Source organism: Tinamus guttatus, unplaced genomic scaffold (genome assembly GCF_059628265.1).
Source record: "Tinamus guttatus ecotype Peru unplaced genomic scaffold, ASM5962826v1 Tinamus_guttatus_pri_ptg000530l, whole genome shotgun sequence".
NCBI lineage: Eukaryota > Metazoa > Chordata > Aves > Tinamiformes > Tinamidae > Tinamus > Tinamus guttatus.
This window is the reverse complement of record NW_028289064.1, coordinates 4,588,659-4,863,609: the sequence shown is the minus strand read 5'-3', so window position 1 is coordinate 4,863,609 and position 274,951 is coordinate 4,588,659. Positions and strand designations below refer to the sequence as shown.

General features: G+C 40.2%; 3 protein-coding genes and 1 non-coding gene across 4 annotated transcripts; 2 read left to right on the top strand and 2 right to left on the bottom strand.

Annotated features, from left to right (window-relative positions):
• Positions 1–4,322: 4,322 nt before the first annotated feature.
• Positions 4,323–14,618, bottom strand: ENKUR (enkurin, TRPC channel interacting protein). Its single transcript, XM_010213710.2, has 6 exons — positions 14,580–14,618; positions 14,392–14,485; positions 11,306–11,451; positions 9,050–9,276; positions 7,954–8,100; positions 4,323–4,587 (listed from the first exon to the last, which is right to left on the bottom strand). Exons 2-6 carry the CDS (start codon positions 14,466–14,468, stop codon positions 4,414–4,416), a joined length of 771 nt encoding a protein of 256 aa, XP_010212012.2. The 5' UTR covers positions 14,469–14,485; positions 14,580–14,618; the 3' UTR covers positions 4,323–4,413.
• Positions 14,619–18,549: 3,931 nt separating this feature from the next.
• THNSL1 (threonine synthase like 1) lies at positions 18,550–20,852 on the top strand. Its single transcript, XM_010213709.2, has one exon. It carries the CDS (start codon positions 18,622–18,624, stop codon positions 20,842–20,844), a length of 2,223 nt encoding a protein of 740 aa, XP_010212011.2. The 5' UTR covers positions 18,550–18,621; the 3' UTR covers positions 20,845–20,852.
• Positions 20,853–34,500: 13,648 nt separating this feature from the next.
• On the bottom strand, positions 34,501–34,588 carry LOC148592729 (small nucleolar RNA SNORD93). The gene has a single exon (XR_015913907.1). It is a non-coding gene; the product is annotated as a small nucleolar RNA SNORD93 (small nucleolar RNA).
• Positions 34,589–75,498: 40,910 nt separating this feature from the next.
• Positions 75,499–260,247, top strand: GPR158 (G protein-coupled receptor 158). The gene is made up of 11 exons (XM_088534014.1): positions 75,499–76,325; positions 89,445–89,550; positions 154,024–154,126; positions 160,603–160,820; positions 185,765–185,833; positions 213,761–213,870; positions 237,872–238,110; positions 249,552–249,690; positions 253,778–253,883; positions 256,113–256,259; positions 257,015–260,247. The coding sequence occupies exons 1-11, from the start codon at positions 75,499–75,501 to the stop codon at positions 258,467–258,469; spliced, it is 3,519 nt and encodes a 1,172-aa protein (XP_088390140.1). The 3' UTR covers positions 258,470–260,247.
• Positions 260,248–274,951: the final 14,704 nt, after the last annotated feature.

The following is a 274,951-nucleotide window of genomic DNA, read 5'->3' as shown; positions in this document are numbered from 1 at the left end:
AAGCAAACACCAAGACGTGGTTGCTGCTTCTTTGTTCAGCATGTGGCCCTAGGCACTGTGAACCACTGATTTTTTTTCCTGCAGGTTCCTGAACTTTAATATGGTCCTCAAAGTAATAATGGAGAAGTCTAGCTTATACTTTACAACTGCTCTGTGAATGAGAGGGCAACCTGAATTTTTTATCTCTGTTAATCTCTAATGAGATTAACATAACAACACTGATTTCAGGAGTTTTGAGGGACCATTTTAGAAAATATTAAATTTAGAAATTCAAACTATTATCTAGTACTTTCTGTGTTCAAAGAATAGCTTCTACTAAATTCAGGCACACACATCCTGTATTTATCACATATATGTTCAAAATGCGGAAGTTAGGAAGCTGAGAAATACAGTATTTATGACTAACAGCAAAAAGGTAGGTATAAGGCACTTATCACTGCATTTCAAAGGAATTTTGTGACAAAGACATGAGTAAGTCTTATTGGCCTAGGGAATTAGTTAAATGCCTTAAATTTCATTTCACTTCTTGAATTCTTTAGCTACTTCCCAACTACTAAAGCAAATGAGATCCAAGTTCCTGAGAAACAGATGCCTTTACTACACAACTTCAGTTCACCACCTGTATGGCATGGTATGGATTTATACCAAGATTATCATATTTATTGTTATTATGAGCACCTAGGAGCTCTACTTATGAACAAAAATGTTATCATGTGCCAAACACTGTGCAAAGAGAGAAGAAGATGCTTCAGATATGCTTAGATTGGGAGTTAAGACAAGAAATGACCAAGGGCTACAGAATGTGAGGGAAACTCAAGGGGACAGCATAGGCCTGCTGCTGGGCTCTCGGCGAATCTCCTTAGAGCATCGTTGCAAAGGAACAGTGAAGGAAGCATCTGAAACACTAAGTCACCCCAGGGTTCACAAGTCCATGTGAACTGTTCCACACTGTGCAGTCAGTGTCAGGGAAAACATGGAATGAGGAGTTAACAACGCTGGCTCCTCAGAGAGGTTGGGTGGAAAGAACTTCATCCTTGCAGCTACATCAAGAACAGTTACCACAAACGCAGTCTACTCGCTGGCTATGCCTGCTATCAGCAAGCGTATGTTACAGGCAGTTTCATAATATGAAAAAGAGTAAGTTTTTTTTTTTTTTTTTTTTACATATGTATATGTAACTTGGTGAGATAGCAGTCATGATGGTTTCTCTGAACACCCTTCAAACACAGTTAAGAGAAGACAATACAAACAAGAAACACAACTCACCCTTTAATCCCACTGTGCCACTGCTTAGCCTGGAGGACTGAGCTACTGAATTATTCTGACTTTTGCTTACATAACATTACAGAACACAAAAAAAAAAAAAAAAAAAAAAAGAGAGAGAGAGAAAAAAAAAAAGCTGGGAGAGGGCAGAATTAAAAAAGTGCAGTCTAGCAATTCAAGAGCCAGGTACACTTGACATCGCTACCTCGGACCTCCTCCGCTCGCAGCCGATCCTCCTCCGGCTGGCCAGGCTAGAGACTCCTCTAGTCACGGGGCGGAAGGATCCCAATGAGCTGCAGGCCTCAGCAGCCGGCTCCCCGGCCGTGGGAAATGGCAGGCGTCCCTAATTGTATGTTTTGCCACCCGTCTCTCCTATAATTATATTATTAATATTATAAGCATCATAAAGCGGATGATTAAAGCACCGACTTCAGTTTGGTTTTTGCCTAGGACTCCCATTAATCTGCATATATGTGCAGTTTTCTTATCTGAAAGATGTCTGTCTTCATTAGCACCAAAATTGTTAGATCTGTTGTTTTCCCTGAAACATATGCCAGGGAAAGGGCTAGATTTTAACTTTGTGGCAGAGTGATCACAACAGCAGTTGGTAATGCCAATTTTTTACAAAAATATACAGAGGGCTATAACACATCCTCCTGTAAGAAAACCCCCGTGCAGAGACTGATGAAAATGAAGTTTGTAAGAACTTTCCCCCATACTATTTCGCACAGCAATTTTCTACCTTCCTATTCTGTTGGGGAGGAGAGGTGGTGAGCAGCCCTCCTCAGGCTTAGTCCCCAGGAGTGCAGGCAGATCCCAGGAATCCACAGGGATTTGAGAGGAGCCACATGGAGGCCATGTGCCTGTACGAGACCCGCGCTGCTCCCGGCCGCCCTATCCCAACGATACAGTCAGGAACTCCCTGCATTTGCGATGATGCCATAGCTGGTTCCTTGCTTCCTGAATGTAAATAGCTCCATTCTGAAGGACAGCGAGGCAGATGTTTATCATAATTTCATGTTGCTATTTTTAAAAAATAGGTACACAGTTTTATCATGCACAACTTACAACAGGAAATGGTTTCAGGTTGTGGCAACATAGCTCTTGGTGAACAATAAGATGTTTATACCCAGTTTAGTGTATGCTTTAGGATTGCTCTGGAACTTCATATTGACCATTTAACAGTGTCGGTTTGAGAAAATGATTATAAAGCACTGGAAGAATTTAGAGGATTTTGTTATTTCATTGATTATTAGAAGCTAACCAGTGAATTTAGAGGATGTTGGAGCAGGTAATACTGTTTTTAGTCTGTGGCCAGAGCTTCCATAATGAAGACTGGTTTTGCAGAATATGGACCAAACTTCACTGGGGAAAGTCACAAGTCCTCACTCTACCTCACTTAGTTCTGTTGTGCAGTTAGCACAATACACAATTCTGTTAAAATGTAACTTTCGTATTTGCAAGAATGTATTGACTTTGTGGACCAAATCCTATTCCAACTAGGGCTGGAATTATTGCCTGTGTGTGAAGATGAAGCATCTGAAAATTATAATGTGAAGAGGCCAAGTGTAGAAAAATAATGTTCACCTATCTCTTCTAAATGCAGTTGTCTGCAAGAAAGCATCTGATCAATGGTGTTTTTTACTCTCACATCAGTATCTTTTTTTACTCATCTATCAACTGATTACAGTCAGTAGGAAGGTTCCTACTGGTATCAATAGGTTTGAACTGCATCAATCCAGAAGACACCTCAGCTAGCTTTCTGAATACGTTTCCGAACTTTAGTAAAACCTCTAGCAGCTTGCTATCAGTTAAAATGCTGTAGTAGAGATGGGGAGGCTGGAAATTTCCAATACTAAACCAATCTATTAATAAAATCAAAGTTACAAGAGGCTTCTTAATGTTAAATTGAGGAGTTCAGAAATTTCTGAGAACTTATATTAAACAACCAAACCAACAAACAAGAAGACAGTTTATTTTCCTTTTAACTGCTATAATTTCATTTTATTTGAAAACATTAGAGCAAAAGTTCTGTTCTCAGGTCTGCACCCTGGGTCTCAGCCTGACCCGATTCCAGGAGAGCTCTAGGCACAGAAACAGATTAGCACCGTGAGGACCTGCAGATCTGAAAACTGGCCTATAAAAACAGTTTGAGACTTGCTTCTGTTATGATTAGTACCCTTTATGAATGGACAATTTTATCACAACAAATGAGTTTATTCCTCCTCTTGCTTTAGTTATACTGACAGTGTGTGTTAGTTGATTCAGCATTTCCACACCTTCAATCAAAGGCACTTCATGAACATTATATTTATTTTGTCAATCTTTACAGAAAGAGTTAAAGGATAAGAATGTTCTTCCCGTGTCTGTATTTTCAATGGTTTTCATTACATATTTTCCATAACCAGAAGTGTTGATAATTCTCTCATAAAATATGCATCAAAATAAATAGAAAGTGGCACTATTCACACATACCAAAAGCAGAACATGCCGTGTGGCAGCAAAGCTGTCTGCAAAGTGCTCTGCAAGGCTGTGCAAAAGCTGCAATAGTGCTGTTGAAAGGCACCAGGGAAAACCTCCTCCACTGAACAAGTGCATCGCCTATAGACACTCTCTCCTGTTGGACTGCACTGCATTTGTATCCTTCCCTGTTTCATTCTGACAATTACACTACACAGAGTAGCTATTCTTGGAGAATTGCAAATGTTTCACATTTTCATACTTAAGTTTTCTTCAATATACAGTCAGTTCACTTAGTTTTGTCTGTTACATGGAAAAAGTGTCCCAAACATAAGAAATTATACTTTTTTACGCTTAGCTTATGATGTTCATAGAAACTTAGTAAAAACTACAAAGAATAATATGAAAATCTTGTTTCTACTCTGAAAGTTAAGATTTTTATTTGAAAAAAAGCTTTGTAAATTATACAGATAAGAATTAGCTATGTGTAACAACTTTTGTAAGAAACTATATACTTGTATTAGCTGAATATTTTCTCCTTCTGAATAACTCATGTCTTCTAAACATTTTTGTTGTTGTTGTTTCCTTTTTTTTTTTTTTTTTGGAAAGGCAGTGATACAGAAAGAGAAAAGGAAGAAAGAGGCAATACTAGAAAAATAGTCCCTACTCATAGTAAGCACTTAATAGTTCTTACTCATTTGCAATGTAGATAACTTTGTGCTTTTCGATGACATCTATGTCATGTTCCAGTTGTTTCATCTGCGATTCCAGTTTTTCTTTATGCATCTTCTTGGGTATGGTGTCTATATCTACAGAAAGACACTGGAACTCATGATGAACCTCTTCCCAATTCTTTTTCAGACCCTAGAGCCGTTACATGAAAAAGAAATATTAGAAAAACGTACTTCATTAAGAACAATATACACAAGCTATTTTGATTCTTTTAATATTGATTTCGTCATTGAAATGTTAAAACAATAGATAAATATATAAGAATATAAATATGGAAAATGTGTAATCATGTTAACTAATTTGCTCCCCGCTTTTGCTCTTCAAGGAAGAGAGAATGATGAAAACCTAAATCCCAAGCATGCAAATATCAAACTGTTCAATACATGAAACATCCTCAAGAAAATTCCATAGATGAACTTCATAAGCACATGTACCACAAGGAGCTCATACAACAATCAGCAAATAATAGAACGCCCCAGTCATCAGCAGGAGAACATTTTTTCCAAAACAGCTACTTCTTTTTTTTTTGGCTTTCAGTTGTTTCTCCAGGGGAGGTCACAAAGTATCTTCAAAAATTAAGGTCTAAAAATATTCTCCTGGGAACTCAAGTTCTTAACTCTGCTTTATAGCAAAAAATGATATTTTAATAACACAATACAATACTAATACAATGATTTTATGAAACATTATGATTTCCCTTCACTTTCATCTGTTGAACAGATGAATTGCCATTCTCTCGTTCCTCCATATAATCATTTTATTACTTCAAACTAACATGTCCTTCTTCTCCACTATTACTAACAACCTTTTCTCCCAGAATACTGAGTAGTTATTCACAAAGGAAAAGAAAAAGCTCCCTGCAAATGCCAACTAAGCAAAACATCCATTTTAATGTGAACTAATATTTTACTGATTCAAAGCAGACTATTTGTTGCATAACAGTTCGTGCTTTGTGCATTCCTGCTGAGGCTTGACAAAGTATTTTGCTTGTAATTGTTATTCCAATAATCTTCATATGCAATTTTCTAAATAAATTGAACCCCCCTGCCTTAATATATGAATCTAAGAGCAATATTTATTTACTGTCTTATGATGCTATTTGTCTTTGCAAACAAAAGCTGTAAGGTACTCAAAGAATGCTCCTAGTATTAAGAATCATTTGTAAAGTTACACTTTACAAATATGTAGTCATGAAAACAAATAAAGTACTTCTGAAACTTTCATAGAAGAGTCATTCTCTACTTTTTTGATAATTCTTCTCTGTTTACATTAATAAAAGTTGGTTTGGAAACCACTGGAAAAAAAAAAAGCATTTGAAAGCACATTAGAACTTCTACTCATCACAATTTATTCTGTCCCCGCAGAGTGGAGAGATCAAAAGCAAATCGTGACTCCCTTAGTCCCAAGCTCCCTCACAGCTGTTCCAACAGCTATGTAATATGTTGACTGTTATTGCTATGGGCTAAATCATAAGCTGAATGTCTAACTCTATATAAGGAATTCTAATACATACTGGATCAGTGAGAAATATGTACTGCATTTATCAACATTCTCTTTTCCTCTCATAAAATCACTACCAACATAAGCATAACTGAGAGATATTTCAAAAAATGTTGGCGCAAATGATTTCCACTTACTTTTGTAAGTTCATAAGGCACAATTTTGCTCTCAGACATCTATTGCCATGTATTTTTAAAAATCAGAGAGTGCACATGTGTGCACTTGCACAGACAATTATTTTAAAAGACAGGAATTCCCATGTGTCTACATCTGAGCCCTGGGTAGAAGCCACATACCCTGGGGACACTAATTCCTCTTGACGTTATAACAGTATAAATAGTGTGGCCCAAGAATGAAAGAACATTTTGAAAAAAAATAAGATACTGAGTTAATAGAAAGAATCTAAAATGTTTAATTACAATTAATTAATAACAAAGATGACATTTCTGCTCACTCTTGTATTTGAAAAGTGTGAAACACTACTTTCCAGACAGCACACAGAACTGTGAGCAGCTGAACTCATGTGCCTTGTTTCACATATATTTCAGCTGCAAACTTAGCTTGCTGAACCACCAGCTTCTCCCCCGCCTTCCTCATGACATCATCATCCTTGGGTTAGGTTTCTCACATTGCTGCCACTTCAGTATCCTCATCTCTCTCCCTTACTCCTTCCTAGACTTTTGGGTATTTCTCTAGTGGCACATTATTGTGCTGGCTATTTTGGATCTATCCTTTTCCTCATGAATCTTTTAATCTTTGCAAGTGAGTTAGGCATTGTTTTGTCTCTAGATATTTTGCTGGCCTTTTGCGGGAATGCAGTATTTCGGAGATGTATGCCATAAAGACAATCAGAACTACTAACTAGCAACTAACTAGTAACTATACTTGCTCTAACCACACTGTATTCCCAAATCTGCTAATTTGCTGCAAATGGTTGCTAAGATCAACGGTTACTAAGGGACAGACCGACAAACAGGCATAACTATTTTCATAGGAAACTTAGTTAAAAAGTGGTCATGAGAAATTGCAGTTTAAGAACTGGATTACATAAAGATATGCTGATAAACACAAAATTACATCAGTGCAAGTCTCTTTAAAGTACACGGTATTCGTGCGGTATAACTACAAAATACAGTTAGTATCAAAAATAAAGTATTTGACCACTTGAATAACTGTGGTTCAAGCTGAAAAACAGTGCCTGTCTTCTCATCTCTTCATACAGTATTAATTTGACACAGTTGATGTTGATGCAAGGCCCCTTTTCCCATTCATTTCTGACACCCCAGACCAGCAGCCTGTCTATCTTTGCTCATAGAGTAGTACAATCATCTACTTTGTTTCAAATGACAGCTTTTTTTTTTCTTACTATAGTTTTAAAATGTTTTTTTTTTTTACCTCTCTACTTCTTTTATGCTATTTTTTCTCTTTGCAAGATCTTATTTAGTCTGTACTGTATGGAAGGCCGTACAAAACAGCTAGACAAAATATTATTTTTATTCATAATTCTACAAATACACTACAATTGAATTCTCTTTTCCATTTTTTGCCATATCTAACACATGCCACAGCATGATCTTATACTTTAGCAAGGGAAGTCACGATGTGAAGATAGGTACTGTCAATAAATGTCATGGTGTTATGTATCAGGAAAAAACAAGATGCAGTTTGTGTTTTCCTATGATTCAGAAGAACAGAGACAGATCTGTCTCTGCATCCATACAGCTGTTTCTCTGAACCCCTTCAAAGCTTCACTGCATTTCCACGCGAGTGAAGAGGATATGAATCTAACAGAACTGAAGTACTTCTAATGCTGGTGTGTAACTGTTGCGAGACCATCTCCATTCAGCTCAATTTACAACTGTTCTAGAGCTCCATCTAGTGAAAAAGCAGCCAGATCATTTGTCTTGCTTAAAAATCTAGTACACTCTTTGTACGGATTTACATTACTTTATCAATCTTCTACATATGTTACTATATACACTAAATCAAATTAGGCACCTGCAGAAGACTGTCCCTTTCTTCGTCAGACAACCGTTTCATGGCTCTTTTTTTGAGAGATTCCAAGGCATGTGCCTCATGTTCTTTATGAGCTCTCTTAATTTCTTCATTTCGCTGTGTTACATATTTTGGTACAATACCATAATCCTGTAAGGGTAAGGGAAAAGTCTGTGTATGCTTTCAAAAAAAAAAAAAAACAGAGACATACTTGTCATATATAGTATATTACATTCACAAGGATAGTTTGAAAAGGAATTTTCTGCTACAGAGCTATATGATCTTCAATTGCTGTGTTCTCAGAAGTATCAAACATTATTCTCCCTGTAGTTTCATCAAAAAGCAAGAAAAATTTCCATCAGTTTTGTTTAACACCTCAAAACACAAGAGAAACCAGAAAACAAAAGACCTGTTTATAGGAATTGATGGCAGTGAATACTTCACATTTGTAGATGGTGTGAACTTCTACCTTTGGAAATTCATGTTCCTTATTTCTGCTAAAACACTGTATGCCCTAAAGAGGACCAGAACTCCTAACTAGCAACTAACTAGTAACTGTAGCTGCTCTAGCCACACATCCTTTATCTCCTATGGGGCTTCTGTTTTGGAAATACGGGTCTAAATCCTGACAGTGAGGCAGGCTGCCAAGCAATCATTCAGCAGGGAGTTGGTTCTAGTTGGTGTCACACTCCGTCTTCTTGTACTCTGAGACATGAGGGGAGCTGGTGCCCCGTGCCTGACACGTGGTTACAGGTGGGACAGCTATTGACTAGTGGGACCCTTGAGTGAGCTAAAGGAACCAAGTCCAGCTCTTTATCTCTCCATTAAATCCTCCTTCTCATGCAACACATTTGCTTTTGTTTTAGCAGCAGCATTTTGGCAAACTTCTGCTGACAACATAAGCAAGTGAATATAGAGTAGAGTTGCACCTTTACAACGGTAGTGCTTATGATGTCTCCTTGACAAATTTCAAAGGTCTAATACAAACAATATCTAAACATCTCAAAAAAAATCATAACCATTTCACAGGAGAATACAGTAGTGAACTGGAAAACAGCCATTACTATGGATATTTCAGTTAGAACTTAATACAGCTTACCTTTTTTTTAATGTATTTCGGAACAAGTCCCGAAGTTTCAAGCAGGTGTTTGTCTCCCTGCCTTCTGTCGACATAAATAGGCTGAGGCTTTTTAGCCAACCCCATGATAGCAGCAACAGCATTTGCATTTATAAAATTCTTTTTACTTTGAATTCCCATAAGTGGGTGATCTGTCCTCCGCGGCACGGTTAATGCAGGCATTTTCCTACTATCCTGTTCTTTCTTTCCTGTGAATTGAGCACATAAACACCCTCAGCAATAATCATAAAGAACTTTACAGTTCCATATTTTTACATTTCCCAAGAGGGAGAAATTATGTTCCAAACTACATAAAAAATAAAGACCAACTGTATCTAAAACATAAAAATTCACTGGAGATGTACTCTGATGAAAACTAGAATGTTTGTTGGACATAATGGAAGTTCTGCGCTCTAGGAAATACTGTGTTCTTTTAGGAGGGCTTTCTATAGGATATGCCGCTCATTACTTCTTAAGCTCGGGATTCCTTTCAGATGTGATTAAAACTACTTTGACCAGAGATGCTCTTAAAGAATTATTCATAATCCTTTCTCCAGAGAACAGAGACCCTTCATTTTCTGTGTAATCTTTTCTCTCAGGCTTCGACAGAAAGTCAGTAGTCTCCTGTTCAGCTGAGTGATGAAGGACAATCAATTTCTCGTGCATTTCCCAACAGGCCTAACTTGAATTGTCCTTATCAAAGATAACTCAGAAGAAGCTGCAGTAGCTTGATTCAGGTTCTCTACGCTTTTGCTCTCATTCTTTGGCAGAAAATACGTCTGGAATACCACACATGACAGAGCTTTTCCTACAATGGATGATTTCCTGACAGTAAAGACATGAACCAGTTCTTTCCTGGTTTTTGTTTTTAGAGCCTACTGGCTTACTGTACTGTATCCCTGTAGACTTAAATCTCTATTTCTTTCAGGATCTCTTTTTGGAACCAAGACCTCTGAAGCCCCTGTGAGCATTAGCTCAACCTTGCTGTTTTGGGAACTACCACTTCTTGTGGAGCCAGCAACTGGGTTAGACTAAATGCAGGAGGGCAGTAACAGAAAAAGATTAGCTGAATGTTGGGGTACACCTCTTCTAAGAAATGGTGTTTGATCACTGCACAGGACACCCTAGATTTCAGTGAAAAACAATATCAAACTTCATTTCTGTTCTGTCCCTGCAATCTACTTTTTAACTAGATGGATCAAATCCAGTTTTGCAGATGGTACAGATAACATAAACAAAATACCATAATCCAACTGGTAACTGGTTACATTGCTAGCTATGCAAGTGTGTTCACATGCCTTAAAAGGACAGATGCCTTAAAAGAAGTAATTAAGCAGGGTAATCTTTCCGAGATATGCAGGAAACTCCATCCAACAAAGATGCAAGAACTTTCCAAGTTAGTGACAGACTTCCTTTTCAAGATGTATTAGGATCTAATGGCACTGTAACAAGTCTGTATGGAAATTATGATGTGGCAAGGTCATTCATTATGCAGTCCTAGCAGAATGACTCCTAATGCAAACACCAAAGCCTGTGTTAGTATGAAGCCCTGAATCAATAACTTGAAGTAGGAACAACGTGAACTGCTTGTTTGAGAAAGATGTCAGAAGACTGAATCTCAAAATATGACCATTTAAAAGCAGATAACATTAATGCTATGGCGAAAGTAAATAAAAAGGGATCTTATGGACTGCTCAAGGTTATTAGTGAATCAATCCATATTCCTTGGGGCATCAAACCTCCAAAACCTCACGGGATAGCCCATATTATCAATTGAGTTGTCTGCATATACCAGGCAGATTGGTCTAAATTAAATAATTCTTCATTTAAATATTAGCAGGGCAGAACATATCACTGGTACATCTGAAATATCTAAACAGCTGCAGCAAAAAGAGATTTAATGATTTTTTTTTCTATTCACTTCAGCAAGCTTTGTATCACACAACTGTAAAGGCTTCCCATATTTTCTAGTCACAATATTTTCCAATTGCATATATAATCTTCCTGTTGTTTGTTTCAGTATTTTAGATAACAAAACTGAGAAAAATAATTTTTCTAAAGTAGAGAAATAATATCAAAGTAAAAGAATAGAAATCACCCCAGCATCTCAAAATGATTTTAAACTTTAATAAAAATCAGATTATAAATAATTAACAATATTGTTTTCAATTTTAATATTATCATTTCTAAAATAACAAAAAACATATTACATTTCATGGATTTCCTGTCAAAACTTACTCTCTGGTAGCTTCAGTTCCTTTGAATGTTTCTGCAGAAAGTTTTTTGGAGATGGTACTTCAACTTTTGCTGGTCCCATTGTTTTCCACTGAGCTTTACTTTTCTCTATTTCACGTTTGATTGACGGTCTAAAGGTTGATACATACCTTTGGTGTTAAAAATAGCCATAAAGAAGTTAAAGATCAGAAAGTTATTTCTGAATCCTGAAAAATCCTACATTTTGGAGAAAAATGTTTTTGAGTGTTGCTTATTAAAACTCTGTCGGAATCACAGATTCAGCATTTCCATGAGGTTATGCATTACATCCTTGGCTTTCTGACTTTTAAAAATATTTTTAATGAATATTTAAAAAATATATTTACATAGGGGCTACATATCTTGTTCTAAAATGCACCCAAAATATACTGCTGTTGTGTATCTACAGAAAAATATAAATCGCAAGACAGCTTCATTTGATTTTCTACATTTGGAAATTTGTGGTCTGGGAAAGGTGCAATCATTAACTCATCTTGAACATATTGCAGAAGGTGAAACCTTACACTCCATTCTAATTAGAAAAAAACTCAGTTGGCTTCAAACAGAAAAAGAGTTCTGTATTGATAATAAGAACATTCATAGTTTCATTCTATAAGATGAAATATATTTTAAAGACATGTAAAGCATCATGTTCAGAAAACATTAAAGCCTATGATGGAGAGTTGGACATAATGTCTTTAATCGTGAGGTTACTTCATTACTGTCCACTCTATCACTGCTTCAATCCTCCTCTTGAACAATCTGTCACATGCTAATGTAAGAGATGAGATTAGAGGGGTGACTGCTCTGAAATAGCACAGCAAATTCTATATAAGTCTTACAGAACACAAATCTGATCCTGAAATATTGTAATCTGTGGTGGTTTTGCCACTAACTTGGGGCTAACACAGAAATCAAAAAGAGCTCAGGAAAGCTACATGCACACACTGCTGCTTTGGAGTAATGCCAAACAGTGCTGTAGCTCCTCCTTTAATCAAAAGTAGGCAAACATTTACTCCAAAAAAAGCCAAATGCTGATCACTAGCTGGTGAGCAGCACCTTGCATGAGAACTGGGAATTGGGCTCTCACAGACATTTTGCTGAAGGTGTCAGAAATCTTAGGGCATTTCCTGAAGAGCTACACCACATTTTCAGGTAAGGAAAAGGAGGAAAAAAGCCCAAAAGGATTATATGCAACACAGCCTATGTTACTGAAATAGGAGAAAAGGAAGGAAGAAATGCTAGACCAGTGAGTGGGAGTCATAGTAGAAACACTGACAAAAATATTTGTATATGAACTGCGCATGTCACCTAGATGTGATTGTACTTGCTTGTAGCATTAGCAAATGTGAAAGGACTCAATTCAAACTGTGGAACTTCTTCTCTTCTTGTGGTTTGCCCTCAAAATCAGAAAGAGGATTATGTACATAAGATCATATATAAGTCCAGAAACATTTCTAATTACAAGTAATGAAGTCCTTGATATTTCTATTCTGGTATTTTCATGGCTTGCTGCTGCTGAATTAGACACAAAAACACCGTATTCAAAACTATCGTCTTCCTGACCACTTGGCAGCTGTGGCATTGCGGCTGTACCGTAGAGAAAGGTAGCAATTTATGATGACTTTTATTTATTTTTGAGGAGTTAAATGTACTTGGGTTCACACACTCCTGTAATGAGAAAGTGAATGAGAAGGTAATGATTTAGGGAGTTCATGAGTCAATAATAAAGACGTTTAAAAATGTCTTTTAAGGGTATAGTCAGCTTTTGTGGCCAACCGTAGGCTCTTCCAATGAACAGATGTGGCATCTTTTCAGGAAATGTTGACACATGGGCAAGAAAGTGGGAAATGCTGCTGTACACCAAAATAAAGAGTTAGAGGTCAGGAGGAGGAAAACAGTCATAGACTTCAGGATCTTAATCCATTCAACATTTGGCAAAGGGAGAAAAGGCAAAATATTTATAGGAAGACAATTATTATTCCTTAGATCTCATCTTCCTGGGAGATAAAGGCTGGGGATGCCAGCTTTGGTTCCATGAGTAGTACCAGTCAGTTGGGAGTAAAATACATCTATGATTTCTCTTAAAAAATGATCATTTATTTTGTACACAGTAGTAAAAAATGGCCAGCTCATTATATTAGCCAGTTTTGAGCTGTTGTCACCAGCTGGATGTTTGACACACTCTGAACCAAAGCAAGAAGTGCAGTAAAAGAGTAGAAATGAGGAGATAGAAAATGATAAGGAGGCAAATTTAGTAAGATTATATTCAGCCTAGAGAATCCCTTTCCTAAACTGAACCTGATGGAGTACTGTCATGTAGCACCCAAATGTCAGAAAGGCATTAAGTTGAGGAGGGTTTTAATGTGCCGTTTTCATTTTGCTCTGTCTGTCATTCTTCATTCTTACTGGAAACAAAATGTAGAGTGCATTTTTACATAGAAAAGCTTCAGAATAAGAAATCTGGCATGTCTGAACCCCTTTATCTGAAAAACGATAACTATCTTTGTTCTAATGTCACTGGTATTCTCACCAATTTTGAAGCTATTATGAGCTATTTAGAGCTATCTATGAGCTAGGTTAACCCGTCACTAAAAATGGTCAAGTGTAACACCTTTTTTCATACAAATTAATAGGGACTAGAAAAAAAAGTTTATATAATCATCAAAAGTGAACTAGCATGAAGTTTGTAAAGGATTAATATTAGGTGGGCAGAAAGCTTTTTTTTAAGGGATGCGGATGGGCAGCAAAAGAAACGATACCACAAGACACCCTCCGTACAGGAGTGTGTGCATAACACTGAGAAAAATCCCCAAGGAAGTCTTCTGGGCGCCCTCTGATTCTCTGTGTGGGAAAATGTTGCTTTATCACTGCTGTGTCAGTGTACAGGTTGGCATCAAGGATGGCGTCATGGGAGCAGGCTGTGACCCCCTACGCGGTGGTGAGCGTGACTCATTAGCAGGAGCACCAATTAGGCACACATCGGGTTTATTGTTACTGCCTTTATCGTCTGCCCGTGTGACTCAGGAGGCTCCGCGCCGCGGCGGGGCGGCAGCGCTCGCTGCACCTACCTGGGCGGCCGGGGCGGCCTCTCTTCCAGGCGGGGCAGCAGGTTGTAGATGCTCTCCGGCGCGGGCGGCGCCGCCATCCTCCTGCGCGGAGGCCCTGGATGAACAGAGCAGCCCTCCCTGATCCCTGATCCCGATCCCGCTTCCCTCCTTCCCTCGCCCCCTCCCTCGCCCCCGGCTCGCGGCCCTACCCAGCGCGGGCGACCAGGGCCCGGGGCAGGCGGGGGCCGACATGTTGTTGCCGCGGTTGCTGGGGAAACCGGTTGCTTAGCAACACACCGGAGGGGCGGCACCTGCGCCCGCCCACTTCCGTCTCCCGCAGGGGAACGCCCAGGCCGCGGGCGCATGCGCAGCCTCTCCGACCCGCGGCCGCGGAGGTGCGGGTGAACCTGGCGGGCCGCGCATGCGCACGGCCCCTAGGTGACCGCCCGGAGCCAAGCGCAGTGGGGCGTGCCGGGCGACCTCACTGCGCGTGCGCGGCAAGGGGGGGGCGGGGCAGGCAGGTGGCTGCGCATGCGCGGAGGCGCAGGTGAGGCTGCGGCGCGGGGGCGCGCCCGTTACCTGGCGGCGGCAGCCGGCGCCGCCCCTCGGAGCGGGAGCGCGCGCAGTGTGGGGGGAGTGCGGCGGGGCGGCCGCGCTGGCGGGTGCGAGGGACAAACCGGCAGCTGCGGCGTCGCCTCTCCCGGTCCCTGCGGCGCCTCCGAGCCGGCCGCTGTCGCCGCCTCGAAGCCTGGGGAGTGCCCGCTGTTGTGCTCCCTGCCCGTCCCTGCGCGCTCCCTTCCTCTCCGGGCTTGTGCGGTGCGTTCCAAGCGCCTCGCGTCCTTACTGCAAGCAGTGCCATCAGATTTGTCCCTTTGTTTTACTTTTGCTTTCCAGAAATGCCCAGCAGCGAGCTTGACGCCCTGCTGGCAGGGAGCCAGGCTAGCTGGACGCGTAAGGGCGTTTCGGGAGGCTCGGGGAGGTGTCCGTGGCGCTTGGATCCGCTGACACAGCGCGGGAGCGATCCTGGCCCCGGGCCTGTGGCCGAGGTGCTGTCGGTGCAGAGCTATCGCGCTCGCTGTCCGGCAGGCCCCCTTAAGCACGCTTTTTGAGCCATTTTCAGTCAATTTCCTCAGAACTTCGTGGGTTTTTTTGTACATTTTCAGAAACTTGGACTCTGAGATGATCATGGGATGCTTGGAGTTGAGTGTTTTACTTTATTTCCACTTCCCCCCAGAGCAGCTTTGAGAAGAGCAAAAGTCGTTGTGTGTCAAAAAGGCACGGATAGATGCCCCCTTCTCGCACCTGAGTTCCCTGAGAGCTGTAAACTGCTGCTGGCTTCTCTGCTTGCTGAATTTGCCTTGGGTCACTAGGAACTAGGGCCACTCTTCACTACAGCTCCTGCCAGCAGTGGTGGTTATTAAAAAAATGTGGGTATTTGCTAATGTTTCTGGTGCCGGGAGCCCAAGCGGAGGGTAAAGATGCGTTGTCCGAATGTATCTACTCCACTGCAAGTGTGGATGTGTGAACAGGTGTGCAGGTGTGTTCGAGAAGAAAAAAAAGGGGAGGCATTTTGACAGAATTGGCTGTATCAAAACTAGGTTGGTTTGGTGGTATAGCCTAGCCTGGTAAACTGTATTATGTATAAACATAATATGTTTTTTTTTTTTTTTTAAACATTTTGCTAGCTGAATAAAAAAACTAATTTCAAAAGCAATTGCATTTCACTAGCCTGTGTGCATGTATACTTTATATGGGTGCAAAATTGGATTATGCTGACACAGGTTAAACTGATTAAGTAGCTGGATAAGGACATTTTCTGCATTTTTTTTTCACCAGATTGACTCACGTGGTATCAAAAAGCACCATAGACTAGTTGTAACTTTGTGTATGTGGTAAGCCTATAACTGGATCAATTGAAATGTAATTCCCCCTAGCATCTGCAGTCTGGGAGAGGGCAAGTCCCCACAGCCTAGGTTCCTAACACAGTCCAGCTGTTCCATCACGCAGCTCTGCAGCTCATAGCGAGTGCCTGCCCCTCAGCCAGGAGCTGTGGTTCTGCTAGACGTGTAGGCCACAAAGCTGAGGGTAGTGTAGATGCCCTTACCTCATATGTAGGGTGTCAAGTGATTCCACTTGGCAAGAAATAAAATTACTAAAATATTGTCCCTTAATGTTTTGAGCCCTGAATATAAACTTACATCTGCACCATTAGTAAAAAACCTTTTACTGGCCCTATACCCCTGTATACATATTTCCTACGTTTTGTAGGAATTTCCTACGTTTTGTAGGAATTTCCTACGTTTTGTAGGTGTACCTATTTGCTATACCCGAGTATTCCCTTGTAGTTTACAAAGATTGGAAGAAACTACAGCTTGCTATGTCTATTTTAGTTTTATTTGCAGTGTAATTGTAGCATGTGCATTAAAAAGTACTGTATGTAGTCTACAATCAATGGGTAATAGAATTAAGTTTACAGAGCTTATTCTTTGCAAACCATCTCCATGTATAAATAAGTGAGAAGAGAGATCTAAATACCAAAAGGAACTTTGCAATATATACCAGGGGTGTAAAAGGCATCTAGGAACGTAGAACAGAATTTGGAGCAAGGAGCTGGTGGAATTGGAACTGTTTTTTTTTTTTCTTAATGGCAGCCTCTTTACAGAACTAGAGCCTCTCTCCTTTTTGAAACTGTAGTTATTTGATAATAGATAAATGACCGTGAAAAGTAAGGTTTTAAGTAAGGACTGCTATGATGGCTGTAAGTATGGATAATTCAGGAGTAGGTCTTTGGAAGATAAGGCAGTTCTTGTGTGGTGCTCACCTTCTTTCTGCTGAAATTCTGCTCCTGCTCTACATAGTTCGAAGAACCAGATGGAACTGGAGAGGGTCTAGAGAAAAGTTACAGGAATGATTGAAAGATTTGGAAACTCGCTTTATTGTGAATTTCTTAAATCATTTTTTGTATTTTGGTTAACAAGAGGAAACACATTATTGAAAATCATTTCTGTGGTGAAAGTAACCACTCTGTAAACTAAAAAGAGTTTTTCAATAGTGATAAGCAGGTACCTGCAGTATCAACACCTAGACTGAGTTTGAAAAATATAGTTTTTAGAAATTGCTGTTTGCAAATCTAGTTATGTGTTATGGTGACAGAATTAATGACTCTTGGATATGTACATCCAAAATTTCATTAGCTTCCTAAAAGTAAGTTCCTTCTTGGTTTTCTCTAAGTATTTTAGACACAATCAGCAAAGAAGTAATAGTATGACACTTGATTGGCTTCCTAGAATGAAAAATGACTGTAGGGCTTTTTGTGCAAATTTGTCTTTTTTTTTCTTTCTTTCTTTCTTCTTTTGTGCAGTTTTTTTGAGGGTCCTTCTCCTCTCCCCTAAACATCACACCTAGTTCTTGTTCTGCAGTTCCCGCTGATACTGATATTTTCCCTAGGGAAGAAAATAACATGTTGTTATGAGAACTTCTTGCTTATCTCTGTTGGAGATCCTGTTCTCCTAATGGTTTCTTTTGAGTATAGAGTGTTTTTATGATGTTCTCTCTTTCTCTCTCTCTCTCTCTCTCATTTTACACATACTGCACCAAGTAAAGTTCCACTATAGGTGTGCTTCAAATATTTGCTTGGTCTGCATCTTTTTGGAAGAGAACTGGATGCAATTCTGCCAGCCTTGTTGTGCAACAGTCTGTGAGTTTTCTGTGTGTTTAAATGGCTCTCATATTTGATTTCTAGCAAGAAAGTATAAGAAATCAAAGCTAAAAACATCTTAAGGGAAGGTGGGTGAATAAAGCTTTTATTAACATGATGATTACAAGAAGATAATTTAGTAAAGGTTCCTTATTTGTAAATATCTGTGTAAACATCGGTATATTATAGGTGTAACCACCTGGATTTAAATGCCTACATAGTTTGTTATTTGCAAATAGTATTGTAGCATTAAATCAGATGGGTGCTTGTTTGCCTATCAAGAAATGGACTATATGAAGTCAAATTTGTCCATGGGAAATGATCTGGAATTATGCAGGGAAGTAAACAAATAACCTTTGGAAAAATATTTACTTTTTAGCACCAAGAAAGTTGTAATTGGATTTGCATTCTAATTCTGGCTGCTCTAACTTTCATAATCTTTGGTTTTTCTCTTGCTGTTTGCTAATGGACTAATTTTTCTTTTTTTTTTCTTTTTCATTTTTTTAAGCACTTGAGTGGATTGTCACGTTCACTTGAAGACGCAGCAGAGGAAGATGTTTCCCATTGTTCAGTATCAGCCTCTAAGACTAATAACCCAAAACACTCTTTCTAATATGTGCTTAAAACTGATGTTTTCAAGACCCGTAGCTTTCCCACAAACATGGAAGTCATGGCTCTCAAGCCATTCTCTCCTTGGAAACAAGAATGTTATCCTAATGGGACCTCCGGGTGCTGGGAAAACAACAGTAGGGAGAATAGTAGGTCAGAAACTAGACTGCCCTGTCATAGATGTTGATGATGATGTCCTTGAAACAACCTGGAATATGAGTGTGTCAGAAAAGCTGCAGGATGTTGGTAACGAGCAATTTTTAGAGGAGGAAGGAAAAGCCCTGTTGAAACTCTCAGCATCTGGCAGTGTAATTTCCCTTACTGGGTCCAATCCCCTGCATGCTGCTAGCATGCAGCACGTGAAGCGCAACGGCCTCGTCGTGTACCTGGACGTGCCCACCGCAGTCATTATGCGCAGGCTGAAGGTAATGCGAGTGGATCGCATTGTCGGCCAGGGCCCTGGGGTGTCTCTCAGGGACATCCTTCAGTTTCGGAAGCAGTTTTACAAACGGTGGCACGATATCCGTGTTCTTTGTGTGGGGGAGAGTACAGCAGAGGCCGTAGCAGAAAAGGTACTTGATGCAGTTAAGCGATACCAAAACTCGGAATTGGAAACTTTTATTTCAACTAGGGCTAATAGGTCTGGAAATTGTAAGGAAAAAGACTCTGCTAAATATTTCAGTGATGTTGTCACTGAGGGCCTAGCCCCTGATGGAGGACTCTTTGTTCCCGAGAATGGACTTCCAAAATTATCTGCTGGAGAATGGCAAAGCCTGATAGAAGCAACCTATGTTGAAAGAGCCCAAGTAATACTGGAAAGGTGCATACATCCAGCTGATATTCCTGCTTCTACCCTGGGAGAAATCATTGCCACTGCCTATGGAGAAAACTTCACTTGTTCTAAAATTGCCCCGGTTAGGCACCTGACAGGCAACCAGTTTCTCCTTGAGCTGTTTCATGGCCCAACAGCTTCATTTAAGGATTTTGCATTGCAGATAATGCCACATATATTTGCATACTGTGTTCCCAGAAGTTGCAATTACCTGGTTCTGGTCGCTACTTCTGGAGACACAGGGAGCGCCGTCTTGGATGGCTTCAGCCGGCTCCGTGATGCTGACAAACAGAGAATTGCCGTGATGAGTTTTTTTCCTGAGGATGGCGTAAGCCAAATTCAGAAATCACAGATGGTTGGCTGTCAGAAAGAAAATGCCCGGTCAATAGGTGTCAAATCTGATTTTGACTTTTGCCAGACAGCAATAAAACAAATCTTTACTAATTCTGATTATACTGGCTTTCTTACCGTAGAATATGGAACAGCTTTAGCTGCAGCAAACTCAATAAACTGGGCACGGCTGCTGCCTCAGATAGTTTATCATGCCTCTGCATACCTTGACCTTGTTAATCAGGATATTATCGCTTTCGGAAGCCCTGTAGATGTCTGCATTCCTACAGGAAACTTTGGCAACATATTAGCTGCATTGTATGCTAAAATGATGGGAATTCCTATTAGGAAATGCATATGTGCTTCCAATGAAAACAATGTTTTGACAGACTTTGTAAGAACAGGTATGTATGATTTGAGGGGAAGAAGGTTAATTCCCACTTCATCCCCAGCAATTGATATTTTGAAGTCCTCCAATCTTGAACGGTATTTGCATCTGATTGCTAGTGGTGATGGGCAACTTGTGTCACAGTTATATAACCAGCTGGAAAATCAGGGCCACTTCCAGCTACAGAAAGGGCTACTAGAAAAGCTTCAACGGGACGTGGTGGCAGGGTGGTGCTCCGAGGAGGACTGTCTCGCTGCCATCCACTCTGTGTACAGTACTACGGGGTATATTTTGGATACACACACAGCTGTTGCTAAAGTAGTTGCGGATCGATTGCAAGACAGGACTTGCCCAATTATTATTTCGTCTACGGCTCATTATTCTAAGTTTGCACCTGCCATCTTGAGGGCTTTGAGGATTGCAGAAATAAAACAGAATCCGTTAAGTCAGCTTCACTTGCTGAGCTCTTACAGCCCTCTGCCTCCAGTCCACTGGGGCCTGTTAGAGACACTGAAAAGGAATGAGAATGAGGGTCATCAGATCTGTGCTGCTGATACGAGTGTGCTCATGTCTCACATAGAAGCCTTAATTCAAAGCCATTTTACGAAAGTTTACTAAGTAAATCTGTCTTAAACCCGCATCTGTTGTGCCAATTGCAATACTTTCTTGACAAAATGCACGCTTAATACACTCTGTGCAGTTCACAGCATAACTTCCTCAATTTCATATTCAGTTTCAACAACACACATAAAGCAGTGTGTGTGAGGATTTGGGTAGTGGTGAAAGGTTCTGAATGAAGAGCATCAAAAGGCTGACATGTGCCCGTCACGTGTAGCACAGACAGCAGCAGCGCAGGCTTTGCTGAGCAGCGCTGGTTCCTGCATGAGCCTGAAGCCTTCTCCAGAGGTGGAGGTAGGGAAGTGCTCTGGCCCTTCTGAGCCCCATAGCTCTGGTTTCGAGAGAGGGGTGCGATCAGTGGGTGGTTAGTTAATCTATCTCACTTCACTTAGGGAACTGAAATATTATCAGCTATTGCATTTATGCTTGTATGTTACCAGTGAGGGTTTATATCAATACAGAGATTCAAGTGTAAATGTGTTGTTAAGCCTTTAAGCTATCCAGTTTGGTACTCTGTTTTGTATGTTGTTATTATGTACTGTGAGGCCAATGCTTATATAAAAATTTGATTCTTTTGATTTTTTTTTTCCGTTTTTTCTCCTCAGATATTTTTCTCTGTAAAACAGAACCTTTGTTCAATATTTGCAATAACTTTTGAAACACAGTTCTTCAGTGAGATGTACTTTCTTGTGCCTTTTCTACTTTAAAGTTTAGATTTTTTTTTACTGTACAATAATTTATTTTTAATAGCAATCTCCAGTGTAAATAAATATTTAATTTTAGTTCTTATTTCTTGCATTTAAAATTTTTAGGATACAAGTTTTATCTTAAAGGTCATATGGCTTTCTGAGAATATCCTAATTACTTCTGTTATCTCTTTATTTCCTAAATACTTGCTTGTTTTGCTGGAAATAATGTAAGAAAGAAACTTCCTAAATCTCTTAGCACTTCATCAAGAGAAGTGCATGATGAATTTCAGAGTCTGGAAATTGTGATGGCTTCAAAGGGATTCCTTATACAACCTAAACAATGTTTGTGTTAGCAGTCTGATTTTCCTAATGATGTAAATCAGCAAACTATTTTTAAAAGTTCAGTTTGCATAATGTGATGTATTGGATTCCAGTGTAAGCCAAAAGACTTGAGCAATATGTTTGCCACAGTGAATACGTTACACGATGTTAGATGTAGCCAGTTAGAAAGGTGTGACACACAACGTTTTCTATATTCTGCCATGCTTGGACGTACTTTCAGGATTTTCTATTCTCCACTCAATCCTATCTTGCTATTTCTGCAGTAATTTTGCAAAATCACTTTGCATTGTATTCTCCAGAGGCAACATGCGAGAGGCTGGATAATATGTAATGAAAATCTCCGTATTGTAAGAACAAATTGCATAAATATATTGCCAAAAAAAAAGTACTGCTGGTCTAGATATACTGGTGCAGATCTACCTTTTGTGTCTGGACATTTGTGCTTATTTTTCACATTAGTCTCAAGGGAAAAGAAATATAAGGCTCTCACTGTATGTGCTCAGGGCAAAACCAGAATTCTAAATTGAGCTGCTGGCCCAGGAGCCAATTTCAGCATGAGGAATTTCTCTGTGGAATTTGTTAGCACCTGGCTTCACAGGGCTTAATGCCATTTGCTGTAACAAACTGTGACAATGCATTCTAGAAACATCTGAAATGAGGAACTTGGTTTTCAAAACAGTGCCAAAAAGGAGAAAAACCCTCCAGATTTTAAACAACATTACACTAGAAATCTGTGATCTACTTTGATTTATTTGATTTATTAGATAGGAAGAAGTGAGCTGCATCCCTAACAGGTATTTATTCTGGCATGACTCTTAACAATCAATATTTCAAAGTTCAGGGCGATAACTTAAACTTAGTTTGAAGAAAAAAAATGAGTAAAATTCTGAGCTGATGTTTTTGTGTCCCTTTAACCACTGTCACAGTTGAAACTGTCCCACAAACCGAAGAAGTGTAAAGGTTCAATGGAGCTCCTGGTCCTAAGCAGGACCTAAACCCCACTGCATGAAGGCAGTGGTTGAAGAGCCCATTTAGAAGGTATTTTTCAGAATGTCTGAAGGCTTTAACAATAGAGTGTTTATGATTTTGGGGCAATTTTGTGTCTTTAGCTTAAATATGAAGTGTTAATATGAATTTAAATATGAAGTGTGCATCACATCTTCTTGTGCACTCCAGAAATGGATGCTGTAAAAATAGAGCATCAGCATTAGGATTCTGGATTTCCACAGTTTGTGTTAACAGGTGCTGATGCTGTGTCATGAGAGCAGCCGCAGAAAATCTCCTTGCTTTGTGCTGTGGGGCCTGGAGGGCTGGGAGAGGAGATTTCCAGGATCCTCGCTGCCGAGATTGGCTGCAGGGAGATGGGGTAGAGAGGGAAGCAATTCTTCCATTGCTGCCAATGCCTTGCTAAAGGTCATTCAGCAAAATTCTGCAGTTAACAAATATCAGGGTAGTATTACTGCATGTTCTTTCACTGCTGGTATGATGAAAGACTTAAAGGGCATTAACCATTAAGAGTGGACAGTCAGAGCTAGTTTTTCCATCTTTTGTAGCAATTGCCCCAATGAACGTTGTCAATGCAATGTCAGTGCAAGATTTTGCATCAACTCCTTTGGGAAGATGATGCATTAATGACACAGAAAAGCAAATTTCTGTTGTGATAGATCAAGAAATTCTTAAAACTCTTGAAGCTTGGTGTATGCACAGTTTGCCCCTGTTTACCTAAAGACAGGATGTTGCAGCCTAAGTCAACACAAGCCACGTGTGTGAGCAGGCGTGTGCACGCGCCTGCCCTTGCCCTGCTGACCTGGAGCAGTGGTGTGGGTTCAGTTACACTCTTACACTTCTCTACACATAAATCTTTGCTGACCAGAAACTACCTGCAGAATTTTATGGACAGATGTAACAGATTATGTAATGTCTGTATTTACACTTTTTATTAAAAGGCTATTTATATGGAAAATACTTTATTTTGCTAACAACCCTACCAACTGCTCATCACTTGTGTTAGTCACAGTACTGCTGACTTAGGGGGACAGAGAATGATTCCAAATAATGGGCGAATAGAGCAGATAGGGGTGACTTCCAAAGGGAGAATTGTTTTTTTAACATCTTGCAATGCAAAAAGAATTATTATTTAGGTTTTTAAAGTGATGTGATATTGTAGCAGAGGGAACTACACAGAAGATTCTTGTTTTTCAACAGATCAACTTTGTTCAAGGACACCAAGAATATACATTGCGTATATCACACTTTATGCATGCTTAAAATATGCATATACGTCTTTGTATTCACTGTAATTTTTTTCCTAAATAAATAGCAAGAGATCCATGGTCTAGCATTTTCTTTGCAGATATGTTCTTAAATTCCATCTATGTGATGAAAATAAAATAAAGAAGTGGTTTCAGAATTTGCTATTTTTAAAAGTCTTGAAAGACATATTCCTTCCTGTATTTTGTTTGAAGATGGGCATATAGTAAATACTTCAGTAATTTGCTGTGCTGAGATTGACAGGTGTTAGTAAAATAGCTCATGTCATTTAGAAAGAATATAAAAGAACCCTAAATATCTAAAGCCTGTATTTACATTGCACCACAAACTTTATAATGCTGCAAGGTATATCTGTCTTCTGAGAATTTTAAACAGACAAGTAAAGAAAATCCGTGCCAGTTAAATCTTTCCCTTGTTTACACTTAGTTCAGTGGTGGGTTGAACCAGTTTTCTGTCAACAGTTGGCTTGGACAGCAGTGATTTGATTTCCTTAGGCTGTCTCTTTTCTGGCTGAAAAGCGGCTTTTAAATGGCTGAAATAGTGGTATGAAATGGCTTGTTCATTCCGGTGAATTAACCTTAACAAGCAGGTAATTCTAAACACATATTAGCTACTTAAATGATTTAAATGCTAGTATTTTTCATCCCAGTCATAAATATGCTCAGCACATTTATCAAAAGTGGGAAATTATTGCTTTAATTTCAAATTTTCAGAATACAGCCGTCGAGAAGGCAGTCCAGGCTGGGTCTTGCTCTCCAGCTCAGGTTTAACTGCTGAAGGTCTCCTGGCATTGTGGTGGGTTGGTGTTGGTTGTAGAAGAAGGTTCCAAAAGGTTTTTCTCTCTGTAAGAGAACAGAGCTCTGTAAGATGCTCTCTGGCCTCTTTTGTGACTGCAGTGTCATGAAACATGAGTGGGGATCAGAGCATGGGCTGCTAGTAGCTGGATAAAGCCAAGGAAACAACATGCTTGTTAGGAGGATTATCCAGCAGTGTTTTATAAAGCATCTTATTTACCTGGTTGTGTGCAGTTTCTCATAAAATTTAGCTGGACACATGAAATGATGACGTTTTTTCCTGTGCTTCACAGGAACATGTTTCATAAAAAATATCTCAGACTTTACAAACTCAGTTATGTGGCACACAACCGTTACTCTAGCATTTTATTTAGAAATTTCATCATTGGTATTTGGAATACCCTGAGATTTTCAGATACCTTTTATTTTATTTGAAACATGTTATTGCCATGGAAACACACATAATGCCATCCCACAATATAAAAATTCTTTGTGACACTAATTGGGTCCAAATCTCAAAGAGATCTCAAAATGCAATTCTGAAAGGACAACTGAAACGAAAAAAAAATTGTTATGTGGATTTTACTCTTATTCATGATTTTGTTATGAAAAGACAAAAATAAACGACCCATCAAATTTATAGATGAGACAGAACTTAAATAACGACAGGGCCAGGTTACTTAGAATAGGAGGAATTCTTTGACTGCAAGGAGCAGTAAGCAAAGTGAATTTGCAGCTAAAAGTGTGTGTTTAGGAAGAGATTTTAGGTCATACTCAAAAAATGGAGAGCTTTGTTCTGCAAAATGGCGACCTTGAAAACTATTTGTAGATAATGTGTATGCTCAGCTGAATGTGGATTTCCAGCAGGTATCGTGGCCCATAGGAGCAGGAGCAATGGGAGTGTTGTAAAAGAAGTGACACTGTTGTCTGTATTTGTCTTTGAAATAACCTTTCACAAGAAATGTGCCCAGCCCTGAGATCCACAATTTCCAGTAATCGGGGGAAACTGGAGAGAGCTCAGAGGAGAGTCATGAAACCAACAGAAATGATTAACAAGGAGTGCTGGCATGAAAGCCTCAATAAAAAGGATTTGTTTAGTAAAGGGAAGGTTAGTCTCCCTTTGAAGCACCACTGTGGGGCAAAAATTTGGTAAAAAAGTCTCTTCAGTCTAGCAGAGAAAAAGTGATCCAGTGATTGTAAGTAGAAGTTAAACACATTGTAAGTAGAGATAAAGGCATGTGACAGGATGGTGAAAGTTCTCCTAGTCTGGAAATATTAGATTAACATGGTTTTCTAAAAATAAAATTTCACAGGAAGAGGACTGACTAATTCAGGGAAGCTTTTTGGTTCATGTTCTGAAAGAGGTCAGACTACATAATGATAGCAATCTTTTTTGTCTGCTTCAGAACTTAGGTGAAATGACAACTTCAGTGCTAACAAAAATATGAACAGTGTTTGAAGAAGGCCTGTCAAAGCGTTAGGGACTGTGGCTTCATTTCAGTTCTGCCATAGTATTATTGGTATACAGAGCAAGTGGCTCTGAACAGGCTGCTGGATATGTCTAGCCTTGTTCTTTCTGCCCCTAGAGAATTGCAAATGGGCTATTAATGCGTGCTCTGACTTGACTCATGGCTATTAGGGTATGGCTCATTAGTTTTAGATTTCATTATGCAGTATGTATTGTAATGGTTTGTGCAATATATACTTTCATTATGAAAATTAGTAGAACATATATAGCAGAGAAATGCCTATGAAAATGTCAGTTGTATTGAATGTAGCTATTGATTATTCATTTTTAAATGTGTAAATGCTTTTAAAAGCTACAAATCTTTTAAAGTTTATTAGATGCTTTCAAAGCCCTTCTTTCCAGTCTTGTTTACCTGGCATTTCACTGTTCTTTCATGAGCAATTTGTGATTCAACAACCATTTTCAATCCGTTTTAACTCACAGTAAGGTCTAAATAATAAAAAATGAAAAGTCCAGTGTTCCATTTTGGTAATTAAACTTACCTTTTATCTACCAACAAAGGTAGATCTGGAAAGCTTAGAGGAAATAAAAGTACATTCACAGGACTCTGTTCCACAAATATATTTTGAGAAAAAAGAAATGAGTGTATTTTCTTACCTTTTAGACTAATTTATTATATTGTATCTAAATAAAGTAGGCATTTAATGGACTCCTTTAGTGAGTTATACTGCATGTGGCAATCTGATTCTGTTTAAAATGCTAATAAATGCATCCTACTTCCTAATGAAACTAATGCTCCCTGCATAATTAATTAGCATTATACATAGATGAGGATGGGAAAGATGTTCACAGTTTTTTTTTTTTTTTTTATGCAGAGTGGCTAATAAAAGAATAATGTACAATTCTGAAAGGCCATGTATAAATAGCTATTTTCTGCATAGATGGTATTTTACTAGTAAAATATGACTTAAAATTAGAGGCCTTGTTATATACAGCTTATAACCACAAGATGGCATTCCTAACAGAATTTTGCTAAGCATTATTTTCTACAGTTTTTGAAAGGCTGGTTATAAATGAAAAGCTATCTGAACATTTATAATGTTATATGGGCTTCTTATGTTTTCATTTTTAGAAAATGTAGAAAAACATTCTAAATGTTTTTAGAAAACAGAAAATTGGCTAAAACTCTTTTAAGAAAGAAACCTTAGGGACAAATTGGTCAACATTCGCTAATATAAGGAGTATGCAGAAACGTGTGATCGTCCAGGTGGAAGAAGCACCATGCTAATGAACAGCTTTGCATGTTGCTAGAGACCTCTCAGCTGTCAATTTTGAATGACTTTTTCTGTAACACAGGAATCTAAAATAAACGATTAAAAAAATCTTTAATATTGAAATCAAGAGCACAAACAATGCCAAAACCCTAGTGTTTTGGGTTTCAAATGTGATGCACCATTTGGGGCTTGTGGATAGGGAAGAGCAAGCAACAGTACTCACAGGAAAAAAAAAAAAACAAAAACAACATTATAAATACTATTTCTTGCAGAGAAGGGGGAAGAGTTCCCTAAAGCTTAGTGTTAGAATGACCAAGCAGTATATTTTCAAATACCTGTCATTTAGGTTGATAATAGAATCCAAAAGCTGCCTTTTTGTTATTGTAATCTTTGCATGCTAAAATCAAATACTCTTTTTCCTTAAGAACAAACATAGCACAACCTACTAAACTGGTTTAAAAGCACAACTGCTGTGACCAAATTTCACAAAACATGAGGGAGTATATATATATATATATATATATGTATAATATTTGCTTTTTTCTTTTTCCTGGTTAAGGTCCTGATCTTACCTTGCTTAAAATGCTAGCTTGCTTTTTTCCCCCTGACTTCAAAGCACCGTGAGATCAGACCTGAGCTAAATAAACATTTCCATTTCCATTTTAACTAGTGTCCTACTTGGATTTGGTTTGGAAGAAAGACATTATGTTAAATTTATGCTAAAACCAGAATACAGTGCAAGTTACAGAATTCTTTCAGGTTTTGTGTATCACAGAAAGGGTTGTATTAGAATAAATTTCTTTCTCTTGATAGATTCATGCTGGAGAAACTTGGATAGCCCTAGAAAATGTGTCCATCTCCTGCTAACCCCTCTATCCCGCATGCAGCCCCCCAGGCAAGGCCTCAGCCCTCTCTGTTGGGTTTCTGTCATTTCACCCTGCTGAGAGGACACTGTGATGGCTGCGTTGTTGCCGACGGTAATGACGGCCTTTGCTGAGGGAGCAGTACGACTTTGGCATTACTCGGATGCTCTTTTCCAAACATGCTTTTAGACTGATATTGTTTCTCAGCAAGGTTTCTTCCAGGGCAGCCTTTACCTCTGCCTGGAGTGGCCTGGTGGGTTCAGGCCGCAGCAGACATCAGTGTTAGGGTCACACACCAGTTGAGTCCAATCCCCTGCCCTAACCTACAACGTGGCCAGAAGCTGAACCCACCAACCCCATTCAAGGCGTGAGACCAAAGTTGTGCTGAGAGCAACCTTGCTGCAGCCCTCCTGTCCTTTGGCGAGCCTGCTCCTTGGGCAGCTCAAGGCTTCATTACTTTCCTAATTACCTACTTCATTACTTGTGCCGCTATGAAAGTTAGATTAAAACTACTTTACAAACTACTAAGATCTCTGTAGTGCCCAGCATCACAAATCATTACTCATTTCCGCAAGGCACAGCTGACAGCTGACAGTGGGAAATGAAGAAATACATATTCTTTTTAATCCATCCAAAATAAAATGAGCTTTCTGTAAGCGCTTAGCTTGTTGTTGCAAATGCGCAAGGTGCAGAGTAGGGCTCCTTTAGCCTCCCACGGAGGCCCTTCGACACTGAGCATTTTCAGTGAGTTCAGAGGCAGAGGAAGCAACGTCCTACTTGGTAATGAGATTTTGCTCCTATTACTAATTGTATGATCTACTTCATAAATCAAATTACATATAAATGGAACAGTTTAATAAAGCAGCTGTGCTGCTGAGAAGCTGACAAATTATTAAACCTTTTGGCTACTGTGGCTGTATAGGCAATAACCAAGAACACAGAAATTGGGATATTTAACTTCCAATGTCCAATAGATTTCTGCTGATGAATTTCCTGTCACCTCAATTTAAGATGGTGTTTTATCAGTCTATGAAAACAATTTTATTATGTGTTCCTAAATTCCCTACCACATTCACGTGTTTCATTTTGCTCTATTATCCTACTTTTTTGACAACGTTACTAATTGCTGTGATGATGCAGCTTGTAGAGCTGTTGCTTTTATAGGCTTAACAGAGACATAAATACAGTGAAGAAATACACCACGTAACAGTCATGTTTGCTGTGTCATTGAGACCATCCTGGTGAACTTTTGATTTGCAAAAGAGATGCCTTTCTTCACCATCACATCTTTTCACAAAGTCATTTTAGCTTAACTATTTTAAAATTCTCTACTCCTTTCCTACAGCAGAGTTTTAAAGCAGTCTTTCTAGAGTAAATTAAATGCTATGTTACAATGCAAAATACCTGAATCATAATGCTTTTAGAAAACATATCTTGTAATAGGAAATTTGTGGTTAATGTAATTAAGTTCCTTTTAGGCTGCATGCTTTGATTGCAGATCAGGAGTTTTAGTTGCCTTCTGGAATCACAAATCCTTTGAAATGTCCATACATATATCCTAAGGACTAAATTGCTGTTAATACCCCTTCTGATGGCTATTGGACTACAGGATTCTACACGTCGTTATCACTTCTGAAGAGAATAAAAATTATATATATGCAATGACTTTATAAGAGAAGGAAAATCAGAAAGCTTTTTATTATCATAGCATCACTTAAGAGCAAAAGAAATGCATACATGCACGAGTATGTTGATATTTGATAAGTTGGTAACTTCCCCAGAAAATTTGGAAGTGGTAATTTCTGCAAGTTTTTGTTCAAATTGATTATGGTTTGTCTTCTTCTCTTCTTGCCTTCCTCCTCCCCATGTAAGTGAATGACGTGAATCAGGCTTCAACATGTACAAAGTAAAAACGGGGGAACAAACAGCAGCAAAATTAGGAAGGGAAGAATCATTCCCAGCGAGCAGCCAGGAACTGTGCATGTTCCACTGCAAGTTTGTGAATTAAAGCTCAAGACTGAACTTCTGATCCCTTAAGCAGCTTGTTTAAACAGGGCCATGACTTGAAGAACGGTGAAGAAGCCCAAAGAAGAGCTACCCAGAAGAGGGAGGGAAGAAGAGGGTTCCCATCCCTGCTCTCCTGCCACAGGGTGAGGGTCCTGCTCTGCTTGGCCATGGGAGGGAGGCTCCCGGCTCCCGGGGTTAATGGAACCTCCTGAAAAAGCACATCTTGTGGTCAGCAAAATCCTCCGTCCTGGTTCACCAAACTTTTGGTTCAAAATTAGGAAGTGTCTGCAGCCAAAGTTCCTTATCTGATTGACATTTTATGTGAACACTTGGATTGTGAAATCTATTGATTTTCATGCAACTTGACAGACATGGATATCTTTGCTCAGATCAGACAAGCTATGAGGACTTGCGGTGATTACTGTGGAATATCTATGTTCATTTTGACGTGCGGGCGATGCACCACTAACTTAACAAAAAGCAAGAAAAAAACACCTGTTTCCTCATGTGTTTTTGTCTCCTTTCCCCTTTTCCCTTTTCTTTCACTCATTCTTTTCTGCACTCTTCCTCATCTCCCCTTTCCTGCTGGAGCTTCTCCAATGCTTCTCCAGCCAGCCCCTTGCCAAAGGTGCCTCTTGCCACCCTTTACTGCTTTGCTCTCATTTCCCTAAATAAAAGAACTTGGATCACGCAGTCGCCAAAGAATATTTTGCATTTGGCTCGTGGGGGCTGGACTGAGCTCTGGAAAGGTGCCAGCACCCATGGCCCTGCCAGTGCCCCGGGAAGACACGGCAAGTGCGGCCAGCACACAGCGCTGCTGCTATCCCAAACACCCACATGGAAATAACATTTTTGTTGTTGTTGTTTTTTAAAGTCAGACTGCAAGTAGAAATTGGTCCCATCCATTTTTCATTGTTGCTTCTTTTGTTATTGTTTTTCTGATGAAGGATTCAAACACAAAATGGTTGGAAATGTAGTTGTCCCTGAAATGTCAGTTCTGGAAGAGGATTTAAATGGTTTCTCTCTGATTCTGGTTGGAGTATTCATCTCAACTGATAGTGAAGATTGCATTTTATTCATTAGTTTCTATCTAAACAATCTTGCTGCATTTTTATTATAATATATAATACTTGGATACACTTGGTGCATCTTAGCTGGAATTTCCAATGCAAGAACAATGTTTGCTACTTGCCAACCAATACTCAAAGAAACACCGTAAAGGCTGGAAAATAGAAATACTCTGTGAAATCAGAGCTATGTTGTAACTGAAGTTAGTTAAGAAATTCAGCGTATTCTTAACCAAAGAGAGGAATAAACAAGTAATGGAAAAGCGAGCCAGGGGACCAAGGACAAGAAAGTATTTGTAATGTTAGGAAGAAAGGTCATCATTCATTAATGTAATGGAATTATTTGAAAATATTAATGTTATGGTGTACAAAGGAAGTGCAATAGCTTTTTAAAGCATTTGGCAAAATTTCAGGTAAGTGTACAAAGTCGGCAATGCAGAGCAATGAGTAATGGAGTAAGTGGAAAGTTGGCTCATTAGACTCATAATTGGATACAAAGCAGGAAACAAAAGGTAGCCATAAAAAAAAGCTTTTTTAATCTGGGAAGGAATTAGGCAGTCATGTTGGATGTATGTTTGTTACAGAGAAAGAGATTACCTCAGTTTGGCCTATAAACTTGTTCTAACCTGGGAATGTTAACTGCAAAGTATCTGTGAGACATGAGACTGGTGAGAGGAGTCCAGATCTACAGAGTGAAAACTAATTTAGACAAGATGGGGGAAATTTAGACAAGATGGGGGAAATTGTGAACTAACCTGCTGACCCAATTAAATCACTCAGGACCGTGGAGAAGTGGGACTTCATACTGAAAAATAGAGGCATGTGGGGGAAAGGCTTCCCCGCAAAAGAGTGTGGAGTCAAACTCTTCTTGGTGGTGGCCAGAGACAGGGCAAGGGGTAATGGGTACAAATTAAAACACAGGAAGTTCCGTCTCCATATGAGGAGGAACTTCTTTCCTGTGAGGGTGCCGGAGCCCTGGAACAGGCTGCCCAGGGAGGTTGTGGAGTCTCCTTCTCTGGAGATCTTCCAAACCTGCCTGGATGCCACCCTGTGCCACGTGCTCTGGGTGTCCCTGCTGGAGCGGGGGGGTTGGACTAGGTGGTCCCTAGAAGTCCCTTCCAACATCAACCACTCTGTGAGCTCCTTTTCTGTGCCAGTGGCTGCTGCCCAAGCTCTTCCAAGCAGATCAGTCTGTGACTGGTATATGCTGAAGCCAGAAAGGCTGTTGTGCACCTTACAATAGCAGTCTGGCATTTGCTAAGCAGACAGGCAGAAGGTGTGTTTTGAAGGAAGATTTGCTGCTACTGAGAGCAGTAGCAATTGGAATATAAATGATCTCTTCTGCAGCACGCTCCTCTGCAAACCGCTGTGCTTAGCTGCCTCTTCTGAGCTTGGATGCACTAAACTTCTGTCCACATCTGGCCTTCAAGAAAGAGCATGTTAGACGGCACAAGGCAGAGGTCATGGTCCCCTGTAGCACCATCTGCATCCCAGCCTAGACCTGGAGACTGGCTTTGGAGCAGGGGCAGAGACCCACGGTATAGGAGTAGTTCATGTCAGTAATTTCAGCTGCCTCTTAGAAAATACTATACTTACTTCTGTGCTTCAGATGGACTTTGAAATACACAGAAGGTAAAGGAAGTAGAACTTCTTCTTCCATGATAACAACCACAATAACAACAGAAATCCACTTTGCTCTGGTATCTGTAGAACCAAGGTAGTTTCCTACATGCAATGATAACTCATGAGCAGTTTCTGCCTTGTGATTGACATAAGAGAAGAGTATTTGGGGGAATACTGGTTGATTTGAGTATTAAAAAAGAAAAAAAAACTCTCCTTTTTTAAAAAAACAAAAAGCATTATTTCCAACTGAAACTGTGAATTACTGGACCAAGGGGAAGCAGCCCATTGCTATGAGGCAAAATTGGCCATCTACCCATGCTGGAAATCTGCATCTTGCTCTTGGAAGGAGCCCATGTGCTTTTATGCCACAAGAAGTTCAGGCTGTGTTCATTGTAGGGCCTGGGTTAATTATGCAAAGATCAACATAATCATTGCTTTCTGCAATATAGCCAAGGGGAAATCAGAGCATGCTGGAAGTCTGGGAAGATGCCCAACTCCAGCCAAGGCAGTGGCAGGGATGTGGCCACAGAGAAGTTTTGCCTATGCAAGACCCAGGGAGCCTCCCCAGCGCTTCTGCTGCTGCTGCTAATGGTCCCTGTATCAGCCCATGTGCACCCTGCCCCTTCCCCTGGCCCCCGCATGGCACCGCAGCCTTCCCCTGCAGGGGTTAATGCACCAACCCTGCCGAGAGCCCACAAGCCAATTGTGATACTGAAGGAAGACATAACAGACATCTCAACAGATAACAGGTAAGGTAGTGTTTTACTTCACAACAGCTTCCAAATTACATGTAAAAGCTCATAGTAAGAGAAGCTGAACTTCCTTTGTAAAGAATGTAAATAAAAGACTGGAAATAAAATCTCCACATTTCTTAAAATGTATTTATTTTAGTAGCATATGTAGTCTTTTTTTCCCCCAACACCTGACCATCTGAGTGGCTCACACACTCCAAGGGACCAAAGCTCCCATAGTTCACACACCTCAAGCCAGAAGGGGAAGCCCCCTTCTAAGCCCAGGGTTTGGATATTTAAACAACCTTCCCACCAATCCTGGAACACCAGGACCCTAGTGACCAATCCCAGAGAAGGGCACTCCCTAATCTTCCACAGGTGACCCCTATATCCCCACAGCTCTTTATCTTCCACAGCTGACCTTTATTAACCTTTCATCCTACGTATTCCCATATGTAGGGAATATTCCCCTTTTTGGTTTCTAAACCCATTTCAGGATATTGATGCAATTAAATGTTCATTATGGTTGGCCTCAGAAAATCCTTTAACCTATCAGACTTCTGTATATTGGTATTAGTATGCAAGCAATCAGATTATTGTTTTCATCCTTGGCCATATTAACTTTTCATCCTATATATTCCCATAAATGGGAGAAAGGCTGACTTAGTGCAGAACTGGAAATTAATTAAATAATTAACTTTGACAGAAATTATCCATGACATTCCCTCTTAACCCTTTCATTACTATCTTACATGGGCTAAAAGCCAGATACTCCAGTAAATAGCTCCGCATGACATGAAACACAAAAAGAACACTGTTCTTTTCAAAGCAATTAAGATTCTCATTCCCTCTTTCCATCTCCCTCCTGCTGCCATGTTTAACAACGCAGAAACACAAGAGACTGGAGACACTTGTCCAGGTTGTGACTGAAGCTCTTCAAGCTCTGTGCTAATATTACGTGTGAAAACGTTGGTAAGGCTACATCCACAGCGTCAAACATTTATCTGCTAGCAATATCCAAATCATAACTGCCCACACAGACATAGTTCAGTTCCTCTATATATGCTCCTTGTGATGTAACAGTGAATTACCTGATCACAGATAATTTCCTCCTCTGGATGCAGCTTACACTTTCAGAGTAATGCAGCCTGAGTATCAGCCTCAACATGAATACTTTCAGCCTGCAATGTTAAGAGCCTGCATTTCAAAGTGTTTGTGTCTCAAAAGTCTAAGGAAAAAAAAAAAAAAAAAGAGCAAGGGTTGATCTGCCTTTGGTTATGTTGTTTCCCTACGGCTATGCTCTTCTCAATACTCTGCTTCTTTCTTTTCCTTTCCTTTTTTTCCAATCTCACATTGCCTCTAGATTTCCGCCTCCATTTTCTACTAGTGTGTGTGAAATTGGTTATATTTCAAACAATAAAAGCGCAAGGAAAATATTCTCATAGTGACAAAGTCAGCTATCATTTTAGCTGCAGGTACCATGTGCATCATTCTCATCTAACAGAGCATTCACTTTAGCTGGAGACAAAATAAATGGCCCCATTGCTCTCAATAGCTATTGCCCCACAGTAAGTGCCAGTAGCTTCAGATACTTCAGCCAGAGTAAAATATTTGAAAGTAGCATCCAGCTGGGACTAAATGCTTGGTTCAGGAATACTCCCCAATTCATAGAAACTCTAATTTACACTTGCTTCCTAGGATGTCACTAGAAGTTATTTTAAACATCTTCACACCCACAGGGATGACATTTTGGTGCACCCCAACAATGTGTCCCATCACTGGACGATGTAACCAGAATGTCCCTCCTCTGAATTTCAGAGATGATCCCTGACAAATGGAGTTTGAGGCTTCTATTTTACTGCAGAGTTTCATCATATCCCAGCTGAAGGGTCTGGAGCAGCTGGCCAAAATTCTGCTATAGAAGGTTGCAGAATCAGGCCCTGGGTCATCTGAGATCTGGGCATGTAAAGAAACAAGGGCAATTCACTGAGAATAAGAACGGGCAAAAAAACCCCACTCCAAGTCTCCTTTTCCTTTTGGCAGTAGCTAATTAGTCATTGCAAAGGGAATAGATCCATGGTAAAAAACAAAGTACTGTACTAGATGTAACCAAGCAGTTATTCATGTCTGTCTCTGGGACAAAAGATACATTCTTACATGAGAAACCCAGGAGATGGCTTTCCAATAAGCAGTCAGTCTTGTTTACATGAAAATAGACAAATAAATAATAAAAACAATTACCCAGGCAGAAATGTACCATTTTGATTTTTTGGTGAAATAAATGAGGGAAGATTCTGAAAAAATTTAGAATCTACTTAAGAAAAAGAAAAAAAATCCAGCAGTGCAAATGTTTTCTATGTAAGATTTGCGTTATGTTGTCAGAAATAATGATAGCCTCTCAGAATAGGTAGAAACTTGTCACTATTAGCAAGTTCTTTTTGAAAAAAAAAGACTCTGAAAAAATAACTTTTTTTATTAAAGGCGTATTTGTTTCAAGTTTTCGTTCCTGATTATTTCGAAAGAAAAGCTTGAAAGGGCTACTGGGTCTGTCGAATGTCCAGGTGATTCTTATTATGGGCTTAGCTGCATGTGTTGGCTCAGGATTGCCATTTCTGTGAGGAGCAGAGAGGAGGTACGTGCAGGAGCATACATAGCCATGCACAGTTCAACAAATATTTCATTATCAGAATGTAGCACCATATGTGCTTAGCTCTCCATTATGGTCAATTTTGTGGGTTTCTTGGAAGACACTGATTTATAGAAAGACAGTTAGAAATAATGAAAATGATCAAATGGAGAGAGCAAGTCCCTTTAACAAAGCGTGGCAGGAGCAGAGGAAGCAGAACAGGATTCTCTGGCTCAGCAGCTTGGCTGGGAAATTAATCTCACAAGGGAGCCTCTCTCACTATAGTGCACAGCACAATGTCTCAAAAAATAAAATGCTGCTTTCCTGGAGGGCTTGCACGGCATGTCATGTGCTGAGCTCAGGAAATAAAGTACATGTTGCTCTTTCAGCCTTACAATGCTTTCGGTAGGCTTTCAGGAGTCTCGCCAGCTGATGCTCCTCTGCTTCTGCAGCTACTGCTGTGCTGCAGTCGCTTGTGCTCCGCTCTCAAGTACGATGCAGTTGGGTGAGCGAAGCCACCTCTGGTGCTGACACTGCTCGGGGTGCCGGAGCTGCCGTGGCGTGCCAGGGTTTCGGAGCAGACAGGAGTGATTCTCTCCTTAGGAGATCTGCTGTGCCCTGGGGCATGTTCTTTCCGTTTTGTGCTTTGCAGGCAGAAAGGCTGCCCCAGCAGCCATCTGCTGCCCCTGCCCTGGGACGCGCAGGGTGCAGCGCCCTGGGGGAAGGAGCATCTGACTCATCTACCCTGGGCTAATAACACATCACTGGCACCTTTCAGAAGGCACCTGAGCTTTTTGATGCCCCCTGATGCCTGAAGAGCATTTTGCTCCTTTCACCCTCACTGTCCACGCTGGCTCTTCTGCTGTGTTTTCAATGGCAGAGCCTGTCATCTCACCAGGTGTCACTTGCTTTTGCACTACCTCACTTGAGAGCACCGGGATGTTCTTCTTTGTAAAGCTATGAGAAAAATAGTCCTTGAAGGGGGCACTATTGGTTAAGTTGCTGTCTGTCTAAGAGTGTCTTACCTACAATAGTTGCCCATAAGGCTTTGGAATAATGCCTTAAAAACTGTTAGCTGTATTTAACTGCATTTTTATTTTATTAGTCTTCAGCTTGCTCTTTTTGATCCAGCATAGCTCTTATGTAGATGTGTTACTGTCAGCATATCAAATTAAAGAAAGAAACTCTAATATGGTTCCTTTCAATCCACCCTAGAGGATGCTGTGACTTAGGCTCTAACCTGGAGACCAGGATCTTTTTTTTAACATGGGGAAGGATGCCAAGTCCTTTTTTCATAGCATGTAGGAGACTCAAATGGCTCATTAAAATCCTCTGCTGCCATAGTGCACAGTGTTTGCCATGGGCTGCCTGTTATTCGACTGACCGTGTCAATAATGTCTGGCCACTTTGCTTCTCTGCTCTAAGAGGGCCCCTATGATCCCATTTTGACCCTGCCTCCAAGTACTTGCAGGATTCCATTAGGACACCTTCCAAGTCTCAGCACCTTCCTTTTATAGATTTAATGGCCTCGCCAGTTTCATGTGCTTCCATTTCTTTTTTTTCAGCTCATTTATCTTAGTTACATTTAGTTAATTGAGACTAATGTTTTGTTGAAAAACCTCTCTCTCAGTCCCCAGGCTGAGCTTTTGAAGTGAATAGATTTGGGTAAAAATCTGAAAATGAGCTATTAATATCACCACAGCAAAGATGCTTTCTCTTCACCCATCATTTCCACAGTGGTCTGGAGGGGATTTCCTTTTCTGAACTGATAGTCAAAGAGTTTCCAGCATCACTTTCCCTTTTCCATGCAGCTGGAGCTTTCTATCTGTGAGCTTGATCTACTGCTGACTGCTCTAACAGAGCAATCTTATTTCTGCAGCTGTGATTGTCTCAGAGTTTATTCTGAAAGGAGGGAAAATGTGTCTTTTATCTTTGACTTCTGAATGCAATTGTATAAACAAACCTGAATCCTTATTTGGCACTTAGCTTTGAGTATCACCAGATACGGTTTGGGAGCAGGAGGCAGAGGTAGCTATGCTTATTAATCAAAAAAACTCCTTCGTCTGACTTGTAAGATACCTGTGAAAGTGTGGTTGGGTACTTTACAGGTATCTATCATTGTAGCTGAAAAACATCTCCTGTGTAATGAACTTCAGAAATAGCCAAGTCTCTTATGAATCTTCAACTTGTCTGTTCTATTGCTTAGATGGATCTATAGTTCCACTGTGTTTATGGGCCTGGTGTTGCCTGTGCCGACTCCTGTTAAGGTGCACACATTTTGCTGTGTTAGGAATCATTTTTTTGGCCTTGCTGTAATAAGGGTTAGTCTGGATTTGTGCAGGCACTGGGTTCGCTCAGCTGGGGATGCCTCCGCTGCCTCCCACTCGAGCCTGGTGCTGGCACCTGCGTTGTGCTGTCCCCAGGTGCCAGGGAGCCCGGGGGGGCTGGCCCCGCTTCCGTGCTCCTGTCCAGCCGCCTGCGCCAGCTGCAGAGCTTCCCTGTGCCTTTAGGGACCACGTCTTGCACAACTCCCTGCCTTCTGTATTTCCTGAGTGACACATAAATGGTTAGAGAAAAGTCACAAAGTGTTTGGAGAAAGGGGGTTTTACACTTTATGGAGAAAGAAAGTGCATTAATTTTTGGTCTTGCTTTCTTGCTTTTGGATGATTAGTTGGTCAAATCACCAGAGTTACAGATCAAGTTGAAAAACTAACCTAGTTTTCTGAAAGACAATTGGAGAAAAATAACTTCACCTTAAAAACAGGTCATTTTATACATGGAAAAACATGAGACAGACTAGAATCAGCACCATGAACGAACCAGCTCCTCTCCACACGCTGGCCCCCAGCTCATCACAACAGTGCCGGTGTCCTCAAGGTTCTCACCTGCCTGGAGGCAGGATAGCGCTGTAGATGATAACGTTACAATCCCAAGCAGGGCAGACAGATGGTATTTTTTCCACCATGCGGGGATGGGAACTTGACATCTCCACATTCCCAGGTTGCATTTCCTTGAACTGCAGAGAGCACCATGCTGTGAGCTAGATGGTTACAACCTGTGTCTCTAGGCAATGGGATATCAGCTTCACGCTGTGTCATCTGGAGAAAAAATATCTTATGTCTCTGCTCCTAATGTCATTCAGTGTTAATCCTGCTTACACTTCAGGATGAGACCAGCTCTGTGAACTTCTTGCTGGTCTCTCCATTTGAAATGTGAGCATTGCAGAGGGGTCCTGCATTCCCGTGGAGGTCCCAGCAACACCAATGCAAATGGTGATGAGAGTTAATTGTGCAGGGACTCCCACTGGCACATTGGGAAGTTATGAGAGAGCTGCAAGGCTGAGGTGAGTTTTCTGCTCCTCACACTTATTTCCCCCACAAAGACTCATTAGCTGACAAACTGTGAGACGTCTCTTACACTTTTATCACGACTTATTATCACGGCTGATTTTCTTAGCGTATTAACACCCTCACAGGCCACTTCAGTGTTGATAGCAACTCTCACCAGTGTAAGGACTCTGAGTACAAAGTCTACTGCAGGATGAGTTGGGATGCAAAGGTCTCCGTGGCAAAGCAGGAGAGGGAAAGGTGTTTCTCCTACAGACCCTGGCCCAGGGAGACAGTTTAGCATATTCTGAAGCTTATCACAGGAATTGTAACATTTAAAGGGAATACTCCCATACGTGAAGGTAAATACAGACTTTAGAGGTAGGCTAGGCTAGGGACCTGATATTGAGGTACATTTAACCTATTAACTGTGTTACAACAGAATCAGATTTGGAAAGATAAAATGCTTATATATTTGGCCAGTGTTCCTGGATTCCTCATTGATAGCAGGTATCTTGCTTTGTCATAATCTGTGGATTAGCACATAAAACCATCAAGTTACTGATAGTAATGTTCATCAGCTATACTGAGTTTCAAGGACACCACATTACACATACTTGTGCAACAGAAGTAAATCCCAGAAACCAATATTTCATGGGGCAGTTAATACAATATATGACGGCACAAGTAAAAAGCCTTCAATAAGGCAAAATATTCTTCTTTCCCTCTGGAAGGGTGCAGGCAAAAGAGAGAAAACTTGCAGAACCCCACCTCCATCTCCAAAAGAACTAGTTTGCCATAAAACAGAGAAGTAGGCTTAAGATTACTACAAGAAGGTGCTAAATGAATGAAAAATAAGATTATTATTGATATGTTATTTATAAACTAATATTATGTGACATTAAAACTCAGGTCACTGCTCCTTGGTTTTGTCTTCACATTCATGGAGCCATGTAATCCTATGGAATAACACATGAAAGAAAATAACCTCAATGTGTCCTCAAATAACTTGTTTTATGAGATATATTTCCTTCTTGGTATTCAAAATTAGTCAGAAGGACTGACTTTTCAGAAATTGTTAATCATGTTCCAGCTGTGAATGCAAATCAAGTCTGCTGGCAATTCAGACATGGTGAGTTTGCACAGTTCTTTGTTTGGTACCTGAATGTAAAAATCCAGGCCATGAGCTCCAAACAGACTTGAGAAAAGCATGTGGTGATGCTGCACCTCTGATCATCCTTTCTGTTTTCAAATCCTTTCATCCTCTGTAGATATTTTTGATGACTGATGGAAACAACCTTGTTTTATGGGAGTCTCAGAAATCAAGTGGCAATTCTTGAATACTTTTTATTTAAGGCTGAACATAGCACTGGAGATTTTGGCCTGCACAATAAGCACTTAAACACTACAACAGTTTTGTCCTTCTTTTATTACTTTGGGCTTTGAGCATAGCATTTGAAAAGGAGCTATTTATGGGCTATCAAACAATGTGCTGGAAGGAAGGAATTTTAAGAATGTCCTTGAGGCGGAGGGAGGGAGCTTTACTGAACAGGGACAAAGTGCTGGTGCCAACCCCACTGCCACCTCCTTTGCAATGCAGAACACCTACAACCTGCAGGAATGGAGTCACCATGTCCCTCCAGGCAAGGCTCAGGTCTTCGCCTTGATGCTCTTCTCTCATGAGAAGAAATATCCACCACGCTTTTAGGGGAGATTGAACTGAGATGGTTTCTACACAAGAGGAGCTGAGCAGAAGGCTTTCCACTTGGGAAAAACCTCATCCTGATGTTATTTCTTTGTGTGGCTACAATAGGCAGTGATTTTTAAAGTGCCTTAACTGAATATTTATTTGAATCTACATTGAATTGTGCATTTTGTTGATGCCAATGGAAACAAGGAGAAATCATACTATCAAACTCACTCACTTAGCACAGTTAAGCTCAGTAATGGGTAGAAAGAAGGACTGCTTCAGCCTCGAGGCCCACTAGAGACCCCCCATCCTGGTCATTCCCTGTCCTCTGCTCTGCTCTCACATGTAGCAGAGCAAATTCACCAGGGAGACCCAGGGGGCTACATCCTGCCAGCACTGGCCGTGGTGACAAGGATGCTCTGCCATTTGAGGGTGGGCTGTGACCACCTCTGCTAGGGCTGTGTCCCACCATGGTGATCGCCTGGGGACAGCTGGCAGAATTAGTAGCTAGTGACAGAAACCAGTCTGTCGTATCCCAAAGTCTTGCTGTGTAGCTGATGGGAGAAATGAGAGCTCTATCAAGAGCATGGCTCATACGGTAAGTCATCTACTAATGGCTAACGACAGGAGTGGGCACTTCGCCCCTTCTGTGCCCAAAGATTCATCCCAAAGATGGGCTGTAAATCCGGCACCTGAATTTGAATTTGTTTTATCAGTGAAGCTGCTCTTTCTTTTCAGAGTAGGAAGTGAGGACTTAGAAAAGGATTTGGACTCAGACTGGTTTCTCATGAGCCAGTGAGACTTATTGTTTTCTGTTTTTGTTTTTCAAGAACTCCTACTAGATTGAGGTGAAAAGCATGTTGTTTCTTTAAGGGCATGAACATCAAATATCAACACATATCCTGAAACTGAAGAGATGATTTTTACTGTATGACACTATATGAAGTTTAAAATAATTAAGTGTGAGATCTCTGCTTGGATTTTATACTTTGTCAGTTATTCCTATTGGACAGGAGAAGCATTGCTAGCATTCCGTCCACATATTCACAGCTGAGAAAACTTGTAAGAATTTTCCAGATTTCCTGCCTTAAACTGAATTTATCACCTGACAAAACCAGCAATGAAATCTAGTTTTTATCTGTCACAGATCAGACGACAGCGAGAACAGAGCTTCATTACTTTCTCCCTAGGATCATCAGAGTTGCTCTCTGTTTCCTTCGTCGATCATTGACTGACCAATGGTCACTCTATCTTCATAGCTGTCAAGTGCTGTTCTAGTTGCCATCTCATCAATGACCTGATCATGTCAAGATGAGAGAGGATGTGGTTTTGAAACCTTGAATGCCCTTCTTTCGCAGACTGCTCTGTCATTTCATTTCTGCTTGGCAGCGTGGCCTCTGAAGTTCTGGCCTGGGTGAAATGATCTCATTAGGTGGTTTGAAAGAGCATGATGGAGCAGAGCCACCTGCTTTCTCAGAAAGAAAACCCCACCAGCTTTCCTGGAACTGATAAAACACATATGAGAGGGATGGCTGCAGCCCCTGGAAAACTTAACTTAGAAATGTAGCTCCAAGATTTCTTTGTTCTGGAATACAGGTAAACAACCCAACAGCCCTTTGCTCCCAATCCTTCCCTTTCTCTCTCTTTTTCCTGGGCTTTTTGGTCTCTATCATATTTCCAAACAGACTGAGGGTATTTATCAGTGAACAAAAATATTTACTCCAGTACATGTAAGCCAATATGCAGGCATAACAGCCTGTAGGGAAGCTCTAACTCTGAAATAAAGGGGGATTTCTGATGTCTAATCCACACCGGTATAATTAAACAGGAAAGAGACCTTGGTATTGTGATAAGGTTATGCCTGGGGAAGTCTTACCAATACAGCTGTAATGGCTGTAGTGCCAATTTAAGCATATACTGATAAAACTTTTACATTTGCGAAAGCAGCCATCTTGGTAGAAGAGGGTGGTCCAATAGCCCTGGAAGGCAAATTTCCAGATCCATCTGCTGAATAGGACAGGAACGTCGCACTGAGACTGTGATCTGGGCAGCCGCTTTGCCTCGGTGTCACTAGGGCATTACCTAGATGGAGCATTTTTGAGGAAGGCAGAAGACTGCAATTGGCTCCAATAAGGAACACAATGGTTTCTATCATGATTTTTCTAGTAGGAATAATAGGAATTCCATTATTTTCTAATAGGAATATCTACTGCCTCCCAGAGTGGGATCTACACAGCTCATTCTGTGTAGATTGTCACATAGCTTCTTAATCTGCCTTGAAATGGTGGCCTGCAAGCTTTTGCATTTCAGTACCTTTCTTCAAATCTCCTTCTGTTCTCTAAAATAAGCATCTCAGAGCCATAATTGAAGCATTACAATTGTGGGGTTGCCAATATTTTCTTTTAAAAAACATCATAGAATATTTGCTTAATTTACAAGGTATCAAATTTTCCTTCACAGACCTTACAGAAGGCACCTGAATCTAAGGCCGGGTTATCTCTCCTGCAGCACCTGCACATCGGTACCAGACAGGGAGAGGCCATTATCCACTTTTCCTGATGACGCAGAGGGCGGATGGACTCAGCTCACTTCTCTTGTGCTTTGTGGGGCTGGCAAATAAAATTTGTTTTACAGGAAATGTAGCAGGAAAAAGCAGGAGAGGGCATACAGTTGGGGAATAAAGTGCCATTTTGTGAGTAATTTTATCTTAATATAATTTTTAAAATTACAGTTGGTTTGCTCCTTTGTTTTGCTTTCACTTGCAAGTTGAAGTAGATTATGAAAATATGGAGTCTCTTTTAAGATATCCCCAGAGCTATTACATAAAAATATCCTTTTCTCACAGCATCATAAGTTTAGTCTTTGTTGTCTCCTTGTGTGATCTTCAGCATGGTTACTATTTAATTATTGATATTTACAATGTGACAGTAGCTAAATGTTACTGCAGCTTTACAGGTAATCTTTATATCCCTATATTCAGAGAGGAAAATATTTGTATTGTGATGAGTCACAGGAGTTGATTTAAAATGCTGTATGTAATTATCTACATGACCTCTATCTACCAACCTACATTCTCTGCACAATCAGCGGCTCCTGATGGAAGCCTGCAGGACTTATTGCTGCCTCCCTTTGCTGGGAAACACTGGGAATATAGTGCTGGCCTGTTTTGTTCTTGTTCAGGATTGAGTGTACCTGGGTCTTTGCAGCAGGAGGACCGAGGCTACTCATTACACAGTTGCAACCATCAACTGACTTTCTTTTTCAGAATCATCCAAAACTGCACATTTGCACAAACTTTCTTTTACTTCTCATCTCTAGATTTTAGGCTGAAGAATTTCCTTACAGCAAGGACTCTAGCAGTGACATAAAAAATACTGTATTTGTCCTAACAGGAATCCATAATGCCTGACCTTTCCTGCTAAGATTTCTCCGGACACTTGGAGATAAAAATATCATGTGGGAGAACAGCAGCACTGGAGAATGGCAGTTGAAGAGTTAAAAAACATGGACATTTTGCTGTATGGGGGCACATATTTTGGGAAGTATCAGTGACAGCTCCAGGGTGCTCTGCCCAGCAAACTGTGCTGGCTTTCAGCTGAGTCCTGCAAGAGGCAATTCTGGCTTTTAGGAAAATCTGACTGAGGCACCTGTCAAAACAATCTTGCTTTAGAACTCAACAAACTTGGTGTTTTTTGTTTTTTTGTTTTTTTTTTTAGCAAATTAACCACATTGCGCTTTTACACTAGTGAACGCATGGGTATCCGTTCTCTGGAATGGTCCTGACACCAGTGTATGCTGGTTTGCCCATGGTAAAAGCAGGCTCCATATGGAGTGAAAACAGCCTCAACCAAGCTATTGTTTTGGGCACTGGCTGACGAGGATTAATTGATTCATCATGGGCTACCGGCATTCTCAGTTGGTCACTGGTCCCCAGGAAACATTATTTTCCTCAGTCAGACTTGACTAATTATAAGCCTTTAAGAATGGCAGTTCCAAAAAAAAATGGGACCTGCTGAGTGAGTTATTAGTCATCCTTATCTCGGAGGGAGGAGACGGCTGCTCTAACAGCTTCTTTATCTTTGCAGTGCCACAGTCTCTGGAGACCGGGCTATGGGGAGAGCTGCGCAGCGCAGAGCTGAAATCCCACTGCTTTCAAGGAGAGCAAAGGGCAGTGATGTTTGTTCCTAAAGTGTTAGCTTTAGACTCTCTCCAACATGAAATCATCATTTTATTTTTAAGAGCTATTTACATTTAACAAGTAATTGCTAAAAATACCCCTGTATTTTTCTAATGATGCCCGAAACAGATTTTTTTTTTGGCAAATAGGTAGAGTTCAGTTTTTCCCCTGACAGATGATCCAGCTTTGTCTGAGAGCTTTGAAGCAGATGCTAACTGTCTGGCAAGAGTTATCCTCTCTCTGCAAATGCATGGCCCTCTCTGCTTTTGGACATGAAAAATCCCAGAACACATCTTGAAGAATGCTGTGGTTGAATTCGCTTTGATGTCGGTGTCTGCTTTTCATCTTCTGAAGCACTTTTTCTAAGGTTTTAATGCACTTTCTTATATTCTTACCAAACCTGACTGTGTTGCAATATTTTTCTGTGGGTTTGAGAAAGTGTCCGGTGAGGGTACGTAGGCATGTTGTATGTTACATCGGTGAAAGATCTGATGCTGGGAAATAGCTAGGGCTGTACCAAACTGAACATGTCTGAAAAGGTGTCAAAAATGGGAGCTGGGGAGCATCACTCAGAGCCTTCTGTATTTAACATTGCAGTTGTCACAGAAAGATTGCAACAGCCTTGCTCCAGAAATCTTCTAGCAAAAAGTATGGTGTCGTATCTTGTATGTCAGTGTATCCAGCAAAGTTTGGATTTTGATCTGCGGTTTGCAGGTTCTTCATCGGAATTTGCCTATCAATTAGCAAAATATCTGCCCTCCAAATATACTGGCACTGATCTACCTGTCCCAATTATGCCAGACTGTCCATTTTAGGCCTCCTTTGCATAAAGCAGTCTAACACAGTGAACATTTAATACTGCATCATTGTCTAGGAAATGACATTTGTTTGACAGATGCCCAACAGCATCTCACTACCTTTACCATTATTCCTCATCATAAGTTTTATCTGCAGTGATGCTGAGAATAGTTTTGCCATTTATTACAGAGATTTCCACAAATATCTTTATTCCTGGCTTCTTGGAAAGACTTGTTGGCACACAAGTTATGTGGCTGACTAGCACCTTTAGACTCCCTCTGTTCTAGGGATCAGCAAAGTCCTCTGCTGCAGCAGGAAATGGTGTCTCTGAAAGGCAATGACGATTTCACAGAATAACTGGCTGCTCAGTTGTTTTCATTTTCTGTATTACTCACACAGGACTGATGGCTCAAATTCTGTTCCTTATCTGCTATCTTGCAGTCCATGCTGCTAGAGCCCTGTGGGATAAAAGAGTGTCCCTCACAAGCTGGTAACTCCTATTCAATGAAACATAAATTAGCATATCAAACTTGCAGCATTACTTACCAAAAATAACTTTAAATCTACCATCTGCCTTGCTTTTAAAACATTCCAGGCAAATTCTCTGTCAAGAAGTAATTATGAATTATTTTTCAGACATTTTCTATTTCTTCTACTATCAACAGGAGTGATCTCATACTGGACACAAGAAGAGGATGATGTCACCATCACATGCTGCAATTAGCATCAGGTTGTTAGGAATGGTAGTCTATACATTTGATTTCCCATAAAAGTTAACAGAAAACATAAAAGTCCTTTAAAAAACAGAATGTTAACTCAAATCCTCATAAAAAAGCCTTCTTATTCAGAATATACCACTAGCGATTTTCATTACATTACAGAAAGTCGTGCGTAACTGATGTCCTTACGAGTTTGTCTGAACATGTGTTTATGGTTAAAGTCCTATATGCAATGGCAAAGATGAATTTATGTCACTAATCATCCCAGCTTCTTATTATAACATAAAATAGGACAAAAAATGGGTGTTCACTTTGCTCAGAATTTAGTTAGTAAGAAATTGGTAAAATGATATCTTTTTAGCTTACACATACATATAAATTTAGAGAGATTTCCCTCTTTATTGAAAGATTGGAGATGTGTCATCGCGGTGACAGGCAGATAAAGCACCTGGCTGGTACACTAGTGTTTGTCAAATAAATCAGAGTGGAAAGTGGGTTGGAATAGTCTTTCTGCCAACAAAACGCTTTCTGCCAATGCTGTGGGTGGTTGACCGACAGCCTGCTCGAAATGAGGACAGTTACATAATAATAAATCTACTCTGTATCAGCAGTGATGCTAATGTATGCAAATGTTGCTGTAATGGATCCGATTAAGTTTCTCTGTATACAGATATAAGCCAAACCACCTGTATGTAACCTGGCTGGTTGGTGAACTGTGAGACCCAGCTGCCCATCGCCAAGGGCTGCTGGCAGCACCATGAGGTGCTGGACGTGCCTCTCCATGCCCCCCATTTGGTCCACATGGTGCCCCATGATGCTGGCGTTGGCTCTGTGGGGACACTGGTCTGGCTGCTCTTTGGTCTCCAGGGGCACAAAAGCTTTTTAGCATTTGGTCAGCTCTGAAAAGTGCAATTAAGGATGAGGATGCCTGGAAGGTGTTCTCAAAAGGGGTGTCCGGGGCAGTCGAAATAGGATGTTGGGGCAGCTTTGGTCAGGGCTGGCAGCCAGCTGTGACCTGCCCCGTCCGGCAAGGAGAGAGGGGCCAAGGCTTGACCCAGCTGCAAACCTGTCTAGCAGGGTGATAGTGATCATGGCAATGAGAGCAAAGAGGTGAAACACAGCCCTGCAGCTTGTCCCTGGCACTAGTCGTGGAGTGGATCTGCTGCCCTTGGAGCACAGGGCTGTCCTTGACCTCCTGACAGTGCAGCAGGACAGGGCTCCCTGCAACCTCCTCCTGCTCCCTCGGGAAGAATTCTGCCTTTTAATTCTCTCCTGCCTCTTTACTGGGTTATCATGAGCCAAAGGTAAGGTTAGTCAAAGCAGAGGGAGAACCAGAAAACTCACGAGCAAAACTATCTGTTTTGCATTTTCAGAAGCTCATTTTCACTTTTACCAAGGTTAGTTTATTGATTTCTCTTGGCGGCAGGTAATCAGTGGATGAAAAATCTCTCTTGCTCTTTTTTGGTGTTTTCAGCATATTTCCTCCATAGTGAATCAAGTCTGCTGGATAATGAGACCGGGGTGCAAGCTGCAGGCGCACTAGCCGTGAAGGAAACATGTCCGCACTTAATGAAAGAGAGGGTGTCATTTGTTAAAGAAGTTTTACTTTGGGTCCTCCTGAATATTCATTATGTGCTCATTCCTGCTGATCAATGTTTCTGTTGTCTCTATTAATCAGTCGATCTATTGAAAAGTTTAAATTAGCTCCAGCACTATCAGAAACTAGCCCCCCTTCAAGGGAAGAAAACGTGGCTGTCAGCAGCTTGCAGGATCTGCAGCTGCATGTTTGGCCTGGCAGCAGGATGCTGAGCGTGGCACGTAGGCAGGCTCTCCTGCAGCAGCAAGGAAGACCCATACGACATCGCTTTATTTTGAGTAACACTCTCCCTCTAACCCAGCCAAAGTGGTTTGTAGTGAGGTGACACAATAATACAGATCATGCCAGAGCTATTCAGGAAAATGAGCGAGCAAGGGGAAGCTGGAAAAAAAAGAGATGGAAAAAGTCACTGGCATAGAGAGAGAAGGTCACTGCAATGAGCAGTGGCTGAGAGAAGGCTGTGTCACCAAGCACAGTGGGACTTCTGCTGGGTGGCTCATGCTAAGTGACTGGGGACAGCAAACGGGGATTAACAGTATTATTATTATTATTATTTTAACTACTACTAAATATCTGTCTTTGTGGAGCTGTATAAGGGCAGAATCAATCGGATACATCCCAAAAGAGTTTATGCTCTAAAGAACCAGCCGGACTGCAGCCAATCTGCTGCCAATGCCTAGAGGTGATGGCATGAATAAAAACATGGGCAAAACATGAGCCTTAGGACATGCAGTGAAAAATGAGCAAACACTGTATAGACCAAGGTAAATACAGGTAAACTCAGTTTATTTGTATTTACATGACTGACCCTAAATCCCAGTGAGCAGATTGCCTTAAAATCACGAGCCTTTCTGCATAATATGTTTGTGTTTATTTTTGTTTGTCTTCTAAGCCAGGGGTTCACCCAATTCATATGTTTAAGCTTCCCCGCTGTGACCACAGGGACTGGCAGGGAAGCTGGAGCTGCCCCATGCCAGCAGCTGGGTCTGCAAGCTGAGCCTGTAGAGGTTTTGCAGCAGGACCCCAGAGCCTGCAGCCCTGCAGCAGGGTTAGCTTAGGGATGGCTCAGGTAAGGCCATCCTCGAGGTATTGGAGCAAAGAAGCTGTAAACATCTAATGAATCTGCAGATAGTGATGAGGAGAGGCAAGACAAGACAAGAGGCACAGCCGCAGGGCTATAGGGCACTCGCCGCACAGGGTGGCCAGCTCAGAGCACACTATGGTGATGTAGAGCCCCACAATTGCAGACAGACCAAGACAGTCAAGGGGAAGCTGCTTAACGCCGCGTGTGCACCCCTAGAGCAGTGATACAGCAGTGGTTGCTTGGTTACAGACTCCTCTCTAACTCCTCCTCTTACATCAGGCTTCATCGGAGCTCATAAATTCCACCAAGAGACCTATTAGTTTCTTTGCTTAAACAGAGCACAAGGTAAATGGGATCAAACTGCTTCGGGCCAGTTTGCTGCACTGAGCTAGCTGCTCTGAGCTGTTGGAAAATCTTGCTCAGATCTGCATGTACTCAGAGATTTCTGCAATGTTTTCTAGGGAACATTGGAGCAATGTACTTGCTTTCATGTACCCGTCAGATATTTGCGTGTTTTGAGCTGACCTTTCTAAGCACCCTATGCAAATACTGATCTGAAGGTTACATTTCAATCCTATAATTAGATTTTCTTTCTTTGCACCTTTCTTCAGTCAGGGTATCTCCTCACTGAGTTTTATTTGGCTTGGATGCAGGTTTCTGGACTACAATATTCATTCGTTCACTCAGACCTCATACATTTCATGGCATGTCTCTTCCCAGGCTCTGGTACCTGGGTGGTACAGTTTGTCTTTGCAGCATCAGAGGAAAAGCACAACAGATTTGGACACCACTTTGCAGTTTGTTGAGTGCAGATGCAGACAAGTCAAACCAGCTGCCCACTGTTCCCTGCCTACAACTCCATACCCCAGGGTGCCCAGGGCCTTCCTCTTCTCTCTTCTCGCACATGGTTTCTCCTATGACATGGAGTCTTCCCTCTAGCAGTCGGGATCACGTAAGGAAGTGAAAAAGTCACCTTTTAAAGCTTTAGGTGTTGAATGCCCTTCAAGTCTGTCTCCCGTATTAGCTGCTGACCCCCATGCACACTGCCCACCGTTCGCATGGCTCACCTACAAGCCATAGATTACTGTGCTAGAGTTTGCTCAAATGCCACCACTCCCAGGGACCAAACTCTTTCTAACTCTAACTCATTCAGCTACACAGTTGAGCTTCACATCGGATTTGTTATTCAGGTTTCTGTATTTATTATGGTAGATAACAGATTTAGCATTCTACTGAGGTGTTGTAATAAGGTAATAAGTTGTTGTGGCAATCCAGCAGCAAATAGGGAGGTTGAGCTCCTCTGTAGTTGTAGTTCAGAGACCTCAAATTGTGATTGCTCTCTTTACAACTTAGCTAGTTCTCTATACATTGCATCATGCATTCTCTATTAGTTTTCGTATCCACGTGATGCATTTTCTGATAGCTTAGGTATTTTTTCCATATGTTAGGCATGTGCTAAGTGGGATCCTGTCATTAGGAGCTGTTGATCTATAAAATTGAGCTGAAATAAAAAAACTTTAAGGAATGCATATTTCCAAAGAATTCCAAAGACAGGATGCACTCACTGTTGTAGACTGGAGAGAACTTCACTTTGAATCTTAAAAACATGATAAAATGACTAGATAAAAGCGTGCATTGCGGCCGTGGCAAAAGAATTTCTATAAGGCTTTAATACTGAACTTCCAGTAAGAGATATGAGAGTAGGAATTATAGTGAAAGCTCTAAGCCCTACCTTAAAGATCACTCACCGATAGGGTGGCCAGTTAGGGAAGAAATCTTAGCTAAACGTACTCGAGGTCTAAGGAAAGACCCAAACTATCTGGAGATAGGAATCTTTCCTTGAACATGAGCTCACATATGGGTTGAGCTCTTCCTTTCTTCTCTTATCACAAACACAAAATTATTTTTATCATTTTAAGTCTGCCAGCTATATCTCGCTTTTTACAGTCCAGCTTCTTGCCATTCATCCAGCAGATAGAACCTCACTGCTTATCTCTTATTTGTGACATACCTTGTCTCTAATGCTTTCCTGTTACTGTCTCCTATTAGCCTAACTTAGCATGATTGAAGTCAGGAAGAGGGCTTGTGGTAACATTCACTCATGTTCTTTTAACTCTATTGATTTTACTTTCTTCTAGATTATTTTGCACTATTTATCATACTAAGGCTTATTAAAATTATTCAGTAATTTTATACAAGAGTGTGTTCAGTTCATGCTGTATATCCTTTAGTGCCATATGTAGTCATTTCCTGGTCAGTGTGCCCTGCTCTAGACAGTCACAGAGTTGTCTTGAGTAGACCTTTGTAATCTCTTCAACGCATTTCAGATAGGCATAATGTCTAACTGCTTGTCTATCACAAGGTCCAGCTCATCATTACTTCATTTGTATGGACACAATCATAAGATGTCACATTTTTAAGGGAGCACCACATTTGCCTGTCGTGTAACTCTTGATCACTTTCGTCAGATGGTTAAAATCTTCACAGAAAATGATCTGTTGCTTAGTCACTAGCTTTCTTGATCTGACCACCTTTTTTGCTGAAGAAGGTGAAAAATCTTCTTTGTTGAAGGTGAAAAAAATGAGTAGGAGGCATACGAACTTTAACAAATCTTCAAATTTGTCTTTTGTCACTGAATTTAGTCTCTCCTCCCCAGAAAGTGTGCAAAGACAACAGCAAAAATGGCAGATTAGCCTCACAAAATGAAGTTTGCAATTTCATGTGAGGTTTAAATTGAATATTGAGAGTTCATAATAAATGTCTTTAATTGAAATGCCTAAATTGCTGGTAGACAGATTCCCAAGACAATCACTATTCCACTTATCATCAATCTGCAGAGTATAACTATACAAGGTACAAAGATAGTTAATGTAAAGTATAAAAGTCAATCTTCTATCCCTTATATCAATCTTGGCTACATAATTCTGACAATTTTCCACAGAAAATGCATAGCAATAATAGTTTTATCATTACTGTAATTCACAGTGTTGCTGATGTGGCTTTTTGCATAGGGCCAAAGTATTGGCAGAAGTATTTTTTTTTCTTTCACAAAGACTCTCTAGGGGGTCCAGAAATAGAAGAGATTGGCTAAATATTCAAATTACTTTTGGAAGTTTTCTTCAGAAGAAATTCTATCTTACCTTATTAGGACCTGGACTTATCATCCAGGGCTTGGTTTTGTAGTTCAATATCTGTTTTCTTGCAGAAATATTTTTTTAATGTACAATCTTGTATTGCAATTTTCTTGGCCTTTTTTAGGAAGTTGAAGCTAAAATGAAGTAAATTAATATCCCTATTTGGCTTGTCAGAGATTCACTCAGCCCCATCAGCTTGTCTTCTTATAAGTTTAAGAAGAATAAATCAACGTTTTCTTCTTTCTGCTCAGCCAAGTCAGGCAGGGAAGTTATCATATCAGGTGGTGTGCCCTGAACTATTCAATCATTCTTGCTTCCTGAAGGTGAATTTCTTCACCTGGGCTCAGTCACTGCAGAAGCTCCATGTCCTGCCACCAGCCCTGGTCACTACTCTAACACAATACCCTAATACCCCAATAATTAGATCAATACCCTAATCCAGTCCCTGGAGGATCTTGGCACATAGGTAGTTCAGCCATGCAATCATTAGAGTTGCACTGAGGAACTCACTGCTGCTAGACTTTGTGAGAATGGTAAGTACAAATACCTGATACATGGACTGTTGTTCTGATTAAATACTACTCTTTTTTTTTTTTTTTTTTTTTGTTTAAATAAAGCAAGTGTATTACTCAGGCAGTAGGGCCAATTTTCATGGCCACTTTGGAAAGCACAATATGTTGTTCTAGATGCCACATTAAATAAGCTGTTGCTGAAGACTGGAACTTCTAGGGCAACATCTCCCAACTTTTCAGAAGTTTTAGCTGCATCTATCTTCCTACTTCATGGCCTCCTTGCTGTTTATTATTTCTGATTCTCATCCTTCCTTCCCTCCAGGATGCCCCTCTCCTCAGACTGTCACCTTCCTTCTGCTGCCTCCCTTCCCACAGCCCTGGCGGTCTCCTCAGGCATGCAGAGCTGCTGCTGGTAGAAGATAAAAGCCCATAGCCTGCAGGAGCAGATCATGGTGCAGGCCCAGTGCGGTAGTGGGGAGGACATGGGTCAGAGGTCCGTTGGTTGCAGAACAGCAGTACAGGAACCTCCGCATTCTGGGGCTATAAAAATTGATCGACAAGTACAAGCCCCTAAATCAGACACAGAGACTGTCCAAAGGCTGTCCACTGTCCACTAGGATGTGAGGTAGAACTGTGTCTTTATTTTTATTTCTTTCTTGCCAAAGTTGACATGGTATCCTCAAGGAGTCAATATCAGCATCCAAGCTGCAGATGGGTGTTCTGCTCTCAGGACACTGGAGGGCCCTGAGAAAGGAGCCAGTTCTTTAAAGAGCCTCCTGACTCCTGCCCATACCACTCAGTGCCCCCTGGTTGCAGGGTCCACTGAGGACAGAGACTGTTCAGGCAGGGGCTGTTCTGGCTCTGTGGGACTCTCAGAGGGATCCATGGTGGGTCCTGGGACACCTTGGTAACAGCCTGTTGGGGAGTGCAGGACTTCCTCCACCTTACTTCCTCCCAATGGAGAGATGATGGAGTCATGGGAAATTGAGCTTTGGGAGCCAGGAGACAGAAGATGATGAGATTTTCATGGGATCTCTGAAGAAAACTACCTGAGATTTTTCAGGATGTTTCCACGGCTCTTTTTAGCCTCCTCACGTGGAAATAACGAAGCCGAAACTTCTCTTTGCTTTAAGAATTTGTCTTGAGCAACTTATGCACACTGTCTCATAAGAACAGCAATTGCTTCACTAAGTTAACAATTTCAAACAGATGTTGGTTCATCCCAAACAATCAGCAGTCCAAAGCTGCTGGTGAATAACACATGTTGGCAGTAACTCTACTTGCATAGGAAGGAAGATAGCTGTGTCTGAAGAAGCAGTTCTTAATTTCTCCAGGCACAAATCAGATGTGCCGATGGGGACGGCAAGTTCTGCTAAACTACAGAATGGTATCCACCAGCTTTGGTCTGACAGGCAGACCTTTCTCTCTCAGTTATGTATACAAGCTTGGAAGCAGCACAGCTCTAGCTGATTTACTGCAACCAAAGGAGACATTTGCGCCTCTAGTGCTCTGCATTCCCATCACCACCTCTGTTACATACGCAGCACATATTGAAGACTGACTCTTAAAGCAGCAACACAGGAATTTTACCTTAAAGAAAAAGCAGCTGTGATTTAGAGGAGCTCTGTGAGCTCCTGGCTCTGGTTCTTAGCCCAAGTCACTCCTCGCTGTCCCACAAAGACAGTGTGTCTGTGGCATCACGTGTGTAAACAGATTCACCGCGATGGCGGAGAAACACTGAAATTTAAACTGTTAAAAATTCATGAGTGGCAGAGAGCATTTGTAATGTAATATTTAGCTTCACCTCAGCGTGCCTGTTTGGAGTGGCTTGAATGTGAGATCAGATTCATAGAAATGATGAAATGGAGATTAAAATGGTTGGTGCATTTGTCTCAGCTCTCTGCTGAGGTTAGTAGCAGCCTGGCACCTCTTCAGAGACGTATACTCCAAGTACGGCTCTCCTGACACTACTGTCAAGTGGACAGGGTGGTTAACCCTTTGTGCGTTTCCTTACTAGGTATTTTCCTGGCAGGTAGATAGTTGGTTATAGTGGGCTTTGTGGACTGAGATACACAGAGTGAATTAATGACCGTTGTTTTACTTGCCATTGCTCCTGGGCTTGACCTGGACCTGAAAGGTGACCTAACTCATAGAGCCTGTGGGACATTTTTGGAGACAGAGCTAACAAAACCAACTAGTTGGAAAAAAACCCTATTCCCTGGCAGGGACTGATATCAATGAAGTTCTGATTTAGGAATAAAAACAATTAAGAAAAATTAAAATTAATCTTTAAAAAGCTCTTCTGCACATGTGAATGCTGTTTTTAACTTGAGTCACTTAAAAGACAAACTAAAAGGCTGCACCAGGACATCTAAGGGGTGCTGCAATGAGTGGCTCTGCTGAGGGCGACTGACCTTCATAAAGATCAGCTTTATTTCTGAGGAGAAGTTAGTGGTGACCAACACACCTGGAACCAGGGGCCTTCCAGTAGATCACCTGAACACCTGCCAGGTCAGCGTTCAAAAAGTTAATGCAAAAATTCAGATTATTGTCAGTTCGCTTGAAGATGCCCCTGCCTTTCTCAGTGGCCAAGGTCCCTGCAGAGAACACAGCAAGGATCTGCTCTGACTCCCTGCCAAGGACTTAGCCAAGGCCACCAAGCAAAGCAGCAGGAGAGGGACAAGCGCAGGCATCTCCCATCACTGTGTCAAGATCTACACAGTAGGTGCCTTCTGACTTTAGCAGGCTTGAGACCTTCTCAGCCTGCATCATTTTTGCTACAAAAAGACCCTCCTCAGCAACCATGTACCTTAATCTCTAAATGTTCAAATCTCGTTTTCCCATTTGTGTATGAATGTGTATGCAGCATTGCACCCAATGGTGACTTTGATCATATTTATGTAATTCCAACTGATCATTGGGAAACCTTAGTTCTCAATTAAAGTATTGCTCAGTCCTAAGGGAATAGCAACCTTTTGCCATTTTCACCTTGTTCTTTTACAAACAGATTGTGTGAGGCCTGAATGTAATAAAATCAGCACACAAGACACAGTTTTGTTCTCATGAGACATAAATCTAAGATCATTCTATATGTGGTCATTTAAGGACAGGAATCTCTTCCCCTGTGTGAAGATCTGCTTTCTGCACATATAATTTCCAAATGCCTTCACTTTGTTTTGGTGGTCAGCCTGATGCTTGTGACCAGCACCGGTTTGTGTGCAGACTGAAGGAGCTGTTAATATATGCCATATTTTCATTCATATCTTGGTGCATATCTGTTATAACCAAAGTATTTCCTAGGAATACGTTTTGCTTTCCCAACCCAATGCTCTGAGTGAAAGGCAGAGGTTTCACGCTGATTCTGACTACCAATAAAGAAGGACTCGCTCTTTCTAGGACACTGTTTCTCCGTTTCCCCAGCAGTTCATAGGCAGAAGCAACAAGAGCCAATGAAATTTCCAGGGTGAATGGATGGTAACCTCTGAAACACCCCACTTTCCTGTTTGCCTCCCCCATACTGATATCTTCAAGGGGTTTGGAACTGCAGAAGAGTCCTGGAGTGCATCACATCTGTTCCAGTTAATGGAGTTAGAGGAGCCTGCAAGTTGCCAGGACAGAGCAAGAAGTTGGACCCATAAATGTGTGGGTCTCCACATTTCTATGCAGAGATGCCATGGGATACAAATGATGGCTGGTTTTCCTACTTTCTTCTTGGGAAGGAAAGAGGTAAACCTAGTTTATTTGGAATAGGAAGAAAGTAGAAGACATTGTGAAGGAACAGGAGTAACTGGAGAAGGAACATTATTATGTTTTGTGCTTTTAAAGCTTTTTATATCCTTCAGTGCAAAGGGGAAAGGCAGATGTGACAGCCAGTCAAAACTAAATGTGGTAAAAATAGTTAGGAAGGGAAGATGTAGCTTCTCTCATATTGTTTAATAACAATAACAACTTCAATTTCATCCTTAAAGCTCTGTGGCTAATCCTGCTATTTTATTTCTGAGCATTCTTGAGAGACAATTTTTAAAGCTTTTAGTCTACTTCACTGTCTTCTATTTCTGGAGAGCCTTGAGAGATGCTGCTAATGAAGACAAATGAAGGAAAAGGAACTTGACCCCAGAATATGAAATTTTGCTCATTAACTTGTGCTTCAAATTGGCTGATTGATATTATTTTGATGTAGATAGGGTAATTAATGAGAGGAAGTAATGCAGCAGGATATGAGTTGTGTGGAATGCACTTCAGTAAATCTACCTTTTATTATGTCTAGGTTTATTTATGTGCACTGTATCTGTTATGCTACTGCCTGATGTAGTTACCACCTTCATTCGGCATTTCCTTAACTTAATTGTTTTGTCCATTCTTTACGCTATTTTGGGAACTTTTTGTTTATGTTTCTGTATGTAATTTCCTAGTCTGGTTTTAGTAGCGTGAGGATGCACTTTCATGGTCATAAAGAGTATTTCAGCATGTGAAACATTTCTTACAATGGAAATTGCCATCAAAATGAACTATATTTCCTTCCTACTTATTTGGCTGATCTATTGGTACTGCCAGTAAATTAATTGTGAGAAATCTCCTATGTACTCTCACTGACATTATTTCTCTACGTCCCAGAAGGAAATGAGTAACTCCGGAATATTTTTGTATTTTTGAGGCGGGGGGTGAAAGAGTATGCCAGAAATGTTTTAAAGGACACATTCTACAAAAAAAGAAATTGCACAGTGGTCTGAGTCAAAGGTACCGGCAAAGTATCACTCTGCTTTTGATTTACCTTCTTGATGTTTGAGTAATCTATACCACCAAACCAAAGCATGAACTAAGGTTACTGAGCAATGTGAAATGACCCCGGGGATTAATCTGGGGCATGATCTTACAAATACTTAGCTCATGAATATTTTTACACAAACTTACTAAAATGAAGAGTGAACCAAGAAAAGTTACTGACCTATATGGTCATTTGAAGGATCAGGCTGCTGCTGTGAATATATTTATTTAGATCTCTGGGAACACGTATGTGATCATGTCTTGTGCCTTTGCCTGTCCAGCTCTCTTGCCTCCACAAAAAAAGTTAACTCCTTTGTCATAAAAGCGGTACTTAGGCTTGAAGTGCTATAATGAAACCTCTTACATAATGCATGACTCATAAAGTAAAAACATTTTCAAGAAAAAAAAAGTTATGTTCTTGCATTTTATGCAAGATGCAGAGCAGCACATAGTAGAAAATGCTGGAACAGGCTCTTAGAGTTATGCCTGGGTAAGAGCAGAGTAACTTTCCCGAGCTTGTATGGGCACAGGGAAACGTTACCATTAGGCCGAAAAATGGGAATTCACATCCTTGTTACTCCTGATCATTTCATTTAGATGGTGGGACTAAAATGGAAAGTGGTGTGGAACATCTTTTGAGATGTAAAACTGAGATCTTAAGCCATGGAAAGAACCCGTGTTAGCTTGAGGGTCTTGGCTAACTGCAGAGTGGTTATGTGGTTACCCTCACAAGTGTCTCCAGTACCTAGACATGTCAGTCACTTGCTATCTTGGATGACTATGGACAGTTGTAATGGAAGTTATGTAGTGTTCATGTTTCACCCCTGGAGTTGTCTGCATTTCACCAATTTCCATAAGTGAAACACTGTAGGAAGAAATATTTCTCTTTAAAGTGACTTGTCTATTGGCATATCCTTGGAACAGTGCAGGTATATGCTCACTAACAGACTTTCAAGTGATCTTGTCTCTTCAGCCTGCTTTGAAGGGCTCATAACTCTATTAAAGTTCATAAAATAATTCCCTAATAATTACTATTATCATGTGTGGGACATTTTTATGAATGAAAAATAACCTGAAATAAAAGTTCATCTTGCTGGAAAAGACATTTGAAAAATGAAAATACAGCTAAGAAAAGTAAAGTACTCATCCTCTCCAGCAAGAACTACAGAAAAGAGAATGCAGAGAAGTTTTATCATTCATAATTTACTAAAAACATGTTGATTGTTTATTTGAAAAGAGTGAGGAATGGGCAGCCAGCTGGCAGCCTTTGGGAAGCCTGTGTGTCTCCTCTTAGCAGATGGTGCACACAGAACCTGAACACAAAGATTTTCCGCTTGGTCTTAGGTGCTTAAAACTCTGCTTCAAGGCATGACTGTGGAGCACAGTTTCCAGTGAAATGGGGTAGGATTTTAGATTAGATAAGAGATTATTCAGTGCTATTTTATTTTTCCTGTTGAAATAACCCCCAGCATTGATCTTTGTGCTCCAGTGCTAATAAAAGTAAACAGAAAAATATCCCCCCTGGCAGTAGCTTACATAAACTTCTCTGCCTCTTCCAATCTCTCCTACTTTCCTGCATCTTCCTGAAATTTCCCTCTTTGTTCTTCCCCATAACTGCCGTACTGGGATCTGCCTTGGTGCAATCTCTGTAATGTGAATTTGCCTCCTTTCCTTTGAACCAGAGTTTCTACTTTATTTCTTCTCCTTATCTTTTCTAATGACTATTTAGGAATTAATTTATCTACATTTGAACTCAGACGAAAATAATAACTGTTCTGGGGTAATTGCTACAGCAAATTGTCCTAGTCAAAAGCCCTAGAAATTGCAGTGAGACCATCAAAATGTTTCATGGTATGGGCACCACAACCTGGCCCCTTGGCATGAAGTTTCCACAGCTAGTTATTGATCTCATTAGCTACTTAGTCTGACAAATGTAAGAACTATAGTTAAAAATGACCTTGTGAGAATTTATGTCAAAAGTGACGAAATCATTGCCAATAATCAGCCGCTTTCTTTTAAGAGCGAGTTATTAACTCTTTGCACTTCTTACAATAAGAAAATATCCATAATCAATCTGACCTTACTCATTACCAATGATTGCACCGTAGTCCGATATTTAACAGGAAAGAAACTAGTTCCTCGGAGAACTGAAGGCCCTGCCACTGATGCAAACACTCTATGAAAATGCAGGAGCAGGACGAGGTAGCGGAGCTCCCCCTAATGTTGTCTCTGCATCTTGCACGCCCAGCCGGGGGGCTCTGCTGGGGCGGGCACAGGCTCCTGCTTGTGTCTGCACAGAGCCCCACACTCCAGGGATGCGTGGGGAAACTCGGAGCATCGCTCCCAAATGAGCACCCATCATTAACACCCCTGCACCAAAGGCTGGGCCATGTAAGGATTTAATGACTCTATTCCTGCTCCAAACACTGAGGAAGAGTTTTTTCCTAGCTATTCAGGTTGCTGAATTCCCAGCCTGCCTTTAAGGATGAAAGGCATCTTTTGCTCACTGCCATGTCAGGAGACAGTCTCTTTGCTACTGGAAGCCCCAGGATATTGGCTCAAGCAGGATTATTCAGCTGCTCTGCTAGTCACCGAAAACAGTTTTATGCAATTTTTTTTAATCAGTCTTGAGATCTGAGGCATGATGACTGCTTTTACTGTAACCAGGGATCCCTATAGCCGATCCTTAGAATAGCAAAAGATTTTTTTTTCCTCAATTTCTAGTTCCACAGGAGGCTGTTGTTGTTTATGGGAAGTAAAATCCATGACATTGCACCTACTCAAGCAGCTCATCTCTAAACTCAAAGACTAGCTCTGAAGCACCCAATCTTTAATAGGGCTCCTCTTAAGGAACATTGCTGGTTTAAGGAACTGGTCTGGAAGTGACTGGAAAAGTCACCAATTCCTACAAGCACAGATATATTTCAGTAATTATTGTAAATTCTCGGGAGGGGGGCATATTCTGGATAAGTTTTGGGGCTGGGTTAGGTAAATTATCTGAGTTATGCTGCCTGCTGGCAGCACATGATATAAAATATTGTCATGTGGTAAGAAATGCTGCAGAGCCTTCAAGAAAAGCGCTGTAGCAATGGCTCGGGGTGGGAGAGCTGGTGCCACTACTGAGCCAAAGCAAGCTAATTAACACTCCCCCCCAAAACAAACCCTCTCCCAAAAGTTCTGACTTCGGCAGCATCCCAGAATACCCTCAGAGACAGACGTAGACAGGGCAGGTGCAGTGCGTAAAGACTAGCGTGTAAAGACAGATTATTTCAGCCTTCAGACAGAAACTAAAAAGTAAAATAAAACTGATGAGGGCATTTCAGGTTAAGATGTCTACTTGGAGTGGTCATAGGCAGGACTCTGCACGCTCGACAAGGGATGCTCTTAGGCTCATTTAATGCAATACAGCTACCAGGGCAAAGTGTTCTCAGCTATAAAAAAACAACTTCTGGATGCTAAAGGTATCATTATTGGCTTGAGTAAATTGAAGATATTTGAAGTACTGCAAGAAGGTGACAGGACAAGTTTGGAAAGATTTATTTGATTTTGTGTGACTTGAAAGAAAAATCTGAACTGAAGCTAGAGATGACAGGGTTTTGGGTGTCTAGTGTTTGGGTGTCTAGTGAACTAGTGTTGCTTATTCACCTCGATTTAACTGTCACTATTGAAAAAATGCTATTTTAGCGTTCATAGTTATTTAAGATTAATGTCTGAAGTAAATTTAAAAAGTAGAAAAGTCCCCTCATCCCTTGTAAAAATTAGCTTTTTAAAGAATATTTATATAATAAATACCAGGGCAAAAGTTCACATTTTGACCTTAACAGAGTATATGGAAGGATGCCTACCTCCACTCTTACCTATCACTACCCTTTGGGGCATCCTTATGTTCTGCAATATTGTCAGGGCATACAGATCTAGTCTAAGGAAATTATAGACTTAAATTAGCTAGAAGCTTTTTCACAACAAAAGCTTAGACAGCAGATCTCTTAGAAAAAAATACCATGGGCAGCCAATATGTGATAAAAGCAAGAAATCAAGCCAACGTGAACTGTTCAGGGAGAAACCTGGCTGGTGTGGCCTGATGATAAGTACAAAAAGTGTGAATAAATCAAAGGTTAAAATAACTGCTGTAAAACCTTGCCTTCAAAACCTTACACCAGGGATCCCAGATATTACTTTTACTTAATACTTAAATTTTTTATACATCTGAGTTCTTTCAACATGCTAAAAATCCTCAAAGGTCGCTCATTGTAGGTGGATTTATACTTCTGTTATTTCAAATAGAAATACACCAATGAACTTTGTGTGTTTTACTCTTTGTAAGTCTCCAGGAAATTCTAGAACTGCAATAATAATGGAAAATATGAATCTTGTAGTTAACGCTTACCATTTTAGGGAGAAAAAAAGACTGTTAGTGAAACTGAAATTAAAGTAAAATCAAGCAGAACAGTGAAACCAAGGGCACATTCAGCGCAAAGACACTATGAAGGGAATTAAGAGAAGAATTATTAAGAAGTAAAGCTACATACACCGAATACATTGGCATCCTCTGCTAAGTACCTCTTATGACATTATAGTGCCTTACCCAGTGGTGCAAGGATGACAGAAGTAAAGCAATGCTGTGCTACATTATATCAGAGCTATTTCAAATGTCTCTATGTATGTTAAGAAGCATTTGTGCTTGTTTTGATCTCATACACACTGCAGACCTGAGCGCTGAGATTTCCTCTCCGATGCTCCTGGTGTGTGTTCCTGGACAACAAACATCATAGTGGAGAGGCAAATGCTTCCCTTCAGTAAAGCAGGGTTTGTGCGGTAGCATCCATCTGGGAGGAGGAGACACCTCGAGGGATCTGCGAGATTAAAAGAATTGTGAGATGTCTGGAAAGTATGACCCAAGAAATAATAATTAAAAAAAAAAGATCGAAAAGCCTGGCATAGCTAAAACTAAAGAAAGGAAGACTGAAAAAGGGTATATTGCAAAATCTAAATGGTACCTGCAAAGAGGAAGAAGTGAATATTTCTCCATGCTCACTGCATGGCTTACACTGACACAGGGCAGAGTGCAGGGGCAGCTGGTGTTGGAACAGGCTGCCTGCAAAAGCTGTGGAAGCTCCACCGCTGGCTAAGGTGTTTTGAGAAATGATTTAATCCTGGAACAACACCGACACTTTCTGAGGACATTTTAGCAGGTAGAGTGAGTGGCTGAGAACAGCAAGGAAAAGTAATGGGGAAATGATGATTTTCAAAACTGACAATGAGGTACAGATATGGAGAGAGAGATGAACTGTGTGCCACCTCAGGGCTAGAAAAAATGATTGGCACTGGAAACAAGGATGAATAAAAAATCTTGGGACATAAATCTCTTTTAGTGCTATAACTCACCAGGGTCTAGAGAACTGTGCAATAATTTTAACAGTGTTTGCAGTCTGGAATTCTTTGATGTTAAAAGAAAATTTCCTGTGAAACAGAACTAGCTAACAGGGCTCTTCTGCCTGTAGGATAAAAAGGAAAGGAGAAGCAGTACAGAAAAATCAGGCAAGATTAAAAACGATGTAGGGAAAGCCATGAAAGGCACCAGGAAACCCAGCTGAAGACTAGACTATGCAAATGCAGACCAGATGTAAAATGAGAAGCTGTGGCACGAAAGATGACAGGTGTTGCGCCGAGATGAATCGTTCTTGAGAAGATTAAGAGTGGCTGCATTTATATATATATGTACATATATATATAAATCTTGTGAAGCTGCAGAGAGAATAGCAGGGTGCAATTCTAAAGAGGTGGGAAATGAATATGAAATGACAGGAAAAGGAGGTGAATAGAGGAGATAACTAAGAGAAAAAGGAATGAGAGAAAGAAAAAAGAACAATGACATGTAAACCCTTTACTGCCATATGTTTGCACCTCACAGTAAAAAATCCTATTACCAAGGCACTGTCACCAGAATGAACAGGAGAAAGGAGAAGAAGGGGAACAGAAAAGGCGGAGGAGCCCTTGGAATTCATGGCAGATCTGCAGGAGATAGTGTTGGGTGACAAGAAATGGAAGGCAGCAAAAGCTGCTGAGGACCAGCTTTCTGCATAACACTACAAAGAAGAGGATCAAAGAGGAGACATCCAAGAGTTGGCTGCAAATGAGAATGCAGAGCGAGAGAGAAAAACTATTTGGATAGGTGCATCTAGGCATGAAATGGTTGAATCTATGGGGTAAATACAGAAAAGATAGGAACAAATTAAGATTAGGGTTATAGGCTATGTCTATAGTGTAAAACGGCCTGGGGACCACTCAGAGGCTGACTGGCCTGGTGGGGCTTGCACCTATATAGCTAATGACCTCACTGAAAAGAAGGTGGCTGGAAGCAGAAGGTGGCCTGCTGAATTGCTGAGTGGATTAAACACTGTTCAGGCAAACACAGCATCCTCACACAACTGCCAGAACCAAAGGTAATCCTTTCAGCTGACAGGAGGATGCAAAACTGAGTCCCACTGGCACAAATGTAAAATATATGCATAATGCATAACACGGGGTAACAGAAAAAATAGACATAGCTGATATCATTCCAGTGTGATAAACACAGAGCTGCTCTTCTATTTGCAGCCTCATGCGCTAGTGCAAAGTGACAGTTGGACATCTGCAGTGAAATGAGTGCTGGAGGAACGTGCATGGCAGAGCTGGCCAGCAGCTACACACCTTCACGGAGCTCACAGGTGCAGGAAGGAATAACGTGTTGCAAGGTTCAGTAGCAATACGTGCCTGTAAGTCACTCAGCCATCGCTTGTCAGCACTGTGCCGGGCCTGTGTCCCGCATGGAGCACTCTGCTCTACCACGGCCTGGCCCTTGCCGCTAAGAGGCAGCGACCCGGTGCGAGAGCCAGCGCGGGCCTCAGGACACGGGGTCCTGGGCTGAGCCTGGCACGGGCTGCCAAGAGCCTCCTGTCTGCAGGGAGCTGTGTGGCAGCGATGTGGATGCTACCTACCAGGTACATTGGAATGACAAGCAAAAATGTTTCATTGAGGCAGAGGTAGGGAAAGGAGACTCCTACTGTCTTAAATCACAGAGACACTGGGACCTGAGCCAGCTGCAGGCAGCTGATATTTTTTTTGTGGGACACTCTGTTGTTTGCACAGGCTACAGTACTCTGCAGGCTGTGAAAACATCCCTTTGCTTCCCATTTTTGGTGTAAAGAAGGCCCTCAGCCAACTTACCTTCTTCACTTATAGTGATTGTTTCTATACAGCCTTTGTGGATACTGAAATGCCAAAGTTGCAGAGTGTTTTTTCTTTTTTTTTTCTAGAGTCAGGAAAGCTATTAAAGTTGATTTTAGCTTTAGGGAAAGAATGAACTCACCAAGTATCACAGCTCAGCTTTACAGAGAAATGTTTCTTCACAAACTAATTGAGCATATTTAATTAAAAAAAAACATTAAACCCCCTTAAGTACAATATTTCTGCCTTAAATAAAATTACAGAAATTCAGATGGAATGGCTGGAAGAGGAAAAAAATATCCAGTCTCATATTTGATTTCCCCTACTGCTTCTTCTTGGCTCACTGAGCACATTCACTTTTTCATCAAAATGGTCACTAAAATTTTGTTCTGCTCTGTTTGTTACTGCAGAGCACTGCAGACACTGCAGATCTTGGGAGAAATCTATGCTCTCTCCTTCTCCCAAGATGCTAAACTACCACCCTGTAAGATGAGCTAGCTTTGCAAATTGTCATTAAAATTAACCACTATGAGTAATTTTATTGAATGAATGAAATACAAGAAATGAATGCCATTACGCCCACACATGCACACACTCCCACACAGAACCATCCCAAGTGAAGACTGAATTCCAACTTCTATATAAATTTGATCCATGTGCTCATTTCAGATGTTGAAATCTCTAGGTTTTTGTGGAAATTATGCAGGGCAGTGATAGCAGATTTGCAGAAAGGCAGTATAAATAGAAGACAGATAAGATGGCTGTATTTGATAAATTGTGGCTTAAACAAACAGGAGATAACCTCTTCTGTTTGTGGAAGAGAACTGATGCCTTGCATTTCTTTTAACTCCTTTGAGATTTATGAGAAAAGAAAAGGGTAAAATGTTGTGAATTACCCAAGTCCAAGGACTTCAAGTCCTGCTCTCCAAAAGATTTTGAGGCAAAATATTGTGATTCAAAAGAATCAGTGGTGCCTAGGCAACTTCTACTTACTAAAAATATTAGCCTGAAATGGACAAAGAGATGAAAAGAGCAAAGATGAAGACTAAGTGTCTTCTAATCCTAGTAGGGTAAACCTAGAAGAAATTCTCTTGCAAGGAGAAAAACAAACTAACAAACAAAAGATGGTGACCTGAGTTGCTCTCAGGTTATCTATATATGAAAGGCACCTATTTCCTGTACATCCTGTTCAGCAGCATGGGATGGATGTGTTTGACCCGTCTCTAGAGTGTTGTTTTGGTCCCACATGACAACAGCACAGCTGTTGTTTTGGTCCCCATAACAATGCAACAGCTCACGGCGTGTGGGACTTTGCATTAGCAGTGTGGAGAGCTGTTATCCATTTTTTTCCTACTCTCTTCCACCATATGTTTGCAAGGGACAACATCAAACCAGAGCAGAAGCTGGTATGCTAAAATACCAACTCCATCAAAAGCTGTGGGTGGTTTACTATTGATTTCAGTGTAGAAAGAAAGGCTTTGTGTCTACTCAAAACAGAAGATGGAGTTTAGACAGGCAAACTAAATTAGGGAAAGTAGATTCTGAACAGGGAAACAGAGCTAACAACAGTGTGCATGCAAAATGCAAGATTTATCTTTCCAGCCACTCTATTTTTACATCTCTAAAAGCAGTCAGTGGTGTTAGAATGGATAGACTGAAGTTGACTGGCTTCTCTTGTAGCTACTGAACTCTAAATTGTGTATGGAGGTCTGTACGTTATATATGTAGGTTGCCCAGAATCACTCAATTTATTGTATCTCGGTAAAGGAAGCTTATGCTTGGTAAAAATATTGTATGTCTGTTGAAGCCTAATGATGAATTGATGGTCTAACCTTCATGCCAGGTAGAAAAGCAAAAGGGACACGAGCATTGTGCAAGTTCCCTGAAAATATTACCTATGCCTTGCTATAGTCACAGTGACTTATGCTCTTGGAAAAGCAGGCACTGCTACAGCTTCCTTGTGCTGGTCCTTCAGCACAGCTGGGTCAGAATCCAGGGAAAAGTAACTCACACAGGTCTAACATGTGACGTGGTTTATTACTGTCTAGATCAAGAGGCACATTTAGAGCCATGTTGTTGGTTCCACCTTACTTTCCTGGCTACCTGGCACCGCTGCTGGGAGCTTCTTCTGCTCAGTGTTTTAGTGCGAAGCCTCACAACTGAGTCTGCAGAGGACAGAAGCAGTCTGTGAATATTGCATTCCTGGGTGCATGGGCTTTTATTCATACCTGAAATTATGATTTGTATAAAGCAATCATCAATATGTTATTTTATTTGGAAACTGTACATCAGCAAAATAGCTTTGAAGTTATAATTTAACATGATACTCACCTAACTTCATTTTTACTTTATTATTTGAATTGCTTTAGAAAAGAATGGAGAGGATCAATGTAAAATATGAAATATATTTTTTTTTCAGGGAAGGGAGGGACTGCAGAATGAGGTTAGGTGAGGCAGAGAATGAGTTATCCTTCTTTTCTATTTCTGTGAAGTACTTCTTTCCTCGCAGGAAATCATCACTCTTTCTGGAGAAGGTAAATTGAAATGTTCCTCTGAAATAGCTTTCCCCTTGACAATAATGGTTGAATCCTTCCTCTACCTCATCAGCATTAGCTTCAAATATTCTTGGAAGCTAATAACCATTTGCAGCGTCAGGGAGGAACAGGCATTTTCTCCTGAGTGTCATCCTTGCTCAGTTGAACCACAGATTCAAGTGCCTCCAATTTTACAGAAATTTACAGAAAACTCTCTTCTTCAAGCTGACATTTTTTGGAAGAGCATTTCAGAGGAATGCTGATTGGTTGAAGGAATGTCTTCATTTGCGGGGATTTTTTTCAGAGTTCAAAACCCAAAAGCTGCTTTCCCCACAAGGCCTTTTCACCATCTGTATGAAAGTGTCGCTGCCTATAGCACTGTTCAGTACAGGTCCTGGTGACTGGTGATGCCCATCAGGAAATACAAACACCACAGTTGCCCATGACCACGGGCACTACTGGTGACAGCCGCAGAACTGGTCAGTCTGCTCCAGTTTATTCTGCCTGCCTTACTTTTCAGTCCTGTGCCAAAGGACTCCTGAACCCTGCAGAGTTAGCAGCCCAACACTGCTGTGGCAAATGACTCTATAATGTTGCTTGTCTGATCTCTTTGCCTTGTTATGTTTGTGTATGTGCCGGAAACTTCGCTCTAAAGTTATCCAGCCTTGTGCACTCCTGTCTATTAAAGCTGCTTTTGTAAAACAAAATCATGGGCCTGCAACCTCATATGTACTACAAGAAGCTGTATCTTTTTATTTATTATTATTATCATTACTATTATTACTATTATTGCTGTGCTGCCTTCCAGCACATTTCCTTTCTCCTCCAGTCTGTAGGCTGGTTGACACACAGCAACACAGATCCTTTCCTTTTCAAAATATATATTTTTAAATGTCAGGAACTTAAATTTCCTTGGCTCCTCTTTCTCTTTTCTTCTCTGATATTATCAATATTTCTCTCTCATCCACCTGCCACAGAGCCAGAATGTCTCCCACATCTTATCACATCTTACTTTTGGCTTCACTTCACTCTTGCATGGGGTGTAGGGTAGAAGTAGAGGTATAAAGGGAAGATAAGCTAGGAGGAAACCAAGAAGGATGATGTAAAGCAGCTTCTTAACTCAGAGTTCATTTCAAATACTTTATCAGCATGGAAGCTAGCAATTTCTCAGACCTCAAGCCCCTTGATAGCTTCAGCTATTCACTACTTATCTAAAACTGATAGTCAGAGATTGATGCATCTAGCAGCAGAGTTTTTAAAAGGCTAATACCCATTAATAGCATAATTAAAAGTAACCATTTCCAAACAGTCTTATTCTAAGGTTATGCTTTAGTTCCAAACTAGTTTAAATATTTCTTCCTTTTGAAGTTTATTTCCATTAGCTGACATCTGCAGATTCTTAGAACAAAATTCAACAGGATGTGAGGATTTTGAAACATTTTATTAGGAATTCTCAGTTCAGTAGAATTACTCTAGGGATGAATTTTGCTTGCAGTATGCAAGGCTAGTATGCAAATACTTATCTACCTAAATCCAAAGACATGGAGATGTACATCCAATTATGATTTGATCTACTTTATGTAACTGACAGCAAAAGCAGAATGATTTTAATTTTGAAATATATTTGAAAAAGTCATAGTTGAATAATTAAGAGGAGGAATATTGAATCCAGACCTACAGTTAAATCTCAAGCAGTTATCATGGCATAATATTGTGAGTCATATCATTGAAAGTTCATAAAATGTACAGTGCTTTAAATCTCTAGCAGAGGAAAAGTAGGGAAGAAAACATTCAGCTGCTATGCTGACAGGTGGACAAGACTCTCAGGACAGTGTGCATTCACGAGCTACTGTTTGATAACAGAATTAGTTTTACTGAGATTGTGTTGAAAATAGTATGGACATTAAAGAAATCCATTTTGCCTATATTCTTATCCAGCAGATCTTTCTTCCATGGTGCTTCTGAAGGATGCATATTAAACTGTTAAACTGCATTGTATTGACCAGGATGTCCATCCCAATCCACTGATACGTTACTGAAGGTAAAGCATTTGTAGGAAACTTAGTTACTCACTATAACATGTTGTAGATGAAATTACATCTTTCAGATATTTATGATTTCTTGAAACTTTACTTTTCAGGTGACTACCTCTAGCACTTTCCTAGCACAATTAATTTACAGTAATTTATCACTTGCTCCATCATAGGTGTGAGCAGCTACTGCTACCAGACTATCTTCTGAAAGCTGTGGGTTTGCATGCCTGTTTGAGAAGGCCGCCCGCCTCTCACTTCCCAAAAGAAAGTTCCAGGCCTTAGCTACTAAGACAGAGGTGGCCACCACCTCAGGCTGTACTTGAGGAGCAAGCAAGCAAGCGTCACACTCATGCTCAAAATTTTCTTTGGAGAAGTGGGATTTCTTCTGTGAAGGTACTATGCTAAGATGTTTATTCTGTTTTCTATGCTCTTCCTTATTGTCAAAGACTTCTCCGTTTTTCCTTTGCTTTAAAATAAAGAAATCCATGGAGTCTGGCTCAGGAATATGACCACTATTGATATTTGTTCTGAGCTTCAGTTTTGCTCTCATTAGTGTGAGTGCATCACACGGTGTATCTTTGCAACAGAATGAGGACATAAAAATCTCTCTGTACATGTGAGTAATGTTTCCCAGAACTCAAATCATTTCTGTAAAGTCTAAACATAATGGATTATTATTGCAACCTTAACTTTAGCATCCCCTAAATTTTTCCCAACTGTGAAAAAGCTTCCAAAGCTTGGGCATTATTTTTATTTGAAATATAGATTCTGCATTTGCATGTTAGCTATCAGAGGCAAGTTCTCCACAAGCAATTGGGTGTCAGAGATATCAATATGTCACCTGACAAGGAGCTTTCTCCCAATATGGAAAAACACCTCAGTCGGAGATAAGACCTAATCATTTGAATGTATACTACCACTTTCCTTTTAGCGGTTGTGTGCTTATGTATTTATGAGGAAGATTCTGAAGATGAAAAAATATTTTTGGAAAAAGAGATATATTACAAGAAAGTGGAGTTCATGGAATAAGGATATATGGAAAGATCTAAGGAAAAAAGAAAAACTATTAAGCTACTATTTAGTAATCACCTAGAAAATAATAAATTGATTAAAAATCCCATCAGGGATTGTCAAGAAAAGTCCACTAGACTCAAAAAAATGAGATTCCCTTCTTTCTTTGACTTACAGCTGGCCTCACGGGTATGGATGAAGCAGTTGTATCATATGTCTGTGTTGGTAACTTTTCTTATATATTTACTATGAGGCTTTCATATTCAAGATAAAGAAGTATGGTGTAGGTCTGTCATGAGGTGGGTAAGCAACTGTCTTGAAGGTCTTTCTCAAAAAGCAAGTATCAGTAATGCACTATCAAACTAGCAGGATGTTTCAGGTAGTTTCCTGCCTCAGGTAGCTTCTGATCTCAGCTATATTCTATTAAATACATTAATTAATAATTTGCATAATGAAATAAAGGGTGTACTCATAAAAATGAGCAAATCGCCTCAGCAGACAAGAAGATAGTTAAAAGCATTTTCAAGAGCAGGACTGGAATTAAAGATAATCCTGAAAAATGAGAAAAATGGCCCAAAATCAGTAAGAGAAAATTCCCAGAGGAGGGAAAGCACAAATCCTCAAATAAAAATAGATAATGGATAACAAGAAAGCAATATACTCTAAAAGGTTATGAGGATTACAGTGGATTATACACTGATCAATACTATTGTGAAGGTGAGATGTAGGCAGATCTCAGCGTGGGTATGTTAGTGGAGAATTTTATGTAGCTTCCAGAAACTATTCCATTGCAGAAGGCCTTACCTGGAATCCCTAACAAAATCAAGTTAAGGAGACAAGAAAGTCAAGGAGAGAACTGCAGGACCAAAGGCAGTTTTAGAAAACATCGCCTGTTGGGAAATTTGATGTATTTGGCCTAGGGAAAATAGCAAAAGAAGCAACTCAAAGTGGTCTTTTGCAGATGGATACAAGCTCAGGTACCTGTGTTGTAAGAAGAAAGCAGAAAACCAAAGAGAGTAAAGAGGATTTGGACCATGTTAAGGGAACCTCCTCACCCCAATACTGATGCTAAGGTGATGAATTAGGGCAGTCATGGAGTCCACTAGACCAGCGATTCTTTGAGAGAAAGGTAGGTGAACTCCTGCCAGGAGCAGTCTTCACATATGTAATCCTGCCCCTATGCAGGAGTGCTGCTCCTGCACATCATTAAAAAAAAAAAGTGAAACTTTTAAAAGCGTTTTTGATCTTCTGCAGTTTCGCAGGAAATGTACATAATTTATTTTTAATTTGATATGTAAAGATATTTGGCCTAGTTCAGATTTGCAATTTTTTGATGGAGATTGTAAAGCTTTTTTCTTAATATCCACAAGAACAGTTAGATCCTAAAGGGCTCTCCTACACTAGTAAGTCTGAACTTTTCATTCTAAGTGAACAGTGGTTGGTGGATAAGCTCTTGCTGCTCTTATCAGCTTCCAAGTAAGAACCTTTTTACTCTGCATTTTGACCCTATTTCTTTTTTTTTTTCTGTAAAAAAAAGGTGGTGCTTTTGATTCATTTATGAATGGAAGCAACAGAACTCATGAAGCCTGGCCAGTGGATTTATGTTCAGTGTTATGTTCACACAGATGTTCCACAATGAACTTACTTAGCAATTCCCCCAGCCCCATGTCATCCATGCATCGTGCACTGAAATCCCGCAGTGAGGGGTTCACCATCAGCACCAGCTCCTGGTACCCTTGTCACTTGGAGCTCCCAGCCTCCCTGTCCCTGTCCACGTGGTGGGGAGAAAGCAGCACATGCTGTAGCTGTTTTGGGCTAGAGGGGAAAATCAGGCAGGCGAGTGGTGGGTAGTGCCCGGGAAGGGTATCTGGGAGAGATGAGGAAATTGGATGTACTTCCTGTGCAAGTACATCAAGGGATTTTTAGTTAAAAAAGGTGGTGTGAAGTAGGCCATTTAGAAGGTCTGGCACAAATTACACAGATACAAGTCAGGGTGCATTGAAGAAGTGAATTCCTATTAGGCAGCTGACCTTTCCTTTAGAGCCATCTGTGACAGGAAGGGAAATCAGCACAGGCGCTGTTAAAGAAAAAAACTTGCTTATTTATATTGCCATTGATATCTGACCATGCTACTTATCTGCTTAGCTCAGTCCTGAGTGCTGCTCCTTTCAAAAACCGTTTCTCACCTATCTGTGGTGAACGATGCATCCTTGGGTATTTGTTCAGTACAGGTCTGAAGCAGTGACTCCCTGTGCTGTGCTAAACACCAGCTTCTGAGTTGCTTGGTATATGTAGTTTATAAATAATCCCACAGGATATTCACTTGCACAAGAGTTCATTAATAAATTATTCTTAAGCATTGAATAAGATCATTAATTGCTTAAAAAACAAAAGCAATTTTAATTTTCCCCCTTAACAACCTGTGTGAAAATAATTATTAAAGGTGAATCACAGCAAAGATGAAGTGTGTTACATTACCGGAATACTAGCTACATTAAAAGGACTCTAAGTATAGTTTCAAATAATTCTAAAATAAGAGTATGCTTTAAGAAGCAGATATATCTTGTCAGTGGTTTAAAATTAGATCATATATTCTGCATGATGGAAATCTTCTTATAGGATGTGCATGCACATATGTATATGTATAGAGGGGAGAGGAAAAAAAAAAAGGATTCTCTACTACTCTTTTAATCTGCACTTTTAAATTCTGAAAGGGAAATTAGATTAAGCCAGTTTGGAATTAACTGTAACTAAGAGATCTTTGTTGTGGACCATTTCCTTTAAAATTCGCATTTTGCAAACTGCCCCCTGTCGCCATCCCCTAACCCAATACTGGTATTAACCAGGTGAATACTCGTTTCAGATAACACAAAATCAAGCATGTGCTTTGCTGAACTAGGGCTTTCTCACTGATCACACGACAGCCGGGGCACCCGACCGATGGCTCACATGGCCAGGCTCAGTTTGAATTACAGCCCTAACGCAGTTGCGTCTTTCCAAAGGTCACACTTCAGGAGAGCAGCAGACTAGCTAGGTGATCTGCTGGGTCCGATGGGACCATGAGCAAGTGCTCTGCTGGTTGCAGCGTGGAAAACACCTGCACCAAGGGCTCGACTTTGAGGACAGAAGTAGGAATTGGCCTCATGGAGTGAGAAGTGGTGGATACACCACACTGGAGAGCAAGGAGAAGAGATGCCCATTACAGACACACCGTCACCGCACTTGGGTGGATGCCCATGGGTGGTTGGGCAGTGCTGCACTGGGCCATCGCCCCATGGGGACACACGCTGGGCGGGCCGGGGCGCCCGGCTGGGCCAGACACCGGGGAGCGCGGCCGCCGCTACCGGGGACGGCGCCCAGGCCCCAGCCCGGCTACGACCCAGGCGCGGGAGCCGCCGCCTCACACCGCGGGGCCGGGGCGCCCGCTCGCACCGAGCCGCAGCCGCCCCGGCCGCCGGGCGGCCCCGTCCCCGCCGCGCCCCGAGGGCCGCCGCCCGCGGCACGGAGGCACCGGCCGCCCGCGCCGCCGCGGCCCGGCCGGCAGGTGTCGCTGCTCCCCGCCCCAGGCCGGGCCGGGCGCGGGCGGCTCCGCGCGCACCCCGCGCCGCTGCGCCCGGGCGGGTGGGCGGCCGGGCCCTGCCCGCTCCGCTCCGCGCCCCCGGCTCGGGCCGCCCCCGCTGCGCCGCGCTCTGGGCCGCGCCGGGGCGGGCGGCAAGTGAACCGCGGTGCCTCGACGCCTGCGGGCGGCGGCGCCGCCTCCCCGCGCGCCGCGCGGCGCCTTCCTCCCGCCCGTGAGTGGCTGCCGGGTGAGTGGCAGGCGAGGCGGCCACCCAGGGCGGCGGCTGCGGGCCGTACACCTATAAGGGCCGGCGGGGCAGGGGCGCCCGGCATTGACGGGCTGGCGGTGACGGCGCTGCGGGGCTCGCAGCCTCGGCGGCCGGGCGAGGGGCGGCTCCGGTGATTCCTCCTCCACCGAGGCCCCCGCCCGCCGCCGCTCCCCGTGCCCGGGCGGCGGCGCCCGGAGGATGCGGAGCGGCGGCGCGCGGGCGGCCGCGGGGCGCCGCGGGGGGACCCGCCGCTGCGCCGCCCGCGGGCGCCGCCGCCCCTGCCGCGCCGCGGCCGCGCAGTGAGCGCGGCGGCCGCCGCGAGCCGCTGCCCTCGTCGCCGCGGGGGCTGCGAGCGCCGCCGCCACAGGTGACTCGGCGGGGCCGGGGGCTGCGTCCCGCCCCGCTGCCGTCGCGCTCCGGCGCCGCCGCGCCTCCCTATGCGCAGCCCGTCCTAGGCGACTCGGCCGCCACCGGAGCGCCGGCGGACATGGCTCTGCCGCGGCTCCTGCTGCTGCTGCTCCTCGCCGCCGGCGGCCAAGGGCACGCGGGGCACGGCCGGGAGCGGGCGCCGGGCGGGCGGCCGCCGCTCTCCGGCCCCCTCAAGGGCCGCGCCGCGGAGGGCTCCATCTTGGCGCAGCGGCTGGCCCAGGAGGTGCCCCACGACGTGGCCTCCTTCCTCTACACGGGCGACTCGCGGGAGCTGCGGCGTGCCAACTGCTCGGGCAGGTACGAGCTGGCCAGCGTGGCGGGCAAGTCGCGCTTCGCCTCGCACCCCTCGCTGCACGGCGCCCTCGACACCCTCACGCACGCCACCAACTTCCTCAACATGATCCTGCAGAGCAATAAGTCGCGGGAGCAGAACTTTCAGGAGGACCTGGAGTGGTATCAAGCCTTGATCCGGAGCCTCCTGGAGGGGGACCCCAACATCTCTAGGGCAGCGATCACCTTCAGCACCGAGCCCTTCGCTGCTGCCCCCCAGATCTTCCTGCAGGCCAGCAGACATGAGAGCCAGATCCTCCTGCAGGACCTGTCCTCCTCGGCGCACCGCCTGGCCAACGCCTCTGTGGAGACCGAGTGGTTCCACGGCCTGAAGCGCAAGTGGAGGCCTCACCTGCACAGGAAGGTCCTGACCCCAGGCCCCAAAACTTTGGAGAGCAGCTGGAAGAGGCGCGAGAGCTTCAGTGCTGACAAGAACCACATCAGGTGGTCGTCACCTTTCCTCGAGTGCGAGAATGGGAATTACAAACCTGGCTGGCTGGTGACTCTTTCGGCAGCTTTCTATGGACTACGGCCAAACCTCTTCCCGGAATTCAGGTAGGAATGGTGCTCTTTTCCCTGCCTTCCCTACTCAGAAGAGGGTAGGGTGGCATTTGCACTGCAGAGGGTCAAGATGTCTTGGCAGTGACCCTTCCTAGGCTGGCTACTCCGTTGTGCACACACAGCTGTCTTTGGGGCATGGCTTTCACCTTGGCTTTTGCCTTGGTGTGTCTTGGGGAGCTGTTGCTCAGGGAAATATATTTTTTTTTTTTTTTTAACCTGTAAAACACTGTGTTCCTTAGTTCCTGTCGCTGGAGCGGGTGTCTGTGTGGGTTAGGTTCCCGTGTGCTGCTGTGGGGAGAGGAGAGCTGGAGCTGCCACCCGTAGTTTATTTCTGGTTGCCAGAGGAAGATGTTTGCTGATGCCTTATTTCTTACTATGCTGCATAATTAAAACTGGCACAACCCCAGTTATGACTTTAACCAGCTGGGAAACAATATTATTGTCCTGTGAACTGCAATTTCTGATCTCTGAAGCACATCTGCTGAGAAGTGCTCAAGCCTGCTCAGTATCTTTATAAGCAGACAAATGTGTGCTTTTTATTGTAGTTCTACCATATGCATATGGTTGCAACCTAAACAAAAACAGGCTGTAACTTATAACTTTTCTTTATAACATTGTTTATAGTAGTTATACTAATTGACCCCCTTCCTCCAACCCTTTTACAGCCCTGTTTATCAGTTGGTGCCTGATAAAAGATGAACAGTGCTACATATCTTGCCCTTACCCCAGGATTTTGTCCCTGGGCTGTGAGGAGTAGAGAAGAGGATTTTAAAAGGTGCAATCTCATCCCTTGTTATGTTGACAGCAAGAAAGGACTTGTAGCCCACAGGTTGTACTTCTTGTACAGGATTTTGTTTTTCTGCCCTGGAACTTTTGTAGTGGAGGTTATGGAAAATTCTGATTCTTAGGGGAATGTCTTCCCTTGGAATAATCAGTATCTTTGAGAGAGCAAGAGAGGAGCATTGAATTCATCCTGTGCAGGGGTGCAGTGGTAAGTGATGATGGACAAGGGCACAGTGAAACTGAATGAGTTTCACTGGCCGTAGGTAACCAGGCAGCCACTTACATGGGCATTGATTTTCTTGGCTTCCTCTGCAATCCAGTGGGATCAAGTAAGCACAAATGCAGTTGAATCTGATTGGAAAGTGGTTCTCCGTCTCCCTGCAGAACGGTACAGTGTTAACATTTCTGTGGGTTGGTAGGGTTAGGGTAAAATGAGCTCATGTCAGAGGGGTTTGAATTCATTTCAAGAACAAAAAAACAGAGAAATGGTATTTTAGAACTTTTCTGGACCATAGCCTGGTTGTACAAAAGTTCTCATAGTTCTTTGAAAATGAGATTTTTCACAGGTGACAAATTTGAGTGCAGATAAATGTTACTGCATGTAGCAGTGGCTACATGTGGCATTCTCTTGTTGGGTGTAAGTTTACTTGACCTCAAGTACTGGCAGCTGGTGAGAGGCTACTCCTCTCCCCCAGCCAATGCAAGGACTTTGATCTTCATCTAAAGCTTAACTCAAAGAAGCTTTTTGACTTCAGTCAAAACAAGAGCAGGTCTTAAGAAACAGTCTAAAGCTTCAACCTCAGCTCTGTGCCAAGATTCTGCGATCCAGGAAGCATCTTGGTGCTGGTTTCTCGTCTGATGGATCTGTCCAGCAAACAGAAGGTTTGAACAGTTATGGAGCAATCCTGGCCACACAAGTCAGCTAGTAGAGGTACTTCTGGTCATGCTACATGGTCTTCCCAGCCTCTGTTTACCACCTGGGAATCGTGTGATTCCACAGAGTATGTCCAGATGCTTTAATGCATGTACATTAAGCCTGTCTAGAACCCTTTTTTATTTAGAAGCTCTTGCCGTGCAACACATGGAAGGTTTAAAATGCTGCATCAAACAGTTTGAATATAGGTAACCTGGGACAAAAATAATTTTGCTGTTTCAAAACCAGAGGTGAAATCAGCTGTGATAAGCATTTCTGAGCAAATTGGTATGTTTTAGGTCATCCTGTAAGGAAGGAGATAGAAGTCTCTATGTACTTATTCTGGCAAGGCCAAGTGATGGCTCCTATGCTTCTTGTTTGAGGTGTGTTACATGAAAGGTGACTTTGTAATGAAAGTTCACAGGAAAATATTATGTGGGCTTTTGGAGAGAAAAAAAAATGCAGCTACATAGAAAATACTGAAAATCAAATACAACTCTCTGAATATTTGTAGAATTTTTGGTTCCAGTTTGCTCAAATATTTGCAAAATATTTTCTTTACTCAATAGGAGCACATTTAGATAGTCTAAGCCTAAGTTCCTCCAAGAAGAACTGGATTCAAATATAAAACTGTAAAATAAAGTGAAAAAAATAAATGAAGTCACTAGAACGTTAGTATTAATCACTATAAGATGCCTCTCAGACTAGGTTTTATTTCCCCTTGCCATCTGTCTTTGAGATGAAGTGGTATAAATTTAAAATTCCTATTTAAGGCACATATGGTAAAAAGTGGCATGTACTGGTCTCCATTTGAAAAAGCTATGTAGGTTCTCCCAACAAAATGTCTCTGAACCATCTGTTAGGAACATTTTAATGCTTCAGTTTATGTGCTCCTTCCATTTGATGGCCTGGCATGAGATTGTGCATAGTAATTTAGTGCATGCCCCTTTAATGTTCCTCTAACAGGTTTTGTATTTTCTCCACTGACATGAGGTTTATGGCATGTTAGGGCAGGAGAGGTTCACACGCTGGTGGTCTTGCTGGCAGAGAGTTCTGGGGTTATGGAAGGAAAGGCCATTGTGCCTTGCTTGTTCCGTTGCAGTAGCAGAGGGCTGTGCCACAGTGTGTGTGTGGGGGAAAAGGTTAATGGAGGTAAGACTAATAATTTCTACTGGCTTTGTTCAGTTCCTGTTGCGATAGTGATGCTGTTCTCAAAAACTTTCTGAAAATGCAACTGAAAGACAAAAGAAGCATTTTGCAGTTTGCAGGTGGAGTTTGCAACTCGTGGGTCAGTAACACTGTGCAGCTCAGCACCATCCTGCCTGTGCCTTAGGAAGCAGGCACTGCTAGAGCATCGTCAGGATTTGTCACTAAACTTCTGCAGCTCCTTTCCTAATTTCTGTTACACAACAGTACTGCATCCTAACCTGCAGCACAGTGGTGCTTTTTCCAGCCCTACTCTGCAACTGGGATGGTGATAAAATCTACCTGCTGAGGATCTTAGTTCTCTAAGAGTACTTGCTTAGCTCTTAAAGGGGAAGCTGGAGGCTCCGATTGCTTCAGCAACCTCGTGGGCCAGTGGGGATGAGTCCTCCTTCGCCTGGAGGAAAGGTGTTGCAGTGGGTAGCTGATAGGAGCACAGCAGCTGATAACAAAGCGGCAACCAACCCAAAACAACCTTCTCTTCCCCCCCTGCTCCCTACCAAAAAACTAAACAAACAAACAAAACCCCCAACAACAATATCCTCCCCACCTCCAGGGTCACCAAGTGCAATCTCCTGTTATTGTAACCAGTGTAGCTTGCTGACCACACTCCTTCCATTTACAAATCGATAGTGTGTGTCTGCATCCCCTACCCCCCAACTTTCTCCTCCACTAACCAGGGACCTAGGAAGTGTCTCATGACTGCAAAACTTCTTCTGATCTTTTTTTTTTTTTTTTTTTGGTCTAAATTTATTCTGTCAGTTCTCATCTATTCTTTCCTGTTCCCAAACTGCCTTTTGTCTGAAATAGCACTCTTTTTTGATGATGGCTGTCCTGAACTATTTATAGGCAGCAGTCCTTTCTCCACCTTTGTTTACTAGACTAAACAAACCAGCTTTCTTTGGTCTCCTGTTGCCATGATCTCTCCAAGTCTCGTGCCATATTTCTTGAAAGTGGTTAGTCAGATTAATGTGTGGTATTTCAGCCTTATCTAGTGGCATTAATTATTCCCACGCTCTGCGTGAACTGCTGCTTTTGCAGTTCAAAATGTTCCCTTGCATACTGCCCTTGTTTTTTAATGATATATTGCAATATGCCAACATTTTTGGAGGTGGTCATTGCTATCACAGTCTTTCATGTCTGAGGTAAGAATGTGTTTAGGATGCAGGGAGGCTCCTTTTCCTTCCTTGCCCTCCCCCTGCCTCCCAAAGTTGTAGCAAGGGCAGGTGTTTTTTCCCCACCAAATCCAGGACAGTATTTGCAGTTTTTCTTGAAGACTATTGAGAGAATGAAATGGAGTGGTGGTTATTGTAATTTAAAAATGACTCTAATTGGAAAATTGAGCAAGCATTTTGAATTATGTGTTTTGGAGCATTACAGATTTCTTCATTCTCAAGTTTGCACCAACTGTTGCTCAACTTCCCCCCACCCCCTGGCATTTGAGCCTTCTTTCACTTGTTATAAAGGTATTTTTGGGTTCAAAGATTTTTTTTTTTATTGCATACTTAAATCTAACTATTTTTTTCTCATAATGTACTGATTTCCTCTGAATTATTAACAAGAACTTGGACAACTCCAGTGCTAGACTGTAACTGGGTGCATAGTTGGGGGGATGCTGCTGAGGGCAAATTAAACCATGGAGATAAATGTTTTCTTAGTTAATACTTTTTGATTTCCTCCCTGTTAGATGTTTCAAAGGTGTTAAATTGTTCAGTGAAATAACCATAAAAGTAAATTTAGAAGAGAGAAATTACTGAACTACTAACTTTTTTCTTTATTGATGGCTTAATTTCTTATTTTGACCCTCCCCTTTTTGTGTTCTCCCTATTATCTTTAATCTGTTCTTTTGTTCTGAACTAGGAAAGAAAACTTATGACTACTGCTTAAGGGGATCAGCTAAGTTCTGGATTCACTGATTTGTTTGTGACTTCATACATTAGTTATATAATCTTGAAGATATTTTAAAATGGTCATGCCAACACTTTCTTCTGTCCTGGTCCACATAACGCGGTGGAAGGTGTGGGTGGATTTAGAACATGCTTTAGAAATGAAAAGGAATAATTTATTTTCTTAAGTTTCTGAAAGTTTTGAATTTCTGTTCCTGAAAAGAGGTGAAAACAAAGAAATGTCTACATCCTATGATTTACTACTTGTTTACAGAACCCCTCACTGTGCTTTAAGTGCTCTCTAGACAGTCAGTGATATCTGTTTCTTTTTCTTCTGAGGTCATGGATAAGGCTAGAAAAGGATGAAAAGAAAGGAACAATAAATAGTGACTTTTTTAGAAACATGATTCAGCGTTATTCACCACTGGAGCAACAGAAGTGGATCTTTGAAGATAAGTATGGCCAGGAGAGGACTGGAACATGCTGAATTTATAACAGCAATTATATAGCATGTGGCAAGCTGGAATAAAAAAATATTTTGTTGGCTCAAACTGTTTCTGCTCCTCTGTCATCCGCACCCATTCTCCTTGGTCAAGACTTGCACTAGAACAGATGATAAAAGCTCTTTTGGGGCAATGCAGGGGTGATAGCTCTTACTATGTGGGTAGTATCTGCTCCAGGATTTTCACGTAGTCATCTGCCCATGAACCTGGGCTGAGGTGGACTAATGTTCCCAGGGGTAAGTATAGATATGATGCTCTGGTAGGTCAAAGGAGAGTCCTATTTAGCTCTCTTCTGTCCCCAGAAGTGTTTTCTGGCAGATTGGAGAGGAGAATAACAGTGGAAATGCCAAGTTCTCCCAATTTAGATGCATCCTATGTACAAGTAATTAGCAATATAGAAAGTTTTATGTGTTGCACTTTGTATCTGAACAAACATTTAGCCGCTATGGATTAAATTGGTCTTCATGATTTTAATTCCTTTTTAATCTATTTACATTTTTATCCTCTAGAATATAACTTGACATTTAGTCCCATAGTATGAGCTGTTTGGAAAAAAAACAAACAAAAAACCCCTTTTCCCATGGTTTTACATCTGCTGGATTATGAACACCTTGAGAGATCATTGGTGAATGCGTGTTGGGGTATGTGTAAACACTTCTCACATCTCTTGCAAAGACTTATATGTGGCTTATACAAAGGCCTAGTTTTTCTAGGGTGTCATTATCAACTGCAAACTTTATCTCAGTGACCCTTTTTTGGTCTGTTGTGAATGTGTTGAACAAAACAGATTCTAGCAGGGATAATTGTGATGCCCAGCTTGTAATACCCCTGCTTGTGGGAGCTGCCCTTCTGTCACAGTGATGATCTCAAGAATTGCAGAGTGGTAGGAGCCTCCACAACAGAGTGGTGAAAATAATTCATTGCCCTTTTCTGCCAGGGCTATGTCTGCTGTCAGCTCCTGTATGTTTTGATATTTATTGGCCTTATAGCTGTTAGATATCAAAACATTGGCCTTATAGCTGTTTGTCTAAATTGCTGGAAAATCCCTGAATCGGTAGCAATGTATGCCATGCATCTGAATGCAGATTTAAATTCTAAATAATTCTACAGACAACAGGTTTCAGCTTTAAGTATTCTGCCCTTGTATTATTGTGGGGATTTGCTTTGTGGGTGAATCCTAATTTGTGTGCTCGCAACTGCTATTCCTTGCTCTCCAGCTGGATTTGTCTTTATTTGACAGCTGATTCTCTTGTGAAGATGCATGCTGAAAAGCAGCCCTTGGGCTATAGCTAGGGAATTGGAGAGGCTTCTCTGTCCCATTGCTAAGAAGTGATGGTAAGTTGAGTGACCAGAGCACAATCATTGTTGCATCTTGGATAACATTTTGTGCCTGTGGATGGACATATACACCTACAGTGCAAAGATAACACTTTCAAAAAGGTAAACTGTAGTCTTGAGGGAATGGTGGAAGCTGGTGGCTACTGGAGAAGCTTGAGGATTTGACACAAGGAAGTTCTTTTGGGGTGCCCATCTAGAGATGCTTTGAAGGGCTCTCAGGCTTTAGGTAGTATATACCCTTTGAAAATTAATGTTCTTGAATATATTGGTCTTCAAAAATGAGAGATCAGTGTCTACACCGAAAGCTCTAGTGATTAAAATAAGCATTTTTCTAGAGGTTTGCATCTCTAACACTTGTAGGGCTTTCTGTCTTGCCTCTGTGCTCTTGAGGAGGATGCCCACAGGACTAGGGGGAAAGGAAACTAATGTGGCAGAAGAAACCCTTCACATGAAAATGCATTCTTAAGTTATCTGATTTGCTGTGCAATAGTTGTGCTTTGTACCTTAATTCAAGCTGGGCTATTGCCCTGTGGCATTTGCAGTTGTCTGGTTAAGCTTCCCACAGTGATTTTTCTAGTTTGTAATGCAATACAATGAAGAGACTTGCATTCTGTCAAGATGAGCAGGATCCCTCCTTGCGTGAGATTCAGTCTTATCTGTCATCAGTCAAATGAAATATCTGCTTTTGCTGAAAGAGTTCAAATGGGTCATTACAGCTTAGATCCCCCCGCCTTGCCAAAGCTATGCAATGTTAAGAGCTGTTATTTTATATGTTCCCCTTTAGTTTTAAGTTCCAGAAGGCTTCTCTGATTCTGTAATTGACAGACTTAGACCACATGTATACAGCTTACAGGCAGAACTGATTACCTTCTTACAGAGATTTTTATCTATGTTTGATATCTTTTTTCCTTATTTGCTATTAATTCTTACCAATACAAAAATAAATATCAAAATGTGGGAGACAGACTTTGAATGCCTGTTCAGCTGAGCTGGGATGACCCCTGTGCAAATAAGCTTTCCGTGATGTAGAAGACAAAAATACCATTTTTTACCATTTAAGTGTTGACAAGCTATTTTGTGTAGATCTTGCTTAAGAAGGATGAGAGAAAGAGTCCATGCTTCTCTGTTTTGATGTGACAGTAGAGGCAAAAATTCTTCTGTAGATACAGACTTTACAACACAGTTACAATGAAATATATTGTAACTACTGAAACTATCAAGATAGCTAGTAGCCTGGGAAAATAAGCTTAAATCAATTTCTGGCAGAGATTTCAAGGCAAACAGAATGCCAACAAACAGTGGTACTGGAAATTAAGACAGACATGAAAGCCTCTTAAATCAAACCTTCTGACCTGACAGAAAATCCTTGATGACATCACTCTGCAATGATTTTCCATGATGCACAATTCAAGTAATTCTTTCTTCTCTGTACATGTCCAAAATGTTAAATGCAAAACTGTAATCTTTAAGCTTTTTTTGTACAAGGCCTGTAAAATTGTGACAGAAAACAAATATTGATAGTTGTAAGGAGATTAACAAAATATACTTAACTTGCCAGATGGTCCACAATTACCAGTAATATTATTATTAACTTACCACTGTGGCTTGGGTTCAGCCAGGCAGCACCATCAGTGAGGATGAGTGTGTTATGCTGACAAGTTGAGTCTTACTATCATACCAGTGACATTTGTATCGTCTATAAAGATAGCAAAGCTGCAATTAATCCCAGATCGTTCAATAAATATAACATTTAGAGGTATACATACTAGGAGGATATGTTCCTCCATATGTTCCCCTTTCCGAATGCTGAATCAAAAATAACTAAGAATGTGGGTGGCTAACCAGGCTGTGCCAGTTAGTATATTAATCACAGATGAATTTCAGCAATATATCATGGTGTACATACCAGTATACTTTGTGTAATGATGGAGTAAAAGTCTGAGACAGTGTTAAAATGGCAAAACATCCCACATGGGTGCAGTAAAAGGTTTGTGCCATAGTGATGCCTTTGGTAAATGCCACATGGGCACTTACAAAAACTTTTCCTTGCAAAGCATTGTAAATGTAAATGTGCTGTAAATGTAAATGCTACAGATGTTCTTCTATAATCAGAACAGTAGTGGTGCCATGAAACATGCATATGTCTTGCAGAGGTCTGATGAAAAAGAATAGATAGAGTGGAAATTCTGAAGTCTTGAATGCCCTGTAAATTAAGAAAGTTTTCATATGCTTACTTCTGAACTGTATTGTTCTCCTTTTGGATTTTGTGCAAGACAAAGCTTTTAAGAAAAGAACATTTAATATAAGAGCATGTGAAATGAAAAAATCAGTTTAAAATTGAAACTTTCTGCAGTGTTTCTGAAAATTAGAGTATCATGAAAATAATCTAAGATAAAATTTTGGGGCCTGCAGGGCTGAACAGGAAGTGCCTCTGTAAATGCAAAAGGCAGCAAGGTGGAAGCAGGGACAAGCAACCCTGGGGCCATGTGGAAGCACTGTCCAGCATGCAAGGAAGGGGTTAGGGAAGCCAAAGCCCATCTGAAATTAGAGCTGGCAAGGGCTATGAAAGGCAGCAGTGGAGGCTTCTGCAAGTACATCAGCAGTAGGAGACTAGAGAAAATGTGGGGCAGGGACCTGCTGACAAATGACATGGAAAAGGCAGTGGTACTGAATGCCTGCTTTGCCTATCCGTACTGGTTAGCCTGATCTTCAAGAGCCTAAGGCTCCTGAGACCGGACAGGAGGTCCGGAGCAAGGAAGGCTTGCTTACTTGTGGTGGAGAAGGCTGAGGTTAGGAAGTACTTGATGTCACTGCAAAATGACTCTTAATCTTTGGAAGGAGGGTTGCTGAGGAGTGAAAGAAAGCACATGTCATATGTATTCTCAAGAAGGCGAAATTAGGGGTCTACCAGCTGTTGAAGGAGGAGAGGCTGAGGTAGGTGGAACTGTTGAGTCTGGAGTAGTGAAGGCTCAGGATGATTTTATCAATGTGTATAAATACCTCATAGGAGGGAGTAAGGAGATGGAACCAGACTCTTCTCATTGGGACTAGGGCAAGAGGTAATGGGGACAAATTGAAATACAAACAAATTTTCTTTATAAATTAAAAATACTGTGAAGGTGACTGAATGCTGGAGCCGGTTGCTCAGTGAGGTTTAGGGAGTTTTTCATCCCTGGAGATGCTCAAAAATAATTATCCCTGAGCAGTCTGTTGTGATTGAGCAAGGGGACTGGACTAGATGGTCTCTTCTGGATTTCCCTTCCGAGCTCAATACTCTGTGGTTTTAGAAGGCCTATTTTTAAACAAAATCATTGTATCAAAGGTTTTTAAGAGTTTTAATATGTGTGCCCTTAGCAATTCTTGTGCTAAAAATCAGGTACTGGAAGGTAGGTGTGCTTCCAGAAGTCAGAGTGTTAGGGTGATATGCTGCTGTTTTACAAGTCAGGAAAAAAAAGGTGAACTTTTTATTTAGATTCTAGGCAGGACATAGAGGGAGGGTCCATGCTGCTTGACTTCCTAGTAGGCATCCTGCAAAGTTTTCTAGTGAATTCTTCAGATCACTTAAATGAGGAGCTTGTGTTTCTCCAATGACTGTATAGCGTGTCTGATAATGATGATCTTCACATGAAGCTGTTTCAGACACTGCCCACTTGGTCATACTGTGCCAGGTTTGAAGCTTCTTTCTTGCTGCTGTTCTGACTTTGTTCACAAATGGCTCTAAATATTTAGCTCTACAGCTCTGTCTTCTTTTCTTTCTTTTTTCTTTTTTAATAGTACTTCTTTTTCAGTTGGAGCACAGTATACACTTATAAGAGGCAGCATGCTTTGAGATAAGCAAGGTGTTCTTGAGGTAGATCAGCCATGTCCTTGCTGCTTTGAGAGCTCTCCAGGAAATCTCTTAACATCCTAAGGCCAGGGAAGGTGGTCTCTGAAAGAAATAGGACTCTGCTTAATCTGACCAAGCTTTGGAAAATGGTGGAATGTTTGTACAATGCCCCTGGAAGTTCTGCAGAAGAATGCTGTAAGAAGTTAGAAGCTTAGGAAGTGTGGACTGAATGAATGGACAGTGAGGTGGATTGAGGACTGGCTGGGTGGCAGAGCCCAGAGGGTGGTGATAAATGGGGCTGAGCCCAGTTGGAGGCCTGTGGCCAGTGGTGTCCCGGAGGGTCAGTACTGGGCCCGGTGCTCTTCAGCTTGTTCATCAACGACTTCCACGTGGGCACAGAGCGCACCCTCAGCAAGTTTGCAGATGACACCAGACTGGAAGGAGTGGCCGACACCCCAGAGGGCTGTGCTGCCATTCAGAGAGACCTAGACAGGATGGAGAGTTGGGCAGAGAGGAACCTTAATGAGACTCAACAAGGACAAGTGCAGGGTCCTGCACCTGGGGAGGAATAACCCCAGGCACCAGGACAGATTAGGGGTTGACTTGCTGGAGAGCAGCTCTGTGGAGAGGGATTTGGGAGTCCTGGTTGACAGCAGGTTAACCATGACCCAGCAATGTGCCCTTGTGGCCAAGAAGGCCAATGGGATCCTGGCTGCATCAGGAGGAGCTTCTAGAGAGGGTCCAGCGGAGAGCCACAAAGATGCTTAAGAGACTGGAGCATTTGTCATATAAGCAAAGACTAAGTGAGCTGGGCCTGTTTAGTCTGGAGAAGAGAGGATTGAGAGGAGATTTGATGAACATGTTCAAGCACCTGAGGGGTGATTGTAGGGAAGATGGGGCCAGGCTCTTTTCTGTGGCGGCTGGTGACAGGACGAGGGGTAACAGGTGTAAGCTGAAACCCAGGCAGTTCCACCTCCATATGAGGAAGAACTTCTTTCCTGTGAGGGTGCCAGAGCCCTGGAACAGGCTGCCCAGAGAGGTTGTGGAGTCTCCTTCTCTGGAGATCTTCAAAACCCTCCTGGATGCCGCCCTGTGCCACGTGCTCTGGGTGTCCCTGCTGGAGCAGGGGGGTTGGACTAGATGATCTCTAGAGGTCCCTTCCAACCTTAAGCATTCTGTGATTCTGTGAAGTATTAAAAAGTTGATTGTGTGTAGTAGCATTGATATAGTAAAGTGGAACTTTTATGTTGAATGTTCACTTCAAGTCTGACATTAGCAAGTTAGGGGTAGAGAAAACATAGTTGAAGTTGCACTGTTTTTATGTCCTTGTTGTGGACATAGTGAAGGCAAGGATTAATAACTTGGAGCTGGGAAGATAGTCCACTGCCTGAAAGGGTATTGATGCTTGTAGTAATGGGAGTTCAGGCTGTAGAGATGAAAACTTCAATATAAAGTGGGGAAGTTGATGGCTGAAAATGGTACACGAGGTATAGAAAATCCATGCAATTTTTCAGTTATGAGTGAGTCCATGTAATGGTATAACTACTGAAAGGTTTATACTGACGTTTTGCTAGAGAGCAGCAGAACAGTCACAGATGCATGTTCTGGTATCTCAAGGAGACACTATAATGTCTCCTTGCTTAAAGTAATTCTGTAAATTATTTTAGAGGAAGTAAGGAAACTGAAGTTGTTTTCAGATATGAAACTACGAGATGACAATTGTTTTCTTCTGATGATTTCTGAGTTGTTTATAATAAAAGTGGGTTGGTAGGTTTTCAGTCAAGAACATTTTTGAGGAAACTTGGTGAGAACTGAAATGTTCTTGGCATAGAATTAATGCAGTTCAGACAGTCCTTTGTTATGTTTGGTGTATGTAGGAAACTTTCTCATTTTTTGGACATCCGTGGCCTACCTTTGCATGTCGCTGCCCTTCTCCAGTTATTTGCGTCTCCGTGAATGGAATTAAAATGCTAACGTATCTCAGTGTAGAGCAGTGATGAGAGGGGTCTGGAGAGTGCATGGGGCTGAAGCTAGAGCTGCGGAGCAGAGAGGTGATGCTGCCCTTGAGTACCCAGAGGCCCTACCCCCAGCCAGGCACTTTCTGGAGTTGGGGGAATGCAGAAATAAAAGACATTTGTTTGGGAAGAGGGTGGTGCCTGTTGTTGGCATGTGTATTGGCAACAGCACCCCCCGGGTGAGAGTGGGATGTCATTGCCATGGGGCAGGAGAGTCACCTCAGTGGGAGCTATGGCCAATGTTTGGCACTGCCCTGTCAGGCCTGGGGCTCTGGGAACAGTGCCCATCTCAGCATTAGAAGTGTAAGTCACTAGCCATGTTTATTTTAGTTCTTTGCTGCATCATGAAATATGAAGGGTATTGAATTATATGAGTATATAATGTATTCTTACCTACTGTCCTATATTACCCCAAGAATCTGTAAATTTAAAAGCACTGAATAAATGTATTTCAGTAAGTTCTAACATACAAATCTGTCATTATGATTTCAGGAACATAAAACTCCTCCTTTTTCTTTTCAGACATTTTATCAAATTCCATAGTTGGAAGAAAAATACCATGCTGCTTTAGAGGCTATAGAGGCATAAAATAGTTTAACTGTTGTTTCCGTAGTCACTGTATTCATGACTGTTTTCCTTTTTTCAGAGGTGTTGTTAAAGTTGACATAAATCTGCAGAAGGTGGATATTGACCAGTGTTCAAGCGAGGGGTGGTTTTCAGGAACTCACAAATGTCATCTCAACAGTTCTGAGGTAAGTGCGTGAAGGAACTGGCCTGCACCTCAGTAAAAGAACCATCTTTTTGCTATAAATTTGTATAGTAAAAATCTAGTGGTTTTATGGTCTTTAAATGTGATTTATAGACTAAAGAGATCCTTCTGTGCAGAGTATAATGATATACCTGATTTTTAAGACTGCCCTTGCTTAAGGAATATTGGCATTAAATAAAACTGAATCTAGCTTATTGTGCAGAAATTAGCTGGAGGGACAAAGATATCAGTGAAATGATTTATGAAGTTCTGCTTGCAAGTCAAACTATTATTTTACACATAGAATAGTCTTGTAAGAAGAGTCTATCAGTTTTGACTGCATAGATCTGTGAAATACAATAAAAGTGGTTGAAATGCTGCTTGTATTCAGAAAAAAAATACTTAGGCTTTTGGAAGCCTAACTTACATGGAATATCTTGCAGAACTGGATGTTGTAATTACTTTTTATTTAATAGAAATCCAACATGTTGACAGAGCTGGCTGAATGTTTCTGTTCACCTCCTTCCTGCTTCCCCTGTCTCCCAAAGGTCTCTGTCTGGCTCTGCCTGTTACTGTATCATAGATCACTTTGGCAGGCCAGTTGTATGGATTCAGTGAAACTTTAAAACCAAATTGCATTCAGTGATTTTCCTTTTGTTATCATTATACCTCACGCACTTGTGTACTTTCAAAAAGGACTAAGATATAGGGAGATATATATCCTTAAGATACAGAGAGTTAAAAAATAGGGGAAGCTGACAGCTATATATATATATATATATATATATATATAAAGTAAGAGACATTATTTTTTCATGGTACAATTATCAAAGCTAAATCTGAACTTAGGGAAGAGTCAGTTTTAATCAATTCATTATTTTGGGGGGACAAGAAAAGCTTTAAATTGTTGTAAAATCTTTTTTCATTTGAAAACCTGACTTTTTTTTCTTGGAGGTAAAATCAAGCATTTTTCGTTAAAAAACACTATATTTAAATATAGTATTTCTTTGGGTAGAAAAAGGGTTTTATTGCTCTGTTGGTTAATAATTAACTTTACATTCTGAATTTGAGGAGAACATTTTCTTCAGTATCGCATGTTTCTTCTGCAAAGAACATACTGTTTTCTGTGATATCTGGTGAGCACTGCTTTTAAGGTGAACTTTATATTGTAATATTATTGTGCATTTGTGCAAGGAATGCTTGCAAAAGCTGAAATGTCAGCAGAGGGTTGGGATGCTAAGTTGCACCTCTTCCTGCAACCGACAAGAAAAAAAGAAGAATCTTAAGAATAAGAAAAATCCAGACAAAAGTAAAATGAATATAATGAAGTAGTGGACTGCTTTAACTTTTGCGGCAACTCTGCTGGATGGGAGCAAACTTAGCTTGCATTATGTTCAAAGACACAATTACAGACCATATTTGTTGTAAGGGACTCCAAATCATGCACCATATCTATAACATCTAGGAAGACAGAATGAATGTCAACCAAATCGGCTGTAATTCCAAAATCCAACTCAATGGAAGTCCTTAACGGTGCCCCTTAGGAGTGGAAAAAGCTGCTCACTCTGGAAGCAATTTTTGGAGGAAGGGGGAAAAGTAAAAGCCTTTCTTTACTCTCCTAGCTTCACTTTTATAAGGCTAAAAGCTAGTTTTTATTTCTCTGTAGAATTCACTCTGAGTATGAAAAGGGGCTTTCCTCATGCATATGACATTTATTAAAATCTATTTTCCACTTGATTATTGCACATGAGGCAAGTGGAATATCATTTAGGAAAATGGGTGCTGAAGAAGACTTTAATAGCTACAGGACTAGCAAAATATACTTTATTTCCACAATTGTTATATTTCAGTGGGAAAGCTGGGAAATTTCACGTCTGTGGTTTAGCCTTTTACCGTGTCACAAACGGGTGCCTGGGAGGTGACTGCTGTGGGCTGCTGATTCCGGGCTGGAGCCCCTGCCAGGCGCAGAGACTTGGTGCTGCTGGAGGAAGGAGCTTCCAAACATCACAGGATTCTCACTCCTGAGTGTCCTGACTACAGAGGGGATAATGAGTGTTGTTTTTCTGCCGAGTCAGTGTTTAACATCTCTTATACTTAAAATACCTGCAATGGATCAGTTTTTCGTGTTGAAATTTGGTGTTTGTTGTAAAGCTCCTTGTGCCAAAGTGTATTTACAGAACTCTTATTTACAATATTCATTGATGCTGTTGTCTTTTGTCTTTTGTCTTTTTTTTTTTTGGTCTCTGTTTATTTGGTAGAGTGTTTTCCTTGTCCTTGAGAGCTAACAGACTGCTGTAGAAAGTCTTCAGCATGCTGCTTTTACACAATACTTTATACTTTTGAGTCCCACTTGATGTGTCACCGCAGTGCCAGAGCTGGTTGGTGATATTTTGGAGAACAGGAAGTGTAATGCTTGCTGACGTAATGAAAGATGTTCTATTTTTCATATTGGAAGGCTGTATGTTTCTGTTTTAGTTAGCTTACTGTGGTACTATAGCCCATAAATGAGTTCCCATGATGTAATAAGGAATTAAAATGTATGTTCCATGGTGGAAGTTCTATTCCTCACTGACACAAGAAATAGGAATTTCCTTGGGCGCCCCAGCAGGCTGCACTGATTTTACTACCTAGATCTTCATTGTGTATTTGGGGCATTTGGACATCTAGTGACACCTAGATGTAAATGCTCAACCAAATCTCAAACCAAATCCCTCCATTAGATCTGCTTAAATGTGTATGTGCAACTGTGGGAATAGGAATTCTTCAATGAATGATGCTGTGTCTGTGAGATGAGTTAATGTCCACAGCTTAAGCACTTAACGTGGAGTAGGAAGTGACCACGGCCTCGTTAATGGCTTTCCAGCCTGTGTGCAGAGTAACCATCTGCCAACTGTGCGTCCCGCTCCATGGCACTTAAAGGGCAAAGTCACCAAGAGTCTGATGGCTATAAGAAGGATTTATAGGTCACACAAACTTCTCCTAGAATGAAGCTTGCCAGTCGGGAGTGCTTTTCCAAACTCTGAGGAGGAGAGAAGCCAAGTGCCTTAGTAACATCAGCGGTGGGGTGGGAAGTTGCTGGAGACTCTGTGGAGGAGCAATTTCTGTGCTCTGTGGCCACCACTTTAGGAGAGGTCAGCCTGGTGGGAACCTCCACTTTGTCTTTGCAGACAGAGAGCCCATATGCTGTGTTTCATGCTTAGTTTCTTAGGAATCTACCCTGCAGAGCAAGGATAAATTACATGGTTGTGCAATAATACCTATCTACTCAGTGTGTCTTATAAATGCTAATGAAATAGTGTTCTCCATCTTCCCTTTTATCATCTTAGAGCTACAGAAGCACCTGTTGATGCTGAAATGTTTTGTCCCAGATTACAAATTCTTCAGCAGAGTGGGACAAAAGTGCAGATCTCTGCGTTTTCAGTAGAGTAACTGTTTTGTTTCTAAGTTAGACTGGCTTAGTGACTTGAGCATTCAGAGTGGTGTGTACCCCTGCACTACCTTTGCTGCTAGGCCCAGGGACCAATATCATTAAATATGAGGCATAAAGTCCAGTATTTCAGAGATCCAAATGCTCTCTTCCATGTGTAACACTAAGGAATTCTAAGCGACATAGAAGAAGGAAAGGAGCAGACTTATAGAACAGACAGAAGAAAAACAAAAATTTCAAGTTAATAAATTGCTTGCTGCTTTATTTTGTACTATAGTTCCATCTTTTTTACAGCGGCTAAAATCTACTGTGCAGTTCACAGACAAATTTTACTTTAGGAGAAGTCCTGAAGTATTTATCATCTAGATAAAAATGAGTTGTGGTCCATTATAGTGAATGAAAGCATGTTGGGGTTGAGGAAACCAGTGGTGGGTATGTACTGAGGCCAGACAACAAGCAGGAAGGAATGGATGGGACCAGAATTTTACTTTTCAACAAGTTTCTCTGTTGATGTACTGCATTGCTGTGCTGCTGGTATGGAGTCATGAGGAGATGCCAGTATTGCACGATGGAGAAAAAATATGCTAATCCATGCTTGAAAGAAAAATAGTGTATGATTAGGTAATTAAAGAATATTATGGTGCAAATGCACTAAGTGTTTAGACATCCTGTTCTTCCTCTAACTTCCACCTGTCCTTTATCTCGCTTTATGTATTTTGCACTCAAACACACAAGTAAATTCAAGGAACAGGAACTGTAACCTAATTTTAAGGTGACTGCCTAAATTATTGTTTAATGTCATGTTTCCTCCTGATTCGTTCTTGTTTGTGCCCAGGGCTCATATATTCCTGATGTCAGAGCAGCCTGGATGAACTGAGAGCGCAAGGGTGTCCTCCAACCGTAGGATGACTGGAAACTGCCCAATTGGATTAGGCAGAAAGCTACATGAGGCATCGCAGGGTGAAGCCAAACTGCAGCAGTGGTCAAAGTCTTTCAGCTGTGGTTTATTTTATTTTCTTGTTTTCCTATTCTGTAGCAACCAGAAAGGAAGGGGGTGAGACACTCCACTGGAGAGTGTCCTGGATACCTTCAGATTCCTGGGTTAGCTGTACTGAACCCGAGAGATCATCATTTCTCAAGTAGAACTTTTTGGGAATAAGAGATTATAACAAAGCTGAAAGTAAAGCCAGAGGTGTAACAGAACGGAAAACACAGATGCATGTCAGAGCTCTGTGGTTAAATCCCAGGTATCGTGTGGCACAGTGACTGCTCTAGCCCCGTTACGGTCTCCCCCAGCTCCTGCAGTGACAGGCGCGCAGTACCGCCAGCAACTGCTCTCCCTGCGTGCACGTGGTCCCATCTTGTCTGCCCTTGTCAGCCGTGAGGTCACTGCAGGCTGTGCCTCTGGGCCACCACATCCCTATAGTGCCCTGCCATGGTGCTCCCGGGTTTGGTAAGTCCTGGGGAGCGCCCTGGGACAACCCCTCTTCCAGGGATGGCCCCAAGCAAAGGGCTCTGCCTGTCTGGGGCTTTGCACAGGTGCTCCTGAGCCTTGCAAGTGCGGGCAGTGCAGGGTGGAGCATGGAGAGCTGTATTCTCCCTTGTCCTCTACCTTGGCACTCCGACAAGGAACAAAATATATGGGCAGAGGATTTGGATTTGGTGGAGCTGTCATGGACAAGGTGAGTAATATCTGCAGACTAGAAAGAATTCAAAAGAATTGGGCAATTCTTGGGAAAATGAGAATTTTCCCAATTCTTGGGAAAAATGAGGCAGATAATTTTGAAAATAAATATGGCTACCTAATAACAAGTCTAAAATCGTTTCCATTGTACAAGAAAGACTCATTGTGAGGAGAAAGAAAACCTGCAGATTTGAATCCTTCAAGATTTTTCTTTTAACATACTGAATTACACCTTCTGTACATGCTGGCAGCAGCTGCTGGCACTTCTAGTAATGACCTGAGAATCCTTGTTGAGACACCAGCAATAAAGTCAGGGCCGGGAGGAGCGCCGGGTGTCTGAGGAAACCAGTGAGCGCAGCCTGTCGGCTCTGCCGCCCGCGTCCCAGTGGCCGCAGCCGCCTGTGCAAACTGCGGCGGATTCCAGCCTCTTCCATCCCTGATGAGGCTGCCAACAGCCTGTAGCGCGAGGCAGGCGCAGCCGACATCCCCTTGGGCTTCAGAAGTATTCCACAAATGACAGAGTGCAAACATATCTAGAGGGAATGAGAGAGGCAGAGTAAACAGAAATGCTGCATTTGTCTGTGTATGTACAAAAATACCTATGCCTGCCGAATGGGTATTTAATCAGCACAAATAGCCAATTGCTGAAGGAAATTAACAGTACAGTCCTTTTTTGGTTGTTTAGCTGGCCAGAACATCTTGAACTATTGCATTTTATTGTACTGTACATAATGCTACAGGCAGCCAAAACCTGAAAAGGTAGAAGGATTGAGGGGGGTTATTATTCTCAGGTATTTTTTGCCCTATCCACTAGGAAAAAGATATATTCAGAATGAGAAAATTTGGGGGTGGCGGGGGGGAAGGCAGTGTGATGGTGATGTGATTTCACACTGAGAAGGATTTGCAGAATAAATTTAACTTTTAATTTGAAAGCAATCATCATCCTTGAAGCTATGGATTTCATCCAAGATATGGCAAGAGAAATACCCAAAGTAGGATATAAAGCATATGCAAGGATATACTTCCTTGTAGCAGAAACCAGGATCTTTTAGTGGTGGAATGAATATAGTTACCCAATACTATATCAAATCCTCCACTAAGTAAATAATCTTAGAGTTATGGGAGCATCTCTTGTTAGTACTTGGATAAATAAAATGCAGCTAGTGCTTCTTGGAACCGAAGGCAGGCAGATATATCTGTTCTGTCAGCCTGATGGCTGCTCATACAACTCTTGAGTATTTGAAGAGCATTCAGTAGACACAAAGAGCATTTCAGATGCTATTTTAAAAATAGCTTTGCATCATCTGTGTTTGTGGGAAAAGTCCCTCTCTGACAGGATCCCAAATCTGATCTGGCACTCCCCCAGACAATTACATAAAATGAGGTGGAGGCTTGTCAGAGCTTTCAGTGATAAACAAGGTGCTATGAGAATCAACTTTCAGCTGGGAGAAGAGCCGGGTTGCTTAGCTACAGACAGCTATCTTTGCCTTTTTAGAAAAAAATCTTGAAGGCCGCTGTGTTGCAGGAGTTAAGCTTGGCTTCTTAATACTTTCCTCAAAAGAAAAGAGTCTTTGCCACAATTGCTTTCATCTTAGGTAGCAGTGTTAACCTGGGTATTGAGTGTTCATCTAGGTCAGTTCTATTTGCTGCTCTTCTCCTTTCCCCAGAGTTAAGAAGTAGAAAGCAAGGAGTGATTGGTTGAATGATGCTGACTGAGAGAAAATTAAAATAACATGACTGTATTTGTTTCCTTCTGCAGTTGATAGGCAATCATGGCGTTGCATCAATTACTGGTGTTTTCTTCAGATCTGTCGCTGCAGCTTTCTCTGCTGGAGAGCACATCATAACATCAGTTGATGCTGATTAGCTTAACTGGTGATACAGTCCTTGCAGGATGAGATGCAGTGTTTTTGGAAGTAGAAGTCAGCCTTGCTCAATTTGCAGAACCTAGACATGTCCTCACAAAGGTCCAGACCAGATATTCTCATTTCATGTGAATGAAATGACAGTCCAGTGACTAATGAACAAATTTTGAAGGAACATCTTCATGCGTTCGTTCTGGGGAAGCACTAGTAGCTCACAGTTAGGATCCTCTAGTCTTTGCTTTCAGCCTCTTTTGCTTTCTTACTGCTCTCTGTATGAAGTTTTCTCCTGTACAGCCAAATGTTTGAAGTTCACAGGGGAAAAAAAGGTAGCATTGATTTTTCAAGTTGTAGACTTGTGTTCTGTTCTTGCAAATGTTTTAGACACATAGAGAAAAAGGTTTCTTTGGACAACTCTTTGCATCTGTCTTGGAGGAAAGCTGATGGGAGATGGGGTCATTTTTCCCTACAGTACAAGTGACCATTGCAAGTGGGATACCAAAATAGAGCAGACAGGGCAGATGAGGCAGGGGGCATTCCTGTCCTTTCTGCTTTGGAGGAAAGCATGTGAAACTGTGTGGAAAAACTTGTGCAACAGCTGTGGATGGTGGCGAAATAAGTCTGCCCATTATCTTTGGGAATGAAAGAGTTAAGTGCTGGGAGCCCAGAAGCTAAGTTAGCTCTGGGGAAACTGGGGCAGAGTGTGACTGGTGGGAGTGAAGGGAAAGCCATGGGAGGATGGATGTGGGATGTGGAGGCCTTCCCTCTTCCTTGGAGAGAGACTGAGATATTTTCTTCTCAAAGCTGGGGCAAGAGATGGGAGAGTAGGGTCTGCTGGGAGCCCCAGCAGCCTGTCCAGCAAAGAGCCTCAAGCGTCTAGGCGGGCTGGGCTGCGGCCCTTGGCATCTGGGAGCTGCCTCGGTAGCAGCAGCTCTATCAGATCTGAGCATAAACAGGGCACAGGTTTATTGGGGCTTTCAGCTGTTCCTCTCCATATACTGTCCGCAAAATGTAGCATTAAGCATAGCTATAGGTGAGATATATATATATGGCACTTCAATACTGAAGTATCTTGGCTCTTGTGTGAGATTCGGTGTGTTAATTTTGCAAGATTCATAAGTACTCCCATAATTGGTGAGGCAATAAAAATATTGTTAACCTCATTGTACTGCTGGGATGCTGAGGTGTAGCAATCATCTCTAAGCTGACAGACCTGTGGACTCAAACCAAAGTTTGAAGCAAACTGAGCAGGAGCCTGGAGTGCTGCAGCCAGGCGGCATCATCTTCAGATGGGGCCTTGGGGTGCTTCAGTGTGCAGCCACCCCACACGTTTGAAGCCCGCAGGAAGAGCAAGTCTTGTGATGTCTCTTGAAACCTCTGAGCTGGGGCTTAATTCCAGCTCTCAAGAGCCATTCACAAATCTAAGAAATTGATTCAGTTAGTGATCTTCCTTTGTGATAGCGTCCTGATCAAAAACCACCCCCCAGGCGACCTCCTGCCACCCGCCCGCGGTGCCGCAGCCCGTCCCGTCCCTGCGAAGGGCCCGGGCCTCAGGCGGCCTCTGCCGACCCCCTCCCGAGCTGCCTGCTCGGCCCTTCGCTTGCTCAGTCCGTGTGCGGCAGCGGCCTCGTTGGTAGAGACGACACAAAAGCTCTGCTTGCACAAATATTTTGCAGTGAATTATTTTTCACTGAAAAAATACGGATTTGGTAAACAGTATATACTGTTCTCAGACAAAACCTATGGAAAAAACTTGTTGCCCATCCTTTTTTTTTTTTTTTTTTTTTTTTTTTTTAAAAAAAAACCTTTCCTTTTCTTCCTTTTTCTTTCCATTAAAAAAGATGGAGCAACTGTTCCTCCTGCCTTTCTTTATATTTCACGATACCCGCACAAGAGACAAGTTTAATTTAGCCTTGAGGAGAAAGTTCATTGCATTTTCTTCCCCTCTAACAAATTAAAATTAGATTGAAAACATATTAAAGATCCCCAGATGAAAAACTAGAGAGAATAACTACTGAGTTCTCATATTCAAGCAATATACCGTGCTGAGGTAATAGCTTTAATGGAAGCAAACTCATTTAGTTTTATTTTTTGCAGGAGAATTTCATAGCACTCGATATTCAAATGCTGTGAGTTTTGTTGGTGACTTCTGGTAGGAGATGAATTTTTTTTTTGCAGTGTGCTTGCAGATGAAATGACCTCCTTTTGCTTCTTCGGTACTTTTGTTTAGATCCCTGTAATTCATATGATTTTTTTTTTCTTCTAGCTTGCATTTGCCATACTGTAAACTGATGATTCTTATGTCATCCATTCGCTGACCTGTGGCCAGTCTTCCAGCAATTGCTTAGTCTTTGCTATCCTATACAGTCTCTCCTATTTGTGCTTCTTCATCACTTGTAACCCTATCTCTTTTTAGAGCATGAAAAGTTAAGCAGTGCTCCTAGCATGGAAATTCGGAGTATTTGATTTTGAATATTTGATTTTGAATCTATTATTTATACTTAATACCTTGGCTAGTTTCTAATTTGTTACTGAGGTTCATCTTATTACTGCACTGCTTATTCATCTCCTGCAGGGGTTTTACCTTTATTTCTATCAGTGGAGGAGGAGTGAAAGACAAAACACCTCTGCATACCATCCTATGCATGCAAAGTTTTGAGGATAAATAAGGTATTTGATATCTTTGACTCTTCCTGTTGCTCAGAAAGAATACTGAGGAAAAGTAGATGCTGCTGTAGAGGCACTTGAGACAATTTTGTATTTGATTACTGCACTGTTTTCTGCTTAGGAAGAAGGATTTGAATTTGTCTGCAGTAATATTTGTTCCTTAGATTTACCACAACTATTAGTCGCAGGCCAGTCCATTTCTCCTTATTCATGTAAAATAGTAGGATTTGCTTATGGACTTCTGGACTTCAGAGTAAACTTTTAAATTTTTTTAATAACAAAATCCATCTAACCATTCTGTTAGTTTCTTCTTAGTACTTTTTCATCTTTCTAAGATGATTAGCCAGGAAGAAAACCTAATTTCTACAGCATGGTGTAAGTTTTCATTGTAATATAGGCAAAGTGAGTGCTGTAACTTTTATCCAAAATAGTTGTGATCTCAGGTCTATATTTGAAAACAAAGCTGAGAAATGGGTGGGCCTGACCTGAGAAACGAACTGAACTGTCCCTATTGCTTATAAATTGCTGGAGGGTGGCGGGAGTGGATCCTTCCCCTCTGCCCAGCACTGAGGAGCCACAGCTGGAGCGCTGGGTTCAGTCCTGGCCTCCGCAGTACAAGGCAGACATGGACATACTGGAGCCAGTGCGGTGAAGGGCCATGAAGATGATTAAGGAATTGGAGCATCTGTCAAGTGAGGAGAGGCCGAGATAGCTGGGAGTGTTAAACCTGGAGAAGAAAAGGCTCAGGGTGATGAATATCTGATAAGAGGGAGTAAAAAAGATGAAGCCAGACTCTTCTCAGTGGCGCTCAGTGACAGGACAAGAGGCAATGGGCAATAGCTGAAATACAGAAAATTCCACCTGAACATAAGAATTAATACTTACTGTGAGGGTGGCTGAACACTGCAACAGGTTCCCCAGAGCCTTGGAGATGCTCAAAACCCAACTTGACACTGTCCAGGACAACCTGTTCCAGGTCATCCTGTTTGAGTCAGGTTGGACCAGATGTTCTCAGAGGTTCCTTCCAACTTTGGCCATTCTCCGTCTCTGTGATTGTCTCCCCTTTCTCTTCAGTCTCCCTATTCATTTTTCTTCTGTAATTTATATCTGGAAGATGAGGTATCCCTTCTGAGCCTGTTTTCATGCTTAAATGGAGTGAAACTTACAAAAACAGTATATTTTCCAAAGTTAATTAAAAACTATTAATTGGGAAATAGCTGTCAGGCAGGAGCTGAGAAATTTTGTTATGTTAAGGACTGGTAAAACTAGATTAAAAATGTATTTTTGAGAAAGTTCTGGAAGGTGCTGGAAAGCCTCTTGATGATAACATTTTGAGCAACAATAGAAATCTGCCAGAGTCAGTGCCCCCCAACTCCTTTTTTTTCCCCTCTAAAATATTTAGAAAACTTTTATCTAGCTCCATCACTAATTATATCTATCGTATATCACTGAGCAGTTCTCCTAATTTTTAGCCGTGCTGAGCAGTTTTAGTTTTTCTTCAAAGAAGTCAAAGCAGTAGTACAGAATTTGTAAACTTTTGCTTATAAAAAAAATTCTGTATATAATGTGTTTATATTCCTGTATATAAAAGATGCAGTACAAATTTACTTTAAGCATGTAATCATGTTTTTTAAATTATGTTAGTGTTTATCATCTCCTCCAAAATCTGAGCTATATATATTTCACATGAAACACTATAATAATTTGTTAGTCTTTCAGACTATTTTTGTATTAAAAAAAAAAGTCCAAGGCTAGTATTTTCTTTTTCCTAGTATTGAAACTTTATTTTGAAGTTAAGGAATCTTCTCCCCACCAAGAAAAAAGTCTCATAAGTTAGTCCATAGTAAGGATGGCTTTCCAAGCAACCAAGTTATTACTGCGTAGTCACTGTAATTATAAAAATCAATCTTTATGAAGTACTATTCAGTAAACCAGTTAAAGAGGAAGTCTTTCCACAAGTGTCATACTTACTTCGTTTTTTGCTGCTACTGCTTTTTCCACATGTGATGGAGACTGGCTTGTTATTTTCAGTAGATTCCTGTGGCTGCTTTCTGATAGTACTGAACAGAAATGATACTTTATAAGTTATTCCTGTTACAGGTAGAAGCTAGAAATGTTTTCTTCATCGGTCTTGTCATTCTAGGAGACATTTTATATTTTTATTATTGTACTGTAGGGCCACCAGTTTTAGAGAATCTTTCCAGTTGATATTTATGTATCTTTGTTATTACACTGTTAGACGATTGAAATATTTGAATGCTTGGAATAAATAAGAGATGTATTGATTTAGAAATCTTAAATTCTGACTGAATTTTTCCTAGTCCTTTAGTTAATTCTATGTTTAAGTGTTTATATGCGTATTTTTAAATATGAAATGTTACATAAGGAATGAATGGCAAAGTTAGGTGTGTGGGAAACTCCGAGTGAGTCAGTGGGATCCCATGGCTGAAGAAGGTTCCCTTAAACTAGGGTTGCAAGTCTAACGACTGAAGAATAGGGGAAGAGAAGGAAGGCTTGAAGAGAACATATTCTACACAACTCTTGAATTATATAGAATTATATAATATGACAAGAATAGCACTGTTAACATAGGCTCTGTTTACAGTGTCTTTCTTGTCTATTGCAAGCATCTGATAGGGACATCTGTCTTCATCTCTGCTCTTATTTCACTCCATTTGGCTTCCTCAGAAGATATAAATACTGTTGAACAGTATTCATTTATTATTATTGTTATTATTTCTTGCCTTGATTAAGTCTCAGTTTGTGCTGTGCAAGTACCAAGATGTTTATCCATTCAGATGTTTCTTAGCTGTGTGATTTCTTAATAATAACTTTATGTTAGGAATTACTGCTGCACTCTGGAGTATGCAGACAGCTCTCACTCCTGTGCTGTAAATGCTGGTTTAATGCTGAAGAACAGAAGCTGCAACCTGAGAGCTCCAGAGAGGAGTGGAGCAGCTGACCTGTTGCCCAGGGCTTCAGAGGGGGGCCCTGCTGTGCATCCTTCCATCCCTGTATTCGGCTTTTTTGGAGTATCCTCTGCAAGGAGGCAGTTTAGATGTTGGAGGGAGAAGGACAGCAAGTGGAATACGTTCTTCTCTTGCAAGAAAGGATAATCAGCTCAGCCTTCAGTGGATCGTGCCTCCTTTATCACCTTCTCGGCTATTATTGATCTCCTTGTTCAGTGTAACAGCAGGACCAGGAGCACTCTCAGCAAGTGCAGCTCCGGGGCTGCGCTCAGAGAGCTGAGGTCAGCTCCGTTCCTGGCAGGTGGGTGCAGCCTGCCCTCAGGGACACCTCTGAGCTCTCAAAAAAAGGGTTTTCATTTCTACTGCCTTTTTTTTTTTTTTTAAAGGAGAACCCTTTTATTTCCCAAACTAAAATAACCACTTGTTTTGATCTCAGGGCTTCCTTTAATTTTTGAAGTGCCCTCAGGTGGTGATCATATTTTGCTTTTCAGGAGGAAGCTTAATATTGGTGGTCAGCACTGAAGTGACTTTAATGTCTTCTTGCACTAGAAATTTATTGGAGTGCAGATGGAATGTGAGTCTTCTCAGCGCCTACTGCAAAGGGACCTTGAGGCATTTGGCCTATCTGGATGTTACCAATAATTATTATAGTCTCCTGATACAATAGTGTGATTAGGATAATGTGTTCCTATCCATTATAGAAAAGCAGTAAATAAATAAAACAACAAAGAAACTTTCCCTTAAAAAAAATTCCAGAGAGATGTAAAAGTTTGTGTTATCGAATCTACATTCTTATTTAAATGGAAGTTTCTGGCTAAGCTTAGAGGTGACTTTAGGCTTGTCCTCCTGGTCCTGGGCAGTGTGTAGAGGCGAATAGCGCTCTCTGCACCCCCCTTTCCCCTAAAGCTTGCTTTGCTTTCGTCCTCTCTAGATGCAACTGTCCGGAGAAATATTTTGGATTTTCCCTCATCTTTTGTTTCTAGCTGTGTTTCTGATCTCTTCTAGGTTGCCTTCCTATTATTTCTCTCTTATTGCTTTCCTATTGAAATCTCTTCTGGTGGCTGTGGGCACAGAGGAGGGTGAATCGTTTCATCCTATGTTCCTTGGGTCTCACTGCTCGTTCAGTTGCCGAGGGCTTTTTCTGTAGGGTAAAAGGGACTTCTCTGTGTTGTATCACTTGTGGAGAGCCTTCTAAAACAGACAATTCTGCACTAAGTCGGGGCAGTTTTATTTAGGCTAAATCCATGAGAGGGCTAAACGTTTCAGAGCCCATTTTCTTTTTCTTTCAGGCACTTATTTCTGTGAAGAGGACAGGAGTATTAATACACATTAAAAATATTTTTTTCTTAGAAACTTTAAAATAGTACTACTCTGTAATGGATTTCATTAAGATGAGACTTGACGTGGTTGCTTTAAAATTGCTGCTCACTCCCGTGCCCAGCACAGGTTGGTCAAGAGACCGAGCTCAGACAAGTGGCTTCAGCTTTAAAGTCTCGACTCTGCAAGGGGAATATGTAGAAATGGCAGCATCTTTCTCACCAAATCGTCAGCTTGTGTCTGTTTTGAACCAGGTCTGCTCACGTATGTGGAATCTTTTTAACACAGCAGAAAAAAAAACAGAGATATGGGTAGAAGAAACTTTTTTTTTTCATGCATCTTACCTTGGCTTGCTAACTTAGTGGACAGTTAGGAGCTTTAATTCACAGTGAAACTCAGGGAAAAGTGTCCCTCTGACATCTTTGTGCTTTCTAAAATAGCCCTGCTACATTTTGTTTCCAGCATTGATCTTGTCTTTATTTGTTATGCTTCATTTGTGGTGAGATATTAAGCAGTGCTTTGTAGCTCTGTGATAGTGAAGTGCAATCTGCAGAGTTTGTGTAGGGAAGCCCTGGACAGGTCAGATTTTTTGCTGCCTGGAGACAGTGTGTAAGAAAGAAAGGAAAAAAAAAACAAAAAACAAAGACAAAAATAGACTTTGGATACTTGCCTGGGACTGCCAGTTTGGCTTTGAAGAGGAAAAGGTACAGACACATGAACTGAGAGTTATGGGCAGTATACAATCTCATAATGACAGTCTTAAATGCTCATTATGCAGAAGATTAAAAAAAAAGGAAATATTCGTCTGAGGCAGGCAACCAATGCTGGTTGCAGATTCATCTCAAAACACATTGGCCAGACACTTGTAAGAGAAAAGTCCAGTTTCAGATGAGCTGATGCTAGGCTTTAAGTCTGTTTTTTTTTTCTCCTTTCCTCCTTCCTTGTGTTAAGTAGATCCTCCCTCAAACCACTGCTAACTCTGTTTTCCTGAAATTCAGCACAAGACACTCTGCTCTGACTGAAAGGCAATATATATTTGAGGCATGCGAAGTTATCATTTATCAAAGTGTCTAAAGATATTTACAATATAGTTTCCAAAATGCATATTGTTCAGTACTTCTTCAAGACAGTATTGTTATTATCTATTGCTCTTCCTCATGAAGAATTACAGTGCTTTCTGTTGTCTCTGTCAAAATGCCATAAACTGGCATTTCAAATTGGATAGTCCTGAATTTGGAGGCAGCCCATAACCTGATTCTCATAGCCGGGGCCCCTGTGTAGGTGCATGAGAGCATGAGATGAAGGTGTGTTCTCTAACTGGATGCTGAATGGGAGAGTTGCTCTAGTTCTAGTGAAGACAAGTGTTAAGATCTCTTTCCAAAAAGCCCACTTATATTGGGGAAAATGTGGGACAGGTTTTACATCGCAGGTACAAGGATTGCAGACATGTTTATGTCATGTAAGTAAATGCTGCTAAAAGCAATTGTAAATCAGACTTAAAGAATCTGCAGTCAAATAGACTCAATTTAAGCTAAGGAAAGAGGATAGACTGATGTGAAAAATCCTGCCACTTAATGGGAAAGGGTCAACACTTCCTTTTTTTTTATTTTTTATTTTTTATTTATTTTTTATTTTTTCCCCCAGTGGTGGTTTTTTTGTTTTGCCATGGATCGGATTACCAGTGACAAAGCAGTTGCTTAGGGCAATACATACAGAGTCATTAAGAGTAATGGGGTTGAACTAGAACCAAATGGGTAGTTTTGGACTACATGGTCCTTATGCTGGATGTTGGAGTCATGGTTGCTGGCAGGAAGCTTGGAAATAAACTGCTTTTTATATCATTGTACTGAAAATATTTATAATGACTAAAGATAAAATTTGTCGAACTACTTGATCAAGTCCTATGCATTAAAGTTGTGATATATTAACCTAGCTGTTGTGTAAGGATGGTGATTTAAAAATTACTTTGTATTTGGCTGTGCTTAGTCATGTTGGAAGTGATTAAAGTATTTATGAGTATTTATGCCTTAATTGCTGCTACTTGTAAGTGAATTCTGAAAGAGAAGCCTTGTGCTGCTGTGATATTGCCATATACCTTGCTATGGGTTGTTGCTGTGTGGAGCAGCTCAGATCATGAGAAGATGCTTTCTTAGGGCACCCCGCCCCGCACTGGAACTTGAAAATTCAGGTAGAACAATATTTTACCTGATAAAAACCAATGGTGCTTTCAGGTGTGAGAGGTAATGAAGAGAAGAGATCAGCAGGATTCTCAGCAAAAGCACAGATAAGTGTAATGAAAGATAAATAAGAGGAGTCTCTCACCTGAGGATGTAATTATTAGAGAGGGCATGGTAAGGATATTAACTAAACAAATCGCATGATGAAACAGCCATTTTATTAAATATCAAATCAGTAAACACTGAGAAGAATGCAGCTGCTAGTTTAATTGCTTGTATTCAAGATAAGTGAACCATTTTTATTTAGCATAGCACTACCTAGGAAGTGGCTAGAACTTATACCTTGGAACTTATAGTCTGGATTTTAAATTTAGACTTCCTTGATATATCAACATCCTTTACTCAGTGAAAGGAATGTGTGAGAGACGGTCAATTTCTGCTGTCACAGGAGACCAGGATTCCTCAGACAGCAGAGCAGGAAGCTGTTCCCATCAAAGATGGTAAGGAGCACCTTTTGGGTGCATCAGGAATGTTATTTGATCCACATCTGAGCTCAGGGCTTTCCAATGCACCTTACAGACCTCAGGAGCCAACCCTGCCAAAGCACATTCCGCAGGCCAGGCAGTCCCTGCCAGCCACAGGACCCGTCCTTGGAGCCGCAGGCCGTGGTCCTGCGTCTTTAAGCACCACCTGAAGAACCACAGGAGTCTGCCAGCTGGTAACTTCTGTGCATGTTTTTTGATGAGGAAAAAAACCCTGCAATCCCCACAATGGTTGAACATTATGATTTGTTTAACTCCTTACTCACTGACATTTTGCTACAGAAGTTCGTGCTGCTGAGTCATTTGTAAATCTCAGAGCTCACAGCTGAAGATGCTAGCAGCAAGGATTTAAGTCTGAAAGGATGTACAAAGCTATTCTTAGTGCAGAAACAGAATATAAACTTCTTTCTCTTAAAAGCACCTTGAATTAGATAATATTGAAAAAAAATATTTCTTATCAAATTTCTGGTTAATAATAGAGGATTTTTTTCAGTTTAAAAAAACAAAAGCATTCCTGCAACAAATAATGTACAAAGAATGCTATCAAGAAAATAATACTGAACTAAGCAAGAGTGGGTAGAAAAGCTGGTTGCAATTTCGGAGGAAATTCCTCTTACTGAAAAGAGGCGTTCTGTACTCAGAAATGTCTTTATATTCCTGACAGATTTCTGCATGACTATGTTATTTTATGTGAAAGCATTTTTCAGCTTTAGTTGAGAAACTGACAATCCTTTCCCCTTTGCAGAATATCCCTGCAGAGTGGCTGCAGAGAGGAAGCTTAGCTCCTGATTTCGAAGTGAATGTCAGGCTTATAAGAGTAGTTAAAAATAAAAGATTAAAATAGTCATCCCCTCCCAGTTGTTTTTGTAGATATTGCTTTATTTTTTCTTAACATACCAGAAGTGAAGCAAGACATTAGGTTGTGGCAGAAAATCAGAACACCCTGCTTCAGCAAGAGAAGTGTCCTATATCTACCTCCTTCCTTAGCTATTCTCCATTCAAAGTAGACTTCAAGCCAATCCAACCAAGTGCTTTGACTTGGAGACACAGAATCACGGAATGGTTGAGGTTGGAAGGAACTTTCAGGGATCATCTAGTCCAACCCGTCCTGCTCCAGCAGGGACACCTAGAGCACATGAAACAGGGTGGCATCCAGGCAGGGTTTGAAGATCTCCAAGGAAGGAGACCCCACAGCCTCTCTGGGCAGCTTGTTCCAGGGCTGTCACTGAAATGAAGAAGTGTTTGCAGAGATCTCATCTCAGGAGCTCCAAGAACTTGCAACTGGAGAACTTTGCCCTGCAAATTTTCAAAAGCTGTCAGAGACAGCCAGGGAAAGGAAGGTTAGGTTAAGTCTCTGCACACCATAGAGTTGTACCAGCTGTCTGAAGTATTCTGCTGTGATTATTATTTTTCACCTTTCCAAGTTTTTGGAAGTATTCGGCAGGTTCCAGAGCTTTCTAAGATGAAGAGAAACAACTCTATTAAAAGTGGACAAGAGGATGGGTTGACCATAAGTACGAGAGCCCTAAATCCATAAAAAAAAAAAAATCTGAAGTAACTGTATTCTTCACTCCTCCTTGCAAATTCTCTTTTCTTGACATCTGAGCACAAATGGATGTTTTCTTGCACCTCCCTCCAGGAATCCTTGAGGTTCTCCCCTAAGATCAGGAAGATGTGGTGGGTAGGTAAAAGTCTACACTGTGAGTGTAGTGGGTAAGAACTGGTATCCCCACACCATCCTGAAGTACCCTGGTTTTCTACAGCATCCTCTGGCCCTCTGGAGGAGAGTAGTTGCTGAGGACTTTCTGGAGGAGGGTGGTAGAACCATTATATTTTTCTTTTGCTCTGCCTGAGAAGTCAAATAATTCTATTATGCAAACATGTGAAGGATACATTATTCATCTTTGTCATTTCTAAGTTCATGCATTTTGGATATGATTTTCTTCCACTTAATGAAGAAGCTAAAAAAGCTCCTGATCTTGTACTCAGGTAAGCTTTTTGTTTTTAAACAGTATTTTTGCCAATACTGACTTGTAAGAAAAAAACAGAGTGCTAAGTTCATTATAAAGTCATGTTAGGCCACCATGTGGACCTGGAGTACATAGGTATTGTGAGGATCACTATTTTTTTCCTGGTAAAATGAATTATTCTTACAGTACTTGAAATGGAAAAGTAATTGACCATAAAGGCTGAATTTCAGTTAGAATATCCTGAATTTGCCTGATGTTAATGAAGCAGTGATCAACATCTGTTTTACACAAAGTGAAAAGACTGAATCTAGTTTTAAATTGGGAACCCACACATCATTTTCTAGAATTGTTGAACTTTTATATAAATGTGTGCCTGAATGGGTAGAGAAAGACTTGTTATTTAAGAACTAGCTATTTTAAGGAAGAGTCCTGTTGAAATAGTGTAGGGTAAGGAACAGCCTTCCTGCTTGTTTTAAATGTCACTTCTGACATCGTAGGAGGAAATATAATACTTAAAGGTTATTAAAGGTTAATACAGAAGGGTTAATAGAGGGTGTTTTTTGCGCACACAATTTTTGTCTTGATTACATAGATTCCAAGGAACTGTTTCAGAGTTAAACTGTCAGATCATAACTGAGCCTTATAATTTTGACCAGTTTTGATGTGAGGCATTGCTCTAGTAACTGTCATGTCTAAGGTGTTTAGCTTTCCCACAAGTCCCCAAAAGATGACTGAGATCTTTTTTTTTATACTATTACTTTCCTTCATTTTTCTGTTTCATGTTTGCAACTGCTACCTAATTTTCATAATTAATATTTTTACAAATGTTTTCCCTTTAACTTGCATCTCAGTTAACTTGCTAACTCGGTATCTCAAAATAAATCTAGGTGTTGTTTCCTTTTATGCAATCACTGCTACTTTAGACAAAATCAGGTTTGCCTTTGTATCACTTAAACCTGACTGTATTTGATCATATCGATGCTAATAACTGACTTCAGAAATAAGGACCAAATTTATTCATCCACTTTAAACAAAGTTTGGTTTTCAAGGTATTTGATGAGCACATTTCTACAAAGTTGTATGTGTGTTGCAGCAAAATCTGGGAGAACAAAATTCCTAGGTAAGAAAATACCATTTTTCTTCCCTCCCAGGAGTATTCTAAGACTGAACTTAGAAAAACTTGCACAATTCTGTATTTTGTCTAATAGTGAGTATTAAAGGGAAATCAGTATGTAAGCAATGAGTTCCGTGTCTTAATACTTCAGTTTTCATATTAATTTGACCTTGCTTTTCCAAAATATTTGGAGACACTATATCTACAATATATGTCAATTAATCAGTAAGTAGCTATGCCAATAATAAAGGGCAAGCAAACTAATATGCATCCTGTGAAATTGGTTATAGGGTTCACTTTAATATAGTTGACTCTACTGAAATGGAATTTTCATTTATGAAACACTACTATAATGAAATTCTGATTTTTTTTTTAGGTTATACAGTCCCTTTGGAAAAGAAGAAAAGTAGGTCAAAAAGCATGACTGTAAATACACAAGCTTTTTTTGGAAGCAGAGCTCAGTTCTTGGAGGCTTTGGAAGTTCAGTTCTCCTGTGACTGATAGGTGTTGAGCATGCAAGCTTTTTTTTTCTTTTTTTTCTGTCTAAGGAAGTAGAGAAGACATTTTGGACAGACAGTCTGACTGAATTTGTCTATATATGATGCAAAAATATTAAAAAAAAATTCCAAATTAAATGGTGTTAAATGCCATCCTCATGTGCACAGACCAAATTTAGGAGTTGCATTTTTCAGAGAATTTGATGCCAATGTCTGCGTTGTGTGTATTGGATATAGGATGATTTGACCATAATGATCTCATTAAAAAAAATGAAAGAAAGAAAAATAAAGGCTGAAAGCCTTGTTCCTGTTTAACTTTGGAAACAACAGTAAAAGTACTAAGTTGGGGTGTCTAAAGTCAAAATGTCTTTCACTCTCAGTCTGATCTCACATTAGTTCAGGGTCCTAAATCAGGAAAACTTGGTGGTCAGGACAGAGGAGCATGTTTAAGCCTCAGCCAGACTGAAATGCTACCTTCCTTTTCAGCACAAGCTTTCAGTGTTTCCCTGATCTGAAGTCTTAGCTTGGAAGTGCCAGGTGAAGCGAGGTCAGGACATTGCAAAGCGGCTCTTTCATCAGAACAGGGTCCAGGGTCGCTCTCTTCGGCAGTCTGGGCTGCCTGTCCTTGCAGTGGATCTTTGACATGGTCCCTGCTAGGACAGTCTGAGCAGCAAGCAGGATTATATGGTAGCGCTCTCTTTTGTGGCCTTTATCTAACCAATGTATTTCTACACTGAAATCAAGGAAGTTGATCCATAAGACAACTATCAACTACCTAGCCCAGGTAACAGCACTAGCGAAGACAAGCAATAGAAATTTTGGGACAGATTACACTAGTCTAGACTAAAAGCAGAGGTTTCCTCTTTGCATTGAAGGCCTGTTACCTGAGAGTTGTAGAGATAGTGACAGGACACCATACCCCCTAAGTGATGCCATGAAAATATGAGCTATATGAAGAGAAAAACAGAGGAGAAGTTGCAAAGAATGCTATAAACGTGCCTGTGGCAATCAAAATTATGTGTCAACATTTGTGCAAGTAATTGAACACTAGAAGCTTCTCTGGTCTGGCAAACACAGAGCAAGATATTTTTATTTGAAGATTAATAAGTGTATACAAGAATTCTGAGAACACTTATTTATTATCTAGTGAGCTGGGTGAGATTCCTAGGTGAAGAAAACAGTATGGGTATGGGTTGTGTTTCTTGGCGAGGGTGAATGATGATAGAGTTTGGGGAAATGAAACAGATGGGCTGAATCCTGTGGACCTTATTATCTACTGAGAGTCTCTTCATTCTCAGTTCTCTTGCAAAAGTGGTAATTTCCCTATTGAGTAAAATTCACATTTTAACTTGTCAGTATTGCCACAGCAGTAGAGCTGATTCTTAGTTTTAATAGACCAGAGTGAAATACTGGAATTTTCCTGTTGCTATGATGGTCACGTTGTATAGCTCCTTGTCATTGTTAAGGAGAAATCTGGAAATTCTTTCTTTTCTTAGTATTTTAAGCCTTTTTTTTTTTTTAAGGATAAAATGATACACTGTTTTTACTGATAAATCTACAGTTAGAGGTATGATGAATGTAAGTTAACAAAATAAAGGACCATTCCTCTTCCATTTGCTGAATAAGACCTTGCTGTGCTTGGGTTGCACCTCAGTGGACAGGAAGGGAAGGGGAGTATTGACTAGAGGGAGATAATGTTGGAGCAAAGGCGCCATTCAGTGCAAGAGCCACAGAGTCTGGCAATCTTGTTTTCTTTGCCACCAAGTATAAGACACATTTTAAAACATCCGTTTGTATTCAATAAGAAATTATACAAGCTATTTTAAGCTGTTTTTTTTTTCCCTTTAATCTTCACAAATTAATTAAAATACAGAAACACTAGAGTCTGAGCAATCTTTTTGCAAGGTCTGGTGTTAGCTGATTCCAAGCGAATCCTTGCTCAAAAGGGAGAGAGGGATGTTTACTGAGTGATTAACACAGATAAAAGCCATCACTCTGGCTTCACAGCTTGTTCTGATTAGGATCAGTAGGCTTGCCACTGGATAAAGACACATTTTTTACTAAGGCTTCATAAAATTACAAAAAATACAGATTTTAATGCATGTCTTTTTGCATCTTAAATCATTTATTTATTTAATGAATAATGTTACTAAATAATTCCTTATCTCTTAGGAGAAATGATTCTAGCTCTCTCCCTGTTCCCAGCTAGCCTTATTTGCTATGAACATTAAAAGCAGAGCCATCTTTTAAACTCAAATGAAAAAAAAAGCAAAGGGACTATGTCATTCTTCTTTGCATGAGGTACAGTTAATTTCAGTTGGTCTGTAGCTGCTTTTATTTTAGATTATTTTTCTCCTGCTTTCAAGAAAGTCTTGGTGATTGTGCTCAGTGTATTATCATAGTAATAGACTGCAGCTGCTCTGTCTTTCACAATGCTCTACCTTTATAGACAGCCAAGATTATAAGTACCTAAAGGTAAACCAAACAAAAACCAAAGGCACCAGCTGAACTCCTGACACAGTTAGAAATCCTGCAGAGGCAAGCGTATGGACTGCAGCAAACAAGCAGCCTTTACTCAAAGTATTCTAGAATTCATTTGTAGCATCTTTTGAGACACAACTGCATGCAATATTTTCCTAAGTAAAGAAATCAAGGTAGATACAGCACAGGCTATAGAGTTTTACCTATGAACTTCTGCACTTACATTGGCAGTAGGAAGGGAGATCTGCTCTTGCTTTAACAATTTCAAATGATGAATCTCTCTGGCCCTTGATACTTTTGTCATTGTATATGTCTCTTATTTGAGACATTATTATTTGAGTCTCTCTAGCTTTCTTTTCATTATAAATATTATATATGTACAATTATTATCATGTCCCAAAACTAAAGATCTCTTTTAGTAGGCATTTATTTGGACAGTGATCAGATCAGCTTTGCCCTCTTTGTGGCGAAGAGTTTCCATCTGTAAAATTCCATCTTCTTTTTTGTCATGAACAAGTTCCCTGTAAAGCACATTTCCCCCAGGTTAGTAGTGACCATTGCCCATACAGAACAAGCATCACCTTTTGTGGGGAATAGATGTGTTTTCTATTAATGTGTTCCAGTTATACCTAGGAAATTTGCTTGCCGATATTTTTAGCCTCTTCTTGTCTTAGCACATTTCCAATTTTTGCACTTTTTTTTCTTGCCTGTGTCTGAACAGTTTTGTTGTTTCCTGCTGGGTAATGGCTTCTGGTAGGAATGGCTGCTGCTGTGGTAATAGATTTTGATAGACAAATTTCAAAGCTTCAGGAAAACAAAATCTGATCTACTCAGCCTGTCACTAGCAGAACAGAAGAAAGAATTCTGAAGAACAAAAGAAAGCTCTTTTAGTCCTCCAGTCCTGTGAAATTTCGTTTCTGCTCTTCTAGAGAAGTCTTCTTAGAATTAATATCCTGCTATGCTGAAACAGAACAAAAACACGAAAACTCCTCATGATTCATAACTGTGATTTTTACATGATAGCAGATGTTTGAAATCCTAACTGATCAGAATTTGGTGCTAACCTGACTGGGATGAGTTGTCTCAGCTTCCTGCTCCTACTGGTTTAGTTGTGCTGCACACAGAGTTTGGTGCTATATAATAAATGTTTAAGGTGTCCTTTCACATTAGCTTTGAAGTTTTTTTTTTTTTTTTGGTAATCATACTGCAGCTCTTGGTAGCTATTTAAGAGTAAAACTGATTATATGAAATGAGCATATCATAAATATGATAAAATTTATATAAAATATCTGTCTCCAGCAGTGGCCCGGAGAAGGTACTTTGTGAGGAGGGAAAGGAAGAGCAGATTTCACTGCTCCTGGTGATCACCACCTTCCTGAGGCAAACTGGGGATCCACATCTCGGTCCTTGCTAGACCTATACTCCAGTGTTATATCTGTTTGCTTTTGAATCCATATGTGTTTTAATACCATCCATTATAATCTTCTGGCAAGACTTCCCTGTTTCAGCTACATACTATGCAGAAGTACTTCCTTTCATTTGTTTTTTAGAGCTTCAGCCCCTAATTGTGTTATGGAAACTGCTGAAGCATCTCTTTCTGAAGCTGACGTATCTTACTCTGTTCAGTTTTTCATCTTTGTGTATACTTGTCCCTCAAATTCTTTTTCACCTGGGCAATATGCTTTTGGCATAAGGAAGCTGCCAGTGGAAGGTCCTGTGGGAGGCATTTGCTGCTTTCTTCACCAGGAGCAGACAGCAGACACCAGAGACAGCTAGGCCACCAGGACCAGCGTGTCCCCACTCTTTTCTTGGGTTGCCTTGGGTGTTTCCCCTAGTATTCCTGTGTTTTTCTGTGACGACCACTTAGTTTCTCTGAAGTATTGACCTGTGTTTATGGAAGCCAAGAACCCCATAGGTTCGGCTGCCATTAGCAGTCGATTTCTTGATGTCGATATTATTATTCAGGGTATACATCTATACACTGTATTCAATGAAATTATAAGGACTACTCTATAAGGACTATAGTGTAGAGTAGCAAGGCCCATTGCTGTGAATTTTTTTGTTTGGTTGGTTTGCGGGGGAGGGGATTAAAGCAGCTGTGTCATGGTTCATTTCTTAAATATAATCTAAGCTATATTTTGTTTCGAATTCTAGGATAGACGTAAACATCCTTCAGTAATTTTAGACCAATAGCACAAGTAGGAACTAAGACTAAAAGTCTTAGTCTTTGTCACCTCTGAAGCATTGCCTGGAGCGGTGTTTGTAGCCTGGATCAGCTGACCTGGTAGTGGCCGCTTGGCCGTGATGTCCCCTTTTACCCTCACTCTCTACTGCACTGGTCCATATGCAGCCCGAAGTATATGTATATATTTTTCTCTTTATTTTTATGTTTAAAACATCTTATATTATAAAGGCTAGTAATTTCATAGTAGTCTTTTAAATAAAATTTTTAGACACTAATATTATGAATTTAAGAAGAAGCTGCTGGGATCAATATTTGGAACACACAAGCAGAATTGTATCTAGTGTTATAAACACAAGCAGAACACACTGTCTAACGCTTAAAAAGGAGAATGTACAATTTGTCAGTGAGCATCATTCCAAAATTCAATGAGGTATGAAAAAGTACAAAAAACACTTAGTAAATCAGAACTGAATTAAATGGAAAAAAAATCAAGAATGAAAAATGGAAGTCATCCTAGTTATGAGTGCCTGGATATTATTTCTTATTTGAGCTTTGAAATAAATTGCATTTTATGTTGATGAAATACCTGGTTTGATGTTCTCAATAAATGAGTAGCTATATGATACGGTGCATAAGAAAAAGGAATAGATCATGGCTCCTATAGTAAATGTGTCTTGAAGAAGGTATTGAAAACAGTGGATGTTAAAAGATACATTCTTGACTGCATAAGTAAAATAATGCATTATGCAAACCTGGGTATGTACCTTCACAGCCTTCTGTATTGTGAACATAGGTGATGAAGTCTTGCATTTTATTTTGTAGAAATAGTTGAAGCAAAGTGTAACAGGAAAGGATGTCTACCCATATCCCCAAATAATAAAACAGAACAAGGCAAAGTTCCACTTGAAACATGATGTGTAGCAGTTTTTATAGCTCAGCACAATATGGACTAAATGTCCATTAGGGATTTTGTGTATTCTTTTAGCACAAGTGATTGAATAAGAAGAATGTAGGCTTCAAAGACATCTCTCTGTGTGAATTGTCTTGGTTTTGCTTTGTATAAAGCTTAGCATCCCAAGCTTTCCACACGCTAAGCAGTACTCTAAAGTGCAATGGGTGGTTGTGTGAGTGTGCGAGAAGTGCAGAGCCCAGATCCCCTCCTTGCTGGGGGTGAGCGCTTACACCTGCTCCGGGGTCTGTTACCAGCTTTATCGGACAAGACTGCACCTTTTCCAAGCTCTTACAGATCAGTTCCCTTCACTGTGGATCACAGTGGTTACTGTTAAGCCTGTTGTCTGCCATCTCTCTGCCAGGATCACATATTGTTATTTGCTCTTGTTGGTAGCCTATGGAGATTCAAAACCTGAAATTTTGTCGATTATTGTATGGTTTCTTCATTGCTTTTGCTTTTTTTCTGAACTCTACATGAGGTAACTTTCCTCAGTCTACGCTTATCGATCCTGGCATATCTAATCAGTTTGTCTGCCAGGTTCATATGTGATATGCATGTGTAAGGAGTTTTCTATGGATATATGCTGTGCATTTCTCTTTCACTCGAGAGATTTCTTTCAGCATTTATGTAATAATCTTGTTAAAAGACTGGATATAAATAGACTCTGAAATATGTACACTAGTCCTTTGAATGTAAACATTTTTTTTGCTTAGTCTGGTAAACGTATTGAGTGTTGCATCCCATCCCTCCCAGTGGGCTGGGCTATGGAGCACATGCAGGTGCCTCCGCAGCCGCGCTGCTTCCACTCCTGTGGATCTGCCTCTCCATCCTCTCGGAGCCTGGCAAGGCCGAGCCCTGAAGTTTCTGCTTCTGCCTGCAGCTCCGACAACAGCTTTAACCTCCTCCCGTAGCCTTTGGGGTGCAGTTCTGTCCTGTGGAGAATAAAGCTCTGCTTTTTCAGGCTGCCAGGAGAACAGCGCTGGGTCCTGACTGTACGCGAGGAGATCAGGTCTGGCTGCTGCTGTTTTTCCAAGTTGTCAGTGAATTCCTGAGATATTTTCTCTTTCCCTAATAAGGGCATTTGGGGAAAGAAGATGGCAAATGGAAAAAACAGATGACAAAGGAAAGAAAGGATTCCTTCACAGAATAGCTGAGTGCTGAAATTCCTTCATAGAGAACACTATGGAAGCCAAAAGTTTAAATATGTTCAAAAATGTCTGGGCACAATAATGGCAGTAAAATCAAAAGGGAAGTATCAAATCTATTGACATGGCCTCTTACCCCTGAGTTGGGAGCATGTCCTAGAGAACTATCGTTGTGTATTATTCCTGTTTTTACATGCTTTCTTACCCTTGCTATTACTCACATTACTAAATTGACTTTTAGGCTAGATGCGTGTGCAGAGGGGTTGGACTAGATGATCTCTAAAGGTCCCTTCCAACCTTAACAATTCTATGGACCTTTGGTCTAGTTTAATATGGCTGTTCCTGAGCTCTTAAGAACTTTCTTCAAAGGATGCTGATAGGAGAACCAATTTCTGTATGGTGGGAAAGTGAGAGTGGTTTCTTGGAACATGCAACCTCAGATTTCTATTTTTTAGGGGAGTATAATGGCTTAGGAACATCAGTGAGCTTCTCTTTCAATACTTGCATGTGTTTTTTGCTTAGCTTTTTAAAATCTCCCTCTGGTCTTTGTGCCAATCACTTGACAGTACTGAGTGCCAAGCCTATGTATTTTTTGTCAAGAAATCCTCCTGCAAGCTTCTTTTTGAACCGCCACACTTGCACAGTGATTTCTAGAAGCTCAAGAATTAAAAAGATCTGTGTAAAAATCGGCAATCTGCACTATTTACAGTTCCCGGAAAAATTCAAGGACAGACTAAGAATTTTTAGTTAGTTGCTGAATCTAGTTGCATTTCTGTGTGTGTGCTCTACATTATTAGCAAAGCAGGTCTACTTTATCATTATTTTTGATTATCTTTTGATTGTGCTGATAGCTTTTTCACTTCTGTTGCAGACAAACTGCATTGCACCTCAAGTACGAGATTTCTTTCTAATGCCTCCTTTGCCTGACACAACCCCTCTGGGCTTGCGCCACAGGAGATACAAGGTCTTTCATACAACACCATTGTTTTTGCAGGGTGAAGAAGCAAGAAGATGAACGGTTTTCTGTTTTCTCTTTGCATTTTTATTACCTGTATGCTTTTTAAGAACTAGTCAACCCATTCTGGCTATCCTGAGATGATAACTCTTGCTGTCAGGAGGGCTTATTGGCTTGTGTACAGCACTGAGCAAATGAACTGTATCAGGAGCTGAGCAGCAGCTCTGCGTGATGCAGCTGTGCCTGGTGTGTGAGCTGGCTCTTCCCCTTCCAGCATCTCAAATCCCACAACCCTTTAGCCATGACCTGAATTCAGTTGCAGAGTTACCACGCTCAGTACCTCAAGCAGCCCACGCAGGTTCTGTTTAAGTGTCCAGTGACTTGAATTATAGTTCTTCTTTTACCCATACTTCATATCATGAATTTGGTAATTTTTCTTACTAAGATATTCATCTACTACATGCTTATCTATACAAAAGTGCAGAATGTGTCCCCACTACTTCTTCACATTTTGAATACACCTAAAATACATAGCTCTACAGCTGCTTAAAATTATTCTAGTGTGCAAATAACTCATAGTCTTATACCTTAGATAGCTCTTTTCAGTTAAAACCACACACTTAGCAAAGTAAGTTTAATCAGAAGCTCCTCATCTTTGTTGTGTTAGTTCTGCTTGCTAGATACAGATGGTGTCGTCAGTAAGGGTTGAACTCATGTGCAGGTCTGCGCAACTTGCATGTCCCCTTTCCAGTGCAAAGCAGTGTCACCTGTTGCCACAGGTGCTTACAGCCAGCTGGATCCTGGTTGTTTGCACAGACTTAGCAGGTTGTGGTGATTTGAGGGCTTCCGCACTACACTCTGTTGCAGGACTCGGTGCGTTAAGACTTGTGCTTTGCACTGAAGATGCAGCTTCTGTGTAGGTTGAGGTGCAGTTGTTTGAGGCCATCTCAGGATTTTATCTCCCCCAAACCCCATAGATGGTACCACCCCATTCTTGGTGGCAAAGTGGCTCTTCATTCTCCCCAGTGTAGGGCCTGCATTTGCCTTAGCAACTTACACCAGCTTATATGAAACCTGCCACTTGCTGTAGCTTATACAGTAACCAAATCTACAGTAACCAAATCTCCACAGTATAGGTTATTCTATGCATATTGTATGCATTCAAGTGTCTGAGACCTTGATGAGTGTTGAATAACACAGCCCCAAAATCCCACCACCCAATATCCATATTCCCAGCTAGCAACATCCCATGGTCATTTTCAGTGGTATCTTTTGATGAAAATGAAGGAGAAGTTGCAAGGCTTCCTGTGATCCTTGTAGTACTGCAGAACTGATGACCAGGACACGCTGCTGCACAGGGTGTTGTGAGTCCTGCTGCAGGGTTTGATTTGCCCTGTGTTTGAGAGAAGACTGGAACAGAGTTTCTCACAGTAACTTGGGCTGGACTATAATACTACAAAATTCAGACAATCAGTTTAGACTGATAGTTAGAACAAAATGAAACTGCTTAAGTCCAACTAGTTATATGGATACTTTTTTTTCTTTATTTATTTTTTTTATCTCTGTGTAGGCACAGAATCTCTAGAAATTTCTAATTTTATGCATCAGAACCATGGGTATCCTGGGTATTTACTAAAACTTCTATATTGTTTCTGTGAGAGTTTTAATAAATGTTCTTTATCTGGCGAATTTTGAAAACCCTTCAGACTGCAACAGAAGGCAAGAAAATGTTATTTAATTCAACTTCCAGCCATTCGGTTGGCTCTAGCTTAGTATCAGGTAGTCTCATGTGTTCCCCCCCTTTTACTAACTCTGGAATGGCTCTCAGGGCGGCAGAGGGTGGTCCCCGATTACTTGCTCTGGCCAAATCTAGCCTTAAATATATATATATATATATTTTCATTGCACTTGTTACTGTATTATGAAAAATAATGAGACAGAGTACGATGTAGTTTATTGCCGGATGTTTTATGGTGATGCTACTGAAAGAGATGATAGGTAGTAAAGCATACCAACAAGGTACATTGCATTATTTATGCCTTTGCCAAAATATTTATTCATTGTGAATTGTGAGATGTGACCTTTCAATATCTGTTCTGACCTTTCCTCCTCCTTCCTTTCAGAGGTGACATAAGAATCCAGTATGTAGCATTTTTTAAAGTTAATACAGAACATTAGTGCTTCATAGCCTTTGAAATGGTTTCTGTGCTATTCTTGGATAGTACAAGTATTCGGTTTCTATTTCTAGCTGCTCTTGAATTATTGGCAGTTAATATCACATCCAAATGGAAATGAGGGGGAAGGAAAGTAAAAATGTTATAAAAATGAAATTATGTGATTTTATTGTTTGATACAGTGCTGTAGCCAGGAATAGAATAAAATGCTTTTTACTATTTGATAATCAAAAACTTCAGTGCTCCATTAGTGTAAGGGATGTTTTGTTGGTGATGGTCTATGAGATATTAACTTCCTCAGACTGGAATGTTTTTATGGGGAGCTGTGGAAATTTGAATTCACTGAATCTTTCACTAGTGTAATTTTTATCCTTTGAATAGTTCAAAGCCATGCAAAGCATACATCAAAGATTGCAAAATCATTTAGCATTCTTCTGTCTCAAAATTACAACAAGTTAATGGTGTTAGGAATGGATGTATTCATGCTGTTGAAACAAAATATTGGTTTGCTTTTTTTTTACAATCTGAAACTCATTCTTATGTCACATTAGGGCTAGGGCTTGTGCATACATGGAATTTTTCCTGTCTTTGGACAGGGATTAAGCCAATGTCAAGAAAAATGTTCCTATCCAAGAGTATTTACACTTGGAGTCGATCGGGAGCTGATGAGCTGTGCCACCTAACTTGAAATGCTTCTGGGCAGATCCTGGTCTGCGAAGTCAAACGGCTGTTGGACAAGTCCAGGCCACAGCAAAAGGGGCACTTTGCACTCACCTTTGACTTGGTTTCAAGGTCATATAGACCAGATAGCAATAACTAGTTTGATCACCTGCATCATTCAAAGAACAAAATGTCACTCACTAATTCCTGCTGTGGAGGAAATTCATCTTTCTGATATGCAAGTAAAAACTGTCAAGCCTGATAAATAGTAGCTGAATTCAGGTACATCTTTGGAGAAACCTACATTCTTGAATTAAAGACTAATTGATGACAAATTCCCTACTTGCTTTTGGGTATCTATTCCAGTTTGTTACTCATAGCTGTGACTAGCACATGCTCTTCCCTTGAACTGAACAGAGGTGTGATTTGAGTGGATTAAATGTATCCTAATGCCAGCCTTTCTCCATTTGTGCCTTTTTCCTTGTGCATTTTTTTCAATCTGTAGTTCTCAACTTGATGAAAAATGTGCAAAGTGAAATGAAATGACTAAATTACAGTAGACAGAAGATTAGCAGGAAATGAAATTACCAATGAGGAGACAAAGAAAGAAAAGAATTTCAACTGCAGAAAGTACCCGAGTACATCATCGTGTAATACAGTGAATATTCTAGCCTCCTTGCCAGTCTTCAGAAGCGATGTGGATCAACCAAGATAATTAGAGTAGTAGTGTTGAAATCACTGAGGTTGTTTAAGTTTGATTGAGAACAGAGCGTGGACACTTACGATCCATTTTTAGCATATTACTCATACAAAACTACAAAGATTGGTTTAGATTTCAGAACAGCTGTCTCTAACGTTTATTTGAGCAGCCCTGCCCAAATGTTCTTAAGCTTCTGCTTGTCATGCAAGGACATTTCTTGAAGCTCTATAGCAAAACTCTCAAAGAGGAAGACATTAGTTATTGCAACTTAAGTGGGAATTTAAGACTGCACAGCCCATCTATATTTTGAATTGGGAACTGTGGAAGAGGTGCATAGTAGGTGTTTATCTCCTTGACTCACAGAGGCTTAGCAAGGCTTGGTGTTGCAAGGCTCAGCTCTGACTTACGGGTCTCATAGGTTCCTTTCTCTCTACTTATATTCCAGTGTCTTTTAGGCATAGGCAGCTGGACTTTCTGGACACTGAACTCAAGAACAGAAAATACTTACAACAGTAAATACTTTTGGTGGGGGGAAGGTTTATTTCCCCTAATGTCATCCTTCTGTCTCACCCCTTCAATATGTATATAAAAATATAATTACAAATGAATGCAACACGGTAATTCCAGCCTGCAACATGGTGGCATCATTTTTTGTACACCCAGCTACTCTGTCAGAATCCATAAGCTATGCAAGTGATTTTCCAGAGATAATTTCTGAATTTCCATGAGTCTTTCTATTTCAGGAGCAGCACTACATCTTTCTCAGATGTTTAGGGGTAAATTTGATTATGCTGCTCCTTTTCCCAAATAACTTTGGATTATTTTTCAGCTGACTGCAAATACGCACAGTATAATCCACTTCTACATCTTCTATTCTTGTAGTAAATAATTTTATAAGTATGACTTCTGATTTTTATTAGATCAGAACAATTAAGTTATAGATAGAGCAAAGATTATAGTATACAGCTTTCATATTAGCGTTGTACTTTGAGCTGCATTTTTAAACACTGAAAATTAAGCCATTTTAATTTATTTTCAAGGTAGCATTACACTGCTACAGTAAATTGACATGTAGGCAGTTGTCCCTAACAATATTTATTCAAACATGATGACAAGCACGTAGCCAGTACATGTGAAATCAGTTTTGATGACAAAATTATTTTGAAAAAGTAAGTAGGGTTGTCTAGTCCTGACTGCAAGGGGGATCTTTAACAGCCATTTGGTCAACAACCAGAGATAGGCAGAAGGGACTTAGTTTTATCCTCTTATCAAGACTATAAATAACTTTATAATTAAAACATATAGCTTTTGTGGGTCAAAGTTCTGAAGTAATTTAAGTGTCTAATTGTAGGAATACCTTATAATTTGATATCCAATGACATCGTTTGACACACTGTTATTATATCTTCTGATTTGGGCTATATCTGGAATCTCTTCTAGGTCTCAACAGTGAATTTTGCCTTTGGTTGTGGATTCCCAAAGCAGTTGATGAATGCTGCTGTGCAGCACTGTCTGTTTTTGCTGATCAGTTGCGTGCAGGAGTGGCCTGTGAAGCTGGGGGTGCTGCGGGCGGTGGGGAGCATCCGCACTGTGCGCTCCGCGTTTGTGAATGATCCTTTCCAGGAGAGAAAGGCCAGGGCTGAGCAGGGCGCAAGGATCCGTGCATGGGTCTGGGGGCTACATGGAGCCAAGAGGGTGGGCAGGCCTCAGCTCATCTGTATTTTAGCTGTTAAAGCCACTGAAGTTCCCTTGTTGGTACCTGTGAGCACCTTAGGAATATGTGTGTACTTGTCCAAGGTATAAACATGTGTTTTAAGCACTATACGGTACCCACACACAGTTTTATACTGTGATATTTCTTTAATTCTCATATAAATGGTTCCTAGTGTTGATTTCTGCATGTATGGGGAAAATAATAGCAGCACAGCCTGCAGTTACACTGGGGACACTTAAGTACCAGGGTACCAGATCGAGGGAAAAATCCTTCTGACTTGGGAAATGCTTGTGCTTTCCTGTTGCAGCATGGCTGGAGCTGTGTGGGTGTTTATGTGTGTGTGTGTGTATGTGCCTGCCTGGCTGTGCCGGAGTCCCTGGCACTCTGCTCTGTGCCACAGCCTGTCTGAAAAGAGATCCCAGGCTCTTTGGAGCAGCTCAGCCCCATTTACTGCACTGAGCAGCCTGATTGCAGCGGCTCCCTTGTGCTTCCTTAACATTTTCCTTGACTTTTAACACTTCACTTAAAAGAGCCAGGGAGCAAAGAGAAAAAAAATAAGAACTGTTAAGGAGTTAACTTGCAAGCCTGTGCCCATGTGCTAGTCTAAATCGGTGCTCTGTGCCGCTGCGGCAACACGGCCTCCCGGTGCACAAACCAGCTTGTTCAAAGATGGTATCTCCACGCCGCACTGCACTCTGCAGCACAAACACACCCACCGTCTCCTGCTGTTCAATTCCCCCTGTGTGCAGGAAAACATGAATTTTATAAAAATAAACAAAATTATGTCAAAGGAATTCATGAATCTGTGATCAATTGCTTCTCTTACTGAAAGCAAACTGCGACTACTGGGCAGGGAGCATGTCAGAAGCAGCAGCAGATCTGTATAACCCCACGTGTCAGCAGGTCAGATGGGCTTGTTTGGTCCTTTTACATTTTTTCTTCTAAGCTGCCGTTACTTGCTGCTTCAAGATAAGTACTCACGGACATGTGAGTTTCTAAAAGGTGAGGGAAAATAGAGAAAATGGAAAACTGAAGGGCACAATGTCTGTAACAGCTGAAGCAGAAAACCTGAAGAAGATGATACTAACGTTTTCTGTAGGCAGCTGGAATTCTGCTGATTCACAAGCGCTGCAGATCCAGCCTGACAGGCACAAAAAGGCCCGGCCACGGAGCTGGATCAAATGTTTGGATTGTGAGAAGTGACTGGTGATTTGAGACTCCTCAGCATGACCTGGTTTTGGGGAGAGCTGCTATTTAGTGCCTTACGTAATCAGGCCTTTACAGGTGAATGAAGTGGAGACAGCCTGAAATGAGAGTACATACAAGAACTGGCCACTGTGGAAAACATTGCCAAAATCTATAAATATCTATGAGGTAATAATAGAAATAGACTGTGGGAGGAAAGTGTTGCACTACCTGAGTCTATAGGAAGACAGGCAATTATCAGAGTTTAAGTGAAGGGATATTCCAAGCTCTGGAAGATTTGCAAGCAAAATTACATGTGGTAGGTTAAAGCGCTGCTGCCCCCAGCTGTCTGCTTGTTCCTGCTGTCAGGGCCTGGCCGAGACCCCTGTGCAAATCGTGAGGAAGGAATCAAGTGCACATGCCTCACCTGCACCCACTTGCTGTCCCAGATTTAAATGCAAACCCACCTCTGTGGTAAGACCAGACTGGAGGCTGGAGTGACTCGGATGTGGTAGAGCCAGGGTAAACACCTGCAGGAGTGCAGATGGACCCAGCACTAGTACCTGTCAAGGACCATAGGCTAAATACTCAAAATCATTTACAGCAGGTAGGTCTATGATGTCCCTTGGAGGGACATCTGTGGAACTTGCCTATTTTACATACATACGGACTTCCTGCCCTTATGAAGTATCTGAACACCTAGTCTATGATGCAGCTGTTTTTGTGACTCCCAGTGTGAAAGGTTTGTGCTGTAATGGTGATGCAGAATCTGAAAATTGCTGAGTTATGGTGGCGTTAACAAGCTTCTGTTCTTCATTTAAGCTGTTATAACTCTGTGTTTAATAGAATCATAGAATAACTCACGTTGGAAGGGCCCTCAAGAGGTCATCTAGTTCAAGATCACTTGTATGTTCCTGGTCTTCCTGTATAAAACATATTAGCATAAACCATAAAATATCTGTTTAGTTTTTAAGCTAAGATTCATTATTTCATAACTCTGTATTAAAATAAAAGACTAATTTTAGAGGAATGGAAAATAGGTTGAAGAGAAGGTATTTAGTGGCAGCCATTGATCAGTCTAATCTGTGTGACAGTGGTACTCAAAAGACATGTCCAGAAAAGCTGCGGGTGGCACAGTGAGTTTGAAAGCAGAAAAATCAGACTTGTAAAGCCAGTAAAGAAGACAAACAGCATAAAGAGTGAATTGATTGATCCATCAGGCAAGAGGATGACGTCTGAGCAGCTGTGAGGTGCGGTTCAGTGTCCCCTCAACCTTGGCACAACTGCCCAGCAGCACAAAGCCCACCATGCTGGTGTGGGTATCAGATACCGTTTTGGGCCAACTTCTTCAGCTAGGTAAGATAGCTGGCTATTTAATTTGTGGGTAATAGATCAGATTACCACCTATCTCTGTTGATTTTCTCCACTGACTGAATTTTCTTCCTTCCGTAGCTCTGTGTAAGATCCTGAAATAAAAGTATTATAACCTATATAGATGAAGACTCCTTTGTCTTGGAGTTCATGTAGTGTGGACCACATTTTGGGCCTTAGACGGACATTTGTATGATTTCTGACGTCATATTTGAGGCCTTGCTAATTCAGATCTCTGCACAATAAGCAAACTTACAACTTAACATGTAGATTACATATAACATGATAAGAACACTTACAAGTTTGCACTGTTTATCTTTCAGATGATACAGACTGATATTTTTGTTACTATCCAGTGAAGCTTGATGGATAAGTGTCATACTGTGTTTACCTCTCGAAACATTTGAGTGTGTTATCCAATGTGTCACATTTATCCATTTGTGCTGACAGCTTTAATGAACTGTGGGTCTTCTACATTTTATTTTCCCTGTGGCCACTGATGATTATGTGGTTGAAATCATCATTAAATGGTCAATGGAAACAAGCAATCAAGCAGTTTATCAAAAAGCCTAGCACAACTTAATTTGTTAGAACAAGAGAATAATGATAGTATTTATTAAATAAGAGGTCTAATGATGAAAATATAGTGAATCTCAGTGTAACTGGTGGTTTTCTTTTGTGCTATTAATATATATATTGTCCCTTCTCTTTTTGATGATTTAATTCTCCTTTCCTCACCCCAAAAATTTCCTCTATGGGAAGCTCCTCTCTAAGTTATATATTTGGAAAACTAGGACAGTTTAAATTCTTCCTTCCAGAAAGGTGCCTTCTCCTCAGGCTTCCTCTGAGTCATCATGGCTGTGACTCAGATGGCTTGCTTTCATGGAGATGAGTCACTCCAAATTTTCTGGCATTAAGACTATCCTACTATCTGTCAGTGTGTTATCTGCTGTACACTGAGAAAATGTTCTGAACCACACAGTTTTAAGTAGACAACAGAGAGCTGTAATAGAGGAGAAGAAAAACCTTTAAGAAAGTGATGGTTAGTCTGCTTTCCCCTTTCGGGGGAGAGAGGAAGGTGGATGATGATTATGATAAAGTGTAGATTAGTCTGGTGACACTAGCAGATGTCATTCATTTGACTGCCAGGTTCCATGAGCAGCAGATGAGAAGCAAATGTTAAAGAGAGACTCTTTGCTTGTTAAATGTGAGAAATCTTGGGCTGCAATGGCAGAAATCTGAAAGTAAGCCTTTCCCTCCTCTCTGATAGTTATGTTTTAAAATGTTCTTGTATAATAATTAGGAAGCAAATTAGCAGCTGTAGCAAAAACCTAAGAAGCTAGATAGTAATCACATAATATGCAAACTACAAGATCAAATGTTTACACTTTTGTCAGCTTAGTCTCTGTGTTCTTCTAAAGACCCCCAAAAATGTGGTAACAGCAAATTGGTTTTGCTTTAGCCATTGCACAATAGGCAGGTATTCCTAGAAAGCACCCCAGGGACCTGGACAAGTTGTCTCTCTGGATCTCTCCCCCATTTTGCCTTTTCTCTTCCAAGTAAGGAAATGGCACCTCGACAGAGAATCAGGAGTAGCGTGTGTATGCTTTCTTGGACCAAAAGAGCCTAAGCCTAACATTCTGCAAGGCAAACACTTGCAAAGTTGGCAATCTTAGGCATTTGAGCTCTGCTGCTAGCCCCATAAGCTGGGAGTCTGGAAGATGGGGTAGAGGATGCACTACATTGGGAGATGCTGTTGATGCATCGTGTGACTTCTGACAAGTCACCTAAGGTGGTAAAGAGGTTTCCTTTCATGGTGCTGAACCCCCTTTCATTATAGACCAGTGCATGTGCCTTCTTAACTTTCTCCCATGGAACCCACCTTGGCTCACTCTTTTAATTCGAAACATAGCTGGAGGAAAAGCTACTGCTTGTGTCCTTATTTTGTAACGGTTCAGTAATTAGAGCTCTTGCCCAGGATGAAGAGACACAATTCTAATACTCTTCATCTTGAGTGAATGTAAGTCCGCTCAAATCAGACTAACACAGCCACCAGCCTGATGTTGCTCTTAGTTAGGACACTCATCTGTGTTCCTGTTGAAGATATGCCATGGTGTAAACAAGGATTCAGGTCAAATTGGACGAGGTTGGGAAAACCACTTTCATGTAATTTTAGAAGTAATTTCAAGAATATTTGGTTTCTGCAACTTGCTCAGGTGTTAGCAGTTCAAACAATGGAAGCTTTTTTTTAAACTTTTGTCAAGGGATGCTGCCAGCTGATTTGGGGCCTTCAGTGTTGTATGACTTATGCGTATGAAATTATGGGTATGTTTTGAGGCAAGAGATGGTAATCAAGTCGAGTCCAATCCTTCTAGTCAATAGAAGCAATGTTAAAGCTAAAATCCACCTGTTAATTTTTAGATATGTTGCTAAGTGTCCTGCATGTATTGCGATAATGGATACTTGGTTGTTGCTGTTACCTTCACTGGAGAATTTGGCATTGGAACTGAAAAATTCTCAAACTTGATCAAAATGCTTGCACTTTCCTGTGGCATTACCTTTATGTTAGAGCTTATCTTTATAGAATATAACACCGTTGGAATAGGCAAAAATCTATGTTCGTGGATGTTTTTGCAAAAATAGAGAAAACATTTAAAATAATTTTAAAAAGTTACATCATTTTGAATAATGTAGAGTTTGCAGAGTTGAGTAAGGCAATGAAATTATACTTCTCCTATACTCTTAATTTTATTGTAGTGTTGTTTGGGGAGGTCCTTTATAAATTCATAAAAGATAATTTGAAGGAATTCTAATTATTTTTGACTCAAGCTTAAAATAATTGTTGCAACTTGCATTTTTGCAAGTACTGGGCTAAGTTAACATCCTGACCTTCAAACACAACAGGCTGGGTTTGAGTCAAACAACACGCAAGGCCTCAGACCCATTGGCAGTGTTCCTGTAAATGGTGCTTTTGCATGGCTTTCATGAAACTGGCCAGCACAATAGTAAGTGCCACACAGAAGCATAAGACATGCATATTTTATGAGTATTTCAGAGAACTCTCACACAAAAGTAGGCTATGTCCACAGTATTATCACTTCACCTATTGCAACCTTCTCAAGGATTTTTTAGATAAAAGAAGAACTGAAGCTTGTGATCACTGCCGAGCAGGGGTCAGGGATCATCCGAAAGAGAAGGAAAATGAAAACTCAAGGTGTCTGAGGACACATACGGCTTGTTGCCTCAGTGTGTGTCATCTGATCATCAAACTCTTTGTTTGAAGCTTAATTCTTAGTGAGGTTATGGTTGGAGTCATTCAGGCCACATTCACCCCTAGAGCTTGTTCCTGATTTTTTAGCTAAGTTATACAAAATGTTGGCTGATGGGTTGGTTCCTATTTTGTTAACTTCAAAGGCTTGTGAATGCTGGGAATTTCTTTGGAATCATGAGACACGGCATCCTTTACCCTGCTTCCATCAGCCATTGTGAAAACAGCTTTTCCAATTAATGAAAATGAAGAGAAATGTTTGCTAAAATAAAATGCAGTTGTTGCCTGTTTAAAAATAAAACAGCACAGTCTGCATCCTTTTAATGTTTTGAATAGAATATTTACAGATTAGTTCAACTCTAAAGTACTGTTGGGAATACTAGTTTAGATGCTGTGCTATGTAAGTAAAACTAAGTGCATAACACACCTTTTGCTCGATGGGTTATTCAGAGCTCTTTGGAATAATGTTATTGCATACAAATATATTCATAGATATGTACTGAAGCAGTTATTCTCTGTTGCCAGCCTAGGGAGCTGATGAGAGGAGTTACCTTCCTGCAGGATGTAGATGCTGCGTGCGGAGGGGCTTGGGCCTAGTTCCTGATGTGGGCCGTGGGCCTCGCTCCGGCTGTGCGAGCCCGGAGCTCTCGCAGTCCCTGGCTGCTGCCGGGAGGCAGGTTCGGGAGAGCGATCTGCAACCTCGTGAGTTTGCAAGGCCCCCTGCTCGGGGGCCTGGGTGCTTCCAGCCTCTGACCAGAGGCAGGTCTCTGAGCATGGTGGCTCTAGTAGTACCAGAGGCAGGCCTCTGAGCATGGTGGCTCTAGTAGTTCATTTTCAGTTTCCTGTGAGGCCTCCCGGAGGACTGTTTGTACAGAAACTGCTGCTGTTAGGCAGCTCTCTCTCGAGTTAGTTTCCATCAGGTACTCCTGGGCTTTGTTTCTATGCCATCTTCTTCTCCTTGTCCCTGGGGCTAGCTGTGCACGTGTGGTTCTTGGAGGCTTCCGCTGTTCCCTTCCCCAGCAACAAAGACATACGATTCCAGTGTCATCTGATGGACACTTGTTTCTTCCTTGTGATCCCGTGCTGTGTGCTTCAGTTGATTCTGGTTAAACCAAAATTTAGTGGGCAGAGGCTTGAGCAGATTTCTGCCTCTTGGAAAACTGTATTTTTTCCTTCTTGTCCTCAGAGGATTGCTGGATGGTGTTCTTGTTTGCTCCTTGTTCGGGAACCAACCTGAATAGCTGACCACGCTCACAGCAGCCCTTCAGACAGGGCATGAACTCTCCCAGCGTGTGATTGGATTCACACAAACAGACCTTATTAAAAACAAAACAAAAGAAAACAAAAAAACCCTCTTCCTAGCATTTTTTTTTTCTTTTAATCATCAGTAATCTAGGCACAGTAACCAGGTAGTGACAGCAGAAAAAAAGAAATGCTGACATTTCTCTGATAACAGTGGTGAAATTCCTGATGTGACAGCCCTCGAAAAGAACAAAATGATAAAAAAAAAAATGAAGGTACAGGGTTGCTTTGTTTTTCAGTAAGTCTTGTGACAGCCATATGGAAATGTCATTCTTTGGATAGATTTGTTTGTGAAATGTATTGCTGCAGCTCTGGGAGAAGGAGAGGAGACCGCAACAGGGTTTCTCTGGGCTTGCTGGTTTTCCCTGTGCCTCTTGGAAGCCTTTGGCTAGGAGTGAGCGGCAGCCGGGGGGCACCTGCGAGGGCAGCGGGAAGCCCTTTGGGCTCTGTGGGGCTCAGGTCGGTGCGTGCCAGCGGGAACAGCCACTGGCCTTGCTTGTGCTGGCCCCGCGCTGAGCACAGGCGGTCGGCGGGTCTTTGCTGCAGAGCCTGCATCTCCTCAGCCACGCGTGGTACGTGGTTCACGCATAGCGGAGGGACGTAGCCCACGCGCAGGTTGTGTCTGCTCTGCTCCCTGCCACATCTCATAGCACCGGCTTTGAAATCTCTCTGAAAGTCTCCAGCACAAAGTCCTCCTCGGCTAACATCTAGGCTCAGCGTCCTCCATGGCACCTGCTGTGCTGGGCCGCTCTCACAGCTGTTGAGTTTATTGTATTGCTGTGTTGGGAGAGACACTGCTTGGGGAGAGACATGTTATTGATGAAGTGGAGAGAAAAGGCCTATGTAAATTATTGGGAAATATGAAAATCAATAATTTACATTGAACACCACATATGTAAATGACCCAAAGCTGGAGATGGACCGGGAAAATTGGAGAATCGGGGGGATTCTCTTTATGAGTTGCTGGAGAAAGAAAAATTTGGGCTACGTGTATTGGGTGCAGAATTTGCGCATATTCACTTTTTCTTTCCCCCCCCGCCCAGTGTTTGGTTCCTATATATTAGCATAGATACAGAAGTTAATGTGCGAAATAAAAGAAGACCAAAAAATCATATTTTGGAGTGAGGGGATGGCATATAATTTCAGAGGGTGACTGTGCTGGAGATGAGGCGTCAGGAGGTGAAGGTCTCACAATGTTTGAGGAGCTTGTAGGATGCCGTAGAGCAGTCTCTGATGATGACTGCGAGCCTTCAAATGTCAGAGGAGTCATCCCAGCAACTCTGTTGCTGATTCAGCAATAAATGTAGAGAAGGTCAAGTGATTTAGCTGGAAATGGTGCTGGGATAAAGCTGAATGTCATCTGTAAAACAGCAATCAGTCAAATGAATTTAGAGGCAAGTCTGCGTGTCATACTTACTGTACTTGGCTTGGTGAAATGGAACCGTTTATGGCAGTCAGACACGCAGATAATGACATTGCCCCCAAAGGACAGTCCAGAGACAGAATTTGCAGCTGGAAGGTACATGGTGCTTCCCAAGGCTGGAGCACAAGCAGGAGGGAGCATCACAGGACGGAGACCCTATCCCGTGGCATGGTGCCAAGTCTTCCTGAGCGCTGCTTGAAAGGTCAGAAGAGGAAGGAGAAATGGAGTGAGGCTGCCTCTTGCTCTCCAGCTTTATCAGGAGAACCTGTGTTGACCTCCCCTGTAGAAAGGGCTCTGAGTAAAGTATGAACAAAGATTTAAAGGATGGGAAGATAATTTGTTTTTCTTAGTCTAAAAGTATGGATGTAGAGACCACATTTGTCCTTCCATGGCCTTCTCCTAATACTGTTCTGATGTCCAGAGCAGTGGGTAGACCTGCATGTCCCCATGCAACCTTTGCACAGGAGTAGCCTTTGAAATCTTTCTCTGGATGGTATTCCTTGTGTTGCTGCCAAAGTGCTGAAATTGCAGGAGACGAACTGGTATCAGTATGGTGCAGAGTCAGGACTATACAGGATTGCATTATTTATGTTGAATAATGGAATGGGATAACATATTTTAACGGAAATGATTCTGACAGAAATGGTCTCCAGCAGATTAAAATTATTCTCGTACGATCTTGGAAAGATTTGTGGTAATATATGAATATGCATTTAATATTGGTGAGGGAAAAAAAAAAAGACAAAAAGAAAAAAATAGGAAACTACCCTGTCTCAAGTAACTGTTGCTTAGTGGTATAAAAGAGTGATGCAAAGATGCAAAGCAGCAGATACAGTTCAGCCAAATCTGAAACCTGCAACAAATTATCTGCCAAGCCCCCAGCAGCTTGGAGGCTGCTTAGATTTCTCCAGAATTCCACTGCCTTTTGTACAGTGGTGTCTTCACGTTGATACATACTGATACGTCAGGTTGTTCTGCCTCCATGACAGGTATATGTACAGTTAGAAATTGGTTTCTCAGGTACTTTTTTTTCTCAGACATACACAAAACATTTTGGTGTCTGATAATTGCTTTACCTTAGCTTTTCTACACAATTCAATATTCAAAATCAAGCAATTTCTTTTGGTTTTCTTGGAATACACCTATGATGTGGTATGTTCTGTACCTTTATTTTTATTATGAATGTCTAGAATCTGGACTAGGTTTACAGTATTCTCATTTCTCAGTTTTTATTCTTTTCACCATTTTAAACAGCTTGACTATATATTGGAGAAAAGCAACATTCAAAAAAATAGATAAATAAATAATAGTAATAAAAATATAAATAAAAAAATAGATAAATAAAATTTCACTGAAACTTGTAATCCACTGTATTGGATGAAAAATACAGTGTACCAAAATATACATTAATTTCTTTCTAAACATTCCAAGCCATTCTTATGGCTTGGATGAACAAGATAATGCATATTTGTGATGGCAGTCATTTCTGTTGCCAGATACTTAAAGGTAGCATGATCTCTTATTTATGAAAACAACAGAGTGATCCTAATATAAACACATCATGGTTTCTAGGTTGGAGAGGTTTTGAACTGAACAACTCCAAATGCAAAAGGAATATAAAATTTAAATCCTTTTAAGAGATTTAAGTCACTCTGAGAGAAATACTAGCACAATATGCTTTCAGTCCACAGCCATTGAGAAATGAAATGAAATATCACCTATTTCCTAGACAAAAAAAATCCTTAATTTAGCTGAAAGTGTAAATACATATCTGCTAATTAAAAGTCTTATTAGAGTGTTATTAGAATTTCCCACTACTCTGAAAAGCAAATCTTAAATTCAAACAGAAGTTTAAGCACATGTGCAAACATGTACCCACATCTTCCCTGGGAAGAGGCTCTGTGCACAGATCAAAGACATTTTGGTCTGTCAGCAGCAATAATGACAAAAAACAGTAGTGGTCATTTACTCACCTGGGACCTGATTTTTTTTTTTTTTTAATAAAAAGAAATTACATTAGTGAATCGACATTTCAACTTCAGCATTTTACTGCTGTCTGGCTATTTCTGTTCTGACAGTGAAACTCCTTTTTGGAGAAGGCATCAAATAATTATTAAAGCTCTGGAGAACTTACTAGGAGGAAAAAAGAAATGGATGTTGCCCATATGCTAGACTCTGGCTTTCATTTTGCCTAGAAATTCATTCAAACCTTTGTTCAAATACTTATGAGACAGCAAAGGGGAGACAGCCATGACAACTTTTGATATGGAAGAAGAGGATTTAGGTTACCTGTTAAGGGCTTACTTTTAAGTATGGTAAATTAGAATCTCTTGAATGGAATCCACCAGGATAGGAAGATTAGGATTTTTTTTTTTTTTTCATAAACAGTTTTCTCTATTCTGTTTTTCTGTTAGTGAAGTTGCAACAGCTTCTTTTCAAGACTGAGTACAGTCTTGTTAATGATGTTTGTCTCAACGAGGGGCAGAGCTACCCTGCTATGAGGAAATTTCCAGGGGTTTTCAAATTTAAATGATGCGGATTCAGGCTGCACAGCCTGCTCCAAGGTTACAAATGTGGCACTTGAGGAATCCAATGTTATTGCATTTGCTGGCTGTGGGTAGGGCAGTGGGGCTCGTGGAAGTGGTTTAGTGTTTTGGCAGCTTCCTGAAAGCTTTAGATCTTTGGGCAGGTTCTCCTAGCCTGCAGGCAAGTGTCACTGCTGGTCGGGGAAGGTTAGTGAAGAAACCAGAATAGCCATGTTTATGGCAACGGTTAATGCCATTTTCAGGAGGGGAGGATAGAAATAACTCCTGGTAGGGCTACTGGGTAAATTTTGCCCAGGAAGCTAGTTTTTGCTAAAGATAACCTAGTTAATTATCCATCAATAATTAGTTAGGGCTATATCATTAACATTGCCTAGTGGCTTTGAACAGAGCGGGAGCCCAACCATGAAAGGGAACTCGTGGTAGTGCACGAGTGCCTCAGAGAGCTGTAAAGCCAAGAACCTGCACGGGGAGCGGGGCTTGTAGCTGACCAAGAGGGATGGATTGTGGATTGATTCAGTCTCAGATGCAAGAGATATTTTAAGTATCCCAAGCATACAAGGAGTGTATTTCTCCTTCAATAATGGAGTTCATAACATGAGACAAATCTGTTAAGAAATCTTTCAATTGCTTCTAGAAGTTTTTTTTTAGATAGTAACAAAAGCAATCCGAGTAGCAAAGAGGTTTAAAAAAATATAAATCCTGCTGTCTTTTGTTACCCACCCTTTATATAGTCTGAAGACTATATGAGGACTAAGAGCAAGGTCTTTTTATGCTATCTATACTATAAAGCAGTGCACAATCCCAGCAGATGTTTTTGAGAAGACCCATTTCTAACAAAATTCAAGCGACAAAGCCCTGTGCCAACCCACCAACTTGCCAAATTTTTGCCTAACCGCAGAGGGTACTTGTACAGATTTCTTTGATATGGTTCTATTCCCCTGTGACCTTTTAACTATTTGCTATTCCAATACCACATAATGGGCAATAAAGTGTTACCCAGAGCAGCGTTTCACTTGTCAGCGGTGCCCCTGCTGCTGATGCTTCTCTCTGGGGAGCCACTGAATTAAACGGTGCCTTGTCGGCTGGCTCTGTTTTTTTCTGTGCTATGCAATGACTTCACCTCATTACCTCCCAGGTGGAACCGGAGCTGCCTGCATCAGCACTCTCATTCTGGCTTCAAAGCATGAGTTAGGGCTTATGGCTATGGGCTATGGAAGACAGGAACACTGAAGCACTAGCCTATTTCAAATCTATTACAGTGCTTTTTGTTGTTGCCTTCACTGTTGGAATTAATTGTTGGGCTTTCTTAGTCAGCTTTGTTTTTAAATACTTTGGCTGAAAGTGGAAAGAAGGTACAAAAAGCAAGAAGACCAGTAATGCAGAGGAAAATACCTGATAAAAAGCTTCACTGTGACTCCTGAGAATTGCACGACAATTCTAGAATGTAACATTACATACCATGCTTGCAGCTCTTTATTTTACCATTTTAAAAAGTGTATAGCTAATTACATAACTATGCAGAACATAAAAATGTATTAATAAAGGAAGGGAGGGGCAATACTTGCTTACCCCTCTGTTCTATAGCAGTTCTTCTAGATAATACAGGCTGAACATTTTAATTGTTGTGATAACACATGTTTTAAAATTCATCAAAACTTCTCCTATTGTTCTACAACAGTTATTTTAAAAAATGTAAATCCTTTCATTTCTGTGACAACAAGCAGTGCCAAATAATTACAAGTATAAGCCAGGATCAAGTCTATCTGCAAATAAAGGCCTGTATTCTCACAGGACAGGTGTAGCTGCAGAACGCCTGGCTGCGCCCTGCCTGCGTCGGGCTCCTTTGCATTCATTTCTTAATAGGTTAATCCCACCCTGAGAAAATTTTCAGAAAACAAATCTGGTAAGGCTGCCTCGGAATTAAGACAGCAGTTGCAAGCTCTGGTTGTCTGATTACTCTGGAATTCCAAGAAGGATTGGGGAAGTTGGATCATGTGGAGCAATTTCATGTGTATTAAAGGAAACTGCAGACAAAGAATGTGTGAAGTGGAAAATCATTCTCAAATTCTGTCACTAAAAGTAGTTTTATACTTCCACATGCGACGCTATTTACAGTTTTTTGTCAGGGGTACCAGGTGGGAGAAGTGCTTTGCAGAGAGCCCTTGGGAGTTGCTAATGTAACGGTACTCTACCCATGCCGCATTCCTAATCACCTCAGACGTTGCTAGTTTTCCATTAGCAACCACTCTAAGTCACAGAAGTACTGAAAATATGGTACTAGGAATCATTTGAGAGGAAGTTTCTTGGGAATCTGACAGGATAAGTACTGGCCTCTAGGGAACTAGTTCACCATAACCGAGGATGCCCAGCTTCTCCAGTCAGTGCAAAGATGCTTCTGAATCCTTTTGATTATATAGATTTCTCTGAAGATAAAAAACCCAGGATTTCACATAAACCTACTTGATGACTTACTAATTCCTAAGCATTAAATATCTGTCGTGTGTGACTGGGAAGAAGAATGGAGCTGTAATTGCTCTCCCTTCATTAATCAAAAGAGAGGATAGTCTTCATTTCATAGTCATCTTTAAGAGATCTAACAAAGGAATGTAAAAGAAATAGTGAAGGGACAGACTAGATGATGGGCAAGACAGTGAAGGAAATAAAAAAAATACAAGTGAGCAGTAGAAAGACCCCTGGAAACTGAGATCAGGGCCATGAAGGCGTGTCAGGAAAACAAGGACTCTGGAAGAGGGTCAGGGAGAGGAGCCAGCACTAGGTGAGAAAGCCCTATAAGAGCACGTGTGAGAATTCAGTAACCTTGCTCTGCATGCCTGCAGTGTGCAGCATGCATGGACACCTTGCCCTTGCCTGCTGCTGGAGGCTCTAAGTTCCTTGGCTGGGGTCATGCATCTCTGCCATCCAGCACTCTCATGAGTGTCATGAAATATTTCTGTGCTCTGATGAAACATGCCAAAATTTAGAGGGCACCTTGAGCACAAAAATTGTGGTGAAAAAAATGTGAGTTTAGTGTTTTAGTGTAAGAAAAAAGGAAGTAAATTTTATACATGACTCTACCGCTGTGACCTTGCCTCTATCACTTAGTAAATCAAATAAAACACTGCCATGAGTCATGGAAGAAGAGAAAGTGTGAATGGATTAGTAGCCTGGTAGTTAAAGGGTTCATCTGAGAAATGTTTGGAGACTTGAGATAACATGCTCAGAGATCAGCATCTCTGCTGGTGATGCTGTTCCAGCAGAGATTGAAAAAACACTCCCAGAATATTTTTGAGTGTTCAAGCTGTCTGGGGCTAAGAGAAATGGAAGTTCAGATCATTCTACAGAAAGGAAGATCCTGAGCTTGTGATGCCTATTTGCTACGTGTAGGTATTCCTGACTTTCAGTGTGAGACCACCATTTCCGCAGTCATTACTGAGCCTGTGTTTTAATAATACGGAATTTGGGCTCTCCCTCTCCTCGCTAACATTGTTAAACTGAAGTGAATTATGATACTTAAGAATTTAAAGATGACCCAAGAAATACCTTTTTGGAAAAACAATATTTGGAAAAATTTGTTCCGACCTTTCTGTGGTAGTGCCTGAGCATTCCTTCAGTCCTTATATTGTTTCTGTAAATTAGCAAAATATGAATTACTCTCATTTTACAGCAGAGGCACCAAGCCTACTCTCTTCAGCTTATAGAATTCAAGTGTTTGTACGATCAAACAGCCGAAGTTTCCTAAGAGAAAAAGCAGTGATATTTTAAGGGAATCACTGAACTTCATGGGAATGTGAAGGAGAGTGTGTGCTAAAATGACAAAATAAGCCCTCAGTGACGCATGTATATGGAAAATACCAATTGAATTCCAGTGAGAAGTTCAGCAGCAGTAGAAAAGCTTTGCTCTTTGGAGCCAAGACAGTGGTTTCGAGACTAGTTGTTGACTAGGCCGGGTCACTGCTGTGCTGGGAAGCTCTGGCTCTGCCCAGGAGAGCTCCCAGGCCGAGGGGAGCAGCCAACGGGCAGGCTGCGGTTGTGCGCGACGAGGGCCGCGTGGGCTCCGTCCGCTCTGCTCGCTGGAGCACAGGCTGAGCAAACACACGTGGCTGCCTGGAGACGGCCCCGCCGCCCCAGCGCCGGGCCGGGCCGGCCCTGCACCGTGCCGGGAGGACGGGCCGCGCACAACTGCCGGCAGCGGGGGAGAGGCCTCGTCCGCGCCAACGGTGACTTCAGCTCTCCATAATGGCCCTGCTTCTTGTGAGAATGAGAATTTCGATCTTGCTTCTGCTGCCATGAATCCTACTCCCGTCTCCCAGGAGTGCTCCATAGGCAGCTTTTTTTGTCTCTGTAGGAGCAGGGAGGACACTGGACCACAGCCTTTCCCCACTGTGTATGGCTGATGCTTTCAGGCCACTTGCTACCAACTTGTGGTCTCTATTGAATATGGCACAAAGAAACATTTTGCTGTGGCTGGCATTTTTTGGCAGAAAAGTTGTGATTCACTAATGGTCTTTCCCCAGTCAGATGCTGTACAACTACAATCTTGTTATTAATATTTGATCAGGCACTTTATAGAATTCAGATGTGCTGCTGAGCCCTTTTTGCAGACAGGAGCTTAAGTCTGCTGTTCTGCTTAGAGAGGAGGTGTGTATGTATTTTAAAATGATGCATGAGCAGATATCTTCTCTTACATCTTTGCTGTCAATTGCGAGCAAATATACTGTAACACAGGTAAACATATTTGCAAGTTGTTTTGCTGTATGGACTTTTACAATACAATCTCCAAAATAAGACCTTTGAAGGTCACGAGAACTCAGAAAACAGCTTTTTTTTTTTTTTTTGAAAAATAGGTTTGAATTGATTTCAACCAACACTTGCCGTTTCTTTCTTAAATTTGCCTAGATAATTGGTGTCTCTAAAAAATTCAGTATTTTTTTCTTTTTCTTCCCTAAATCTCTTAGTTACGTAATCAGGCAACTTGTCCTAATCTCTTGCGTTCTTGAGAATAAAGTTTTGACTGCACTACTAATCAGAGAACCGTAAGGCTAAGCCATTACAAAAACCCTCAGTGAAATTAAGTGAAAGGTTCCATGTGGAAGGTTCCATAGTGGGAAAAAAATCAATCTTCCTGGTGAAGTGAGTGTTGAAACATAGGAGATATTTCCTTTCTCTTCTAAAGGAAATGCTTCTAATGTTTTTTCTTCAGTTGTCATTCAACCCGACGCTAATTACATTGTAGGGTTTCCCCAATGACATGTTTGTTGAGCTGTATGTAAGTGACAAGACGATTATGCCTAAATGATTTGTAAATGTGTTGGCTTCAAGGGCCTAAATATTTGTATAAATGATTCTTCAAAAAAGTCGAGGAATGCTTGACATCTCCACAGATATCAGGATAGCAGCTTTATTATGTTTCTTATTTTAGGGCTATATTTTGATTGTCTTGTTCATTTGAGATGTTCCTTACTCAACAGAGCCATCACGAAAATCAGTGGGACTTCTTCAGAGTAAGATGCAAACCAGTATAGAGAAAGATGACATAATCTTGCATGCAGAGAAGGAAATTCAGTTTTAGCTTTGTAGCATATATCTCTGAGAGAAAATGATGAGGAAATAAACGTGAAGTTTGTGTCTTAATTAAAAGAGGTAATTTGTGTGGACAATAAGTTTAATGTAATTCTGCAAAGTTATTTTAGAGGACAGAATTTCATAATGAACATCCTGATTGAAACCTGTATGGTCTTAATGGGAATAATATTCTACTGATTTTCAGTTCCAAGGAGCTGCTGACGCATTCAGTTAATTAAGAATATGCGATGAATGTGAATGCTGAAATAAGGGCCTAAAAACATGTCACGACTTTCTGTTGGTTTTTATATAAATAAAGAAATGTGTGTTAGACTTTGAAGGAAAGCTGGAATAAGGAATATATGAAGCAAAGTAGAGAAAAGAGAGCCTTAACTGGGACCTTTCCAAAATGAATAGGGAATCTTTCAGGAAATCTCTGCAAGAATTGCCATGGGGATGCCCGTTGTGAGCCTTGGGGAGCCAAGGTGACTGATGCTTCCTGCTAGGGGCTGCCAGCAAACAGCTTGTGCTCTGCAAGAAAGGACGCTGTCACTGCCAACCCCACGGGCAAGAAACATCAAAGATCAAACAGGACGTGGACAAGTGTGGTTGGTCTGTATGACAGTGGGAGAGAATGTTGACTTAGTAGAGATTTGGTTACTATTGAAATACTGAAATCCTCAAAGCTCATGGAAGAAATACTACAATGCGAAAAAAAAAAAATTGGTTGATTTACTGAAAGTGGAAAATTGTCTCTGGGATGTCAGAAGTTCTGCCAGTGAAACTGCCTTTTTGTGAGAGAGGCCTCTGCAATGTCAAAGCTATTTTGATTGTCTAATAAAGATGTGAATCAGTCTGCTATGTTCTGAGTCAGCTTTTTTCCATTATGAAAATGAAGCATCCACATCTCAAATGATGTTCCCAATGCATATTCCAAAGAATATTCATTTTTCTTGGAAAGATCTTATCTTTATCCGCCTGGCTAGTGATGTTCAGGCTGTTTACATAATCTCCATGGCATTAAATATGATGAATAGGGTGTTTAGCAAAAGTAATTCCAGTCCTGTCAACATCACAGAGTCATGCAACAGTTCTTCTTCCTGAAACATCCTATAGTCCATTTGACTGCCTCCAAGTATAGCTCACCTAACATAAACCCTGAACTCCAACAATTTCTGTGGTAAAACTTGGCAACCAGTCAGCACCCCAAGGCAAGATTGCTCAGCTCTTTAATGCAAGGAGAGAGGTTTGCTTGCTGAACCTGTGGATTTAAAAAGAGGATATTTGAGGATTAAACACTTCGGGAAATTATCCACTGATAAAGCTGGAATTTGTAAAAGAACCTGGGAAATCATAAGGCTAAAACAGTGATATTTGTTAATGGGCAATAACAGTGAGGCTCTCTTGAGGTAATAACACTGCGGTAAATGGGACACAACAGAGTTACTGGAATCTTGATTGTTTGAATGAAAGGCAAATGAAATCAGAATTGGATCCTTCTCCTTTTGTCTTTCAAGTGTCCGCTACAATAAACTTCGAGTGATAGAGACCATATATGTCTTTTGTTCGTGCAGCTCTGAGTATGTTATTATAATTCAGAAAATAATCCTAATCCCCTAATCATTTCTGGAAGAATTGTCCTTTTTGATGAACCACTCTGTATTTTTGGCAGCTTTTGACATTGCACCAAGAGCTGTTTTTCTTTTGAGATGCTTTCCCCTTTCTGTAGTTTGAGGTTCAGCGCCACATTTGCCTGTGAGGAGAAGTGAGTTTATCTGGGAGACGCAGAGACTGCAAGGTTGATGGAGGAGTTTGAGGGAGAAAGGTATTGGCTGCTGCTCTTGGGATGATGGGTTATACTGAAGATTTTTACCCATCTGTACTGTTAATTTGACACTGGAGAACCTAAAATAAGGGAAGATGGGCTGCCTTTTCCTGATGGAGAGAGTTTTTCATCAAAAATGCTGATTCAGATTACTTTTTTTGAGTGGTGACGGGGGAACATTAACAATTCTCTTCAACTTTGGGCACCAGTAGTAAGGAGACCAACCTGGTGCATGGTTGGCCTACAACCCACCTGCTATGCCAGTGGGCTCCCTCCGTGCAGGCCTGTCCTCAGTTTTCCCCTGAACTCCATTTTAATATTAATTTGTATCTACACCTTGGGGGGAATTTTCCTTAATTTGGGTTTACGTTATATCATCTCAGCGAGAAATGTCTCATTCCCACACCATACTTGAATCCAAATCCTGACTAGAATAACAGTAAGAGGCAATCCAAAGCAAGTGCAGTACATTATAGCATAGAGATATTAGTAAAATCAACAAGGAATTTCAGAATATTGCTTCATGAGAAATTTGCTTTTTTAAAAAAAATTTAGAGTGACAATAAACAGTTCTTTAGAAACTGGCCAGGAATTTAGAATTTGAGTTCTTATCAACCCTAATAATACTTTCACATTGTGTATGGAGTTTGGAAAAATTCAAAGACTGTACTGGAATTTTGAAAAATTGTGCTATGTATATTTATATCTGATATGGAAGTAATATATTCTAATATATATGTTAGAACAGATCTGATAGCTTCTCTTGTATTTTTATGAAGTATCCTTGTCGTGCAAAAAAAGAGACATTATTGTTATTTATTCATGATGATGTAATTTTGATATTAACAAATATCCACTCTAGTCTTTATATTCTTGTTTTTTAATGCAGGTCTAAACATGTGACTTTAAGGTGCAAGCCTAACATATATATAATATTATAAATATTTATTGTATAGTTAAATATTTATAGCTTTATTTGCCTTTTTATAACTTTATACATTTGTACATTTTAGTAAATACTTTAAATATTAACTTGATATTATTTATGTATATTTATATAATTACTTTTTCTTCTTTTTAATTAACTTTAATAATTATTTTTATTACTAAGGAATTTGTACAAGATGGAATGTCTTGTTTTTTCCACTTGCCATGGATATATGCAGGAGTCATATAGTGGGAGTTATTAGCTTGAACATGTCTGAGGAGCCTGTAATGTATCTCTAGGGAGGGAGGCAGTTTTCAGGATACTAACAGTTTCTGTGAATAGCTGAGTAAATTTTGTAAAGTGCTAAAGAGTGCCATTGATAGCCAGCATTCTCTGTTAGTGATTTGTCTTGTAGTTGTGGAAATTATACCAATAAAAAGCATTTTCACTGCAGTATATAAATGCACATCATTCCACTTCCTCAGGGATGAAAGCTGAAGGTGAATGAATTGACACTTGAATTCACTTAGCTACTGATGGAAGGATGGGTTCTTTAGATGGAGATATAGAATTGCCAGCTCACTTCTATACATTTGGTCCCTACCCAGGGAACTTTTCCTTGACAAAACTGCTAATTGCTGTAACAAAAGCCTGTTAAAAGTTCATTGGGGAAATGAAGTTGTGCATTTACAGGAGATTCTACCTTGAAAGGTAGCCAATTGCTGAGTACATTGAAACACATTTCCCAAATTTACTTTAGTTTGAATATGATTAACTTCACTGTCTCTAGCTTGCACTGCCAGTAGCAACTTCACTGCCAATATTAACAGGTTTTATTCTGTACAGGTCAGGGCAATTATAAACACCATGCTGGTCTCTAATGAGCTAATAAGGATAGTAAAGAGTTATAGCAAAATGTAAATGCAATTTAGTTTGTCAGGGAACCTTCTCACGTCTCATGGTAATACTGTAATAGTATGTACACCATAGGGACCAATTATTACATGTTAGGGCAAGGATCCTTTCTGTTCTTTTTTTCCCCTGATTTTCTGTACAGGTAATACTGTACAGTACTAAATACCCTGGTTTTTATATTGTACACCAAAACATTCCTCATTGTATAAAGCTCTATAAGATATCTAATCTTGAGATGGTTTGAGGATATGCAAGTGGGATCAAAAAATGATGTCCTAAAAAAAAGGGAAGAAAAAAAAGAATACATTATAATTTGCAAGATAAACAAGAAGAAAACCTGTTGGATAAGCAGACAGATATTTTCTTGGTAAAAAACTTAGGTAAGGAATCTAGTAGGTAAGTCATATTGACAGTTTGCTGAAGTATTTGTCCTGAAGTGACCATGTCGATGCCTTTGAATTTCTGGGCATTTTAAATCTGATCAAGAACCTCTAAACCTGTCCTAGAACTTTGTGGGCTCTGCAGGTCAGTAGGGTCAACGGGGTTTCCATGAGGTTCATAAAGAGTTTTTCTTCTTCACCTGACGTTTCTGACGTTGGGAATTTCAAAACATTGCTTTGGGTTTCAGACTTTTCCCCGTGTTTTCTGAAGCTAATCTCTTTGAAGATTGATGTGAATGGGGACAGGATTTCAGCTTAAGCTTCTATTATAGTCCCTTCGTGCAGTTTTATAATTCTAAAATACTGAGCTGAGCCCAATCATATAATAGGATAACCATATCCAGAAACTTCTGCGTATGGAATCCAAAACCTTCCTGGAAACTGTGTAGCAGTGACAATACTAAGGAGAATTTGCCCCGAACTCAAAAAAACTTGATGGCAGCTCAGTCTGCAAACTTGGCTGGCTTATGATAAATTCAGTTACTGTAGAGAAACCCTTTGATAAGACCTGTCTGCAGGGCAGGTACTTGGGCTGTGGGGCTGGTTGCTGCGCGTGGGCCTGCTGAGGCTGCCGCGCAGGCCGCTGCCTTCGCCCGCCTCTCGCTTCGCTAGGGTTGTGAACCGAACTGTTCCGACGGAGCGAGGAGGACAGGAGGTCCTTGTTCCCAGGGCCGTGTTGAGAGACTTTTCTCGGGAGGTGAGTCACAAGCCTGATTTCCTCTGACGTGTGATGTTTTGCAACAGAACACAAGGTCGGAAGGACGGAGAGGTGAATGTGAGAGCAAAAAAAGTAACGGGGTGGCAATTGTGCGAGGCAGGATGCTCTGTAATGTGGTGGAGCTCGTGGAGCTGCTACGCAGGAAAACATATGCTAATTATTTATTTATGAAAGGAAAACAAAATCTGATCCCATTAACTGCATGTCGATAAAGTTATTGACCAAATATTTTCTCTCTGAATCCAGATTTTTTGTTATCTTTATAATAACTATATGTTGTCAACTAAAACACAAGAATTTGGAATAGAAAGTCATTCTGCCTTCATTTGTTCAGTCGTTAACTTCACCAGTATTGGCTTCCCATAAAATAGGTTTGCTGTGCCAGATGAAGAGCATATCTGACATTTTATGAGTCTGAGGAAAACTCTTCCAAACATCTTACTGTGCACTGAAGATCATACTTCTATAATGTAGTGTTACCAGATGCTGTTTCGCTATTTCTATGTGCTCTGAAAACAAGAGATAAACTGCTATGATTAATAATAGAAAACAATTTCCTTTTTAATTTTAACGATGTCAGAAAAGATCCAGTCCATGATGCTTTGGGAACCAGCTTCTGGCAGCTGCTGAATAATAGAAACAAACTCTAGCTTGCTTTCTCTCCAGCGGATATACTGTGTTACTTGTTATTCACGAGTCCCTGTTCTTGTGGAAGTTCATTAACAGAACGTGTGGGTGACATGTACCCTCTTATTGCCTGGGGACCACTTCGGTTTACATGTTTTAATGTTCCCCTTCTGACACTGTAAACTTGCAAGTGCTTGAGAAAGAAATAATTACCGTGCAAATAAACTTGCTGAATTTTCTGACGTTCTTAATGATCCCAAGAAAATTGGCTTCCAAATCTGCAGTCGTATGCTTTTCGGGTAATGTTATCAGTAGTTACCCTGCCAGGAATAAAAAAGGAATAAAAACTTGCAATGTTTCTGGTTCTAGAGATTATTTGATCCATTGCTTTGGCTTCCTGCTGCAAACTGTGACACTCTTCATCTCTCTCCTTACTCTGTGGCGTTGCCATCTGCCACCAGAGTTAGCGGGGAGGTCAGCAGGGTCAGTACATCAGGGAACTCATTTTTGAATTGGTTAAAATGTCCGTCAATTTGAGACCTTGGCTCAGAAACTTCATTGCTGAACAGGGAGAAAAGAAGAGTGCTCAGCATATTACACCTAAAAGTGCATTTCCTCCTCTCAGCTCTGTTTGGAAGCTGCCCTTCATTTTGCAATCTCTTGTATGTCTAGGAGGATTAATTATTTGTTGTTATTCCTCCAGTGGCAAAGGTTAGTTTTATTTAAGACTTGTACAAGAAGAAAACAGTGCTGCTTGGAGCTGTCACAGCTGAGAGACGTAGCTTTGCTACCAAGATTTCAGGTCACCCTGGCACACTTGTGAGGCTGGGCTGCCATTATTCTGCCATTATAGTCCCCAGCAGGAACCTGGGAGCCATGTGCGTTAAGGGCACATAGAGCCTTGAAACCCGCTTAAAACTTCCATGCCTGCAGCAGGACTCTGTAACACTGGAGATCACTGTTGGAGACAAGACAAGGGAATATTTACTTTCATATACATTCTAGACGCAGTAATTATTCCCCAGCCTGTGGACTAAGAACACATCTTATAGGTCTGTTTAAAACCTGTTGATAGGCCAAGAGCCTCACACAGCTGATCAGTCGGTTTAAAACCTGTTGTTAGACCAGAGCTTCACAGAACATCTTCATAATGGTGTTTTCTATGATGTTAATATGAGAGTATCAGTAGATTGTATAAAGCAGGATTTTGGCTTGGTAGGAAACAGCAGTCTCAGTACAAACAGGAGAGAAATGCCTTTTCATCACCTGGGTCCAGGAATAGCGTTGTCAGATTAAGTACAAACCTGAGGGAAAAAATGGGAGCTGCGGGGACAGAACCGTCATTATCACAGGCCGTCGTTTAGAGAGAGCCTCCCAGGAATTTACATTCATAGATAAACCCTCCACTTCCAGAAGGCAATGGAGGACTTAGTTATGAGTCATCAAGGCTGCAATGGATTTGGATAAAAATTAAGAAGCTTGGTTTGAAAAAAAGGGAAGCAGGAGAAGAAAGGTGGTGGCTGTCTGGAAGGCCTGGAGTATGGTGACTCTATATAGGGCGTTAGATGACCAGCCTAAAGACTAGCCTTCAACCTAGAATTGAGGATTTACCTATTGGGTGGTTACTACTCTGAACTGGTCTTCAAAGCTGGCAATATAGGAGACAGAAAGCCAGTATTGAGAGCAAAAAGGATTTCATGATGTAACTTCTTGGATGATCTCTCTCTTTGGCCTCCTGGATGAAAGATAGTAAGCAACTAGAGAGGTATTTGTGTTTTAAGTGTATGACTGTTCCATATTTGTTTTAGTTATAACCTGCTGTTATATGCGGTATATGCTGTTTAACCTCATTTAGTACCCAAAAGTATGACTATAAGTATAGTTGCCCAAATGCATTTTTGCCCAAACACATTTTTTTAAAACAATTGACTAAGAGTAGGGAGAAGGCTGCAAGAGCTATATAGATGTGGTACATGTTGTCTGCTCTATTCTCATGGTGGTAGAGAACCTCCATTCCATAGCCCAGCGGCAGCCTGGTGGGACTCGTGCCTTGCAGTGAGTGAATGTGCTGGAGTGAATGTGCTGCATCCGGCTGTGAAGCCCGGCACTGTCAAGTGCTGAGAGTCCTTGGGGATGTTTTTCTGAGAGCAAAAATCTGGAGCTTCTCCTGGCCGTGGGGTGATGCTCAGAATGGTGCTTGAAATCAGCCTAAATGTAATATTTGAAGTCAAGAAATAATTACATTAGTGGTTGCTATGAAGTGCAATAGAAGTGACAGAGATAGCAGCTGTTTAACATGAATGTTAAACAATAGTTTTTAAATGAAACTTTTAAAAATACACCATTTTTCAATATTTTATTCCTCTTTTTGGTTTATGCATCTATATTACTAATTTATTATAGCAGCTATTTATTAGCTGATGAAAATATTTTCCTTTCCTAAAACCAGGGCCCACAAGTTCTCCCTCTGGGATTTTATGGGTCAGGCTCTTTCAGAAGAATTGTGCAGTCTGCAAGACAGTGAGTCCTGCCATTCTGTGAGATGGCCTGGGCCGCTCCAGTGCAGTGATTCCCTCTGTTACTCTTTCCTGTTCGGAATGCGTTTTCTTTGCTTAAGCTGCACCATTTCCTTGCTGAGACACTAGCCTGGAATGACTATTTTAGTGTTTCCAATTAGGCTTTAGAAGAAAATGTTAATGGCTTTTCTTAATACGGTAAATACATATTTTTATTAACATTATTAAATGGATTTCATAATGAAAGTCATTTTTATCGTTGCAATGGCAACAGAAGTGCTGATAATTTCATTTATTGGCAGAGGTAGCCCGAGTGTGAAAATGTGATTTAAAAAAGTTAACATCAGAACTGAGATGTTTTTCATTTTTTAGGACATTGCTGAACTGCAGCAATTACAGACCATAGATATTGCAGTCTTTCAATAGCCTGGTAGTCTATTAATAATGTAGGGAAACATGAATAGGCGAGAATGAGCACTCCAGGACTCAGAACTCCACCTTTCATGGGGAACAGGAGTAGATACAACTATACTAGGTGCGATAGTAGATGCAACTTCTCCCCCACCAAAGGTGCCTCACAATTTTCACTTTTTGGTAAGTTTTCTTCCTCCCCTATGGGATTGTTTGGCCCATCTGACAGGCAGACGTTTGCAATGCTTGCTGCCAAGTCACAGATGAATACAGAAGTAGGTGTGAGTACCAGAGGTGCAAGGATTGTACTAGAGGATGTAGAGGTAAAGGACTTCTACATCTTTTGGTGTATTCCAGATATCTGTTGGATCAGGTATAGGTCTTCTGGTACTGCTTAATTCTTGGTGTCCCCAGGACTGCTCTGTAAAGCAGAAAAAACATTTATCCTGTAAATAAAAATGGGGAAAAAAAAAGTTAGGAAGTGCTTCAGGATTAAGAGAATTTTCTCTAATTCAGGTAAGATTGTAAGGAATGGAATTAGCTCTTAATACAGTTAAGTCTTTGTTAAAAGTAAAAATGTCTTCACAGCCAATGATATCTGGTTCTGGGAAAGTGCCTTCAAATTAATCATGCTGCATTATGTAATAGCTGTAAAATTACCTATCCCTTTGGTGTCTGTTAACAGGTTCCTATGTAATTGCTATGCAGTCTTCTAGGATAGATGGAATTGTATTTTTGTTTTTAGCACATTAATTGGAAGCAAATTTTGACACATCCCAAAATTATATTCATGGTATGAAAGACAGTTCTGCCCTTTCCCATAAAGGGGTTGTATTCACTTTTCAAGAAATAATGTGATAGTACTTTGCAATGGTTATTTTCAGTACTAACAAAAAATCCATCTTATATGCTGTCCTGCAGATCTTCTTGGAGTGTCCTAACTACCATTGCTGTAATTGTTGTGTTTCCATCCTCCTGTAAAGGATCTGAACTGTGGAAAAAACATGGATCCTAAGGAGATGTTGGGTTCTCCTTATGCATGATGATACTCAATGAAGAGTGTTCTCCTGCTTAGCCCCTCCTTGAAACAACCTGCATTTAAACACTGCTAAACTCTACTTTTTTTTTTTCTTTCCCTCTCGCTGTCTGCTAAACAAGTACCATCATGTATGTATATATAGTTATCCTCTCATCTCTTCCATTCCTTTGCAAAATGTGCAATTTCCACATTTTTTTTCCCTAGCACTTGAATTTTTGTCAACAATTGTGAACATCTGTGAATTTTTGAGAAGATTTGTTTGATAATATGATGATAGCATTGGCATTTTGAGCGTAATGAAGATGGGAACCAAGGACAGTCTCTTAGGGCTGAGATTCTTCAGCCAAACTCCTGGGTCACTGGGCTGTTTCACATTGTAAGAGGGATTAATTAAAGACTCTGCAATCTCTTGCATTCAGTGAGTGTCTTCCTGCTAACACTGCTGATTTGTCATTAACTTTTCTGTTCGTGGCTTGTCAATAGTAACCGAAGTATCCCAGTAAACAACTTCAACATAAATAGCTTGTTTCATTTTCTGGTTTGTGTTTAGTGTAACTGCCAAATTAATAAAAAATCAGACCTTTTAATTTTAACACTCACAGGTAGCTTGTAGCAATTTCTGTGGACAAGCTGAGACACCTCACCCTTAGTATTTAACTTCACCCTATGAACTAACGTAGTTAGAGTTGTATTAAGAAGCAGCGTGGAGTGTTTGGTAAGGCCTCAAGCTATCCTGTAGGCACCTGGGGCAAACGCTACAGTAAAGGTAGGCCTTTACTGTAAGCTGAATAAGAACAGGACTATTGGTATACGTTGTCTGACTGAGAATTTAAGCAGTTCCGTGTGGTTACAAGTACGCTGCTCTTGGGAAACACCTTTTAAAAACTGAATTCTAAAACATTAGCACTCAGTAGAAAGAGAAAAGCTCTAGGGCCCTACCAGGTAACTGTGATCTGTACGTTATGGAGTGGCCAGTCCTTCATTTTCTCTTAAAACAAAATAATATCTTTGAAGAAAAAAAGCTTGTGAGCAGCCTTGCTAGCAGGCTGAATCCCCTGCCGTGGGGAGCGTGGCTGCTGCTCCCGGCGTGTGCACGAGGGCCGCACGGATGTGGTTACTATTCACTTTGTGGAGGCCTGAAACACGTTTCAGAATTAAACCCTGCTCTTGGAGGACAAATGAAGTGAGAAAATATAATGTGTAAAACCTTGTCAATGGCAAAACTGTCACTGACTTCAGCAGACAGAATTTAACTCTCTGACTTTTATCTTCTCTCATTTATTTTTATGCCTGAGCGTGCTTGACAGCATGGTAAACAAGATTAGAATGGAGCTCTCGGGTCTCGGCGGGCGCATCCTGCTCCAGCTGCTTGCGTGAACCCTGCAAAAATGACTCTTACATATATAGGACTTTTCTAGAAATTCCACAATTGCTGCTCCCAACCAAAGCAAAGAAATGAGGGGTTATTTATGCTATTTCCATTAAGATTTTTCTAGCAAGTCTAAATTCTTATTTTATACTTTGTCCAGAGAGTCAACTTCATAATAGAAAAACATCCTCATCACTGTATGCATGCGAAAATATGGATTTTGAAAGCTTCTTTTGTGCTTTGAAATACTTGAAATACCGGAGTCAAGATTGGCTACATTTTTACTGTACTTATGTGCATGTATTTCTGAAATTATTGTTTTTAACCACTGGTCCAGAATGCCACTGGCCAAATCCATTTGTTGGCTTATATAAGCTTCAAAATTTCATGTAGGACATAATGCCACATATTTTCTCTTTACTATTAGTTTATTTTTGCCTTTGCCTGTTTTACGCCAGAAGATTTGGCTCAGGCTTGCAAAGTAATTGCATACAGTTACATTAAGGATTACTTTTCTAACAGATATTCTACTTCTAGTTAGATTTTCCCAACTTTATCTTGGAAAAAGTTTGAATATGACCTCTTTTGGCTGGTTGAGATGATGTGACTGTGTTGATTAAGGGTCTATTTATTTGTAAGCAATTTAAAGAAAAATAGTCTTTGGATACTCTTTTTTTTGAACTCATAATTTAAATTTGAAGTCTATTGCATTAAACTTAGGAGACATTAAAGTATACAAACACTGCAAAGCTGGAAAAAAGCTTGCAAAGTGGGGGTCAGGCAGCTGGAATACATAAGCTGTTTGTTGTACAGATGACTAATAATCCCTTCTTAGCAGAGGTTCTTGTAAGCTTGATCTGGACTGTAACCAAGCAGTCTGTAAGTGCTCGTGGCTGACAGTTAAAGTTAATTCTAGTTAGGAGGGATGGCCTACAGGGTTTACTCGGGAAGGAGTCTCTTTCAGTCATCCTGCATCTTTTACCATTTTCCTAGCTGCTTGCTGTGGCCACATAAGAGATGGGATACAGGGATAAATGGAGCTCCTAACCTAAGGTATGATTCAAATTATGATTTTTTTTTAAAGGTGATGGCTGCTGGTTGAATTAAAAAACAGTTAGGAATACAATGATTTTGTTCATGCAGCTTTACTTCCACATTGAAAATCTGAAACCAGGTCAGGTTCATGCTTCTCTTTTTTGCTTAAGTGGAGGTGGATATTTTTCACACATCTGCTTTTTTTCACTGCTAAGTTCTATATGGATCAAATCTCACTTAGCAGAGATGAATATTTCAAAATGTGTGTGAAATGCTGCCAGCTTCCTATTTATATTAAACAAAATTCAATGTCCCGTCATGGTCCGAGGAAGAGATTTTGGGGAGGACTGAAATCCCCATGCAATCTTCAGGGGAAACAGCAACGTATACAGTGGGGCCAGGCTTGGTGGCTGGAGGGGGAAACATCGTATGGTTTGAGGTTGGGCTTGGGATTGGGCTCAGGACCTACATGATTCCTCTTAACTTTTGGGAATTTAATCAGCAGCCTAAAGTCATACACTATTGCCATCAAAGATTGGTAAAAAGAATAATATTCCAGACCATGAAAAGATACTAAGCCTTTGAAATATTCATTTTCAAGTTCTAGACTAGTCAGCAACAATAAAATAAAAGCATATAAACTTCTATTTGGTATGATATGGGGGAAAAGGTGTGTGACAGGATCATCAGCAAAGCATTTATTTCAATGCAGGGCAGATTCATGAGCCTGTGACAGATTTTTATATGAATAGTTTGTGCAGTGAGAATGGATTACGGAATGGATTACTGGGGTGCCACAGTGTGTGCAGACTTCAGTAGAATCTATTTCATTTTTTTCCTCAGCTTCTAAAGAAAATGCGTTATCTATAGGAAAGTATAATTTACTATAATAAAGAAGGAAACCAGAACAGAATTTTCCCCTTAAATGCATTTCCTGAAGCCTGAGGACTAAAAGATGCTTCAGATTTCAAAATTTATAAATTCTTTTTACTTCTTTAACTGCCTTTTTAGGCTTCGTTAAAGAGGTTTTCTTGTCTTTGGACTCACGAACACACTCATACCACTTGTATTTCTCCTGTCCTCCAGCTTGCTAACAGTCACATCTCAATGGTGAAGGTGAAAATGAAAATGATTTGTGTTTTCTCTTTCTTTTTTCCTACGTTCACATTTATGCAAGGGCTGAATGAATTTTCACAGTGTGTCTTCACATGCTGGTTTCTTGCTGATTAGTTGTTTCCAATAGCACCCAAAGGCCCTCGCTGAGGTACTGTGCTTGGCACTGTGCACACATACACATATACGATTCTGCCCATCAAGGCAAAAGAGAAAAGAAGATGCTATCTGGGGAACTGAGGCAAAGAAAAGCAATGTGGCTATCCCAGCATCACACAGAATTATGTAACAAAGCTGAAATTTGATTTTAAAAGTTTGCTTTTTTCCTAAGGGTCACTGCAGACTGCCCTCTCTTGGTTTGCATTTGATTTTGGAAACTCTCATCTTCTACCAAGCACTGTCCTTTCCATCTTGTTCCCAGTTACAGACAGAATTTTAAACATATTTTGAAATCATGGGTAGTCACAAGCAAGTGAAACCCGAGGAAATGGGAGGACAGAGAGTATTTTAGTGAAATTGTTCAGTTGTTCATAGAGGTAAGAACTGATGGGAAAGTGCCTGGTCCTGTAGCATACTCTGATGTCGTAGAGTGAAATAAGCAGTCCTGGTGAAAAACCCTTTTACCAGTGTTTTCCATCTTTACATGGCTGAATCATTCACACTCCTTCCTCTCTGTACTGGAGGAGTACCAGGACACAGTACTCCATTTACTGTGGAGAAGTGGTCTGACACTTATTGTATGGCTATAATAAATTTTCCCTGGTGGTCCTGATAGTGAAATTGAGTGGAAGTAAAGATGGATTAAAACAAAACTTGTTTTACATACTACTTTCTCGACAAAGGAATACAGGAACTTGGAAGAAGTGTATGAGCTCCCAGTTCTCATCTGTTTGCTCTGTTTGACCTGTCAGATGTCAGACCACAGCTGTTTTTTTCCTACAAACTGTTAGCTTTGCTTTGATGTGAATCTACCCCAGGTGATGACGATGAGTCCAGGGGTGGGCTGGATATCGCACGTTCCTGCTGCCCCTGGACGGTTGTAGCCTGGCCGTGGAGGTCCATGGTCTTCCTCAGCAGCCTGAGCCTGGAAGGCTTTCTGGGTAAACCAGATCAGGAACCGTATGTGGTATTGGGAGCCTTTCAGGAAAAATGCAGCCATAAGGTGTCCCAGCAAGGTTTGAACGAGACCTGGCCAGAGGTGGCCCTGTATGCACAGAGCTGTGTTTAGATCTTCTGTAAAATGTTGCCTGGGTCTGAGGTTTTTCCTCGTTTTCTAGATGTTATCTCAATTAGAGGTAGGATTTGGGATCTGAGCTCGGGTTGAGGGCTGTGCTGAAGATACGATGTCAGTATGGCCTGGCAGCTGGGGAAGGAGGTGTGTGGTTTGGCGCTCCACAGAGGCAAAAGCCAAACTTGCCTTTTGGTCGCTGTGTCAGTGGGCTCGGCTTGATTATAACTGTCACTGCTGTTTTCTGGTGAGGAACTACAAAAAAAGACAGAAGTAAGTGGTAAATATCTATGAGAAAAGTCAATGAGAACATACTGCTAGACTGCAATGGGTACATATTTATTCTTAGAAGTCTGTTCATAGTATCCAGTATCCTGTAATGTTTTTCTTATGCTTGAAAATACATCTGAGTATAAAGACGTATGATTACCTACATTACTTTGCTTTTTTTCCCTTTCTCGCAGTGCATGCCAATTAAAGGCCTTGGATTTGTGCTTGGAGCCTACAAATGTATTTGCAAGGCTGGATTCTATCATCCCAACATCTTTTCAGTGAACAGCTTTCAGAGTAAGTGCTTTTGCTTGCATGAAAAAAAAAAAAAAACAGAACATTAATAATGCAGGGTTCCTTTTTATCCTAGCCAGGGTTACACAGTAAAATCCCAGTGGTTTGCAACTCTGAGATTATATAATCACTTAAGGAGTTCCAGGCCTTTGGTTTGTCATCTGTGATACTCATGAGGATCTTGTAAAACACACCCTCTTTAAGCATAATTGATTTGTAAATAAATTTTAAAATATGAAAAGAAGTCTTGCTATAGGGAAATACAGCACAAGTCGAGAGCACAAGTCACAGGGAAATAAGTGTACTCTTTTTCTCTTTTGTTAGGGCAAATTGCAATGCTCCAGCCTCAGGTTTTGTTTCTGTTTCCTTTGTTTTAATTTTACTCCGTTTGCAAAGGAGAATCCACGGGAGTGTCCAGGCTCTTATTGTTGTCTGCGATGCAAGAGGTGGGTCAGGTCTGCAGATCTGTTGTCTTGGCTGTACGATGCGGATGACCCAGACCCTGCACATTCCCAGAAAACAAGCTGTCAAATGTCATCCTGCCTGCCCACAGGAAGGGCATCAGCACTAAAATGATCCACAGCAGGGAAGCCGATATATAAACTGTTTCCTACATATCTGTTACTTTCACCATATGCCCTAGGTGCAATCTCTGCTCAGATGTTGTGCCAGAATTGTTACAGTTACACTAGCACAACTCATACTGTGGTGACAGCTGTAAAGGAGCTGCCCGAAGGTGTAACAGGGTGTTGTGCTCTGGCTCGTGGCAGAGGTTGCTCTTTGCAGCATCTCGGCACCATCGTTAGCCCAGGGTTCATGTCCTCACTGCCCTGCTGATGGAGCAGTTCCTGTGGGATGCCCAGGGGAATGGCAATGAGAAGCTTTCATCTGGCTTGGTCCAGAACCGTGGGCATTATCTCCTGCCTTGAGGGAATATAGCTATTCCTGTTCCAGAAGAGAAACAGCTCTGGTAATACTGAGCACTCATCTGCACCTCGGTGATACTCCGTATCACAGACACGTCAGCTGATGCTGGGGTAGATAAAGTGGTGCCCAGCTTATTGTGCAGACATGCCAGAGATTTTCAATACATTTTTCCTTGTTAGTGATTTAGACATAAAATACAATTATTTTTTATTTCCCTTCCCTGCAACTTCTAAAAAACCAAATACTTAGATATAAGGGAAAATTTGCCTAAATGCAAGCTGAAAAGGACACCATAAAGAGAAGACTGGACAGACTTAACAGCTGTATTTTGAACCTCTGCTGTAACACCTTCTACATTTGAGTTAGGTTTTTCCTTTTTTTCACAATTTCACACAAGTTACAAAGTTGGAAAAGAAACATATGAAAACTGGAGAAGAAACTCATCTTGCTTAAATGAATATGAAAATAGTTACTAAGGTGTTTTAGGCTGGTAAGTCTTCTGCGTATATGACATGACAGTTGTGAAAACATAGCCCTTGTTACTGTGTACCTGATAACTGCGTTAAATATATTATTCAGTGTGAACTTGAGTGCTGCAAATAGAGTTTCCAGGATTCCTTACTTATTAGTTGCTCATAAGCTCTCTTTTTTACATAGAAAGTACCAGAAAGCATAGTGAAAGGTGCGTAGATATTTTCTTGTTAATAAAGCTTTAGAACCCTAACCTCCCCCCCTTTTTTTTTTCTCAATCATGTGTTCAGGGTATTAGTTTGCTTGATCCATGTTATGGGTTGGTCCTTCTGGGAGTAGATCAGCCAAACATGTCAGTCCTAACTCAACATCTGTCAAATCTCCTGTAATTATGTGTAATATCACAATGTCTTTGTTCAAAAGTTTATCTGGTGAATGTTTGTTTCCCTTGCTTTTTCATGCTGTAGAGAGTCGTTCAGTGTAGCCCAGTGGTAGTGTTTTTTTCCTCTGGGCTCTGTATGAATCTTTTAATAGAGCCAGGCTGATCCTTGCTTGCTATTGGAGTGCAGTGGGTTATGATAGAGTCAGAATTCAGCTCCTTGAGCGAGAATAAGAAAATCAGTCTTAGATTTTTATCATATCGAGTCCACCAAACATACAAGAATAATGCAGCTAAAGATAGTAGCAACATTGATCATTAGGGATGGGATTCATTCTATGCCATGCTCGCTGTCCAAAATGTAGGTGTTTGGCATGTATTAGTCATCTAGGCTTCCTTTATGGTTCGTGGAGAGAGTACAGCTCTTCTGGAGGGCAGTCCTACCTCTGCAGGTATTTGTCCTAAGGTGGAAGAAGTGTCTCTCCAGGCAAGTATCCTTATTGCTTGGCTTATTATACATGGAGTAGCCTATATGGCTAATTTGTATTGGATATTAGACTCCTAAATGACTAACATGAGTCAAATTTGTCTCACAAAAGTATTTGCCTATGCTGATACTTAAAGGGATGTAATTAAATGTCATTCCTCCTCCCTCATTCCTGAGAGTTAGCTGTCATAAACATGAGTTTGGAAAAAGTCATTGAAAAGGAACTACTTTAATTAATCTAGATGCAGCTGAGTGTGCCCAACTCTGCAGATCATTTCAAACACTGTGCAGAGAGACAGCTAGTGTGAGACTGGAAAGGACTGTGAAGCAATGGAAGAAATAATAGAAACTGTGGTTCATCTCAGCCCTGTCACCACTGTATTCTGAAAAGAAGAAAAGGTGGAAGACAACAAGGTTAAAATGGCTGCAGTAAGGGCTTCACGATTCAGCGTGGCGCTAATAAAAAGAATTCTAGGCATGAATCCTGAGAGCAGTTTTGACAGAAGCTGTCTGACCTGAAGATCTCTGTGGAGATAGGTTGGTGAGGCTGAATGATAGGAGAGATGAAACTGGATAGAAGTGTTACAGATTTATAAAATATCCCTGGGGGAAGAAAATAGAGAGGATTTGGAGGTCTCAATATGTAAATGAGTAGATAGGTAGAAAGATAGAAAAAAGAATAAGCAATTTGTACTTCTGTGATTTAAAACCTGGGCTGAGTATGTTTTATCTTGAAATGAGATCATATATAAATTATCTAAATGATCTTGGGGCTGAGCACCACAGCAAAGTTAAACTACAGCTACACAGTGGACCTGAAGTGACCGAGTTTTAGCGGAGGAAGGACTTTGCATTAGGTGCAGCTGAATGTTTTGCTCTGAATCAGAAAGGTGATTTCAATCATGTGAAAATGGCTGTGGAGGGATGCTGGGCTCCATTGAAGGTTTTAGAACTGTAAATAGAAGCATATGGGGCTGAAATTTAGGCTGTTCTGTTACTCATAAGGAAGTCAGATGGGAGAGGAGTTCCCCTCCAAAAGCTGACTTTATTCTTAAGAACCAGCAGTGCCAAAATGTGTAAAACCTTTTGCTGCCACATTGGTTAGTGAGGACCCTGAGCATTAGTGGGGCATGGAGTAGCTGCCATTTTCCAAGGTGTCTTTTGAGAATAGAAACTGATTTAGAAATATTTATTTCAGGTATGAAAGTTACATTAGCCTGTAAGTGTTTAAATACGGGAATAAGGACTTTCTTCTAATGGCTCGCTTTTAGGTAGCTGTCTTTCAGCATTATTAGTATAGGTAGAAGAGATAAATCAGTGAATATATGCATTTTTAGTATTTTGTGACACCCTCTACCAAAACCCTTGTTTTCTGCCCCACAGAATCAGCTCAAGGCTCAGCATGCTCCTCAGTGTTGGGTTTTGGCAGCAGAATGGGATGATTTTGTTTGGGATGGTGGTGATTCCCGCCCAAGCACTTAGCAGGCTGTAGTACCCTGCTTCCTTTGCAGGCAGCATCCCAGCTGGTTATGTGGCAGATGCTGAAATGCCTGCAGTCCTGCACGGTGTAGACTGTCCCAAGCAGAAGAAGAGCTACCCTCATTAAGTTTTCTTAGGAAGTATGGTCAGAAAGAAGAAGGCTGGGATTTTAGGGAGAAAAAAAATAAGAAAAAAAAATACAGGATAGGGGACATGGTCCCTTTTAAGCTTCTTGTTTTCTTTTTCTAGTACTCCAGCATTTCCCTAATACCCTTCATATCACTTGGTGTCCATATTCTTTCCTTCTGCTGATTCTATATCTTCCTTTCTCCTTGAATTTTATTATTTCTACTGCCTTTTCTGTCTTGTTCTGTTTACCTTCCTCCTGCTGTCCTTAAGTCTAAGTCCTACAGCACAGGATCAGGACTGCAGTGTTTGATTCTAGCCCGTATATATCAGTGCTAAAACCATTTCGACATGGAGCAGGACTGGTCCCTCTACACAATACCAGACTTTAAATTGAATAAGAGATAAGAGATAATACCAGAATAAGAGAATGTGTGATAAAATGGATTATAATCTATTTTCAATGGCTTTCAAGGCTAAACACGGTAGAAAAAGTAAGAATTTTGAATTTATGAGCACTAAAATTATTAAGCCATAGTCATTTAGTACTTTTGACTTAAACTCTGAACTCTCATTTTTCAATTATATTTTTTCACTGTTTAAGTTGTTACTCTCAAAATACTTCAATTTATTTAGTTAACATAGTAAAAAAGCATTAAGGAATAGTTCAGAAGTGTCAAGTTTAAAGAGATAAAATGAGATATAATTAGGAGATGGACTAGTTGAAGGGCGATTCCTTCTTATGGAAATGCTAAAGGAACAGTTGGGCAGTTGAAAAGTAGGTTTTCATAAGTGTAAATGTAGATAGAATGAAATAGAAAACTGACTGTCAGTAGTGCACTCTCAATTTGGATGTGGAGATGGGAAGTACCTGGCAGGACTTTGTGCTCTGTCAGAAGGACAGTGCTGTTCCTTTGCTCTATCTGTAGCTTAGAAAATAGAGAAATAAAGATAGACATAGAAGAGGGGTTTCAGTGCATCTCTTGGATGATAGTGAGCAAATAAAGACGGGATGTTGCAAAGTGGAAAGAAATGCCCGGGCTGCAGGACTAAAAATGGTTGTTAGATGAGATTAAGGCTGGCCCTACCTCCTCCAATTGAAAAAAATAGTTGAAAAAACAGTAGACAACTTCCTTAGAGTCTCTGCATCTTCTTGAGATGCCCAAGTGTTTTCCAGTGTTTCCATTCCTACCTCCTACAGCCTTGCTCTAGGTCAAAGGGACCCAAAATCGCTTCTAGTCTCTGCTTTATCTAAGGAAATCTGCCTACTATCATTAGTCAGCAGCACTCTGCTATGTTCAGGTTTCCAATATCTCTGTTTGGAGTAAAACTCCAAAGACAATTCCACACTCCTGATGAAAAATAGCTGCCTGTTTTCTGTACCCCACGAGAAGCGGGGAAGGAGCACCCTTACACCAAGGACCACTGAAGAAGCAGCCCTGTTTATTCCTTTCCCAGGAAAGGAATTTTTGTTTGTCGGACGTGTGCTTATGCACATTGATACATGCCTTCAAGAAAAGAAGACTTAATTACCCTTACAGATAAACTTCTGTTTCAAATATTTCAAGGTAAAAGCCCAAAAAGGCTTTTACAGGCCAACAGGCATGTGTAAGGTCACTGAAATGCACTGTCTCTTAAATTAAGACTGAGCAGTACTAGATTTATTACCTTAATTGCCAGTGGAAGATAATTTTGATCAAAGATATTGGATAAATTTTGCAATCATGTGAAAAAGATAAAATTAGCATGAATGCATTTTGATAAACTGGGGAGTTCCTAAACCTCTCTTCCTCATATTGCACATTTTCAGCAAGTCCATCTTGCCTTTTATTTAACATTATTCCTTTCTCCTGTCTTCCTTTCTCCTTTCATTAAATGCCAGTTGCATAACCAGTCCTGCAGGAGGCTATGAACAAGTATTTATGGGTGAGGAAAAACAAGAATTCACCCATTTGGTTCTGTTGAGGGGTTTGCTTTGATGATCAAGGGTATTTACATGGATTTACATGGACAAAATATTAACTTGCCAATACAATTTCTAGCATTCCTGGTCAGGCTTGTGAGGACAGTGGATGATTTTATTTAATATAAATGCACTAGCTTCTTTGGGCACAGAATACGATAATCATACAGAAGTATTACTTAAGAAGGGTTCTGTCTAATTTGAAGCTGAACACTAGGAAACATCTTTTTGAGATTTAGGAACAATTTGAAATACGATGAGAGCTTGTACTATGGACACTAAGTAGTTGATGAGGTTGGCTCTCCATGTGCCTGTGTCAAATCCCTTCCTTCTTCCCAAATGATGTGATTTTTCACCCGTTCACAAGTCACCTTTAAAGAATTACCTGTGCAATTTTTGCCCCTTTCAATACAATGGGAAAAGAGGTGGCATTTAATAAGCCCCCTTTCCCTCATGGCTGCTTTGGTGTGCATTTTCCGAATGTAGCAAAAGGAGGTGAAATGGCAAAAGCAGCCCTGGATAACCCTCCTGTAACTTAATGAAAAAGAAGAGGGAAAGAAAGGGAGTAGCTGTTTTGCTTCTCTCTGATGAACTGCCCATGATGTGCAATTAAAAGCTTCTCTCCTTGCTCCATTTGATATTTTCAGGAAAGGACGCAGATAACCGCTTTTCTGGGGGTGACCTGTCAGAGGAAGTCTACACGTGCCTGCCCTGCAGGGAAGGATGTTCGTACTGTACCGACGACACCCCCTGCTACGCACAGGAGGACAAGTACTTGCGGCTCGCTATCATCTCCTTCCAAACGCTCTGTATGCTGCTCGACTTCATAAGCATGCTGGTGGTCTACCATTTTCGCAAGGCAAAGGTAGGGAGATGTGTCTTTCTTTAATTTTTCTGCTCACTGTGGTGCAGAGTCATTTGTGCTGGGTGAAAAGCTTCTCATTTGGGAATCAACTTCTCAGTTTAAAGAACTCAACTCTTTTTCAGGGAGAATATTCCAAACGGCAATGCTTCACTTTGGGCATGGAGGTGATGCAATGTTTAAAATAATGCTGAGCAACTTGTGGCTCCCAATGAAACCTGCCTACATTGGTAGGCAGTTTGTGTAAACCAAGGAAATCTGTTGTGCCCTAAGTCGTTTCAGAAAATCAGGCAGATCATGCAGGTACTCAAGGCACAGAATCACAGAGTGGTTGAGGTTGGAAAGGACCTCTAGAGATCATCTACTCCAACCCGTCTGCTCCAGCAGGGACATGTAGAGCACGTGGCACAAGGTGGCATCCAGGCGAGGTTTGAAGATCTCCAGAGGAGACTCCACAACCTCTCTGGGCAGCCTGTTCCAGGGCTCTGTCACAGTGTATGTATTTATAGTCTCTGGATCTTGAAAGTCTCCATCTGTTTTACCACTGTTGGGAAGGGTGTTTGGCTTCAATATATTTGAGAGAAAATATATATATTGCATATATATTCAATATATGCATGACAATTACATGAAAGAGAAATCTTTCCAACTAGCTATAGTTCACAGACAAATTTAACTTAATTCTGTTGTTATTTTTTTTTCTTGAAAGTAGGAACATGTTAAGTAGTATCTGAAAATTACTGCTGCAATGTACAGTTATGTTTCATATACTCCTCTCACCTCATTCAAAATATTTCTTATGTGCATTATCTCATGCAATCATGCTATTGCCTTGATAAATGTAGAATAGTCTTGAAAATTTGGAATTTACAAAAAAAAAAAAAAAAGGAATAGAATCTGGCACATCTTCACTACCTACATTTGGAGGATGTAGGTGTGCACACAGGGAACTATATTGTTGAGATTAATAGCTTCATCCAGTTTCCATGACTGGATAAACATTTACATATGGTTTTCTGAAACACCTGATCCTACAAACTTCCTAATCCTACAGTGTATTGGGAATGTGTGTGATTTTAATATCCTGGTAGAAAATGATGGACTGTAAATTTGTTTTTTTTTTCTCTTCTGTTTCTGATAGAGGCTATGTATTTAATGAAAATACAGAAATTGATTCAAAATTGCAGACTTGATTGTATTTATAAGGTTTTTCATTATGGAATGCCTGTTGTAAGCATCTCTTTAGTTGCCTAATACTAACTAAGCAAAAGAAGTTCATTCCAATGCTGTGAGGTTTTAGTCTGTAATGTTACTGTCTTTTAATGGCTGTGTTAGAATAGTGAAAAGAATTATTCCTCATGAGTGAAAAGCAGGCTGTAAGCCTGCAAAGTGAATGAAGCAAATGATTTCATATCTAGCTATTGCAAGTTTGTTTCATATCTACTACTGTAACAAACAAATGTATCTTTATTAAGCATATTCTAGAAATCTTGTATTTCATAAAAAATGATGGTAGTGAAAGGTACATTCATACTTGTGTGGTGATCAACCATTCCTCTAAAGTAAACTGTGAACAAAGAACCAGGAAGGAGTTGAATATTGAGTACCAAAACAAGTCGAGACAGCACCATGTCCTTCCTTGTTTCTAAAGAATTCTCCAGTCTTTATAAAAAAAAATAAACCCATTTTTTTTTCCAAATTACCTTTAGAGATTCGTAGTGACATCTGAATAAATGAGAACTAGACATCAAACAAAACAAATACTCTTTTTTTCCAGACAGAAAAGGGTTGTCTTTTAGACATGACATTTTGTTTCAATTGGACAGAGATGGATTTAATTATAAATTGACTATCTTAGAAAATATTTGACTTTGCTCTAAATATATATCTCACAAGGAAAAGATGAAGAGACAAAAAAAATAATGCTAATAATATTTTCCTGAATGATCAGTATTTTCAAGGAATAGAAAATGAAAATAAATATTCCATTGAATTCATGTCATTCAGGTGATTTTTTTCTTGATTTCTTTTTATGTTTTTTATCTTGTTGGTACAGCATGATTTTAAAAAGAAAAAGATCTTGTGTGATTAACATGAAATGAGAAGCTGTATGAAAGGCAAACATAACCAGAACAATGAGTATTTGCATGACAAAACTGCGGGTTGTGTTGGATAATGACAGAAAATTGGAGAGAATGAGCAAAATTGGTAACTGGCTGTGTTCTCCCTACCAAGAGGGAAAAGTCATGAAAACGAAAGAAAAGCTATTGGAATATTCAATATATCTGTACTCTGAGTTGTTCCTAACTGTTAGTGGAAAAAACCTGAATTAGGTTAATGTATGTGTGAGGGATTAAAGTTACTATATGAGACTGCTCATATTCACTGTAATAAGTAGGCACTGGAGAAGGGTATCGCGTCCCACATATGGAACTACAATATTCAAATAGTTGAGCAAAAGTAACTTTTAATTTTGAATTCTACCAGGAAGAACTATGTACTGTTACCATATTAGGATGCAATCTGCAAAGTTTTGAAAAATGCAAAATAGAGTGCTCAGAATTAAGAAATGCTCTCTACAGGCCCCAGTGCTGGAAAGAGTGAAGTGCAGCTCTGTAGCGTGTTGGTGGAGCTGCTGATCAAAGGCTCCTTAAACTGGGGAAACGAATGGTTACTGCTCTAGGAAAAGTGACTGTGCAGAAGAGAACATGGCTCTCTGCTTCTACTAGTAAAAATGAATTTTAAAAAGCCAGAGTCCTGAAATTTTTAAGCCTGGCAGCTAAATGCACCTCAGGCATCTTAACTATCATACTGTGAGCATAATATTTCAGACAGCAGAATAATTCAGACCACAGGAACATTTCAGATCAGGATGGAAGTGGCAACCTTCATCCCCAAATTCTGCATTCAGGAATTGGAGATGGGAAGTATTTTAGAAAAAGGGAGGGATATATCTCCTACTCAGGTTGTAGTGATTACCATATTAAGACCAAGCAGTACTCAGAAACTGCTGTGGAAGAGTCACTTCCCAACTTCAGTTTCACCAGCAGTGCAGAGCACGTGCCAGATCTAAGCGAGTTACTGAAAGTGTGGTAAGGATCTACTGCTCCACTCCAAAAGGAGAACACAGCAGTGGGAAGGATGCTTTCAGTAATTGCTTCTAAAGTGTTATTGACAGAATGTGAAGGTACAACTTAACCTTTACGACATGGTCTTTCTTAGTAATATAGCATGTAATAATAATAATTTACAGCGAAACCTGGTAAATAAGAGCCAGAGTGGTTCCGTGAGTGAAAGATCTTGACAAAATGAATGGTACTAAATCAGCAAATCCAGATGGTTTTCACCCAAGACTTCTAAAAGAACCCTGTACAAAATTACTGTATTATTTATTGTGGCATAAGCCACTGCTTATAGCAATATAGGGGAAGTGAAAGATAGGGAATGTTACATCCACATTTGAAAAGACTTCAAGTAATGTTAAGAAGAACTAAAGCTTGGTAAGTCTGACTTGCACTAACAAATGTGTAGAAACAATGATAAAGACTATAACTAGTAGGTACATGGATAAGTATGAGAAATGGACTTTTGGGAGAATGTGATGTCCTGTATTTATAGCTCCATGAAGATGCAGTATGAGCATACACGTAAGAGCACTTTTTTCAAAGATCCACTGCAATAAGCTCTTTAAAATGATGCTATATAGTATATAACCATGAATGGCATAGAGAAGATGAAGTGTGAACATATATTTATTGTTCCTTTTACTGGGAGGCCAAAGTATAAATCCTCACAAAGAGAGTTTAGGAAGAATCATGTCATGGATGTTTTCTTTGTTGACTATTTAAACATAATGGTTTTGGTGAAACTCCATGTTTATTGTTGGAAATCAGGAGAACAGAGCAGGAAAGATGACTGCTTGCTATTCTTGTTTAATAATTCTCCTTCTTTAATAAGAGGCTTTGACCTGAGATATGATGCTATAGACTGGCACGTTAGCATTTGATAGAGGGTAAAACAAAGTACCAGAGAGTAATTTTTCCAAAAGGCAATTATGCCAAGCTATTGGGATGGTACTGAGCAAAATCTTGGCATTGCCAACCTGTAAGTGGAACTAAAAAGAAGCAATTTCAAGCAGTAATCGGCATTGGCAAACAGTACAAAATGGAACTACAGAAGGATGCTGTGAGAAATCTCAGATCAATACTGAGGAATTCATTTGAGACTTTGCCAAACACAGGTGAAAGTAACAGGCTAAGAAAAATAGGCATAGCTCAGCAGCAATGACATTTAACTGCAAGATCTGTAAGTGGAGAAAATCAAACTGAGTATGTAGCCCTTTGCTGAGAGAAGAATGCAAATGATAACAAGAGTAAGAATAAAAAAATTGGAAGAAGGCACAAAAGCAAGCTACTAACGAAAGGTATTGTAAGGAAAGATGGCACAAGTTGGAAGAGGTATCAGAGAAAGCAGATGCTGCTGCCGGAGCAGGAAAATGCAAGCAATTTAGCAGGACAGTAAATGGAGGAAATGTGCCAAAGTCAAAATGAGGAAAACTTCAGAGCTAATACAGAAGGGAAAACAGATGTGCAGATCATCTAAAAGAAATTTTTAACTGTTCTAGACAACTCTCATGCCAAACTGTAGTCAAAGTTGGGAACTCTTAACTTGTCATTAGCACAATCTGCAAGAGGCTGAAGAACACCCAGGAGATGCAAATCAATCAAATCCCTTCAGAAGTGCTAACTACGCTTGACAACACCAGTTTAATGACACTGATGAAGTTACTTAATGAACCTTGGGAAAATGAGATTTTTCCTCAGTAGTGGAAATGTTGGAGTGTTTTCAAATGCCGAAATACAGAGATCTTGCTGAATACTGCAACTGGGCTGAGGCTTCTGTGGGGTGATACTGAAGGAGATAAAGTGACAGTGGATACAAAACAGAGAACAGGCTGAACTTAGGCTCTAAAACACTTTGGATGGACTAGATATTCACGCTAACAATTGTAGAACAGTGTATAGAATAATAGGCTTCTCTTCTTTGATTTTCAAAAGACTTTGACAGACTGTCTGAATTGATCTTCTAGAACATCTTTCAACCCTGTGGAAACAGATATTCATGGCTGTATGGAGAGATGCAAAAAATTCCTAGTCTGAACAACTGCAAAACAAATTGGCTCAAAGTGAACACTAGCAAACATCCTTGTGTAGTGTGGCATTATTATTGATGGGAAAATGCAAGCATTGCTACTAAAAACATGTCCAAAAATGTGAGACCAGGCTTACAAAAGTAGCTGTCTAGTTAGGGACAGAAACCAGTGATGCTTAAACAAATACTCCCAAGCTGAGCAGTGGTTTTCAAAGAGGCCTCAACAGAGTAGTAGAAGTGATCTATGTGAATCATATTATATGAACCATTGGAAAACTCAAAGTGGCACTGAACTTCTGCACTATTTATTAAGCATAATGTAAGGAAAGCAAAGCTATAAGTTCTTAAAAAATACTGGTCAGTAAAAGGATATCGCCTGCAAAGAAACTAAAGAGCTCATCAGTTACCAGGTTGCCTTCAAAGGGGTCGAAAATAAGAGCTGAAATTAACTGACCTTTGGAGTGAGGCAACCAGCTCACCCCTAGAGCTAGCAAGTTGAATACAGCTGCTGGGGGAACTGTGAGAAATGCTAAGAACAACTGTTGACGAAGAGAGCAGAGAAGACACACTACATTGGAAGAGGCTAGTTGCTACTTCAGCAGCAGGGATGTAGAGTATGTAGAGTATGACATTAGCCTTGATTCATACTATGTGTATTTAGTTAGGACTTGCTTGCTGTGAATTCACATTCAGCTCAACGCTACCTAAGGTCTCCGAGTATTTGCTTACATCTTCTTTTCCTTTTCATTCATTGCAGTGCACCAGGTTCTAAGTGGGAAGGAGAATTACAGGCAAAAGTGAGGAAAACTGTAGAAATTCAGTTATCTCTACATTCCCAAGGTATCTGTGCTCAGCATCTCTATCTATAAATCCAGCATTTCAAGGTGAAGTTAAAAGCAACAAGCACATTTGGAAAAGGTTCTTTTCAGCTGTTCGAAATATTATAAACAATGTTTGCAAGAGATTTTTCAATATAGCAGCTTGGAATGATGTCACATGGCATTAACTATGATAAGGAGCAGCAGTAAATCCTGTTGAAGTGAAGGTCTTTGCCTTAGCCACCTTCTATTCTATGGCTCTTTTATTTCCCCTTCGTGAATTCTCAAGAATCTTTGGCCATGTAACTACTTATAATGAGAGGAGAAAAAACATTTACGTATCTAGAACCCTGGTCAAGGAGGAACAGGAAGTTAACAAGACTACACAACTAGTCATTACCTGGTGTGATTATTTTAGCACCTTTGGTGGAACTGTGGCATATAATGGCAGCTGAACGTTTTTGTATGTTTTTTTTTCTGTTAAATTCATATTTACAGAGGTTGATGTTCAGGATGACTTTCCTAGTTTTTCCTACGGTGTAATCCTATTTAAATATTCTGCTAAATATGATATAAAAATTTGAAGAGGATCCCTTAAAAATGCATTTTGAACACTGCACAGAACTGTGCATAGCTGGAAAGACAATATTCATATCAAGACTGTAGTTCCCCTTTCTGATAGTGAAAAATCAAATATTCCTTTTCTGCCCTACTGCAGCTGTGATAGCATGTGGCAATTCAGAGTGAGATAATCATAGGCTATTGATGTGTCATACATCTTTAAATATTAAAGCTTTCTGGCTTTGCAAACATACCTTTTTTTGCTAATATAAATCAGTCAGTTCTTTCTCTTCTTTAGCTTTACAGTGGCATCCTGATGTGCTTATGCCTGGATGCCTTTCATCTTTGGTGCACATTCTGCTTTTCTCTCCCTAGACACCAATTTCTGACATTTCAGCTGAAGTGGAAACTTTGTAAAGGGGAGAGATCTTGCACAGATGGAGCAGCAGCCCTTGTATGCTGTGCTGGTGGGCATAGCTGTCAGTGCACTCAGCACGTGCGGATTCTGTGCAGTGCTTTGTAAACCTTTTCTTCAGCGTGTCTTGGAATGAGAACCTCGTTTCTTTCTCAGGGAATTTTATTGTTGTCTTGAGGTGTGCAGCTTTAAAGACACAGAAGATGTTTGAAAATTGCTGTTGCCTTTAGTGGAGTTCTCATTTCTTTATTCATAAAACAGAACTCAAAAAAATGTCCTTTCCCATTTTCTGCATAGTTAAGATATGCCTTTAGGGATGCTGTACTTCTCTAGCTCTCACATAAATAATTGCAGAATGCCAGATTGAAAAGATAGTAAGTGCATGGGCTGTTAGCCTGTGTTAACTGTTGAAAATTAGAAAAGACATGCAGGCTGCTGGAGTTCCAAAGGAAAATGTGCATTGATAGGCCTGGCTACTGCCTTGTATTTTTGAGGTGTGGTGGCAGTGTAATACATAGCAGAATTAAGTACTTGTGAGCAGAAGACTAAATCTAGTTCCATTGTACACAATGTAAGCCCCAGCATTAAGCTCAAATGCAAAGAGAATAAAGACATAGACATATATAGACAGACTGCTTCACTGCAGTCAGTCTCATGAGGAAGAGCTAATGAGAAGAGCCGGGCACTGGGAAGCACAAACAGGGTATTTAGCAATACTCACTGGGGAGAATCTGCCCTGATGGACAAGATGAGGTCTTAACAAGAACTTCCAGGAGGCCTCAGCAGTAGCTCTAAGGATCCCAAAACTGCAGCCATCTTTATAATACACCAACTTTTGTCTCTCCAAAGTTGAAATAGGGGCCAGCTAGAAAGCGTGTAGTTTATGGGGCACTGTGCTACCTTCTAGGTGATATGAATCAGTGGTGGAGCCTCTCAGACTGATTCCTGACCTTCACTTTCTGAACCTTAGTGTTTTTGTATTCAGAACCTTGCACTCCGTGAATCTTTGTCCTCTTCTGCTGTGGAATACACCAGTATTCCACAAAACTGTGCAGCATAGAGACCTAGTGTTCACATCAACTGAACTGATAATAGAGCACTTTTAGTGTAGGATGCTGCCCATGAAAATAGCCGTCACCAGAGGCAAGGCTATAGTAGACTTGAAGACACATGTTAAATGTGATTGTATTACACTATGATTCCTCTTCTAAAATAAATTCTGTAGAATAAAGATAATTGAATCCTTGAATTTCAGCATATATTTCTGAACAATGAGAGCTGTTACAGCATAGAACAATTTTCCCATATCATTTTTGGAGCTAGAAATTAAACTCGATTGAGCAAACTGCTAAAATTTCTGTTCTCCTATGGCTTTCCATCTTTGCTTCTGGATGGTTCTCCTGCTTGTGCCCCTTGAAGAGACACTGCCTGGGTCAAATGAACTTTCACAACGTAATAAACTTCCCTCATTGATTCTTTGATGCAGTAACTTAAGGGCGGTCACATTTACCTGAACTTCTATTTGGGTTTGTGATTGACATTAATGGATTTGTTGGGAGGGAACTTCTTATCATGTCAGCAGAATAACAGTGACATTATTTATTTATCCTGCTGTTTGTCTTGGAGCTGGATGCCTCTGCGAACTTTCCTTGTACAATCAATAGCAATAGCCAAATCCCTAGTGGCTGTTGTCATGTCTTTGGGCTGCCTCCCTTTCCAAGAACAGACTTCTATCTGAAGTAGACTTTTCTTTATATTCTAAGGGTCTAAGTGGAAGGCTTGTGGTTCGGGATGTAAAGAGCTGTTCGAAGCATGAGACCGATTTATAGCGGAGGGACCTTTCAAAGAGGAAGTTCTTGCAAAATTTCAGTGACAGCTGAATCCTCGATGAGCTGTTTGGAAGAAGTTTCTTTAGTTCCCTGAGCAGCACCATGTTTTGCCGATAGACAAAGCACAGGGCTGCCTCGGGATGAGGCTTAAAACCTGGTTTCTGATTACAGCAGGGATTTGTATTCATGTGTGCCTGGGCTTGATGTTGGCAGTGAAAAACTGGATGACAAAGGAGAAGAACTTTTGAAGATTAAAAAATAAATTCCCAAGTAAGTGAAAACCTCACTGAGAGGCAAGTTGGAAATCACCTGAATGAAGAAAGTGGGAGAAAAATAACAAACAATATTAGAAAGTAATATAGCATGAGTATCTTCAAATAACAGAAGTAAAACTATATTGGATATCTTATCCTAGAAAAAGTCTTACCTGCTTTTTTACATTTTTTTAATTTTGAAACTTTTATTTAATGATAGCATCTTCAGGGAAACTTTTTGCACTCACTTTATATTATGTGGGGGCTATGCCAAGTTGCGGAAGCCTTCAGAACTCACCTCATGCAGTGAAATATGCAGAAACAAAGATCATTCAAACAAAAACATATGCCTCTTCCCATTCTTTGCTTCATTTCTTTGGGCAAAAGTTGAACAAGAAGCATTTTTATATTGCCAGCTTCTCCTTAATGGTTTTGTGCCATGAATATGGTCAGTTTGCGTTCTGCCTTCTGTGCCCCAGCCATGCATCCCTCTGTGTGAAATAAAAGCTATTTTTTGCTGACACCTTTCACATTTTCAGTGAAACCTTAGTCTCCTTCTGCTTCCCTTAAAAACTTCCCAGCTACTTTTTGTTTGGTTACTGTAGCAACCTGCTTGTTACCTGACATCAGTTTGGACTCCCGAGCTCACTTTGCCTCAGGCGATGTCTGAGCCTTACTGAATTCCTTCCGAGTTCCCTTTTAATACCCAATTTCCACCCATCCACAGAGCGAAAGTTCTTGTCTTGATTTGTTGTCTTGTAGCTTGACAGCTGCAATGTCCTCTCATCCTGCCATGCAAATCCAGCCGAGTCTTGCTTGCACCCATTCAAGGTGATGCTGCAAACAATTTTCTAGCCTGCCATATCGAGTAGTCCATTTTATCTGTGTGGGCTTCACACGAGCTGTATCTCTTTGTTTTCAAAATCCTACATGCATTTCTCCCCTTTCTTGTAAAGCCATTTCCTTGACGCAGAAGTGCAAAGACCATCCTCCCTCATCCTCTTGTTAGACTTTCAAAAATATCTTCTTGTTCCCTGTGCATTTTCCTCATGCTTGGTAGGGGATGCTGTGAGAACATCCATCAAATTTGAAAGTTCAAAAAATATTTGATTGTGGATGCCTATTGATAGACTGAAAATACTGGCTGCTTTTCAGGCTAAATGATATTTCCCTGTTATTTTGTGGTCCTTTCCCTACAACCTTATCTCTCTGTTTTTCCTTATATTTAATTCTGTGGAGGAAGGACTGTCTTTTTTATTTTCTCCACAGGTAAGGCTGACCTGGAACTGGGGTTTACAGCAAAAAAGTAGTAAGAATAGTAAGTAAAATTCACCTAGCAATGTTTTCCTCAAAGGCAAGTGTGCTGTCATTGCCCATGAAATGCACTATTGATGACCTAAGCTTTTTAATAAGATATTACTTAGTGTAATAAATTTTGAAGAGCTGAAAAATCTCATGATTTTAGTTTTGGGATCAGTATATATCAGGGCCAGTCAGAAACAATTAGTTTGGATCAATTTAGCCATTAGGCTCTCATACATAAAATAAACTGGAGTGAGATTTAAAATCTTCAGAATCATTAGTTTTTGTCTGGTTTGAAATTAACATAATGATCTTCATCTATAGCTCATTTGCCTTCTCAGTCAAATGAATAATGAGTTTTTTTTTTCTCTCTATCAATTTTATCCAATCCCTTCTCGCATCATTCTCCGCTTTTTTCCTCTGAGGTATTGGTAATCTTGAGCTTTGCAATCAGGTTGTTTGTTTCTTGTATAATTTACCATAAACTATTTATTTCTGTGTGATTGATTTAAAATTTATACCGACTGTTTCAATGAACTGTCCTATTACATTCTATAATACTTGATGCCATGTTGATTAAGAAAGCTAAGCTGAAATTCACTTCAGGTATTCTGAAGCTATTTGTAAACTCAACCAGTGTAACATGATTACTGAAACCCTCCTCCTGCTAGTGAAATTTGGAGTTATATTCAGTTTGGTTTTTTGCATGATCTACTTCTGATAAAATAACTATCAATATGACAGTGTATTTTATTCCTGGAGGGCATAGTAGCTCTGCATTTTCCTTTCACTTCTACATTAATTGATCGGGTATGCTAGTGAAATAGGCACTTTAAGTGACACAGAATTTTGATGATCATAGTCTTACATATTCAGCTGTTAAATGAAACATAAAGATGAGAATACACCTTTGGCATTATTTGCCTCATACTGACTTTTCTTCATCTACATACACATCACTATTTGGGGACGGCCAGGTATTGTGGTAGAAGAGGTTGAGGGCCAGTCTCTTCTCCAGAATAACTACCAATTGAGCAAGAGGAGATGGCTTCCACTTGTGCCAGCAGAGGTTCAGGTTAGATATGAGGAAAAATTTCTACATGAAAAGAGTGGTCAAGCCCTAGAACTTGTTGTTCCAGGTGGTGGAGTCAATGTCCCTGGCAGTGTTCAAGAAGTGTGCGGATGAGGCACTTTGGGACTTGATTTAGCAGGCTTGGTGTTGAAGGGCTTATGTTTGGCCTCAATGATCTTGAGGGCCTTTTCCAGCTATAATGATTCTATAATTTTATGATTTGAACCTGTATGTTCCCAGGGAAGAAATTCCTAGTATTATAACAGTAATTACATTTTCACAAGGAGAGGTTCTTACCAACAAATACTGTGTTTACTCACATTTCTTTTGTAGGTGCTGTTGTGCCACTTGTATGTGGCATTTCAAAATGTAGAACAGTTTTTCTTCACTGTGATATATGATAGTGGATTTCATTGCTTGTGTAACAGAAAGGATTGAGGGCCACCTGAAAAATAAAGTATTTGGGGATTTCTTGATTCCCTGACCACTTGTGTACTTTTTATTTTAATGAGATTGCTTTATGATTGATAGGTGCTTGACCTTTGCTTTTCCCACTTTTTTAAAAGTAAAAAGTAAATTTAATAATTATGTTCTGTTTGCACTCACATATAACTACTAATAGAAAAAAATGACCTTTACATAAGTATTCTTTAATGGGAAGTAGAAAAATATGAGAATTATTTGGTTTAGAAATATAGCAAAAAAAAAGGAAAATGCCAGAAAATATTAATGTTTGCCGATGTAAGTGTCAACATATAACTATAAGCCTATTTTTGAAAAAAATGACTTTGATGTGAATTTTACTTTGTTTGCGATACATATCCTATTAGGAGGCTATTATTTAAATAGAGTAGTTATTGTGTTAGGTATGTGTCAGTGTGGTAATATTTTGAATAAGACACACCAAAATTTGCAACAGATATGCAACCATTTTTACCTTGAAGAGTTTCATCTAGTCAGTTATGAATGGGTTCCTTGATTTCGTGTCGACCAAGTATGTACTTGTTACAGCAATTCAGAATTCCCCTTTTCTGTGTGGCAGTCATAATCAGTCCCTGAATTTATTACAGGGAAAATAAAAAAGCATGTTTTACTTTTCTACTTCTTCCAAGACAAAGATCTTCTAATCTTTTAACTCATTAAAGGCCTTTACAGTGAGGGAATGTGTTTTGGGTGATTATTTTTTTTTTGACTTCTCATTGCTGTTAAGCTAGAAACCCTTTTTTCTGCTATAGACAACAGGCCAATGTTCTATGGAATGGAATCTATAATATGGAGTCTGCAGTATGGAATCCATACTCATGTAAAGTAGAGTGTGACCCAGATCTCTCTTGTGTCTCGTCGGTTCCCTCTTCCCAAGGAGTGACGATATCTTTACCAGTTTCACAAATACTTTCAGAAGGGCTCTATATCAGAAACAAAGTGGATTTCTGACACTTGTACTCTCTCAGAAAGTGGGATTTTTATCTAAACACCAGCGTGCATAACTGAGTCTGCATGAATATCTGTGTCCATTCTTCAGGTCTGCCTAGTCCTTGTCAAAATGCGAGCATGAAGACAGATGCCGCAACAGAGGGCAATTCCCACTCTCTTCTGCTCTTTTTGGTATCAGAAGCTGACTGAGAACTAGCAAGTCCCGCTTTTGTCTCCAACCGAGGAGCCAGAGATTTTGCTCGCTGTAATCCAGCCTTAAACTGGACTTTAAAAAACCTTTTTAAAAGATTTTAAAACCTTTTTAAAAACAAATCTCTGAAGTTATTATGTGAGCTCTTCATTATGGTCTTAAACTTATTTTCTGTTTCTTATAAGAAAACTTCAAAAGAAATTAAATTTCTGAAAATCAGCACTTTATTTTTTTCACACAGCTTTTTTCACTGAGAAGATAACAATGTGTTTATAACTGGGAAAAGTGGTATGGAATGAAAGGCAGAAAAAAAATAATGTGGGCCTTCTTAGAAACACCAATACATAGAAATCAAAGCAAAAATATATCCATACAAATATAACCACAAAAAATCCATTTTCTGGGGAAGACTATTTTAGTAAGCAGAGGAACTGGTAATAAAATGTTTCAACCAGCTCCACCTCAGACTGAATATATTCAACTTGATGAAATCTCCTTTCCCAGACATCATCTGGTCACCAGTACAGAATTACCTGTAAAGAATCACCTCTACTACGAAACAAAGATATGAGCAGGAAGAATTTTCAGCAAAGTAAGAGACAGATTTAGGAATGTGATCCAGTAGCTTCTCATGACATCTCGATTATCCTCATCTGCACAGCAGAAGGGATCTGCCAAACCTGGAACTTGAGGATCACTCCAGAGCCATTCCTATTGGAAGCACCAAAGAATGAACAGACTTGCATCATATGTGCTTTTAGTTAAGCTACTTGTTTCACTTGTTTTGAGATAGTTTTGCTAGGTGAATTATCTAGTTGATTTGAATACATCAGTTTAGCATGACAGTGCAATCCTGTATCTGTTCTCTATGTTCCTCTCTTCTTGTTCCTCTCTTCTCTCTTCTGATCATTCTGTCATGCATCCCTACCTCCTTGCTGGCTGTAAATTGAGAGGCAGCCACCCTTTGCAATTCAGGAAGCATGAATGTGTTGCATTCAGAGTTGGGATCAATGAGGAAATCTGTTACGACTTAACAGGACTTGTTTATGTGGGAGGCAGCATCACATCTTGGTGGTAGCCACCTTTGCCAAAGGAAAACTTCTTTAAATCATGGACTCGGTCAGCAATTCTTTATATTTTAGAAATGGCTGAACTGTTTAATAAAGGTGAAAAACAACCAATATATTTCACTTTTTTCCCTCACTAGTTTACTGTGCTGTATATTATGGACACTGATATGCAGTCCTGGAGAAATCTGCCCTCTTCTTAGACTATCGCCAAAAGTCCATAGTTCTGCTAATCCATAATACATAATATGGTGGATACAGAATTTCCTTAATTTTATTTTGTCTTTTAATTTCTTCTTTTTTTTTCTCTTCTCTAAAAATCCTTTGACATTCATATCACTGACTTTTTGTGATGACTTTCAGAAGTTCAATGCTAATTCATGTTGCTGTATTTCCTGAATAGCTTAGGACCACAGAGAGTTGAAATTTCAGAGAATTGAAATCTTTTATGCTTGTTTATCTATCAGTTTAGGTTTTTATTTTGTTACATTTGATGTAACTTGGCTGGCTACATATATATATATTTAATTTCCCTTGTGAAAATAATTGTTCGGCATTTATTTGTGACCCTCTAGCAGCGCCCAAGAGGCACGTAGGATTTTCCTTTCCAAATGCGATTTGCCACAGAAACGGTTTTTGCATTCTGAGATATGGGGATAAGGTATGATTATTTATCTGAAAGACTACTGATGGAGTCTACATAATATGGATAGACTGAAGACTGAGCAAATCCCAAGGCACAGAGCAGCATGTCACAAATAGTATTTTTTTGCAAACTTGCTCAAGAAAAGCAGGCTCAGGCAATTGGTGGGAAGGAAAGAAAAGCTAAGACTGAGAATGAGGTAAGGAATGATAAGATTGAGAGGGTAAGACTGAAGAAGTCAGCACCAGCCACCTAGAAGTTCCCACTTAGTAATAGCATGTGTGAAGCTGATGCCTTGTTCCTTCCTGCCATGGAGGAAGGCTCAAGAGCAAACCAAACAACAGAGTAACAGTAAATTCTTCCCCTTGAGTGTTGTGACATGAACGTGATCTGGCTTTCCCTGCTCTTCTCAGATGATTCGTGGGAGTTGTTTAGGTGTGCTTGCTCTGCAGCTTTTGTAGCCTCCACTCCAGCTTTCCCTGACTGTTGCCCTCTTGTTCTGGCCAGTTCCTCTGTGAAGCACCTGATGGCAATACCAAGAATACGGAGTAAAACTCCATTTTTATTCTTGAGGCAGATGCAGATATATCTCCCAGCTCCTTTGCATCCAAACCTGGAAGCAGTAATCGGATAGATAAAAACTGCTGGTTGAAAACCAGTTTTGGAATGAGATTGGTGAGGAAACTCTTTGAAAACCATTTGCCTTGATACTATTATCTTAATAAAGGCACCTATTCTTATGTTACATCTCAGCAGGTATCCTTATTTTAGCCTGACCTTTTTATTCATCAGATGTCCTAAGTAGTAGTCCTGCTGTAAAAGGCCAGAAAGTCACAGTGAGCATCAAGCTGTATATGGGCCAGCAGTGCCCTCTGAGCAGGTCAGGAAGACCTGTCAGCATTTGGGTGCTGTTGAGCATCTGCACTTGGAGTATGTGGCGTTTGTTTGTGCACTGGCATGTGGTTGCACAATATGCTGTATATTGCAGTAATATGTTGGCTGTTCTTATACATTTGTTAGTAAAGATATTTTTTAAAGTATGTAACAAATTTCCTTTGAGCATGCACTGTCTTTCATGTTTCCTTTTTTCTGTGCAAGCCGTCAGGCAGGTTTCAAGGTGGGCTGTGGCTTTGGATCGACTCTGTGAGTTACACTCTGTGCTACAGGTGCTGTTGGGGCGCGTTTGGCTCCATGGGACTGGGGTCCTCACTGCCTCTCAGGAAAACACGAACTTAGGGTAAATGGCTTTTTTTTATGACAAAGATATATAAGGAGGTAATAATAATAATAAAGCTGTATTTCTGTAATAAACACTGAGTAATGGCATTTTGTAAAGGAATTACTCCAGAGAGACAGCTATGTTTGTCTGGTAGGAAAGCTAAAGCAAAGTTTTCTTTGCAGACTCCCTTGTTCAGAACATCTGTCTACATGCTGGATGGGGATTTCAGTATTGAAAACACAGTTTATAAGAAAAAACACGTATGAGTGTGGACTGCCCCACTAGCAGGAATAAGATTATGGTTTTCACAGGCTGCCTTCCACCTCAGACCATGATGATTTTGCTTTCCCTGCCTTTGCCCCAGGGCTCTGCCTTCTCTTCATCAGCACTGCTTGTTTGGCCACATAGAAGAACCTGCCATGGGGCCCACTATTTTGATTTTGCAGCCAAGGTTAAGCCTACAAAAGCAATTTCAGGGCTGCTCATGAACTTGTTTATAGAATAAACATGTTGTATCAGCCAGTCCCTTACCTTGATACAGAGCTGCAATCAAATCCTGAATCTCACAGGGAAGAGACACTTAACTCCTCATCTGCTATAGGACTTTCTGAATATTTTTTAACTTTGAGTATTTTTTGACTTGCTTTTAGCAGGCTGTTACCAAAGGAGGAACTCTATGTTCTGTGTCCTCACACTACTCCTTTATTTTCATTTGGTACCGTGTACTTAAAACTACTTTGCATTTTGCTACGTGGCCATGGAGATAGCTTTTTGTGAAAGAGTAGTTGGAAATTCACTTGTATTTTTCTCAGAGTTGACAAGTTGCATTGGATTTGTTGGAAATGCCTTAGTGGACATTACTGTTCATGGCAGATTTTGGTAAGGAAGGTAAAGTTGCAGCTACTCATGAGGGAATTCCAGCTCAGGCTGAAGAGGATTGTACAGACCTGTAGATATCTGGCCTTGACCTTTGGTACGCTATATGCAGTATTTTTTAACTGATTCCTTCTGGTTTGATTCCAGTGTTTTGGGACAGAAATTAACCTGAAGCTAATGTTTAATTTTGTCATTATTTTTCCTCCTTCATCTAAGTTATAATAATACAAATATACAAATCATATAATAAATATAAATTATGTAAATTATAATTATGTTAATATTAATATGTTTAATATTGATATTAAACTTAGTCGAGCAAGGTGGGCAGGAGACCTGCGTGGATGGGCAAGGATCTGTTGGGTAAACTCAATGAGAAAAAGAGCATGTACGTAATGTGGAAGAAGGGCCGGGCCACATGGGAAGAATATAGGAACATTGTCAGAGAATGCAGGGATGCAACGAGGAAGTACAGATCAGGGGTTGACTTGCTGGAAAGCAGCTCTGTGGAGAGGGATTTGGGAGTCCTGGTTGACAGCAGGTTAACCATGACCCAGCAATGTGCCCTTGTGGCCAAGAAGGCCAATGGGATCCTGGCTGCATCAGGAGGAGCTTCTAGAGAGGGTCCAGCGGAGAGCCACAAAGAAGCTTAAGAGACTGGAGCATTTGTCATATAAGGAAAGACTAAGCGAGCTGGGCCTGTTTAGTCTGGAAAAGAGAGAATCGAGAGGAGATTTGATGAACATGTTCAAGCACCTGAGGGGTGACTGTAGGGAAGATGGGGCCAGGCTCTTCTCCATGGTGGCTGGTGACAGGACGAGGGGTAACGGGTGTAAGTGGAAACCCAGGCAGTTCCACCTCCATGTGAGGAAGAACTTCTTTCCTGTGAGGGTGCCAGAGCCCTGGAACAGGCTGCCCAGAGAGGCTGTGGAGTCTCCTTCTCTGGAGATCTTCCAAACCTGCCTGGATGCCGCCCTGTGCCACGTGCTCTGGGTGTCCCTGCTGGAGCAGGGGGGTTGGACTAGATGATCTTTAGAGGTCCCTTCCAACCTTAACCATTCTGTGATTCTGTGAAAATAATTATTATTTTAAATCAATATGTCAGTTAATTAAAAAGCAAAGAAAACTATGGTGTATGAAAGAGATGGCTAAGCTAAGTGTGAAAGTCAACTAGAAGCAAAATGAACTGCAGTATTGCTCAAGTGTCAGCAATGTGTAACCATTAAGTGAGACTGGGAAAACAAGAAAGGACGGTTTTACTGACACAAATAAGTAAACATAGAAATAAAACCCTGAAAAGGAAATGAGCGCACAGACAAATCAGCAAATAAGCAAACTGTAGACAAGATGAACAGTATTTTGCCGGAAAAATAAATTAGGAGAAAAACAAAATGAATGCCAACAAGCAAGCCAGATGAAAAAAAAAAAATGCAACTGCTAAAGAGGGAAAAAAAATCAGCCAATGTTGCATGCAACTGGAAGAAAATTCCACTGGGCTTTGTCCTAAAATGCCCTGTTTTCAGTGAGTCCCATAGAAGGTTTTTAATTATGCAGGCTGCATAGGTGGAAACTGACTGAAGAAGGCTTTGAATTATTGTTTATTTCCTTGTAGTTTCTTAAGAGTTTAAAGGTTTATTTTGTTGTTGAAGATATGTGATATATTCACTTCTATGTATGTTCTAAATTCTCATAAAATCAAGTAGTTGTGGTGCTATTTACATGCCCTAGGTGTCTATCTTTGTAAAATATGTATAGTAAAGATCTGAATTTTTGATGGTAAAACAAGTGCTTTTGGACTTAGATAAATATTTTCTATCTAATAGCTACTATCTGCTAGCATCCCGTTTTTTCCCCCATTTTATCAATTCCACATTATTAGAGCATGAATGATGATCCAAGACTTTTCTTTGTAGTCCTCATCTTTTTTACTTATAGTGGAATCATTAGTAGAAAATAAAGTTGAGTCAGATGAAATACAGTTCTTAGAGCAATGCAACATTGATTTTTTTTTCAAAACCAAAAGGTTCCTTGTTACTTTTTTGTAATCAAAATATTTATTTTTCATGGCAGTAAAGAAATTTAAAAAGTAAAATTTCAAAATTTTAAGGGTAAACAGGGGGAGTAGGACTGAGAGTAAGCAGAGGGAAGAGCCTGAGGGTAAAGAGGGGGAGTAGGCCTGAGAATAAAGGGAGGGTAAAAAGGCAGGTTAGGAGTGATAAAATTATCAGAATCTCATAGATATTTGAAAATCTTAGAGGTTACAAAGAATTGCCCTTAATTTGCTTTACATTTCCCCAAAACTTTTTCTTTTTTATGAAATATAATTGAAAGGAGTTATAATTATCATGAGTTATGCAATTGGAAGGTAAACATGGTGCTTGTTTAGGACATCTCCTGCAGTATTCGAGAGCTGTTGCTGTCCCTACTTTGTAGCAAGGTCATTTTTGTCAATACCATCCATATGTCTGTCCTCAGAGTCTGTCTAAACATGGTTTCCCTGCATGGTGTTAATAGCTGTGAGCATTACCTCACTCTGGTGCTTTCACCTCCCTGTTTATTCCCTCTTGTTCTCCTCCCACTGCTTTTCACTGTATTTTTCTCCATTCAACTCTCTCATTCCATCAGTTTATGGAATTCCATCAGTTTATCTCAGAAAGGAAACAAAGCTTCTAGCCCACTTCAAAGTACTGCCGCTTGATTTTTCTTGTTTTAATTATGTTTCAGTTGTCTTAGGTATTCATAATATTTGTCTTTTAAGCGCTATTTTGATATGTAGAAGGCACACAAAGTCAAATGGTAAGTGATCTTGCCATGTATTCCCCTGAATATCTACTCAGTGGGAGTAGGGTGAGGGTAAAGAATGATTTGGAGACATTGAATACCCGCCTGGGTGCCACCCTGTGCCACATGCTCTAGGTGTCCCTGCTGGAGCAGGGCAGGTTGGACTAGATGATCTCTAGAGATCCCTTCCAACCTCAACCATTTTGTGAAAATTGTAGTTTGTGAGAATTCTGATCACTTCATTTCTCTCATTCTTTCCCACCTACTCTTATGCAAAAATAGTTCTTCTTTGCTTGTAATATTTCTTATTCAAACATTAACACTTTTCTCCTCTTCGTGGATGCTGTTCATCTCTGCTGGAATATCTACCCCAAATGCTGAAGAATCCTTTACAAAAAGCTGTGGAATCTGTAACCGTAAGGTTAAGACCTCCATTTTCTGAGTTTCAAAGTCTGAGATAAAGGCACGATCGCAACGTGAGTTCAAGTTTGCTTTGAATTCCCGTGTTGCTTTGTAAACCACACTTTCCTTAGAGCAGGAGAGGGAAATGCATTGTCAGAAATCATGGACAGTGGTTGCTACCAGAGCACAGGTGAGAAGCGAATCAGAGATTAATTTATTGTTATGGGAGAAATGTTGGAAAGGCTCATATTCGTGATCCCTGCAAGTTATCTTGTGATCACGCCATCCAGGAAAATAGCTCAGTGAGGAAAGGTCAAAGATTTTGTTATGAAGGGATGTTCACACAGAAGTTGTTTGACAGAGCTTTTTTGGATCATTTCTATCATCCCATAGGATATCCGTATCAGCTGTTTTCTTGTCTGTTCCTCATATGCAGATGTTTTGAACCAAACAGAAGACAGATGCTTCTGTTGTTTGAGTGTTGACTGACAGCAGGAGACCTGATCTCACTGACCCCTCAGTGTCTCACATGGGCATGAGCAAGGTCCCTCTGTATTAATTCCCCACTGAGTGAAGTGGGGATGCATTACAAAGAGACTGTGAAGAAAAAATAGAGCAAAATCTGTGGAGCCCTCAGCAACTGCAGAATCAAGGGTCACATACAGAAACTTGGGCTAAAGTTATAATACATTTTTCCTGCCTGCTAATAATGTTGGAAACTTTACAGAATAAAGTGTGAATAAAGTATGCATGTCTGAAGTATTCAGTAATATTTTACCATCCAATCATATAACCTGTGGTATAGAAGTTCTCCTGTTGTGTTTTGTGGGAGGTAGATTCTTTTCCTCACTAAACTTTGTAGGATTTGCTTTTTTCATTTCTTTGTCATCTGCTGTGCACAGGCATTATGTCTTGCTCAGATGGAAGTTACATCTTCGTTAGAGGTGTGAGCCAAATCATGCCATCATTTATAGTTTATAGAAATATTTATACTTTTTGTTATAAACAAAAGCTTTATAAATTGTGCAAGCAATGTGCATGATTCATTAGCTTCAAACATTCCAACTGTAAGATAGTTGGGAAGACTCTTGTCTCTTCTTAATGAAAGTCACTTGGAAACATCCCTTTTAATATTTTCATAACTGGTGTCTAAAGCTGACTTCCAGCCTTTTGGTGTTATACTGGATTACGATAGAAGTGTCTGCTGAAAGCAAGCTTGAAAAGTAGTCCATATGTATTGAGTTTTACAGTGCTGTTTGAATGACTAGAATGCAATTGCATACAGAGTACATACACAACTTTACTGCAGGACCCTTTGGGTCTCTGTTTATTGTTTAGAGATGCTTGTAACAAATGAATTTCTTCCAAATGCAGAATCAATGTTTTGGGGGCTGTTTTTTGTCCGTTGATATACATACGTGTGTATCTGCTTTGTGCGTGCCCTCTGCAGTGCCTCTCCAGGTGAAATGAAGCAGGGCTTTTATGTGGGGAACCCCAGTGCAGGAGCACTGGACCATCCTCACCTTGGTACACTAATGGGTGAGGTTCCACATCTATCCAAATAAGTTTAGTACTGACTCGGGCAAATTTGGTACATCACTGGGAAATTGGATCATATGACCTTAAAAAAATGACATTGGCATTTCAGTGACCAGTCTATCTTTTTGCATTTGAGATTGTGTTTATGCTTTACCCAACATGAAAATATAGTTATTGGGAGGGAAATAAAAAGCAGTCTAATTTGGTTAACTGAAACAAATGCTTTGCATGACAGGAACCCAGTGGTCAAAGTGTAAATATAAGCTCTGCTTGTGGATCAATTTTCAAGTTTTAGCACTTGCTAAGTCATACATTGTGTTCTACTCAGAAAGCAAGGAAGTTTTAGCTATTTGGTGGTATTTTGTTTTGCCTTTTTAAGAAATATTTTATGAGAGCATATCAGTTCCAGGAAGCTTCTGCTAGAAATGTATCTCAGATCCAGGGTGCAATTTTAGAGAGAGCTGGCAGAATAGTTTTGCAAACAGAGACTTAATATGAAACCTCAAATTTGAATGTCCAAAATTAAAATCTACAAGGAAACATGAAGGGTAAATGGGAAAAGTCTAGAAAGAGGATCCATAATAATGATTTGCAAATATATTAAGAATTGCTGTTAAAAAAGAGGTCTGAATGTCTATGAGTGATAGAACAAGAACATGAACTTGCACTACAGGAAAAAGGAATGTTAGGAAGAACTTTCTAATGGTAGATGTAGGGAATAAGGGCATAGGGCACACATGGAGATTTATTCTTGATACAAGGAGAAATAAGGTATTCCCATCAGAAATCTGAAAACCAGAGTCTGTTACTCGCTAGAGTTAGCAAAGTCTTCATAGTCATTTTTCTTTTCCAAACACTTACGTATCACTGAGTTTCTGCATGAGTCTTAAAATACACTTTCAAGAAAGGAAAAAAAAAAAGGCAGAATTTAAAATCTTTAGCCTGCGTTCTTGTTAAGCTTGGTGAAAATAAGCACTTCAGTCTGCTTTCACACACTGTATTCCCTGATGTTATATGCAAAAGCAATTAGATGCTAACTTCACACAGAATATGAATGTTAATACTGTAGAATAGAGGGAAGTGATTATATAACACAGCACCTTCAGAAAAGATTATGCAGAGGAGGAATACAGCATAGTTATATTGTGCAAGGCACTATCTTAAAGACTTCATCATTTTTCTGGTGCTTCATCATTAAACCTGATCAAGATGAGAATTCACTGGTATCTGGTATCTGCAAGGACAAGATTCATATAGAAGGATTCAAATTTAGCTATTCCCTCACTGCCCAGAGAGGTTGTGGAGGCTCCTTCTCTGGAGATCTTCCAGACCCACCTGGATGCCACCCTGTGCCACGTGTTCTAGGTGTCCTGCTGGAGCAGGGCGGGTTGGGCTAGATGATCTCTAGAGGTCCCTTCCAACCTCAACCATTCTGTGGTTCTGTGATTCGCCAGTGAAGTAGGTGAGAATCTGTAAATCATTTTAGAAAGTGTCATTTTATGAATTTAATAGATTTAATTTTATGGGCCTTAGTGTTGACATCTATTTTCACTGTTGAAAGTTTGGAAAGAACTGGTGGAACTCTGGTAGAAAAAATCTACCACTGCCTCTCTACACTGGCTATTTAACCATGATTGTGGCAGCAAACGTGACTGTGAGTATGCGGAGCATAATCTGCTCAAAGGGTCACATGGAGCTTGCAGGGCCTGTTTGTTCCCTAGACTATGACAAACCAGGCAGCAGTTTGTACAGAAATCACAGCCAAATTAAAAACACTGATACTGTATCCAGATCTGCATATATAGAGAACAGTATCATAGTTACCTGAGATTCCATAGGATTGTGGCGCTGAATTACTTGATGTTAAAACCCTGGTGTTAGCAATCAGCTGCTGAGTGTTGTCTTTCTAGTCTTGTAGACTGGACTCAAACCATTCAGGTGGTTCAATTATGGCATATGACCAAATAGGCACCATTATCATCTCAAGACCAGTGCAAAAAAATGTTCCTAATCCTGAGTCCAGGTGTTAATTAAGTTAATTAAGTCCATATCCTTAAAAAAGTCCTTAGCACAAACCTGCGCTTTTGAGTTGGATACTTGTGTTGGATGTTGGCAATGTCTTAGTCAATATGCAAGCTTTGGACAACCTTCAGTGCAAGATGTCACTGTTAGGAGAAATTAGGTAGCTACATAATTGGCTTATGCCAGAAAGACTCTGTGAGAGTTTGTTCCATGCCCTTCCACCTGTATTAAGAACATGAGAAATTGTAAAAGTAACTGAAAAAAATAATGAAGAAATAAGAATTCTGAGTTCGATTACGATGTCAATTAAAATATCAATCTAGAATAGACTGGTTATTTTCAAGTGAAAACTGGACCACAGGGCAAAGATTTTTGAGTAAATGTTTTGAAATGATTGCCTTATATATGGAAGCTACACTTTTCCCATCTATAACCATCAGAAGGATTACTCTGAATCACCGATATCAGTTCACAAGATTCAGTGATGGGAAGTGAAAGGATTTTTCAAAAGATTTTTGAGTAAGCTGCCCTACGTTGCTTGCAGTTAGGAAAACATTGTGTTTTTCCAAAATAGTATATAGAGCAATGTCAAAGGAAAGTAGTTGGTTAAAGGAAAGCAATGCAATGTTAATATTTTATCTTCTAATATAAGCTGTAGATGTGCTATATATAAATCATTAAACTTACCTGGAATAAGCCTTATAGCAAGAAAAAATAATTGATTTTTTGATTTTAAAGTATAAGAAAACTATAATGGAGACTGCATTAGAATCAATGAGAATCAATGAGAAAAATTGCATGATATTGTAGAATCCTGACAAGTTAATGTTTGAATCAACATCTTTGTACAAATTTTGAAGAAAAAAATAAAGATACTTTCAATCTAAGATCATATTCTCTACTTAGTATATATGAATAACCTGTATGTTTACTACTGAAGTCAAATCATAAATATTAAATAGGTAGGTCAAAATGTGTAAAGTACTTCTTGAAATTCAAATAGCACAGAATAAATTCTGCAGTTAAATTCATATCTGTAAATCCCATGATCTCCAATTCTTCACACTTGAGAACAACTTAGCAGTTTCAAAACATATTCCAGCAATGTGTGTCAAATAATATTTAACATGAAAAAGGGTGATTTTTGAGGCTGGATGTTGTAAAACACAACTGTTGTAATGTGCCTGTGAATTAAAGAATGTGGAATTTTCTCTATATGTGCTAATATGGCAGACAACACTATACTAATATTACCATGGAAACATTGTACTGATAAAAGGGCAGGTGCCTTCCACAAAGAGCTTTGCTTCTAAATTGTGCACACATGGAGTTTTCTAATGATTTGTATTCTTTTCTGTTTCTTATTCCCTAGAGTATCAGGGCTTCAGGGCTGGTTCTTCTGGAAACCATTCTTTTTGGATCACTCCTTCTGTACTTCCCGGTAAGCTAAACTATAACTTCTTTTTTTTTTTTTTTTTTAAGTGTTATCCTTGCCAGCACTGTAAGGCATCACATAAATCACTCCAGTGACAAGTACAGTTATTTGAAGTTGCTATGTAATGATTAGTCTAATCTGATTAACAAAATGTTCTGTTTGCTGTAAGTATTGTTGAGAACATTTGAATGTTTTGCTCTACTTGTGATAATTCTCCATGTTCTGTTTAGGGGAACATTTTCAGTGTTTTTGGTTTGGGAAGTTTTTAGTTATTTTGTTGTCTTTTCTTGGATTCGAACTGCGAATTAACATTGAAAGAAAATATCTCACTTGTTAGGGGAAAATATGCTGGATGTGTAAAAGGAAATAATTGACAAACTTAGTGTTTCTCTGCAATCTAGTACAAAGAATAATTATTTCAGTGCATTTCTGGCATATATTTCATTAAGTGTTTTAAAGCTACATGACATCTGGTATATCTAGTGTTTGGGAAAATGAGATGGTATTTTCCATATGCTGTAAGCAGGAAAAAAAACACAAACTAATTTAGCATTCACAGGAGGAATATGTCATGAAAGTCATAGAAATCTATATTTTTTTTCTCTTAAAAATATGAGAATACTTCAGTATATTAATTTCCACATAAATCCAGTGTAACAACTGGGTAAAGAGACATCAAGCTATAAGCTGAGCAAAGTGACTGGAAAGCACACAGATCAGAGAAGGCAAAAACAAAGATATAGTTGTGTATTATTTTAAAATATGTTCACGTTCCATTTTCCTCAGTGGTCAGAACCTTCTGTACTTTTACAGTCCAGAAGCATATTCCCTGGAAAAGCAGCAGGAAGGCAAAGCTCCTTAGCCTTTTTAGAACAAATTGCAGATACACTGTAGTGAAGTAAATGGTGAGGTATGCAATAATAAATAGAAGTCCCACTGCAACTGGTATATATTATTTTTTGAATGGTGGTGGTCTTTCAAGTTATAAAGAAAGATTGAGTCGTACTTTTTTGTGCTTTTTTCATCTTTCAATTTGCATGTGTCAGGAGGGAAGTTCTGTTTTTGACATATTATACAAATGTCTTTTCCTTTTGCAAGCCTTCGTTTTCAGAGCTTCCTTGAGATGCTTTTCAAGTGAGGAGAGCAGAGAGCCCAAGCTTCACTTCCTTAGCTGGTGTAGAAATGGGGTGAAGCATTTACAGAGATACATAGCATAAAACATAATATAAGGGCTTTCCTTTCCATGGCTGTCCCCCAGTTGCTTTCCCAGTTACTCAGAGAGTCCTGGAGCCAGTTAGTTGCTTCCCAAGGCAGAGGCTCCAGAAGAACTACACGGCGTTTCCACAACACCAGCCCTGGAGAACGGTAGAAGTTCTTCACAGCCTGTTTCCCCTCATGCTGTGCTGAGTCTGTAAAGTGCTCACCTGCGACTGGTTCTTCAGGTTCTTTCCCAGTTTTTGTCTTGATCCCATAATTTCAACTATGATGTTGTATTCCATTCAGAATAGATGTCCTGCCTGCGGTGACTTTACCAGCTCAGTTTTAGGGATAAAGGGAAGAGTTGGCCCTGCACCACCCTTCAGTGCCAGGGGAAGAGAGAATGGAGATGCAGGAGGGTTCAGATAACTGAATCCCCCTTTTCACTGACATTATCAATGTTAAATGTACAAAACAGCAGATTGGCATTATCTAGGGAAAAATGTTTTGCTGAAAATTCCTGATTAGCCTGTTTCCCAGCTGGGATATAGATATTTGACTAGAGCTTTCTCTTCTCTGCAAATCTCATTCTCATATTACATAAGACTGTCCACTGATAACACATTCTGTCAGGAACTGAAATGCAAAGCATGTAACTTGGCTTTTCTGTTTTAGTAATTTTACGCTCCCACACTCTTTCTGTTCGGCTCTCTTTCTTTCATATGTAGGTAGTTACTAATCAGGCTGTTACTCCTACAAGCTGAAATAGAAAAGAAGAACTTTATCATTTCTATTTTAAAATTCTTGGGGAAGGGTCTTAGATACTATGGTAATGAAGGTCATATTCATGTTCAGACAAAGAGTTTAAACTTAATTTCACCAACTGCAAGAATATGGTTTTGTGAAAAACAAAGACGATTGGGTCCAGGTCAGAAGTGTCAGAATTTCATTATCCATATCTGCCAATGCATCACGAGAGAGAAGAGGAACAATAAATTTGTGAAGTGTGAGAGCACATACAAAATATGTCCAGCAAGGTCTATTATATAATCTTTAAGAAAGAGAAGACCGTGTTTCTGCAACATATGACTTAGAGCAGTTAAATTCTCAAAACGTAAACTCGACATCTTGCTGTTCATCGGTGTTACTTAATTGTGCTCTCTTGCTTTGCGTTTGGAAAAGGGAGCACAAAGCAGAACAAGATGGAATGAAAAAGAAAAAAGAAGACCTGAGTTTAAACATATTCACTCATAGCTGGGGTAGAGCATAGTTTACTGATGGTCATATAGTTTCTAAGTCACATACATGCAAAAGGATCTTCAGTTCCCCAGGTCAGATTCTTTTTCTTTTTTTTAGTTCTTTTGTCTCAGTTGGTGTTTATATTTGTTTCTGAAAAGAACAGGGAATATTCTGCAATTCTGTGATATGGTTAAGGTATTAATAAATGGTTTCAGAAAATGTTTGAAATGTGGAAGCAGCAGTAGTGTTGCGTTAAAAATTGCTCTTCATTTTGCAAGTGAGGAATACATTAGGGCTGGAAATCTAATATATATAAATCTCACCTCTTATATTCCAGAAAAAAACATGTTCAGATATGTTTTCCACATCTAGCATAAAGTGCAAGTCAAAATATGAAATGGAGTTTCCTATCAGTTTTGGCCAGGCAAGTGTGACTGCAGTAAGATTTTCTCCTTTAACATAATGCTTTTTTTTTTCATTTTGTATAATCTCTTTGTCTGTTTTGAATTGAAAAGCAAAACTAGAAGGCTTAACTTTCACGCTCAACTAAGTGCAGAATTACACAGCTTGTTTTAGTGCATGTACAATACAGAGAGATAAATCAACAACGTCAGTTCTAAATAACTCAAATCTCTGTTCACTTAAGGATTTGGTGTAAAATTACATTCTTATTTAAAAATAAAAAATCCCTGTAGGTTTTCTCGATGCTGCTTCTTAAGGCTCTTGAAACTTTATTCCCTATTCCTGTATACTTTCCTAATTCTGGCTTTTGCTTGATCCATTCTCCCAGTCTATCCTAGATTGTGTTGAGAGCCTTCAGCATGGAAAAATTTCTGTGTTCAGAAGGACTATACTGCATCTCTGACTTTCCCTACCCTCCAATTAAATGGAAACCAAAACCTGCTTTGTTACATTGCTTGATTTCTTTCACTAATTGTCATTGTTTTCGTAGCCGCATGCTGTAATCCATTCAAAGTGTACTGTCATTAATTGAAAAATAATATCACCAAGCAGCTGCTTTTGGCGAGAAGAACAGCTGTTGTGATGCCCTTAGAAACAAACAGGAAGTGCAAATGATGATCTTCACCAAAATTTATTATTCAAATTCTGCTCTACTGGTGACAACACACTAATCTTCCCTGAATTATAATCAGGCAGATCAGCTTTGCCTGTTACAACTGCATGGATTTGAGCTGGTAGTGATGGCAGTGATACATTATGTGTGCTCACTGACTGTTTATTCCTTATATGTTCTCTGATGCAGACTGAAAGAGTCTGCTTTTTCCATCGCATTTAGCACTGCCCATTCGTATACATCGGGGTGCTTCTGAAGGTCTAAACATTTTCCTGTCAAAATATAATTACTGTCATGAACAAGGAAGGAATAATTAAGAAATGGGTCTCTGAAAAAGAACAAATAGGTTCAGCAACAGGTTATGCTGTTGTCACTGTTAAAATTTAAAAGGTATTTCTCATGAAGGCTTGTTCTTACAAGGAAAACCTATCATTTTCTTCTGATTTTTCACAGTAGCTAAAGAATGACCTGCAGAATAGAAGACTGAAATGAGATTTTATGAATCTGTGTAAATATCTAAAGGGAGGATGCCAGGCTATTTTTAGTAGTGTCCGTCAACAGGATGACGAACAGCAGGCACAAACTGAAGAACAGAAAGTTCCATCTGAAGTTGAGGAAAAACTTCCCGACTGTGAGGGTGATAAGCCCTGGAACAGGTTGCTCGGAGGGGTTGTGGAGTCTTTTCCTTTGGAGGTATTCACAACCTGCTTGGGTTACGTGCTGAGGGTGACCCTGCTTGCACAGGGCGGTTGGACTAGATGATCTCTAGAGTGGCCTTCCAACCTCAACTGTTGGCACTGCAGGCCAGGACCACAGAGTAGGTATCTGCTCTGAGATAATCACCAGGGATGTCTCTAATATTCTAGAAAGAATCTTTCCGTTTTATTTTGATCAAAGCAGATTAGGTAACCAGACAATGGAGAAGGTATATTTTAAACACCATATTGCCAGAATTCTTTATCTGTTCTCTTGCTGGTGCAGAGAATTAAGGGCTTGGGGAAAAAAATACAATAGCTTGTGTCTTTCATACTAGCATCAGTGTCGGGCAAATGATTTTTTTGAGGTCAACATCTAAGCAGTAAACCAGTAGAATTTTTTGGAAAGCCATCTTGTTTTGAATGCATAAACCCAAACTCAGCTGGCATAGTGCTCCAAAATACAGGAGTCTCATGGGCTCTAGAAACATTTTTGCCCCTGCTCCAGACCTCACTGTACCAATGTTATTGGCCCTAGTAAAGTGTTGTGTCAGAACTCTTAATAACAGCAAGCAGGCACTAAACATCTGTTTTCAATGAATAAGGATGTTGGGTACAACAAGTAAAAAAGGATACACATTAATAGTGCTTCATGGTTCTGCTTCTCACTAATCCCTACCGCTATCCTAAAAAATCTAGCAGCTACTATTAAGGAGTTAACTTGAAGTTGTTGTTTATATGCTTATCTACATCCTGGAAGGCACTCGATGGTCTTGATTAGATATTAGTATCTCTGAGCAGTTAGCAAATGGTTGGGATACGGAAAACCACAAAGAGCTGTGACATGATAACATGTAGAAAAATATGAGGGTAGAGTATGGTGAGGAGCATGTTCAGTGTGTTTAGGTATGTCCTGTGCTGTGTTCAGAGAATGACTCAGGTTGGACGGGATATCAAGTCATCTCCAGTCCAGCCTCCTACTTAGAGCAGGGTCAGCTGTTAGATCAGACCAGGTTACTTAGGGCTTTATTCTAGTAGGTCTTAAAAACTTCCAAACCTCCAGGAGTAGAGAGTTTACAACTGGAGAATGGTCGCACTGATTGTAGCTTTTGAATCCTGTTATAAAATACATGATGTTATTGAAACATATAGTGGGTTTTTTAAATAGTGGGCTGTAGATAACATCAGTGAAGGCAGAAGTACTATGTTACCATTCTTCCATGTCCTGGACTCCACTGCTCATTCATGGGGCACTGGTTGTGATACCAGGACAAAACTCAGTCTCCTCCTTCCACTGATCCCAAGGTGCAGGATGGGAGTATAGGAGGGCACTATTATTTTTGTTGCTCCAGAAGTTTTTCTAAGGATGCAGTTTGCAGGACATACAAATCCTAGAAAACAGGGCAAAATATTTAGCTAGGACTTTCTGTTTTTTGTTTGTTTGTTTGTTTGTTTTTCCTGCAATGTAATAAATACCATGTTTAAAAATTAAAAACCTGCTGTGTTTGAAAAGTAATAGTCACTGAGAGCTGACTTCTGACTTTGTGTGATAGAAAACATTAATCTGTAAGTGATCAAAGGGTAAAATGTGGGTGAACTAACATGGAGGAAAACCGTGTTGGGAACAGTCATTCCCTGCCTCTTATTAAGGCCTGGAACCATCCAGTAATGACTCCATCCTCCTTGCTCTGCTTCCTAAAGCTGAACCATTAGGGGCTTAACTAGCATTGGGTGAGAGACCACACTGGTGCCATAGGAAACCCAAGGGAATTATTGAGGAATACCTGGTGAATTATAGAAAAAAAGAAGTCTAATTAGTGAAAGTCTTCACTTGGCCCCCCAGCTCCTGCTGAATTAGAGTAAGAAAACAGAGAACAGTGTTGCTGAGTCATTATGCATATTATTTTATATAACTCCTGTTGTATACAGACTAGAAAAGATATGAATATTTTTCTTATGCTACATGATTTGATGATCACATTGACCACTGAGCAAGAGAGTTGAGATGATGGGCACAGTGCTTATTTTAGAATATACTTAAATATGTACTTAAATTTTGTTACAGTGACTTAAGCCTGAGCAGAAATCAGTACATAATGAGAGGATCCCATATGTATTAGTACAAAATATAAATTTGATAGAACATTTGCAGGAAATAATAATGAATAATAATAAACCAATTTATTTATTAAACCATGTCACTAAAGAGACAAGATTTTTTTTTATATTACAGATGAGCTAGAATTGAAATGTGCCGGAAAGGAAGATATTAGAAGTTGTAGTCAGCGTCTGACATAGTCTCAATAAAGCACAATCCTGACGTCAATGGTTTAACTTCCCTAATTAGTTTAGCACTTGAGAGACTGTAAATTGGTGGAAGATAAATTCCAATCATCCTTTTTCATTTGCCCAAGTGTGTTTAGTGAAAGCTAGGGGAATATTTTTCCACCAAATGTTCTTTTCTCATTACTTATTTCTGCTTTCATACCTGAGATCCAAGGAGCAACAACTGTAATCAAATGAAAGGTCCATAGGCTCTCTTTAAATATTGCAGAGCTTCCTTATGACATTGAGGTAGACTCAGTTCTTGTCTGGCTGCTTAGTTCAGGGCTGCTGTGATTCTCATCAACAAAAATGTGAAGAAAAATAAAAGTAGAATCATCTCGTGCCTAAGAAACTTTAATGTAGATAATCTGATAATACTACCCAGCTGTTTGTCATGTGAAACTGAATGCAGTTGTAAGCCCAACCTGTCTGAGTGAAACAGATGATCAATGATTAATGATTAGGAGAGATTAGATACTCAGTGAATTACAACAGAGAAAGAGTAAAGTTGGTGTTTGAAAGATATTTATAAGAAGGAGGCTTTCAACAGCCAAAGGCAAGATTGCTTGTACCTATTCATTTGGCAAGCTCAGAATCTAAAAAATACAAAGAATGATAGCTTTATGGTATCCAGTATCAACCACTATACACTGTAGTGTATACACTACAGGCAAAGTGATTTGCGAAAGAGTGAAATTTGTGCAGGAAAAATGATACAAAATTTAATACTCTTAATGGAAAAATTTCCTTGCCTTCTAACATTTTAAACTTCTCACTTCTAAACTCTGGATTGTGAGATAAGTAGGATTTAATCAATGCTGTTACTCAAAGTCAAAGATTGCTTATCATCATGTAAATAATAAATTAGCTTTTTGCTTATAGAAGTGGAAAGAAATAATTTAAATAACTCTGAAAGCAGAGACAAGTATACAATGTAAAATGCAAGCTGCAGTATAAGATGATCTAAACCTATCAGCAATTGTATAAGGTTTGTCTCTAACATTGAGAATGATATAATAGAGTCATTTGGCAGAAATAGTCAAAATTTTAATTTGCCAGACTTAAACAAAAAAAGAAAAGTTAGGAACCAGCAGATAACAAGTTCACCTTGAAACTAGACAGGCTGATATATTTCTGAAAATGAGACATTTAAAAGATTACCCCATGGATCAAATTTACAAGACATCATATAAGGACAGATTAGATTCCTGTTCTTAGAATTAAGTGTAGGACTGGGCTTGGAGTAGCCAGTAAATACATCTGAGAAAGAAACAACTTTTTGCCATGTGCAATAAACCTAATTTATTGTGTACCATTCTGTATTTTAATACCACATAGGAAAAGCAGTTGAATGTCCTTTAAACACTGTTTCATACAAGGTTTTTAATTTTTATGTGCATTGAATATGTGGGACCAAGTTCTGCAAACATGTAGAAGTATTGAGGAAAGCTATTAATGCATATCATGTCCTTCACAACCAATATATAATATCGTGTATCAATTTCTCTTTGCAATCTGAATCCAAAGTGTAGTTCTTTTAAAGGCATGATAATATTGTATGCATTCTTCATATAAAAAAAGAATGAACAAAGAGAGAAATATGGCAATTTAACCATTGAGAGGATTTCCAGGCCAAAATCTTAACTCATTCCAAGGTAATATGCATAGACAAAAGAACATACTAAATAAGATGAGATGTGACTGTTATTTTCATCACACAGAAGTTGCAAGTGGAAGAAAATAACATTTTTATTTACCCAGTTCTCTCATAGTGTGTCTTACATACATTAGGCTTCAAAGAAAGTTATATAGGACATCTGCAATTTTTAGTATTCTTGGGTGTTAATCTTTCAAATCAGGGAGGGGCGGTGAAGCAGTTACCTGTATTGCTTTCCAAGTGAAAACAAGTAAGAGGAGAAGGAAAGGATTATTGTGAGAAAACAGAATGAAGAGCTTTGCCTTTGAGAAGTAAGCACCAGAAAAAGTGTTATAGAGCAACAAGAAAATTAATACAAAATTGAGCAGCTAAACAACGTAGACATGAAAACAGGACAGATGTGTGATCTTATATCTTGATACAATTCTGACTTTCTTGCATTGTCACAATTACATGGGATAGAAGATACCTGCAAAACTATGGGTTGTACGTTCAGTGCTTGCTCTTTATTTGCATAGATACAGTGGTTTCTCACTACTCTTTGCAAGCTTTCTTCTCTCCTAAACCACCGCTTACATAACGTAGATAGTAAATCTTTTATTCTTTTTTTTTTCTTTACTTTCTCTGTATTAACCTGTGATTTCTCATCTTGCACTTAAATTATGAGTTCTTTGGTACAGGGGTATTGAGCTTAGCTGTGCCTTGCATTGATCAGTGAGGAAGAATCACATTACAAATGGCTGCTACTAACAATAAAGTGTTAATGTTTAAAATATTTTCTCAAAAGTGTGAATATGTACATATTTAATAGTTAATTTTTCATCTCTGCAAATGTCTGGTAACATGTACTTGTTTTTATACTGCTACAGAAGATGGGCCTTGTATGAGAAGGAGATCTGAGAATATTTGAGTAGGCTTCAAAACACTAAACTATAAAAATACTAAGAGACAAAAGCTTGATTCCAGTCCCTCGTGGACTTTATTTCAGAACTATCTTCTGTGAAGCTGCACCCAATTTAGATGACAGAGATTAGTTGGTGAAAAAAGCAGAGGTGCTTTTTTTTTTTTGGTGTGTGAATCAAATCTACCACTGCTCCTGGAGTGCTGTAGCCTGCAGGATTTAGGATACATGGGGAACAGTGGGTGTCTTGCAAAGTCAAGGGGAAAGAGCTAGAAGAGGTCCAAATTTTGCTCAAATTAATATTTCAGAATCTTCTACTGAGCAGTCATGGAAGAATTAATTGTGACTCAGATTTGTTAATCTTTAGGGCACTGACCTAACCTCCAAGGTGCGTGTTCTCCTCGTGAATACGCTCTGGTACGTGGCATGAACGAGGAGAGCTGCATTGGCACGGGCTGAGGACAGGCCTGCTTCAAAGAGCCAGGCAGCTTCGGAGCCAGGGTGTGCACCCAGGAAAGTGTGTTTGACCTCCCTCAGCTAAATCAGGCATCTAAAAGGTGTTTTTCATGGTTACTGAGTGGCGTTCCTGAGCAGAAAGGAAGCATTTTCTCTAGCTGTGTTTTGTGCTGCCTAGCTGTCCTCAGTTCTCATCTTTCATATCAAGTGTTACCAGTGAGATTGGCCTCTACGTGCTGAAAGCTGTGAAGGGTTCAGGTGGTCTTTAGATGCTGAACAGTTCAGCACTGTCAAGAAGTAGGTGGATTAGCAGTGTGCCCTCGTGGCCAAGAAGGCCAATGGGATCCTGGGGTGCATTAAGAAGAGCGTCTCCAGCAGGTCGAGGGAGGTGATCCTGCCCCTCTACTGAGCCCTGGTGAGGCCACATCTGGAGTATTGTGTCCAGTTCTGGGCTCCACAGTACAAGAGGGATGTGGAGCTGCTGGAGAGAGTCCAGCGCAGGGCTACAAGGATGATCAGGGGCCTGGAACATCTGCCCTACAAGGAGAGGCTGAGGGAGCTGGGCCTGTTCAGCCTGGAGAAGAGAAGGCTGAGAGGGGATCTAATCAGTGTATATAAGTACCTCAAGGGAGGCAGTGAGGAGGATGGTGCTGGCCTCTTTTCAGTGGTGGCCACCAACAGAACTAGAGGTAATGGCCACAAACTGAAGCACCAAAAGTTCCACAGGAACTTAAGGAAAAATTTCTTGACAGTGAAGGTGGCAGAGTGCTGGAACAGGCTGCCCAGAGGGATTGTGGAGTCTCCTTCTCTGGAGATCTTCAAAACCCAACTGGACGCAATCCTGTTCCACATGCTTTAGGTGACCCTGCATGTGCAGGGGGTTGGACTAGATGATCTCTAGCGGTTCCTTCTAACCTTAAGGATTCTTTGATTCTATGATTCTGTGATTTATGTATTTAGGTAGTGGTAGGTGCTGGGGAGAGTTTAGATGCATACTAGATCAGGCAAGGCACCAGCAGCGCGCGAATATTAATGTAGTCCTTAGTTACGTTGGTGAATAAAGTCTAATATCTACTTGTCATATTCTCCTCTTGCATGCTATATAGAGTAGAAATTTCTTGGTTTATATGTCCGGGTTGGTTTATGGGTGGTAAGAAAGACACTAAACCCCAAAGCAGTCCAAAAGTAAGCCTAAAGGAGTCGCTTTGAATACCTAGGAGCTTTTATCAGAGTGTCTGTATTATTGCATTTGGCAGTAATTTCCTGTGTTACTGCTACTGCAGCACTGAATCCATTGGAGAGGCAAAATGCAGTAACAGTGTGCAGGACATACACATTAATTCCAAGATATCCTGAATCCATCCGTCTGGTACCCATGGGCAGATTAGCTGTGAATGCAGAATATGTGCCTGGGATGATCTCTCAGCCCTTTGGGATGGACTAATACATTGTTACGAGTTTGTCCTAAGACACCTGGCTCTCTGGAGCCCTGGTTGCTGATTCCCTTAAAAGAGCAACACATCCCCATTTCAGATGTGTGCTGTTTGAAAGGATATCACAAAGATTTATGTTTCTACTTGATGTTGTGTGTGCAAAGTTTGGTGCAGATATATTTTGGGATAATGGGAAAAATTATAGTTCTTATGTTATTTTTTTTCAAATGAATGTATGCTGATGCTGCTTTTCCTGCTTTTCCTTTTGATTGAAATATTCAATCATGTTATCTATACATTCCATAGCTAAATTTTGTATAGCATTTGTGTAGCTAGTACCTATACAGATTATTTCAAGAGAAAAAAGAGCAGTTTTTGTTGCCATCTGAAAGTTGTTTTGAGTTTTCCTTCAAATATTTGTTCAGAATTATGTCTTCCTTTTGAATTTGGGATGTTTTATAGGAAATAGTTGAACTAGCCAAAATTTTGCAATGTCGTAGGTATGATTTCATCTTCACATCTCTTCATCCATGTCACTACTAGTGTGTGAATTGCAAGACTGGTCTGAGTCCAAAATAATTTTATATATTCCAGTAGCGTATTGCTAAATCTGCTAATCCTGCTTTATTTACTAACTAGCCTGATCTTTCTGAAATGTAACATATACTGGGTACAGAGGAAGTATCCTGGGTGTCCAACCCACTGTCTTAAGCTCCCTAATCCCAGATCACCACATATTGTCTTGAAACTCTTTGTCAGACCTTTTTTTTTTTTTAATCTGTCTTTATTGATGACTTTGCCATTAAATCTATGAAGAATTAATCAATCTGTAAATATCTGCAAAGTGGGTTATTTAGTTAGCTTTTGATAACCATATTCATAATACTTGCATCTATTCGCAAAACCTTGACGCATATTCACATCTTTGGTAGCATAATCCAAGTAAGGTAATGCCATCCAAGCAGGCACTCTATCTTCAAAGAACTGACAGGAACTAAAAAAGAAGGCAAAATGCCACCATAACAAGTCTCTTAAACCCTGAAGAAGATCTACATCAGCCATTAATTAGACAACGGCTCTGTTACATATGCACCACTTAATGATGACCCATGAGTTGTGGCAGATAGGTGAATCACGCAGTACCCTAAATACCTTTTATCTACAATGTAAGTCTTGATGATGGTAACAGAAGCTTACCTGCCAATTTCAGATCTCAGCAAGAATATTGCAAAAAATCAAATTAGATTTTTAGCTGCTCTTTGTGTAATTTTGTGGAACTAAAGGGCATGCAACACTACTAGGTTTAAAGGAAAAGAGACTTCATCTGTTCTGACCCCTGCCCTAGGAAGACAGTGATTCAATTATTGCAAAACTAATAAAGTTGGGAAAACTCATTCTGTATTATTTTCAAAAAACAAAAACTAGGGGTTTGGGACTTCGAGCTAAATTCAAATTAGGTTTCCTTGTAACAGAGTTCTTACTAGGAGAAATAGGTTAGACAATGGGAAAAAAGAAACTTGAAACTACTCATAGTGAAAAAGAGGAAAAGAAATAAAGAAGTCCTTATTGCTAAACACTGTCTGAGCACTATATTATCTTAGAGAGCAGACCAAGATTCTTATGATTCCTAAAACACATACAAATAAATTGGTCTTTTACTTAAACCATGTATTTCATACAGTACGTGAAATTTTCCAGCGTGATAAGCTAAAGTGTGCTGGGTTCATTTCCTTAGACTGTCTGGAGTAAAGCATTTTCCCAGACATGTCACAAGCAATCCTGTCAAAATTTGCCTGAATGAGCTTGTTTTAAATCATAAATACTTGTGATATATATAGCAAGTGTTCAAGAACTTGAAGAAAAGGAAGGTGGTGACCTTATGTACTCCATGCACTGCATGCAAAGGTGCATCTCTGAGCTCTTGCTGGGGCCAGTCTCAACTGTGGGGTCTGGCTATACGGGTATTTTATTTTATTGTCTGTCTGTCTGTCCATCTCATCTAACTAGCTTACCTACCTGTCTTTTCCCAGCCTGCCTCCTCTTTTATAAAAATGCTGTCTTTCTTCCTGCCTCCATGAAGTTGCTTTATTTTGATTTCTCTTTACAGTCTCAGGCTTAGTTCTCGTGATAATTGTTCATTTTGCTCTTAAATATTTTTTCCTTCTGCTTTTATGCTGCTTTTATTACAGAATTTATTCAATTCTTCAAGCAGCCTGGTGGGAAGGAAGTTTATATAAATAAATAATAGTTGTGAAACGCAAAGGACTGCCTAGCAACAAAACAGAATAGAATATGTCTCTCCTGGCAGAGGGTGGACGTTTTCTTTGAGAAATCAGTGCAATGTTTGGAGGACTCCCACTGTGAGATGAAAGGAGGGAACACTTGACGAAGTCTCCCTCTGCTGTTTTGTTCATCCATTAATATGCACATTTTGTGGACTGCAAGTGAGATGTGTCAGGATCGCAAGTAAGAGACCTTGCCCCAAACTGGTGTTTCTAATGCTCTATTTATTCAGGTACAGCAACATGAAGGAACAGATGTCATTCTGGTGACTACCTTGGAAAGGAGGAGATCAAAGATGGCTGAGTAGTTCGGTCATCAGTATAGGAATATATTTTCTTAACAGAGTCAGTTACATTTTTTATCACAGCAAGTCTTTTAGGATTCAACTCACAACAGGGTTAAGCACTGCAACTCTAGATTGTGGTGCCAAATTTTTGGTGCCTTGAGGTCTAGCTGGGCATCTGGGCACTGTTTGTATTAGATAGCTGTGTGCTAAGAATCAGAGACACAGAAGGCAGTTCATCTCATCTGGCGTTAGCAAACTTAATCAGCTAGACACATGGAAGAGCGATTTGGGGCTTAGGATCTGCCTCTCAGGCAGTGTGTCCTTCACCAGGGTCTGGCTTTGGGTGAACCGTGTGAGCCTTGCCTCAGGCTCAGCTTCCTTCACTATCTCAAAAGTATGAACGTGGACCTCCTTGAAGAAAGTTATACCAAAGTTATACCTCTAACATCTTCTAGCACGAGTAATCTCTCAATCTCTTGAAGCACTTCATGTTGCTTCACTAAGCAATAGTAAATGGGTGCAAGTATAAGCACAGATATCAACCACACTCTGCAATATAGTAGGGAAGGTGTTTTACCTATTGGTTAGGGTATTTACATAAAAAAGGGAACACATGGCCTCCTAAGCCTGCTCTGGGAAAAGTTTAAGTTATTACTTTCATGTCTTAAGAATATGTTCAGCAGGACAGCTAGAAGCAGGTAAGAGAAAGGTGATTCGGAGCAAATAGTGCTATATAGGGAAGGGCCCAAACAGTCCTATTCACCTGCTCACAAGGACCTCTGCAAAATACATGAAGAACTGAAAAAAAGTTCATAACAACTGATTTGTATGCTATACTACCAAACAGGAAGAATTATCCCTGGAAAACATAGAGTGGATTTGGGAATTTTACTGGCAACTGCTTTCCTTCAAAAACCTGCTAATTGATACACGATTGATTGCCTTTTTTTTTTTCTTATAGAGAATTTATTTTGCTCTACTTATTTTAGTACTATATGCTACAGTATAAATACTTCACTATAGTATATATATTTCACTACAGTTATTTTACAAGTTCAGAATAAAAGGCAATTTTAATAAAAAAAAACCACCTTAGAGAGAAGATAGCATACTTCAGGAAAAAAAAGGCAAATGTTGGTGCTATTCTGAATGTTTGAGTTCAAATCTGTAAGATATGAAAAGACTCCTTATTACCTGAGAGAATAAGAAGGTTAACATTTTTAATGACAGCTAAAAAAGATATTAAAGGGGGAAGCTATGCCCATCAGGTAAAATCTTACAGGTCACATGTTTTTGTGGTTTATCTGTGCCTTCTGAGAAAAAAATGCCCATGTCGAGAATTAAGAACTCATCAATATGTTTACTCATGCTTGTTACCAACATAGTTTTGCAGAAAAACAGAATGTATGCAAAAGTTAGCAAATACAATATTTGAGAGACGCAATGTGCCAGTTACCCCTTAGCAATTTTACTGTACTCATTGATTTCTTGGGTAATGAGTAGCAATATAAATCACTGAGAAGCAGTGAAACTTTGTTTTCCAGAGAAGAAGAATTTATTACCCTCAGTTTCTCCTGGTCATTGATTTCACGTTTTACAAGTCCCCTTTCATCTGAATCCTGCCTTTCCTGGGCCATTGTACCTCAGTCTTCTCACGAACTGCTCAATGACTTCTGTAGCCTTGGTGAAGTTTTTCAGCTCCACGCACATTTTCCTGAAGATGTGCTCCAATATCCATCTCTCCGGCTTTTCCACATTGAGGCATGAGATCTCCCTGTGTGAGATTTCTGTCCTGACTTTTATTGTTCTGCTTGGTTGCCTGCCACCTACATGTACCGAAGCTTTTGAAGACTGATTTTTCAGAATTGTGTGTGTTGCTCTTGTGCCGTTAGAGATGTTTCTCTAGAGATCTGTAAGCCTTCTCTGAGTTCATCCAGGCGTCTTGCTGACATTTTGCTCGAGATAGATAGTTCAGACTAGATAAGCTAGTTGGAGCTCATTACTTGTTTTTTCAAAGCTCTCTGTTTGTATACTTAATTTCTGAATTAAGAATGTATAGGCCTTGCTCTTCAGTCAGTTAACAATTTTGGAGATTTCTGTAAAAAAATCGTTGCTACTGCTTCTCTTTGTAATATTGACTGCTTTGTTGCTTGTAAACTAACAAGGCAGAAGTCAAGCTGAATATAAAAGTTCAAGTGCTAGCACAGAAAGAAGGTCTCCAAACTAAGCCATATAATTCTGGAGCCTTTTCCAGCCCATTGCCATCTACAGTGTTTTGAGGTGGAGCATCTGGGTTTGCATGGTCTTCTGGTTTATTTGCTGCCTGTCAACTGTAGAAAAGATTTTGTCATGTGCAAAGGCACTGAAAAGTGAGATTAAATCTGCAGAGTGACAATTTGTATGGCAAATTTATGTTTCATAATCTGTGGAGCAAAACAGGCACGTCTGGAGGACAGGTCTTATCCTACCTGAGATGCCTTTGGAAGGAGGACATTACTTGTGCCCTCGGGAGATGTGAGACTCTCCACTGAATATATGGGGATCTTAGGCTGCCTGTCTTGGGCTTGGATGTTTCAGGTACCTTCCCTAGCTCAGCTGCATACAAATCCTACTCCAGATTTCTGTTCCTTGTTATAGTAGCACATCACATCAGCTCTCAGCCATTGAATATGATTAAGGAAAAAAAGCTAGATGAAGTTTCTGCACATAGTGTGTGGAGCAGTGTTTTGCCACTGACGGTAAATAGAGAGATGGAGAAGAGGTGTTCAGTGAATGCTCTGGCACTAAGTGTCTATTTTAGGGTTCATTAGGATAGCAGGAGACTGAATTTGATGAGGTTCTGTGTTGTTTTTCATAAAGAAGAAAATATTGGTTAAATTGAATTATGCTGGCATTCTGGAATCAATTTGCTATAAGATCAGTTTGAAAAGTAGCTAAATTTTGAAAAGGAATCATAGTTTAGCAGGCAAAAAATGAAATGACAAGGAAATAAAAATGTGGAGATAATAAATATGCATACAAGCAGGCAATTAGTTTTAAATACACAACACCTGGAGAAGGGATTAGGAAATATCTGTGTATATAGACCTTGCATTCAAAAAAACCTCAAGCACTTTTTATGTTTGATTTATAACTATCCCCTCATAGGGATATACTTAAAATAAAATTCTGCAGTGCCATAGAATATATTCTATAGTATCTCAAAATTTTTTAAGCATTAATATTTGAACAGTCTAAGGATCCACTTCTACGCAGTTTATATATATATATATATACACACACACACACACACATATTTACATATATATGTGTGTGTGTGTGTGTATGTATGTTTTCCTCTACACCTCTGTGGCAGGTGGAGGAGTAGAACTCAAGCACTTGTAAGGCTGGTGGGTCCGATTTATCCAGTTAAGGGTTAAATGTGCTGGTAAAACTCTGGGAGATGGGAGAGATCTTAGCTCTAAAAGAGTAAAAATGTTATTGATAAAATGATTTGGCAGTATCTTGCCAGACGCAGATCAAGGAAGGTAATGTCTCAGTAATGTTCTGGGCTGCTGCCTCAAAGAGATGCTTTTCGGAAGAACTTTCAACTCTCATTTCATCTCACGTGGCAAGAGCAATAGTCATAAATGGGCTGGATGCTTTACAAACCTAGACAAATGGTGGTCCTCATGACAGCAAATGTGCAATTGCAGAATTTATTTCTATTGTGTTTGTCTTTTAGCAGCCAGCTGAAATAGGAAGTCAGGAACTGTGCTCTAGTCTTTATTTGCCTGCATCTTGTAGCCTAAATGCAGTGAGGAAGCGAGGAGCTTGTTCACTTGAAGCCATGCTTGAGGCCATACCTTTCCTTATTCATTTATTCAGCTAAAGTTCTGCCCTTACGGATCTAGTGAGAGGCTTCTTTTTCTAGCCCTAGCTTGTGAATCTCAGGCACCTTCTAATTGTAGAGATGACCTTTTTCTTTTATTTTCTTTTCTAAATATGTTTAAGAACTAGAAAAGTAAAAAATTAACAGAGATTATATATTCTATGACTAAAAGGTCATTAATGGAAATCTAGAGGATGAACGTTGCTTTAGGAACACAGAACAGGCAAATTCTCTTCCATCATGGAGATCAGTCACCCACACTTTTGAACAAGCCTGGTATTAATCCCACTCATGATTTTACATTCACATTCATTTTACATTCACTTCCCACTTGTTAGGCAGTTATTGGAATAACTTTGCAGCATTGCTGAGGTAAGGAAGTGCTGCCTGTGTCTCCGGAGCGGAGCAGCGATAGCTCCTGCGCTTGCCGGTTGCACAGAGGAGGGAGATTCTGCAGGCTGCTGCTTTCCGCTGTGACAGAGAGGAATGGAGGGCACTGAGGCTGCTCTTTTAAAATAATAAATACCTGGGGTTCATACGTGATCAAGAAAATATCTCATTTTGAATGTATCTATTAGCAATTTCTTATTCTACATTTCTTTCAATTCTCTCCCATAATCATCATCATGGCTAGGCTTCCTAAATGAAGATATGGGAAGGGCTTTACCTACATCTGCTGCAAGCGTGCTGATGGCTAAAAAGCCCGGTGCGGGAAAGGCAAGGCTGCTTGCAGAAGGCCCAGCAGAAGGTCTCCTTAGGCAGGGTTGGCAAGGCCCGGTTCTTTCTGCGTTGTCTTTTCTCTTCGAGCCTGATTCTGCATTTATGAATACTGGCTCAACCCAGCATAAATATTTTTCTTCCCTGGACTGATAAGAAATCAAAATTATGCTTTTGACCAAAGAGCATGATCACAGTGATCCTCTTAGACAAGCAAACTGTCTACAATTTTTTGAAAATAGTCAGATGCATTTCTATGCATTTGTACAGCTTTTAGCCATGTTGAAATAAAATGCAAAAATCTATGTGAGACTCTGTTTTATGACCTGATTCTTGCATTAAGTATACTTGGCAAGTTGCTCTGAATAATTTAGTCTATTATGTCTTGATTTAGCTGCAACTCTTGCAAAATTTATTTCAATATAGACTACCCTCATGTTTTTAAAAAGGTTTTTTTTTTTTTTTTTTTTTTTTAATCACAGATGTGGTCTTAAAAATGAACTGGTAAATTTTCCTTCTTTTTAATAAAATATAGTACTGCGTATTGCATTTCATTATTCATAAAATAAGACCAGCCTGTTCTTAACCCTGTTGCAAAAATATACATCAAGTATTTGCAATGATTGGTTTGGAAGGATAATTATCTTTTTCATTTGAGATATTTCAACTCCATAAACGTTGATTTTTGGTAACCATACCTGTGCCAAAACAAGATGATAATAGTGCATCCAATAGGAAACTTTTCTATTTTTTTCACATTTGAAAGAAGTAAACTAGGGCATTCAGTTTACTGTTGTCATCTACTAAAGTGGCATTTCACCCTGGAAATAACTTCTACGAACAGATTAAAGAAATAGTTGGATTATAAAAGATAACTGATGGAAGAAGTAAATATTTTAATCAGGAGATATTTTGACTTTACATCTTTCTTTGATTTTACAATTTCATATTTTGCACTGGTACAAACAATTTTTGAAAAGTGCCTGGATGCATACATACCTATTGCCTAAGTAAAACTTGCTGATGAAATTCCTTCTGTTGATTTTGAATTACAGGTTTTCCATGCAATGCAAACCATAAAAATAAAAGTGTTGAACAGTCAAGGAGTCCAGCTCTTCCTTTGCATTTCACTTGTCCTTCTCTTCTCATCCTTAGTGTGACTATAGAGCCCTGATTGACACCGTAGCTTATCATTGCTTTCAGAGTTGCTGCTGGTAGAACATTTCGTTTAATAATCTCCCCTGAAACCTGACAACTTGATCAGGAAAACATTTTCAAAACTAAAAACAGTAGTTTTGACTATTGACAGTATTGTAGTTAATAGTTTTGAGTATAGTAGTAAATAGTTTTGAGTATTGACAGGGAGAACTTCTCCCTGTCTTGTACCAGATGTTGCAGAGGCTTTCAGGAACTCACACTTCCCAGTGGAAGACAACTTCCCTGGGCAAATATTTTCCTGAAAAAACCTTTTGTTTTGCGTCATCCTCCAACAGTTTGGTGCCTACAGAGTCTTGGTAAACCTAGTAAAACATGAATGAATGTACTTACTTGTTTTAGGGTCACCGCTCCCTGGGGCATGGAATATCTGGGGTTAGCCAGATCCCTTGAAAACATTTACATTTGGGAAGTTTATGGTTAAACAGTTTATTCTGTTTCAGTGGAAAACTAAGCATCAGTTTCTGTATTTGCAGGTAAGTAATAGAGAAACTATATGATAAGACATCTCTTGCTTTAGCTTGATTTCAAGGTGGTTTCTGCTTCCTCTTCCAGTAACACATTCATTTTAATTCCCAGGATGGTTCATACAGCTGCTTGGAGCAGGGGTCTAGTTCTTTTTTTGTAATCCAGCTTCTTAGATATTTATTTCCTCATAGAGGTCAGAGACTTAGATTATTGTCCTTGTGTTCCTCTTTCTCTTGTTGACAAAGGTTCAGCAAGTCTTACTCAAGGGTACTTGGGATGCCCTTGGGTATGGAATGGGTCTGCTTGGACGTAACACTTCTTTTATTATAAATAAATCTGTTTACACAGTGCAAAGACGCCTCTTTTTACAGACACAGGAGATTATAAATTGACTTTTTATAATTTATATTTAAAACAAACTATTCATTATGCCATGATAAACAAGAATAGCGAAGGCAGATCATTAGTAATTCTTTATAGTGACAACTTTATGGTAAGTAAGTAAGTGCATTTTGAGGTCAGGTACTGAAGCCGCTTATACATAGGTGTTTCCAGAGCTGATAGGATCTGTGACATAACACTTTTTCTTTTCAGATTGGAAGAAAGACATGACAACCTCTTGGAGTTCACATGGATGTTTATTTTCTTCAAAATGAAGTATTCTGATTTGCCATTCAAGCTGTGATTGAGATCTGCCTCACAAGCAGAAAAAAAAAGGGGGAGGAGGGGAATATTTGAATATTCATGAATCGAAAGGCATCATAGGGATACAGTGTTGTGTCAAAACAGAAGTATGTCGAATATTCTATTTGTTTAAATGCCAGATAAATTTCTCAGGAAGCTAAATGAGCCTAATTACAAAAAAAAAAAAAAACCTTTCCATAAAGAGCTTTAGCGATCTGCCATTCCTGCCTGAGGAGGAGGAGTCCAAAGTAAATAAAATTTTATGATACCAAAGCTTTCTAATGAATTAAGTTCTAAAATTAAGTCTTTGTATTTTATATCAGTACTGATATTTATTCACTTAAATGGCATCATGGATTTCCAAAAGATTTTACAGGCGAGATTTTGTTGAAATGAAGCTTGAGGCTTGATACACATTTTAAGACAGGAAATAGAAAAACATAAAAGAAAGAAACAAACAAACCCCTCCCATAAAACTATTTGCTGAAGTACAAAAATCTACGTAGCAGATAGGAGGAGAGAAAAAAAAATCAGTAGACAAAATTTCATTTTTTCAAAGCTGGACTTTGGGTGGGTGACTAGAAAAAGTTGTTTTTTTACGGAAAAAAAAATCTCTAAATATCCACAGGTTCTTTGACTCTGACCCACATCTTACCTGCAGTGCGCTGCCCCTGGCAGCAGAGTCCTCCAGCTCTGCGCACTGGGGAGTTGATTCTGTCCCAGTTCAGAGGCAAGAAGAAAACCTAGTGAGTAGTTACTGTGGTTTCCTACAGCAACTATTGGCTTTATAGAGGCACTGAGGTAATGATCCAGCACAACTCTTCTTTAAAACTGTGAGATTTGCTAGAATAACAGAGAGTGATGGTGCTGTGTAGCCACAGGCTTACTAGCGTAAAACATGGTGGCTTAAAAAAATGAGAGAGGTGGAAGGAAATACTCTTTTTGTATAACTAGCCAAGATTACACTCAGCTATTGTCATACCTCTAAAATATTCTGTGTAGTTGCACCGGAAGTATCTGTTGGTAGTATGGGATTTGGTAATGAGTTGTGCATTCACCAGTACCTACACAGATGCTCTGAGCTGTGAATCATGTTTTAAGCAGTGGTATGTGATGCCCATGGTGTGCACAGGCTCCTGAATGCCTTCATTCATGCCCATCTGTTAGGATGGCAACGTGCCCACATACAAGAGCATTGGCCTCTTTTCTGAGAAGCTCAACGCCAGGCTGCGAGGAGCTGGATGGTGAGCTCGGCTAACACTGCAAGCAACATCTCCCTTGTGGGAAATCCCAGCTCGGAATTGGTGCTGGAGCACTGATAGGTCACCCGATGTGGTGGGATATCCTGGAGGAACATTCTATTTTTATTAAAAAAACCCTGTCCAAACTTGGCAGCAGAAAGTAGGATGCCCATGTCAGGGCCCCAGCGGGATGCGGCGAGGCCGAGCTGCGTCGGAGGCGGGCGCGAAAGGCGGAAGGATCCCTGGGAGTCTGATGGCTCCTCCTGGCTCCTTCTGCTGCTTAATTGCCTAGAGACAGCCCAAGGCAGCTCCGGCAGGGCAGCGAGGGCAGCTGCTGCTGCTGGGCCGTGGCACAGCTCAGATAGATCCCAGCGCACTTGCTCAGAGAGGCCTCTTAATGGAATTAGCCCAAAGGACATTATCTTAAATAGCAATGAACAGACTGCGTAATGACCTGCACCAAAATGTGCAAAACACTTGCAGCAAATTCTAAAATCATATAAGAAAGCATACGTAGTTTTGTTCTAGGATTAGTAAAGCTTTATAACTGGGCTCAATTTTAAGGCAAATTTGATTATTTGATTTTTTTTTTAAAGAAATAATAGTGTTTTGTCACCTTTGCCTAACGTGGATGAATTTCAGCTCAAATCCAAAACGAGGGATGGACTTGCTGATGCTTAAGTTCTAAGTTGTGGGTCTCATTTCCTCATATCTAACAAGGGTAGCTGAGGGCAACAATAAAAACTATTCATAGGTGAACACTTCTGGATTTTTTTTGAGATAAAATTCTGCTCAAAATTTTGAATATTTAGGTTTAGGATTTGAAGCACTATCAATTCCATGTTTTCTAAAAAACATTTGTTTGTGGGATCCTCTTTTCCACATCTGATTTTTTGAGCCATTATAGTATGTACATTCTCTCACAACATGAAGGATAGAATTTTGCTGATTAAACAGGAAAATGAGATTTTGATATCTACATTTGATTTTTATGGGTTAAGAATTGAAGTAAGAAAGAAGTTGTCTTAAATACATTATATGATTGTGAGAGTTGGCTAGAGAGTGTTTTGCTCAGTCCTCCTAAGGTAGGTTATTAATGGACATAAAGCAAAGCTACTTTTCTAAAATAACTCCCTAAGTACCTTTCTGGTTTGTGGGGGCGTGTATTTGAAAGCTTTCAGGTGGAGTTTCTGTCCAACTAACTTAAGTTCTGAACTTCTTCAAGGCTGTCAAAGGCACCTGCTCTTTTCTATGGAATTAGGCATTAGATTTAGTAGGCATCTAAAATTTAGGCGAAAACGTACGTCCAATTTAGGCATCAAGTCCCATAAATGCACTTTGGGGAACTGCACAGTATGAATTAAAATACTTTCCTCCGGATCTGTGGGAAAAGAATATTTTTTGCTAAAGAATCTTTTCCAAAATTATTGTCTTATGACTTGTACTGTAGCGTTGATCTGAGAACCAAAAGAAGTTTGAATTAGTGTTCCGAACACTGACTTAGTGTTCACTATTAACATAGCAGAAGTCTGATAAAGAAGCTTTTTCTCTTAAGAAAACTTAATATATGGTATTTTTCTTTTAAGAAAATATTGTAATGAAGCCATTAAACTCATGTATTTGCTCCTTTTATTTGTGAGTACTATGTCTGTTCTGCTTTTGAGTATTAATTTGTTCAATGCTAGTTCTGTTTGCACCATTATTGCACCTGTCGTGCTAACAAAAACACTACTATGTGTGAGCTGCCTGAGTGATTTTAGCTATTGTTTTTAGACAGCAAATGTATCTGTTCTTCACGTCAGCTGAATAACTGAGCTGCTGAATGCTGTGTCAGCATGCTGAGTCTCCCTTCCATGTCTGTAATTCACCAGCTCTGAGCATCCTTGACCTTAGAAAGTCCTTCCGTCTGACTACAAGCAATAGTGTGACTACTGACTGGGACAACATGTTGGCAAGCGTAATAATAGCTCGAAACACTGTGAGGTTAAAAGCAAACATCTAAATGCATTTGTCCAAATGACAAAAAATGAGCCACAATTTATGAAGTCTCACGCTCACCTGCAGTAATTGGTAGAGGAACAGGCACTTTCGGACTTTTGCTTTTTGTTTCTGATTTTCTTTTCCTCAAATCTTCCCTCCCTCCCCCCTTCCTTCCCCCCTTCCTTCCCTTCCTTCCCTTCCTTCCTTCCTTCCTTCCTTCCTTCCTTCCTTCCCTCCCTCCCTCCCTCCCTCCCTCCCTCCCTCCCTCCCTCCCTCCCTCCCTCCTTCCTTCCTTCCTTCCTTCCTTCCTTCCTTCCTTCCTTCCTTCCTTCCTTCCTTCCTTCCTTCCTTCCTTCCTTCCTTCCTTCCTTCCTTCCTTCCTTCCTTCCTTCCTTCCTTCCTTCCTTTCCTTCCTTCCTTCCTTCCTTCCTTCCTTCCTTCCTTCCTTCCCTCCTTCCTTCCTTCCTTCCTTCCTTCCTTCCTTCCTTCCTTCCTTCCTTCCTTCCTTCCTTCCTTCCTTCCTTCCTTCCTTCCTTCCTTCCTTCCTTCCTTCCTTCCTTCCTTCCTTCCTTCCTTCCTTCCTTCCTTCCTTCCTTCCTTCCTTCCTTCCTTCCTTCTTTTTCTTTCCTTCTTTCAAAACAGAAACTGGTGTCTAAATTTAAGTAGACTGCAGGAACTGGGAAAATAGGGCATCAGATTTTCTAATGTGTAGTAACAAGTTTTGTGACATCCATCCTCAAATTTATAAGGATTTTTCATGAGATTTAGACTGCTGTATTGGTCTAATGGATTATAAAAGCAAAAGAGGGAAAACTAATTATTGTCATGATTTTGGTGACCAGAGTTGTCATTAGAGTTACAGAGGGATTCTCTTGTTCCACTGACAGCAGCCTGGCTATTTGGGTGAATTCTGTGCTCCTCCTATGCTCCTAGTTTAGAGCTAGCCAACACATGATGCACATGATACATTGCTTTAAGGAAGACTTACCTCTGGGAAGAACAGTGGAGAATGGGAGTTTTGGTAACCAGAAAGAGGTTGATATGAAATAAAACAAGACATCTCTGCTTTATTTTTTTCTTAGCTATAGAGAAAATGGACTTTGATCAGACACGAGCTCTTTGTAGGAATGTTATTCCACTAAGCTGAAAAGCTCTCTCATGAAAGACATGGCTTTTGGTGCACTGAGCTTCCAGGAGAATGCTTCTCTAGACCCTCGGCTCCAGGTCACTAAAGATTATTCTGTTTAAAACATTTGCCACTAAAACGTCAAACCATTAATAACAGAAGCAAGCAAATCATATACCACCTGTGCTTTTACTGCGATTATGAAAGACTTAATGCTGACAAAAGCTTAGAGAGAGCATGCAGCTGGACAGCCCAGTGAGCCTTGGTCCGTATCAGACCATGTGTAAGTTGCAGGTGAAGAGCTGGAAATGGATGCTGGCAATTTGGGAGGGCATTGCAACTAATCTCCATCATTTAAATATAGGAAGAGGTTTTCCAAAAGACCGAAAAGAAAGTCAGATTTGGCTTGAGTCATTGGCAACTTCCAATAAAATTGCCCAATGGGAGAAGAACTGGTTAAAAAGTATCTGTATTGAAATGGGGAAATGAGAATGGTTTTCACAGCAGAAGGTCTCTGCAGTCTTCATAGCGAGCTGCCAGCTCACTCCATGCTGCATATGTAGTGGGGTTTTCTTGGTTGATCATTAGGCGAATGCCTCAGCTGCTTGTACAAATGGTTCTGAGTAAATCAATGAGATTTTCTAAACACCAGCAGTTAATATTTCAACAGGCAATTGCAGAAAGAATTGCTATGTCAGGCTTCATGGCTGAGAGCTACTGTGCTTGTTGAGAAAATTCTGTGCCTGGAAAGTTTTTAGACCACCTCATTTCAATCCTCTGAAAAAAAGTTGGTTTAAAATCAACTTTGAAATGTTCCAGAGTCACTGCATGCCTCTCTTTTTGATATTGCTTTTATAGTTTGGCAGAATTAAACATGAAACAAGGATGGTTTCTACCCCCCTGGCAAACCTCAGGAGGAGGGTTCTTCAGCTCTTGTAATGTGTAAAACTGTGTATTAGGATATTAGGTCATTACTGTAATTTAGGTCTTTCTGAGATACTTCTTGATGGATGCTGGATTTACAGAAACATGTTCACAGATGCATGGATTTATTGTTGACCTTTGAGAGGAAAGTGGGCTTTAGGGCATGCAGTTCCCTTCGCTTTGTGCAGCATTTTTCAAATTCCCAGAAAAAGTCTGCTTTGCAACATCTTCAGTCCAACAGCAGTAAAAGAAAACAAGCAAACAAAAAAAAAACACAAAATTTTGCACTGTGGTTTGACTTTTGGCAGCATATCTTTTGAAGAAATAGCTTGATTCTGCTGGAAAAGGTATGCCAGAGAAGCACAGAAGTTTCTTTTAGCTCTCTCTCTTTCTCAACACACACGTCTGCCATCTTTGCCCCCACTTTCCTAAATACATCTATGTCACCCAAAGGACATAGTCCTGGGCTTCTGGCCAGTATCCTGTGCTTGAATTCCCACACAGAAAAGCATTTACCTAGGAAAATAATATGTGGCAGCTGGTAGGCACAATACTACCTTTACTGCCAGAATGCAGTGATTCTAAATGAAGCCAAGTGGCAGATGGCCTAAAATGTTTCAGTGCTTTCTTTCTCTAGACCAGGATTACCCAATTAATTTGGACTGTGGCAGGCTGGTCTATTTTAGCAGGTCCCCCTTCAAAGATAGGACGCATGTGATCGCCGTGGTGCTGCTGGGCCTGGCAGGATCTGCAGGGAAAGGTGGAATCGCCGCTGGGCGGCAGGTCCTGGTGGGCCAGGCAAGGGGGGAGGAACATGGGGCACCAGAGACACCTGCTGGTGGGGGCAGGTCACATGTGTTCATGGCTCAGATTGTGACTGGAGTCCGCCATCTGCGTAGCCCTCTTTTACATGAAGGGTGACATTCTGCTTGCCAAAGGTGCTTTTATGTGAATGACACCCGCAGAGGTTGTTTTATGTTACTGTTTGCTGAGTGTTGTCCTTAGGTGCAGTACCCAGTGGGTATAGACACAGGCCTTCCAGTTCATAAAAAGTTCTAGAACAGTCTTATCCCGATACTGCAGTTTGGAGGCAGGGAAAAAGATAGAGACAGGGATGAGGATTCAATCTCAAAGTGGAACAGATCTTTTTGCCCATCTCTCCAGTGCTTAAATTGAAAGCTTTCCTGTAAGTGTTCAAATGATATGGGGGAAGAATGGAGGAGAACAAGAAGTGTCTTGCATACACAAAAATAAGTTAAAAGCATAGATTTTAGCTGAAAGATGGCTACGGCAGGAGTGAAAGGAGAATACCAATGAGCAATCTCAGGAGGAATCTCAGCAGACTGGGTTATGTGTTATGGCCTTGATAGTGAGAAAGGAAAACCTGAATTTAAAATACTTGAGAGGAAAGCAGCAAAGTGTCTGGGAGAAGGGAGGCAAGGCTGGAGCAATGAGGAAAGAGAAGATACATTTCATGGGGTCTAGAAGAATGGGTAGTAGAGAGAATTCAGCCAGTAGCAGCTTTCTGTTGCTGAGATCAGTAAAACCCAAAAGAATAAACAAATTGTTGGTTCAGCAAGTGCTGATGCATAGGCAGAATCAGTGTAGCTTAGTGAGTATATATGGGATGCAACAGGGAAGAACCAGAAGTTACATCAAGACTTGGGGGGTTTTGACAGAGAGTGGCATCTTTACTGTGACAGACTGGTTGTGAGAGACAAATGAGCAGCTCCATTTTAGGTTTATTAGACAGAGTGACTTTGAAGTGTAACTTAGTAAATACAGTCCACGAAACCAGAATTAGGCCAGCTGCATATTATTGGAGTAGCTTAAGGAAAATGTCCTCGTCTGTTCTCTCATCTTCTCTGGGTACATGTTTTCCCTTGGTTGAGAAAAGTCAGTAGAATTGCATTTAAAGGTGTTGTCACTTCACAGTCTGTCACAGGGCTTTTGCCAGCTCCCTTCAAAAGGAGCTGGTGCTGAAAACTGTGCCAGCTGGTTCATCTGATCATCCAGTCACTTTACTAGAAAATCTAAATATACAGCAGTACGAATTGAAATATGTCTGCTGTTCTGTTTTGTAATTATTCTGCGCTTGTATGAAGAACTACTTTCACATTAAAGCAGTACTGAAGCTCTCTCTATCTTTCTGTTCTATAGGTTGTCATTTTGTATTTTGAGCCAAGCGTATTTCGCTGTGTTCTCCTAAGATGGGTTCGTCTTCTGGGCTTTGCTACTGTTTATGGAACTGTGACGCTCAAGCTGCACAGGTATTTCACATATTATTAATTTCCATCTCTGTGGGAGTGTGTACAATCTGTGTGGGTACTCAGCAGCAAGAGCTGCAAATATTATCATAAACAATAGTCTTTTCTGATTTCTAAAAACAGTGTTTATTTTTTCTCACTGTTCTTGGTGAAATTAGTTGCCCCAGTAGAGGACTATAAATGCAGAGTATTAATAGTAATGGCTGCTCAAGGAGACTATGTGTCAGAAGTGTTGAACTGGAGCTCCAGGATTTAAGAAAGAATTTATACATCAGGTCTAAAATTGTGCAAAAAGTTTCATTTCACAGCAGGGGAGTGTATTTTACTTGAATATAAAAGAATGTATAATATCTTAGCTTGCCCTGTAAAGTGTCCATAGAGATTTTTTTCTTAAAGTGTTCAGGTACAGTGATGGTGGTTGAAATAGATCACACAATAGTATATATACTTACTTTGTGTTCTTCTAAGTCAAGGGCTGCTTTCTTCAGGCACTGACAGCAGATAGGCTACACAGTCATGAACATCAGCTCCTGCCAGCAAAAATGTGTGGGAAATTCTGGGTTATGCTGGGGGAAGTTCCCCTGCGTTGGCAGCACATTCAAAAAAGATTCAGAAACCAAGATTCAGAGACCTATCTTCAAATCCCACCCCTGCAGTTTAATAAATTCAAGCCTTTTCTGGGCATGCTGGATAAAGTCTTGCTTTTTCCCTTAGTGAAGTGAGTAAAGGAGGGAGGGAAGTGCTTCTCCTCCTCACTTGGCATTCATTAGACCGTATCTACAATACTGTTGGATCAAGTTTTGGACCCACCAAGACACAGTGAACTCAAAGGATTTCGGCCACAAGGTGCTTGGGGGACAGAGCGCTTGCCCTGCAAGGACAGTCTGAGAGAACAAGGAGGCTTGTTCAACTTCAGGAAGAGAGAACTTGAGGGGAACTCAGCTGTTGCTATCCAAAATCTGCAAGTTGGCTACTGAGAAGTCAGAGCCTGGCTCTTTACGGCAGTATATATTGGGACAACAAAAGACAATGATCATGAATTGAAAAGACAGATTTCAACTTTATATATGGAGAACATTTTCGCTAAGAGGGGAATGAAGCAGTGGAACTGGTTGCCCATTAGGTTGAGTAACTCTCTGTTTGAAAGTTTTCGACTATCTGGATAAAATCTTGAGCAACTGGGTCTGAATTCAGTGCTAGCCCTGATTTGAGCATCAGATGACCTTCTATGGACATTTCCAACCTAATTAATTCTAAATTTCGATGTAACATACTGGGAGAAAAAAACACTATTTCATATATTAATATGGAATTACTTTCTCTCAGAATCTTACTTTTCCACTGGGATTTTATGACCAGTCTTTCCTACATGTGTGACATTGCAGGCTTTTTTAGTTTGAAATATTTCACATGGGGTGTTTGTCTTGCAAAAGACTGAGTCAAAATAGATATATGTTTTATTTGAAACGATTTTGTTAATTCAGAATAATATGAGGTTCATAGAAAAATGGTAGGAATTTTTGGCGGATCGAATTTAGTCCCCAGTCATTAGAGCATTGAGGAATGGTTCATTGCATGCACTGCAAATACTCATGACAAACATTGATACCTCCTGCAGGTGGTTTGACACTTTACTGGGGGGAAGAGTTGGTGTCAGTAAGGACCTGGTGATTTTGTTTAAGGAGGAATACCAGTATGTTGTAGAAGAAGCTATTAATGATAACCAGAAAGTGCAAAGCTGTATTTCTCAGCAAATGAGGTGCTTCAAACAGCGCTGAGGCATAAAGGTTACCCAAAGCCAGTAGGAGGCAAGAAGTGACTCGGCTAAAGAAACAGGGAGACAAGAGTAGGCTGGAGACTCTCCAAATGACCAAGCCCGATCTGATCAGGTGCTCTAAGAGAAGATGAGAGCGATACAAATATCCATAACGTGCTTGTTGGGTCTACTGTGGAAAAGATGGTAGAATGAAGAGCATCAAACAACGTGGTAAAAGTTGTACCGGATCATCTTGACTCAAGGTCATCTCGCCCGGTAGCCTGTCTTCCCAACCATGCTCCTTTCCAAAGTGAGAAGGAGAGCCTGGCACAGATGTACAGTGAGTGTAACAAGTTGTAGTCCCTCCTGCGGATCCTCCAGAACTTGCACTGAGATTCTGGCTGCACACTTCTCCTCACCCTTTTAAGCTTTATACCCCCATTCAAGGCCTTGCTGTGTTGCAGGACCTTCTCACACCAGATGGCCCTGGTCGCTGTGTGGCCCTGCTCTTTGAGCAGGGCTGCTCTGCTCAAGTCTCTGTCTTTGTGTTTGCTTTGTTTCTGTTTTATTTTTTGATTTTGGACACTTTTATTTTAACATTCCTTCATTTATTTCACTTGTTGTCCCCTGAAAACTTTTAATGTCTCCATGGTTTGCTTTCCCCATAGCTTCCCACTTCTCAGAGAGAGCTTTGAGATTTCACTAGGGTCAGGCAGCAGAGAGAAATCTGTAAAGTAGCCGCAAGCAGATGCTTAAGGAAGAGCAAAAGAACAAGAAAGGTATATACTGACACGTTCAACCCATCCTAGACAATTTCTAAAGTGCCTCATCTTAAATCACCTCTTTCTTGTTCATTGTGCATTTTAAAAATAATAATACAATGTTTACAGGAGTGGGGGAGAAAGGAAGTGAGCTTAATTTAAGAAATTTTACTGTAGAGCTGTGAACATAGGACTCAGCAGTCACATCAACAATGAATTTCTAAATTATCTCAATAAAGGATATTTCAAATTCAGCTTTTTGGATTTAAAAGAGCTACTGATATTGCATCTTTCAGTGTATTTCTCTGACTGAAGACTCTGCCTTTTTGAGCTCTCTATTTTAAAAAAGCAGGTTATCTCCTCATTTTTAATATTTTGTGAACTTCTATCATCTTAGTTACAGGATTAATACAGAATTCTTGGTTTGGGATTAAAGCAGAAGAATGGAGGATAGCTATACACTATAAATATATATATGTATACACACATATATACATACATAGGATAGCTTACCTATGTTTTAGCTGAGTAATTACAGACTGTCCTTTCCTGGGATCTCTAATTCAAGGCAACCTCAGTTTCTTTCAGTACTAAAACAGAAAAGGAGAGCGGGGAAGAGAAGCAGGGGAGAAGAGGGTGGAGATTGTAATGTTTCGGGTATGGAAAACAAGACCCTGATACACAATAGCTTTTCTACAAGTGGTGTTGGTCAATTTGGGAGGCTACTTGGTAGGGAAGGGGACAAGGATACATTAAGCCTGTGAGGCAATTCTGCACTTCATTTAGACGTTGTGCTAAGATTACATTGCTGCGTTTTGCCATCTGGTATAGTGTAACGCTTTCATGCCATCTTTCATGCAAGTCACTGGTCCTTCCTACAGATCTCTGTAGGTGCTAAAGAAATTGGAAGCGGGAGAGATACAACAGTCTGAGTAGTGTGGAGCACAGCGTGGGGAGTACCCATGCAGCATGGCTCATATCCTAAAGAAAAGGAGATTCATGCTAGCAGAGAAACAAAAATGATGTCATTCTGTTTCTTGAAGCACGTGGGAGGAGGTGTATGTTGACTGTGAGAAAAGGAAAGAAGAGGAGAAGGACACACGGTGTAACCTCCTGTCATAGTCAGGGGTGGTGGGAAAGAATATAAAGATGATTCTACCTAGAGGTGGCTGGTAGGGACTTGGTGCAGAGAGCTAGAGAAAGTACCATTGCTGGAGCCTGTACAGCAAAAGGGGAAATAAACTGAGGCAGAATGGCCTAGGAAATAGTGGCATAGGCATGGAAAGGTTTTTGAATATTTTTTTCTGGTGCTGAAAAAGATTTAAAGGAAGGCCTGTGGCCTCTGACATCATTGTTCATGTCAGAAGAAGCTGTGTAAACTCTTAAAAATCTTGGGTGCAATTGTGCCGAGGAACTGTGGCTGACTGGCAGTTGCGAAGCAATTCTCTTTCATGTCTGAATGTCTCTGGAACCTACCTGCCTACTTTGGAGATGAAGCAAGAAAGACAAAGAGCTAGTGACTCCCACCAGCTTGTGACGTTTGTAATTTTGTAATGATGACTGCTTCCATTCTTTCTTACCTGGACGGTGTATGTTACCCCTAAATACCTTCTGTGGAGATAAGTGGAACTACTTTTTATTTCTCCTGCCCTCTGGGAATGAAGACTTCCTTTAAAAGCCTCCTAATTCTGGTCACTTATTTGAGAACATCTGGTCTTATTTCCCTCCAAGGCCAGTACAGGGAAGGACATGGTACTCCAGTGATGGAAGAGACGCTTCTCTCCCTGCACTGATAAAGCACTGAGGGGAGTCCCCAGCAGCTAGAAGTATTGCTTAGGTGATTTACTGAAGTGCCTTAAGCTTAGATGGGACAAAAAAAATGTGAAAACCACAGAACAAAGAATCCAAAGTCTTTGAATCAGGAAACCATTGGAAGAGAGCTGAGGTTCTGCTTGCAACCTTGTTTTTTTGAAGGGTTTTTTACAGGACCTATCAAGATACCAAGTAGCTCCTAGAGACCAGCTAGGAACATTCTCCTTAAAAGCTTCCTAGATCAGATTCTCTGTTTTATCCACAGTTTGTGTAAGGGGTTACCACTGCCCAGCTGGTTATTCCCAGCTCTGCCCTTCCCATAAAGGCAAACTGGTCTCTGCGCCTGCAGACTCTCAGAGTCTTTGTAAACTTTTGAGTCATTTCTGAGGCTCTTCATTCTGTTTTGTTCTCAGTGGATCCAAAAGCAGCCTAAATAAGGCAGCAGAGTTCACTATCATAATCCCATGGTCAATAGTTCACTGCTCAAAGTGCCAAGAGATCATAGTCCCATAGTCCCATATGCTGTATATGTTTCCTTAAACGGGGAGTGCTGCAAAGGCAGCAAGGATACCAAGCAACAATGAGCATTTTAAGGCAGAGGATTCAGGAATAGTAGTAGGCACAGGCAGCCTTGCACACATTAGAAATTGCTGACTTCAGGATGAGAAGGTGGGATTCCCATAGGGGAAGGCAAGGAGGCTGGGGACAAGGAGGAGCGTTGGGGAAGATGACAAGCAGGGAAGACAGGAAGAAATTTGCAAAGCTACTTGTTGAATAAGCAAACACACTGACAGTCCTGAAAATATGGTGGGCCACGATCTGAGGCTGCAGACAGGTTCTCAGCCCAGCAACTGAGGCTGTCTCAGCTACAGGGGTGCTGGGTGAGATCACCCTACCTGCTGCTTTTCTGGTCTTGCAGCCTGAAATTTGTGTTGCAATGTAAGTGGCAAGTGGGATGTATGGATGACAGGATTACTGTGATCAGCATCAGCTGCAAGATAGCCACGTGACCTGACACTTTGACGTCCCCTTCAAACACCACCCGTCCTGAAACAAATTTGCTATGAACTCCTTGTGCTTTCGGAACAAGGTGTATTGTGGTACTCCATTACTAAGGACAAAGAAGTTTGTTGCATAGGCTGAGATCTTAAAGTGCCTCTAATTTGTTTTTACTTTTGTGTATAGGCTTCATCCTCAAGGAATGAACTGTGTTTGCAGAGGGAACTCCCGGGCTAATTCCTGAAAACCCTCAGTCAAACCCTGTATTTGATTGAATTGTCATAGTAGAACCAAGACATTTATCCTGATATTTCCAATATTTGCTGTGGGAAGGGTAGCTGTAACTGCAAGGTTTTGTGATGTGTGTAGATGCCACTGACACAGTCCTCTGCTTTTTTAGTTTGTTTATTTTTAGGGTGTAAGAAAAAATACTCTTAGACAACAGTGTGTAGTAAATTCCATATAGCATTCCTTTATTCCACTCCTCATTTTGGTAGTTCTTCCAAATTAAATAACAGAATCACATTAAGTTTTATTGTGGCTTTTCCCCAGCAAAACTTGCATTATTAAAATCCTATTTAGCTCTTTTGTATCTGTGCCATTCTCAAGTAATAACTAGCCTTAACTAGGCAGTATAATGGTTCCATTTCATAATTCTAAATAAAATATCTACTTTCATATGTATAAACTAATATAACTGCTATAAAAAACTCAGTGCAGAGTTAATCTTGATGGAGCACAGTGTAGAAGTGGGACTAATAAACATTATCTTTAAGCAAAAAATCAGCATCATGTAAAATGCATAAGATTATTGAAGCGCTCTGATCCTGAAAATATTCTTTGTCCATATTCATATTAATATTTAATTTATACAAAAATATTGTAAATACAGCTGTACAGTTCCATGGAGTGCTTTTTTTCTCACATTAATATAGCACATATTCTGCTAGATCACAGCAGATTAGGTTTGGCTAGGAAAATTCCAAGAGAAGATAAAGAAAGTATCTGGTGCTTTAATATTAAATTATGTTGCTATGCTGATTAGAAAAAAAAAGACAAAGTTGGTGCATTAGAAGGGCTTCTGCAATGACCCACAGCTATCATGATACCTTTCAAATCTTGTTTCCTTTGACTACATGCAACAGCACCATGGCAGATAATGTGAGAAAGGATTGATTTTGCATATCAGATTACGTGATAGCAGAAGGGACAATATATCCTCCCAGAGACCTCCTCTACATACAGGGTCCCATCTGATAACTCAACTTTGAGCAGTTTCTTCCTCCCCGGTAGGCTTGCATGCAGTTGTGACACAAATAATGTACCTCCACAATCTTCCTCTGTAATTACATGGTATTTTGGGTAGGAAGGAATCAGTTGGTGAATCAAAGAATGTGAAGCCCAGCCACAGGCTGCAGGTTGTGAGGGAATCGTGGCGTGAAAGAGAAGCCAAGTACCGCACTGCAAGACATGATTTACAGACTCATCTGTGGAGGAGTATGAAGAGGGAGTTAAGTGTATGACTCACACTCCATGCAGAAGGGCTGATCACGGTTAAGTAGAAGAAAAGATTTACAGATCAGATACACTAATTGTCAGTTAGAAATCATGACTGAATGGGAGTGCTTCTGGTGGGCTCATGTGAAGGGTCAGTAGTAGGCCTGATGATACTATTTAGTGTCAACAGTGAAGAAGGACCAATATGAAATGATTACTCATAAAATGTATGAATGATGCAAAGCCGGGTGCAGTACTAAGTTTTTCCTGCAGAAAAGTGACATTTTTTTGCTTGATAACTTGAACTTAGTCAAACAGGAATGCTTGAATACAGTCAAAAACAAGGTGTTAGGGACTAATTAAAGAGAACATTCAAACAAAATTGAGAGGAATGGGCGTTTTAAAGATTACCAGCAGGGAATTGATTTCACAGTAGGATAAGATGTGTTTGAGACTAATACAATTGTGTTATGTCATATTTGTGAGATGCGTATTTTAAAGGAGTTGTGAAATAGAACAAAATGGTACAGAAATTATTTGAGAGCTGGGTTGAGTGCTGATATTGTGAAAGCTAGTCCAGTTTTTAGATCAATGAGAAGACTGAGAAATGACATCTTGCATGGTATATAATCAAGCAGCAAGAAAATACTAGACATGAAAGACTTTTTAATCTGGTGGACAGAGGCTTAGTAAGAGCTGGTAGTTGGAAGCCAAAGCCAAAGAAATTCAAATGAGCCATCTGGCATAAATTCTTCTCAGTGAGGGTGCTTAGCCACTGAAACTCCCCAGGAAACAAGTGGGATAATCTTTGTGCTGCTTTTAGATCAAGACTGAATTGCCCCTTGGAAGATACGCTTTAGCTAAGTAACTACTACTTTGCTGGAGTTTTTATAGAAAAAAAATATGGTCTCTGTTATGCAATGGATCAAACCATCTAATTTAGTGTTGTAGTCCTATGTTTGGCCTTAATTTTTACAGACTTATGCAATAGAAATGATAGCATGCATAGTAGTATTGGTCAGTTGACCCATGTTCGTGCACTGAAATGACATATTTCTGTTGTGCTGTTGAATGAGTTAGACCTGTTACTTTGAAGCTGGTTCTGATCACTTATATTACTGTAAATCTTTAATGCTGGGAAAACTGGCACCTGGTCCAAATATTCTCATATATTGGTTGTTCTTTTTTGGATTATCTGGAAGGCCAGAAATTACTGTTATTTTCTTGGGAAAGTACGGATCTCTCTGACTTGTGGTAACCAACCAATAGTGACATAAAGTTCTGTGTTGACACACCTGGATGTCGTGACTATAACGATGGAGTTTATAGTTCATCAGCTGAGCCATGGCACCTGACTGACAAGTCAACTGTTAGCACTCTAATTGCAAAGCAAAAAGAGTAGGACTGACTTCAATAAACCTATTTGACTTTCCAATAAGGGTTTGTTAAGCAAGCACACAAAATTTATGGCTATTCAGCTGATGGATGGTTAATCATGTAACTATGGTAAGTAAATCTCTCAAGGGGATGTAACTATGCTTTACACTTCCCAGTGATAGGGCTCAGTAGCAGTTGTTCAGTTTGGCCATTGGTGAGTTGTCCTTGCAAACACTTATTTGAGAGATAGCCTGGGGACTATAAGAATATTGCATGCAGTGAATTAGATTCATGGTCTGAACTGGAAAGGCCAGTTGCTGCCTTGGCTGCTAGAAGTTCCAGGAATACAGAAACATCAGATCCTGAACAGAGTGCCACTATTTATTAACTCAGTTTCAATTAACAAGCTGTTGCTTTTGAAGCTAATCTGTAATGCATTTGATTAAGAACTACCACAAATTATTTGGTTTAATAGTTAAAAGTCTTTTGCTATTCCAGATTATATTAGAGTGTGAGGCACTGGAAGGTTTTACATGACTTGTTGTGTTGTTTTGAAATCCCAGAGACATGGGGAGCCTTATGAATTTGGGTTTCTTAACTTGAGACTTACATCTCTGATGGGTGTCACACACACCTTTGCCCATCATCATGATTAGCTGTGTACACTTTAAGGAAGAACCTCTACTTGTACCCAGACCTAAAATACCTGTCCTTTTATATCCATCGGCCCCCTCTGACTCTGGCATCAATTTTTGCCAATGCAGCATGCTTGTTTTCAGTTTTCTACTCTACAAAACATCAGGCAGTGGCAGCTGGGCTTTCACTAGTGCTGCCTTGTTGCTATATGTGGACCAGTGTCCGATACTGATGCCTTTTTCATCATTGCTTTGACATGATTTCCTATTAGCCTGTTCAGTTGCAGCTGATGGGATCTGTCAGCTACCTGTCCAAAATGAAGCTTCGTTCCACCTGTGTTAATTCAGAGCTACTGAACAGGGGCCACTGGCACAAGGTGCTGGGCCACTTTCACCTTGGCTAATGTGAAAACAGATTTGGTGTGTGTGGCCAGCTTCTCAGCTGCAGAAACAGCACCACTGTCTCTCAGAAATAAGGCTAAAAATAAGCGTATGATATATTGTTTTTCCAGATTTTACAAATGAATCCATGCCTTATTTTTTTAGGAGGCTTTCTATTCTTCTGCCTAACTTACCTCTGTAATTTTGACCTATGTGCCAAGCTTTTATAATTTTTTTCCTGTACTCTTTATATTTCTTTTATAAAGTTGTATATTACATGTTGCATTTTATATTATTTTTATTCAACTTTGTATTTTCCAACTCTCCTATCAATTCTTTCAGACCCTACATGACCTTCGTATATTTCTTCCACCATATTTCTTCAGTGCCTTGGAAATCACCCTCATTTGCTTTGAAAACACTCTGTCCAGTATTTGAAAGGGCTGGAATTGCACTGTCCCAGCTACCCCTTGTTAACATCCTTGATTACTTTATGTAGGATCTTTCTTCAGCAATAGGTCTGCCTTCCTTCTAAGACTAAACAGGCTTTTTTTGTTTTAAATCTGATTAACATAATCTAGCTCTGGAATTTGCTCCTCTTTCCTTTTTCAAATGCTTTGGAGAATGTGGCTGCAATGACCAAATCTCTGCCAGGTTTTAATTCAATTTGCAAGTCTTACTTCACTAGCTGAGAAAACGTCCTATATGTTGCCTCTGAGAATCACGTGGGTGGAAACTGTCAAACTCTTTTTAGCAGTGACAATAGATAGCTTCTGGTGAGCATCAGCCAACATTGGCCTAGAATCAAGAAGACTATTTACAACCGTGAAAAAAGAAGCATTGGCCATTTTATCATTTGAACATATTAAAGTTTAGGTTTCTGCCATGACTTGTGTGTCCCATAACGTGTTGGTCTCTGTTCTTCTCTGTGGCTTAGTCTATTGTAACAAAACTTTGACGGGAACCTTCCTCAGAAATATCAGCTTGTGCTAAAAATATTTGTTTTCTGTGATGACCCCTGAGGGCTGCAAGCTGAACTAATAGACTCCTGCAGTTCTTCCTACTCTTTTTTTGAGAATGTCAGGATTGCTTGAGATGGGCCAAGACATTAGACATAATATCCTTATCACCATTCTATGTCTTTTTGTATCCGCCTCCCATTCTGAGGGGAAAACAGAGTGGTGTTGGGCACTGACTATTTATAATCCTCCATATTAACTTTGTTCTTGGGCTTGCTTTACTCTTGTGTGATTTATTTTTTCCCAGAACCTCTGGCTTTCATGAAAGATGCTTAGAGCTATTCCAATACCAAAACGACACTTTCATATATTAATAAACTTTGTGCTAACAAACCACCTTTGTAGTTTTGAGTGCAAAGTTGAGCATACCCAAGATAACCTGTATCTGCACCATGTGGGGACAATGAGGCTGGGCTATGCCCTGGAGCACAGGGCAGCAATCAGAAGCTGACACTTGATTTTTCACCTACACAGTTCAGTGTCGTGAGGTACCTGAAAGCACTGGAACCCTTTCCTTGTCTTTGTCCTGCAGGGTTTTAATAGTTTGAGTATCAGTATGCCTTCTTTCACATTCTTGTTTTACCTGTAGAGGGACAGGGTTGCATCTTTTGTTAGTTTTTGTTTTCCTGTGGAAAGCCAGAATTCCCACTCCTTTGCCTTATCCTCAGATTAGCAAGTGCAGCTTGCTCTGCTTTAGCTGTCACTTTGTGCAAAACAGCATAAATTCCCAGAGTCATAAAATGACACATCATTTGGACTTGACTCCATTCTGTGTTCTGTAAGGATCTTCCTCAGTTGCTCCATTCCTTGCCTCTCCATAGAAAGATACTGCTGATTGATACTGAGATGGACACCAAGAAGACATGCTTCCAGTCTTATAATGCTTATACACTTCTGTTGGTAGAAACTATAAATTGAGTTTTTTCCAATGAGTCATTTATGCATACATACATTTAACTTCCTTAAGGGTTATTTGCTCACTACTACTATTTTTTTTTTCACCGTCTGTGCTTTTTTCCCCCATGCATCGTGGGAGGGCTCTGCCACAGCTGCACACTCCTGTCAGTCTTGAGTCTCTTCAAACACCAGCCCCATCTTGTGCCATCAGCTACACTGTGAGCAGCTCGTGTAGTTTTGGGGGCAGAATCCTACTTTGACCTCCATGGGCCTTTTGAGTCCAGCTGCTTTTTCTGAAAATATGTTGGATTTTCTACCCATCCCAAATTCTGTTTTGGTGATTTCTTTGCTAGCCAAATGCCGGTTGCACGTTGCAGTTAGCATTGCATGTCCTGCTGCAGTCCTTCCTGCTAAAGCTCCCTAAAGGTGCAATTCTGCATGGCTGGCAAGCATGTTCTTATAAAGACTTGTATAAGAGCTGGAATGCTATGTATCCATTAAACCTGCATTCTAGACAGAGTGCGTATGCTTTCTGGAACAACAACAGCAGCATCATAATGGAGTCTGCTGTGGGACTTTTTATAAGAAAAATAGGTAGAATTCATAAAGAAAAGCTGTTTTCTGCACCTTGTTACTGAAAGGATAGAGATTATAATAAAGCCACTGTTAAATTCATCTTTGCAAACCCAAACACTACTAGTTCTTCCCAATCCCAAAAGTGTTTCCTGTGTTGGCTTTTCAGCCTTTTCAAAGACTATAAAAGAGTCTTTTGAAGAGCATAATTGAGTGACCTGAAGAATATCTAAAATCAACCTTGGGAGACAGATTTTGCAGCTTGCATCTTAGAAGGAGATGGAGATGTAAGCTGAGGTATTTTCAAGCTTGTTGCAGCTGGGATGCAGTTCTAGCACGGGCAGATGTGTGAAGAGCTGGCCCCATGCCCTGTCCTGGAACGCCTCGGCTCTGTAATCATGTATCTGCATTACCATGCAAAGTCCGAATCAGCAATGCCATTTTCAAGACTTGTCAGCTAGAATACAGAAACCAAATGATGCATCCCAAGACTATTTTAAAAATAAATATTATCTATAATTAACATCAGAGATACTCTGTTCCCTTTTGTCTCTATGTTCAGTCAGACTGTATTGATTTGTTTTATTGCCTTTTTTATGCTATGTGAAAATCCATTTGCTATATGCAGGAGTCCAAGTCATGTTCCTGTGTGATTAGCTCTTGTTCCATGGATCTTGCCACATCTGAACTTGGATCAAGGTCCAACTATTAATAAGCCTCTTAGCCATCTCCCCCTTTTTTCCTGTTTGTTTCTTTGGATTACTCGTTGTGAAACAGGGCCATTGCTGGTGCATTTCTTAGCATTGTTTAATGTCTGTCTGATTAGAATATTTCTATTTAAGCAACTTCTCTTGTTAAATGAATTGCAGCTAGCAAAATTTTACTGATGTGTATGTCACCTCAAAGCTGGCACTACTCCTGAGAACTTCATCCTTGCAGTTTTTTCCTGAGCCTCCACCATTCTGTGTTTTTCTCTCATGTTGTTCAGTCTCTTGTGCTGTTGGTAGGGTCTCACTGCTGTATGTGTGTGATTACCTGGGTGTTCAAGGAGGTTACTTTACATTTGATTTCAGATAAAAATCTGAATATGCTCTATCCTTAGCAAGAAAATTTTCTTCTTTCTTCCTAAAAATTCATTTATTCAGATTAACTGTCCTGTGTCTTTAGAATGGCCAAATGATTTTAATTCAGTTTATATTGGAAAAGACACACGATATCACTATTTCTCTAGATCAGCTTAGAATCCTTCAAAATTTGTGGCACTTTGAGTCTTCATTGAACATTGTGGAATAATTTCATAGAACAAGTTATACAAAATAATTTCCAACACAACAGCTAAGGCCTATTAAGATTTAAGGCCTGAATATAAAGCTTGTTGCACAAAAATTACTACAGAAATTTTAATGGCTACTGTGTTTCTTCCATCTGTCTGTCTGTCTATCTATCTATCTATCTGTGTACCGACTGCACAAGTATTACAAGATCACAGAATAATTAGGACTGGAGGACCCCCATGTGGTCCAAGCACCTAATTAGTCAGGGGCAGCTAGACAGGGTTGCCCAGGACCCCGACCAGTCAAGTTTTGAGTATCTTCGAGGATGGAGTCTCCACGGCCTTTCAACATTTGACCACCTGCACAGTAAAAAAGTTTTCTTGCATGTAAACAGAATTTCTTGCATTTCAGTTTTTGACCATTGCCTCTTGTGCCTTCACTGTGCACAGCAGAGAAGAGTTTGGCTCCGTCTTCTTTATTTCCTTCCATTGGGTATTTATATATTTTGAGGAAGGACAGAAGCTGACAAGGAGAAGAAGGCGATTGGGAGTAGTCAGCATTGGATTCACGAGGGGGAAATCGTGCTTAACCAGCCTGGGAGCTGCCTGTGACGTGACTGCCTGGGTAGAGAGCAGAATGGTGAATGAGTGTTGTCCGTCTTGGTTTCAGTGAGGCTCTCAATACTGTCTCTCTCAACATTCTCACAGGCAAGCTGCTAATGTTCAGCGCAGGAAGATGAACCGTGAGGTGGGCTGAAAACTGGATGAATGGCAGAGCTCAGAGGGTTGTGATCAGTAACATGATGTCTAGCTGGAAGCCAGTAATCAGCAGTGTACCACATGGATCATTACTGGGTCCATCATCTTCATTAATTACTTGGATGGGGACTGACCTTCTGGACAACAGCTCTGCAGAGAAAGACCTGGGTGTCATAGTGGATGATAAGTTGACCATGAGGCAGCAGTGTGCTCTTGTGGCCAAAAAGGCCAATGGGATCCTGGGGTGCATTAAGAAGAGCGTCTCCAGCAGATTGAGGGAGGTGATCCTGCCCCTCTACTTAGCCCTGGTGAGGCCACATCTGGAGTATTGTGTCCAGTTCTGGGCTCCCCAGTACAAGAGGGATGTGGAGCTGCTGGAGAGAGTCCAGCGCAGGGCTACGAGGATGATCAAGGGCCTGGAACATCTGCCCTATGAGGAGAGGCTGAGGGAGCTGGGCCTGTTCAGCCTGGAGAAGAGAAGGCTGAGAGGGGATCTAATCAGTGCCTATAAGTACCTCGAGGGAGTGCAGAGGATGGTGCTGGTCTCTTTTCAGTGGTGGCCACTGATAGGACTAGAGGTAATGGCCACAAACTGAAGCACCAAAAGTTCCACAGGAACTTAAGGAAAAATTTCTTGACAGTGAGGGTGACAGAGCCCTGGAACAGGCTGCCCAGAGAGGTTGTGGAGTCTCCTTCTCTGGAGATCTTCCAAACCCACTTGGACGCAGTCCTGTGCCACGTGCTCTAGGTGTCCCTGCGTATGCAGGGGGGTTGGACTAGATGACCTCTAGAGGTCCCTTCCAGCCCTAAGCATTCTGTGATTCTATGATTCTATGGTGGGAGAAAGTGCGCCCTACGTAAACTTGCTGATGATGATATAGCTCACGTGTCATCTCTGGGGAGTGATTGGTACACCAAAGGGTTGTGTTGCCATTTAGAGGGACCTTGACTGGAGAAATGTGCAGAGAGGAATCTCAAGAATTTGGTAGCTTCGTTTCTTACAAGTAAGGTTCTCAAAATGCTGTCTGCATGTAATTAATCTTGAAGTGATAAGGTTGGGAGATTGGCACATGAAAAAAAAAAAAAGTATGAACATTTGTATGGCTTTGTTTGGGTATTTAAGGGTTCTGTATAATGTGACTCCTAATGATCTGATATGGAGGCAGCTAAATGAACCTGTCCCAACCAGTTCACAGTAATTCTAGCCCCGAAACAGTATGACAGAAGGAAGGTGAAAGGGTAGAACTACATTCTAAGAGAGAGCCTGAAAGTGGTGGTGTGTTACTTTTGCAAAGACAGGAGATGAAGTTCCTGTCCTTCCGATTGCTGATGTTTGCTTCTCGCATCTTTAATAATGGATTGCCATTTTTAAGTAGAGTCTGATAACATCCTTTCTCTACAGAAAATGAAACAAATGCTTGCAAGTAAGTTCACCAGAGGAGATACTTTAGAGCCAAATGTTTTTGTGCATAGTGCTTTAGTGAGCACTTTACAGATACAGTACTTTTCCCGATCTCTCCTTTTTCACCGGAATTTCTCCTGGGCAATATATTTTAAAACAGATATGTTAATGCCAAATCCAATTTAAGTAAACTTGATCTTGAATTTCCTCTAACCTGCCTTATATCTCAGAGAACCAGTTTATTTTGATAAATCCCTCTCTTGAATCTCTTTTGACAATGAAACCAGACTCACAAATCAGCCACAGCTTTGAGCTGTAGGCACATAAACCTGTGCCTACTATAAACCTCCCTCCAAAAGACACAAAGGTTTAAACTCAGAAAATCAGGGTTCTATCTGAACAGGTAAGGTGATTGACTTTTTTAATGGAGAAAGCTCAAGGCAGATAGGTAAATCAGAACAGAAATAGAAGTGTTTGCACCTAATTCTTCATCAGCGTACTGTGCTCTGGCACAGCAGGACTTTGATTCTGTTCAACTCAAGGAATTTTTGAGTTGCATGAGACTCTCCAAAGTTTACACAAACTCTCTAGTTCTTGGGAGTTTCACTTTCGGGCTCCTGGCACTATTCCAACTTTCCCACTATAATGCACTGCAGTCTCTCAGGCCTTCTCTCGCTGAGCTTGCTCAGTGGTTCATTAACAGAAAGGGCTATTTCTCCTGTCTTCATAGGACTTCTTCATTTCTTAAAGGACTATATATTTAGGAACTTAAAAGTAAAGCTAGTACCAGATGTCACATATGGCTTGAAGCCCCTCAATAAAATCTCATCAGTCTAAGAAGCTGTTAAAGGAGAGCACAATTTGACTTTAAGGAATAAAAAACTTTACTTGGCATTTAATTTCCTCTTTCAAACGCAAGTTTTGGAGTAGTCATTTGGCCACTGATGCTTATCTGATGACAAACCCAAATTTACAAGATTAGATCTTGTAAAATTGTTCCTTCAGATTGAGGATAGAGAAACTTTTTCTTGCTGGGGCTGCAAGGCTGTTCAAATATCTGTATTACTCTGGAGATTAGTGCATTCCTATGGATGTTAGCCACAGTCTATATGAAATTAAGTAGGGAGCTATGTGTGGCCTTCAAGCTATAGGTTCTATGATCCTGCACTAGAAAATTCAATAACAGAATTGCATATTGCAGTAAGAGCACTATTAATAGTTTCTGATATTTTTAAAGTAGCTAATAAGCCAAAGGGGATCATATAAGGGGAAATCTGATTTTATGGTACTTTAGTATAAAAACTTATGCTTAATTAGAAAGTGAAAAGTCAGTAAAGTAATGGGAGCTTTTTAATGAAATTGTTTTTGTCTTACTGTGTAGCACAGGTGAACTAATAGCTACAACATCATATTAGCCACATGCGTAATATGATACCAAGAGGAAAAGACTGGAGTAACTTTCTATTAATTTTAGTACATTTATTTGTACAATTGTGGGTTTGTAGTTTTACTTTTGTTGCCAAGTGCCATTTAGCACATTTGTCAAAAAGTATAGTGATCTGCAAATATGCTATTAATGTGTAGTCTAGTTTTCGCAGTAAAAATCTGATAGCAGAATGAATGAATTGTAATTCAGTGTAATTCATTAAATTTTAAGTTGTGTACAAGCCACTGCTTTTTGATCTACAATAAAACCTTGCATTGTTTATGTATAGTGCTTTATAAAATTAATCTGAATAAATTTCTATCAGTGGCAAAGCAGACAGTGTAGTTGCTGTTGATGGTTATTTTTACAGTCTTGATGAAAATCTTTTATTTATTGTTTTCTTAAAGTTGTAGTTTTTCAAATCATTTGAATGGATCAGAATATCTACTGTCTTTAGCTCAAAAGGAAGAAGATATTTTGTTTTCGTGGCTGAAATGCTGAAAAGGTACTGTGTTTTTTTTCAGTTGTGCTTACCATTCTCTGCTCAGAAGCACAGGGCTACGAGCAAAGTAAGAAAGAGCAGAAAGAAAAGGAAATCTTTGGGGATCAAGCCATGTAGTTACCCGCAAATATACTTCGTCCTAGATTAGGGCTTTATCCATGGCAAGAATTGGGCTATGTATCTGAAGTGTACTGTACGGCTGTACTAAAAAATAAAATACATGCTTTGGCATGAGATTTAGGCCAACTACCTTATTGAAGATCAGTATAAAATGCCTGTGACTTTCAAAAAGATGGTTGAAATTGTCTGTAAACGTTTGCAGCATGCGAGAATGTTTGTATCAAGTAGCATAAAGTGAAAGGGAATTTGCATTGTCCTCACTGGTCTTATTCATCAAACTTTGTTAAAGTTAGCACTGTGAGCCCAGCTCAGCAAGGTTTGTAGTAGGTATTTTAGCTTCAACTCCATCAGCCTTATGTGAAGCACAATTTGTAAAGAAAGTTTTGAAAATGTTCCTGACTTCTTGTAGGGAAGGATTACGAGGAGGCATTGCTTGAATCTATCTTTGCAGTGCAGGCTTCCTGAGAAATAGTGACCTTAAGGCCTTTTGTGCTGCCTGTTCCAAAAGTCTTCAGCGATGGTAAAGGACTGAATGGCTTTAGATTTACAAAAGGATAATAATCATCTGATGATTTTTAAGAACCAAATAATTAGCTTAAGACAAAGCTTGTGTAGCCTGAAGGGTTTATAATCTTCAGACTAAAGCACTAGCAACAGGAGTCTTAACTACCTATGAATTAAGGTTTCTCCCACAAAATCACCTCAGATTTGAATGAAGAAAAAAGCTCTACAAGATTGGTTTGCTTATGGGGAAAAAAAAGTGACTAAGGAGCTGACCTCATTTTTGGCAAGTGAAGGATGTAATTATTTAAATATACCTACCATGATATACCTATCAAAACATCATTAAATGTTTTAACTATCCAGTAACAGATTCAGAAACACGTAACATCAGTGTCTGTCTCAACATCATCTGATTTTCGGAATTTTATGAATCTCACAAAAGTCATCTCACAAATTTTTTTTGTTATCAGCTGTTGATTTTGGTGCTACCAGAGTAACAACGATGTAAACTTAGAGGTGAATAGTTTACAAATGGGAGAATTGACACTATTTATTGTTTGGCAACAGATTGATGGGCTCGTTATTTAATGATTTACAGAGTCATAGTGTGTTCAGAGGGTGCTGAGTGGTCAGAGTGTTTGACAGCTGAGGTCAGATGTGTAGTTCACTGTGTAGTGCCGCTAATCGCAGCAGGATCCATGGGGGTATTAGTGCAGTAAGTGGTTTATTGGAAAAGATAATTAGCACAAAGCAGATGAGGATTTCTTAAATAAGGAGACTTGGTCTGCATCACTGAAACCTGGTTGCGTGACATGGCAGGTACCCTGTTGAGCCTTCTTACTTCTCAGTTCCCTGGTACTCTACATCCTTCTGCACGTATCCAAGACAGGCAAATCCAGTAAAGGAATAGCCATTTTTGATGAGACCTAGGGTGATAAAAACAAAAATGCGTTAAAAAGCCCCATATTTGCAGAGTTTCAGCCTTTGCTGGAATGGGCGCTGGCAGCCAAGCAGAACAGATGGATGCAGCAGGGCACTGAGCTGGGGAATGAGGAGCACAGGGGAAAAGCAAATTCAGCTGAGCTGTCAGAGGACTCCAGCTACAATCTCTGGAGTCAGCTGCAGACAGAGATCATTTTATTCTGTGTTCCCCTGCTTTCCTCAGGTGGGAGCAATGCTGACATTTTGACTTACAGGTAAAAGATGAAAATAAAGCATATGTCCCACATGAAAAATATTATAATCTGTTACGTTTAAAGAAACAACAAATCATTCAGTTTTCCATACCAGGTATACCTGAAGATTGATAGATGAAAGCTACTTCAAATCAATACATTTTCATCAAAGCAAATCCTATTTTATAGACTTTTTCCATTTTATTAAAAATGCATGATGCTGAGAGCCCAATCCTACCCCCATGGGAATCAGTGAGTGGTTCTGATTGCAGCTGGGTACTGGACTTCTTTTGCCTGCTGCTATTGCCTTCTCTTGAAACTGCATGTGAATTCCCCCTCATAATTTCTTATCTTTCTCAATCTGGTCCAACACATTGAAATTATAGCAGCATTTTTTAAGTGTTAACACTATTTCTTCAGTAATCTTTCCTTCTGTGAAAAAAAGATGCTTAATTTTTTTTTTTTGGGGGGTGGGGAACGTGTCAAGTTTGAAGCACACGCTGTCCTTTGTATTGTCACGATGGTGTACCTCTGCCATAGGTACCTGTCCATCTGTTTAGAAGCTCTAGGTACCTGGTACCACATTCACAGGTAACATTCACTGTTACTCTAGAAAAAAAGCAGACTTAACCCCCCTTAGGAAGGCAATATACTGTCTAAGAGCTTGACCTCTTTCTTATCTTTATGCTATAGCTTTCATATCACAATAAAAATCATCAGTCTGGAACAGAACAGTTTGGCAGGATGGCTCAGTAGAGGCATAAAGTGATAAGCATTAGGAATAAAAGGTAAGCAAACCGTGCTAGGTCATTGCTGCTAAAGGAGGAGCCTTCACCTATTGTTCCTGCTGCTTATGCAGTCACTAATAGTCTGGGCTTTACTAGGTTGTTTCTGTTCTTAGGACAGATTATTGATATGAGGTGGAGGTTTAGTAGGATCTTATTTATTTGCAGAGATTACACACTGCATCCCAGGATGTGCTTTCTGGGGCAGCAGCCACGTGCTTCGCTTGCACTGTTTCTAAATGGGCTGTGAACCAGTGTCCTTTGCCCTTCTGCTTCAGATCCCCTTACAACACTGCTTCTCCTCCTGCCTGCTGGGCTTCCCTCAGTGCTCGGCTCTCATCTTGCTTGCAGCTTGTCCATCCCCTTGTCCATTTTTGTGGATCCAGGCCCTGAAAGACCCCTCAGACCAGATAGCTTAATTCTCCCCAGACTTGGCAGTACAGCTGGCTGATTTGAGAATTTTCTGCCATTTTAGTCCTTTCAGGCTGCATTGTGTCTCCTGTTTACTCTGTTAAAAGGATAGCTATTAGGTATCATATTAGCTTTCATGCTGTGTATGGCTGTCCACAGGTCAAAAATTTGCTTGAGGGCATCCAATAATGTCTATCAGCAAAGCAGGTGTTCTGCCTCTGTGTTCTGCCATCTGTGATGGCATTTCTCTGGGAAGGATGACTTGATTACCCAAGAATGGCACAGAAAAGTGGATTGCATGTGCTCAATGGTTTTAGCTGGAAGAAGCACTGAAAGATGAGGAGGACAGTTAAATTTTCTGCCTTAGATTGGAGCCCATACCTCTCAAACAGTGCCCTAGCCTTCTCGCTGTCAGGCATTTTGAAGGGTACGCAGAACAGGAGGAGGAGGAGTCTTTCCAGTTGAATTGCTTTATTTCCTACTCATAATTAAATATTAATTTGCTCAGGGATTGGAATCTAGCACTACATCTATGTTCATAAATTAAGCAGTGTCGAGAAGATTCCGGGCACTCAAACTCCATCTTCTGTCCTGTTAAATTGTTCTCTTGGTCCCTGGGCTGCCTTTGGCCTGTGCTACCCTGACTGCTCGTACGCAGTTTGCTAGCATGGTTCAGGAGATGACACAGACCCTTGCCGTAGGCAGTTCACATACAGCCACCTCACCTTGAAAGTTATTTTCTTGATGCAGGATGTTCTGTGCTGATTGTCCTCAGTACTGGGGACAACTCTGGGCATATTTAATTTATTGATAAGGCTGTAGCCCACGTGTTCCACCTCTAACCTCCCAGTGAGATATTTATCTCATTTGCTCATTAGCTATTTCAACCTCCTATATAGATATAGAATAATGTATAAAACGGGACTGAGTATTATCAGCCCAGTGTTTAGGGCAGGGATTTGAACCAGGAACTCATAGGGCAGGAATTTGAACCAGGAACTGACCGCTATCCTCATTGGTGATCATTAGACCACACTTTCTCTAAGGCAATTTCATCTCAGGGCAATTTGATATCATGCCTTTATATTGCAGCAGTGCAATGAATATGATAAACTTAGATAGCAGATGAGTCAGAGATAAAGGAGGAAGAATGATGCTCCAGGCTAGGGGATGAACACGCTCTTGGGAGTGAAAACTCCCAGGCACCTCTCTGCTTTGATACATGTTCAATAATAAAAAGTAAATCAGAGGCAATTGAGCACATCTCTCCCAGTGTCCGGAAGTGGTGAGTAATGCAGGTTTGGACTCAGATCCCTATAGGAAGATGAGGGAAATTCCTACTCTATAGCTTGTATTTTTATGCCACAGCCTAGATTTTCAACACTGCAAATTTAACCTAAAATACATCTTAGCTGCTCAGAAAAATGAAACTTAAAACTGTGCAGGTTGGGTGACATACAAGCTTCATGTTCAAGGGGATAATATGGGTGGTCGTAGACATGTGTTTTGTGCAACAGATGAGAAAATTGAAGTGTATTTTGATTTACACTGGAGGGGGATTGATTGCTGTACTGTAAAACGTTGCTTTTTTCACTCTATATACAACAATAATGTAACAGCAGCCCACCCCATTCGCTTAAAAAAGCTATTTCACAGTCAGAAGTCAATGGTCTAGTATTGGAAAGAATGTAATGTGTCTGGGCTTATTATGTCCAGAAAAGGTTCACATACTGGCTTTCAGTAGAATCACCAGGAATTGACTTTGGAGAGCCAAATATGAAGAAAGGCAAAGCTAACAGTAATTCTTAGGTGATTATGTGATTTCTCTAGTTCTTAAAGCTTCATAAACATGCGCAATGAGTTTTTTCTCAAAAGGTAAACAGCAGCTGTGAAAAGATTGTTTTCTAGTCCAGCACAGGAAGGATATCTATTTCTTCTCTTCAAAGAAGTTCAGTATTGATCAGCATTCACAACATTAAGCATGAAAGCCTTTGCTCATATTGAATTTTAGTGTTCCAACAATCTTTTTCTAAAAATAAGAGTTTACTGGTACTGTCCTGGGACAGTAGTACTGTGACTGATAAACACAGAGGGAAATTACCTGACTCACTTCTGCATATTCTGCCTGTGCTGCCTGAAGACTTTGAGAATCTGCTCCAAGCCTAGAATACTTTGCATCTGTAAAGGCAGAGCAAGACATCTATCACACATGGAAAGATCAAAAACTGTGACTCCCTGTGGAGTAACTGTTGGGAGGGAGGCTGAATAATGTCGAACATATTCAGATCTCTGCCTTCACCTAATGCACACTGTGAAGGTTGCGTTTATAGTCAAAGGGTGATTCACTTATATGGATGTGGAAAAGCTTTAGTGCGTCTGCCTTAACAGACACCGACCTATTATTTGTTTGAGACACACTGCCAGTTACTTCTGTCCTCTCTTAGACAAATATGAACATAAATATTAATCTGGGGTGTGATTTTTTTTTTAATTGTTGAAAATGCATACTCCATGACTTGGGATATAGCTTAGGTGCTTGGAAAATCTTTGGGAGTTGACAAAAATTTTTTAAAACTCAACTTAAAAAATTGAAGTCCCCTCAACCTCAGCAATAATCTGTCCATTCATGGATGTCAACAATATTCCCTGAAAGTGCCTATGTTCCGGAGTCAGGAACTGATCTATGAGGATAAAATCATTGAATCTGTTTCACTTGGTCATTTTAAGAGCCTTCTTATTGCAATCTCTAAAACAGCCTTTAAACTTCGTTCTTCCACTTCTAAAGATCTGAGTACACAAAAACTTAAGTGATAACCTTTCCTCACTGCCCAGTGAGGTAGGTCATAGAATCATAGAATCATTATGGTTGGAAAAGGTTAGCAGGGTTAAGGAGAATTCACTGAGTGGGGAGGAGAGGAGGAAATTTTCCTGCAATTTCTGGACTAGTCCACAGATGTTGTGACTATGAACTGGCTCAAGTAGCCACTGCAGGCTCTTTTTCTTATAGTAAAACACCAGGAGGGAATTAGATCCTACTGGCAGATCAGATCCAATTGTACTGCCAGAATCGAAAAGAAATACCCTGACATGAAGAGTCAAACTATTTCCTCTCCTGAGGTGACTTTCCCCGATTTTGTTGGTGCTGTGCTCCCAGCAGGACCCTTGTCTGCTGTAGCAGATGGTGAGGGGTAGAAAAGAACGCAGGGGACATTTCTTTGAACAGTGGTGGGTAATGTTATCCTTAGAGCAGGCACAAATATTTCTAGATTGAGTGCTCTGTGTTCAGTACCTGTTACATGATGGATGTGTCTCATAGATGATGTGGCTTTTCTTAGGATGCTTCTGTCCCTGCTACATCCAATAGGCTTCCCGCAGCTAGAAAAACATCTTGTTGCCTCTAAACATGTCAAGAGCCACTGTATCAGCAAAGTAACTACCACAGTTATTTCTACAAGGAGTAGGATGTTGTCACAGAAGTGTCATACTCAATAGGAGGAATATCAAAAAAAAGGCTTTCTTTTTTTCCTTCGCTGGAAATGACATGGCTGGGGATAAGCAGACAGAAAGTATCAAAGGGAAATGAAATCTCAGACACATGGTTGCTGATTTATGGAAATAACCTTCCCTTTCCTGAAGATAGATTTGTACTGGAATGTACAAAACAGCCTGACAACAGAGCATGCGAATGGGTGTATCTAACATAAATATAGCTGATATTTTCCATTATTGCTGTGTAGCAATCTCTGGGCAGCAATCAGATGCATTTAAATGTGGTGAATATGAAAGTAATCATGCTACAGATTTCACTCTTGTCCATACTGTTAAGGAAAGAACATTGATAAGTCTCTTTTAAATAATCTGATAGTGAAATAAAGTGAAAATCTAATGCCTGCGACACAGTTAGTCTTCTTTTTAATTCTGCACTGTCTGAATTTTCCAGGGTTTTGAAGGTATTCCTGTCCCGAACTGCTCAGCGTATTCCATACATGACAGGTGGACGAGTGATGAGGATGCTGGCTGTAATTCTCCTGGTAGTCTTTTGGTTTCTCATCGGCTGGACTTCTGCAATAAACCAAAATTTGGAGAGAAACATTCCACTCATTGGCCAAGGGCAAACATCTGACCATCTGATCTTCAATATGTGCCTCATAGACCGCTGGGATTACATGATGGCTATTGGTATGTTCATTTTCTAGCTTGTGATTTAATTGTTAAATTAAAGCTTAGCTGCTTTTTACTGTCTTTTTTCCTCTTCTTTTAAAATACCTAAAGTTTTGTCAGTCTACATAACATCACTTGAAAAGTATCTAGGGAATGAAGTATTAGCAATGCATGTTTTTAAATGGGGTAAGAATTAAAACATCGAAATATTTTGAAAACTTTATGACTTTCAAAGGTTTGTAATTTTGATTGTAATAACAATATTATTGGTGCTCAAGAAATGCTCAAGAAAATCTCTGAAGGCAGAATGTGTCTAGCATGCTACTCTGTTAAAGTGAGACCCTGTGATTACTGTGGGGGGGGTGGGTTTAGTTTCTGCTCTGCAGAACTGGTTAAATCTCTCTGGTGTGGCAAGAAAAAGGACTCCTAAGACTCCTTTTGTTTATTCTTATATAAACTAATATGCAAGTAATGGGAATATGACATGCATATCCAACTTTCCAGCTGCAAATATTTGCTAGATGTGCTCTCAGTGCTTGGTGTAGACAAGAGCTAAAAATGTCAACCTGCAGAACTCTGTCTCTTTGGGGAGAAAACATTTTTATTTCTTTTGTTTTGTAACAAATGGTGGATCTCCCATGACAGAGTTCAGCTATCCCTGTACCATGGGCTTCCCCTGATGTCTGGATGGCTCCAGTGCTTCCTCACCAAGAGCTGCTGTTTCCAGCACAGCACAGATGTGCCCCTTAGACATTGGAGCAGCTTCTAGGTTTTAGGAGTGTTTTTTCCAAGAGTGATGTACAGAAGGCCTATGTATACATGGTATCATGAAGCAAATTTAAAGGACAAACAACAATTTCCACCTTCACCAAGGATTTAACTGCTATTGGAAAGAGATGCCTCTAAACTGCTGTATTCCCTCTCTCGTCCCTCTGCTCTGGTCTCGGAGGTGGTCGGCCACAGAACCTGTTAGGGCTCTAGTTGGCAAACTGCAGAGAGATGAGCGTAAATGGGTATATCTAGAAATGTGCCTGGGTCTGGGCTCACAGTGGTGGGAGGGGAGATACTGATAAAATCTAGCTATGTATTGCAATAATGGATCTGTATTATCCCTGGAGATGTTGTAAAGACTAATAACAAAAAGAAATTAAATATGGAGCCCTTGTTGGTGTCATCTGCATGGAGCTGTTTGGCCTGAAAATCCTATAGCTTTCCAGTACTACAGTGCCATATTACTAAAAAAATGATACAGGTGGTTGTTGCATTATGGCAAATGTGTTTTTATTCTCTTAAGCTTATAGCTGTAGCAGTGAAATGATCAACAACTCAGATTTTAATACCTAAATATGATCAGTAGCTTCCTTTTGGTGAGGAAATGATATGAATTGCTCTCTGCCTAGTGATAGAAATGATAAAGTTCATGTTTTAAGGTATGTTTACATCAAGAGGATGTTATTAATGTTTCAAAATATATTCTAAGGGAGTAGAGACAAGACTAGTTTTCAAGCCTGAACAAAATAGGAAGAACTTCTTATATTATCTTATAAGCACACTTAGATTTGTCCAAATCTTCCGCAAACTCTGTAACCACATCACTGGCATCAGCAGATAACCAGCTGTAAGGCTGTACTATAATATGTGCATGTGTGTTTGTGTGTGTGTGTATAGGCACTGTAAGATTTTTATTGCTAATAGCAGCCCAAAAACCTTAAAACCAGTTTGGTCTAATTCCAAAATCAGATACTTCATCTCAGAGATATGTTAGGAGAAATATACATAATTCACATCCTCTTTTATTCATATCATTGATGGGGAGCATCCTTGAAAAAGATTTAATATTGTTAATTAATTAATAGACAGATTATGGTGCTTGATTTAAAATGCTAAAATAAAAATGCAGGATGCTGATTTATAAAAGATATCTTATGTAGTTCAGTTACAGTTTGGCACATTTTTTAAATAGCACTAGTGAGTGTTTTTTAACATATTCTGTCAAATGTAGCCCGATGCTAGAATACCTCACTGTTGCAGTCTGCTGTCAAGGTTTCACTGAAATGAGCAGAGGGAAATTTCAAGGTCGCAGATTAGTGAAGTGAGAATTAGTTAGAAAGTCATAATGAGATGAAGCCTTTATGCTAACAGAGGTTATTGGAGTTAGGATTTATGAAGCATTTCCCAAACTAATCATGTTATTTAGCCTCTATCTCAAGAGACTTTTATTACAATGAATGTTTTATATTTACATTTCCATTAAGTTTAAGAGGATACTCAAGTAGAGACTTAGACACTAAGGCTGTCTCCATTTCTGACATTCCCTCTATATTCTTTGGTACCCTGATGAGAAAACTCAGCATTCAGTAAATGTCTTTTTGTCTGTGTAACCTAGTGTAAGATAATATGCATTTTCCTTGAGTATAGATACTTATAGGCAGCATATTTGTCACTTATTTGCCTATATTCTTTTTCTCCTTCTTGTGCATTTCAGTGTCACTTCCTAGGTTATTGCATCTGTCACATTGACAAGCTATGGCACAGCTAACAATCCGAGACTTTAGAGAAAGACCTGAGGGCTTGAACAAGCTCTTCCACAAAGCCTTTCTATTGTGTCTTGAATATATGTTATACTTTTAACTGCCACAGCCAGATTTTTGATTTCAAATTTTTGAAAAATAGAAGCAAAGCCGAAAAGCTTATGGCACCTAAGGGCCCACAGTATTATGATTCAAACTATTATCATTTATCCTAAGAGGAAAATTCTGTAAATGAAATGTATAACAGCACAGGATTTCAAAGAACTTCCGCAAGACTGGGGGGGAGGGGGGGAAAGCAAAAAAAAAAAAAAAAAAGTTTAATGAACAGAGTCCTTATAGAAGAGAAGGACAGGCACAGAGATTGCACATGCATGTAACAACACAAATGGAAAGCATGGGCAAAATCTTCATAGTTTTAAAGTAGATTAATGTTTCCCAGTTCAGTGGGGCCAAGGTTTCATCCGCTATGAATAGCATTTGTACTGTAGTTGCTAATAATTCCCACACAGCCACGGTGTGTTTTTTTCAGAACTTTATTTACACTAGAGATGAATGACAGATATTCACTAAACATAGCTAGATATTTTTCCCCGGCACTTGCTTGGTTCCCAGCTGGCACGAGCTGTTCTTCTCGAGTGCAGTTGGCCCAAGCTACTAGAATGGCATTAATTGGTAGTTCATATTTTTGGTCCTGTTATCAAGAGAATTTTGAACAAAAGGCTATATCCTGATTATTGAATGCCCTCAGCCAGAAAAAGGAACAAAGTAAGTGTTTCAGTGTGTGTTCCCAAAAGAACTCCCTCCCACTGTTCATTTGTTAATATTTAAGCTAAATAATCTTTGTGTCTAAAAATGATACGAGTTGCCAAAAGAAACTCTGATAGGTTGAGCATTAAGAACATCCATATAGATTTGAGTCAGTGCATTGAAATACAGTCCTACAAGGTCCTTTATTGCATTTTCTACAGGCCCTCAACTACATTCATCAAATGAGTGATTATTTTTGTTATCCACGTCTGATTAATGGCCCTCTGCCATACTTGGGGTATGTTGTTCTGAGTCTGCAATGAATGAAGAATTGTTAATTTCCACATGGACGTTTTTGGGCTGTGTTCTCCCTAGCACTGATGTACAAAGATTAAAGCCAAAATTGTCAACAGTAGCTATCCATTTTGGTTGCCTATCTTGAAACATATAGGAGCTGATTTTTCAGAGTATTTGGAAATGTTTATAGCCTTTTCTGTGTTGAAAGCATAATCAGGATGTACTTGCTAACATTCAGCACTTATACAGATTTTGGCTTCAGTTATCACATTACCTACTCAGAAAATGTACTGTGTAAAAATAATGATCACTTGTGAAAAGCCGGCACTAACTGATGTGATCAGGACTATATGAAAATGCAGTAGATATGGGAAAAGAATCTCTTTTTTACAGAGGAGCATTCAATTGCTTTCACTTCAAAACTGCCCTTTTTCTCTTTATAACCCACTCCTCCTCCCACATACACCTCTTTCCTGGCCCACATCAGCAATAATTGTTTAGGTCCATCATCTCTAAAAGGCACTGTAAATCTTATGGAAACAGTGTACGGATGAGCAGGAAAGGTGATGAGTGGTGCAGAACATCTTTATGAGAAGAGACTAAATGAAGTGGGACAATTCATCTCAGACTAACTGTTTCTGCACATGTAATCTAAAATAGAACGTGCTGAAGGATAGGGGAGAATTGAGCTTTTCAGAAAAACACTTTTTTTTTTTTTTTTTTTTACAATGGGCAGTCACAAGTTTTCTGTCTCCTTTCTCCAAAGCTGCAGAACTATTTTAAATTAAAGACTGTTAAGGAAAACACCCACTGTAGGATTTTTTTACCAAAATGATTAAGCTTCTACTGAAAACCAGTCTTATAATGGAAAGTGTCAGGGAGCCTTGGGTTCTTCTCCCACCCCCATCTGGGTGGGAGATACAACAGATAACGACATTAGAGCATTCATATAACTAGTAAATGAAGTAATTTGCCGGATACACTGAAAAAAAACAAATGTCTCAATTACAAATTCAAAATTTAGGTGTTTAGCCCTTGAAGCCATTATCTACCTCTTTAAACCTGTAAAGCATTATATTAATATTTTTTTTGAAATGCTCTCGTCCTTGAGAAAAAATAAGCTGGTTTCAGAAATCCCTCTTTCAGTGCCTTGTTGTATGTACTCGAAATTTACTAAATGATGAAAACCTCCACTATAAAGTGGAGTCATAAACTGTTACTAGATCATTTGTCATACACACAATATATTTCTGAATGATGGTTGCCATCACATATATGGGATTTTGGTGGTCTTGATTCTTTGTTTGTTATAATTGTAATTAGTTCCCAGCCTGGCTCTGTTTGCTCAGTTTGGGTTGCATTACTCCCTGCAATAATGTTGCTCCTTCTTGGCACTTGCTGCACCCCAGGTTAAATCACATAGCTGTTGTTTAGGCACCATTTCTACAAAGCATTTCATGTAAGGAAACCACATCTGTGTGGTTTTAGCCACATATTTGCCTGTTGGAAGGACTATATCCAGATACTCCCACGTGCAGCCCCAAGGAGGAGCTGGCTTTGGTGGAAGTTGGAAGTTGCCCTGATTTCCATGTGTCCTTGCAGGACTGCTGGGCTGGGCTGTCTGGGAGGTCTTCAGGACTTCCCCTTCTGGAACCCACTTCTGGTCATGCTCCACATCTTTACAGCCCTTCAGACACTTTTGATCTCATTGGCATTTGTGTATATCCTCCTTTGCAAGGCATTTGCAAGGCCTAAGAAAGTGAGAAAGCACAAAAATGAGAGTAATTCCAGAAAAGTGCAAACCTGAGATCTGGCATCCATTTTATGCAGTGCAAGGGGCATGTTGCTCACATTCAAACTGGTGGATGTGTCTTCATTGCCAGCTAAAGAGAACAGGAGGTCACCCCTGAGCCCAGGTTGGGAGGGTCAGTGTGTCCGTTGCGTTACTAGTGTGACTGGCGCAAGGTGGCCCTGGGCTACCTCGGGAGATGGTGTATGGTCCCCTGCACCATCCACAGGCTCCTGCTGTTCTGCTGGACAGCAACAGTGTCAATCCTGGTAAAGAAGCAGGTCAGAACTTGGCTCTGTTAATTCTTACTCCATGCAGTGTGCCATAAAGAACTCTATTGCTATGCTTAACTAATTAAAGCGATGCTGAGATATGATGAGAGGGACAGATAGGCAATTTAGGTAGGTAATTTAAAATTTCTTAAGAGTAATTCAGAACTAAAGACTTAGACATGTAATCATGCTTTCTTGAAATATATGAAAATCCTTTCAGCCTAAGGAAAAAAATGAAAATTCTTCTATGGCATGGTGCAACTCTCCGGGTGGGAGATGGAGTGCTATGAGGCAGAAAAGAGACTCAATTGGCTGGCAATAGAAAAGCAATCTAGGACATGTGTTTGTTTGGTTTTTTTTTTTTTTTTTTTTAATGGTGTTCTCTCAGCTCCAGAAGTCAATTTGAGTGAATAAATGGATGAAACAGCTATGCTTCCAGATCCAAAGAGTGATTCATTTCAGTAAAGGGAATTTAAAGTATAGGCAGTAGCCTGATGAAATAAAATGTGAGGGAGAAGTGGATGAGTTGTTGTAGCTTAGCTGTTTAATTAGAGTTATAATCCCTAATTTGTGTTCAAATTCTGATGAAAGAGAAGGTCAATAACTGTTGGAATAATGCTGTTGCAAACAGAGCAAACTTCAGAATTCCAAATGAGCTTATTCTAAATTACTATTTAAAATGGCTGTCTCTTCTTATAAAAATATAGGAAAAATACAATGTCGCCAAAGTATTTCTCCATCTCTGGAGAGCAGGAGCCTGTTCCTCTTCTATAATGGTGCTTTTTAATAAAATCAACATAGTCATAAAAGGACATTATATGTAGTCACAAAAATTGGCTTTAAAGCTTCTGGGCTGCCTTCCTCTTGCAGACAGCGTTTGGACAGGGGAGTGCTAGAAAACGTGTGAGCAGGGATCATGGCTCCAGGGAGCTGCTTTGAGCGGCTGTAGCCACAGCCCGTCTAGACGCTTGCCTGAAAAATCGTGGAAGAAAGACATTCCTGACCGGATAGGAGAGTGGAGAATAAGAAATGACAGCCTAAAATAACTCACGTTCCCTTCCAAAACAAGGAGGGTAGGAAAGCTCACAGTTCAGGATTTAAGCAGTTCACGAATAAAAGTAAATTTACTTCCAGTGCCATCCTGCAGTGACAAGGTGTTGTTATCCCCATTTTACACAGCTGGGGCTGAGGCACGATAAAATTAGGCTTATACAGTCCATTTAATCTGAGTGCCCATTTTACAGTGCTTTTTGCTCAGTTGCAGAGGTTAGCTGACTGTATGTAGAGTTATGTATTTCCCACTACAAATACAGTCTTGTATGCTTGGTCCTGCTGCAGATCACAGCAAAAATTTCTACGTGGGTACCCAAATGGCAAGAAGGAGAGTCAGTGATCACGTTTACGAGTGGTGTGAGTGGTGGTGACTCTTTCCCTTCTCACAGGAGCTCTGCGGGAGGGACAAGTGGGCACTTCTGCTCCATCAACCCCAGTGCAGGCATCTGCAGGGCAGGCAGGGAACTAGGGGAGAGCCAGAAGTTAGTGCTGCTGGGGGGCTGGATGTGGGGGGCACCCTGCAGTCGCCTGCTGTGCGAGGCCTTGTGCACTGCAGGATGTTCCGGAGCATCTCTCTGGTAAACCTTGTACTGGCTTTAGACATGAAAGAATTCCCCCATGTTCAGGAACTTCAGTTTGCTTAATAAAATCAACCATGAACCTGTCCCTCCTTATGGAGCAACTCTGTATTCACATACTGTGAACATATCGTTGTCCTTCATTGCCAAAATGTGTGGAGTGTGTACAGGGCCACATCCAAATCCCAAATTAGCAAGCGCTGCACTTATATAACAGGCCAGTTGCACTGGGCATGTGTCTGGTCCAGTGCATTGAAGGCATTTAAAGCAGGTTTTAATTTTCTTACTCACTTATCTGTCCCAGATTTGCACCTGTTTTGGTCAATTATAAAATAGCTACTGCAAAATTTTTAAGAGCTCTTTTAGACCTGATTTTTTGACCTCACTTTTTTTTTTTCAAGGTAGCTATTGACAGCTCCTAATCATAGTAATTTTCCCCATTTTTCAGGAGGGGAAGAGAATATGCAGGTACCTCTTGTGCTTGAAATTTAAAGGGGATAATTTGAAAGCCTTATGATAAGTTTGTATTTTAAGGAGCAAGATCATATGTTTAGAGATTTATTTTGGTTTTGGCAGGTTTACGCCAGACCTGAAGTGATGAATTCTTTAGCAAGTCAAAAATAAATTTTATATCAGAATTCTCAAATTTTAATCATTAAAGATTGTTTGGTACAGGACAGTCATAAGAGCACACAGTAAACAAGACTAGTAAGATCTTGGAGATGTATGATATGTAAAGAAACATGCTCCATGGTGGCCAAATGGGCTTCCTCATCTTTATTCAATTTCTATTTATTTATTTTAGCTAGTTATGTCTGTGTTTTTCATCAGTATAATAAATACATAAATATATCACCTCATTTTATGTCAAGAAAGGAAAAAGGACACAAAAATAATACGGCAAAATTGTTAACATCTGCAGATTTTCATTACAAATTGCACTACAAGTCTGAAGTTAATTATTTGAACTAAATTTTCCTCCTCAAGCACAACTTCTATATGATACATTTAAGCTATATAATTAGTGCTTTAGATACCAAATTGTTTTCGAACTGTATGTTTTGTTTGTTACTGCTAATGAAATTATTGTAGTGCTGGGCTTATCAGCTATAGCAACTCTTTAATTTTACTGCTTGTTTTAAGAGCTATTTCCTATTTGAACAAGATGTCACAGTAATTGTTATCTGCAGACAGGGATGCCACTGTTGCTCAACATGTGAATCTTTTATAAAAGTGTAGATTAAGTAGTGCAAACTGCTGTTACACTCCAGTATATCAGGACTTTGGCGTCCACTCTTGTGGTTGCAGGAACTTCACATAAATACACTTGTGAAAATGAAAACTGTGAAATTTTAGAATAACTCTGTTCTGGAGGTCAAATGCTACCTTCATTCCTACTTAGACCAGCTCTTTCAAACTGATCATTATTATTGCAGATGTGTCTTTTTTACTTTTGATTGGATCCTGAGGTACCTTCAATGATTGTATTCAATCTGCATAGAAAAAAAAAGTTCCATTCTTGTAAAATTTCAAAGTTACAGCATTTTTTTTTTCTGATAAGAATAAGCAAAACTTGGCTCATTTAAGTAGGGAGATTTTCTTTAAGTAGAGAGACCTTCAAAATGTGGAGTTTTATACTGCAGATATTTTCACACACTTGTCAATGCTTGACATAACCTCCCTCAGCACTCATATTTAAAACTACTGTCAATTAAGACTTGATGCACTTCTCACTGTTGTGGCAGAGAAAGGCAAGTAGACCACAGGCACTTTTGTGGACCATCCCTGTTATTTGGCAATTAGCACATTTGGCAATTAACTCTTCAAGTCACCTTATTCAACATCACTGCTAGTATCCCTTCCTACTGTGGTGGACGTGGGTGAAAGGCCAAATGAGAGGAAATCGGATGAGCATCATAATCCAGGGAATCCCTGCTAGATGGCGTTGATATCGCAGGTCTCCATCGAATACAGGACAGTAAGACCCAATGATGAAATGAGACTGCAGCAGCCTCATTTTGTGTCTATATTTTCTCCTTTTCAATTTCTTTTAAATCAATGCAGAGCAATTAGAGCAATGGATGTCAGCGCTTTGAAGAGCAATACCGTTGAGTGCTGTGATTCTACATATGCAGGACAAGTATGCTTAAAGAGAAAAAACGCAACCACTCTCATTTGAAAAGGTGTCTTTAATCATACTTCATTGAAGCAAAATTTATATTCTACGTGCCCAGATTTTTTTTACAAAGCTAGAGTAATGGACTTACTGGAAAATCAGCTCTGCTACCAGTGTTCCCAAACAGTTTATAGGGAATCTGTGAAAGATATACCTACATACCTGCTCAAAACCAGGCAGGGACCCAGTCTTTGAAGATTTATACTATGTTTTATTTATACTGACTCTCCGTGAGATCCCAAATCAAACTATTATTTAGTCTAAAAGTTTATTATTGCATGCACTTTGATGAGGAAGGACATAAAAAAATAGCAACATGTGTGAGTTGTACCTTTTCCAATGTTTTTCCAAAGCTAGTTAAACTGCACGGTATATTGAATATGTTTAAGTAAAAACAATGAGTTTAAGGCTAGGCATTCTGTTTTAATACAATAGAAAATGTCCAAAGTATTGCTCAAATTCAAAAAGAAACTTACCAGAAGACAAAACTTCATAACTGAAACAATTTTAATTTTGGTTCCTATTGATTTTAGCTGAGACCCATAGTAAAATTAGAAGCTTCAAAACACAGTAGCAATGTATTTCTACAACGGTTAACAGACTGTTAGAAGTAGCCAGAGGGCTTATTCTCCTGAGCTAGACCATGCAAATATTTTTCCTTTTAGCTCAAACAGCTGATGAATTAAGAGTTACGGTAGGTTTCAGCTCACCTATGGAGACACTTAGGTGAGGTGGATTTCAGGATGTTTTCAGTACTCTAGGTGTGAGCAAGCGCCTCCTGCTCTGCTAGGGTGAGATGATACTGCCCTGCAGAACTGGCTATTGCTGTTCCTTGGTGCTGGAAGGAGCAGGGCATCAACCAGGCTTTAAATGGCTGAGTGCAGGAGAGTTAAAACCATCTTTGCTATTTTACTTTTCTCTCCCACATGTAGGAACTTGCCGGCAACAGAGCTGTATGTGCCACAGGGTCACTAGCACCGTAGTAGCACTCACGAGTGTAGGGGACACTGTGTTTGATGGAGTAGCTGCAGAATTCAGCAAGGCAAGAGCAGTGAGTGAGGACCAGGGCGCCACAGTGCAGGTCTGATGGTGTCCCAGAGCCGTGGCAGTGCTGTGGGAGCCCAGTAGCGTGTGGCTGGACAGGCTCAACCACTTGGAGCCATCATCAACCCAAACTGCAAGGCCAGAGGCCCTGGTGGCATCTGAACCCACAGCTACATGGCTGAGCTGTGGAGGAAAGGGGGTGTTTTTCAAGTGGGTCCAAAATTATTTTGATTGAATCACAGTGAAAATGATGTCGCAACTTACTGTCTACTGGGATTTGAAGTCTGAGTCCAGGGTGCAGATGAGTTGCTCTAACACCACAGTTGCAGCCCGTCCTGACCTTTCACTTCTGCTTCCTTCTTCTTTTATTTATTTTGCTCATAACAGAGACAAGCATATAATTTGTTATAATTGTATTAGGTCTTCAGTGGTGACTCATAATATTATGGGCGCCAGCAGAATTAACTGTCACAAATTGAGGAATTTTTTGGCCCAAAATATTGTTATGTCTGAGTTATAAACCTTTGAAATTGAGCTGTTGTCTTAAAAACCTTACAGACCAGTAGTAACACTGATAACAAGGCTCTGTAACAAGAAGCAAAGCTATAGATAAAAATATATATATTTTAAGTCATGTCAAGCTTTTGTAGTACTAATTAAAAAGCAAAGCAAGGAATGTAAGGAAGACTTTGTCTTAGAGCTTGTTATTTGAAAAACTGATACCCCGTGAATGCAAGGTTCCTCATCTGGAAAAAAAAGAAGTGTGTAAAATGTAAACCAAATGTGTGATGCACAGTGACAATAACCAAAAGTGTTTGAATGTATATTTGTGTATATATGTATATATTTATGAGTATATGCAGTCTTTATATACATGCTGTCATGTACAGAAGATATTATAGTACTTCATATTTCCTTCCTTTTTCATCTATAAAACTAATTGCAAATTATTTCTTTTTGTTCTTCTCACAGCTGAATTTTTATTCCTCTTGTGGGGTGTTTATCTCTGCTATGCAGTGCGGACAGTCCCATCAGCATTTCATGAGCCACGTTATATGGCTGTTGCAGTTCACAATGAGCTCATTATCTCTGCTATATTCCATACAATTAGGCAAGTGATCTGTAGATCTCGTAATAAACTGTCTTTCAGGTTTCGCATGATGCAATTAAAAATGGGTAAACGGGATAGGATGCATTATGGAAGGACTCATAAATATTTAATTCTACAAATAAAGGAATTGCTAAACTTAAAACTGTTCCCATAGGACTCAAGAGTATATACAGTCAACTTGATAATCATTTTTTTTCAGTAAGTTCAGTATATATGATAAATTAAAAGTAGCAGAACTTGCAGCAGTCTTGATTCATTTACATACTTCTCCCTGGTTTGTAGTTCTAGGAAAATAGCAGGTAAGAGTGGTGGTTTGTGTGAACGTTTTCCTGGTGTGTAACATTGCCAAAGTGCAATATGATCAGATACTTGTGTTGATTCATGCATGAAGCATAGTGGTTTTTTATGCTGACATGAAAAGCTGTCATGATGCTGCAGGAGTTATATAGGGCACATGTTCCTTACAAAGGTTATAATAATCTTTGCATTTCAGACTTGTAAATTATTAGAAAAGTAACTAGTAACTGAGCCACATACAAATTAACATATTTGCCTTCCCCACAGAAACCTGTGTAAGAACAAATTGCTCACAGAAAATCCTAAATAACAAGATAGCATAAACTTCATTCAGTTCATGCTGTAAGAGATTCTTTTGACTTTCTTATGACATTCTTTCTCCTCTGTCATTTCTTGTCTTCTTACATCATTCTTTTGTTTGACAGATCTTATCCACTCAGATTTTTTTTTTTCATCTCTCCATTGACAGCCTTCAAGTCCAGTTCTTATTTTCTGGTCGTTCTTCACATTCACATTTCTTTCTGCCTCCTTCATGTTTTCTTCCATGAGGCATCATCTTTTCCAAACAAACATCACCAAAGCAAATCTTTCATTCCTATTCCCTCTAGGTGCAATGTTTTTTCCCTGTCATTGTGAAGAAGTTCACTACACTTTTCAAGCTTGCAACTTTTTATTTCCTTCATCTTCTCGTAACCCTCTGTCTCAAATCCATATGCTCTCAAAATCTTGGGTTTTACTCCTAACACAAAATCTGAAAAAATAATTTCAAAAACTGAATTTGGATTTGGAAAATGCTAAATTACTTTTTATTTTCATTCCCAGTTTACAGAGTGCATTCAAAACACCCAGGTATTAAAGTTCTGTAAGTTGTCTATAACCAGTATGACAGCTTTTCTGGCAAAGCTTTCCCTGTTAATTAATGTTCCCAAGTCACATTTTGAGCCATGGTAGAAGATAAAGTTTGTTGTACTGATATTGTTTGGGCTGTAAGTGTAGCAATAGAACAAGATGAAAATATTTTTGAATTGAAGGAGATAAAAGGGAGGTAATGTAATTTCCTAACCATGGGAATTTTTATTAAAAAACATATAGAAACATGTGTAAAAGAAAGGATTCTTCCCTCTTACATAGGTTTTTGCTACATTTCTGATCACCTCAGTGGTTTGGTTTTATAGAGTAGATATCCAGACTTTTTTCATTTTAATGAAATATTCTTCCACTGGACAAAGTTAACCAAACACAGAATTAGGCAGAGATTCCTTTTCTTCTATGAATGCCTTCATTTAGGGCATGTATAATAAATCAGAAAAAGGAATCAGTGCATATCTTAACAAGGAGACCAAAGAGAACAAGGTCTTCCCACTTATTCTAGCAAGGATGAAGTTGTTCCTTCCACGTAAGATCTACTGATTTTTTCCTTTCTTCTTTTTACAAAAAAATACATATTTTCTATTGCTTCATTACTCTTTCTCATATACAGGTTAGTTTGCTGATGAAATAGTACACAGTTTATAAATAGGAATGAGCAACCTGTTTTGGAAATACATGATCCCTCCTGAGATATGTCTACTTCTGTATACATGTTTCTCAACCTAGTCTCTTTGAAGTTCACATTTCTGTTCTGTCTTCCCTATTAAGTTCTGAGTGTGAAGGAGATGAAATGTAAGAATCATATTTATATCACAGAATTACAGAGTGGTTGAGGTTGGGAGTGATTTCTTGAGATCATCTATTCCAACCCCCCTGCACAAGCAGGGTCACCTAGAGCACGTGGCACAGGATCGTGACCAGGTAGGTTTTGAATGTCCCCAGAGAAGGAGACTCCATAGCCTCTCTGGGCAGCCTGTTTGACTGTGCTGTCACTCTCGTGAAGTTTTTCCTCATACGCCGAAGGAACTCCTTGTGTTTCAATTTGTGCCTTTTGCCACAAAGGCACATTACTGGCTTAAGGTTAACTTGTTGTCCATCAGGACTCTGACATCCTTGTCCGCAGAGCTGCTGTCCAGCAGGTCAACCCCCAACTGTACTGGGGTTATTCCTCCCCAAGGGTAGGACCCTGCACTTTCCTTTGTTGAATTTCATGAGGTTCCTCTCTGCCCATCTCTCTAGCCTGTCCAGGTCTCTCTCAGTAGCTGCACAGCCCTTTGGTGCATTAGCCACTGCTCCCGGTTTTGTATCATCAGCAAACTTTGCACATGTGGGTCCCTCCAACTTGCTGGTTTATCCAGCCCAAAGTTCATTGACAAAGTATACATATACACACACACCGTAAATAGTGAGGTCACGCAGAAATAAGGAATAAAATGTTATGAGAAGATTGCACCTACCACAGTCATCACGTACAGCGTTCAGTCAGTAGCAATTCGCTTACATGCCACTGGCCTCTTTTATCACTCTGCACTTCGCCATCTTTCCATTCTTATTCTCCTTTGCCCTACTCTTCGTCCACCCTTGTCTTCTCCCATATAATCAACTCTTAATTACTTCTTTTCCCATTTTGGGAAAATAAGTCGCTGCTTTTTGGTATTTCATCCTTACCTAGGTAATCATGGCCTTGCTATTGCTGAAATACCGAGATACTGCAGACCTTCCAGGTTCTGCTCCCCGAAATGTCCCTGATACTCTATGCAATTACTGCAAAGTTTGGCTTTCCTTCAAATAACTGTCCCTTAACCCCCTGTGAAATCTTAGCATTCCTCACAGCACTATTTGTAACTTTTTTTAGCTTCTCACTCTATTACTTGTTATATCCATCATCCTCCTGTGCCATCATCAGTAGTTTCTCAGGTTTTGTTCAGTTAGCTAAACTTCAGGCCAGGGTCTGCATACCTTAACAGCAACATCTTTTTAAGAAAAAAGAATTTATAGTATTTTTTGTGTTGATGAAACCTTATGTTTATAAGATAGTAAAGAAGAATTGGTGCCTGTTTGATTATGACATATAAGCCAATTTTTCTTGTTAGAGTATTTCTGTTAAGAAAAGCTTTTGCAAAATATGCATCTGTGGACTTAGATAAGTTGCAAATGTCATTTAATTCTGAATAATTCTTGTAAAGCTGTGAATTAAAAGCCAGTGGTACATCCATTCATCCAATATGCTGCTTACCATTTATATCTTTGGGAACTCGCTAAAGCAGATAAGTCAAGCATGCCTCGGCTTGTTCTGCCTCTTTTTCAGAAAGCTCAGCAAGGAATTGCTTCATTTAGGAGATTCAGTCACTCAGTAGCATTTGCAAAGCTCTTAGGCCCTGTAGTATTGAGCTGGGAGCTCCTGCAGTCCAGACCATTTCTCTGCTCCCCACTAAAACACATCTCAGTTCAGTTCTCTCTTCAATGGTTATCAGTGGCTGCGATCTATGGCCATCCTGCATTTATGAAATGCACTACAAATGATCTTAGTGCATGAGCTTACTGGATAAACTAAAATCATCAGTTCAGATCTTTAATGAATATAAGCTGTCATATCTTAGTTCAAGCCAAAGAAGCTGTGACAATTTGCACCATAAAAAAAAACAGCTTAATAGAGTAAGGCAGCTTGAATAAGCAATATCCTTTCAGGCCCTCTATTTTCATTCTTTGTTTCATTTTGGATTTTTTCTTTTTTTTTTTTGAAACTGTGGTGTATAAGTAAAGCATGTTGTAGATGTAATTTTTAGTCACTACGAAAGCAGTACAAAACAAAAATGGTTGTGTTTGGTCTTTCAGTGAAAGAATCCTAAGGAACATTAAAAACATTGTGTAATGTACAGAGATAAGGCAATGAAATGCCAACCCTGGTTTCTATTTTCAGATTCATCCTTGCTTCAAGACTTCAGTCTGACTGGATGCTGATGCTGTTCTTTGCACACACACACTTGACTGTGACAGTCACTGTTGGGCTACTTCTGATCCCTAAGGTATTCTATTTTTCTGTCTTTTTTTCTCTTGCCAAGACCAAGAAAGATAATATAATTATTATGTAGAAGCAATTCTTCATAAAATTCTTTAGAAAATTCACTAGCAAACAAGAAAAGGGAGCTGCAAAATTTGACTATGATGCCTAAAATATGAAAATATATATGAGGCAGTCCTGCTTTTTGTACTTTTAAGTCCACTTTTCTGTTGCCGAAAATTTCCTTTATTATGCAGGTATAAATCATTCATTTTGCCTACCATGCTAAGACTCTGTCTTTTAAAAAGTTTAGCAAAACTGGTTGTGCCACTTCTCAAATTTAGAAGGCATTTGCTTGCTGTGGCCACATGAGATCATTCCTTGAGTTACCTGATTGACAAGTGTGAGCACTGTAGTGTCTCACCTTGAAGCAAAGGCTTGACATTTTTTAGATAGATTTGCTGACATTTGTCCACATCAACTGCATTTGCATTTTTTTTTGCTTGTACATGCTTTGTGGAGATTTGGTAGAGTTTGGAAACCAAATGTGCCATATTCAGCCTGCACAACGTGTACTCAGGGCTACAGCGGCTGAATTAGACATTTTCTCTAGTTGCTGATTTCAGATACTTGGGTGGCTGTGTGTCTGCCAGTGTAATCTGAAATCAGACAAAGAATTTGAAAGAGGGCGTGGGGAGACTGGAATGGACCATTAAATAAAATTGCAATGGGCAGCTCGGGCTGGCTGTGAGAGAGGAGGCTGGGATTTATCCTGGCCGATAGTGGAGACACCTTTGCAAGTCAGAAGCTTGGGACATTCCTAGGAGACTCTTGGCTCATAATACAGAGCCAGGTGTGGAGGTTGGTGAGAGGATGGACATGGGAGGGAGAAGGAAAGGGGCAGAAAGGCGGGATGCAGGGAGCAGAACAGAGCTTTGAGCTCTACAGCCTGTTTCCCATCTGCCTCAGGAAATGAAACTAAAACATGTCGGGCTCTGCGGTGCCAGAATACCACAGGCAGCTCCTCCTGTGCCTGGTGCCAGCCGTGGGATTTCACTTGGGCTTCTTTCTTGTGCCGTATCCTGGCAAACAAAGTATAATTTGATAATGACTCTGGAAATCGCCAATTCTCTGAGTCAAAAGATCAAGAACCAAAGAGGATATTAAAGATGTAAAGGTATCCATAAATAAGAATGCTGCACAGTTCCAGTTAAGGCGATTTTCATGTTAGTGAAGCTGCTTTTCCTATCACTTGCTTGTGGCGAAACAGTATACTGATAACTGTCAAAGATACATGCATTAAACAGTCACAAGAGGACACAGTGATGCAGTCTTAACAGTGAACAGCCTTGCTTTGTTTTAATGATTTTTCTGGTCATTAACAATAATTTTATTATTTTTTTTATCGTATGCCTATTATTACGTTGTTTTCAGAGATGCCTTTTGACACCAGCCTAGAAAGTGTGTTAACCTTTTAGGAACTGACTCATAGCTAGTGATCAACATTTCTATTTTTAGTTTTATTATCTATGTAACATGACACAGACTTTTCTTTCAGCATCCCAAAGAACTCAGGAAATCAAAAGAAAATCACAACGTTCCATTTATAGATATAAAATCATGAGGCCAGATGACTATGTGTGCAGTGATAACTAGGGATCAGTTAATTAATGTGAATCAAAAAGGAGCTGACACAACCTCCATCTGACTTTGGGTATGAACATTTGCTGAAACTTAGGAGAGAGGGATTAATTTGTCCCGTTCTAATTTCTCTTCATTCATTTTGTTTTGTTTTGTTTTTTGCTGTCTCATTTCTTCCTTGTTTTGGTCAGAATCTAAATGAAAGAATTATTTTCTACCAGATCATTCAACTGTATGGGATATAAAATAGTCTTATTGTTTGAGCAACCTAATTGGAAACATAGGTTGAATGTCTATTCCTGTATATTTTCATACTAGTTTAATTTAAAAGCAATTTAAAGAGGTTCAAATAGGCATGGAATTAAGCACAAGGAATTCTTCTATTGTAGATGTCTAAGCCTTTTCAAGTTAAGTCATAAATAACAAGAATTCCTTCTGTTCAATACTGGTATTCTGTAGGATGCTATTTATGTCAATGATGCCTGTAGCTGGTATCTTGAGTTAACACAAGTCACATGAAATCCATAGAAAGATCATCGTACACCTAAAATAGTTGATGTAAACTTTTACTGTTCACTGATGGCAGCATCTTTTTTATGAATACTTATTGCAGTTTTCACATTCAAGCAATAACCCAAGAGATGATATAGCTACAGAAGCATATGAAGATGAGCTTGACATGGGTCGCTCTGGATCCTATCTGAACAGCAGCATCAATTCAGCATGGAGTGAACATAGTTTGGATCCTGAAGACATTCGGGTATATAATAACTATAAAATACTTATTTTCAAGAACGTGTGCTTTTTTCCCTATCAGTTAACTCTGAATCGCATCCATTTGACCTGTTTTTACAGATACTAAATGAAACAGTCCAGATAGGTCATGTAATGATTGTGGTACTGGGTTCTGTAACATCTTTTAGATAAAAATGTGCTTGTGTGAAGAGAATCTGCATTAGCTGTTATAAAAAGTCATATGGGAGGCTGAAGAGGAGGAAACCATAGCAAAAGATGTTTATCAGTATACATAGGTTCTTTGAATTAGCTTGAAACACAGAGTTTGATGTCAGTGGGATTAGTCATTTGCCATCACTATATAATATATAATTTTATCAAACACAATAAAAAACGGAAAAAAAACTTCCATCCTATCCTACATGATTAAAGGGCTCTTCTGTCTGTAGCTTCTCTGACTTAACATTCCCCAACTAAAGCATAGTGGTAGAGTTCAGCAGGAAAACATGCAGCGTAAATGAGTATTAATTGCCTTTGCATGCTGTATGCTATGCTGCCATGCAGGGCAACCACGTTGTGCTATGATTTCAGTGTTGAATTTATTTAAAAATTAGAAAAAATGGATTAAAGTTCATGGAGAAATGGCATATTCAAGCATTAGAAAAGACAGGGAAAGAAGGTTAATATGTTTTTATTCTAATAGGTAAGGCACTCACTGGAGTGCTAAGTTGACTGGATTCACTCTGTACATACTAGCTTTGCCTTCACTTTGCTTTGCAGGATGAGCTGAAGAAACTATATGCCCAGCTTGAAATCTATAAGAGGAAAAAGATGATTGCTAATAACCCACATCTCCAGAAAAAAAGGTGCTCTAAGAAGGGCTTGGGGAGATCAATAATGCGACGTATTACAGAAATCCCTGAGACAGTCACGAGGCAGTGCTCCAGGGATGAGAAGGACCTGGTGGAGCACAGTGCTGTAAAGAATACTGCAGCACTGAAGAAAAACCCGCAGGACTCCACGACTTATGTAAAGCCAAAAGAAGAGACTTTGAAAAACAGAGTATTTTCATTAAAGAAGTCCCACAGCACTTATGATCATGTTAGGGATCAAACAGAAGAACCTAACAGCTTAACTAGAGAAAGCGTGGAAGGTCTAACTGCTGAGAATTCACTTCTGGATTCCTTGCCTGAGAATAAATTAACCAAAAAAGCTACTGAAAAAGTTGAAGCAGTGTCCACTGAATCAGTCCCTTTGGTGTGCAAATCAGTAAGCGCACATAACTTAAGTGCAGATAAGAAGCCTCTGCATCCAAGAACATCTGTGTTACAAAAATCGCTCAGTGTTATTGCTAGTGCCAAGGAAAAGACCCTAGGCTTAACAGGTAAAACGCAAAGTCTCGAAGAAAGCACTAAATCCCATAAATCTCAACAAAAGAATAAGGAGATCAACAAAAAACACTCAATCTCTGAGAAAGGGGAGCATAAGGATTCTCAGTGGAAGAACTCTACGCACTCTGAGGAGACAAAGAAAACCCATAAATCTGGAATTATGAAACAACAAAAGGTTAGTCAGACGCCTACAAATCCTGACACAGGGCCAGGTAAGTCTCTGCACAAGGACAATTTTGACATAGGAGAAGTTTGTCCTTGGGAGATATATGACCAAATTCCTGGTCCTGTGCCTTCTGACTCTAAAGTTCAAAAACATGTATCTATTGCTTCCTCAGAGTCAGAGAAAAACCACCCTTCCCAGCCAAAGGGGAAATCTCATCATAAGCTGAAGACAGCTGAGGGGTATCAACAATCCAATCAAAAGAGCTCAGAGAAGTTGGAGACAACCCCTTGGGAGACACAAGAGCAGCAGGCTTTTGAAAATGAGAAAAAACAGTTGAATTCCAAGTCTCAGGTCACCCCTGGGTTGAAATGTGAGAATGTTAATAGATACGTGTCCACTCCTTGTGCTGGGCAATATGACGAACAACCCCAGAAAGCAACAGAAAAGGAAAACCTCAATAAATTGGCAGAACAGAAAAAAAATAAATTGTCTGAGGCAAATGCGCTTTCCTCTGACTCCCATAAGCCAAGTAGTTACTTACAGAAACCTTTAGCATCTCGAGCTGAAGTCTGCCCTTGGGAGTATGATACACCAGATTTACCAAATGCAGAAAGAAGTGTAGCTTTATCAAAAACCTCTACTATAAGTGCAAATAAAACAGCAACACCTCGAAAATAAGAGGTTTTGAACTGAGGAGAGTAGCAACACTGAGAAGAAAGACAACATGAAAGAGAAGAGACTTAGGCCAGAAGGATCTGAAAATTCCTAAGGAGCATCACTTAAATCAAGAGAATCAGCACAACACATAAGCAGGAAATAAGCAAAGTAAATTATTATTGTTCTTATTGTTTATTTTTTGAGTGCCAACAGTGTGATTCGCAGTGTCCAAAATGTGGCCCCTGCTGCAAGGAATTTACTGAGTCAATGAAAGAAACCAGCCTTGGTGAAGTCACTATTTCAAAAGAATTTAAAAAAATGGCGATAACAAGTGCACACCGTAAATCTCACCACAATTGTTTCTGAATGCCCACAACTGGCTTTAACTTGCCCTTGGGACTTTAAAGATCCATTGGAAGTAGGGCACAGAAAATGTCCTGATGGCAAAATGGGGTATCAGTGAGCAGCTTATTATAATGACGACTTTTCACTTTGTGTATTGAATCTTGATAGCACTGCTAACTCAATGCATCCCAAAAATACATTTTATATAATGATTGCTCTCATTTTCTTATTAATGTATGTTTAAGTACATTGTTGTGTCTCATATTGAAGCATTCCAGATTGTATAATTTTTGCAAATAACTTTGATATTATATGACACAACACATTTATGCAATCTGCAGATACTTTATTCTTACTACAACTTAAAATACCTGTTACAGACTTTTTGTTTATATATAGAATTACAGTAATCTTTCACTGGCTAGGGAAGCCGTAACTTTTATGGGGAAATTCCTTTGGGCTTTGAGGGATTCTTTTTTTTTTTTTTTTTCCTTTCCTGTGATTTCTCTAGTGATTTTTTTGTTTTGTTTTACTATCTGTTATTTAAATTTATAGTTTGATACTGTAGTATTCAGGGGTTTTATACAAGATAAGTTGCTTGTTATGCACTTCCCTGTCAATCCTCATAGACTTTGTTACTAGCAAAACTCAAGTCGTCTGAGCTGCATATTCTGATAAATCTTAGGACAACTTATCTGTTGTTTGCTAAATATTGAAAAATATAATCTAACAAACTGGAATTCCTATTTTAATCCTTGTGACCTTTTTCAGTATTTCATACTGAGCATATCCTACTAAAAGAACCAAACAAGAATGACAACAGTATACCAAAAACTTATAACCTGTTTTACTGAAAATACACAGCTCTGGCAAATAGGTTGGCTAGCTTATTTAACACAACATTTAACATTTACCCCTATGGCAATCCTCCAAAAATTGGCCTTTGAGGAGAGAAATCCAAAACATTACTTTTCCCCATATATGCAATTAAGAGAGACAGGTGGGATTAGAAATGATGGCATCTCTCTCCTGCTGTCCAAAATACTTAGACTTGTGTTTATCTATACATGCATCTATAGTGAAAGTTAATATTTTATACAGTGCTAATTTTCGGTAATAGCTACAGTCCTCATCCTGCATATGAGCTTAATTCATAGATGGCCCATTCACATCTATGACCTTTAGTGCATAAACACTCATGGTAGGATCAGGGTCTAAGAGGTGTTGCGGAGGTTCTGGGAAGTAACACTGATAATGAAAAGCCAGATACCACCCTCTTCCATCTAAATTTAATTCCAGTAAAGTGCTGTTTACTAGAATTGTCTGTACATGAAGTAACCCAAAATAAAAGACAGACCCAGTCTTAAAGAACTTGTGCAATTTGAAAGAAGTGATGGGATTCAGTGGAAGAACAGGAAATGAGGATGATTTGGTAGGATGTGTTGTTTAATATATATATAATATATATATAAAATAGATATTTATATATGTTTAATATATATATAATGTCATATCTAATACACACATGCACATACACGTCTGTAGTATAAACTGATTTTTGTGGCATCATAGAAAAGGTGGCTTAAGATAAAGCTTGTTGAACAGAGGGACTTGGACACCTGGGCATGGGGAAGATGTTTCTTGTCCTTTAAAATGGACTGGAGAGTATGGGCACATCTATCCTGACAGATCAAGACAGCTCTGATCCTCCTACTGCCTCTGCTAAGCCTAACCTGGGCCATGCAAACACCTAAGCCAGCCGGAGACAAGACAGCTCAGATATGGGCACATTAGCCTTGCTCATAAACTCTACTGAAAGTCAGAGCTCGTTAATCCCAGATTGAAGTTGCTGGGCAACCCAGAGCAATCCTGGGATCATCTGCCTCCCACCACTGTGTTGTAGGCTGTGCTTTCAGCCTAACAGATCTGGTCTTTGACTTCCATGCATATCTGATCCTGGGTGCTTTGGACAACTGCAAACCCACCTTGCACACACAGTGCCACAGGCATCCCAAGGACAGCCTAAACCCAGCTCTGTGCGTGTGGCAGGAAAGAGACCAGGTTGGAGTGAGTGGGCCCAGGTTCTCCCTTCCCTGTCCCAAGCACAGAATTTGGCAAGAAGTTTTTCTGTCAACTTCAGCAGGATTTGATCGAGCCTTCAGAGAAGAGGTACCCCTAAATTTCCCTGCGTGGTGTAAGTCTGTCTTGAGAACTCAGCTCTTCAGGAGTCCTACCCCACACCGAGCCCTGTCTCTCCAGGGTGCTGGCAACTACCTTGAGCCTCTCCTATTCTGGAAAGGTGGAGGTGCCCCAGGAGACTCCACAGCTCCACTAGTGGGCATCGGTGTGGCCAGGGGACCCCTTGCAGCAGGTTGTCCTGCTCACAGCCAGTTGTCAGCACTTTGTCAGAGCCAGGTGCTAATGTTACACAAGACATCTGCGGGGGAATTGTGGAAGGGAATATTTTGTACAAACTCACAGCCCTTCACAAGGACCAGGTCCCAGCACCCTCCACCCGCACTCATCCTGCCCTCTCTTTTAGCCTTGGAGCTGAGCAAGGATTCTCAGCCTCTGCACTGTGGCGGTCATGGATGGTGTCATGTGTGTCAAGGGCAGGGGATCACATCAGCAACCACCCAGGCAGCACCCCTGTCCCTGCACTGCTGGCAGGATCAAGCCCTTCATGCATGAGCCACCACTGATCCGTCTGCACTTCCTCTCTCTTTCTTTCTTCCTCCTCTCTCTCTCTTCCCCTTCCTTCCTTCCTTCCTTCCTTGCTTCCTTCCTTTTCCTTCCTTCCTTTTCCTTCCTTCCTTCTTCCTTCCTTCCTCCCTCCCTTCCTTCACTCTCTCTTTTTATCCCTTTCTCTTCCTTTCTCCCTTATTCTTTTTATTTCTTTCTTCCTTTATTTTCTTTCTTCTTTCCTTCCTTTTTTTCTTGCTTGATCACTTCCTTGCTTTCTTTCTCGACGCTCTCTCTTTTCCTTTTCTTTCTCTTTATTAGATATTCAGAAACAAAGTCCATTCCTAAAGTGGTGTAAATCATCCCAGCTGCATTGCAAACAAAAGAGTGATTCACCATGCAAGGTATTGGCTGCAATATTCTTCTTGTTTTTTATTTTCTTTCATCCTTTCCCTCACTTCTTAAAAAATGTCTTTTATGGTTCTTTAGGCTTGTTGTAGTCAAATATCCTAAACCTGATGCAATTGGAGCCCTTTCTTTTAGAATGCAATGAGGCTTTCCCTAGTTTGTCTAGCAACTGATATGTGGGCTACGGATATAATTGGTACTTTAGGTTATTTTGCACTTCAGAAAATGAGGGGCCAAACTTCACTCAACTATTATATTTCACTATGATGCTGCTAGAAACATTGCTTAATGAAGACATACTAAGTTAGACATAAATGATGTTCTGTGTTTCATAGATTTTTCTCCACCAGCATAAATTGGCTAGATTGCTTAGTTGTCTTTTTCTGGAGTTTCATTGTCATTATTCAGCCAAGAGAAGTGCAACTCTAGAATAAAGATGTTTTCTAGCAGATCTGTTAAGAGAAAAGATAATAAATAATAAAGTCACAAACATTTGCTAGGTTGTCCTTTTAAATGCATGTGCAAGCTGCATTTCTTCTTTATTTCTAAGCCATGGTTTATAAATAATTAGATTTATACCAATTTCATTAGATTTGTATAATTTATGCAAGATTATACGCTTTAAAATATAAATTAATACACACCTATCATCGGCTTTGGTGGCATCATAGACCTGCAACTGGACAATACTTTTATATTTGCTCTCCTTAGGCTTTTGCATGCTTATGACAACAGGCAGGCCTGAGAAAACACTGCCTTTTTGACTTTTAACATTTTAGCTACTCCAAGTTGTAGGGTATATAAAGCTGTAAGTCTCTTCACTTTATAATGTGGTTCTTATAACAATGTTATCTGGCAACCTACAGCATCCACCATGAAATACTTAATAGATTTATGTTGTAATGTGTTGCAGCATGTAAATAATGTAACTTCTCTGCAATAAAGCACATTTATATGAAAGCTGTCTATGACCTTTGGTGTCGTAATTTTTTGAAGTCCTGATGAATACTAAGCAGATGTCTCATTAAACTTATAAGTAAAAATGAGTTTTCCAGTGTATGTGATCTGATCATGTCATTACCTCACATTTTCTGGATGTAACCTTTAGACAAAATGTGGTATCGTGTTCAGGATTTTGCATTAAGGAAGTAAAACCTTGCATGAAGAACATCTCCCTCTTTTCAGTAGCAGTAACTTATAGACTAAAACCCCGGATCCATGGTATGTTCTCTCTGAATTTAAGGGCAAGTAGAGCATTAGAAAACATTAAAAGCCTCTAGTTCACCTGTGTTATACTTGTGCATGAGAAGTAAAAATCATTTAATGTGGAAGAGTGACTAATGTGAGGAGAAACTAGTATAAACTTCTGAATGGTCTGAAGGTCATTAGAAAGTTATGTGCTGTTTTTCAACAGAGGGGAATTACGGAAGATCCTGGGAAGTCATCAGGCAGCAGTTTACAATAAATTAAGTTTTCTTTTGCATATGGTATAATTAAGTTGTTGCGCTCATTCTCACAGATTGCTGTGAAAATCAGAGTTCAAAAAGCATTAGACAAGTCATGGAAGAGAAATACATCAAGTTCCATGAAAAAAACGTGAGCACAAACTTAATCAATTCCTGATCTGCAGAATGTTGAACAGTGGGAGACTTGTCTTAGCAGGAATCACCGTGTTTTCATTCCATTAGCATTAACTCCTGGATATGATGCTAGATAAACATTTCATCCAATCCAGTACAACCTTTGTGTGTTCTTATGTCTGCATAAATACAGCTAGTTAGTCTTAATTAGTTTATTTTCATTTGTCATTCCTGTTTTTTTAATGCCCCATTATTTATGTAGGAGATCTGATAATTTCTTTTACAGGCTTACATTCACTTGTAATGAATGCGTCGCCATCCAGCACTTCCTGGGTTTACACACTGCCAGTTCTGAGTCATGATACTCAGGAGTGACAGGAACATGATGTAGAGAGAAGAGGGAAGGGAGTTATTTACATTCAGTAAATAAATTTTGAAAGAGTTCATACCAAACCCCTCATAGAGCCCACCCATCTCTAAGGCAGCTTGGCTTTCTCATACTCAGGGGACATAACCCATAGTGGCCTTTTGAAGACAGCTTCTGACATCTTCACAGATCTAAGAAGTAAGGAAAGGACTTCCAAGGTTTATTGCTTTGAATTCTGGGGGAACGGACTACTCATGGGTAGTCTCATAATGTTGGTGTAAAGAATTTGTGTACACATGCATTCACACACAAACAATATGCTTTTTTTTAGGCAAACTGGGTGCCCATAAATCTATGGGCCCGGATGGGATGCACCCAAGAGTGCTGAGGGAACTGGCAGGGGTCATTGCTCAGCCGCTCTCCATCATCTTTGAGAGGTCTTGGAGAGCAGGAGAGGTACCAGAGGGCTGGAAGAAACCAGCGTCACTCTAGTCTTCAAAAAAGGCAAGAGGGAGGAGCCAGAAAACTACAGGCCGGTCAGCACCACCTCCACCAGCCTCTTCCACCTGGAAAGGTGATGGAGCAGCTCATCATAAAGACCATCACTAGGTATGTCAAGGAAAAGAAGGTGATCAGGAGTAATCAGCACGGATTCAGCAAGGGGAAGTCATGTCTGACAAACCTGATTGATAGCCTTTTACGATGAGGTGACCAGCTGGATGGATGTTGGGAGAGCTGTGGATGTTGTCTACCTCGACTTCAGCAAGGCTTTCGACACAGTCTCCCATAAAATTCTCATAGGAAAGCTTAGGAAATGTGGATTGAGGCTGATGGCAGCGCCCAAAGGGTGGTGATAAATGGGGCAAGTCTGGTTGGAGGCCTGTGGCCAGTGGTGTCCCACGGGGTCAGTACTGGGCCTGGTGCTCTTGAACGACTTCCACGAGGGCACAGAGCACACCCTCAGCAAGTTTGCAGATGACACCAAACTGGGAGGAGTGGCCGACACTCCTGAGGGCTGTGCTGCCATTCAGAGAGACCTAGACAGGATGGAGAGTTGGGAGAGGAACCTTAACGAGACTTAACAAGGACAAATGCAGGGTCCTGCACCTGTGGAGAAATTACCCCAGGCACCAGTACAGGTTAGGGGTTGACTTGCTGGAGAGCAGCTCTGTGGAGAGGGATTTGGGAGTCCTGGTTGACAACAGGTTAACCATGAGTCAGAAGTGTGCCCTCGTGGCCAAGAAGGCCAATGGGATCCTGGCTGCATCAGGAGGAGCTTCTAGAGAGGGTCCAGCAGAGAGCCACAAAGATGCTTAAGAGACTGGAGCATTTGTCATGTAAGGAAAGACTAAGTGAGCTGGGCCTGATTAGTCTGGAGAAGAGAAGAAGGCTGAGAGGAGACTTGATTAACATGTTCAAATACCTGAGGGGTGATGGGGAGGATGGGGCCAGGCTCTGCTCCGTGGTGGCCGGTGGCAGGACGAGGGGTAACGGGTGCAAATTGAAACACAGGCAGTTCCACCTCCCTGTGAGGAAGAACTTCTTTCCTGTGAGGGTGACAGAGCCCTGGAACAGGCTGCCCAGAGAGGTTGTGGAAGCGCCTCTGGAGATCTTCAAAATCTGCCTGGATGCCACCCTGTGCCACGTGCTCTAGGTGTCCCTGCTGGAGCAGGGGGGTTGGACTAGATGATCTCTAGAGGTCCCTTCCAACCTGAACCATTCTGTGATTCTGTGACAAAGGCAAAGAAAAAGTCATGGTCCTTTCATGCACTGTAGTAGAAATTTGATGAAAAGCTATATTTGATGAATAGCTATATTTTCTGTGACCCTCTTGCTTCTACTTTGGGATCCTTTTATGAAACGGAGATCCTTTGGGAAGAAGCTGGCTGGAAAGCTTGTGCTGTGGGGAGAGGCTAAGAGAACAGGGCTTGTCCAGCCTGCAGAGGGGATGGTTTCAGAGAGCCCCAACATCAACGAGCATGGGACAGAGGGCAGTACGGTTGTGCTAACCTTCTCCAAGGATTGCAATTCATTTGTTCATTTTTAAATCACTTCCTACCAAATACAGCCACCTTAGTAAAATCCTTTGCTACACACAATCCCAAGATAATAAAAATAATAAAAAGTCATATCCATTCAGTTTTCTGCTGCAAACCACCAATCACAAAATTTGGCAAATTATTTAGGAACCAGGTTCTTTCTGTAGGCACCGGTCTGGCTCCCAGACTCCCAATGCCTTAGTTTCCCATCATGAGTGTGGGGATAACATGACTCCTTCCTAAAGATGCTGGGAAGAAGGATGACTTCTCTACAGTGTATGCTGTGATAGTAAACAGGCGCAATGCTACTCATCACCTTTTATAATGCACTGGCTTTATAATATCTAATGGGCATCATTAAAATGTGTATTGATTCACAAAGGATTACTGAGCTCATTATTATCTATTTATGAATTAAGGCCACTTCATTAAGGTAAATGATTTTATGCTAGAGAAAGTTTCTTCTTGACTCTTTTATAATTTACGCTTTTTCTTAGTAAAATGAATAAAATCCAGAGAAATCAGAAGATAAAATGACCTGACCTTTTCCTACATTCAATTTTTTATAGTCTCCTGAATTGCTCAAATGTATGAAATGAATATTTAGGTTTTTGTTTTGTTTTATCAGTGGTATCAGGAATTTTTTTTGCACACATTCACAGTTTGCTGGTTATATAGTGATGTCCCACTGTAAACAGAGAGAGCAAATTAGAAATCCTGTTGGCTCTCTAAATACTATCCAAATGTCACAAGGACGGTCTTAGGTATTTGTGGCGCTGGTACATCTGGTACGGTTTGGTAGATCTGTTTAATTTCAGCAGTTCTTCATTGCTTCAAATCCATGGAGCTAGGTAAATTCAAACAAATAATATCAACCTGTTGCTCTTTACATCCTTAACAGAAATAGCCGGGCTTTGTAAGCAGAGAGCTGAATGTCCTCAGAAGAAAGGTAAGTTGTGGCATAACGAGGTGCTAAAATCTGTCCTAAGAATCCAATTTGTTTGTATTTAATGTCACTGTAACTATCTTCAATCAAAATAAACACAGGCCTTTATGAAAGCCTTAAGTAGATTTCCTGATTCTCCTTCCAGATATGCTCTATTGCTCTCCTTTGGGGATTTTGTCCCTCTCCCTTCCTTTAGAAAAAGTTATGTAAATGAGCTCATCTCCTGCCATAGACTCAACAACACATGCTGCATAGATGTTTCCTAGTCTGCTTCTTTATTCATTTTTTCTTTATTCTTTTATTTTCTATCCCCTCTTGTGTGCCCTGCTCGAGCTCTTGCTCAGCCTGATTCAAGTTGTTATTCGATGAGATCAAAGTTGCTCTCCCTCAGCTCTTTTCCACTCTATCCTGTTACTTTTCCACTCTATCCTGTTACTCAGGAACAACACACTGAAAACAGAAGAGACTTAGAAGCACCAAAGATTTAGGTGTTTTCAAAAATCCTATTTAATCTGTTCATAGCCATCTAATTATCGTGCATCTATGGTAGTTGCATTCATCTATTTAACATAGCCTCCAACTATTCTCTCCTGATGAATGTTAGCTTCTCCATCATCATCTTTATCTCTGAAAGAGAAACTCTGCGTTATGATTTTTCTTTGCCTTTTCCACTAATCCCACTCTCCTGACTTTGTTAAACCCCACTGTTTTTTCCTACTGTTGCAAGTTCATCTCAGTTAAATAGCCCATCTGCCCTCACAGCCCAAGCATTCAGTGTCCCTGTCCGTAATTTCTGCACTGGATTTTCTTCTGCCCACTGATGCACGTGTTTTGGTGCAGATGTACGGCCCGCTTCCACTGAACCACCTCATCTACCTTGCACCTTCCACTGCCTTTGCTGAGAACTATTGGGAACAGAAATGTTTTGGAATATTCTTTTGTCTCTCTTTCTAATACCAGTGTTCAGGTGCTGGTTAGCCAATGTAAGATCTCTTGTGGTACCATTCAGAGATAATTTTGGGTGAATGTCTTAATGTCTAATTAGACAATCCAGGGGCTCAGTCTGGCCTCAAGGTCCAGCCCACCAAATCCAAATCCACAGGAACAATGAGCATCGAAAATGCACACATAACAAGTCTAGAATTATGGAGGAAGGAAGAAAGGAATGAAAGAGAAAACACAGTGACTCTCATGTGACTATGATGAATGCATCTTTGTCAATAACATTTTTTGTTCACCACTTCAGTGGATTTATTACCCAACTGTATTTGCCTATTAAGATATTTTTAAAGATTTGTTAACCATATTAGCAGACAACAGTGGATTTTTCTATGAAGTTAGGAGATCAAGAAAGAACCAAAAAGATCCAAAATACTTCAACAGAGCAAAATAATACTGTTGACTGAACAGAAGATCTGTTTCATGAACCTCATGCTCTTTACCTAAGAAAACTCCATGTTTGTTTACATGAATGGTGCTATTATTAAGGTAATTATTTTATAGCTGCTTTGCAGCTAACATTCTGTGCACATGTATTGACTGGTGCTTCTTTCTGGACTTTCTGAACCACGACCTTCCTATGTTTGGTGCTTCTTTCTGGACTTTCTGAACCACGACCTTCCTATGTTGAATTCACTTTCTTTTTTTCAGAAAAGCTGTTTCAGCAGACATATGTTTGTAGCAGGAGCTGTAGTGTTAAACAAATCCTGCTAAATGATGCAGTCTTTGCTGACATCTTATTGTACCTTCTGGGTACTCTTCATCCTTTGAGTTCTTGAACTGTGAATGAAATACTTCATTTTTGTTATTAGTACTGGTAGAAGGAGTTCTTTTATACTGCTGTCAGTGTCCCTCAGCTGTGTGGCAATCTGGTGATGCTGTTCATGCACTAGTTCTTCTTGCTCCCTCTAATAACAAGTTGTTGTCCTCCCTTCTGCTGGCCCAGGCCAGATCAGCCTCTGTCTGACCTGCTACCTGCCTCCCACTGTCTTCTACTGACAACTTTGTCTTTCCATTGCCTCCCAGGTCCAAGTAGAAGATGTCTTAGGTAGGACTGATTTGAAAGAATGTCGACAAAGTAAAAAGCTGCATATGAATGAGCCTTCATAAAATTCTTGTATAGTCAATGGAATTTACTCAGTGCAGTCATTAGGCTTAATTGCTTTCATCTAAGTATGATGCCCACGTCACATCATATAAATTACATCTTAAAATTGCCTATTTCTTTCCAGTGGCCATAAAAGAAGATTAGAATGACACTCTTAGTTTAGAAGTATCCAATATATCTCACACTAGGTGAAACACTTGCTATGTTTCATCATATATTGTACACACCTGCACTGGCAGAGCCTTAATAGCCTTTCCAGCTTCCCAGCTTTTCAGCTGGCAAGGATCATTCAAATTCCTAACCCTGCAGCATGGGTGATTGTCTGACTAATGCATGTCAGACTCAGGTGAGACTGAAGCCTTCGCCTTCACACTCAGCGTTCATTACTACTCACAGTAAGTGGTAATGTACACAGGGATAATGTACTCTTTATCGTTAAAATGCAGTAGATCTGTTTTGATCTCTCCCTGGAGCTGAGTGGGAATTTTATTAAAATGAAGTGTCTCCATCTGGTTATTGACCATTATATTTAGTGTGCATTTTGCAGTGTTGCATGTATACTCGCGTTTGGTTCCTTGCACCTAGCAAATGAATAACAATCCACCTTTGGGAGCACAGCAAAACCCATCAGACCAGACAAGAATTGTCACATGCCTTCTGCAGCGGGGGAACTCTGTGCTTCCTGTAGTAAGAGGTATCTAAAGGGCAACCACATAATTCAGTCAGCTTGATCGGGATCCACTTGCTTTGGGGAAGGGAATGTTATAGCTGTGAACTGTTGTATTATAAGCTGTGAGAGGAGCTGCTATGTAGAAATCTGGATGGCCAAGGGTTGCCCACGTTACCACCATGTTGCCTGCTCCTTTTAAGAGTGCAGTTCTGCTACTTATTGGCAGCCTGATCTGAAGCTCAGTGAGCCAGAGGGAGTTTTTCCACTGACTTAAGTACGTTTGAATCAGGTCCCAAAATAACAATTCCCTCTTTAGAAGGCAGGATGTAACAGGGTTGTAAGGAACGATGAGTGTGAGTGGCTTAATCATTACATTTATTCAGCTTTATGACTAATGCCTGTGTCAGTTAACAAGTTTCATTAACAGTATAGTGACCTTGAAAACTCTGCACATCTGACTAACTCATTCTGTTTTATGAGTAAGTGCTCTATATAGTGAGCAGGATGTAATTGAAAAGATGACATATAAAGTGACTTGAAGCTTGAAATGACTTAAACAACATGTGGCTTGCACTTTCACTTGCAACTGATATAGCTTTTAAATATCGAAAGAATACCTTAAATTACTGGAATTAAGGGTGTTGGTGCATTATCAGTATCAGGTAAAATATACGTGTATAGTGAGTTGAATATTAAGGCTATTAATCATAGGTATTAAGCACTAAGTAGTACAGAATGATTCCAATACTTGGTACTATTAAATGTAACTATGATGAATTTGGGGTCCATGATTTGCCAAATTTGGAAATCTGTATGTCAGTGAAAATGTATTATCTAGGAAGTATATTGACCACAGTGCTAATGTTCTGGCAGGTCACATTTTATGTCAGGTGGGATTAAAGGGTATTCCATGCACCAGTAATTGCAGAGAGATGGACAACTGCTGCCTAGTTACAAGGAACAGCTCTGAGTAGCCACACATCAATGAAGAGGGTACAAATAGTACATCTCACTCCAGCCCACTCAGAAGTATGTATCTACCCATCCCTTCCTGCTGCCCCCAGGAAGGGGGGCAGTGATAATATCACTCATCGCTGAGATAAATCAGCACGTCAGCTTAGCCATTTAAGTTCTTTCTCTTCCTCGAAGACTGTTATGTGCCATGGCACAGGTATGATATATGCAGTGTGATCACACCTCCTGAGGCTGGCCTGCCTGCCTGCTGTTGAAGGCAATCTTTTATATCACTCAGCTAATTATCATACACTTTCTTGGAGGAAGGAATATCCATACATTCCTCTGTACATGCGTGTTGTATTTTGCCCTGCATTACTAGCATGCAGTCCAGAGCAGCCTGTGGTGCAATAATCCACGTGCACAGTCAAATGCTGTGACACCATATGTCCCCTGAAGGCACCATTAGCCCAACAAACAGAAACTACGACTTGACTGTAGGCAAGCCATGATCTTCCAAATGATTCCTTGTTCCAAAAAAATGCTAAGGATGTCCCCTCCTAAATGTACAGGGACAATACTCAATGAATGAGCTCCCTCATAAGAGAGTGCTGTGTGTTTGCAAACCTGACGTATCTGTGCAGCCCTGGGGCATGCTCTTTCATCACAGTGCTCAGCTGCAACGACCCAACCTCCTCTCACATCTTTTGGAGTCTTGTCATGGCCAGTTGGGTTATGTCCTGGTGTTATGGCCAAACTCAGGTGCACACAGGCAAAACAGTCCCTGTGAGCCCACCAGGGCAGCCAATAAACCTTGCTTTAAAGAAGGACGGATCATGAGAGTGTATCAAGATAAATGTCCTCTGCACCATATTCTAGCCAAATCCCCTATCCAAAAATTGACAGAAGTCACAATATCCTGGTGCTGGGGTGGTTGGGAAAAAAAAAAGAAGAAAGAACAGCAAGAGCTCCACTACGAAACACGTGTGGGAGAGGTGAGGGAGGGAATTAAGGAAGCCTGAGAAGTATCAGCAACTTTCTTTGCTAAGACTCCCCAGAATAGTCTGCACGTGACTAAGCTCAGACACCTATATCTAACAGTCACGTTAGGCTCCCTTTATAGATACCGCCCCGCTTGCAGCAGGGGATATCCCTTGTAGATGTGTGGTGAGATGAGTCCCACCACTGCTGCCTTTACCAAAGAAGCCAAGTTTTCTTCCCAAGGCACTATCAAGCAAGATTAATACTTAATGATGAGTAACAAAACTTGTGTATGTGTAGTTTATCAGTAACAGTTCTTGTTAAGTGCTAATTTATTTTTTATGGCTATACTGTAATTTTATATTTGTACTATTCATAATTATAATTTTCAAATTTAATCTTCTTATATTGAACAAGCTTGAAACAATTAACAGAAAGTGCTTTAGCGAGATCTCCAAGTTTCACTAATTCAACTAATTCTGACAGGATGTGAATGAAGTTTTTTATTTCAATTCCTATCCTTATTCTTCCTCCACCCTGCTCATCTTCCTGAGTTCTTCATTGAGATGTCTTATGTCGTCCCACCAATGCCACTTTGGCTTTAACAAGAATCCCTTTCTGCATATGGATCAAACACTACCAACAGTGAGTCCTGGGAGTCTCCACTCCTCTCCCACTAGCAGTTTTAGTGCTTCCTCATAGACCATCATGTTATGAATATCCAGCCAAAGCAATTTATACATTAAGGTAATTGATATGATACAATATGCATAATATGCATTTAAATATACACATGAACACATGAATATGGTGCGTTCTCTAAGTCCCAGTATGCTCAACTATCCTTAATAGATCTCGTAAGTACTGCCTGTAGATCCTGACATATAAAAGCAGTTATTAAAAAAAAAGAAATAAACAAAAGCTCTAAAAAGAAAATAATACTACATGCTAATTTTGTCTTTTGCCTTTGTAGAGATATTCTTTCACCATTCTAGTTGCAAATTCTTTAAGTTATACCTTTTCTCCAGTGGTGTTCATACTATGCTCCAGATTTTAATAGACCTGGCAAAGTGGCATTGAGTCCATGTACATTCAGTAGATGATACTTTGAAGAAATGTGACTCAGAATAAAGCACTGGGGAGAGGTTTTTTGCGTGTTGTATCTGCTAGAGTGAGTCATTTCAGAGTGAACTCCTTCTTTTTGCAGGCGGACCTTCAGATAAGAGACTATGAAACATCCAGAAGTTATGAAACATCGGCCTAGTTCTGGGAAGACTTTTATGTAAAAAGAAGTCTACACCTGATCTACTCTAAAATAGGCTGGTAATCTAAGTCCACTTCCGTCTCATTTTTTTTGGATTTATTATCTGGCAGTATTTTCCCCAAGGTGGGGGACTACTCTGGTGCTGTTAACCTTCCCATCCATAACAGAGGTATCTAACACAAAAATTTTCTTCTAACCTTCTAACCTGGAAAACGAAATCCTCGGACCATGAAGAGTATCACTATTTCCTTATAGAGTTTTTGAAGCTTAATAAAAAAAATCTAGGAAGAGTGACTGCAACCTGGAGAAGATGCCAATGCTGGGGGCACTGGGGAGAGGTATCTTCTCTTTGTCTGACCAGATGAATGTCAGGAATTAAAGAAGCTCTTACTGAAGAATGGCACATCAGTGCATTGCTATGAAAAGCTTGTATTAGTCAGCATTTTCTGACAGTGCATAAGAAGTTTCATGAAAGAAAAAAGCCTTAACTAGCTTTCCACTGAAGATATTTTTGCTATTGTCCTGGCATGATAAGTATCCTCTCCAGCTTAGCTTCTGCCCTTTGATACATTGCTTTCGGAGAGGCTTAGAGAAGCTTGCTGCAGATTTTGCTGCTCTCTCCACTAAGCCAGAATGTGGCAAAGTATTACACCTCTTCCTCCAAGTTAATGTCGAGGAAGTTAATGATAAGATGAAAAAATGACTTGAACTAAGAAACATTGTTATCTAGGAAGAGGATCATCTTCACTTACGGTTCACTTATGGTTTGCACACCTTGAAAATTACGATTCAGAGAGAAATGCACTTCCTCCTCTTCCCTTTCCTCCCACCTCCTTAAATAACAATTGAGAAAAACACTTGGAATGGTCAATTCGTGTGATAGAATTATGTAATTAGTTTCCTTATCTAAGCTCAAGAGACATTATTTGGTGGGAAAAAAAACAATTTTCATTTACATGAATTTATATGAATTAAATAGCTGCAAAAAGAATCATAATAATATGGATCCTAAAGACTCAGACATCAGGAGGCAACAAAACCTTGAGGCTTTGCACATGCTGAGAGAGAGGCTTTACAGAAATATCTTTGAGGAGAATACTTTCATGGCAGAAGAGCAGCTAACTCCTACATGCAGCAACACATACATGCAGCCTATTTTTTTGTCAGAAATGTGTTTAAGAGTCCCTAGGGGTCCTGTTCACATACTGTCATTCGGCATTCACAGTTTCAAGGACAGGGAGATTCAACATGTGCTCTATCCTGCAGAACAGTATGAAAACCCCAAAGCCTGGACTTGGTTATATTCTGCTTCAGAAATCTTACTACCAATCCATACGTGGCCCATTACAGATTTCATAGCCTTTCACTGGGCACATGAGTTAATTCTCCATCTCTCCTCCTCCTTTTCCAGCAGCACTCATCTCTGGGGTACAAGAATCCAGGCAATCATCATCATTCTTGTGCAGATGGGTACACCTGGATAAATATCTAGGCCACTTAATGACACAAATCTGTCCTGGCCGAGACATTTCCCACACAGCAGAGGCATAACTGATGTTGGCTGCTCAATTTCCAAGGTCTCTGTAAGACTCTTTTATGGTACTGCCTCAGAAAAAAGCCAACACGTGCACCCCAAATCCAATGCCAGAGCCAAGTATTCCTTGACCTCAATTTAAGTTAGGTGAAAACCATCCAGTGGATGTATCATTTTTTTTAAAAAATAATATTTTAAACAGAATTCTCCTTTGGAGGCTCTGATTTTCCAGTACAAACTTCCTTTTCTTCGTTCATTATTAGTCTGTCAGCATTGCTGTTTGCACTTCCTCTCATTTGCTGAGACTATCATTGATATTTTGCTCCTGATATATCTACTAAACAGGAGCAAACTGAATTAGTTCCAGATCGGAAGTCCCTGGATATTACTCTCTAACTTGCAATGACTGGGAAGAAAAGTGCCTGGATTAGCCTGTGGAAAGGAGCACAGTGTGACCACACAGCTATATCTGTGTGTATTTCACACAAATGACTCACTAATTTATTTGTTTGTACTCCAAATGTCAAGTAATGCTATGTGAGCAGCACAGAGAGATTGTGACTGCTTCATATGAGCACCAATGAGGAAAAAGAATTGGGCCAGGAAGTTTTCACCAAAGATGTGGA

Excerpts from the sequence above, each read along its gene's own strand:
- GPR158 (XM_088534014.1), top strand. The coding sequence starts at position 75,499 with ATGGCTCTGCCGCGGCTCCTGCTGCTGCTGCTCCTCGCCGCCGGCGGC. Across the intron at positions 185,834-213,760 it reads CACTCCTTCTGTACTTCCCG|GTTGTCATTTTGTATTTTGA; the intron begins GTAAGCTAAACT and ends TCTGTTCTATAG. Across the intron at positions 253,884-256,112 it reads GGCTACTTCTGATCCCTAAG|TTTTCACATTCAAGCAATAA; the intron begins GTATTCTATTTT and ends TACTTATTGCAG.
- THNSL1 (XM_010213709.2), top strand. The coding sequence starts at position 18,622 with ATGTTTCCCATTGTTCAGTATCAGCCTCTAAGACTAATAACCCAAAAC.
- ENKUR (XM_010213710.2), bottom strand. The coding sequence starts at position 14,468 with ATGGCGGCGCCGCCCGCGCCGGAGAGCATCTACAACCTGCTGCCCCGC. Across the intron at positions 9,277-11,305 it reads GGAACTGAAGCTACCAGAGA|GAAAGAAAGAACAGGATAGT; the intron begins GTAAGTTTTGAC and ends CTCAATTCACAG. Across the intron at positions 8,101-9,049 it reads CGAAATACATTAAAAAAAAG|GATTATGGTATTGTACCAAA; the intron begins GTAAGCTGTATT and ends TTACCCTTACAG.